Source organism: Ahaetulla prasina, chromosome 5 (assembly GCF_028640845.1).
Source record: "Ahaetulla prasina isolate Xishuangbanna chromosome 5, ASM2864084v1, whole genome shotgun sequence".
In the NCBI taxonomy this organism is placed as follows: Eukaryota; Metazoa; Chordata; class Lepidosauria; order Squamata; family Colubridae; genus Ahaetulla; species Ahaetulla prasina.
In genome coordinates this window covers 89,179,817-89,468,174 of record NC_080543.1, presented here as the reverse complement: position 1 = coordinate 89,468,174, position 288,358 = coordinate 89,179,817, and the positions used below count along the sequence as shown (strand labels likewise).

The window sequence follows — 288,358 nt, the reverse complement described above, 5'->3', positions numbered from 1 at the left end:
ATGCTTTATTACAGTATGCAGGATCAATTATTATTACTGCAAAAAACCTCCATTATTGATTGGTGTTTGCTTTCTTTGATTAATATAATAAATCTAGCCAATGATGCACTATCTAAATGTCAAGCTCAGCAAACATGAAAAGCTAAAAGGCATTTTAAAACTGACCAAAAAACACTTTCAGAAATACTGTTGACTATATGCAGTGCATATAGAAAAACATAGTTTTTTCCTCAATTAGTCTAGGATATACATTTGAAGAAGGGACATGGTGGCTCAGGGGCTAAGACGTTGAGCTTGTCAATCAAAAGGTCGGCAGCTCAGCAGTTCGAATCCCTAGTGCTGCCATGTAACGGGGTGAGCTCCTGTTACTTGTCCCAGCTTCTGCCAACCTAGCAGTTTCGAAAGCACATAAAAATGCAAGTAGAAAAAATAGGGACCACCTTTGTTGGGAAGGTAACAGTGTTCCGTGCGCCTTTGGCGTTGAGTCATGCCGGCCACATGACCACGGAGACGTCTTTGGACAGCGCTGGCTCTTTGGCTTTGAAACGGAGATGAGCACCGCCCCCTAGAGTCGGCAACGACTAGCATGTATATGCAAGGGGAACCTTTACCTTTACCTTATACAACTGAAATCTGTATATAAGATAAGCAGACTTCTTGAAGTAGAATTCTCTTTCAATTTATATTCTCAGGAATAACATATTCTCAGGAGCCTTATTTGAAGGCTATTTCTAGCTTAAATAAAAATTATTTTCTAACCATTTCAGAAAAGAATATTTGTACAGAAAAACAAACTGAGGATATTGAGGCCTTCATTAATGAGATGCAAAGAATGCTGTTTTTGTTTGAAGTTCATGTTTTGATTCTCTTTGTCTTCTATTAATCAACAGGAAAAAATCAGTAACATTAAATCAAACATTGACAGAAGAAAGCACTAGAAAAAAGGCGGGTAGACAATGGCAACAAGAACATTGCCTGGAGAAGGAAAGATATAATTTTCAAATATAGTTTTGAAAAAGTACTATCACTATAACCTGTTATTTCTGAAAATTGAAGTATGACGAAGGGAAAAAATATCCTGAAATGCTATGAGAAAACAATGCAATTAGTTCATAAATGAATTAAGAAAATGCATTAATTATATATACACTATTCCCTTTCTAGACCGGGATGCCTTATGCACGGTCACTCACGCCCTCGTGACATCTCACCTGGATTACTGCAATGCTCTCTACATGGGGCTCCCCTTGAGGGGCATCCGGAGGCTTCAGTTGGTCCAGAACGCGGCTGCGCGGGTGATAGAGGGAGCCCCTCGGGGCTCCCGTGTTACACCTATCCTGCGCAGACTGCACTGGCTACCTGTGGCCTTCCGGGTGCGCTTCAAGGTGTTGGTGACAATCTTTAAAGCGCTCCATGGCATAGGGCCGGGCTATTTACGGGACCGCCTACTGCTACCAAATACCTCTCACCGACCCATGCGCTCCCACAGAGAGGGACTCCTCAGGGTGCCGTCAGCTAGGCAGTGCCGTCTGGCGACACCCAGGGGAAGGGCCTTCTCTGTGGGGGCTCCCACCCTCTGGAACGAACTCCCCCCAGGACTTCGTCAACTTCCGGACCTCCGAACCTTTCGTCGCGAGCTTAAAACGCACTTATTCATCTGCGCGGGACTGGATTAGATTTTAAAGTTATTGGTTTTAAGGGTTTTTTATTATTTATATTGTTTTTTAAATTCGGCAATAGAATAAGTTTTTTAATTGTTGTTTTTTAATTTGTATTTATATGTATTTTAACTGCCTGTGAACCGCCCTGAGTCCTTAGGGAGATAGGGCGGTATATAAATTTGAAAAAAATAAAAATAAATAAAATAAATACTAATAAATACATTCCAAATATTTGTTATTTATTTAAAAAACAATTCTAGTAAAAAATTATCTTCTTCGAGCTTAAATATTTCTATTGTTTTGGACTAAAATAATACAGTATACCCTTACTTTTGATCAATAAGAATTTTTACCAAGTTGGTTGTTAGAGAGAGCTAGGCAGGCATGCCAAGAAACCACCATCTTGTGTACTCAGTTTCCCCGTGTGTGTGTGTGTGTGTGTGTGTGTGTGTGTGTGTGTGTGTGTGTTGTTTAGGTTTAAAGGCAAAAAGTTACTTGAAATATGTAGCACTTATGTCCAAGTCCTTAAAACACTTGCAATTTTCCTGGATTTTGCAGATGCTTTCCACAAGTAAAGCACAATCACTCACACAGACAAACCTTCCACACACAGATGTATACACAAGTAGATGAGACACCTGCTACTTCTTCCAGGGGAAATACCCAACATGCAGAAGAGAAGGAAAAGAAGAGCTAAATGCATTGAGAAAGAGGAAAATAATGTGAAAAGGAAAAAATGCCGAGGGAACTGAGAAGAGGTTTCAATAATATAAGTCAATTGTGATTAAAGGTCAGAAGGGAAGAAGTAACCAGATCAGATAGTGAAATACAAAGAAAGAGAGAAGCTCCCTTGGGACAATACAAAAAATAGTTAGTGAAGCATCATTTCACTAGCAGTTGCTAATCTGGTGCTTATCTTCCACTATAAATGCATCTCTGCTTTTCAGCAGCCATAACTTCATTCATCTCCAGATTCTTTTCTGTGCCTTTCTTATCAACAGCTCTTTTGATTCCTCTGTCAGATCCCCAAATTAATATTTTACAGAATATCTTGTGATCCTCCTCAGTATCTCCTACTTTAAAGGGCATACAAGTGTGTATTATTATTAAAGTTTAATAGATATTTCTTTTTCTTTTTTAGGCTGAATGACATCACCACTTTTAAAAACATCTGATAGAGAAAGAAGAAGAAGAAAGATTATCCATATTACCCACAGATCATGCCATGGCCTAATATACAGCAGAATAAGTTCAGAAGTAGTCTTTGAGAAATGTAGTTTTTCCAGGCTGCTAAGGGGGAAAAACACTTTCTCTTTTTTCATTGCTTATCCCTGAAATTTATTTTACCCTAGAAGAGCCACTGCCAACCTGATAAATGGAATAAGCAGGAATTGGGGAAGGAGACACTTCTCCATGTTTTGGCTTAGCTTAGTATTTAAGGGAAACAGGAACTGCAGGGAAGGTTCTTAGATGAATATTATGAGTATCTTGTACTTATATTTCACATCTTGACTACATCACACCCAAATTTCATAGGTAATGAATCTTAAATAATCAATTGAATGTATTTTGTAAATAATTTTACTAAATTAACCACTTAACTTTGTCCTTTGAAAGTGTATTGTTGATCTGAAAATATGCAGAATGTCATTCTTATATGAACATCCTACAATGTTTATGTAAAATTATACTGATATTATGGTCCTTTGCTGCATTGGAACGATGTTGCTCAATGAATATTTAAAGGTGAAATGAAAAGTCCAACTCTAAGCAAAGAAATTCTGTAAAAGAAAACTGCTTTTAGATGATTGAATTATGCAAATATGAGTCATTCTAACCACAGCTGATTTTCACATTTATCACGAGAATAGCATTAAAATTTCAAATGACACAAAAAATGACACCTTCCTATCTATAACTCAGCACTAATACTGACTAAAGTAGCTTCCTTTTTTTTTGCACAGAAACAGTGCAAAATGACCCATTCATTTAAAGCAGAGGCCACTTCTAATATAAGAAGTGATGATCACACATGGCAGAGTGCTATTATCTTCTCTAAATCTGAAGAATTCAAGACAAGGTGTGAAGTTTGAATTATTCATATATTTCATGGGTGCAGCAAATGCAAGACATTGATTATTCAAATTATTTTTGAGATGTTTTGCACTTCACTAATTAAGATTATTCTAATCATTTTCTGTGTACAAAAAATGAAATTCATTTGCAGTCAAGGACTATGAGAAGGTTATAAATCATATTCAAGTCACATTTCTATGGAGAACAAAAGAGGCATGAACTTTCTCCATTTTTTTCCTCAACAACCTTTTGAGGTAGATTGGTCTTAATCCAATTTATTTTCCAAAGTCCGTGGCTAAGGGTGGACTTTGGGTCTTCTTGGGTCTTCTTGGTCATAACCTAACTCTTTAACGAACAGACCACCTTCGTTCTTTTTGCCAACTGCATCTGTGAAAAAAACTGTGCCTTAAAAAAATGAAATTGACTTTGCGTGAGTGGGTGGGAATTTCAGCCTGGTTTTCCCATTCTAAACTTTTTAGCCTAATGCTATGTATCTACAATTAGGAACCTTCACGGTTTGGATAAAATTATCTAAGTGATTTACATACTGTGGGTGTCAAACTAACTTTGTCATGGCAGTGTCACATGATGTATCAGGACTATTTTCCCCTTTGCTAAACCGGGCATGGGTGCGGCCAGCACATGATTTATCTGGCCCGTGGGCCTCAACTTTGACAGACCTGCTCCATATCCTTGTCTTTTCTTCCCCAACTCTCTGCTAGTTGAGAAAAGAATTGCTCCTCTTTTTCCCCCACCTAGCACAGAAACATGCAAAACTAAAGGTGTTAAAGGTAAAAGCAAAGAAGTTTTCATCCAGATCTCGATTGGTCTGTCATGATGCCTGGTGCTCTGAATAAAAGTTAAAAACCCTACGTTTCTTTGCAATGTAAATGGAAGGCATAGCTATCCCTATCCACATAGGAACTGTAGGGGAACAAATAGAAAGCAAAAAGTGTGTAAATATGTGTACAATTGAAAGGAAAGAAAGAAAATGGATAACTAATGTATATAACATATTAGTCTGTATATTATAAATATTATTCTGTAAATTTGTGAGGTGACCATGTCCATTTTTGTCTCTGTCTCTGTTCACCACTGGTATACTGTATGAACCCAATATATACCTAAGGATGGTTTTGTACTTGTAGTTTATTTAGGCAAAGCATCAGATATCATAATTAGACACTATAGGATTTGGGTGATAAATGAATGGGACAAAACCAAACCAATAAACTTTCCCTATAATAGTTTGCAGTTTTCTTTTCTACTTTATAGGAGAACCAGACTCTAATTATTTGCTGACATCAAGTGGCCATCAGGGTTTTTGAAGTCTAGATATAATATGTCTGATAAATTGTGATCTGCTAGTAAAATTATATAATACACTTCTCTATCAGGAGACATAAGAAATACCAGCACAACACCAACTTTAAGAGATATTGAAAAGACATTTAATAAGTGGAGTGTAGCTCCCACTATTCCAGTAATTACATTTTTAAATAAGATTTGTTATGTCTAAATTTCTAGCCCATGGAACATCAAATTTTGATATAGCATGAAATTAAGAGATATCCTTAAGATGCATATATTGAAAACATGTTAAATTTGAACTTGTAGATTTTCCTTTGAGGATATCAACAGCATAAAATGGAAAGAATAGCTCTTGTTACTTTGCTTGTTTACACAATCTGAAATGCAAAGCCATGAACTGGGAATCAGTTTGAAAGCATGGATAAATGGCTATTAAATACAGTAAATCAGAAATCATCATGACCAATATTGAGAATTGTCAGAAATGCTTGACTTATTTAATTTTACTCAAAGAATGTTATCTATCTTTATCTCTCAGTCGCTATCATCCATCTATCTATCTATCTATCTATCTATCTATCTATCTATCTATCTATCTATCTATCTATCTATCTCATCTATTTATTGCCCCCTCTCCAAGACAAGGTGGATTTCTTTTAATCATGTTACAGGCTCCATAACAAACCAGACAAAAGATAACAGAGTGAATCAATATTCTTACTATTCTAACTATCATTTATTATGCTTGGTTGCACAGTCAGTCAAATGTTTATACTGGATTTGGGGATTTTGTCCTCCTATTTAGTCCTTCCCAGAGTCCTGAGGTAGGCAGATCCTAATTTAATAATATTAAATGTATCATCACAGGATGTAAACTTTTCAACTAAAACTGCCTTTTGCAACTGACTGATGGTAATTTTACCATTTTCAGTAATGGTCAAGTGGTGCTCCAAATGTTATAGAATTACACCCAAGATATCATTACTATTGGTACTACTTTTGCTTTCTTTTGTCACAGTCATTCTGCTTGCATTTGCAGGTTTCATATTTTGTGATTTTCTCCAGATTTTCTCTTTCTCTTCTATTCTGATTTTTCCAGGTGTTGTAATGTTTGCTGCAGACTTTTTTTGCCTTTCTTATTAAGAATTACTAAGTCTGGAATGTTGTGTAGCAAATGCTTTGTCTGTTTAAATTCTAAGCTCCCAGAGCACTTTAGCCTCTACATTTTCTATTATTGTATCTCTTTTGTGGTCCCATGGTGGTGGTGGTGGTGGTGACATAGTAGAATGCTTTGTATTTAGTCGGATATAGGAAGCAGTACATATAGAAGAGGCATTTGAGGAATCTTGCAGTTTTTTACCCCAGTATCTTATTTTCAAAATCTAAGCGTGTAACATAAATAGGTAGGAGATTTATGCAGAATTCTAGAAATTCAACCAGCCAGACAAATCAGTGTTCGGAAGTAGAACCAGGAGGTGGCACCAGTGTCCCTTCTATATGTTAAGCTTTCTTTACATCAGGACTCTAGCAGGGACTATTTCTGTCATGAACTATGAGCTGCATTTTTAAAAGTTGAATCTTTTGAATTTCCTTCAGTCCCAACATCCATGCAATGGAAGTCTCTTTGGATATTTAGGTCCATATAATAGGGGAGGTTCTTGATAGTAAAGAACATAGTTTTCTGTCCAGCCAGTGACCAAATACCCATCAATAGTAGAGGAAATGTGTCTCTGTCTAACTCAGGGGTGTCCAAACTTGGCAACTTTAAGACTTGTGGACTTCAGCTCCCAGAATTGAAGTCCACAAAGTGTCCAAGTTTGGACACCCCTGATCTAACTGATCCAATGCTGTTTAGCTAGGACTATTTGTTGCCTATTACTGTTAATTAATGATATCCGGATGAAAATACTAAAGGTCAGGAAAGAGAAAGCATTGGAGCAATGAAAGAGGAATGAATAAGGACATGAATAAATAGCAAACTAACTATTTTTAAAAAATAAAAAATCAAGAGAGTCTCATAGGTCCTTCTTCAACTAGCATTTTGTTAAACATTATAATAGATCCCACTTCATTAAATGCACAGAGTAGCTATAAGATGCCTGTTTTTTTGCTACAATGTCTTTCCTCTTACAACATCTACAAAATGTTCAGGGTCAGTGAGAAATTATGAAATAAATAGCATATCTTCTACTTATTTGTCAGTAAATAAATGCAGATAGATCTGGAAGTATAGTCATGCTGGCAAAAATCAATGAAGTTAATATTACTATTGCTAGTAGTAGGAACAATAACTGGTGCTAACTTAGTAGCAATTAGAAATAGCAATTAATAGCAACAAATCAATGAGATGTACCGAAGCTGACAGAAACTGAAACCTTCACTCCTAACTCTTCCTTATCTCAGATTAAGAGAAGAAAATATGTGATGGGTTTTTCCTTTTCTTTTAGAAAAATTCCAATTAGTATTTGAAGCTGCCACAAAGTAAACCTTAAAAATGCTCCAACCTATTTCTTTGCATAGCTGACGCCAAAAATGTTATTAGAAAACATGAGTCATGCTAAAATAGGAAGCAGGCCAAGCAATTAATTCATTCACTAAAGGAGAGGGACTGTGAAATTTTTATGACAACATTTTGAAATATGCAATATGGAAGCATAAAGAAGTGGGCCTGGCTTCTATATATGGAATCTGAAAAGATCATAAAAGTAATTATGAAAAAGCCATATAAGGAAAAAAATAGGATGGATTTACATTGAGCAATACACTGCCTAATTTTCCAGTCTCTCTCTCTGTCTCTCTCCCTCTGTCTCTCTCCCTCTGTCTCTCTCTCTCTCCTCCATCCATTAAAATTGCCACATTTCAAAGACTAGTCCTTTGGAATAAACAGGCTAATAGTTTTACGATCTTTTCTGTATAAAGCTCAGTGACTGATCTACCTTGCTTGAAGCATTCTGAGAAGATTTTGTAGATGCCCTGCCATTTTTTAAATTTCATAAATAAAATTTACTGTTGTTTGGCATGTTTAGAAATTCAGCTTTAAAACATTGTGGTCTTTAATAAGCTGGTCAGATATGTTGGACCACAACTCAGCTATATGACTTATTCCCACTGAAATTATGTTGTACTTAAAAGAAGAAAAAAGTCAGTGCTTCTCTTCTTAATTGAGTGAGAATGGTTGAAAATGTCAGAATGAGCTTCTTGTTGTTTTGCATAAAACTATAATAAATAAAAGGAGAATTACAAATCAGCAGATAAACTCATAAATATTATTAAAAAAGCAAGTAACTATAACTTCAGCCAATAGGTTCTTGTTACAAAAAAAAAAGTTAAGCAAGGGGTTTATAAACTGTGCCAAATCTGTATTGCATGAATTAGATAGTAAATTTCATTTGCTGTCGTTAAGGTTGCAAAAATCAGGGCTTTCCTTAGAATGAGTCCTATATTAATTGATCTGGTAAGTTCCACTGAAGTCAGTGAAGTTTATTTCTCAAAAAACATGCACAAGAATCTATTGTATGACTAGATAGAGAAGTATGTATCTATTTTAAAACTAAATTTGCTACTGATCTATTACCCTTCTCAAACTTGTGATTGAATTAGAAATTTATTTGAAGTGTGAATTGCTCTTTTATTGACTGCACAATATATTAAATCTGAAATTATCATCAACTTTCCTCTTGAGATTATATTATATATTTTAAGAAGACAATATATGTATATTTATTCAGAATTAGTTCCTCTGAGTTTAATATGACTTTTTTCCAGTAAAAATAGAAAGGACTATAATCTAATAAGATTATGGATTTTTCATAAATCTATTGTAATGTAGAATAATTCCTGTCATGTATACATATATCCAATGACACACTGACACTCAAAGAAGACAGAAATATAAGTATATTTACATACTTTTTTGCTACAAGCTGCACCTCTCCCCTTCAGTAAGTAAGTAAGTAAGTAAGTAAGTAAGTAAGTAAGTAAGTAAGTAAGTAAAGGCATAAATAAAGGCTTATTAAACCACAGCTTTAAATTCCTGAACATGGCTAAGTTTCCTTCAGAGTTTTCATTACAGGGCTGCAAAATTCACTCAGGCGTAATTCATGAACCAGAGCCAAGTGCAAGAGTACAAGAGATTGGAGCAGATTCTTGAGAAAATACCAAAGCAGCTGAAAAATTCAGGGTAAGCAACTCAATAAATTGATTTAAAATATGCATTTAAAAAATCCTACCGATGTGTATATTTGATGGAAATATGTCAGAACATATTGAAAGAGTGGTTATGGTTGCAAGAAGCATCTACAAAAGGTGTAGAAAATAATATAACAATATTAGAACAAATATGTAGGCAAACACGGGTAGTCCTCGGCTTAAAATCACAACTGAGCCCAAAATTTATGTGGCTAAGTAAGACATTTGTTAAGTGAGTTTTGCCCCATTTTATGACCACATTGTTATGTGAATCACTGCAGTGGTTAAGTTGATAACATCATTTTTAAGTGAATCTGACTTTCCCATTGACTTTGCTTGTCAGAAGATTACAAAAGATGATCACATGACCCCAGGACACTGCACTCAGTTGCTAAGTATTTGAATTTTGATCACATAATCATGGGGATGCTGCAATGTTCATAAGTGTGAAAAATAGTAATGAGTCACTTTTTTCAGTCCCATTCTAACTTTGAATGGTCACTAAATGAACTGTTGTAAGTTGAGGATGACCTGCACTTGGTATTCATGGAGACTTTGGAGTAGAAGCCTATTTGAAAAAGTATAACAAAACAAATCAAAATAATTATTTCAGAACTAGTAACTTGAGAAAAAAGTCACATATTTCCTCAAAATGTTAGAAAATATTATGCAAAAGTATGTTATCTCTCAAACACTAATAGGGTGGAATAAAGTTTATTTTATAATAGAGGACAATGGGACTGATGAACCTAGAACATTAAGCTTTGGTTTTCTAGAGAGCTTCAATAGTAAGCAAGGTTTAATTATATGCATTTAGGGTTCCATAAAGAAGCCAACCAGTAAACCAGCAATATTAACTTCCTGTAAATATATATACAGATGTATATTCATAAATATATAAGCCAAGCATGTACAATACAAAAAGAATGTCTCTATCTCTGGCTATCTCTATTTCTATCACTTCAAAGCCATGTTATTAGATTCACAAAGAAGAATTGTAAATTCATTTATTATCATGTATTAATAATACCCACATATTCAGGGCTTACAGTACTGAGTGTCTATAAAACCAGAACTCTTAATCAACATCAGATTGGACCTTGGAAAAAAATTCTAATTTGTTTATTTATTTTTATTTATTTTAATCATTTTTTTCAAAATGTAATTTTGATGCCTTTAGAACAGGGCTGTCAAACACATGGCCCATGGGCCAGATGCGTCACGCGCTGGCCACGCCCACACCCAGTTTAGCGAAGGGGGAGAAAGTCACGATACGTCACATGATGAAGCCATGATGACGTGACTTTGACACGCCTGCTTTAGAACAAAATAGAAGAAACTCAGAAAATGTTCATTTTTCAGGTAATTCTTTTCACTAATTTAGAATTAGTGAAAGGAAAAGTACTGTAGCAATCCCTCTTTTAATTATTATTTTATGGAGCCCAGCTTTCTAGAGCCAGTTCCAGGACAGAATAGAGCAAGAAACATTTAATTTATCCTTTTATTTATAGGATGGACCCTATCTAGATTAAAGCCCTTTATGCTTGCTTGTCAGCAGAGTCTTTGTTAATTGCTCAACATGTGTCCCCACCCCAAGAGAGGATCCTTCTAAAGACAGCATAGAAAGTGACTCCCTGGATCAATCCTTTTCACTAATGGAAGTAATTAATATTAACAGTCAAAACGTAATGCCTAGAGTTAGATTATTATTTTGCATTTTATCTCACATTCCTGTTTATGAATCCCTGATTTCATTCAACCCAAAGAAAAAAAGAAGTAAAAATTGCACTATTTAAATGAACTTTCTGACCAAAGTATCTAAAGGTATAAAAGTAACATTATTTGACGGACCACATGCCTACCTGAATGCCCTGTGCATTCCGACAGAGATGGCTTGTTTTGGTCCATCAGTTAAAAGCAATGTTACATAGAACTTAAGAAACAAGCATTTTTCATTGCTGTGCCTTCCCCTGGAGATCTGTATGGTTTTCTCTTTCTGCCTTCAAATGATCTTTTCAAATCTGCTTTTCCCACTTCACCCCTTTGTCTTTGGTTGAGATATTTCAGGCAGATCCTTTGTAGTTGGTTGTGCTTATGTGTGTGAAAGATTGGTATGTTTTTTCTCTCAGGGTTGTTATTTTTTAATTATTTGGATTTTGTGAATCCTAGATACATTTTTGAGTTGGCTATCCAAGAGAAAATAGTTAAATAAATAAATAATGAGTTGAAGTGACTGAATGGCTGGCTCAAGATACCACAGTGATCCTATAGGGCTGTGATGCACACATGTACAGAAAAGGGCCTTGAAGTAGCTGTATGTATGTATGTATGTATGTATGTATGTATGTATGTATGTATTGGTTAGAATGCAGTATTGCAGGCTAATTGAGCTCACTGTCAAGAGTTCATTCCATTCAAGGTTGACTCAGCCTTCCATCCTTTCAAGGTTGATAAAATGAGGACCCAGTTTGTTGGGGGGGGCAATACGTTGACTCTAAACTGTTTAAAGAATGCTATAAAGACTCTTTGAAGCAGTATATAAGACTGTTATAGCTATGATTAAATAACTCATCATCTTACATATGAACTTTGGGCAGCTAAGAATAAACATTGAGAACAATATAGAAAACCTCTACAAATCAAATAAACACCCCCATCCCCAAAATAGAATTTAAATTACCATAAAACAATAAACAAAGCACCATCTATGGATTCATTTACATCATGAACCAGCGTTTGGCCAGGTCCTCATAGCTTTCAAGAAGACTAGAAGGTTCAGTACCTTCTGGCACTTAGGGGGAAGGCTGTTCCATAGGACAAGTGATGCCACAGAGAAGATTCTCAGTCCCACACAATGGTATTATTTAATAGAGGGAACCTGGACCATACCCACCATGTTGGATCAGGTGCATTGTCCCGCTCACTCACATGCATATGTGATACAAGTTTAATGGGTTCATTAAAATTCCCTAGCAATTCCCTGTGCTTCAGCCAAATCCCTCTCAGATGGCTGCTTGGAGCCATTGACCAACTTCCCTCCTGATACGCCCAGAACTGGTTCATCCTCCTCTGAGCTAACTTCTGGAGAGGTAGCTGGGGAAGCATCTGGGGGAGTAATTACATCTGGTAAGATAAACAGAAGCCTCAATATATACACCTTTATTCCATTTAAAATATGTGTACTGTATACACATATATACAGTATATACAGTATACTGTATACAAAATCAGCTTGAAGAACTGCATGAGCAAGAACTTTAAAATGATTAATACATAAGAAAAATATCACTTTAAATTAAAATAGTTCATATAAAAACATGCAGCAATGTGGAACAGAGGAGCACGTTATATGTACAGGACAACTTATATACCCAGTTAATTATACAGCGGGAGCAAATAATGCAGAATATAGGTACTTTGGATTTTTGTTGAATCGAATGCAACATTTGGTTCATTCCTGTTAATCATGTGGCAATAAGAAAACAATCCCCTTATTTAAAAGGCCTATTGGAGAAATGCAAAGGAAGTCCATTTCTGTGCTTTTATTGGTGAAGTAAAAAATGGGCAATTTGGCAGACTTTTATCATGCTGCAGTTGCAAAGTTAAGATCAATCTTTGATGAAGAGAAAAGCTTGAAAAGGAAAGGAAAAAGGAATAAGCAACTTGTAATTTATTATACAGATTAAACATCTGACAGGGTTCTTCCCAGGAGGTATAGAATGGGTACTGCTGTGCTTATGAATTGCCCATGAATGGCTATGCAGAGGTTGTTTTATTTTTTATTTTTTTGTCAAACTAAGATTTTGATAGATAGCTATGATTTCCAAGTATATTAGATGAAAAAGTGCTGCCTTTGGGGAGCTGTTGCATATTAGCAGTACATAAAGCTGAAACTAAAGTATATAAATACATGAGTTACCTCTTTCTTTCATGCATTTCACAGCAAACAATTGGTATTAAAAGACAGCCAATACTTTGGTGGCCTAATCTTCATAAACCTTCTGATGGGTTTTAAAAGTCTGCTCACTATTATGAGCTTTGCAGTAATAGCAAATTAACTACTTATGCAATTAAACAATCTTTTCAGAGTTTATGCTTTTTCCACTCCTGAAGTGTTACTGGGACTAAATTACACAAGGAAAGAAATCCACAAAAGAAATCAAGAGATGTGAAATATTAATTACATACATAAGAAGAATGGGAAAAGGAAAGCTACATCTAAAAAATGGGATTAAAACAATGAAAATAAATAGTGCTACTGAGAATATATTTATTTAGGCATACACCATACATTCTAGACACAATGAAGTAAAAGTTATAATTGATTTCTCTTGCTAGATTTTGCAAAGTTACCTATGAGGATTTATTTATTTATTTATTTATTTATTTATTATTCATACTTTTATACCGCCCTATCTCCCTAGGGACTCAGGGCGGTGTACAGCCATATAAAAACATATATATATACAAAGTAAAACATTAATTTAAAAAACTTATTATATAGGCCGAATATTTAAAATAGAGATATAAATAATAAAACCAAATTTAAAACCAAATTTAAAATTTAAACATTTAAAATTTAAAAAATCTAGTCCAGTCCTGCGCAGATAAATAGATGTGTCTTAAGCTCGCGGATCAGTTCATTGTGCCATTTGATTCTTCGAACCGTGGCAAAAATGAGTGGCATTTTAATTTTGTAAAGTTATGGGACTGATGACCTGTTATCTCAACTTTTTGAAATAATTTCCATGGAACTTAATAAATGGAAGCAATGATTTATATGATACTGTGTTTTACTTTTTTTTCTGTATGATTTCAACATCCATGCATGGACCTTTTTCATAACGGCTGTTTACAAATGCTGTTTGACTTCACAGCTGTCTCAACTGTTCATACAGGTACACCTATGACCTTGCTTGAAACTCACAAGCCAACCCAGTGCACTAAATTCAGAACAGCTTATTTTCAGGAATGTCAGAAGCCTCAGGGAATTTCAAAGGTTGCCTTGCCTGCATTCTTAAAGAGGAGGCAGAAAGTCAAAGAAGAAAAGCAAGGGAATTCCAGCTGAGTCTGATATGTACAGTATATTCAAAACTAATATCACAAATGACTAGAATGGATTGTCTTTAAGAATTCTGGCATATTATATAGCTTCATCCATTATTCAAAAGCTTTTTTTTTTTTGCTTAACAAAATAGATGAGCTAGTTATGAGAAACAGAACTGTTTCTTTAAAAGAAAAAAATAACAATTTCAGTTTGACATCCATAAGTGTCTTTGTGTGTGTTTGTCCATGTTCATCCCTTTGTCCCCTAAGGTGCCTGTTTAAGAGCTTGCCCAGAAATGATAATACTTAGTCCCAAGTAAAAGTCATTTGATATTTTACATAAACTGTCAATATAGGAAAGAGAAATTGGAGTTTGCTGCATCTCTTCAATGATCATTAATTCCTATAATTTTCTATCTACTTTAATTCTTATTCTGCCTGGGCAGTTACAGATGGTTATAGAAGGTTGTCTCGCTGTGTATCTCTCTCTAGCTGAAAATGCAAAATACGAGATAAATCTCCTTATAATTCCCTTTTCAAATTGCTGCTTCCTTTTTTTAGCAGGCTGCCACTGCATCAATCAATCTCCTCTTAGAGCTCAGTTTAAATGAATGGAGTTCCTCTGTTGCTCTGTAATAATATTACTCTCCTTTAGTGCATTATGACTTTTCAAATATAGCTTCTTAAAATTCTGTTTTGACCTTTCAGCCAGCCTGGAAGTATAACAGGTTTTCTGTTGCTGTTTTTGTTTTTGTTCAATTTCCCTACTGCAACAGGCCAGCTGTTTCTTTTGATTGTTCCTGAGAGATGAAATTGCCAAGAGTTCCATATTTAATGACATAAAATAAAATCCCCCTGCTTAATATTTCATGCACTTATTCCTATAGATATCTATCTCCCAAAACTCATGTTAAATGGTTCCAGGTCTACCACAGCAAGAGTTTTTGGTTCCTAGGCAACAGTTGAGATATCACATATTGAAAAGCATTTATCCAACATGATTACATAGAATATCACCAATGCAGAAGTAAAAAATTCTAACAAGGCCTTCTCTCAGTTGGTACCTTATAGTTAGGTTGAATCAATTCATATATCTTTATATATGACTTTGGGTTCATGCACATAACTTATGGCATAAGTCAAGGTAAGGATTACAGCCACATGGAACATTCTGCATAACAATTAGACAGAAATCTTTATGCACTCCAACAAAGTAAGAATATCAGCCTGTGACTAGATACATGAAATAAAAACAAATCCATCAACCTCTACATTCTCTGGAATCATGAGATTGAAGCATCTTCTGCCACTGGGAGATGATCACAGTAACACTGTCTCCCTTTCTAGTCTGCAGTCTTCAAGATATATTCATATGATTTTTTTTTAATCCCAAAAGGAAAATTCACAACCTGGCTTTAAGATGGCATTCTATCCCCCAGAAAAGGAAAAGTTTAGAAACATCCTGTGCAATGCTCAGCTTCTTCCCTACCCCTAGCAATAGCAATAGTATCTGGACTTCCCAGGGATGAAATGCTCCCGGTTTGGACTGGATCACCCAATCTGGTAGTGATGGTGGTGGATGGTTCGGTGAACCGGTAGCAAAAATCCCTGCCTCCCCACCACAAGCCCAGCTGAGCCGTGCAATCATCAGAGGGTTTTGTTTTGTTTTTTACTTTTAAAAGCATTTTTTCTTTGGCTGAAAAAATGCTTTTAAAAGTAAAAAAAGAACCCTCTGATTTTTGTGTGGCTCAGATGGGATCGTCAGAACCTTTGAAAAGCAGAAAAATGTTTTTAAAAGGCTCCTCTGGCGATCCCAGCTGAGTTGCCTGATCATCAGAGGCTTTTAAAAGCATTTTTTACAACCTCTTCAGCCGAAGAGGTTGTAAAAAAAATGCTTTTAAAAGTAAAAAAAAAAAGTTGGCCATGCCCACCCCCAAGCCACGCCCACAGAACTGGTAGTAACAAATTTTGCATTTCACCCCTGCTGCTTCCTAGTGCTTTACAGCTCTCTCTAAGAGGTTTACAGAGTCAGTATATTGCCCCCAACAATCTGGGTCTTCATTTTACTAACCTCAGAAGGATGGAAGCCTGAGTCAACCTTGAGCCATTCAGAATCAAAATCCTGGAGTGAGCAGTGAGTTAGCCTGCAGTACTGCATTCTAAGGGATGCGATGGCTCAATGGCTAAGACCCTCATTGATCGAAAGGTTGGCATTTCAGCAGTTCAAATCCCTAGTGCCATGTAATGGGGTGAGTTCCTGTTATTTGTCCCAGCTTCTGTCAACCTAGCAGTTCAAAAGCACATAAAAAGTACAAGTAGAAAAATAGGGACCATCTTTGGTGGGAAGGTAACAGTGTTCCATGCGCCTTTGGCATTTAGTCATGCCAGCCACGTGACCATGGAGACGTCTTCAGATACTGCTGGCTCTTCGGCTTTGAAACAGAGATGAGCACTGCCCCCTAGAATCGGGAACAACTAGCACATATGTGTGAGGGGAACATTTACCTTTACTGCATTCTAACCATGGCGCCACAACGGCTTGCCCTTGTTGAAGTCCTCATTACTCCATCTCAGCTTTCTGCCAGTCATAGTTAGGCAAAGATTGTTTTTTTAAAAAAAAATGTTATTTTAAAACCAGAAAAGACAAGTGGAGTTGAAGTTACGATGCAGTTTTGATGCAGTTACGATGCAGTTTCAAAGAAACTTTACAATGTAATTTAATGTAATTTCAATGTAATTTCTACAGCATGTTGGCTTTAAATTAAAATGCAGCCAGTATGTAAAGGAAGTAGTAAATTATGAAATTCCACAGGTGATGAAATTTAAAAAAGGAACTGTTCCTTACAGTCCTGGATAGATACTCTATGTTGCTTGAAAAACTAATGAATGCGCGCACACACACACACACACACACACACAAAATGTCCCATGGGTCAAGGAAAAATTCTGCATTTTCTTTATCTTAATTCTAATCCTTACTGCTGCAGTTAACTGGTGAATATTGTTGTCCAATAGCAGCCGTAGGTCACTACCTCTCTTTGGCTAAGCACTAAGAAACTGGTTCCCATCACCAAACAAATTCAGGAATATTTCACTATATTTTGATTTTACTGTTCAGTTCAATCATTGATGAAGATGAGCACTCTCAATCTTCTTTAAGATTTATCTAGTGCATCTGATGCTTTGACGCAACAAACCTCTTTAGGAACACAAGTTAAAATAGGGAAGAAAATGGTAAGTGAACACCTGTCTACCCTAGATGAGTTCAAATCACCAGGACCAGGACCAGGACCAGATGGATTACATCCCAAGGTTCTGAAGGAACTGGCAGATGAGATCTCAGAACCACTGAACTATATCTTTCAAAGATCCTGGAGCACAGGGGAGCTGCCAGAGGACTGGAAAGGAGCTGATGTAGTTCCCATCTTCAAAAAAGGAGAAAAAAAAACAGATCCAGGAAACTACAGACCTATCAGCCTGACCTCAATACCGGGGAAGATTCTGGAAAAGATAATCAAGCAATGAATCACCGAACACCTAGAAGCAAACAAAGTAATAACCAAAAGCCAACATGAGTTTGTCAAAAACAGATCATGCCAGACTAATCTTATTGCATTCTTTGACAAAGTGACAAAATTAGTAGACCAGAGGAATGCTGTCGATATAATTTACTTGGACTTCAGTAAAGCATTTGATAAAGTAGACCATAACCTACTACTAGATAAAGTAGAAAAATATGGGTTAGATAGCACCACCACCAGATGGATTTGTAACTGGCTGACCAACCGCACTCAATGTGTAGTCCTCAATGGAACTACATCCACATGGACGGAAGTATGCAGTGGAGTACCCCAAGACTCTGTTTTAGGCCCAGTACTCTTCAACATCTTCATCAATGACTTGGACAAGGGGATAGATGGGGAACTCATCAAATTTGCAAATGACACCAAGCTGGCAGGAATAGCCAATGCCACAGAAGATAGGCTCAAGATACAGAAGGATTTTGACAGACTTGAACATTGGGCACTATCTAACAAAATGAAATTCAACAGTGAAAAAAGTAAGGTTCTACATTTAGGCAAGAAAAACAAAATGCACTGGTACAGTATATGTGGTACCTTGCTCAATAGTAGTAACTGTGAGAGGGATCTTAGAGTCCTAGTGGACAACCATTTAGATATGAGCCAGCAGTGTGCAGCAGCTGCCAAAAAAAGCCAACATAGTTCTGGGCTGCATAAACAGAGGGATGGAATCAAGATCACGTGAAATGTTAATACCACTTTATAATGCCTTGGTAAGGCCACACTTACAATATTGCATTCAGTTTTGGTCGCCACGATGTAAAAAAGATGTTGAGACTAGAAAGAGTACAGAGAAGAGCAACAAAGATGATGAGGGGACTGGAGGCTAAAACATATGAAGAACGGTTGCAGGAACTCGGTATGTCTAGTTTAATGAAAAGAAGGATTAGGGGAGACATGATAGCAGTGTTCCAATATCTCAGGAGTTGCCACAAAGAAGAGGGAGTCAAACTATTCTCCAAAGCACCTGAGGGTAGAACAAGAAGCAGCTGCGTGTGGGGCATTGAGTGGCTGTCAGCCGTGTGGCTCTTTGCCAGTGGCCAGCCCAGTGAGGAAGCGCATGGCCTCAGCTTTGCACTCGGGGAAATTAGGGGGAGTTGTGTGACAGCGGCTTCCCTATTCAGCCCTGACAAGCGATGCATCCATGGTGCCCACACCAGTGTCCCGAGAGAAGTAGAGAAGATTGCCACTTGCAAGCAGACAAGCAGAGGTAGAAAGTGTATGCCATACCATGCGAAAAATGAGAGGCCTTGTTGTCCCGCAGAACCTGCCGCTGCTTGAGCGGGGGCAAGGAGAACAGTGAGACTCAGGGATAGGTCAGGTGGAGCTGGCTGACTCAGGGTTGCTCATAAACCGGCCCCGCTGCTGCTAGACGTTTAGGTGCCTCAGCTTCAGATCACTCCCTCCCTCCCTCTCACACACACACAAACAGAGGTTGGAGAGCTCTCTTGCTCTCTTGCTCTCCAAGCACCCCATGCACAGCCATTTGAGGAAAGGGCATGCACGACTGGGCATGGCTGGTTGCAGGAGGAGTCCCAGGTGGAAGACAGATTTTTCTGTTGCATCCGCCTCCCCTCTTTGGATTGCCCTTCAAGGAGGGGGGGCTCTGCCTTTGCAGAAACAGGGTGGGTAGTTTGTATGGAGGATTGTTGTGGGGGATGCATGGCCCTCTGGTATGGAGAGCAGGGCAAGAGAAGGCTCCTAGGTTTGCTTGGACAGTCAAGCCAGAGGGAAACTCAAAGCATTGGGGGCTTCAGAAGGGCAGAATGTGCTTCAGAATGTGTAGCTCTTGGCTCTAACAGTAAATGACGTGAGTGATGTCAAGTTGGTCATGCCCCCTGGTCACATGACCACCAAGCCACACCCACCAAGCCACGCCCACAGAACCGGAATTGAAAAATTTTATATTTCACCACTTGCTCTAAGTATAATTTGGTGGTGTCTGCTTTGATTGATTATTGAATGTTTTGAAATGCATTCCTAATTCAACAAACAAGCAAACAAACAAACACAATTTTAAAAGAGACACAGTTCTAGGAAGTTGTTTTATTACATTTATTTAGTCACCTGGTCAGCATTGTTGATTAGGACTGGCAATAGACCTCCAGAATTTCAGATAATTTGTTTTTTCTTCAGTTTTATTGGGGATCCTGAGAATTGAACCTAGGACATTCCTCATACTCTCAATGCTCTCTACATGGGGCTACCCCTGAAGTGCACTCGGAGACTCCAGTTAGTCCAGAATGCAGCTGCGCGGGTGATTGAGGGAGCTTCACGTTGCTCCCGGGTAACACCACTCCTGCACAGTTTGCACTGGCTACCTGTGGTCTTTCGGGTGCACTTCAAGGTGCTGGTTACCACCTTTAAAGCGCTCCATGGCTTAGGGACTGGGTACTTACGGGACCGCCTGCTGTTACCTTATGCTCTTCCATCTTGTCTGAAGGCAGGGGGGGAGGACGTTCCAGGTTTAGAGGGATGTTCAATCTGTACGGTAAGTGGGAGAGGCAGATATGACGGGGGGGAGGGGCCGTACCGAGTTGTGGGAGCACGCGTTCGATGTTTGAAAGCGATCGCGTGCTCCGGCCCCTCAGTCCCTACCCGTTCCTCGGGTGGCCATGATCCTCAGAGCTTGGATCTTCAGCTGATGTTATGTAATGCTCGGTCCGTGGTTAATAAGGCTCCCCTGATTTGCGATCTTATTCAGGGGGAGTCCGCGGACCTTATGGGCATTACGGAAACCTGGTTGGGCCCAGAGGGGCGGGTCCCCCTTGTTGAGATGTGCCCTCCAGGTTTCCGAGCATTTCATCAGGCGAGGGTCCAAGGCAGGGGTGGGGGGGTGGCGGTTGTTATTAAGGAGGATCTAGAGCCGAGGGAGACCACTGTTCCTCAGATTGCCGGCTGTGAATCCCTCTATGTGCGGTGGGGCTATAGGAATCAGCTGGGCTTGGTGATCGCGTACCTGGCTCCTTGCTGCGTGACCACAGCCCTGCCTGAGCTGTTGGAGGTACTTGCTGCTGTGGCGGTTGAGACCCCCAGACTTATAGTCATGGGGGATTTTAACCTGCCATCAGTTGGCTTGTCATCGACGGCAGCTCGGGAGTTCTTGGCTTCCATGACGGCCTTGGACCTGATTCGAGTAAATGATGGCCCTACGCACACGGGGGGAGGCACACTGGATCTGATTTATATCTCTGGACAGTGGTTAAATGATCTGGTATTAGATGATTTAGTAACAGAACCAATGTCATGGTCGGATCATTTTCTCCTTCGCCTAGACTTCCGAACCGCCATTCACCACCGCAGGGAGACGGAACCTACACGGTGGTTCCGTCCCAGGCGCCTGATGGACCCCGAGAGGTTCCTGACGGAGCTTGGGCCATTCCCTGAGGAACTGGCCCACGGCACGACTGAGGAACTGGTCGTGGCCTGGGAACAGGCCGCGGCCGGGGCCTTGGACCGTGTCGCGCCTTTGCGGCCTCTGACCCGGCGTAGGTCTCGACCGGCCCCTTGGTTCTCCGAGGGGCTGAGGGAGATGAAACGCCGGAGAAGACGCCTGGAGAGCACCTGGAGGTCCAGTCGCTCCGGTTGATCGGACACTAGTTAGGTCCTATTCTAGGACCTACCTAGTGGCAATGAGGGAAGCGAGGCGTTCCTACGCCTCCACCCTCATTGCGTCGGCAGATAACCGCCCGGCCGCCCTGTTTCGGGTGACCCGCTCTCTCCTACATCAGGAGGTGCGGGATGACCCTTTGCAGGGACGAGCCGAGGAGTTTAGCGGTTATCTATACGATAAAATCGCTCAGCTGAGGGACGGTCTGGACCGAATTTGGGATGATCCAAGCGAGGGAGAGGAGGCACGTCTTGTTGAGCCCATTTGGGATGAGTTTGACCCTGTGGCTCCCGAGGACGTGGACAGGTTGTTGGGGAGGCTTCACGGCACGACATGTTTACTGGACCCGTGCCCTTCCTGGCTGGTACTGGCCACTCAGGCGGTGACACGAGGCTGGCTCCAGAGGATTATCAACGCTTCTTTGTTGGAAGGGGTTTTCCCTGCCGCCTTGAAAGAGGCGGTGGTGAGACCCCTCCTTAAGAAGCCCTCCCTGGACCCAGCTATTTTGGGTAATTATCGTCCAGTCTCCAACCTTCGCTTTGTTGCGAAGGTTGTAGAGAGTGCCGTGGCGCGACAGCTACCCCAATACCTGGATGAAGACGTCTATCTAGACCCATTCCAGTCCGGCTTCCGACCTGGATACAGCACGGAGACAGCTTTGGTCGCATTGGTGGATGATCTCTGGAGGGCTAGGGACAGGGGTTATTCCTCTGCCCTGGTCCTATTAGACCTCTCAGCGGCATTTGATACCATCGACCATGGTATCTTGCTGCGTCGGTTGGGGGGATTGGGAGTGGGAGGCACCGTATATCGGTGGTTCTCCTCCTATCTCTCCAACCGGTCGCAGACGGTGTTGACAGGGGGGCAGAGGTCGACCGCGAGGGGCCTCACTTGTGGGGTCCCTCAGGGGTCGATTCTCTCGCCCCTGCTGTTCAACATCTACATGAAGCCGTTGGGTGAGATCATCAGTGGTTTCGGGGTGAGATACCAGCAGTACGCTGATAACACCCAGCTGTACTTTTCCACCCCGGACCACCCCAATGAAGTTGTTGAAGTGCTGTCCCGGTGTTTAGAAGCCGTACGGGTCTGGATGGGGAGAAACAGGCTCAAGCTTAATCCCTCCAAGACGGAGTGGCTGTGGATGCCGGCACCCCGATTCAGTCAGCTGCAGCCGCGGCTGGCTGTTGGAGGTGAGTTACTGGCCCCAAAGGATAGGGTGCGCAACTTAGGTGTCCTCCTGGATGATCGGCTGTCGTTTGAAGATCATTTGACAGCCGTCTCCAGGAGGGCCTTCCACCAGGTTCGCCTGGTTCGGCAGTTGCGCCCCTTCCTTGATCGGGATGCCTTATGCACAGTCACTCATGCGCTCGTTACCTCTCGCTTGGATTACTGTAATGCTCTCTACATGGGGCTCCCCTTGAAGTGCACTCGGAGGCTTCAGTTAGTCCAGAATGCAGCTGCGCGGGTGATAGAGGGAGCTACACGTAGCTCCCATGTAACACCGATCCTTCGCAGGCTGCACTGGCTGCCTGTGGCCTTCCGAGTGCACTTTAAGGTGTTGGTTATGACCTTTAAAGCGCTCCATGGCTTAGGACCTGGGTACTTACGGGACCGCCTTCTGCTACCACATGCCTCCCACCGACCCGTACGCTCCCATAGAGAGGGACTTCTCAGGGTGCCGTCCGCCAAACAATGCCGGCTGGCGGCCCCCAGGGGAAGGGCCTTCTCTGTGGGGGTGCCCACACTCTGGAACGAGCTTCCCCCGGGTTTACGTCAATTACCTGACCTTCGGACATTTCCTCGCGAACTGAAGACACATCTCTTTATTCGCGCGGGGCTGGCTTGAATTAGATTTAATGTGAAATTTTATCAATTTTTTAAACAGGGTTTTTTAGTATGGAAATTCTTAATTTCAGGCTAATTTAAATAAGTTTTTTTTAAAACGGTATTTTAATCTGTATATTGTATTGTTTTATCTTGCCTGTACACTGCCCTGAGTCCTTCGGGAGAAGGGCGGTATAAAAATCAAATAAATAAATAAATAAATAAATATGCCTCCCACTGACCCATACGCTCTCACAGAGAGGGTCTTCTCAGGGTGCCGTCCGCCAAGCAATGTCGGCTGGCGGCCCCCAGGGGAAGGGCCTTCTCTGTTGGAGCACCTACCCTCTGGAATGAACTTCTCCCCGGTTTGCGCCAACTACCTGACCTTCGGACCTTTCGCCGTGGATTGAAAACTTATTTGTTTACCCAAGCAGGACTGGCTTGATTTTTAAATTTTTAAATTTTTGACTTTTTAATAATTTTATTGGGGTATTTTAGTATCGGTCAATTTGACGGTTTAATTCGGCCATTTATTGAATATGTATTTTAATTGCTATTTTAATTCTGTATATTTAATTGTTTTAATCTTGGCTGTACACCGCCCTGAGTCCTTCGGGAGAAGGGCGGTATAAAAATTTAAATAAACATAAACATAAACATACTGAAAAAAATGGATCTAGGCACTGGAATATGGATTCAGCAACAAAAAGCAATGTATCTGCAATAGCAGTTAAGTTTGGTGAATTGAAAGATGTTTAATGGTTACTTATATGATTCATTATAATTACATCATTCCTAGGGAAATATACTTTTGTGTTTTCTTTCTGAGCTACAAAAATATTACAGCTAGTCTTTGGTACTATCCATCTTGACAACATAGAGCACACCATGTGCTGTTTTGCCTTAGGCAGCAACATGTTTAGTCCTGGGAGATAACTGATGGTATATTGAAATAATGCTTTATCAAATACATGCTCAAGGGCAGAAATCTTAACTGCTAGAATCTGGATAGGAAAATCATTATAGTAGAACATGAAAATATTATTTTTGAATATTCTCAGGTATATCATTTCAAACACAAAATTCTAAAAAATGTTCATGCATTCATGCTGAGGTTTTTCACCAAGAATCCAGATTATGTTAATGATAAATAAACACAGGGTTACATATTGCCATGTAGTAATGCTTTTTGTTGTCGTTCTTTCTATAATTGCCACTGATCTTTTCTTTTTGCCTAGAAAAATCAGAGAAATGTTGAGGTGGTTCATAAAAGCCATGGTAAGACATGAGGCTTTAGCCAGACTCCTGCTTTTTCGTTAGATTTTCAATAAATCAAAGAGAACACAAAAGTGTACCTCTTCAAGCAAAACTTTGGAGAAATGTCAAGTAAAGCCAGATGTCCTTTCATAAATCATATATAAATTGTTTCACAATCCATACTTACCTTTTGCCACCTTCAGTTTCTGACCTTACTGCAAGCACTTATATTTAACTTTCATATAATGATCTTCTGTCTTTCACTTTTTTAAAAAAGTTATGCACTCCTACAAGATTTACTTGGGATAAGTTCCATCTTACAAATGAAGGCAAATATACATGTCCCAGGATAATTTTGTAAGATCCCATTTGAATTGGTCACAGGGACCAGAGGTTTAGTTTTCTGAGCTTTCGGATTTGTGCTGGATCCTATCCTCAGGGAACTTCTCTCTACTGGAATTTGTGTTTTGGGCTATTCTATGAGTAGTATTTATGTGGTGCCTTCCTATTGGTTGATTGGTGTGTTGGTGGCGGGTGATTAGCTGTTGTTTCCTTGTGCTGTCAAGCCCTCAGCTTCTAAGTACTTGATAAGCTGGTGGAAAATCAGCACTTCCTGTTGAAACTTGATCTTGTAGGATCTTGACAGATTTGAACATTGGCCACTATCTAACAAAATGAAATTCAACAGTGAAAAAAGTAAGGTTCTACATTTAGGCAAGAAAAACAAAATACACAGGTACAGTATATGTGGTACCTCACTCAATAGTAGTAACTGTGAGAGGGATCTTGGAGTCCTAGTGGACAACTATTTATATATGAGCCAGCAGTGTGCAGCAGCTGCCAAAAAAGCCAACAGAGTTCTGGGCTGCATAAACAGAGGAATAGAATCAAGATGACGTGAAGTGTCAATACCACTTTATAATGCCTTGGTAAGGCCACACTTGGAATATTGCGTTCAGTTTTGGTTGCCACGATGTAAAAAAGATGTTGAGACTCTAGAAAGAGTACAGAGAAGAGCAACAAAGATGATGAGGGGACTGGAGGCTAAAACATATGAAGAACGGTTGCAGGAACTGGGTATGTCTAGTTTAATGAAAAGAAGGACTAGGGGTGACATGATAACAGCGTTCCAATATCTCAGGGGTTGCCAAAAAGAAAAGGGAGTCAACCTATTCTCCAGAGTACCTGAGGGCAGGACAAGAAGCAATGGGTGGAAACTAATCAAGGAGAGAAGCAACCTAGAACTAAGGAGAAATTTCCTGAGAGTTAGAATAATGTCCCACCACAAGCCTGTGTAAACGAGGCATTACGAACTCTAGCTGACCAAATCATGGAGGCTGAAGCCAAACACCCTGATTCACTGGCCATTGTTTTGGGAGATCTAAACAAGGCAAACTTAAGGAAAGAACTACCAAAATACTTTCAGCATGTCAATTGTCCCACCAGAGGCAAGAATACTCTAGACCACTGCTACACAACACTAAAAGATGCCTATCGGTCTTTACCACGTGCAGCTGTAGGACACTCTGATCATTGCATGATTCACCTTGTACCTGCTTACAGGCAAAGACTTAAAGCCATAAAACCAATAATTAAATCAGTGAAAACCTGGACGGAGGAATCAGAATTAAAGCTACAGGCATGTTTTGACTGCACTGATTGGAATATTTTTAAAGATACCTCTGCAGACCTGGATGAACTCACAGATACTGTAACATCATATGTCAGCTTCTGTGAAGACCTATGTGTACCTACAAGGAACTTGCGAATACACAGTAATAACAAACCTTGGTTTACACCTAAACTTAAGCAGCTACGACATTCCAAAGAGGAAGCCTACAGAAAAGGTGATAAAATGCTGTACAATCAGGCCAGAAATGCACTAACAAGGAGATAAGAGCAGCAAAAGAAGCTACTCTGAAAAGCTAAAGAATCAATTTTCAGCAAATGAACCAGCAAACATGTGGAAAACTCTTAAAAATATCACCGGCTATGGCAAACCTCCTTCCCAGGCTGAAGGTAATCAACAACTGGCAGATGACCTGAATGAGTTTTACTGCAGGTTTGAAAGGAAACTACAGCCACCTATCTCCACAACCCCATCTCAGACACACCAACAACAGCCAAGCCTCCTACAACTGACCCCATTTCATTGGGTTCACAACCCCTAGTGATCACAGAAAAGGAAGTGCAGGACCTATTTCACAGACAAAAGCCAGGAAAAGCTCCAGGCCCAGACAAGATAACTCCTTCTTGCTTAAAAGTCTGTGCTGACCAATTGGCCCCATCTTCACCCATATTTTCAATAAATCACTAGAGATGTGCTATGTTCCTTCTTGCTTCAAACGCTCTACCATCATCCCAGTGCCAAGAAGCCCACCATCAAGGAACTGAATGACTACAGACCAGTTGCTCTAACATCTGTAGTCATGAAAACCTTTGAAAGGCTAGTGCTTTCCTACCTGAAAACCATCACGAATCCGCTCTTAGACCCCTTGCAATTTGCATACCGAGCAAATAGATCAACAGATGATGCTGTTAATATGGCTCTGCACTACATCCTACAACATCTTGAGTCTCCAAAGACCTATGCAAGGGTCCTTTTGTAGACTTTAGTTCAGCATTCAATACCATCATTCCAGACATTCTTCTAACTAAGCTAAACCAGCTACAGGTACGGAACAGACTTGTAAGTGGATCACAAGCTTCCTAACAAACAGGAAGCAGCAGGTGAAGCTAAGCAAGATCACATCAAATACCTGTACAATTAGCACAGGGGCCCCCAAGGCTGTGTGCTCTCCCACTTCTCTTCTCTCTGTATACCAATGACTGCATCTCCAATGATCCATTTGTTAAGCTACTGAAGTTCGCAGATGACACAACAGTGATTGGTCTCATTCGAGACAATGACGAATCCGCATATAGACGAGAGGTCGAACGACTAGCCTTGTGGTGCAACCAAAACAATCTGGAACTGAACACACTCAAAACCGTAGAAATGGTGGTAGACTTTAGGAAAAACCCTTCCATACTTCCACCTCTCACAATACTTGACAACACAGTATCAACAGTAGAAACCTTCAAATTTCTGGGTTCTATCATATCGCAAGATCTCAAATGGACAGCTAACATCAAAAACATCATTAAAAAAGGACAACAAAGAATGTTCTTTCTGCGCCAACTCAGTAAGCTCAAACTGCCCAAGGAGCTGCTGATCCAATTCTACAGAGGAATTATTGAGTCTGTCATTTGCACCTCTATAACTGTCTGGTTCGGTTCTGCAACCCAACAAGAAAAACACAGACTTCAGAGGATAATTAGAACTGCAGAAAAAATAATTGCTACCAACTTGCCTTCCATTGAGGACCTGTATACTGCACGAATTTATTTATTTATTTTATTTATTTATTTATTTATTATTTAAATTTTTATACCGCCCTTCTCCCGAAGGACTCAGGGCGGTTTACAGCCAGATAAAATAAACAGTACTATTACAAAATAAATACTATTAAAATACCACTAAAAAACTTATTCAATTTGGCCGCAATTAAAATTTAGCAAATAATAAAACCCATTAAAACCCATTAAAACCCATTAAAACCCTTAAAACCCACAATTTAAAAACTAATCCAGTCCTGCAGATGAATAAATGTGTTTTAAGCTCGCGATGGAAGGTTCGGAGGTCCGGAAGTTGACGAAGTCCTGGGGGAGTTCGTTCCAGAGGTGGGAGCCCCCACAGAAGGCCCTTCCCTGGGTGTCGCCAGGCGACACTGTCTCGCTGACGGCACCCTGAGGAGTCCCTCTGTGAGAGTGCAGGTCGGTGAGAGGTATCCGGTAGCAGTAGGCGGTCCCGTAAGTAACCCGGCCCTATGCCATGGGCGCTTTAAAGATGTTCACCAAAACCTTGAAGCGCACCCGAAGGCCACAGGCAGCCAGTGCAGTCTCGCAGGATAGGTGTCACAGGAGCCACGAGGGCTCCTCTATCACCCGCGCAGCTGCATTCTGGACTAACTGAAGCCTCGGATGCCCTTCAAGGGAGCCCCATGTGAGAGCATTGCAGTAATCCAGGCGAGACGTCACGGGCGTGAGTGACCGTGCACAGGGCATCCCGGTCTAGAAAGGCGCAACTGGCGCACCAGGCGAACCTGGTAGCTCTCCTGGAGCGGCCGTCAAGTGATCTTCAAAGACAGCCGTTCATCCAGGAGGCGCCCAAGTTGCGCACCCGTTCCATCGGGGCCAATGACTCGCCCGACAGTCAGCGAAGACTCAGCTGACTGTACCGAGATGCCGCATCCACAGCCACTCTGTCTTGGAGGATTGAGCCTGAGCCTGTTTCTCCCCATCCAGACCCGTCGGCTTCCAAGCACCGGGACAACACTTGATAAGCCGTTGGGGTGGCCGGTGTGGAAAAAATACAGCTGGGTGTCATCAGCGTACAGCTGGTACCTCACACGAAGCCACTGATGATCTCACCCAGCGGCTTCATATAGATGTTGAACAGAAGGCGAGAGGATCGACCCGGCACCCACAAGTGAGGTGTCTCGGGCCGACCTCTGCCCCTGTCAACACCGTCTGCGACCGATCGGAGAGATAGGAGGAGAACCACCGATAAACGGTGCCTCCCACTCCCAATCCTCCAACCCGCAGCAGGATACCATGGTCGATGGTATCAAAAGCCGCTGAGAGGTCTAATAGGACCAGGGCAGAGGAGCATCCTCATCCCTGGCCCTCCAGAGATCATCCACCAACGCGACCAAAGCCGCCTCAGTGCTGTAACCGCGGAAGCCAGACTGGAACGGGTCTAGATAGACAGTTTCATCCAGGTGCAAGGAAACTGATGTGCCACCATACTCTCTACAACCTTCGCCACGAAGGAAGGTTGGAGACGGACGATAATTACCTAAAACAGCGGGTCAGGAAGGCTTCTTGAGGAGGTCTCACCACCACCTCTTTCAAGGCGGTCGGAAAGACTCCTCCACCAAGGAAGCGCTCGTAATAGCCTGGAGCCAGCCTCGTGTCACCTCCTGAGTGGCCAGTACCAGCCAGGAGGCACGGGTCCAGTAAACATGTGGTGGCATTCAACCTCCCAGCAACCTGTCCATGTCCTCGGAGCGACAGGGTCAAACTCATCCCATAAAATGTCCCCAAGACCACCCTCAGCCGTCTCACCCACGTCACTGCAATCTTGGTCTAGGCCTCCCGGTTGAACGATTTTATCGTATAGATAACCGTTAAACTCCTCAGCACGTCCCTGCAGCGGGTCATCCCGCTCCCCTGATGTAAGAGGCGAGTCACCCCGAAACAGGCGGCTGGGCGATTATCTGCCGATGCAATGAGGAGGAGGCGTAGCTACGCCTCGCTTCTCATTGCCACTAGGTAAGCCCTAGTATAGGACTTCACTAGTGTCCGATCAGCCTCCGAACGGCTAGACCTCCAAGAACTCTCTAGGCGTCTTCTCCGGCGCTTCATCCCTCTCAACTCCTCGGAGAACCAGGAGCCGGTTGGGACCTGCGCCGGGTCAGAGGCCGCAAAGGCACGACACGGTCTAAGGCCCCCGCCGCGGCCCGTTCCCAGGCCGCTACAAGTTCCTCAGCCGAGCCATGAGCCAGACCGTCAGGAAATGGCCCAAGCTCCGTCCGGAACCCCTCCGGGTCCATCAGGCGCCTGGGACGGAACCAACGTATCGGCTCCGTCTCCCTGCGGTGGTGAATGGCGGTCAGAAAGTCCAGGCGAATCAAGAAGAGGGCCGTGAAAATATTTGCAGATCCCTCGCATCCTGGACATAAACTGTTTCAACTCCTACCCTCAAAATGACGCTATAGAGCACTGCACACCAGAACAACTAGACACAAGAACAGTTTTTTCCCGAAGGCCATCACTCTGCTAAACAAATAATTCCCTCAACACTGTCAGACTATTTACTGAATCTGCACTACTATTAATCGTTTCATAGCTCCCATCACCAATCTCCTTCCACTTATGACTGTATGACTATAACTTGTTTCTGGCAATCCTTATGATTTATATTGATATATTGATCATCAATTGTGTTGTAAATGTTGTACCTTGATGAACGTATCTTTTCTTTTGTGTACACTGAGAGCATATGGACCAAGACAAATTCCTTGTGTGTCCAATCACACTTGGCCAATAAAATTCTATTCTATTCTAATTAATCAGTGGGACACCTTGCCTCCAGAAGTTGTAAATGCTGCAACACTGGAAGTTTTTTTTTTATTATAAAAAAGTTTTTATTGGTCAAAAAAGATTTATGCAAATACATATCAGGTATGGTAAATTTTCATTTTTCTTATACATGATAAGAATTTTACTCAAAATTTTAAACACATACAACAGCCATATGGCAAGCAGGTGAAACGAAGTAGCTAAGTTTCAATCTTACATACACAATGAGGAAGGGTCAAGAATAATCAGAATATCATACGAAAGAGAATAAGAAAAACCAACACAATACCAAATATCTTTGTCACTTCCTAGTTTTGGATCTCAGAACTCTGGGTTCAGCCTGACCCAACTCCAGGGCGCAACAGCGGCAGCCGCCTCCGCCCATGGTCTATAACCTCCCTTCTTCAATTCCTGGGTCATCTAAATCCAGGAGGGCTTTGTGTTCCTCCACGTGAGCGCAGCCTCCATAATTGTACTAATTTTTTCGTAATGCCCTCCGGAAAATCATCAATCCCTCTGGCATCAGCCATCTGAAGCCCACTCCTTCTGGTACAATTTGCTTGATAAAAGTAATATTTCTTTCTCATTTCACGTACCTGTCTGGGAATCTGCCTCAGAATGGCTATCTCCCTGCCCCTATAAGTCAGTGCCCCACTCCTATGTTTTCTAAAATTTCATCTCTTGTCTCTCTTTTCACAAATTTGACATGAACCTCTCTAGGAACTGCATGCGTGCGTGCATATTGTGAATTAACTCTATAAACTCGATCCACATCCCAATTCATAAAATCAACACCTCTCCCAAGAAATTCTCCCAACAGTTTAGTCACAACATCTCTCAAGTCTTCTTGGTCCACTTCTTCCAAATTTTGAAACCTAAGGAAATAAGACATTTTATCCATCTGTAGTCCAAGCACAGCATTGCTTGTCGTCTCCCTCTTTTCTGCACTGCCGCATCTCACCCTCAGACCTTCCACTTTCTGCTTATTTTCTGCTGAGACTTGTTGAGTATCCTTTAAATCCTTTTGGATAGTCACAATTTCTGCTCTTATTTCATCAGTTTCTTGTCCATATTAGATAACTTTTCCAGAATTCTCTCCATTTCTCCAGCAGTTGGTCTCTGACCTTTTGCCATTTAAAAAAAAAATTTTCAAAATCCTCAGGCAAGCACAGTATCCTTATAATTTCCTCCGGATCCACCAGGGGGCACTCACAGGAGCAACGAGTCCAGAGTACAGTTAATCAACCAGGAAGCCGAAGGGAAGTGATGTCATCAAGATTCTCATAGTGAAGGCGGGAGCTGGGCGCCACCATTGTTCCCCAGAGGGAGGGGGGGCCTCAAACCCTCCCTCCTAAATTTCTCCATCACCTCTTCTCTCCAGAGCTCCACAAAACCGGTAATCTTGTTATTTTAAGTTCTCCTCTCTCCAAAGTGATTCGTACTCCTTCCAGTCGCAGGGGAGAAAAAACCCCCCCGCACTCCGGAATACTCCACTCACATTTGCCGATATTCCTTCCTTCTTCATTCCTCAATTCTTCTCCGTTCCTGTTCACCACCAGGCTGCTGCAATTATAAATCCAAAGCCCGGTGTCACGGGCACAGCGGCGGCGACCAAAGTAATGGCCGCGGCCTGTGGCCTCCGCACCCCGCCGAGCCTAGGACGCGCCAGCATCGGTCCCCCCAGTCCTGTATATCGGCTGGGAGACCCCTGGCGAGCCGTCCGTACGGCAGGTGTCCTTTTCGGAACACCTGGCCCCTAAGGGCCTCGGCGGCGGCCGGATTCGGACACTGGAGGCAGGAGAAGCCTTCCAGACGTCCGTTGCCACCGGACACCGGAAGTCGTCTCCCACACTGGAAGTTTTTAAGAAGAGATTGGATAATCATTTGTCTGAAGTGATGTAGGTTTCCTGCCTAAGCAGGGGGTTGGACTAGAAGACCTCCAAGGTCCCTTCCAACTCTGTTATTCTGTTTTCTGTTACTGGAGGGACTCAATGATGAAAACTAATTCACTGACCTTATGCCAATCAGTTTCAACACATCTATTCCACTGGATTGTTATGGGGAAAAATGGAGTGGCTTACAGTATGTTGACTGACAAGGATTCGTTTCCCAGACTTTAATCATTTCCCTGACTATATTTTTACTTGCACGGCCAACAATCTTAGCAGCTGAGAAGTTGAATGTATGCTCTTGTACATTGCAATGTGAGGCTACCAATGAGTTCAGGTCTCCTTGTCTGGCTGATCACTTGTGTTCTTGCAATCTGGTGGTTAGCTTTCTTCCAGTCTGTCCCACATAATCACAGGAGCAATCCATTCAGGGGATCTGGTAGATTACATTAGAAGTATCTCCCACCTCTCCATCTTAGTCAACAGTTTTTGTTTAGGGTCAATACATACTATGGATTTAAAATACTTTGCAGAGAACTCCAATGCTTAATAATATCCATTTCTAATATACTATAATTCCCTTATATTTGGCAAGTATTTAACTCCTTTTCCTCCCTAGTGTAATAATCATTCTATTTAGGATGATTAATTTAACATCAAGAATCACTCTAAAGACTTGGACTAAATGCAGCATATGGGGTGTTCCTGTTTAGTGACTGCCACATTTACCAATTTTTACATTTTACCTTTGCATTCTGTGAAGTAAAGGAAAGCTGAACTTAGATTATTAGCACAGTTGCAATTTCACTTAGCAACTGCTTCAGTTATCATCCAAGTTGCTAACCCCAATTGTAATTGCTAAACAACGACTATAATTCTTTTGGAGTCCAGAAAGCCACTGCATGAAACTTTAGGAGCTGAATAAGATATCATTCTCTTCAGTAGCTCATGTCTTGCTGTCCTAATCACCAAAGACTATTAAGGAGTAAAATACTTGAGCTTAATTGTTACTGTTACTAGTATTGCTTATTTCATCCAAAGTGGCATTTGCTAAACAGATACATTCAGGAAGAAATAAGGAAGATCAAATATATAAGGTTAAGTAACTGCATATATGAAACTGAGCTTCAATAAGCTAAGTGCCAAGAGCACATGGCAGCATCTTGCCGCTAACTGCATTACCAAAGATCAGTAAGCAAACAAGCATTGAATGTGCAGTAGTACAGCTAGCAAGGTTTGGTTGTTGGCAAGATAAAATGAAGGAAAAGCAGGCAGATCGATACCTGTCACAGCCGCCCTTGGTAGGTAAAAAGATGGGAGTGGTTGACTATAGAGAGAAAATAGACATAAAGGATGTGAAACCTATAGAGACGAATTTCTAAGCATAGCAGATCTCAATCATTCAAAACCTGCCATGCTGCAAGTCTTGACAGAGCCATAAAGAATGGCAGCAGGGGCTGAAAATGAATGATTACCCTGATCATTTTAAAACTAGCTTGGGGGCAAAGGAATACTTTGTGGCATATTCCTATCTAGCTGTGCAAAATATAGAGGAATAGTAAAGGTGGAGAAGAATCAAATACCTTTGGAGTATTGCATCAGATAGAAACAAAATATTCTAGAATTTTTTTAACATGTAGAAAACAAGTAAGAAAGGGCATAAAATCTTACCCAGCTGATTCATATATTTTCTAGCGAATACTTTTCTTTTTGATTTTGTGCCATCTATCTAATCCTCTCTTACTTGAGATCACTGTAACTGAGGTGAACCAAAACTCCCAGTAGATTTACAGAAAAGGTGTTTGTGCCTCCCTCTACCAAAATGACTGACAAGGAAAGCTCACAAAAGCAAGTGAGCCAAGTAAAAAAGTGCAAAGACTAGAGCAACTAACAAACAAGATGAATGTGACACAAAGCACGAAGACATTTCCATGGGTAAAACATTGTGGATGGTAAAGAAAATGAAATATGGAGAGTGGTCCAGATATATACAGCTATAGCAAGTATAATGATTTTGAATATTAAAGCTGTCAGTTCTTGGAGCAAGGAAATAAAGGATCCCCATCAGTTTCTCCTCTTCCTCCCCATGGGCACAACCACTGCTGCCTATTCTTCTCCATCCCACCTTTGTAAATGCACATCTTCTCCTATAGATTTCTCTCTGCCTCTAGTGCAGTGGTAGTCAACCTGGTCCCTACTGCCCACTAGTGGGCCTTCCAGCTTTCATGGTGGGCTTTCATGGTAGGGGTTTTGTCTGAAACTGAAGCACTTTCCTTTTTTTTAATTTAATTGACTTTTAAAAAAAATTCATAGCATTATTTAAAAACATTTTCATTAGGTTTTTATAAAATTCCCTGTGACAATTTAAATTTCTGGAAATATACTATTTGTATCACCCACGCATAAGTTTAGTTCATGTCACATAAGTGAAATTAAATGGCGCTATAGTGCAACTGCAAACAAAGCCTCATCCCAGAATAGCTCACGCATCTTCCCCCACACCACCCAGCTGTAACAGACAAGCAAAGCTGGTAGCCGGCACCCCCCCAAACCCAATCTACTATGTGCAAGACAATGATACATGGCACATTACTGTGGAACCGGTGGGCGGTTAGAAAATTTTGCTACTAACAGAGATACAAAAGTGGGCGGTAGGTATAAAAAGTTTGCTCTAGTGTCTTGTTTTTGATCTCTTCCACTACTGTTACTACCTCCAGAAAAATCTGTGTTGGTGAACCTGTTGAAATTGGAGCTGGATGATTTTGCCATATACATGGTGGCAACCCAGAATCTCAATCAGCTCAGATTGCTATCATTTTGAAAAATACCTTATGGTTTTGTTTTGTTTTCTTTTGTAATGGTATAATTGCATCAACATGGCTAGCACAGAGAATAATCATGAAGTCCTTTCTGGGAATCTGGGGATCCTCACCTAACTTGTATTCCATGCTGTAGTTTAAGAAGATCCTGCATCTTGCAAGTCTGCAGAGTGCAACAGAATCCTAATCCTAATTACATAATTTTTAAATGACAGTATTTTTTAAAAAAAACACCAGTGAAAAAGCCCATTTACTTTTAAACTGAATTTTCCTTCTAGCTACAAAATGATGACAGATGATCTGCTTGTTTATTTAAAATATTGATTTCCCACTTTAAATTTATGCAAATCCCAGGGCAGTTTACAGCAAGAGAAACACAGAAACAATTCTATTAAACAAAAACAAATCCATTAGAAAGACAAGTATTAAATGAATTAAATCCCTTAGTGTAATACAGACCACAGTATGTTTTGTAATTGCCATTTTCCAAAGGTATTTTTAAAAACTAGTAAAATTTCCTTCCTTCCTTCCCTTTTCCCCTCCCCATGCATGTGATTATATTATTGATAGTATTTTTATTTTTATTAATATTATTAGTTAATAATTTTATTATTAAATTATTATAATAATTTTATTGTTTCATTTGCTATTTTTGGAATGCATACAACATTTACATTATACTTTTGATAGTTTATTGATATCGAATCTATCTATCTCTCTATCTCTCTATCTTTCTATCTATCTATCTATCTATCATCCATCCATCCATGATCCATCTATCGGCTTTCTGTCACAAATAGTTGATTTGTTTAACATCAAACCTGAAAGAAAGGCAATTCCAGTGGCTGCACCTGAAATGCACTGCCTTTATCACCTCCTTCAGCAAACCTTCTCAGAATGAACACACCAGATGGATCAATTCTACCAGGAAGACACAACCCCGATGATATCTAGGAACTAATCCATACAGGGATTTATTCAACCATCAAGTCCAACCATGTATTCAATATAGCAGGGCTATCAAACTCAAGGCTTGTGGGCCAGATCTGGCCCAAGGGGTGCTTATATTTGGTCCACGGGGCCACCTTGGAAGCAGCAAATGACCAGCTTGCAGTGCCTGTGCCAGTGAAAACGGAGCTCAGGAGGGTCGCATGTGGCCCTCCTGACTTCCGTTTTTGCTGGAAGACGGTTGCAGGAAGCTGTCACAGTTGAAAACAGAGATTGGGAGCCTGTTTTCATTAGCACTTGGGCCACCACAGATGCCCCGACACTAGTAATGTCAAGCTGGCTACAGCCAACCCAGCCCTCAAAATTAAACACAACCCTAATTTGGCCCTCAATGAAATTGAGTCTGACAAACACTGCAGTATAGGAATCAATATATAAAAGTTTCAGAAAGGAGGGGTCCTTGGTGTTTGAGTTTGCTTGTTTTCTTGCAGACATTTTATTACCTAAATTAGGTAACATCATCAATGCTAGAAAGGAGTGCAGTTTGCTGTCTGTTTATATTCTGGTGACTTGCCTGTCAGTGTTGGTGACAGGGATGGTCTTAGAGATTCTTTGATTGGGCTGTTTGCTGTTGTTTTCTTCTGCAGTTTCTTGATTGGGGTGTTGTTTATTTGATTCGCAATAGCACTTAGACTTATATACCACTTCACAGGGCTTTACAGCCCTCTCTAAACAGTTTACAGATTCAGCATATTGACCCCAATAATCTGGGTCCTCATTTTACCCACCTCAGAAGGATAGAAGGCTGAGTCAACCTTGAACCTGGTGAGAGTCGAACTGCCAAACTTCTGGCAGCTGGTGATCAGCAGAAGTAGCCTGCAGTACTGCACTCTAACTACTGCACCACCACGTCTCATGATTGTTGGTCTAAAGTTAACTTTGGAGTTAATCTATGCTGATTTGGGTGCTGATGGCTGGTGGAGAAATGCTTGATTCTTTTTGTTCCTGTTTGGGCTGGATGACAGTCTCTTTTGCATATTCTATAGATCCTGTTAATGTTTATGTGTCTATTGATGGCTAATTTGTCAAAGTGCCAGGCTTCTAGAAATTCTTTGGCATTTTTGGACTTTGCTTGGTCTAGGATGGTCACATCTTTCTTATTGAAATTATGGTTAAATCTGTTTATATGTTGTCAAATTAAAGAATTTTCATCATGTCTGATTGCTAGTTGTTCATGGATGTGTTCTGCCAGTCTTCTGCCTGTTGGTCCTACATAGTGGTTGTTGCAGTCCTTACATTGTATGTTGTAGATGATTCCTGTTTTTTCTTCTGTGCTTGTTGGGTCTTTTGGTCTGCTTAGGATGTTTTGAAGAGCTTTAGTTGACTTGTGTGCTATGCTGATTCCATGTGGCTGTAGAAGTTTGTTGGTGGTTTCTGAGATATTCTTGATGTATGGCAGTGTAATTCTTTTTAGGGTTTGCATTGGTTGTGATGTATTGGGTTGAGTGATAAAGAGCAGCAAGGAATATTCTCCTTTGTTGCTGTCAGAAATGTTGATCCAGCCTCTTTGGCTATATGCAGTTCAGGAGAATTCACCATCTCCCTTAGTTATTGGTTCTACTGTTTAACTGTTTTTGCTAATCATAGGCTCCCCAACCCCAGCATTTTACCAAATTCAGCCACTCTGCTGCAGATTATGGGATGATAAAGGACAAATAACAGATGTTAAATATTGGATGACTGATCTCATATCTTTTCTCAGTTGTCTTTTCTCAAGACTAAATAATAATATACTTTGCTTTCTCAGTCCTGTCATGTAATGCTTATTTACTTCAAACTGGTAGATATCTAAACTATTCTAATATTGCACTTACCTAAAATATATATTTGTAAATGATAGGTATGATAAAAGACTCAAAGTTTCCCACCTAATAGTTTTTGTTGAACTGTAGTCCACCAAAAAAAATTAGGTATACACTTCATTTTAAACCCATTTTATCTGCTATATCTGTACTATAGTCAGATTGCTATTTAATGTCAAACAAGCATGGTTACCAACTGTAGCATTCTACATTTTCTGCTGGAAAAAATGTAATTAGGGGCTGATATTCGAGAGTCAGGAACTTTCTGAATGGTTCAGTAGTGCCAATGTTGTTTTTCTAATTATGTTCACTGAAGCTAAATGCAAGACTAAGAGAATTTCTATTACAAAACCTACAGTTGTCCAAATTCATGTGAGGATGCTTCTATTTAATGACCAGTATGTCAGAAACTATTGTAGTCCTCAGAATAGCAAATATAACCAAGGGATATCAAAACTACCCATATGAATCACTAGCTTTCAAATCATTAATACACTACTTGGAATCTAATTTAGAGCAAATCACTTGATGAGATAGGTTAAATGGCAAATAGATTGTAGCCATTATCCAGGAAAAGGGTGTAGGACAACTCACCATGGCCAGGTCAGCGCAGCCAGGTGGATGTGGCCAGGTGGACATGGCAGGGTCAGCATGGGTGAGTGGATGTGGTGCATTGGTGCAGATGACTTGGTGCAAATGACTTGGCATTTACAGATTGGTACAGATAGGTAGACATGGCTGGGTGAGGCACCAACTGTCCTCTTCTCTATCACCCCTTTCTCCTTCTCCTCCTCCTCCATCCAGGCCTAACCAGGTTGTCCCCATGTCCAGTTGGCTGGGGCAACTTGTTCCACACCCACTGACCGCACCAATCTGGTCTTACTAAGTCATCCATGCTGAGTCATCTGCATCACCTGCTGGTGGAGGATTCACTTAACTGGCACTGCAAGAGAAATGTTAGGTTCAATTGTGGTCACAGGTAAAAGACTGCCTTTACTCAGCCAGGTGGCTGGAAGACCCAGTGGTTGGATTCACACAACCCACTCGATGTAAATAAGTACATTGATGGGGGGGGCCTTCAGGGGTCCAGTTTAAGGGGCCCCAGCTGGCATTACTCCTTTCCTTGCTTCCCAACAGTAATCAAATGAGGAAATGAATTTTGCCTGTGCCCAGAGGAGGTCTCGTCACAGCCACCAGTGCAGAGATTCCTTTCCTTTTGAAAGATGGATGGTATCCAGGAAGGAAAGCCCATCAAAACTGAGGTGGGGGGAGATACCTCCCCAATTCTCCTACCCTCTGCACATTGTCAAGCGTGAGCTTCTGGGTGACCAGCATCTGGCTCTAGATGTGTCTCCCTCAACATGTGTCTCGCTGCTTTGCATTGGGAAGATGCCGCCCTAGTTGGCCCTCAATGAAATCGAGTTTAACACCCCTGGACTAGATAATCTCCAAAGTCCCTTCCAATTTGGTTATTCTGTTATTCTCTGTCAAAAAACATATATCAGTTTTTCGACCTGATTTACTTTTTCATGCATATTTGTGTATGTCTGTGTGTGTCCATTTTTTTAAGTTGGTGATCTTATGGAACTTGTGACATGTTAATTTTATTGTAACCTTTTCATCTAAAGTAAATAAATAAATAAATCTGTTTCTTACTATTTTTGAATTTGTTTGATAGCCCCTAGGCTTCTTTTATATCAATAAGCTTTACCTCTCTGGGTCTGCCTATACCGTAAATGAAGCCAGGATAGATTTTTTGGCTGGGAATAGGGTTCAGTATTTTTTATTTTATTTTTTTATTTCACATTTTTATACCGCCCTATCTCCCTAGGGTCTATTGTTATTCGACTATTGCCAGGACTTCTGCCTGGATGACTGATTGTCGAATCTTTTTCCATCTTGCACCAGGTCCTAAAAGGACCTAATTAAGCTGAAATAATTTTTATGTATGTACCATCTTTATTGATCAAGATCAATGCCACCTTTTAACCTCCTTTTCTATGAAATATTCACCTTTCGAACTTTTTCGCTTGCGAGATTCCCCCGCCTCGCAAGAATGGCCCTCCACGTTATCGAGGGCCTACCTTAATGAAGGGTCTTGGGACCCAGAGAGGTGGCATGTGGCCAAGAAGAACCTTTGGGGATTTTTAAATAGATTTTTAAATAAGTGTTTTTTAAGGGGGGGGAGGGATATGACAGGTGGGGGAGAAAACCCGTCGGGGAGGGAGCCAGTCTCCGGGCTTGTTCGCGGCATTACGACATCTGGTCTGAAGGCAGAGGGGGAGGAGTTAGTTTCAGGATTAGAGGGTCATTCAATCTGTACGGTAAGTGGGAGAGGCAGATATGGTGGAGGGGGGGCCGTATCGAGTGTTGGGAGCACGTGCTCGCTGATTGAAAGCGATCACGTGCTCCGGCCCCTCAGTCCCTACCCGTTCCTCGGGCGGCCATGATCCTCAGAGCCTGGGTTTTCGATTGATGTTATGTAATGCTCGGTCCGTGGTTAATAAAGCTCCCCTGATTTGTGATCTTATTCAGGGGGAGTCCGCGGACCTTATGGGCATTACGGAGACCTGGTTGGGCCCAGAGGGGGGGGTCCCCCTTGTCGAGTTGTGCCCTCCAGGTTTCCGAGCATTCCATCAACCGAGGGCCCAAGGTAGGGGTGGGGGGGTGGCAGTTGTTATTAGGGAAGATTTAGAGCCTAGGGAGGCCACTGTTCCTCAGATTGCCGGTTGTGAATCCCTCTTTGTGAGGTGGGGTCATAGGAATCAGTTGGGCTTGTTGATCACGTACCTGGCTCCTTGCTACGTGACTACAGCCCTACCTGAGTTGCTGGAGGTACTTGCCGGGGTGGCAGTTGAGACCCCAGACTTATACTCATGGGGGATTTCAACTTGCCATTGACCGGCTTGTCATCGACTGCAGCTCGGGAGTTCCAGGCTTCCATGACGGCCTTGGACCTGATTCAAGTAAATGATGGCCCTATGCACATGGGGGGAGGCACGCTGGACCTACTTTATATCTCTGGACAGTGGTTAAATGATCTGGAATTAGATGATTTAGTAACAGAACCGGTGTCATGGTCAGATCATTTCCTCTTTCGCCTGGACTTCCAAACCGCCTCCCACCACCGCAGGGAGACGGAGCAAATACGTTGGTTCCGTCCCAGGCGCCTGATGGACCCCGAGAGGTTCCTGACGGAGCTTGGGCCATTTCCTGAGGATCTGGCCCACGGCACGGCTGAAGAACTAGTTGCGGCCTGGGAACAGGCCGCGGCTGGGGCTTTGGACCGTGTCGTGCCTTTGCGGCCTCTGACCCGGCGCAGATCTCGTCCAGCCCCTTGGTTCTCCGAGGGGCTGAGGGAGATGAAACGCCGGAGAAGTACTTGAGAGTACTTGGAGAAGTACGCTAGAGGGTACTTGGAGGTCCAGTCGTTCCAAAGCTGATCGGACACTAGTTAGGTCCTATTCTAGGACCTACCTAGTGGCAATGAGGGAGGCAAGGCGTTCCTACGCTTCCACCCTCATTGCATCGGCAGATAACCGCCCGGCCGCCCTGTTTCGGGTGACTCACTCTCTCCTTCATCAGGAGGTGCGGAATGACCGTTTGCAGGGACGTGCTGAGGAGTTTAGTGGTTATCTATACGATAAAATCGCTCAGCTCCGGGATGGTCTGGACCGAAATTGAGATGATCCAAGCGAGAGGGAGGAGGCACGTCTTGTTGAGTCTGTTTGGGATGAGTTTGATCTTGTGACTCCCGAGGACGTGGACAGGTTGTTGGGGAGGCTCCACGCCACCACATGTTTACTGGACCTGTGTCCTTCCTGGCTGGTGCTGGCCACTCAGGAGGTGACACGAGGCTGGCTCCAGGGGATCATCAACGCTTCTTTGTTGGAAGGGGTTTTCTCTGTCGCCTTGAAAGAGGCGGTGGTGAGACCCCTCCTCAAGAAGCCCTCCCTGGACCCAGCTATTTTGGGTAATTATCGTCCTTTCTCCAACCTTCGCTTCGTTGCGAAGGTTGTAGAGAGTGCTGTGGCGCGGCAGCTACCCCAATACCTGGATGAAGATGTCTATCTAGACCCGTTCCAGTCCGGCTTCCCACCCGGATACAGCACGGAGACAGCTTTGGTCGCGTTGGTGGATGATCTCTGGAGGGCCAGGGACAGGGTTTACTCCTCTGCCCTGGTCCTATTAGACCTCTCAGCGGCTTTTGATACCATTGACCATGGTATCGTGCTGCTCCGGCTGGGGGGATTGGGAGTGGGAGGCACCGTTTATCGGTGGTTCTCCTCCTATCTCTCCGACCGGTCACAGACGGTGTTGACAGGGGGGCAGAGGTCGGCCGCGAGGTGCCTCACTTGTGGGGTGCCACAGGGGTCGATTCTCTCGCCCCTTCTGTTCAACATCTATATGAAGCCGCTGGGTGAGATCATCAGTGGCTTTGGGGTGAGATACCAGCTCTCCGCTGACGACACTCAGCTGTACTTTTCCACCCCAGGCCAACCCAACGAAGCTGTTGAAGTGCTGTCCCGGTGTTTGGAAGCCGTACGGGTCTGGATGGGGAGGAACAGGCTCAAGCTTAATCCCTCCAAGACGGAGTGGCTGTGGATGCCGGCACCCCGATTCAGTCAGCTGCAGCTGACTGTTGGAGGCGAGTTATTGGCCCCAAAGGATAGGCTGCGCAACTTGGGTGTTCTCCTGGATGAACGGCTGTTGTTTGAAGATCATTTGATGGCCGTCTCCAGGAGGGCCTTCCACCAGGTTTGCCTGGTTCGTCAGTTGCGCCCCTTCTTTGATCGGGATGCCTTGTGCACAGTCACTCATGCGCTCGTTACCTCCCGCTTGGATTATTGTAATGATCTCTACATGGGGCTCCCCTTGAGGTGCACCCGGAGGCTTCAGTTAGTTCAGAATGCAGCTGCGCGGGTGATAGAGGGAGCTTCACGTAGCTCCCATGTAACACCACTCCTGCGCAGACTGCACTGGCTACCTGTGGTCTCCCGGGTGCACTTTAAGGTTTTAGTTACTACCTTTAAAGCGCTCCATGGCTTAGGGCCTGGGTACTTACGGGACCGCCTGCTGTTACCTCATGCCTCCCACCGAACCGTACGCTCACACAGAGAGGGACTTCTCAGGGTGCCGTCCGCCAAGCAATGTCGGCTGGCCCCAGGGTAGATCCTTCTCTGTGGGGCTCCTACCTCTGGAACGAAGCTTCCCCGGCTTACGCCAAATACCTGACCTTCAGACCTTCCATGAATTAAAACACACTTATTTATTCGTAATGGCTTAAATTTTATTGGTTTTAAATTTTTACTAGTAATTTTAGTGGGTTTTAGTTTTTATGTTCCAAAGTTTTAGGCCAATTATGTAATAAGTTTTTTAATTCGTATTTTAATTGTATATTACATTGTTTGTTTTACCTGGCTGTACACCGCCCTGAGTCCTTCGGGAGAAGGGCGGTATAAAAATTGAATAAATAATAATAATAATAAATAATAATAGATAGACAGTTTCATCCAGGTACCGGGGTAATTGACATGCCACCACACTCTCTACAACCTTCGCCGCGAAGCGAAGGTTGGAGACCGGACGATAATTACCTAATACAGCTGGGTCCAGGGAAGGCTTCTTGAGGAGAGGCCTCACCACCGCCTCTTTCAAGGCGGCCGGAAAGACCCCCTCCAGCAAAGAAGCATTCGTAATCTCCTGGAGCCAGCCTCGTATCACCTCCTGAGTGGCCAGTACCAACCAGGAGGGGCATGGGTCCAGTAAACATGTGGTGACGTTCAACCTACCCAGCAACCTGTCCATGTCCTCGGGAGCCACAGGGTCAAACTCATCCCAAACAATCTCAACAAGACAGCTCTCTGACATCTCACCTGGATCCACCCAATTTTGGTCCAGACCATCCCGAAGCTGAATGATTTTATCGTATAGATAACCACTAAACTCCTTGGCACGTCCCTGCAACGGGTCATCCCGCTCCCCCTGTTGAAGGAGAGAGCGAGTCACTCGAAACAGGGTGGCCGGGTGGTTATCTGCCGATGCAATGAGGGAGGAGACGTAGCAATGTCTCGCTTCCCTCAATGCCACTAGGTAGGCCCTATTATAGGACCTAACAAGTGTCCAATCAGCCTCCGAACGACTGGACCTCCAGGAACTCTCTAGGCGTCTTCTCCGGTGTTTCATCCCCCTCAGCTCCTCAGAAAACCGAGGAGCTGGTTGAGACCTACGCCGGGTCAGAGGCCACAAAGGCACGACATGGTCTAAAGCCCCCGCCGCGGCCCGTTCCCAAGCCGCGACTAGTTCCTCAGCCGTGCCGTGAGCCAGACCCTCAGGAAATGGCCCAAGCTCCGTCCAGAACCTCTCCGGGTCCATCAGGCGCCTGGGACGGAACCAACGTATTGGTTCCATCTCCCTGCGGTGTTGAGTGGCGGTCAGAAAGTCCAGGCGAAGGAGAGAGTGATCTGACCATGACAAAGGTTCAATGACTAAATCCCTCAAGTCCAGATCCTTCAACCACTGACTAGAGATGAAAATCTGGTCCAGTGTGCCTCCCCCAATGTGAGTAGGGCCATCAACTACTTGAGTCAGGTCCAAGGCCATCATGGAAGCCATGAACTCCCGAGCTGCTGTCGATGACATGCCGGTTGATGGCAAGTTAAAGTCCCCCATGACTATAAGTCTGGGGGTCTCCACTGCCACTCCAGCAAGCACCTCCAGGAGCTCGGGCAGGGCTGCTGTCATGCCGCAAGGAGCCAGGTACGTGACAAACAAGCCCATCTGACACCTATGACCCCACCTCACAAAGAGGGATTCACACCCGGCAATCTGAGGTACAGTGGTCTCCCTCGGCTCTAGACTATTTCTAATAACAACCACCACCCCCACCACCCCTACCCTGAGCCCTCGGCTGATGGAATGCTCGGAAACCCGGTGGGCACATTTCAACAAGGGGCACACCCCCTTCAGTGCCCAACCAGGTTTCCGTAACGCCTATAAGGTCCACGACACCCCCCTGGATAAGATCATATATTAGGGAGGCTTTATTGACCACGGACCGTGCGTTGCATAGTATCAGCCGAAGGCCCAGGCTCTGAGGGTCTTGACCATCCGGGGAATGGGGAAAGTCAGAGGGATTGGGGTGCACAATCACCTGCAAACATCGAGCGCGCCCCCCCACAAAACGATACAAGCCCTCAGTTCCGCCATATCTGCCCCTCCCACTTACCATACAAATAGGACCACCCTTACCAGAAGGAACACAATCCTCCCCCATAACCTTCGAACCTGTTAAATAGCCGCCACGAGCACACGCAGGAACTGGACCCCCTCTCGACGGGCTATCCCCAACACCCGCCCTTACCCTCCCACTCCTTAAAAATGCCCTATCTAAAAAACCCCAAAGGCTCTTTCTCTTCGCATGCCACCTCTGTGGGTCCCAAGACCCGTCATTGAGGCCGGCTCTTGGTAATGAAGCGGGCCATTCCTGCGAGGCGGGGGCACCTCGCAGGCACAAGATTATCATATGAATCTGTCTTGGGTGATGATTAGTTCCTCCTCCACTTGGATTCAGGGAGACCCTGGATACTTAGTCCCTCTTTGCCCACATGATGCCTTCCAGTCCCTCCCACCAAGGCTCATCTGTCTGCTCCCTCTCCTTCTGCTGTTCCTCCTGGGCACCAGAGATCTGGAACAGTCTCTCCCCCCACTTGCTGGCCTACATCATAGACAATGAAGAGGATGCTTCAGGCCATGGCACAGCAGCCATCCAGATGATCAGGAGCAGTTCCCAATAAGCCTCCCACTGCAGGGACTCCAGTGGGAGGGGCTTCCTAAAGCATAGCTGCTGCTTGCAGGAGACTTTGGACTCCCTCACCAAAAAGATTAGAAGAAGGTCAGAAAAAAAGCTTTGGGCAACCATGAAGGCAGATTCAGGCAACAGGGAGTTGGGCTGGGTGATGAAGGCTTGGTCTTCCCTGACAGTTATATCCACTTCGGCCTCCTCCCTCCCTCCATTATGACATCATAGAAGAGATGACCCCACACAGGTCACTTGCATGAGGATCAGCAAATGCGGTAGGGAGATTGCCAGCAACTGGCACCTTGTGCTCAGCTGTTCAGCCACTTGGGAGAGGTTGACACCTACAATCTCAATTTTGTTTAGAGGTCAAGGTAGTGGGCTAGAAACTAGGAGATGGGCAGTTTTGATCCTGTAATAGGCAGGAGAGCCAACTGGGTGCACCAATCACCAGGAGATGGTAAGTTCTACTCCCATCTGAAGCAAGAAAGGCAACTGTGTTACTTAGGCCAATTAGCAGAAGATATTGAATTCTATTCCTGCAATAGGCACAATGAGTTAGAGGCCTCCAATAGACCCAGTGAGTTCTAATCCTACAATATGCATGACAGACATTTGAGTGACTTGTGCCAATCACAAGGAGATGGTAAGTTCTTGTCCTGCAATAGGCATGGTGATGCTGGTTCTCCTATATTCCTGCAGGGAGATGGCCTGAGTGGGGAAGGCTTGATCTTCCCTGCCAGTCAAAGACCCCTCTGCTTCATCCCACCCCTCCCTCCATTGTGGCATCATAGAAGAGTTTACCCCACACACTTCACTTGCATAATCACTAGTACCTCAGGTAAGGAGGACGCTCCACTTCAAGGAAGTTGCCAGGAAGTGTCAAGTCTGACTTACTCAGCCAGTAGGGAGAGGTTGGCACAAACAATGTCCCAAAATGACAGCCAATTATGTTTAGAGGTCAAGGTAATGATCCGGAGATGGTGAGTTCTAGCAATAAGCATCAAAGCTGACTGGGTGACTTAGGGCCAATCACAGATGATTGTGAGTTCTACTTCTGCAACCACACAACAGCTGTCTCAGTGACTTTGGGCCAATCATCAGGAGATGACATTACTCCTGCAATAGACACAAAAGGCTGGTGACTTTGGTCTACTCACCAGGAGATGGTAAATTCTTGTCCTGCAAGAGGTGCTATGAGTTCTAGTCAGGGGTGAAATGCTCCCAGTTTGGACTGGATCGGCCGATCCGATAGCAATGGTGATGGGTGGTTCAGAGAATTGGTAGCAAAAATCCCTGCCCCCCCCGCCCCATGCCCAGCTGAGCCACGCGATCATCAGAGCCCTTTTTTTCCCCCAGCTGAAGAGGTTGTAAAAATATGCTTTTAAAGGGTTAAAACAAGGCTTTGACAATCCCAGCTGAGGTGCCTGATCATCAGAAGCTTTTTTTTTTTACTTTTAAAATTTTTTTTAAAAGGTAAAAAAGCTGAAGCCTGCTAGGCAAAAAATGGGGGCTGTAGGCAAAAAATGGGGGTGAGGGGTTCGTTAGAGAGAGAGAGAGAGAGAGACAGAGAGAGGAAGAAAGGAAGGAAGGAAGGAAGAGAGGGAGGGAGGGAGGAAGGAAGGAAGGAAGGAAGGAAGGAAGGAAGGAAGGAAGGAAGGAAGGAAGGAAGGAGGGAAGAAAGAAAGAAAGAAAGAAAGAAAGAAAGAAAGAAAGAAAGAAGGGAAAAGGAGAGGAAGGAAGGACTACAAAACTGGCACTAGACCTTGAGGTCATCTAGTCCAACCCTGCTCCAGCAGGACATTGTTAGTGAGTTTCTGTCTTTTGATCCCCAGTCACATGGTTACATAGCCAAGCCCACTCAGTCACATAACCCCACCAAGCCACGCCCACAGAACCAGTAGGAAAGAAATTTAGATTTCACCACTGGTTCTAGTACTGCAATATGCACAGCAGCCATCTGAGACACTTGGACCAATCACCAGGAGAAGGTGACATCTGGTCCTGCTTAAAACCATGGTGAGGTCTAGTCCTGCAATATGCATGACAATCAGCTAAGTGACTTTGGGCCAATCACCAGAAGAAAGTGAGTTCTAGTTGAACCTTAGGCATGAAAGCTAGCTGTGTGACTTTGGATCAATTAAAAAGTAGACTGAGTTCTAGGCCTACAATAGGCATGGTAAGGTCTAGTCCTGCAATAGGCACCAATGACGGTTGAGTGACTTTGGACCAATCACCAGGAGATGGTGAGTTTTAAACCTACAATAGGCACACTATGTTCTAATCCTGCAGTAAACATGACAGGCAGCTGAGTGACACTTGACCAATCTCCAAGAGAAGGTGAGTTCCAGTTGAGCCAAAGGCATGAAAGCCAGCTGCAGACCTGTGGTCCAATAACCAAGAGACCATGACTTCTAGTCCTACAATAGGCATGGTAAATTCTCATCCTGCAATATGCACGACAGGCAGCAGAATGACTTTGGACTAATAACCAGGAGATGGTAAGTTCTACTCCTGCAATAGGCATACTAAGTTCAAGCCCTGCAATATTGTCTGTACAACAGCTGCCTGAGTGATTTTAGGCCAATCACTAGGAGAAGGTTAATTCCAGTCCTGCAAACAGCATAGTGAATTTTTGACCTGCAATACACACATCAGGCCACAGTTCACATGACGGGCCAATCAACAGTAGATGGTGAGTTCTAATTGAACCTTATACAGGAAATCTAGCTGCATGTCTTTGGACCAATAACAGGACACAACGAGTTCTAGTATCGAATGACAGGTGACTGAATGACTGAGGTTGGCTACCTCATAGCCAACTATGAGGTAGTGGTGAGTTCTAGTCACACCTTAGGCATGAAAGACAACTGTGTGAGTTTGGTCCAATCACAAGGAGATGGTGAGTTCTAGTCCTGCAATAGGCATGGTAAGTTCTAGTACTGCAATACCCATGATATGCAGCTGAGTGACCTTGGGCCAATCATCAGGAGAACATGAGTTCTCGTCCTGCAATATACATGACAGGCAACTGAGTGACCTTGGACCAATAACTGTCTGGTTGGTTCTGCAACTGAACTAGACAGACACAGGCTTCACAGGATTATTAGAACTGCAGAAAAAACAATTGCTACCATCCTGCCTTTCATTGAGGACCTGTATACTGCACAAGTCAAAAAGAGGGCCATGAAAATATTTACAGACCCTGCACATCCAGGACATAAACTGTTTCAACTCCTACCCTCAAAATGACACTACAGAGCACTGCACACCAGAACAACTAGACACAAGAACAGTTTCTTCCCGAACGCCATCACTCTGCTAAACAAATAATTCCCTCAACACTGTCAAACTATTTACTAAATCTGCACTACTATTAATCTTCTCATCATTCCGATCACCCATCTCCTTCCACTTATGACTGTAACTTTTTGCTTGTATCCTTATGATTTATATTGATATTGATTGTTTCCTGGTTGCTTATTTGTATTCCATGACTATCATTAAGTGTTGTACCTTATGATTCTTGATGAACAGATCTTTTCTTTTATGTACACTGAGAGCATATGCACCAAGACTAATTCCTTGTATGTCCAATCACACTTGGCCAATAAAAAATTCTATTCTATTCTATTCTATTCTATTCTATTCTATTCTATTCTATTCTAACCAGAAGATGGTGAATTTTAGTCCTGCAATAGGCTCTGTAACTTCTAGTCCTACATGACAGGTAGCTGGGTGACATTGGGCCAATCATGGGATGATGGTAAGTTCTAGTCCAACCTTAGGCACAAAATCCAACTGCATGACTTTGGGCCATAACTAGGAGGTGGTGACTTCTAGTCTTACAATAGGCATGGTATATTCTAGTCCTCCAATAGAATAACAACCAGCAGAGTAAAGTTCGGACAATCATCAGGAGGAGGTAAGTTCTAGTCCTGAAAAAAACATGCTGAATTCTAGACCAGCAATACACAGGGCTGGCCACTGAAGGACTTTGTGCCAATCACCAGTAGACGGTGAGTTCTAATCCTGCAATATTCACAATAGGCGCTGAGCGACATTGGGCCACTCACCAGGAGACAGTGACTTTTAATCATGGTAAGTTCTAGTCCTGCAATACAGATGACAGGTGGCTAAGTACCTTTAGACCAATCATCAGAAGCAGGTGAGTTCTAGTTCTGTAATTTGCAGGTAAATTCTAGTCCTGCAATATGTGCAACAGGCAACTGTGTGACTTTGATACAATCTCCAGAAGTTGGCAAGTTCTAGTCCTTCAATAGGCAAAGTTAGTTCTAGTCCTGCAATACTCACAATGGGCTGTGTGTGATGTTGGTCCAATATGAGACAGTGAGTTGTCGTCCTGATATATACATGACAGGAGGCTGAATGATTTTGGGCCAATCCTCAGGAGATGATGACTTCTAGTGGAACCTTACACATGAAAGCCATCTGTATTACTTTGGGACATTAACCAGGAGATGGTAACTTCAAGTCCTGCAATAGTCACAGTAAGTTCTGCATGGTGACAGAGTGACTTTGGGAAAATTACCAGGAGAATATGACTGCTAGTTCTGCAATAGGCACGGTAGGTTCTCGTCCTGTAATACAGATGACAAACAGCTGAGTGACTTTTAATCAGTAACTAAGAAATGATGAATTCTAGTCCTATAGTAGACATTGTGAGTTCTGGCCCTCCAATATGGATGACAGCTGGAGGAGTGACTTTGGGACAATCACCAGGAGTTGGTGAGTAATAGTCAAATCTTTGGCATGGAAGCCAGCTTTGTGTCTTTAGACCAATAACCCAAAGATGTTGAGTTCTAGTCCTGCAAATGGCACAGTAATTTCTAGCTTACAATATGCACGACATCCATCTGAGCGACTTTGGCCAATCAGCAGGAGATGGTGAGTTCTGGTCAAACCTTTGGAATGAAAACCAGCTGCTTAACTTCGCACCAATTACCAGGAAATGATGAGTTCGAGTCCTGTAGTAGACAGTGACTTTGGGCCAATGTCCAGGAGACAGTGGGTTCTAGTCTTCCAATAAGAATAAAGGCCTTCCTTCCTTCCTTCCTTCCTTCCTTCCTTCCTTCCTTCCTTCCTTCCTTCCTTCCTTCCTTCCTTTCTTCCTCCCTCCCTCCCTCTTACTTGCCTCTTGTGTCTTCTTTTTTCCACCTCTAGACAGAAAGCCAACTTGGTGGCCTTGGGGCTGTCACTCCCCCTCAGCCCTAGGAAGCAGGCAATAGCAAATCACACCAAGAAAACTGCAGTTACTTCACAGAAGAAACTCCACTCCAACTTTAAGGTTCTGCCCCAACTGGGAGGCTCAACTGCTAGGCATTCCTCCTCAGAACTCTGCAGCTTCTTATATGTGCAAATTCAGGTTAGGGTCTCAGGGCTCCAAGATCACACTGCTGTGTTCTTGGGCATGGGGGTGTAGGATAGGATGGGATACAAGCTGGGAACTCTTCCTGCTGGGCAGTCATGCTGGGGGGAGAGATACTAAGATTTGTGAAAAACTGCCCAATTTCCAAATTTTCTTAAGAAATAAGCAAAATTAACCCCTATCTTCCCACTCCTGCAGTTTATCTGAATATCTCTGAAGTGTATTGCTGAGAGCATGTAGTTAAGGTGTGACTGACAACTCAACATAGTTTCTTCTCTCATTTACTTGCAAATTTCTCATTTCAGACAGGCTTGAAATCAGGAGACGGTGAATTCTAGTCCCATCTTGGGCACAAAGAAGGAAGAGGAGGGCAACAGGGAAGTAGTACTTGGAGGTAACAGATTGACCAGTGCTGGGCTCCAGCGCAGGCTCCAGGAAGCTTCATGGATTTCTGTCCTTTTAAGGCTGTGGCACTGGGGTGGGACAAAATAGTGCCACCCTGTACTTGGCTGCCAGCAGTTTGGGCAGGCAGGGAGCAGTGACAGTGCAAAGTTGCAACTCTCAGAATGGGAGGGCAGCAAATCTTCTCATGGGTGGGGGGAGGACGGCGGGAGGATTTCTTAGGATCCTTGGTGTTGCCCAGCCTCTCTTGAACTATTGCTGCCTTTCCCCTGCAGAAGCATATTTCTGAGGCTTCCTCCATCCCTTCTTTGTAAGAAAGCTGCAGGCAGAGAGCCAGCCCTTTCGTGGAGCACTCTGGCTGACATCCCAAGCTGTCATCTCTGGTATGGCAGCAGCAGAGCCACAATCTAGACAGAGGATGGAGGCTTGTCATGGCACACAGTCCAGATGCATGTTTCCCTTCCTGGGAGTTAGGAAGGCACCTGCCAGGACAGGTCAGCTCTAATTATGAGCTCATTGCTGCATTGCGTCTTGGGCCTGGAATGGGACAATGTTTCTTCTGATGTGTGTGTATGTGGCGGGGGGGGGGAGTGCCTCTTCCCTTCCCTGCTTGGTTCGAATTGTCCCACGCTGGTGATTTCCCTCACTGCAAGTTGTCCCCATCCCTGCATCCCATCGACTGGCACATTAGGGGCTGATGTTTCTTCAGGTGGGGGATTGAGTTTTCCATGGGTTCAGTTGGCCAGGTTGACTTGTTCTCCACCAACCCAGCTGCATCCACCCAGGTGTACTCACCCAGCCACAGCCACTCGTCCATGCTGACCTGGTCGCACCGAGTCATCCATGCTAAGTCATTCTTGCTGACCCAGCCAACCCACTCATTCATGCCGATCTGACCATTTTTTTTTTGTTTACATTTATACCCCGCCCTTCTCTGAAGACTCAGGGCGGCTTACAATGTATAAGGCAATAGTCTCATTCTATTTGTATATTTTTTTTTACAAAGTCAACTTATTGCCCCCCCAACAATCTGGGTCCTCATTTTACCTATCTTATAAAGGGTGGAAGGCTGAGTCAACCTTGGGCCGGGCTCGAACCTGCAGTAATTGCAGGCTCTGTGTTCTAATAACAGGCTTCTCTACTGCCTGAGCTATCCCGGCCCCCTATGCCAACCTATCCATGCTGACTTGGCTGCACCCACCCATCCACACTAACCTGGCCACTATGAGTCACCACATGCTACCAGGAAAGCTATTGTTATAATGTTTCCATATAACTACTACCTGTATGGCTTGGATCATCTGTGATCCAAAATGTATGGTGGGTAACAATTTAATTGATTACAGTTACAGTTACAGTCAACAGCACTTGCTAAGAATTTACAAGCTGACTGAGACCCTGTTATAGTAGAAAAAATGTTGCTAATTGATCCAAAACATACTTGTTTATTCTATCCAGCTATTCCCTTGATAAATCTGATGAATAGATGGAGCTATCACAGTCTGAATTTAATCTATTCCTCAAAATTAGTTGACTACACCAATTAATCCTTTTTCAGATGTTTTCACAAAAAAACCTTAATTCATTATTGACTTGTTTAGGTGTGTTCTGTGAGCAGGATTTATATTTTACCAAATCAACACATAACTTGGCACTTGATGACTGAGGTAACATGGACATCCCAGAAGAGTCACTGAGCTGCCTTTCTGCTTAAGGCAGGGAGAGAACTCACGGTCTTCTAGTTTCTTAATCGCTACAACAAACTAGCTTTCAGACATCCTTTCATACTTCTTAAATATTCAGATTTATATAAAACATTTTAATATGTAGATCAAACCATTGTTATTTTGAAATTATATAACATTTTTATGATGCTTGAAAATTTCCTTTCTGCTATCTTTCATTTTCCTCTCTTGATTTTTTCTGTTATTTTAAAATCAATAATTTTTGATAATATTACAACATCTGAACACTTCAGTTTCCTATCTTCTGCTCAGGAGAGAAATTTGGAATGATGGATTTGCCAAGAAGAAAGTTAATGTTCCTGTTCTCTGAGCAGAGAGCAGAGATGTGGTATCTAGAGCATTCATGACCCCAGTTTCTGAAGACTTGTATGTATATATTTCCAAAACATGGGTAAAGGCTTGTTTAAAGGAATATACACATTACAAGTTAGAACAAACCCATACTGAATAATTAAAATAATAATCTCACAAATTATTAAGAACAATTTTATGAAGCAATATATCCTCTTTCCCCAGAGGACTGCACCAAGTTATTATGCAACCCTTGTTCCTGTAAAAACAAAAAAGTAATAAACAAAAACAAAAAACCAAACCCTCCCAAAAGACTTTTATTCCCCAAAATCTCTTCTTGCAGGGCATCATAAGGTTTATTTATTTCGTTAAGAAGAACATTTCAAAACAGTACTATAGTCATTCCCTAATAAGTGCCCTTGATAAACAACTAATCTTGCAGCAGCCATAACAATAATAGCAATTTCCTTATACATAATTTTGAACTGATGTTTTTGGGTTCTTAGGTTATGCAATAAGTGAATCTAGCCCATAACAGGGTCACTGAACATGACAAACTGACAAATTCCACTCTTGGTGAGTCTGAGATGGAAATTTGCACACTTAGAATCATTAATTGAAGAAGATCTTTGCTGATTGGGGTAGAGCGCCATGCAACTTGGAACCTACGTTCTTTCTCAGTACCAGCTTTTGTGATTGTCCCAAACATGCTTTTTCAAGAGGCAACTGGATTTTCTGGTTGTTGTTTTTTCTTTGAAGATGTTTTGCTTCTCATCCAATAAGCTTCTTCAGCTCTGACTAGATGGTGGGGAATAATCTATCCAGTTTTAATAAGAGAGACCCCACCAGCAATTAAAAGAAAAAGATCATTGATTTCTTGCAAAACCTACTGAAAGACAATGCAATTGACAAGCCACAATATTACTGTCTATACCCTGCATACCCATGCATATATAGACTCCCCAAAATCCACAAAGAGGGAACGCTACTAAGACCAATTGTCAGCAGTATCAACTCTGTCACCTACAACATTGCAAAACATCTAACCATCTTATTAGCTCCTCTAGCTGGCAAAACCACCAATCACATAAACATTCACAGGACTTCTCCAGCAAGGATTGGAAATTAAATCTGGACCTGGCTGATTGGTTTCCTATGATGTGACTTCTCTGTTCACCTGCATTCCAACTATCGAAGCAGTCATGATAGTGAAAAAATGACTGCTACAAGACAGCACTTTAGGTGACAGAACCAACCTCAGCCCAGACCACATATGTACCATGCTGGACCTCTGCTTGACCACTACCTATTTTAAATACAATGAAAGTTTCTACAGGAAAAAAACACCGCTGCACCATGGGTTCATTGGTGCCCCCCATTGTAGCCAATCTCTACATGGAAGAGGTAGAAACCAGAGCCCAAGACTCCTTCACAGGAATTCCACCCACTCACTAATATAGGTATGTGGATGATACCTGGGTCAAGATCAAACACAGGAATTAAAAGCATTCATCAAACATATCAACTCTTTGGACAGATACATCAAATTTACACAGGAAGATGTTAAGGAAAATAGTCTAGCTTTCCTGGACTGGGCCGTCCACATTAAGGAAGACAGCCTTAACACTGAAGTTTACAGAAAACCCACTCACACAGATCAATATTTACATTTTGATCCCCTCACCCACTGGAGCACAAAATGGGAGTCATTAGAACCTTACATCACCAAGCTGAAGGCCTGCCTACCAGCAAATATGGGAAAGAAAAAGAATGTAAACACATCAAGGAGCCCTCAGAACGTGGTTATCCCAAGTGGGCCTTCATTAAATCTCAAAAAAGACCCTACAGGAGCTCTTCTGTAACACACAATGATGAGAACAATAAACAAAGCAACGTTGTCATTCTGTACATTGCAGGCATATCAGAAAAGCTCAGGAGGATCAAACCCAAGAATACACTAAGGCAGAAGCTTGTCCACCCCATCCAGACAGAAGCTGAGCAATGTGGTATATGCAGTACAATGCAGTGAGCCATGTGTAGATCTGTACATTGGGGAAACGAAACAATCACTTCACAAATGCATGGCACAACATAGGAGAACAAACACATCAGGACTAGATTCAGCAGTCCACCTGTATTTAAAAGACAGAGGCCACTCTTTTGAAGACAACAAAGTCCATATTTTGGACAGAGAAGTTTGCTGGTTTGAAAGGGGGGTTAAAGAGGCCATCTATATCAAAATTGAACATCCCTCTCTCAATAGAGTGGGAGGGATATGACATCATCTATCTCCAGTCTACAACACAGTCCTTTCAACAGTTCCCAAGAAGGCATCACCCCAATTTGCACCATTTAGGTGAACCTGATGACACAAATAAACCTCCAGGTGACCTTAACGACCTGCTAAAAGAACTCAAATGACCAACTGTTTGCAAGGAGCACAAATCCTTCCACTCTCCAGGATCAAATCAGAGCTGAAGAAGCTTCTTGGATGAGAAGTGAAACACCTTCAAAGAAAAAAAAACTAGAAAGACCAGTTACCTCTTGAAAAAGCACCTTTGGGACAACCATGACCTGGATGACTGAAAATCTCCATAAGCAGCTTTCATGATGAATGAAATGGCTCCAATAGTTTCAATTTTATATTTACAAATTTTCACAAGGACTTTCTTCACTTCTATAATGTCACAAAGAGAGCTTGAAAATTTGAGATTATCCATTCTTTGGTGTCATATCTTTCCAATAATATGAAGTTTTGAAACTCCAAACACCAAAATTTGAAATTTTATTTAGCAGAAATTTGGAAAGGCTTCCTATATGATTATGTGGACAGACAGTAGATTAGTGAATAGGATTATGGTGGAAAAGTGTGGAGTTTGGGACTCATTCTCCTGGGCTACATGCCAATTGTGAATAAAATTATTTTCATTCAAACATTGCATATCTGAAACTTTGTACTCCTTATAGTTAGATACATAACAATGCAGTACTTTACTAGTGCCATAATTTCAATGTTTGTGTAATTTTCGAGCACCTAATAAGTCAAGCTGTTGAGTTCTAAATTTTTTAATTTATCAGGCAGCAATTGAATATAACTTAGTTATAAAATGTTTATATGTTTGAATAGCCTTTCCAACTCTAATATTCTCTAGATTTTTAATGATTTTTATGCTCTTTTTTCTTTTAAAATCTGAACTGTTGCAGAACTTTACAACAGACACCCACAAGGCAAAAAAGCCCTATAATAAATGACATAGGCAGTTCATGTGCTAAATGTAGCTTTGCAATTTCTCATCTTCTATTCATTGAAAATAAACAAGGTTCTAGTGTGTTTTCCTGAAAATAAGCTATAGCCTGAAAATAAGCCCTAGCTTGATTTTTAAGCATGCACCTAATGTAAGTCCTACCAACAAATAAGCCAGAGTGAAGATCGTCATCAGCCTGTGGGTGGGTGGGCAGGGCCAGCAACAGAGGTGATGAGGTTGCAAGGACCAACGGTGTCCAGCAGCAGCCACAACCTGTGCAGCACAGGTGAGTTGATTATCTGTCCAAGCAGCCAGCGGAAGCATGGGGAGACCGGCAATTCAGGCATGCCACATGGGTCACAGGCAAACCAAGAGATGCAAAGACAAGCCCCCTGTGGACAGGAACCCACTCTTGCCCTCTGTCTTTTGGCTTGCTTGTGGCCTACATGGCACATCCAGATTGTGCTTTCCCACCCGCCTCTGCCTCTGTCTGCTACTGTGCCACTGTGCGAAGATGAGCATCCCAGGGACGCTTGCCCACTCTGACCCACCAACTCTCAGCTTTCCCACAGCCTGTGTGGCGCATCCAGATTGCATGCCTTCCCATGCTTCTGCCATCTGCTGCTTGGACAGGTAATCAACTCCCCTGTGCTACGTTTCAACTCCCCTGTGCTACGTGCAGCTGCTGGACACCATCAACCCACCACCATCTTTTGTGCACGTGCCAGGGGGTGGGCCACCTAGCTGATCACCTGAAACTGTGTTTCCATGAAAAAAAGCCCTACTGCTTATTTTGGAGCCAAAAAAATATAAGACCAGGTCTTATTTTCGGGAAAATACAGTATGAGTACATGCTCTGTATTTAAGAGTAAAAATATGTCTTTCTGAACACAGGGCCTCTGTGGCTCAGACTGCTAATGCAGTCTGTTATTAACAGCAGCTGCTTGCAATTACTGGTTCTAATCCCACCAGGCCCAAGGTTGACTCAGCCTTCCATCCTTTATAAGGTAGGTAAAATGAGGACCCAGATTGTTGGGGGCAATAAGTTGACTTTGTATATAAATATACAAATAGGATGAAAACTATTGCTAACATAGTGTAAGCCGCCCTGAGTCTTTGGAGAAGGGCGGGATATAAATGCAAAAAAACCCCTTATACTTATTTTTTTATAAAAGATCAGAGAACTTTTTACCATACTGTTTGAATGTCACATAAGGTAGAAGTATTGCTTTCTTTAATGTTACTAAAGTTCATTGATGTCTATCAAATAAATTTACAAGCATTATACTTTATTGGTAGGCTAATTAAGAGTTCTTTTATCTTTTGTTCAAGAAAGAAGGTAAACTAAAACTTCTTGTTCCAAAGATCTCGAATAGACTTAGAATAGTTAAATAAGCAATTTCAACTTCTAATAAGAGAGATTAATGAACTCAGTGTCCTTAAAAAAGCTCTGCCATAGTTGAGAATGCAATGGCCTTCCTTCATCTCCTGGCCCTGAAGTACATGGGAGATTTTTGTCTTGCAGTTTTCTTGTGAGCATCAACTATCCAGAGGACATGTGGTTATTTTCCTGTGCTCTCCTTGTCCTACTTCCTGCTCTTTGCAGTGGTCACCGTCTCTATTCTTTCAGAAATAGGTTAGTTAACCATGCCTCCCCAGAAGCTGTTACATATTAGTTTCTGAATCTATTGTTGCTTCTTAAACTATATATATATATATATATATATGTTTTCTGAGGTTTTCATGGGTGTTTGTATGTAGGTCTTTGGTTATTTGGGTTTTCTCCCGCGTAAAATTGGAAGTGTCTTGGCGACGTTTGGGAGCCCCAGCTACGAAGCTGTAAACACCAGCCTGAAGATGACGAATGAGACTTCACGAAACGCCGCCAAGACACTTCCAATTTTACGCGGGAGAAAACCCGAATAACCAAAGACCTATATATATATATATATATATATATATATATATATATATATATGTATGTATGTATGTATGTATGTATGTATGTGTGTGTGTGTGTGTGTGTAAACATGCATACATGCATACATACATGTGTACACACACACACACACACACACACACACACACACACATAATTATGGAACTTGAAAGTCACTAAGTACATTTTAATAGATTTTTTGAAAAATCATGTGAGTCTGAGCTTAATTTTGTATTACCCTGTGACTACATGAGGTACTGTTTTTCCTATAATAAATTTGGCATATTTATTTAATTCAAAGGTTTATCTCAGGAAATACAGGGAAATTTTGGTTTCTTTTTACAATGTGCCCCACCATAAAATTTGTGTAAGAAAAAATGTGATGTAAAATTATCACTACTCGTATATTTGATTAGACATGTATTTTTTTAAAAAAGTTGCCTTATAACTTGTTAATTAATCCAGCCTAAAAATGACTATCAAGAATAAAAGTACTTTCCTAAACATGCACACAAGCCCACACATTCATATACAATGTTGTAAATTGCACAGCAACAAAACATGTAATATGTGTACCTGCAACCCAGACATTTACCTCTGAAGATCAGACATGCACAGCAAAACAAAAAAACAAACAAAAAAACCATACTACTATATATACATAGAAAAAGATCAGAATTTTCAAAACAAGTTAATAATTATTAAATTTAAAAAACATAATTTCTGATTGCTTCCTTTGGATCCAGCTGCTCTCCCAAAAGGAAATAACATTTCAGTCATTTTATATTTCATATATGCTTTTCTAAGAAATAATAATTAGTATCATTTTTACATACACACAGTACTCTTTGAATATCCTACTTTGCAGACCTAGTGATATATGCAGAAAATAATCAATTTATTAACTGTGGAACTCTGAAATTAGTTTGTTATATGAAGTCTCATGGCTTTTAGAAAGACAGGATAGCTCTTCTATAGCATCTATACTCTATGGTAGAACACATTCTTTGCATGTGATCAGTCTTTGAGGTTTTTCAAAAGGATTGAAAAAGAGAGTTGAAATAATGGAACTGATAATGGAGTAGAAAGAAACTAATTGGTATATGGTTTTCATATATTTATATAAAGTTGCATATTATATCCTAGTAATTAAATATCAGAAATAAGACTAAAATAGTTATTGGTTCAAGAGATTCAAGAAGTTTTCATTTGAATTAATTATTATGTTTAATTGTAAGGTCATTACTATCTTAATCTGGTGAGGGCTAGTATTCTGGTTAAAAAATATTTAGTATGAGTATCCCTTTTCACATGACAGACTGTAACTAAGGAAAATAATAGGAAGTGTTATGTTTTAGTCATGATGGCAAAGATCCAGCTTTAGACTGCCAGTGTCACAAAGTGATTAAGAGGAGGAGAGGTCAAGCTATTTACCAAAGCACCTGAAGGCCAGACAAGGAATAATGGATGGAAACCGAACAAGGAAAGATTCAACCTTGAAATAAGAAGAAATTTTCTGATAGTGAGAATAATCAACCAATGTAACAGCTTGACTCCAGAAGTTGTGGGAGCTTCATCACTGGAAGCTTTCAAGAAGAGACTGGACTGCCATGTGTCAAAAATGGTGTAGGGTCTGCTTGGGTGAGGGGTTGGACTAGATGACCTTCCAACTCTGTTAATCTGGAAAATACTAGGCAAGGACTGAGAAGGCCCAACTTCTAGTCTACCTTCAGATAGGAAAGGAAAATTCATTAATTATAGATAATATTTGTTGTATTCAGTGGTTCGAATGTCAGCAACTGGCATTCCATAAAGTTCTTTGCAAACTCTTAGCAAGATTGGTTACAGTATTTATCTTTATCGAGGTTATCATTTCAACACTTTTCAAGTGTTGACAAGGCTCGTTATGGACTACATATTACATCCATATGCTCACATACATGTGCACGCTCACACAGAGATTTTCAAAATGATAGTTTTACAAAAATGATAAACACGTAATTCTTTGCACAAAGCATTAGAAAATACTGTGATATTTTATTATTAAAAATGCTGCTGAAAAGTTTATACATATGTGTCCAGCCATATATATCTTCTGTCCTTACTTAAGGCAAACCAAAAAGAAAAAAAATGAAGAAATAATAACAAAAGAAACCCTGCGTGCCTCTTAAGGTTAAGAAGAAAAGTCTGGGATTTTTTTTTCCTATTCTTTAAAGTATGTTTGTTGTTATTATTATACAATCCTTTGAAGAGCCTAAAAATTTCCATTTATAAATCATACATCTGTCCCGATGTATTAAATTATTAAAGTGACATCATCTTCATTGATTTTTAAAAGCTAAAATCATTCACTTACAGAAATGGTTTTATCCAAATGTCACAAGCCTGACACATTACTGTACATATTGCTAGCAGAAAACAACTGGAAGTACTAAACAAATACCATAATTCACATAACAAACATACCCATCTGAATAAGATGCCATCATTTTCCTTATTATTCCCCACTGAGTCATGAAGAAGAGTTATGTTGTAGTCATGATGGCAAAGATCCAGCTTTAGACAGCCAGTGTCATGAAGTGATTAAGATAGTGGGCAAGGATTGAGAAGACCCAATTTCTAGTCTGCTTTCAGCTAGGAAAGCTCACTAGGTGACTTTGTGCCAATCCCTACTTTTAAGACCAATCAATTTCACAGGGTTGTTTTCATGGGGAAAAGCTGGAGGAGGGAATGTTATGTATGCTGCCATGAGCTCCTAGAGGGAAAGTGAAATATAAAACTAACAAAATAAATACATTATAATTACATTTTAAAAAATCAAGGAATGCATTGACTTCCTTTGACTAGTGGGTAAAAATTGGAACTGCTAAAATTTTACCTGGTAGGGAAAAGAAAGCATGTACTAATTTCATTTTCTAAGATGGAAGATCCTGTTAACAATTCTATTAGGTCTCCAGCCATTGTTTGCTACTCTAGGAACCTGTTTTCTCTCTCAGAATCAGCATGAAGCTGTATATATATATATATATATTCCATACTCCATACCCAGCAAAACATCAAAGTAGCTATAAGTTAGAATAGCTCAAACTATCTATTTTAAAGCAGAAGGCATCCTGTGTTACATTATGTGACATCACATCACATTTATATTTATTATTACAAAGATGATAGTATAGCAGTATTGTGCCTTCCTCAATAAGAGAAAAACAGAATGTACACCCCAGGAAAGATGTGATCTTGTGCAGAGCAACTCTGTTCAAATATCTTTGGTTTCTACCTTTATAAACCATTTGTAACTCACTAATAACAATTTCTACTTTTATAATGTCTGATTTATTTTGATGGATTTTCTTTAGAATTGTTTTTCAACTCTATACAGAGATGCCAGATATATTGTTGGAACAGCTGCATTTTACAACACACTTCCCTGCATTTGTAGATGATGTAAATAATAGTATTTTCTTATAGAATTAATAATGATGAGTTATGAAATGATCCAACTTCTTCAAAACAACTCACCCATTAATATGGTTTCTCACTTGCTTTCCATGGTATCAAGCTTAAGCTTGATTAAAATAGGTCAAAAGTTTTAGCTACTGATCCAGTAAGAACTTAATTAATGGGAAAATAATATCACCCTTTGTCTAACTTGTGTGATCTCCCTGTTCAACACAGCTATATCAATTTCCCTTCTTTGCATAACCTTTTCTGCCATCTGCTAGAGCAGGCAGAATCTTATCAAAGAAAAAAAACTGCTTTAGAAAGTAGGCTGTCTGAAAGAAGCAAAGATTTATGGCAGATAGGATACCAAGAACAAAGTTCCTAGATCAACTGAATAAGCTTGTTGAAATTCTTCCAATTTGTCTCTGTGTTGCAATATAATGGACGCTAACACAAAAAGGAAGGAAAATGGTGGGGTGGGGTGGGGTAGCAGGAGAGGTTTCTTTCCTTTAAGGGAGGAAAAATAAAATCCTGTTTCCTATCTATGGATGCCTTAACATGCATCTATTCAGCCTGTAAAGAAAAATCTAGCAGGCCACACAGTCATCTGTGTCCTTTGTATGATACAACATGTTTTCCCAGAAATAACACATTAGGAAAAATCTTTCATGTTTGGATCATCAGTAGTAATTAAGAAGAATACCCTCCTTTAGGTCTGGGAGGAAACATAGGTGGTATGATTAATGCTTATACACATAGATCACAACTGAAAGCACAATCTTTCTAAAAGCTTTTTTCAAACTGAAAACATCAATAAAAGCTTCTTTTTTAAAACTCACAGCTATGTACACTTTTTTTTTTACAAAGTTCCTTAAATATAGTTCAGGCTGGCAAGTCATCTCTTTGCACAGAACTATACATATTTACTGCATAGTCAGTCCTAGGTTTTTTTAATAATAATAAAATCTTATTTCCCCATTCTGGATTACAGCTTCTTAGGATGGGTAAAAGCCCATGATGACGTCTTTTGTATAACAAGGGCCATTCATGGTATGGCACATATAGAACATCTTTTGTTTTTAAATTTTATTTATTCAAAGAAAAAAAGAAGAAGAAGAAGAAACCCTATACAGTCACTGACTCTGTGTTTCAAAAGTTCTGTTTCTGTTTGTTACACTCAATATATATCCTTTTCTAGGAGACTTTCTTCAGGCCTCAACTCTTATTTTCAATCAAAGTGGTTGAGATATTAAAGCGGAATCCTAATAGCAATGTACACATTTCACATTTCACAGGGTTTGAGAGGGTGATCTTTCTTGAATATCAGAGTTCCTATGGAAAGGATCTGAAGAAAATTATGACCGTTCTGCTCTTTCACCTTTTCACTTTTCATTTCCACAAATTTCTTGATGGAGAATATGAATTTCCCCCTTTTTTTCTTATGGTTAATCTTCCAGGTGGTATGTGATGGGTGCATGACTGAGCTATACTCTAGTGGTGGAATGTCCATGAGGCAAATTAGTACTGTTCTGTCCTCCACTGAAAGTGTTGAAAGTATGCAAAGGTTGCATTCCTGTTAATGTATTTGGAATCATGGTTATGGTATTGGGTGTCATGAGTGGAATATCATCTGGAGATCTTCTAAGAGTCAGGGTATAATCAGGTGGACAGGTGAGTCTCAGGGTATCATGAGCTTGTAGTGACTCACAGTCATGATCATGCTCCAGCTGTTTCATCTGCAGTGACATAATTTCTTCATTCTGTATATGGGCAATATCATTGGTTGTGTTCCTTTGGGGACTGGGGCGTCTGTGTGTCTCATGACGTCGCTTGTCTTTCTTATAGTACAAGGCCGCAAATGCCAAAATGTTGAGGAACAATAATGATGCTCCTACAGCAATAGTAACACTTAGCTCTGTAGAATAATCTCTCTTGTTTTCTATCAGAACACTTGTATCCTCTGGAGAGGTTTTCTGGGTATCTTTTGAATGCTTTGGGTTGTTGCTTGGAGTCATTAATGGGCGTTTGGTGGTAAACTTCCCAGGAGAACGTCGGGTAACATAAGGGAACGATGTCATATCAGGAGGTGGAACCTTAGTTGTAGTTGAAACATACTGAAATATTTCATTCAAATTGTGCAAGTGTGGTACAAGTTCTAACCAGAAAGCGACTTTTGTTGCTCGGTAGTGATCTCGAACTCTGGGTTTCAAACCAATGTGCAAATAAAGTTGGTCTTTTGGGTTGTATTTAGACCAAGCAACTTCTTCAAAACGATTAGGCTTTGTATGGATGAATTTTGTGTCTTGGGGAACAGGCTGGTTTGGATCCCTAAAAGTATACAAATAAATAATATTAAAAACAATCAACTTACATACTCAAATGTATTACAAGAGCTAAAGTCAATTTCCTTACAGTGAAATACTTGATGAAATTTTGAGTTTCAAGTTTATAACTAATAGTCTGTTTAGATCAGAATACTTGCCCAAAATATATGCTCTGGATACATTTTATAATACTTGTATATTTGCCTAATATATGAAAGTAGTACTCTAAGTTACTTTTTTAAAAAAGGCAACTTTTCAAGGATTTTCAATAATAGCTCACAAATGCAGATTTCAATAATAGGCATGGACACAGGCATCCAGAAAGTGGGTAAAATGTCAGGTGTGAAAGACCAGGTCTACATGTGAAGGTTCAATTAAACTAATTTATTGCTAAAGGCTTATGCACCTGCTTAGAGTTAGATAAGGTTCATCGACACTCAAATGAAAGTGGATTTAGTTTCTTTATGGATATGTAGGGATTTCCCCTTTTTACTCCACCCCAGGTTTTGCCATCCCTTCTCCTACATAAAGGGATGAACTATGAATTGTGACATCACTGAACAAACTTCATGACTTGGCAACTTGAATCTGATTTGGGATGCTAGTATGAAAAGAGGCTATTTCAAGATATTGAGTGGTATGTTTCCTCAAAATTAGTTCTTTGTCATCTTATTATCTCATCACAATCTAACAGATTCTCAGTTGCCCACATACACCCAGTTAAAAATATGTTAATAAATAACCATAAAACAAATAATGTCAAGGAGGCATCATGATTTAAATGTTCTCTCTGAAAGAGCCCAGTTTGCAACGTATTCCAGAAGGTGGCATATCCACCTCTTCATACAAGAGGTCTCCAAAGGGCCAGAACTCCCACTGAAAAACATTACTTCTGAAAACTCTCCATGACCTCTTGACAGTGGAGAACTATCTGCTGCTTCTCCTAAACGTGATTGTAACAGGTGGGCCAATGGAAGATGCAGCTCTCTAGATAACTTGGCACTAAGCCATAAAGCATTAACATCAGCAATTTAAATTTTACCCAGAATCTAACAAGCAGCTAATGCAGGACTCACAGTACAGATATAATACACTTCCAACAATAATTACTGATAAGTATCCAGTCTGTACTAAATGAAGCTTCAAGTATGTTTTTAAAGGTAAACTCATTCAATTATTACCATGGCTTACATCAACTACCTATGAACTAATACATCTTTTTTTAAAAAGGCTAAAAATGTCAAATCTTGAAAGTTGTAATTACAGTGTTGGATATCTCTCTGTAAAAACTAAGAATTTTGAAATAAAGAACATTAAATGTTTTGAGAATAGAATGGATTTTTTCAATCTTCTCTATACATACAGTAGTCTTCACTCATTTCCTTGTCATAGGAAAACTAGTCCCCACCCCCACCCCATGGGGTTTAATTTTAATTATAGAGGGATGTTAAGGCAAATCATGATAAGTATCAAGCCTTTTTTTGCTATATTCACAACTGCTTTTGTTGGAACAGCAGTATTTTGTATTAATAGCTACTGAAACAGAACATATTTCCAATGTCAATAATTAGACCTGCAAGTATAATTGGTATAAAAGCTACACTATATTTCTGCAATAAACTGTTTCAAGCAAAGGTATCAAACCTGCTATAATGCAAATCATCAAAAATATAAATATAACTTCATCTGAAATTATTCAGGCTACATTGTATATTTCCCATTCAGTTACCCTTCTGAAATTGGATTGTACATTGTAGATATCTGTATTAGATTTTGCCACTGGGAATACATGTTGAGAAAAAAATGCAGTGTATGTGAATTTCTGTTTTAGATTTAAAGATTTTTAGATCTAAGTTTTTAGATTTCTGGTAGATATATAAATCACATTCTACCTTCTGATCTCATCTACTATGGACTATTACTCTCTACTTTAATTGGATCCAGTAAAAAGTATGGAAGATGTGATATAAAAAGTGCTTGGTTTACATAGTCAAAGAAAAAAACCGTTATAAGAAACTTTGATGGGATATTCTCATACTATCCTAAATATTTTTACAGTGGTCTCTCTGCTCAATATAAAAGGGTTTTGTACGGTTTCTATTAATTGTTAAACAAGTTTCAAGGTCCTTGTTTTGATTTCCATGTTTTGACTATACACAATAAAGAAATGGCACCTAAATGCCAACCTACTACCTACCAAACACACGCACAAATGCATAATACTAATTTTGTTATATATAAAAATAGTCATGGATTTTGGCATTTTGATTAATCCCTAGAATTTAATTCAGCTTCAGCTGAACAAAATGGCTCTTGCTCAGTGGTGGGATTCAAGTAATTTAACAACCGGTTCTCTGCCCTAATGATTTCTTCCAACAACCAGTTTGCTAAACTGCTCAAAAAGTTAACAACCGGTTCTCCCGAAGTGGTGCGAACTGGCTGAATCCCACCACTGCTCTTGCTCAAATCAAGTTCTTCCTCTAAGAGAGAAAGACAAAGGGTTGATACAAATGAGTGGGCCAAAACTCCCTCTGATACCAAAGTTTCTATCTTTTTCCCAAAGAGAGGAAGGAATATTTCAACTTCAATTTGTGGCTCTATCATTGTTAGGGATGTCTTGAAAGTTCTTACATTGGTTTTTCCCTGTTTCGTTTACTTAAGAAGCTTGTAATAGGAACTGAAAATGCATTCTGGAAACAAGATAGAACTCCTAGTATGTTTGAATGATTTCACTTAGATACAAAGTGCTGTCAGCTTTAGTTACAAGTTGTGTAAAAGAGATGAAAGAGAAACAGTAAAAGTTCTCTTGCTAAGTTCTTCTACATAAATTGAAGAAAATTTCAGGAAGTAGATCAGTGCGATTCATTATGATGTCCTTTTATTAGCCACAGTAACAATAGCTTCACCCTGTTTCTGAAGAACAAAAGCAAAATAATTTTTATTGTATTGTATTGTATTGTATTGTATTGTATTGTATTGTATTGTATTGTATTGTATTGTATTGTATTGTATTGTATTGTATTATTTATTTATTTATTTATTTATTTATTTATTTATTTATTTATTTATTTATTTATTTATTTATTTATTTATTTATTTATTTATTTAAACTTTTATACCGCCCTTCTCCCGAAGGACTCAGGGCAGTGTACAGCCTACATTAAAACAATTAATATACACACTAAAATAACAATTAAAAAACTTATTCAATAAAGGCCGAAATTAAAACCGTCCAATTGACCATATAAAATACCCAAGAAAATATTAAAATTGAGAAATTTAAAATTTAAAAATTTAAAAATCAGGCCAGTCCCGCTTGGATAAATAAATAAGTTTTCAGTTCCTGGTGAAAGGTCCTAAGGTCGGGCAATTGGCATAAACCGGGGGGAAGTTCGTTCCAGAGAGTAGGTGCTCCCACAGAGAAGGCCCTTCCCCTGGGGGCCGCCAGCCGACACTGCTTGGCGGACAGCACCCTGAGAAGACCCTCTCTGTGAGAGCGCACGGGTCGGTGGGAGGCATGTGGTAACAGCAGGTGGTCCCGTAAGTACCCGGGTCCTAAGCCATGGAGCGCTTTAAAGGTGGTAACCAAAACCTTGAAGCGCACCCGGAAGACCACAGGTAGCCAGTGCAGACTGCGCAGGAGTGGTGTTACTCGGGAGCAACGTGGTGCTCCCTCAATCACCCGCGCAGCTGCATTCTGGACTAGCTGGAGTCTCCGAGTGCACTTCAGGGGTAGCCCCATGTAGACAGCATTGCAATAATCCAGACGAGAAGTGACGAGAGCATGAGTGACCGTGCATAAGGCATCCCGGTCAAGAAAGGTGCACAACTGGCGGACCAGGCGGACCTGATAAAAAGCTCTCCTGGAGACGGCCGCCAAGTGATCTTCAAACGACAGCCGTCCATCCAGGAGAACGCCCAAGTTGCGCACCCTTTCCGTTGGGGCCAATGACTCGCCCCAACGAGTATTAGTATTTTATTAAAAAAATTTTTTATAAAATACTAAACTGTTGCTGAGGGAACAATTACAGATTCTTCTTCAAAATTGGACAAATATGTGAATATATTTGGTGCATTAGAACTATTGTGCAGCATTCTGTCTTCTATTATAAACTTTATTATTTTTTCCTCTGGTTTCTCTTGATATATAAATGCTTTTTCAATAAGGTGGTAAGATGCATAATGTATTACATTGAATCGCATTGAGTGTTCTCTCTCTCCCTCCCTCCCTCCTTCTTTCTTCTGTATATATAAAATGTACTTGTGGTTTGAAATATCCATAACTATTATAAAATTCTCCCAAGGTTTTTTATTGTTTACTACTGCTAAAACTATAATTTAATCTTAGTAATATTTTATATTAACCTAATAAAATTTTCCTTTTAAGTAAGATCTCCTAGCATTCAAAAATAATTCATCATGCTTATATCTGAGTTACTCACTACAGGTAGTCCTCCACTTACACAAGTTCATTTAGTAACCGTTTGAAGTTACAACAGCACTGCAAACACTGACTTATGACTGTTTTTCACACTTATGACTGTTGTAGCATTCCTATAGTCACTTGATCAAAATTCAGATGCTTGGCAACTGCCTCATATTTATGATGGTCACACTGTTTCCCGGTCATGTGATCACCTTTTGTGACCTTCGGATAAGCAAAGTCAATGGGGAAGCCAGATTCACTTAACAATCATGTAACTAATTTAACATCTGCAGTGATTCACTTAACAACTGTGACAAGGAAGGTCATACAATGAGGAAAAATTCACTTAACTAATGTTTAGCAACATCAATTTTGGGCTCAATCGTGGTCATAAGATGAGAACTACCTACATAGGACAATTCATTTAATCTATGTACAGTATTTTGCTTTAAAAATATGCAAACAGTGTATATGTTTCTAAACAAAGAATTCTATTTCTTTTGGAAAAACATTCACTTCGTTTTAACTCAAGTAATTATATACATTCTACAAGCACAGTTGGTATCCCTCCTGTGCTAGGTGGAAGCAGCCAGTCAAATTCAGAAGATTCTGAAAAAATGTAATATCTCCCTATTTATTATTTTTATGGGAAAAATGGTTGGAGGCCAAAGTGGGATTGATCTATCTGTCCATTCACCCATATATCCATTTTTCCATCCATCCAAAATGTAAGAATGCTGCTTAAATTAAGCAGTCAAGGAAGAAGAAGTATATATCACTTTTTAGTGTAGAGAAGGATATGTTCTCTCATGGTTTTCTTTGTGGAACAGAAACAATTGTTTGCTTTTTGTGATGATATGTACTATGCCAGTCTGACTTTCTTAAATCCTATGAAATCCACTTAAGCTCCTGAATGAATCAGGACACTGTTTTTCTCTGAACTGTCCAATATTGCTGCATACCATTTTCTGCACTGCAGTAGAGCTGCGGTTCTGAAAGCTCGGATTTGCCATAAAGGTTCATTGGAAAGATTTATGGGCCCTTGGTGCACTGCAAGGACCTTTCTTAAAATTCAATACTAAGACAAGAAAAGAGAATGAAAAAGAAAGTTTCAAAACCTGAAACAAAACAACAACCATCACTGCTATCTAGAGGGGAAAATACTGCATTATTAATTAAGATATTTATATAAAATGTTTTCTGTTAGCTTTACCAGTAAGTTCCTCTGACCTATTGTAGCATTATGTTCCTTTCATGTGCTTCAAAAATATATTTGGAGTTTTCACATTTAAGAAACTAAATATTAATTTTAAAATTAATCATATACCTAGATGAAGAAATAAACATATATAATTACTTCTATTACATCTTTTACCCTTTAATTTTAAAAAGGCAACCATTTAATTCTATAAAGAAACCACAGTGGCAGTCTTGATTAAATCATTTTTTCTTTTTTTCTTTTCTTTTCTTTGTAATACATTATATGCCCTAAGTGTTATGGGAATATGAAATGGTGAAAAAACGGGGCTGAAATAGACAAACTAACCACATTGTTGCTATTTATGAAACAATTTAATGTGACAAAGGTATCTCTTAGACATAAATATTTGTATACAGAAATCAAATGTGCTTGATTACTGAATTATGTTTTGTACTGTAATTCTTCCAAATAAATGTACTTTTATTGCCAGAAGTTGGATGGCAAGAAATGTGATCTGTAGTCCTTATAATACCTATGAATGGAGAATTTGCTTTATTGCCTTGCCTCTTCTAAACTGGGTTGGTGGGACAAGGCCTATTTCTCGATAAAGATGATTAAATTTGATTGTATACATATGTGGACTATACCTTCCAAGGTCCTGAAAGCTATTCAGAATAATTTGTAAAAAGACAGACTAATGAATGCTAATCCTTTTACATATAAAGAGGTCATAGTCCCAAAAATCTACATCACATTCTTTTAAGCTAGCCTTGCTTGTACATTATATTTTGAAAATACTGCTTTCCTTCCATAGCAGGGTGCCCACTGTGAAACAAGGGCAGATCCAACGAGAAGGGTTTTATAAGAATATCAAAAGAGAGAAGATGTTATCATTATATCATTATAAAGCAATGATAGGCTTAAAATGTTAGATGTCATCCTACCCTGTTTTGGCGAAGTTTGTCCAATAGGTCATAACAACCGCACTGAGCATGACATCATTCTTTGAAAAGTTGCAGTTGAATAATTCAGTAGGACCGATCATGGGGATACCAAACACATAAGGAACTTCATCACCATGTGCAGAATCAGCCCAACTGGGTTTCATTTCACTTTGGCAATGGTGATAAAATGCATAGAAGTATGTTGGAGAACCATACTGAGCATGGAGGTCTGCTGTGGCAACAGCTGGTGCAACCCACTGGTGGTCAGTAAAAAGTGCTACCAAGGTCTTCCTTCGTGTTTCAGGATTCTCCTTGTCTGCCCAATCTGTGTACATGAATTTAATGGTTTCTCTTAGAGTATCTTTCCCTTCTGGATAACCATATAGATTGTCCACAAAATTAGATACCGAGAAATCAAAATCATTTGGAGATATGCCTTCTTCATTATCCACAATTCCATCTACAAATTTTAAACCTTCTCCTTGGTTTACACCTAGCATTATATCATAGTTGAGAAATTCTCCCTGTTCCATTAGAATCTGTGGATCATCTGGAATTACATCTCCATCAATCACAGGCCCAAAGGCAATGTGGTATGTAGCTGGTGTAATTGTTTGCTGAATGAGTTCTTTGTAGTTCTTATTCCGAAAGCATTCAACTAAGTCTGTAGTGTCCAAAGTGTTGCAGCCCACTTTTTCTGCCAAAATTGCAGTGTACTTGGCAGGCTGGTAATTCACTGCCCAGCTGGACAGGGCTGTTCCACTTTGTATGATTGCTTTTTGGAATAGACCTGCAGGTGCAAAAGTGAAAATTAAAACACACATACACATACATATACACACAATTGACAAAGCAAAAGGAATATTTATGATATCAAGAAGTATTGATTAAGAGAAAGCACAGTTCAGTTTGATTAGAACAACAACAGCAAAACATTAAAAGCTTGCAGGGATCCCTCTTGCCAAATGGTAGCTGTATTTCCTCTCATATTCAATGTTCATTATATAAAAAATGAAAAATCCAATGTGAATATCTAGGAGGTGAAATTATTTCTGAAATGTACAGTACATTGAAATAATTGACTCCAATTTTCACTGAGTCCATCTATGGAGCCAGATGTTACTGTCTCTGCCTAACATAGATACATGTTGATAGCAATTGTTATCTGGCAACAATAACTTTTTTATTTAAAAAAAAACCCCTGTAATGCTTTTGACATGTATATCTGGGCTAAGTAACATAAGTTATTTCAAAACAAAGAACTGATTTGACAGTCGAGATTAAAGATTTTATTCAAAGGGGTGATTCAATCAACTCAATTTCAAACAGAATAGTGGAGTAGAATAGTGGAGTAGAATAGAATATTGGGCAGTCTAGCACAAATATATATCTTTTTTTTTCTTTTGCAATATGCATGGTTGACCAATCTAATTGTAGCAAAAGATTTTTGGACGCTGTATTTTTTAAAATGGAATTTTACTATGTGACATAATTACTTAGTAATTATGAAGATCATTTGGTCCTGATTAGTTTATTGATCTAATCCCTATATTACACTTATTCTCATGACCCTTAACTGGGCAAATAGTGCATCATAGGGCAAGAATTTTTGAGCCAAGGGACCTCAGATGAGCTAACTTGCAAAATACATTCAAAATCTGTGACCCATGACTCCCATGGGAATGAACTTTGGAAAAGTTGTGGCTGCTTCATTGCTATCTGTTTTTATTTTAAAAATTGGAACTGAAAACCTAGTACAATTGATATAATACTAATTCCTAAGATGCTGGTATCATACAGGTAGTCCTTGACTTTCAACTATTTGTGACAATTAGAAGTTATAGACACACTGAAAAAAATGAATTATGACTGTTTTCTACTTATGATCCAGCACAACTCTATGATCATGTGATCAAAATTGGGACATTTGGCAATTGGCATGTATTTATGAAAGTTGCACTGTTTTGGAGTCATGGGATCGCTTTTAGCGACCTTCTGATAAGCAAAGTCAATTCACTTAACAATTGCATTACTAACTTAACAACTGTAGTGTTTCACTTAACAACTATGGCAAGAAAAGTTGTAAAATGAGATAAAATTCACTTTAAAAATGTTACAATTAACAACAGAAATTTTTGGCTCAATTGTTGTAAATTGAGCATTACTTGTAGTAATTTCTGGAACTAATTCTTACTGTTTTTGCAATCCATTCTTACTTTATGACTATTAAAATTATATTATTTAACATGGAGAATGGTTACCTTCTGAATAGTGTGATAATGTCAAGAGACTAACACAAGATGCTCCAGCTCCTGATCCAAAAATAGTAACTCTTTTGGGGTCTCCTCCAAATGATCCAATATTTTCTTCAATCCATCTCAGAGCTTGAATTTGGTCAAGTAATCCATAATTGCCTTTTGCTGCTTGGTCTCCAGTACTTAGGAAACCTACAAATAAAAAAAGAAAGAAAAAAAGGAAGAAAAGAATACATTAAACTCACTGGTCAAGGAATGAGTTACAGGGCATGCACAAAAAAATCTTTTCTTCTTCCAATTTTCAAAAGCTTACAGTTCTACTTAAATGTAATTAATATAAACTTTAATGATCCAATTATTTTTTCTGTCAAAGAAAAATGCATGAAATGTGGCAATTTTCATTTCTTTTACATTTATTTTCCTATAGCAATTACAAGATTAAAAACAGTTTTTTTAAAATAAAAAAATCACTTTACAATAAAGTAGAATTAACTGATTTGGCCATAACATACATATATATACATACATACATACATACTTTGGGAAACAGGGTGCAACTACCCTGAAATTATTCCTCCCTCCCCATCCGGTTCACAACTGCACAGTCTCTTGTCTTGGAGTCATCTTTGGAATGTGCTATCTCCTGCCTTGGAAGCTACTGTGCTACTGCCAACTTCTTCCTGCTCCCATTCTTTCTTCAGCTACACTTTCCATCACACAGCTGTTGGGGTGGAGTGAGGTATTATCAGTATGGGATGGGCAAGAGGAGCATTGGAAGCCCTGACCCAATGCCTGGAGATTTTTAGGTCCAGATATGGAGAAACAAGCATAGACTTAATTCCACTTAGTAAGCACAGCAACTATTTCCAAAGGTCATTTAATGTTGGACATTAAATGAACTTTAATGAAACATCTGAGTATCCCCCTGGACTCACAATTTATGCATGAATAGCAGATAGAGACTATGACCTTTTCACAGTCACATGTTGTGTACCAGTTGTGACTATGAAAAAAAAAACCCTTTTCTTTAGGTTTGTGATCTTGTCATCTAATGACTAGACCACTAAAGTTTGTTTTATATCAGTCAGCCCTTGAAAATTGTATGGAAACCTTTTGATTCAGCACACAGTAGCAGATGTAGTTAACAACAATGGAGTCTGCATTGTCTGCCATCTGAAGGAAAGCCATGTAAAGAGGCTCTATACTCAAAGTTCTTAGTAGGGGTCTTCTGCCTTGGAACATTAAAACCCCAGGTATTATATTTTTGAAAAGTTATGAGCGACTTGGGGAGACTTGATCATTTTGCTGCCTATTTTGTGACACCATCTTCTTATAGGGATGTTATTGATTTTTTTGTTTTCATTTTATATTGCTAATTGTAGCCTGCTCCCAGTCTTTAAAAGCATGGAAAACACCTACTGACAGCATGAATGTAAAGCTAGCTATTAAGAATAATAATTCATAAATTCATTTGTTTCTCTATCCTCTTCAATAATGCACAAAATAACAATTCTTTATGGACTTAGTAAGAGGTAAATAATGATGACTAGACCTGCAAAGTACTGCACAGTTAATTTAATAGGACAAGGTTTTAAACAAGAATGTAAGTGAAGCTAACTTTTTCACTTTGGGTACTCAGACTTCAGAGATCCCACAGTAACAAACCAGAGGGTTTTTTGGTTTGTTTGTTTTTTGCAGAGGATGGGGAAAAGATTTAAAAAAGCATCTGGCTTCCTGTCATGCAAACCCCATTTACACTTTTATCTTGTTATCAGATTTTGAAAATGGAAATGAGCCATGTTTGCAGGTGGCCTTGTAATTCAGAAAGCTGTCAAATTTATAAGCTTCAGATTTTCTTTGATTTGCTGAAAGCAATTCGCTTGGAACAGTTTGAATTCCACAGTATATAGCTCTCTAAGTCCTAATTTATCATTTTTATTATCAAATTCTCAAGCTTTATTTTTTTAACTTTTTTTTTACTTCACAGGCATTATTTCTACAAGCCCTTTCAGAATTGCTGCATTAATGTAAAATGTAATGTAACTGATGGGAAATTCAGACTTCATCACTCCCACTTGAAACACTTGTAGGCACCCAACAGTTGAAAAGGTGTCATCCATTAGCATTTGTAAATTATCATAACTGTAAATACAGAGCAAGCTGTCAACTAGAAGCTGACGAGATTTTTGAGAGCTTTCTGTTCCACAGAAATATTTTAATGTTATTGCTCATTATTTGATATGGATGGAAGATTGGTGACTGAGAAATAGGAGATTATTTGAGTTGAAAGGACATTATTTGAGATTTAGGTGGCCTGCCTATCTAATGTAACACAAAGTTAAGACTAATATACATTTTCAAAATCATTTTGTTTTCAAAATCATCATGCCATATTGAAGGTTTGGAACAAGTTTAAAGCAAGACTGAATCCCAAAATTCTTCTTTGATTGTCACTCCAAGTACCATTTTTAGAAGAGAAATGATAATCACACAGACTTTGTTGACCTACACTGATTAATTGATTTTTTGGATGGAGAACTTAGAAAAGCATTGGAAAAGGAGGCTTTTTCTTTACTTTTACTTTGTCCATGGTTTGTTTATGCTCAGTTGGTATTAATCTTGGTATCTGACAATTAGAACAGTTTATAGTTATAGAAATACTGTGTATTATTAAATTTTAAAGCAAAAGCTTAAGGTATTTTGTAATTGGAACTAGATGCGGAAAATGTGGAAAATATCCTTTTTCTCTCCCCCCCCCCTTTTTATTCCTTGCACTTTTCTCCCATAAAAAGGTAAAGGTTCTCCTCGCACATACGTTCTAGTCATTGCCGACTCTAGGGGGCAGTGCTCATCTCCATTTCAAAGTCGAAGAGCCAGCACTGTCCGAAGACGTCTCCGTGGTCATGTGGCCGGCATGACTCAACGCCAAAGGCGCACGGAACGCTGTTACCTTCCCACCAAAGGTGGTCCCTATTTTTTCTACTTGCATTTTTATGTGCTTTCGAAACTGCTAGGTTAGCAGAAGCTGGGACAAGTAACGGGAGCTCACCCCATTACACGGCAGCAGTAGGGATTCGTACTGCCGAACTGCCAACCTTTCGATCGACAAGCTCAACGTCCTAGCCCCTGAGTCACCGTGTCCCTATTATTTCTCCCATATTTTTCCCCTTTTAATTTTTTTCTGGTTTCTTCTATTTTATCTTTTGTTGAAATTTTTGTTGACATTTTTGTTGAAATATTGATCATCAATATTTTAGAACATAAATAATATCTTGAATTTTATCTATCATATTAATAGTAATGCAAATTAACATAAATAATTAAAAAACAGAAATATATGAATGGAATGATATTGGAATACAATGAAATTAATGTCAAACTTCCAGTTTTATGCAAGTAAACTATTTCATTTCATATTATAATCTGTATCTGACTGCCTTCTATACAGCTGCTGGTTTATTTGGCATTACCTTATACAAAATAATTAAAAATTTATTATTTTAATTAAAATAATTTATTTGGCATTACCTTATACAAACTATAAAAATCTACTAACTAGCAACAAAGAAAATTTTCAGAGAGTTCTAATTTTTACTCTGAAATTGGAACATATATGAAACTTCAGCAAAAGGCTTAAAATTTGCAGCATGGGCACTAGTGCTCTGTTATCATATAAGTATAGATTTAAATCTCAAGTGAATATTGTTTCAGTTTATATAAAGAATTTAATTGGTTTGGCCAATCAATAGGTTGATTACATCATTCAAATTTTGAAAAAATATTCTAATTGTCATGTGTTAATAACTGTATGGTAAAGAAAGAAGGAATGGAGGGAGAATAGACTTTGCACTAGGCCTATAGATTCTTTGTGTACGGTAACTTCTGATTCTTTTATTCTGGAGAAGGAATGTTGCTCTTACCTGAATGTTCATTCTATGTGCGCTGCATGAGAGTCCAAGCAATGGGTCTTAACTTTGTCTGATTGGCCAGAGACTGAGTTGGAATTTGTTTAGCCATGCCTCCTCCTTCCTGTTGAGGTCTAATTTGTTAACCAAGTCTGGATCTGGAGAAGATGTAACATGTAATGAAACACATTCATTCCTGGACCCATACGGAATTAGGGAGCACACCTAGAATGAATGTTCAGGTAAGAGCAATGTTCCGTCTCCTGTGCGCTACTCAGAGAGTTCAAGCAATGGGATATACCCAAGCTAAGTATCCCTAGGGCGGGAAACAGAAGTGTCCAGGGTCCCTTCAACCGGAAGAACCTGCTGTAGGACTCTTCTCCCAAATGCCACCTCGGCTGAGGCAAACTTGTTGAGCTTATAGTTCCTGATGAAGGGTAAGGGGCGAGGCCCAGGTGGATGTCCTGAAAATTTCTAGGATAGAAGCTTGAGTGGCCCAAGCCACCATCGTGGCCATGCTCCTTGTAGAGTGGGCCATAATGCGACCAGGCTGTGGCTGGGCCTGATGATCATAGGCCACGGAAATACAAGCTTTGAGCCAGTGACCGATGGTGGATGGAGTCACCTTCACATCCATGGACCTGGGTTGAAAGGAGAAAAATAACGATTCCATCTTCCTGAAAGGCGCTGTCCTGTCAATATATTTGCGCAGGATCCTGCGGATATTTAAGGAGTGCCACTGTTATTCCCTGGGATGTCTGGGGTTCAGACAAAAGTCAGGTAAGATGACTTCCTGGGTCCTGTGAAACCAGGTGTTGATTTTTGGCATGAACGTCGGATCCAGACAGAGAATAAGTCTTTCTGGATGAAAGATACACAAGTCCTTTCTTATGGAGAGGGCCACCAGTTTAGAAATTTTCCGAGCTGATGTTATAGCTATGAAAAAGGTGACCTGGAAGGTCAGAAGTTTGAGACTGGTGGACTCTAATGGCTTGAACGGTGAGGAAGTGAGTGCCTGTAACACTAGTGACAGATCCCAAGAGGGGTATTTGTATACTGGTGGAGGTCATAGATTGGATGCCCCTTTCAGGAAGCTACATAACCCTCGGATGTTGAGAGAGGGTTGCAGCTCCTCGCCGGTCAGGATAGTTGCCAAAGCAGCTACCTGTCTGTGGAGAGTGTTTTTGGCTAATCCTGTATTTAACGCTTCCTGAAGGAAGTCCAAAATATGTGGGATGGATGCTGATGCCTTCTATACAGCTGCTGGTTTATTTGGCATTACCTTATACAAAATAATTAAAATTTATTATTTTAATTAAAATAATTTATTTGGCATTACCTTATACAAACTATAAAAATCTACTAACTAGCAACAAAGAAAATTTTCAGAGAGTTCTAATTTTTACTCTGAAATTGGAACATATATGAAACTTCAGCAAAAGGCTTAAAATTTGCAGCATGGGCACTAGTGCTCTGTTATCATATAAGTATAGATTTAAATCTCAAGTGAATATTGTTTCAGTTTATATAAAGAATTTAATTGGTTTGGCCAATCAATAGGTTGATTACATCATTCAAATTTTGAAAAAATATTCTAATTGTCATGTGTTAATAACTGTATGGTAAAGAAAGAAGGAATGGAGGGAGAATAGACTTTGCACTAGGCCTATAGATTCTTTGTGTACGGTAACTTCTGATTCTTTTATTCTGGAGAAGGAATGTTGCTCTTACCTGAATGTTCATTCTATGTGCGCTGCATGAGAGTCCAAGCAATGGGTCTTAACTTTGTCTGATTGGCCAGAGACTGAGTTGGAATTTGTTTAGCCATACCTCCTCCTTCCTGTTGAGGTCTAATTTGTTAACCAAGTCTGGATCTGGAGAAGATGTAACATGTAATGAAACACATTCACTCCTGGACCCATACGGAATTAGGGAGCACACCTAGAATGAATGTTCTGGTAAGAGCAATGTTCCGTCTCCTGTGCGCTGCTCAGAGAGTTCAAGCAATGGGATATACCCAAGCTAAGTATCCCTAGGGCGGGAAACAGAAGTGTCCAGGGTCCCTTCAACCGGAAGAACCTGCTGTAGGACTCTTCTCCCAAATGCCACCTCGGCTGAGGCAAACTTGTTGAGCTTATAGTTCCTGATGAAGGGTAAGGGGCGAGGCCCAGGTGGATGTCCTGAAAATTTCTAGGATAGAAGCTTGAGTGGCCCAAGCCACCATCGTGGCCATGCTCCTTGTAGAGTGGGCCATAATGCGACCAGGCTGTGGCTGGGCCTGATGATCATAGGCCACGGAAATACAAGCTTTGAGCCAGTGACCGATGGTGGATGGAGTCACCTTCACATCCATGGACCTGGGTTGAAAGGAGAAAAATAACGATTCCATCTTCCTGAAAGGCGCTGTCTTGTCAATATATTTATGCAGGATCCTGCGGATATTTAAGGAGTGCCACTGTCCTTCCCTGGGATGCCTGGGTTTCAGACAAAAATCAGGTAAGATGACTTTCTGGACCGTATGGAACCAGGTGTTGATTTTTGGCACGAACGTTGGATCCAGACGGAGAATAACTGTCTGGCCGAAAGATGCACAAGCCTTTTTGCACAGAGAGGGCCACCAGTTCAGAAATTTTCCTAGCAGATGTGATAGTTATGAGAAAGGCGACCTTAAAGGTCAGAAGTTTTAAACTGCTGGTCTCTAATGGCTCAAACGGTGGAGCAGTGAGTTCCTGTAACACTAGTGACAGATCCCAGGAGGGATATCTGTGTACTGGCGGAGGTCACAAATTGGATGCCCCTTTCAGGAAGCTACATAACCCTCGGATGTTGAGAGAGGGTTGCAGCTCCTCGCCGGTCAGGATAGTTGCCAAAGCAGCTACCTGTCTGTGGAGAGTGTTTTTGGCTAATCCTGTATTTAACGCTTCCTGAAGGAAGTCCAAAATATGTGGGATGGATGCTGATGTTGGGGCTAGCCCCCTCCTGTACACCAGTGGCAAAAGGAAGCCCATGGGGCATCGTATATGTAGGTTGTCAATTGACGTCGGCAAGCTAGGATGTAGAGATTACTTTTCTAGAGAATTGATCCCTCTTTAGGATCTCCCTTTCAATTGCCAGATGGCCAATTGGAGCCACTGAGACTTTGGGTGGATAATGGCCCCATGGCTGAGGAAGATCCTTTCTGGAGGGATCCTCCAGGGACGAGAAATTGATAGGTTCATGAGGTCCATGAACCAGATCTATCTTAGCCAGTGAGGAGCCATGAGAAGGACCTCTGCACTCTCCTCTAGGATCTTTCTGATGACCCTCAGTATTAGAGGAGTTGGAAGAAAGGCATATAATAGGCCCTACAGCCATGGACAGTGGAGGACGTTGGTCCCTTCGGCCCCTGGTGTCTGGAATCTGGTGTAAAACCATGGAAGATGGGTATTCATTGGGCTGGCAAAAAGGTCTACCTGGGGTTGATTGAATTTGGCTCACAGATGACTGAACAGGTCTGGGTGAAGTTGCCATTCTGCATGATCAATGGTTGTTCTGCTCAACCAGTCCACCTGGGTGTTGAAAACCTCAGAGATGTCTTCCACTTGTAGGGAAAGTAGACGTTTCTCTGCTCATAGACCTATTGCTGCTGCTTCGTGCATCAGTGCCCTGGAACAAGTGCCCCCCCTGGCAGTTCACATGTGCCTTGGATGTGACATTGTCCGTCAACAACAGCACGTGATAACCCAACAGTTGTCTCTGGAATGGCGAAGTGCCAGGTGTGCAGATCTCAGTTCCAGCCAATTGATGTTGTTGGTGCTGACCATTGATCAATGGTGACCATTGACCCTGGGTCACTCGAGATTGTAGATGAGTGCCCCAACCAAAGAGGCTGGTATCTGTGGTCAGGATTAGGCAGGAGTGTTCTTTGAAGGAACATCCCTTCTTCATGGCTGCTGACATCCACCACTCCAAGGATTTGAGTACCTTCAGGAGAACCTTGATCCGTGTATTGGCATTGCTGAGGCCGGCTCTTTGACCTGGTAATAGAAGCCACTGAAGGGGCCAAGAATGCAATCTCACCCAAGGCACAATCGCCAGACAGGATATCATTTTGCCTAACAAATGGTACCCTTCTGAGGGCCCTGATTTGTCTTACAGTGGTATGGATGCTGGATAGACGTTCCTGGGACAGGAAGACCTGGCAGGTCTGAGTTTTGATCCTTGTTCCCAGGTGGACCAGGTTGGTGGAGGGAGTCATGTGACTCTTCTCCAATTTACAGAAAACCTGTGGTCTTGGAGGGTTTGAACCATGGCCTGGAGATCTATTCTCACCAGCTGAGGGGATGATGACAGAACCAATATATGGTCCAAGTAGCATAGTATTCGGATGGGTCTTGCCCATAGATGAGCTGCCACCACAACCAGCAGTTTTGTGAATGTTCTGGGGTGGAGGAGAACCCGAAGGACAAAACCCTGTATTGGAAATGGGCTACCACGTAGCAAAACCTGAGGAATCTCCTGTGAGATGGTCTGATGGGGACATGGAGATAAGTCCTTCGTAGGTCTGTTGATGTTAAGAGATCTCCCTGGCTGATGCAACCCAAAATAGTATGCAGGGATTGCATTTTGAAGTGTTTGTACTTTATGTATACATTCAGCTTCTTCAGATCCAGGATGGCTTTGCTTCCACCTGATTTCTTTTGCACCAAAAAAAGGATCGAATAGAAACGAACCCCTGATGTTAGAGAGGTACTGGTTCTATGGCTTGAATGGCCAGCAGGTGCTGGATTTCAGCTTGGTGACCATTCAGGCCTCTTGGTGGCGTCTCTTGACACTGAGCATTGGATGAACCTCCATGGGGGTTTAGAACAGAACTCTAGGGGAAGTCCAAGTGTCACTGTTTGTAAGGCCCAGGCATCGGTGATTATGCTTTGCCATTGGCTGGCAAACTTGCCAAGGTGACCGCTGATGGGACTCATGTTAAGGCAGTCACTTTTTTTTTTTTATAAAAAAGTTTTTATTGGTCAAAAAAGATTTATGCAAATACATATCAGGTATGGTAAATTTTCATTTTTCTTATACATGATAAGAATTTTACTCAAAATTTTAAACACATACAACAGCCATATGGCAAGCAGGTGAAACGAAGTAGCTAAGTTTCAATCTTACATACACAATGAGGAAGGGTCAAGAATAATCAGAATATCATACGAAAGAGAATAAGAAAAACCAACACAATACCAAATATCTTTATCACTTCCTAGTTTTGGATCTCAGAACTCTGGGTTCAGCCTGACCCAACTCCAGGGCCGCAACAGCGGCAGCCGCCTCCGCCCCATGGTCTATAACCTCCCCTTCTTCAATTCCTGGGTCATCTAAATCCAGGAGGGCTTTGTGTTCCTCCACGTAGGCCGCAGCCTCCGCAATTGTACTAATTTTTTTCGTAATGCCCTCCCGGAAAATCATCAATCCTCTGGCATCAGCCATCTGAAGCCCACTCCTTCTGGTACAATTTGCTTGATAAAAGTAATATTTCTTTCTCATTTCACGCACCTGTCTGGGAATCTGCCTCAGAATGGCTATCTCCTGCCCCTATAAGTCAGTGCCCCACTCCTATGTTTTCTAAGAATTTCATCTCTCGCCTCTTTTCACAAATTTGACATGACCCTCTCTAGGAACTGCATGCGTGCGTGCATATTGTGAATTAACTCTATAAACTCGATCCACATCCCAATTCATAAAATCAACACCTCTCCCAAGAAATTCTCCCAACAGTTTAGTCACAACATCTCTCAAGTCTTCTTGGTCCACTTCTTCCCAATTTTGAAACCTTAGGAAATAAGACATTTTATCCATCTGTAGTCCAAGCACAGCATTGCTTGTCGCCTCCCTCTTTTCTGCACTGCCCGCATCTCACCCTCCAGACCTTCCACTTTCTGCTTATTTTCTGCTGAGACTTGTTGAGTATCCTTTAAATCCTTTTGGATAGTCACAATTTCTGCTCTTATTTCATCCAGTTTCTTGTCCATATTAGATAACTTTTCCAGAATTCTCCATTTCTCCAGCAGTTGGTCTCTGACCTTTGCCATTTAAAAAAAATTTTCAAAATCCTCAGGCAAGCACAGTATCCTTATAATTTCCTCCGATCCACCAGGGGCACTCACAGGAGCAACGAGTCCAGAGTACAGTTAATCAACCAGGAAGTCAAGGGAAGTGATGTCATCAAGATTCTCATAGTGAAGGCGGAAGCTGGACGCCACCATTGTTCTCAGAGGAGGGGGCCTCAAACCTCCCTCCTAAATTTCTCCATCACCTCTTCTCTCCAGAGCTCCACAAACCGTAATCTTGTTATTTTAAGTTCTCCTCTCTCCAAAGTGATTCGTACTCCTTCCAGTCGCAGGGGAGAAAAACCCCCGCACCGGAGTACTCCACCACATTTGCCGATATTCCCTTCCTTCTTCATTCCTCAATTCTTCTCCGCTCCTGTTCACCACCAGGCTGCTGCAATTATAAATCCAAAGCCCCGTGTCACGGGCACAGCGCCCAGGCGACGACCAAAGTAATGGCCGCGCCTGTGGCCTCCAACCCGCCGAGCCTAGGACGCGCCAGCATCGGGTCCCCCAGTCCTGTATATCGGCTGGGAGACCCTGGCGAGCCGTCTGCGGCAGGTGTCCTTTTCGAACACCTGGCCCTGCTCGGGCGGCGGCCGGATTCGACACTGGAGGCAGGAGAAGCCTCCCAGACGTCCGTTGCCACCGGACACCGGAAGTCGTCTCATGTTAAGGCAGTCACTTGGTCTGATGATAGGGTTGGTAGCTGGCTCCCTGAAAGGGCATCTGGCCTGTGGTTGTCTGGTGCGGTCCCAAAAGGGTTGTCTGTCCTGTGACCTGTCTTTGGTAGACCGGGGCCTGAAACTCGGTGTCAGGCATCCGAAAGGGCTGCCTGCAGTATGGAAAAGTGGACCTTCTGTTTGTCCTTCTGTAGACATGGGGAAGGGCCTTACTCTTGTCCTTACCCTCCACTAAAATAGGGTCCAGGGCCTCCCCAAAGATAGAGCCTCCCTTAAATGAAGCTGCCGCCAGTCCCCATTTCATTTTCATGTTGGCTTACCAATGCCTCAGCACTGGTAAGCCAACAGTGACATTGGATGCTAGAGCCCGTGAGGTGAATTTTGCTGTATTGAGGGTTGCATCTATGGAATATTCAGCTGCAGCGATCAACTTATTTATGTCCTGATGCAAACGGGTGTCTTCCGGGGATGCACGGACTGCATTTGGCGAAGCCAGATTAGGAACATCCTAGTGAGGAAAGATGCTGCCATGGAAGAATGAATAGCCCAGGTGGCTGCCTGATAGATCTTACGAGCAGAGAACTCCGCCTATTGTGTCTCTGGAGCCACAACACCGTCTTTTGGTCTTTGGTCCTCAAACCTTCAGCTGAATCGGAACGGAGGATGTTAGATGAAGCCAAATTGGCCATAGGAACATCAACAGTTGGAAGTTTCAGGAGCTCCTCAATCTCTTGTTCCACCATATATTTTTCTTTCCATACTACTGGGGGTAGAAATGGACCTGGGCTGATTCCACTGTTGTTGTATAACATCAATGAAGAACTTGGGCGATGGGATGGACTCCTGCTCCATGATTGGTTCGGTGAAAAGAAGAGTAGTGGGATCTTGAGTGGGGTCCGAAGAGCTCTCAGAGTGCCCAATAAGCGCCCCCGTATTGGCCATTGTCTTTGCTTTGTACAGTAAGGCTTTGAATAGGTGATGACAGAAGAGCCCCATGGCAGCAGGTTTGTCAGGGATGACTCTCTCATCCTCAGAAAGATTATAGTCTGCCATATCTTCTTCGCCCATAAGCGACATGTCACTATGATGCGAAGGTGAAGGAGAGTGAGTTCTTGTCCATATTAGATAACTTTTCCAGAATTCTCCATTTCTCCAGCAGTTGGTCTCTGACCTTTGCCATTTAAAAAAAATTTTCAAAATCCTCAGGCAAGCACAGTATCCTTATAATTTCCTCCGATCCACCAGGGGCACTCACAGGAGCAACGAGTCCAGAGTACAGTTAATCAACCAGGAAGTCAAGGGAAGTGATGTCATCAAGATTCTCATAGTGAAGGCGGAAGCTGGACGCCACCATTGTTCTCAGAGGAGGGGGCCTCAAACCTCCCTCCTAAATTTCTCCATCACCTCTTCTCTCCAGAGCTCCACAAAACCGTAATCTTGTTATTTTAAGTTCTCCTCTCTCCAAAGTGATTCGTACTCCTTCCAGTCGCAGGGGAGAAAAACCCCCGCACCGGAGTACTCCACCACATTTGCCGATATTCCCTTCCTTCTTCATTCCTCAATTCTTCTCCGCTCCTGTTCACCACCAGGCTGCTGCAATTATAAATCCAAAGCCCCGTGTCACGGGCACAGCGCCCAGGCGACGACCAAAGTAATGGCCGCGCCTGTGGCCTCCAACCCGCCGAGCCTAGGACGCGCCAGCATCGGGTCCCCCAGTCCTGTATATCGGCTGGGAGACCCTGGCGAGCCGTCTGCGGCAGGTGTCCTTTTCGAACACCTGGCCCTGCTCGGGCCGCGGCCGGATTCGGACACTGGAGGCAGGAGAAGCCTTCCAGACGTCCGTTGCCACCGGACACCGGAAGTCGTCTCATGTTAAGGCAGTCACTTGACCTGATGATAGGGTTGGTAGCTGGCTCCCTGAAAGGGCATCTGGCCTGTGGTTGTCTGGTGCGGTCCCAAAAGGGTTGTCTGTCCTGTGACCTGTCTTTGGTAGACCGGGGCCTGAAACTCGGTGTCAGGCATCCGAAAGGGCTGCCTGCAGTATGGAAAAGTGGACCTTCTGTTTGTCCTTCTGTAGACATGGGGAAGGGCCTTACTCTTGTCCTTACCCTCCACTAAAATAGGGTCCAGGGCCTCCCCAAAGAGAGAGCCTCCCTTAAATGAAGCTGCCGCCAGTCCCCATTTCATTTTCATGTTGGCTTACCAATGCCTCAGCACTGGTAAGCCAACAGTGACATTGGATGCTAGAGCCCGTGAGGTGAATTTTGCTGTATTGAGGGTTGCATCTATGGAATATTCAGCTGCAGCGATCAACTTATTTATGTCCTGATGCAAACGGGTGTCTTCCGGGGATGCACGGACTGCATTTGGCGAAGCCAGATTAGGAACATCCTAGTGAGGAAAGATGCTGCCATGGAAGAATGAATAGCCCAGGTGGCTGCCTGATAGATCTTACGAGCAGAGAACTCCGCCTATTGTGTCTCCGGAGCCACAACACCGTCTTTTGGTCTTTGGTCCTCAAACCTTCAGCTGAATCGGAACGGAGGATGTTAGATGAAGCTAAATTGGCCATAGGAACATCAACAGTTGGAAGTTTCAGGAGCTCCTCAATCTCTTGTTCCACCGTATATTTTTCTTTCCATACTACTGGGGGTAGAAATGGACCTGGGCTGATTCCACTGTTGTTGTATAACATCAATGAAGAACTTGGGCGATGGGATGGACTCCTGCTCCATGATTGGTTCGGTGAAAAGAAGAGTAGTGGGATCTTGAGTGGGGTCCGAAGAGCTCTCAGAGTGCCCAATAAGCGCCCCCGTATTGGCCATTGTCTTTGCTTTGTACAGTAAGGCTTTGAATAGGTGATGACAGAAGAGCCCCATGGCAGCAGGTTTGTCAGGGATGACTCTCTCATCCTCAGAAAGATTATAGTCTGCCATATCTTCTTCGCCCATAAGCGACATGTCACTATGATGCGAAGGTGAAGGAGAGTGAGGCTCCTGTATATATTCCCCGTCAAAATGACCTATTGGGTGAAGGGACCATTGACTAGACTCTGCTGCCGGTAATGGGGCCAAAATACCCCTTTGATTGAGGGCAGCATCAATGCCCTTTGAGATAGTCTGCACAATCATGTCACACATTTCTTGTGACCATGATGACCCTTGCCCTTCCTCCGGACAGAGCCCCGCCATGGTAGGAGTGAAAGTGGAGAAGACGGGAAGACCTATGGCAATGGGTGGGCCCTGGTTCTGGGTTGGTTACCTCCAAGGGAGGATCCATGTCCACTGCCTGAAATTCCTGTCTGCCAGTTGAATCATTAGGAGACCAGCTTAACTGGTCTGGCTGAGAGGCCTGGATTAAAATTTCCTTTTCTAAGGCAGTACTTGATTCCCTGCTGCATTCAGGAATTGCAAAATCCCTGGCTGCCTCTGCTCATTCTTGGGCCTTGTCAAATTGCTTCTTTAATGCATGCTGTCATCTCCTAGCATCTTTTTCTGATGAGATGAAGAGGAGGCTGGGAAAGAGGGCTGAGACCTAGTAGAGGGTCCCTTGGACCTTGATTTCGCTCTTTTAAAGGACGGAACCTCTGAGACCTGATGCCTGAGGGAGGAGGAGATGGAGGTGCAAGAAGGAGACCAACTGTGATCCGCCATTTTGAGAGGCAAGAGCGGTCTATTCTAAATGAAGAATGAGGCCCAGAGTGAATTAGCCTGCTCTGTCCCCCCACCTCAGTCCGGGAGACACGTGAACTGACTCAATTAGCCGGTAATTTAGTCCACGGCAGCTATCAGCTCTGGCAGCAAACCAGCGATCATCTGCCAAGGTTTTCTTTATCTTCCCTGATGCCGGCATCACAGAAGCTCGTTACCAGAGCAACCAGGAAGTCAGGAACAAACAGCAATCCAGGCCAAATGCTCAGTCAAATAGTTCAGCTCAAGTTTTCTCCAGTTTGTTTTGTCCATCACGAAGTAGTAGAGCAGCCCCTATTGCTTTTATACCCTGTGGGGTGTGGCTCTGTGACTCAGCACTCTCTAGGCCTGCCCCACCCCTTCTTTTGTTGTTCCTGCCTCTCTTGTCTATGAAACCTGGGATCTAACCAGGACTGATTGTCCACAGCTGGGTCTGGAAGCATTGCCTGAGCGGGGGGAGATACTGGAGACAGGGGACTCATCACCTCCTCTACCTGGCCTGCCTCTGACTCCTGGAGCTGAGCCAGAGAGGCTGGCCCTGCAGAGGGGAGCCCTGACGGCCCTTCCCCCTCACTCTCTGAGTCACTTTCTGGAAGAGGGCCAGGCCCGGGGGGCGGGCTGGAGCCACAACATAGCCCTATCAAGATCTCCTTTAGGGTTAGGCTATCCTCCAATATGTAGGGCGGCTTAGGGGCTTCAACTGCACCAAGCCAACACAATGGCTTGTAAGCGTGAACAAAATGCTGGGGGGGGGGCTGCAATTGAAAATGGTGCGAAGCCAGCACCATGGCTTCAAAGGGGCCGAATACTTTGCAGTGTGTCCAGGGTGTAAACATGAATCTGACACCATGGACATGATCTCCAATGCTCAGTGAGTGTGAAGCCAACACCACGGCTTCCTATACACTGTTCCCGCCGCTAACTTACAGTTACACAACTCTGCGGTCTGTTGGAGGTGGCCGACAACTCCATGCATTGCACAGGACCCCTGCCTGAGTGAAAGAAACCTCCACTATTTCCCGTGGCTCAACTGATCAGCGCCCAGCCGGGTGTGAGACAAGGAGCCACTGACTCGGCAGCAAGAACTCTTTTAATATGATGTTCTCTTTCTCCTTGAATGCTTAACAAAGTCAAAGCAATGGAGCTAATTATTTTAAGTCTCTCTAGGCCGACTGAGTTAACAAACTGGAGCTCAACAGGAAAGAGGAAGCGTGGCTAAACAAATTTCAGCTCAGTCTCTGGCCAATCAGACGAAGTTAACACCCATTGCTTGGACTCTCTAAGCAGTGCACATTCAAAGCTTTTAATTCTGTTTTCTCAATTGGTCATTGGGATGACAAATTAGCATACGGAGAAGAGGTCCAGAAGTTATCCACATGGTGCCCAGGAAACAACTTGCACCTAAATATCAGCAAGAACAAGGAGATGGTGCTAGGCTTCCAGAAGAAGAGAGAGGAACCTGCCCCACTTTACATCAAGGGGAGCTGTGTGGAGAGGGTCTCCTCTTTCAAATTCCTGGAAGCAGTGTTGAAGTCCTCCGCCGATTGCCACTGGTTTGCTGCCCGTGTGCCAAATACACGCTGCACAAGCATACACAGTGCTTGCCAAAAGCATGCTGCATGCACATGCGCAGTGGACACCAAAAGCACACTGCACACGTGTGTGCACTATACACCAAACACATGCTTTGTATGGAAAAAGGAGGCTTGAGAAGGTAAGTAGAACAGCGAGGAAGGGAACAGCTGTGCCGTGTGATTTAGCTTTGCTAGAAAGCAGGATTTCCTGCTTTGTAGCAAATCTAAACTACACAGCACAGCTGATCATCGGAAATACCAGTTCGCCCAAACTGGTAGCTTTTATCACTACTGGTTCACCCTAACCAGTGCAAACCTGTAGCATTTCACCTCTGCCTGGGAGTCCATCTTAGTGAAGATCTCTCCTGGAAAAATAATACAATCCAGGTGGTCAAGAAGGCTCAACAGAGACTCAATTTCCTCAGGATCTTAAGGAAAAACAAGGTGAAACAATGACTGATGACCTACTTCTACTGGTCTATGATAGAAAGCATCCTCACATATTGCAGTATGGTATGCTGGCTTGACAGCTATGGATAGAAAGACATTACAAAGAGTGATTAGTACAGCACAAAATATCATGGGCTGTCCCCTGACCTCACTAGATGAAATTGCTAGGACTCAATGTCTTAATAGGGTGAAGAAATTCCTTAGGGATGATTCACATCCTGGTCAGCACTTCTTTACTCTCCTACCATCAGGCAGGAGATATAAAAGCATAGCCAGTCAAACGAACAGGCTGAAAAGTAGCTTCTATTCGTGGGCTGTGAGACTTCTGAATGCAACATGATACCATAACTCTTTAGTATGATAGACTTGCAGGGCCAGCACAATGTGCAACATATCTACACTGGTGCAATATACCATATTTTTAGGACTATAAGATGCATCTAAATTTAGAAGAGGAAATCAACAAAAAAAACTTTTTGGCCCCCACGCAACCCATTTTGGGGCCTTTTTTTTTTGGCCTTTTCCAGTCTTTTTTTGGCCCATTTTCAAGGCTTTTTGCAGCCCATTTTTGAGGCTTTTTGGCCCATTTTTGAGGCTTTTTTCAGGCTGTTTTTTTCCGAGAAAATTGCCAAAAAAAGCCTCAAAAACGGGCTGAAAAAAGCTTCATAAACGGGCTGAAAAAAGCCTCAAAAATGCATTTGAAAAAAGCCCCAAAAATGGACTGAGAAAAGGTCTGAAAAAGGCCGAAACAAGGCCCAAAAATGGGTCATGTGGAGGCAAAAAAAAAAAAAAACAGCCGGTGGATGGGCAGAAATATTTGGTCTATAAGATGCACAGACATTTTCACCCCCTTTTGAGAGAAAAAAGTGTGTCTTATAGTCCAAAAAATATAGTAATATAATGTAATATTATGCACATATATGTATAAAGGATTGTGTGTCTGTTAGTATGATCTATTGGGTTAGGGTTTTTTCTTTCTTTCTTTCACTTATGAGTTATTGAGATGTATTTTGTGTTTGAGGGGGCTGCACTAAGGGAGGCTGATCTAATCTCATTGTATATATGTTGAGCATTGACAATAAAGTTTTGAATTGAATTGGTCCATCCAAGATATACTTAAAACTAACATTCCTAGAATTATCATCAAAGAAACTTTTTGAAAGATACTGTTAAAGCAGTGATGGGATTAACTGCTAGGGATATATTTCTAGTTTCAATTTTTCAGTTTCTTTCATATTAAATTTGTGCAAGACCTCCATCAATAACTACTTCATGTTTAACAAATGAGTTTTTTTCCCTTCAGTAGTTCTGTGCTGATCTTCATTAACTGCAAGAATAAGTCTTCTTAATTTAAAAACTAATCATCAAAGCAAAGAGTCAGTCTCATCTGACACCAAATGAATAAACAAATATTTCTCCTCTGGATGAGGTTCTATAGCATTTCATGGTTTGAATACAAAATCATATTTATATAAAAAAGAACATTAAGAGCCACGGTAAGATTATGTATTCAAATTCAAATTCAGTAAACTATAACTATTTCTACTTATATTAATAATTTGAAAATTTTTGAAATGCATAATAATTACGTATCATTCTAAATACTATTCTATTAAAGTATACTACATATAATTCAATTGAGCTCTGACTTAATCCTTGGCTGTATGAAGAAAAGTTGATACTACATAAAGCTGTCTTCATCAAATGTACTCAGAAGAGTTTCAAAATTATTTGGCTTTCAACAGCTACCATACAAAACAATCTTTCTCTACATTTCAGTTTGATTGACAGGTGCATATCTCAGTGAATTGAATGAAGAATCTGTAATCAGTTATTTTCTTTTCTTAATGCTTTAGGTAATATCTATTTTTAATGTTTTAAGATTACTACTATGTTCACTAAAAATAAAAGACGGTAAAAAGGAAAGGATTGCAAAACATGAGATGACTTCAGAGATGGTAATCTACCTATCTCTCTTCATGCCTATATTATTAAAATATTTATTAAAAAGAAAAAGAAATAAGGTATATTTTAATTTTAGTTTTATTAAACTATTGAACTATTAGTACTATTAACAAAACAGTGGTAAGAGTTTAAAAAAGTGGAATCATTAATTGATCAAAGGGCTTGTAATTTAGACACTTAATTAAGAAAGTTGTTTACAAGTTGGGTCAAAACTTAAGTTACTAAAAAGATTGGGAAACTATTTTTTTCCTTTTCCTAGTGAATACAACTTTGACAGCACAGAAAAGTATGCAAAATGGAAACAGCAATAGCACTTAGACTTATGTACCACTTCAGTGCTTTGCAGCCCTCTCTAAGTGGTAGAGTCAGCATATTGTCCCCAACAATCTGGGTCCTCATTTTACCAACCTCAGAAGGATGGAAGCTTGAGTCAACCTTGAGCCGGTGAGATGTGAACTGCCAAACTTCTGGCACCCAGTAATCAGCAGACATAGCCTGCAGTACTGCATTCTAACCACTGCATCACCACAGCTCTTAAATAGACCTGCAACAACTCCAGATGTCAACTTAGGCCTCATATGTTAGGCCCCAACATAACATCATAGAGTCTAGCAAGTACACAGAAAAGATTACAGCTGCCTCCACATGTTTCTTTCCTAATGCGATATATGTCATTCAACTGCCAGGAATGCCCCTCTGGATTCTGCATGGAACAAACGGAATAACTTTGCACAAAAGTATGTATAAATGCAAATCTGATACAGTATCAAAGTGCAAAACAAGAATAAAGTGGTATTGCAGTATTTCAACTTTCAACTTTCCAAAATAGTCTATTATCAGAACTGTTTTTGAAAAACAGAACTTGAACTCTGAAACACAAGTTGATGAACATACATCAAAAGGCAATCTCAGAAAATCTCAATAAACACAAAGTATTCTTAATGCATTACAACTATTAATTGATAAATAATTTATAACCTGTCTCTCACGTAATCTACATCTACATAAACAATGTATGTTTCTTGCCCTTTTCTTTCCTTCTGCCTCATCTATTTAAATCCTATACCACCCAGTCTAGCCATTCTGTGGAGCTGATAAAGCTCAAAAAAAGCTTATAATTTTTAATAATTTTTATTAGGCAGAAACAATGTCACTAGAAACATTCTGATATTTTTTCTAGCCTAGACTAACACAGCATCTTCCTATAATAAAAGAATAAAGCTACATGATTAAATAAATTATTCACTTGTGTTATCCTGAATTGTTCATAAATAATCAACTCAGGGGTGAAATGCTCCCAGTTCAGACAGGATCAGCTGATCCAGTAGTGATGGCAGCAGGTGGTACGGAGAACCAGTAGCAAAAATCCCTGGGCCCCCTCCCATGCCCAGCTAAACCGTGCGATTATCAGAGTCTTTTTTTTTACTTTTAAAAGCATTTTTTCACAACCTCTTTGGCAGAAGAGGTTGTAAAAATGCTTTTAAACGGTAAAAAAAAGGCTCTGATGATCCCAGCTGAGCTGCCTGATTGTCAGAGGCTTTTTTTTACTTTTAAAAGCATTTTTCTACAACTTCTTCAGCCTAATAGGTTGTAGAAAAAATGCTTTTAAAAGTAAAAAAAAATGGTGCGCCACAGCTGATCACCACCCCCACTACTTACTTACCCCATGTCTCTTTTTGGTGTGCACTGCATGCGCGCACCTCACATTTGATGCGCAGCGCACATGCGCAGCCAGAAAACCAGTAACAAACTGGTTCAAATTTCACCACTGAATCAACTTAATAAAAAATCATATTCTTTACAGAAACAGCCATATTCACATATGCATACGCACACACATACAGCAATTGCTGCAGATCTGACGAAATGGAGTTTTTAAGCTTAATTCAAAGTTTTATCCATGGAAAGGATCTTATAAATTAAAAGATTATGGGAGATTAATTACATTGCCAAATTTTCTTTATAGACAAGAAAAGCAAAGCTATACATTAATAACTATTGACTGGTAAAGCTGATACTTAATAAACAGAATAAATGCACCTCGGTGTACAGTCATTCTGGCCATATGACCACGGAAATGTGTTTGGAGAATGCAGACTTCCTCAGTAAAGAAATAGAGATGAGCACCACCACCACCCCGCCCCCGGAGTCAGGCATGGCAGGACAGGAAAACCTTTACCTTTACCTGAAGGTTTATTGAATGGTGGCTTGTATGACAAAGAGGATAAGGATGATAACAACAACAATAATTCTTCCTCTAAAGATAGCAAAATCTTTGCACCAAAATATATTTGTATCATACAAAACATCCTACCTCCAATCCCTAATCTCCAAATAGAGCTGAGCAAGAATCCTTTGGAAAGCTTCAATTTTGTAGGAGCCAATTTCCTTGTTCTCCTGCATCAAGACTGATGATTAGGTATCCAGAACTAATAGTTAGCCAAAAGTGTAATCCAAATAAAAGTGTTATACTCCAAAATGTACATCAGTAATGAAATCTTGATTTGGCATACTTATTGCACTGAAAAAAATTGGACATCTTTTTCCTTACAAATTAACCTATCTGAATTGAAAATGCCTCAGATGAAAAGGTTAACAAAGATGACCTTCAGATCAACAATGCCATTTTACTGACGGAAACATACAATTTTGCTACAAGAATTGCCAGAAACATTGATCTTTAATACCAACACAAGAGAGAAAAAAAGCAGTATTTAAATAATTATTTCAGATTTTACTTGTATTTCACAGAAAGACCTTTAACTGCTCTGCTTGAGTGACTTCAACTAGGTGACACGTCATGGAAAAACAGCTTCTTGAGACACTGGAGAATTGCTATTGGACAGAATAGGCAAATAGACAAATATCTTTCTATACTGCTAAATACAACCTTTAGACAATAGTTTTCCATATAGTATTTTTAAAATCAACATCTGTCGAAATTGATTTTTTTTAAAGCATTATGTTGAGACCTAATAATTCATAATCATTTTTTCAGACAAGCTTAAAAATAACTCCCATTTGAAGTGGAATGTTTAAAACACCATGTCTCAAATGTGATACTATTTGAAGACAGACTTGGTGAAAACTTCCCTAAAGCCAGTGTAATCAAGTGTGTAAAGAAGCAGTCAAGTGTAAGGTTATCGTTACATGAACAGCTACTAGCAGTGTTTTGATGCCACACCAGCATTGTGATTAGTTAGTGAGAAAAAGGAACGCTTCCAGTTTTTTTAAAATTGTATTTTAATAGAGGAGAACCAAAAGCTTTCTCTAATTTCATCACATTAGTTTCATGCTGCAGATTGTGGATGGAGGCTGACATTTCGTAATAGAGAACAAGGCTTTTAGGAACTAATGACATCAATGATGAGTGTAGCACAATATCCAGGGGTTCATGAAAGGGTAAAGAAGATAAAGATTTATCAGAACAAATAATTGAGTCATTCAGCAGAAACTGGCAGAAGAAACAATATTCCAAAAGAAAAATCCAGTGAAGAAGGAAGTAGCCTTCTATCCAATTTATGAGCATGACTCATGGGTGGAAGAAAAAGAAATCTCAAAGATATTCTCTACAATTCATATTCAGAATAGCTTTTATACTCACAAAAGAAAACTTCTGAAGGCTTTAGGAGAAGAAAAGATGGTGCTTTAAACAAGAAGGTAGTTTCTAAGGCAGATAACTAAGGTCTGCAAGAAAAGCTGTAAGGAATTAGTGGTTATACAATATGAGTTGTACAGTATCTAGATCAGACAGCAACTTCAAAGAGTGATCAGGTTAACTAATTATTCCTTCTTGTTAGTTTTTATGGGGTTATTATTATCAAGAATTACTAAGAACCATTTATTCCTCTTTATTTTATATTGGAACCAATTATATTATTGAAAACTACAAAAGATCTGAGAAGGAAAATGGGAAACCATTGGGATGGATGGCAGTTCAGATGTATTCTCATCTCTATATGCACCCATGGAAAGAAGGAAAGGAAAATGGGAATATTGCAAGTAAATTATATATAATTGTGTTAATGGAAGAGATTTGATGTCTGAGAGTATTCTTGGTTTATCTGGATGATGGACAGTTGGTACAAGACACATTGCAGTCCATAATGAAAAATAAAAATGTGTTTAGCCAAGACTGTGCACTTTACAGGAAGATTTTAAAATGAGTCCTATAGACTTGAAGACTCCTAAAGGAAATAAAAGACAGCAGAAACCTCATACCATTAAAATAGTAAATGAAAAGTCAAAAATAACCATTTGCTCACATCAGAATATAAGACATCAGTAAGATGAACCTGAATTCTAGTACATGAAAATATAAAAGACTTGTTTTCTGGGTGAAGAACGGTGAACTACCAAATCTCCAAATGAGTAAATGTGACTATAACAAAAGGAATGATGAATAGATCATGGAATGCCTCTAGAGAAAGAGAGGACAGAAGATTCAGAAATTTTCTATTTTACTAGGTTGAGGCTAATAGAGGTCTTCAAAATAGCATATTTGCAAAGCCACCTGGTGATTTTTCATTCATTTAGAACAAACATGAATATAAGCTTAGGAATTTAAAGAATTTGAAATAAATGACAAAAGAAAAGAGGCAGGGGAAGAACTTACCTTTTTGTGAGCAGTGAGACAAAATGATATAAAGTAGTAAAATAGTAGAAATACTTCTATTGATATTCTATGTCCAAAACTATTAAAAAAGAAATGACAGATCTGAAAAAGAATACCGGTAGTCATTGACTATAACAATTCATTTAGTGACTATTCAAAATTACCACAGTACTGGAAAAAATGACCTATGACCGTTTTTACATTTACAATTGTTGCAGCATTCCTATGGTCATGTGATCAAAATTCAGATGCTTGGCAACTGACTCATATTTATGACCTTTCGCAATCTTCTGACAATGGGGAAGGCAGATTAATTTAACAACCATTACTAACTTAAAAACTGCAATGATTCACTTAACAACTGTGGAAAGAAAGGTCATAAAATGGGGTAAAACTCACTTAACAACTGTCTCACTTAGCAACCGAAATTTGGGGCTCAATTGTGGTCGAAAGTCAAGGATTATCTGTACCTTCTTCTAAAATCTACAGAATAAAGAGCTAAAAATGCCTTATGTGATGTAGAAAATTAGAATATAAAACAATTGTTGAAATGCTGGAAAATGAAAAATGTGGATTATAAAACAGACAGTTAAAGTGGAAATAAAAATAAATGAGATGGATAGGGACTTCCTACTGGATTTACAAAAGAGATTGGCTAAAGTCTAGAAAGCCTTTGTGATAGGAAAAAGAAAATTCAAAGAGAGATCAAGTCCTACAATATCTATATGAAATTCAGATTCCTAAAAGCAAAAGCAAGTGCAAAGTTGATTTGTTTCACCAAGTAAGCTACAAAATTCAGAGACTTTATGGACTGTATTCTGACACTTGGACAGAAAAGATTTATGGATGGATGTATGCATAAGGGATGAGCTATTGCAATAAGAGGTATTAGAGGTAACCTTATAGGAAACAAAGAAAATCAAAAATCACTTGAATATTTATTTTCTTCTTTTTTCCTTTATGTTCTTTTTTCCTCTACTTTCTTTTTTTCCTCTTTTCTTTTCTTTCCTTTCCTTTTCTGTTTATAGTTTCCATTATCTTTTTAAAGTTTTTCAATCCTTTTTTTAAAAACAAACAGAACAGATTTAGTAAGATTGGAGAATGGATAGGCTTACTCACATGAATAGAATACAACAAGTGCAGAATAATAACTTTAGAGCTGTTATAATTTAATTTTAGCTGAGAAACTAATAGGAAAGGACCATGGTATGAAGACCTGGAATGGAATGAAATATCCAAGGAAATTGGTTGCAATTCCAGAGCTTGGAGATTAGGGTGAGACAATCAAAGTCTGTGATAGAATGTAGAGCTAGCTTTATTACTCAATCCCCCTATAAAAGGAGAAAGTGTGCAAATGAAATCTAAAATACCCTTGCCTTGATTGTGTTTGGTATAAGCAAGGCAAAAAGAGAGATTCAGCAGATTTTCAATGTCCTGTTTTTCTATTTTTTTCTATTCTTCTATAAGAATATTCCTGGAATCCCTGCTGTGCCTGTTTTTTAATCTTGCCTACCATGAATGGTTAACAAAGCAAAATGAAAAAAAAAATCCTGAAGGAAAACCTCAAAATAGTTTAAAAATTCCCCCCAAACATGTCTAGCTATATATAGCCCAGTTTTGTAAAAGAGAGTTTAAAAAGATGTTAAGAACAAGAGACGGAACTCAAAACATGTGCCTATCCCAAGTGGGCCTTCATCAAATCCAGAAAAAGATGCAAGCATGAGCTCCTCTATAACAGATAAAGAAGAGAATAACAAATGAAGTAATGTTGTCATTCCATACGTTGGAGGAATATCTGAAAAGCTCAGCAGGATTTTCAATCAACATAACATACATACACAATTTAAACCTAAGAATACACTGGCAGAAGCTTGTCCACCTCAAGGATAAAACACCAGGACACAAACTGAGTAATGAGATATATACAATACGTTCCAGTGAGACATAATCTGTACATTGGAGAAACAAAACAATTACTTCACAAATACATGGCACAACATAGGAGAACAAACCCACCAGGACAATATTCAGTAGTCTAGCTGCATTTAAAAGACAAAGGTAATTCTTTTGAAAACAGCAAAGACCACATTCTGGATAGAGAGGACCACTGGTTTGAAAGAGGGGTAAAACAGTCCATCTATGTTAAAATTGAATAATCCTTTCTCAACAGAGGTAGAGATATATGACACCAACTATCTCCTGTTTACAAGACAGACCTTTCAGCAATTCCAAGAAGATTCCACAACCATTTGCACTCTGATGCAGGTGATCCTGAGGGCAAAGTTAAACAGTAACACCAAGAAAGCCTCAATGGCTTTCAGAGAGAGTGCTAACAATCAGATGACTGCACATGAATATAACCACCACCAACACCACCCCACAGTCACACATCATCCAGTCAGCACTAAAGAAGATTCTTGGATGAGAAGTGAAACTTCTTCATTAAGGAAAAAAATATAGTTGAGTTGCTTTTTTGAAAAAGCACCTTTGAGACAACCGTAACCTGGATGACTGAGACTCTCCATAGACAAGAGACAGGATTTATTAAGTATGTTCAAAAGAAAAGAAAAGAAAATACTAGCTGTTCAATTTTATATACAAAATTTCCCTTCTCACCCTTCTATGTGCCTTTCTCAAACACAGGTCCTCTAAAAGAGTCTGGAAGTTTGAGGATGCTGTGCAGTATCTTAGCTGTCCTGCTGACTCACAACCATTACTGTGGTTTAGTGTGTTTATTAATATTCCCCAGAAATTCTTTTTCAAAAAACCCAGAACTTTCTCATTAAGTCTAGCTACAAGCAGAACAATGCTGGTCCACAAAGCAATGGCCAAAGAGTCCACAAGGCACTTGAAAGTTTCTCAATCAAAATAAATCTACCAGGCAAACTTAAATCCACAACATAAAAGAGTTCACAAGGCAAGAAAAGTCCAGTGTTTCCAAAGCACAATCCAAGTCAAGGCACAGTGTCAATCCAATGCAAGACTGAAATCACAAAAACCAGAAAACACACTGCTAGGATATAAACACATTGTTCCCAGCATCCCCTCCATCTATCTGCTGTGCTAAATAGCCAGCTTCTGGTGCAGCCAACCAAAAAGGGTGATGTCAGGATTCAACTGCTTTGCTTCTATCGCTATTCAACTTGCTAATACCTGGAGGAAGGGAAGGGTGGAATGGAATGCTGAGTAGTTATACATAAATTTAGAGTCTGGAAACCATCAAGGTCACCGCTGCAGGTGCATGAGAAGGAGATGGACTGTTTCCATAACAAAATGATATGTCATAATTTGACAATGTGATCACTCATGGGTGGGAAGAAAGGGAAGATATTGTTTAACTAAGCAAGCATTTGAATGGGAAAATCATAGCTGGTTTTGATTCTTCAGTACCAAAATAGCAATAAAGTTTTACTTTGGGGAATTCAAGAGTGTTTCCTTGTTTTGGGTCCACTAGTCGGACAGTTGACATTAAACCAGCTCTCCATTAACCTAACGTAGCCTACTTGAATGCCTCTGAGAGAGCTGTGAAATAATGATGCCCGGAACAGAGTGGAAAGTTGATGCCCTGACCTGAAGATGTGATGGCCAAGCAGAGTAGTGAAGGCAGCCAAAGTAGAATCCCCCTTGATCCTACATGGGGTTGCCATGACTCGAGGAAGCAAATGGAAGACCAGCATGGCTGCAGACTGGGAAGAACCTGTGGATTGGAAATTCCTGACTGCATGCTGTAATCCTATGGTGGAGCAGCTGCATGAAAGATTTGTCAGAATGGAGATGCAGGGAGCAGCATTGATGAAATTGTCAGTCCTGGGAGGAAGGCCTGGGACTGGCCAAGCATCGGCAATCCTGTCCTCATCTCCACCCCAACTGACTTGGTCAGAGAATGTGGAGCAAGGAACTGGGATTCCCCAAGGGGTGACTGCCTTCTCTCCAGCAGCCATGGGACAAACCCAAGGTGAAGTCCCTGCAGTGGCAGGAACTCTTGCTGAAGCAGTCCGACAGGCTGCCGGAACATGGATAAAAATCTAGTTACGGGCTTTATACAACCAGCAAAATCTAGGATGGCAACTCTGGTATTCTTCAAAGAAAAGAAAGATGATTCTTTGAGATTATGCATGGATTTTCCAGGAATTATTGGAGTCTGCATAAAATACATGGAGCCCCTCCTCCTTATGAAGGACATACTGGGATACCTGTCCAAAGGAAGGGTGTTCACCAAGTTGGACCTTAGAGAAGCATACTACCAATTGAGGATTAAGGAAGGTAACAAATGGAAAACAGGTTTCAATTGCCCCTGAGTGTTACCAATTATGGGTAATACCTTTCAGACTGCAGGAAGCATCTGTGGTGTTCATGCAACTAATAAACAATGTGCTGCATGAATACCTGTATAAAGGTACTGGTGTACCTGGTGACATCTCATTTATTCTGAAACAATGGAAGAACATGTAAAGTTGATGCGGGAAGTGATAAGTAAACCATTAAAAGCCAAACTCTATGCCAAATTACCCAAATGTGACTTCCACAAACCAATCTGATTACTTGGGGTACTGCATGTCCAGTGAGGAAGAGGAGATGGAAAGGTGAAAGCAATACTAGAGTGGTAAGCCTACCAAACCAGAGGGCAACTACAGAGTTTCTCAACTTTTTACCACCAGTTCATCCCCTCATTCACCCAAATAGCCCTGCCCATCACTGAATTACTAAAGATGGGGGGTGGGGGGAAGCCCAAACCAAGCCAGCTGTTTAACTGCACTATGGAATGGCAAGTGGCTTTTGAAAACTCAAATGGCTTTTTGTGGGGGAACCAACTCTTAAACACCTGAACCCAGAGGAACTATTCATAATACAAGCTGATGCTAGTGATATGGTGGTGGGGGCTGTCCTGGTCCAAAGAAATGTGAAGGGGATGCTGCAACCCTGCACGTACACTTCCCGGAAACTGACTGACATTGAAAGGCATTGGGTGATATGGGAAAAGAACACTTATGCTGTTCGATGGGCACTGCTGACTTAGAGGCAGTTCATAGAGTAAGATACCTTTCAAAGTGTGGACTGACCACAAGAATGTAGAAGCCCTAACCCCCCCCCCCCAAGTAAACTATCCCCTAAGCAAGTACGATGGGCTTAGTACTTTAATCAGTTCAACTTTACCCTTCTGTACATGCCAGGGTGAAATGATTTCCTCACCAATGTGTTTTCACCCATACAAAAGGACCTGGGAGGAAATAGTCAACTCCATTATCCCCTCCTGGCAACTGGCAGCACAGGTCTCAACAAAGTGGCAGCCACTAGCCACTCTGCAGCCAGCTGATGGTGCTTTGACCCGGTAGATAAAGGAAGCTCTGAAAGAAGATGCATAGTTCAAGGAACACAAAGATGAGCTGACGATGAGGGAGGACCTAGCATGGAATGTTACAGCCAGCCAGGGGATCTGGATCCTACAAAGAAGCGATGATGTAAAGCAAGCAGGCCACTTTGGGTTCATAAGGACTCTTTACCTGGCTAAGACAGTTCTGGCGGCATAAGATGAAGAAAGACATAGTAACCAGTTGCCTGGTGTGTATGTCCATGAAACAATTGCCAAGAAAGACTCCTGGGTTGCCTGTGGCCAGCCAACCCCAGCAGACCATGGGAAGAAATCACCATGGACTTTATAATAGAATTGCCTGAGAGTAATGAGAGTATCATGATTTGGACAGTGGTTAACCTGTTTTCAAAGCAAGCATACATCATCGCGTGTCAGAATATTCCTTCAGCCCGGAGTCTGGCCAAGATGTTTGTGCAGCATGTTTATTGGTTGTATGGCATTCCAAGGCCCATCACTGCTGACGTGCCACCCACACATACAAACATGCATATCAGTGGTGGTATTCAGCTGGTTCTATCCAGTTTGTGTGAACCAGTAGCTGTAGCTATGTGAGGCTCCGCCCACCTGCCCGTACTTCATCACATCCCATTTTGAGGCTCTGTGCATGCATGGAAGGTGCGCTCACATTTGCAAACCGGTAGTGAAGGTAAGTGAATACCACCCCTGATGCATATGCACACACACAAAAATGGAGAAATAAAGGAATAAACTTTTCAACTATTATAACCATTATTTTGTTCCAATTTTCTATGGATGAAGAAACTGTATTGTATCAAGAAATTATAAAGATCTGACTGATGAGCAGGATTGTAGCTTCAGATGGATAGAAATAGTCAGGAAATATTACATACTTTAACTAGATTAAAATCTTCAAGACAAGATCAATTGCATCATAGAGTACTGAATAAAATAACTGATGATTTCACTAACTTTTATATATGTTATGTTAACAAATCATAAATCAAGAAGCAACAACTAGAGGATTGATCTGGAGCTCTGTTATCAGCTGCAGATGACTTCCAGCAGGCATCTAAAGGCAAAACGGAGGCCAGGGCGATGCGTGAGAGTGGTGGCAAGTGGCTGCAGAAGAAGCACCCGCAGAAGAAGGTGAGGTGTCAGGGTGTGCGAGGCCTGGTAAGTAGGGCAGTTCTACCCTCATTCGCACCCTAGCTTTTTTTTTTTACCAATGTGCCTCACTCCACACCCTGCACCCCAGTGTGGGTGGGGTCTTAATTAGGGCTAATTTTGTGGATGGGGCTTAATTTGATCACATGCGCTCAAAAGCATGATAGGGCTTCTTTTCAAGGTAGTTTGTCCGTTTGGAGAAACACGGTAAATTGGCTTTGTCAAGAACATAATATATATTTCCTTTACTAATCTTTTTTCTTCCACATTTAAAATTATATTTAAGAAACTTTTAAAAGGCTTTGTTGGGTATATATGATCTGGGCCTCGGGTATTTTCTCCCAGTCCTAGAGAACAGTTAGGGAATACTCTCCTCATTTTTTCTCTGACATTGCTATGTCATTAAGCTTAAGCTGCACAACCATAATCATAATTGGAATCAGCAAAATGAATCTTCCTGATTAAAACGAGGCTGTTAATTACCAAGCCTCCTGAAAGTGCCTTCATTATCACAGAAATGGAGAAGAAATTTATTGGGCAACATTTTTTTTTACAGATTTATCAAATTATTAACATATTGGTACACAAGAAGACCCTATTTGATTATACCTACATTTGTTTCAACATTGTGAAACATTGTGTGTGTGTGTGTGTGTGTGTGTGTGTGTGTGTGTGTGTGTGTGTGCGCCTAGACATGCACGCATGCACTCGCGCGCACACACACACACACACACACACAATATTGAAGAAATACTACAAGAATCATATCTAGAAATGAATATATAAATAGAAAAGTTATAACATTCTGCACAAAATAGCCATAAAAGCAAGTTTCTCTACATAATATTTCTTTTTGATTTTATTTATACATAATCTATATTAAAGAAACTTTTAAAAGTTTTAAAAGTTAGCAGTAATTGCAAGTGCATTTATATTTTTCTCTCTCTAAGGTTACAACAGAATTTCCTTTTTTTCCTAATCTATCCTTTCTAATCATCAAACCCATAAATCACACATTCATATATTTCTTTTTTCAGCGAAGGTCCTTAAGGGATTTCCAGTTACTAGTAAATAAACCCTTTAGAGAAATCAGTTTTGTCATCTCTGCTAATTCTGCTAATTCTGTCATCTTCACCAGCCATTCCTCCATTGTGGAAATTTAAGAATGTTCCATTTCTGTGCATATAATCTTGCAGAGGTTAAATATATATAACAATCTTTCACAACTCTTTTCTAATTGTCTGTCAATTAGTCACAGCAAGAAAAAAATGGTTTTAATAGAATATTAATCTTTAAAATTGCTTAGATAACATTCTTTGAATCCCTAAATTTTCAGTTTTACAGGTACATTAGGCATTATAAATTAAACATTAATGTTTTCCACATTTTCCAGATAGCTTTTAAGTATCTTTATACATTATAGATAATTTCTCTGGAGTCATGTGTTAATGATAAATCACTTTATAAAAAATTCTCTTTTAAGTTCTCTATATAATTATCTTTATAATTCTCTATAACATAATGTAGATTTCAGTCCTTTCAACTACATATTCTCCCACTATTCCATTGGTATATAATGTCCAAAGTACTTAGCCCATTTTGTCATACACTCTTTCATTTTTTTCTTGTTTCAAATTTAATCAAAAATTTATATATTTTAGCAATTACATCAATCACTTATCATTAATTCAATTACATACTATGTCTCGTGCTGTTGAATTCCAAAGATCTTGTTACCTCTACAGTCAATTCTTCTTTTGATTTCTTATCTTATATTCTCCATGTCTTTTTCTAACAGCTCCCCATATGTTAATGTTCTATCTTTATTGCTGTTTCTTTTCTATAACATTTTCATGCAGAATCTTGATTTGTATGTATTCAGTATTTTCAGTATGGCACTTTTTGGTCAAATTTTTAAAAAATAAGACAAAAAAATAAAAATCTCAAACTCCCTGATGTCTTTCATTGTCAGGGAAGTTAATGAAAATTATCATTCCTCCCTGGGATGGGAACTTACTTGGGAATGAGTTCTGAAGCAATGCTACTGATGTGAAAAATGTATTTTAAATTAAAATATATACCTTAATTAAAGTCTAGATGAACTTTTCAAAATTCTTTAGTGGGAATTGAAGGGTTCATAAAAGAGAGTAAAATCAGGAAGGCTTATGGAGTACATATTGATTTCATTCTCAATTGCTTCAGAAGTAAACACCATTCAGTTTTAAGGAACATCTTCCAAAATAAATGGGGAATGGTGATTGTGGTCCAAATTATACACTAAATATTGGCACATTGCTCAGAAAGTATAGTACTTGGGAAGGAATTCTATACTTTGTGAGTAAAGAATCTTTTTAGTGTCAAAAATAAATATATTAAAGTTAATTTCTATATGTCATTTAAAATTAAATATTGGGTGGAAGATAATATATTATGTATCATTAATAGATTATTTATCAGTTTGTCTTTTTAAAAATATCACTTTAATTTTTTTCCTCCAGGTTTTTGGCCACTATTGCTCATTTTTGCTACAAGGGCCATAAAGCCTTCCTAAATCAGCAAGAATTCATTTTTTAAAGAAAAAAATAATGCAAGTTGATGGAGGATTTGAGGCTGAATATTATTTTTTGCAATGCTCATATATACAACCAATCTAAAAATGGAATATTAGAACTGGAAGTACAGTAATTGATCCATTTGGACCTTTGTGTACTGAACCATACATTTAAAAGGCTACTGGTACATTTTTATTTTGATAAATGGAGCTCTAGTATTTTCATTAGATTCAAGACTTTAGAAAAAAAATATGTGTGAATTAGTCCAGTGTTCTTCCTCGGTTTTTAAAACAAAAATGAAAACATCTTCTTTTTCAAAATCCATAAGGTCATGAAATATGGTAAATTTTTATGTTCATGCATACACATGACTGCAGTTGAGGATAATATTCTATGAGGACAGAATCATATTAAGCAATCTTGTTGCTGTGATAATGGCCAGATCACATTACATCAGCAAAATCTCTCTTGAGAACTCTGCCTGATACTAATGTTCAGTATTAAGGGTCTCTATTGTTGCTGGTAGTGGAGATTATGTAGAACTACAAACTGCATTTATGAATATATAAAGTAATCTATGCACACTATGAAAATATTGATTATAATCTTTCACTGAAGATGTAATAATAAAAACGTTTGGTAAATATACAATATCTGGAACAACAATTATGAAGATGCTTTTAATATGTGCAACAAGAAAAATTGCAGTTTGATCAGAAAAATCTTTTGATATTCATAATGACTTCAGTAAAACCCATCAATATTTCCCCATTCATCTGATGTTTGATAATTCAGTTCTTATATATAAATATTATTGGCAATAATTAGGAAGGCTTACTTTTATAATGATTGCATTATTTTTCAAAAAAATGATTATCTGCCTCATTGCTGAATTACTGGACTTCAACTCCAGTATTAAACAGCCATCATTATGGTCTGATGAACAATCATTATCAGAATTGAACTCCAATACAGCTAAAGAATATCAAGTTGGGAAAGCTGTTCTTCAGAAGGCACTCTCCAAATGTGTCAGGCCCACTGAACAGAGCAGAAAATCAACTCAAGAACTAGAACAATATTTTATTGAGATTGGCTACAATATCATAATCCTGCAAATCTGATTGTGTTTTACCTCTCTCCTCCTTATTTATTTATTTTATTTTTTATTTATTTATCAAATTTATATACCGCCCTATCTCCCTAGGGACTCAGGGCAGTTCACAGGCAAGTAAAAAAGGTACATATAAATACAAAATAAAATAACACTTAAAAAACTTATTCTACATGGCCAAATTTTAAAAGCAATATAAAAATAACCCATTTAACTTAATGTAATTATTGATACCAATAATTAAAAAGGATAAAAATTTGGAAGATTGGCAGATTGGGATTAACAAATTTATATGGCAGGGTAAAAAGGCGAGGGTTAAAATGAAAATAATACAGGACTCACGGGAAAAAGGTGGTTTAAGAATGCCTAACTTTAAATTATATTATGAAGCAGTAGCCCTTTCAGTAATAAGTGACTGGTTTAACTTAACAGAGGAAAGAATTTTGAATATAGAAGGTTATGACTTGTTATATGGATGGCATGCGTACTTATTTTATGAAAAAAAAGTGGATAGGGCTTTTAAGAATCATGTGTTGAGAAGTGCTCTTTATGGTTTGGAAAAAATATTCCTATAAATTAGAATACAAGATTCCTATATGGGCGAGCCCTAGACATGCAATAGAGAATATAAATATAGAACAGAAACAGGAAATGATTACTTATAAAGAACTTTTGTATGCTGAAGGAGGTAGATTGCAATTAAAATCATTACAGGTATTAAATGAAGAAGGGAGGAATTATACTTGGTTTCAATATGGGCAAATAAGTGCTAGATGGAAAGAAGATCAAAAAATTGGTATAATCCAAAGGAGGAAAATTTAATAAAGCAAATTAGAAATCAGACCCAGGAGCATATAAAGAGATTGTATAATGTGTTGCTTGAAATAGATTCGAAAAGGATTTGGTAAAGGATTGTATGATAAAATGGGCACAGAATATTCAGGAACCAATAATGTTGGAAACATGGGAGAAAATTTGGGTTAGAAATGTTAAGTTTACACAAGCACAGAATTTAAGGGAAAATTTTTATAAGATGTTTTATAGATGGCACTTAGATCCCAAAAAATTATCATGTATGTATCCTAATATCCAAGCGAAATGTTGGAGGTGTGATTGTGATGATGCTACATATTTTCATATTTGGTGGACTTGCAAGAAAATTAAGGTCTTTTGGATAAGAATTTGGTGGATTATTCAAAATGTACTGAAGAAGAAGATAAAGTTCCTGCCACAATTTTTCCTTTTGGGAATTATAACGGATTGTACAGGGATTGAGACTAAATTGATTCTGAATTTAATAACAGCAGCAAGACTGTTGATTGGACAATACTGGAAGAAGAAGAGATACCTACAATAGAAGAATGGATATTGAAAGTTATTAATTTGGCTGAGATGGCTAAAATCTCAGCGTTTTTAAAAGACAATACGCAGGAAAGATATTTAATTGAATGGAAAAAATGGATTGATTATCTACAAAACAGATATCAGATTAAGAAATATCAGATTGCCTTTGAATAATTAGAAAGTTATTTTATGTAATGGGGAGGGGGTTGGGAGATGAAAAGCTTTGGATGTGGTTATTTGGATTGAAGGAAAATTTTATTCTATGTTTGGTTTATGTATAACAATACCTTGTGATTGACCGGGAAGCTGGGGGAGGGGGAAGGGTTTTGGGGGAGGAGGGGAAAAAGGGGAAAAATGTTTTTGTTTTTTAAAACTCTTTCAATAAAAAAAAAAATACCCATTTAAAACCAAGATAAATTTAAAATCTAATCCAGTCCTGCGCAAATAAATAGATGTGTTTTAAGCTCGCGGCGGAAGGTTCGGAGGTCCGGAAGTTGACGAAGTTATATCCCAATAAATCAGTGAGGGGCCTCATGAGTGACTTTTAAACACTATCTTGCTTCCTAAGAATGTTTCAGCCCTCTTTGCTTTAGTTAAAAGAACTTGCATATTTTTCTCAAGGTTTTCTTTTTCCCCTTATTGCAAGAGAGTCATTTTGTCATTCACATTTACCCCAATCATTAATTCATGTGGGTTGAATCAAAAGTATTCAGCTACTACTATTATCTCAAATAGAGATATTTCAATACACTAAAAGGTGGGTGATTGTAGCTGGAAGGCTAAAAGATATTTCCAATAAAATGACTATATTACAGGAAGTAGCCAAGCCTCTAATAGCTATCCTGGTCTTTAACAAAAATGAAATATCAAAGTTTTCCAGACTTAATCCTGGAAAATGATAGAAATAGAGTACCTTAAGACCTAAGTTTATTCTATGCCACATATTATAAGCAGATATGTTAGGATAAAACTTTTGCAGCAAGAAGTAATATCTCTATATTTTCCAGATGATCTTCCTTTGAGCTACAGTATTCCAGCTGTTTCTGTGAATATGTCTTTGGTTGAGTCCAAATGAAACTTTTCATATAAAGCATTGGCTCTGTAGCTCACTTGCTGTCTTAGTGCATTCTGCCCAGCTGATCCGGCTGAAAGTGTCATTAGATCTTTCAGCTAAGATATTGCTGGGGGCAAACCTTATGAATTAACTCTGGTGACCACCTTTAAAGCGCTCCATGGCATAGGGCCGGGTTATCTACGGGACCGCCTACTGCGACCAGATACCTCTCACCGACCCGTGCGCTCTCACAGAGAGGGACTCCTCAGGGTGCCGTCAGCTAGGCAGTGTCGGTTGGCGACGCCCAGGGGAAGGGCCTTCTCTGTGGGGGCTCCCACCCTCTGGAACGAACTCCCCCCAGGACTCCGTCAACTTCCTGACCTTCGAACCTTCCGTCGCGAGCTCAAGACACATTTATTCATCTGTGCAGGACTGGCTTAGATTTTTTAAATTTAGTGGGGTTTTAAATTGATTTTAATATTTATATTTGATTTATATTTCTATTTTTAATAATTCGGGCGCTAGAATAAGTTTTTTAAGGATTATTTTAATTTGTATATTGATATTGATGTTTTATATGCCTGTAAACCGCCCTGAGTCCTTTGGGAGATAGGGCGGTATATAAATTCGAATAATAAATAAATAAATAAATAAATAAATACCATTTAAGGTAATGTTTCATTCCTTAATAGAACACTTTGATTTGAAAAAAAAAATACTTCCAATTTTAATATTATGCTCACCCAGAAGGTTTATGTTTATGTTGATAGATTTTCTCCCTTTAACTAGAGTATTAAGAAAATTAGACACAAACAGGAATTGTGTTACTGGACTATACCAAAAAAGGACCAAGATAACACATTGTGACATTAGGTGTTCTGTTACAGTCTGGATTTATAGTCCTATTTATTTTCAAATCATCAACATGCACCCAATTGCTTAAATGCTGCCCTTATATAACACAAAAATAACATAATTTGGAATATGTAGCTGCCTTCCAAAATTTCAATAATATTATTAGAAATTATGTAAAGTCTATTGGTAACCTGGTGTCTTCTTGCCATTACAGATGTCTTCCCACAAGATCGTACTGTATATCCTGCCTCATTAGAGAAATGTGCCTCAAATATTACTATGTCATTTTATTGTAAGTAGGCCTCACTGTTGAGCAGCCTGGACAGTTCTTTGCTTAACGGTATGCTTCAGGTGTCCTTACTAATTGGATAAAAGATTAAGCAAATATTCTAAAACAGGGGTCTCCAACCTTGGCAACTTTAAGACTTGTGCTGGCTGAGGAACTCTGGGAGTTGAAGTCCACAAGTCTTAAAGTTGCCAAGGTTGGAGACCTTTGTTCTAAAATATATTATTATTTTATAGTATCAGCTTTATTAGATGATATACTGGTTAATCATCTAATAACTAATAACTGTTACAGTTATTTACTTCTGATCCTGAAATATTCTTATAAGGATATCTGTGAAAGTCATCTGTCAGGCCACCATTTTCTTTTGATTCGCTGGTCAAGGCCAGTAAACTCTCTGAGCTATATGTTGATACATGAAGATTAGAGAAACCATGTCAATTGTAGGGAAGCTTTTAAGAATCACAGCATTCAAAAAACATTTTTAAAAAAATGCATCACAGCAAAAAGCATATGATTCAAAATTTAAAGAGCTTATACATCTATTAACTTAGGGTTTCAAGGTAACTTTCTGACACAAAAAAAGGTAGCTAGGTCATGCTAAGCAGGTTAAAAAAAAAGAAGTCAACTAGGTCATCCTAAGCAGGTTAAAAAAAAAAGAAGAAGTCAACAATTCAGGGATCCTGGACATACACATTTGCCTTTGGGAATCTGCCTGTGTCATATACAGTATATTTTGTGAAAAGTTTCTACATTTGAGATGTTACATGCAATCAGATGATTGGGTGGTCACATTAAATAGACAAATACTGTAGATATTAATCATCCCTTTTTGTTTTCATCTGGTATTAATTCTCTCCTGGAATGGCTCATGGTTCTTCCTTCAGAAGTCACTAAGATAATTGCCCAAAATTCAGGGACAATATTATAATATAATATATAGTGTAATTATAATATAATATAATATAATAATGTTCCAATATAAATATAAATATAAATATAAATATAAATATAATAATATAAATAATGTTCCAATATCTCAGGGGCTGCCACAAAGAAGAGGGAGTCGGGCTGTTCACCAAAGCACCTGAGGGTAGAACAAGAAGCAATGGGTGGAAACTGATCAAAGAAAGAAGCAACTTAGAACTAAGGAGAAATTTCCTGACAGTTAGAACAATTAATAAGTGGAACGACTTGCCTGCAGAAGTTGTGAATGCTCCAACACTGGAAATTTTTAAGAAAATGTTGGATAACCATCTGACTGAGATGGTGTAGGGTTTCCTGCCTGGGCAGGGGGTTGGACTAGAAGGCCTCCAAGGTCCCTTCCAACTCTGATGTTATGTTATGTTATGTTAATATAATACAATACAATATAATATAATATAATATAATATAATATAATATAATATAATATAATATAATATAATATAATATAATATAATATAATAATGGTATAGTATTAGTATACAATATCATCAAGAGAGTAAGAGGATTGAAATGCAAATAGGTTGGTAATATAGCAAGAAGAACTGAAATTAGGTAGACCAAGGCAGTCATAGAATGGATTCCACTTGATAAAAAGCATCCACAAAAGAGATCTAAAACAAGATGGATCGATGATATCAGCAAGTGTTATGGACCCAATTGGCAAAAGAAAGCTCAGGATCGTATTGGTTGGAAACATGCGGAAGAGGACTTCATCCTGCAGTGGATATAGACAAAGGCTAGAATGATGATAATATAAATATAAATTATATTATCCTTGAAGAGTGAGCAATTATTGGTGACTTCTGAAAGAAGAATTATTATGCATTGTATTGTACAGTACGGTACGGTACGGTACTGTATTCAGTGGTGGGATTCAGCCAGTTCGCACCACTTCAGGAGAACCGGTTGTTAACTTTCTGAGCAGTTTGGCAAACTGGTTGTTGGAATACAGAACCGGTTGTTAAATTACTTGAATCCCACCACTAACTGTATTGTATTGTACTGTCTTATTATATTATATCTTAGTATCTTATATTGTTAGGCATTAGTGTTAGCTAAGCTCAGCACATGCACTGATCAAACCATTAATGTGGCCATGGATCAGGATCTACCCACCATAATTGCATTTTTTTTTAAAAAAGGATGCATTTTCATTCATACATATTCATTCTGTAAATACTATTACAAAATTGATTCCCTATTGTCTCCTGGCCAAGAAAGAAACAAGATTTAGAATGGACTGCTCTATCTTGGATAAAGTTTCGGCATTCCTTCCCCATGCCATTTCTATAGCATATAAATCTGCATTTAATTCTTTCTCTAGACTTCTCTGTTAACTCATGGTTTCTTTTGCTCATTTGCTAGCTTTACAGTCATATCTTTGGGGTTAGATACATAGCTTAGGGCCTGCTGTCAAATTCATTACAAGTCACAAGAAAATACCATTATCTTAGCTCCAACACTATTTAATCTTTATATTAATTCATTAGTGGATTGTTTGGACAATCCAGACTTCCATCCTCCTAAATTATACAAGAGGCATGTCATTATCTTACTTCCTGCTGACAATGCAGCACTTGTATTGTGAACTCTAATAGGGCTGAGAAGAGCTCTTTATAATTTGCTTCTAACAGCTGGCAGGAATTTCTGACCATCAATTATTGCAAGATCAAGTGACAAGTGTTTGCTAAAAGATCTTTGAAATATAAATGGTGAATAGATACTAATGTAATAGTTTCAAGTCATAAATATCAGCTATTCAGCTATCTAGACCTATTTTTTCATTTTGGACATTATATTCCATTAGTTTTCAAAGGCTTTAAAGCTAAAGGTGTAGCCCAATTGCTGTATGGCTTTTAGACTTACATTTCAGCAATTGTAGCAAGTTGGAAAAGATTCAGTTCAAAATTTCTGCAGGCTATCGTCTCAATAATTCTCATGTTTGCTTAGTGCTGGCACTATAGCTGGATCAGGCCTCTTTAAGTTTGAGTCCATGACCTGGCTTTTACAGAGTAATGGTTGAAAAATATTCTATTTTTTCTCTGTGCCCTTAGCTTCTCTCACTTCGAATGACAATTTTCAATTATTATTATTAAATGATGATGATGATGATGATGTAACAAGGTTACAAGAACACAAGCAAGTGGTTAGAAGACGAGACTCAAACTTATTGGTAGCCTGCAATGAACAAGGACATGCATTCAATTTTGCAGCTATTAAGATTGTTGGCCAAAGAGGGACAAAAATTGTCAGAGAAATGATTGAAGTCCCAGAAACAGGCCCCTTGTCAGTCAACAGGAGTGCTAATTTACCACCAGCTTAACAAGTACTTAGGAACTTGGGCAGGCAGAACAAAGGAAACAATGATCAACAACTTAATAGCTGGCCATCAACACCAAAGGTGGGTTTCAGCAGGTTCTGACCAGTTCTGGAGAACCAGTAGTAAAAATTCTGACTGGCCCCACAGTAAAAATTCTGACTGGCCCCACCCCCATCTATTCTCTGCCTCCCAAGTCCCAGCAGATCAGGAGGAAATGGGGATTTTGCAGTAACCTTCCCCTGGATTGGGGAGGGAATAGAGATTTTACAGTATCCTTCCCCTGCCACGCCCACCAAGCCACACCCACCAAGCCATGCCACGCCCACAGAACCGGTAGTAAAAAAATTGAAACTCACTGATCAACAACCATCAACAATTCAAAGACACACCTCACCAGACCCCACATAAATATTATGCAAAGAACAACACAGTGTACACATCTTGGAGATAGAGAAGTTGCCTGAGGATGGGCTCCAGTACAAGTCTGAAAGCTTGGAATAACAACCCTTTGGTCCCAGTGTTTATTTATTTATATGTACTTCTATGCATAATTTTCCAATGTATATAGTTTGTGAATTTTTTCTAAACATATATCTCTAGGCTATTTATCTTGGAGTTTTTAATTTTTTTCAAAGTTTCTAAATTATGACGATGGGAAAATAGCATTAACTAATCAATTTCCTTATTTCCTTATTTTTTTATTTAGCGCTTCTGGCAAAGTCCAGAAAAAGAAAGATTTGGTACATGGATAACCATTTGGTACATGGATTTGGTACATGCTTCTAGAAAGCAGTTTTTTTCAGCCAAATTAAAGTGCTGGCAAGTGGCAAACTGGGGTGCTAGATACAAAGCTAGATATGATGAGGATTTTATATTCTGAATCTGAGAAAAGAATTGAGATCTACTTTTTAACACCTAAGCAAAGTCAACTTTAATTTGGGTATAATAAAGCAACTTCAGCTTCTACGGCCTACAGAACTAATGTGCCCTACATCCTCTTAACAGCAAAGCATTAAAGGCAATCCTTGAGTTACAAATGCAATGGAGCCTGCCAATTATATTTGTAACCCGAGGATTCATGTAATTTGGAACATGGATAGTCAGAGGTAAGTAGTTTTTTTGGCATTATAAATACCTTCTCAAATGGAATTACCATATCATTTTTTAAAGTTGTATAACCTTTATGCGTAACTTCGTTTTTTTTCCTGCTACAGTATTTATGGTGAAATCCAGATGGTGAATCTCTTTTCTGAAAAGTGTATGAATTAGAATGGATAGTAATCACAAGGTATTAATTGCCTTAATTATGGTTTTGTCTGGGAGCCCTAAGAATTCTCATCAAGTAATTACCTCACATTTCCAATATTATTTTCAGTGCAGTGTGATTAAATGAAAACAGCCTTTAGTGTATTGTGATTAATAAACTGAATCTGTTGCAGTTCAATATACTTATCATGCTTCTAGAAAGCAGTTTTTTTCAGCCAAATTAAAGTGCTGGCAAGTGGCAAACTGGGGTGCTAGATACCAAGCTAGATATGATGAGAATTTTATATTCTGAATCTGAGAAAAGAATTGAGATCTACTTTTTAACACCTAAGCAAAGTCAACTTTAATTTGGGTATAATAAAGCAACTTCAGCTTCTACGGCCTACAGAACTAATGTGCCCTACATCCTCTTAACAGCAAAGCATTAAAGGCAATCCTTGAGTTACAAATGCAATGGAGCCTGCCAATTATATTCGTAACCCGAGGATTCATAGAAGTAAATCACGTAATGCGAACACGATCACTCCCTACTTTTGCCCTCACATTTGCTAATTGAATCACTAGTTGTTAAGTGAACTCATATCTCAGGGTGGGAAAAGCCATGAGTGGGGGCTAGTGCTTCTGATCACCCAAGACCTCCCCTAACCCACTGAGATATCACATGCTTCCCTCCCCCATCCTGGCCAACTGGGTCACTTATATTATGTAGAGTTCGATGATTAACAGAACTCTCTCCTCTCCTCTCCTCTCCTCTCCTCCTCTCCTCTCCCTGCCACAGTTTCGGCTTGCCAAGGCCTGCAGGGAGAAGAGATTGCATCCCTATAGGCTCCACTTGTCTTTGAAAAAAGTCTTTTCCACTGAGAACAGAGGCCTCGGGCCTCCATTTTTATCACCAGCGGCCTTTCCTCAAGTCCTTTGCCGCTGAGAATGGAAGCCCAGAGGGACGTGTGCACCCTTCAGGGGCTCTGTTCTCTTCAGCAAAGGACTAGAGGAAAGGCCCTTGGTGATGAGAAAGGAGGCCTCAAGTCTTCCATTTTTTGGAGACAAAGGCTTTTTGCAAAGATGGCAAAACATTTTGCAAATGGAGGGAAGGCTTTGGTCCTTCAGGATTTCCCTCCGTTTGCAAAGCCTTTTGCACAACCCATGCCTGGCTGCTATCTCCACCCACAATGGAGAACACATGAGATCTCACACTACTGATTTTATGCGATATTGTACTACTTTAGGCCTCCATTCTCTGTGAATGCACTGAAGGCCTGCAGCTCTGAAACAGGCCAAGAAACCGAAGGCTCACTAGATCTTCACAAAATGAATATCCACATGCCTAGCCTGTGGAGTCCTCACCGGGCGGTGGAAAGAATATGCAAGGCAAATGTTGCAGAGCCTCTGAGGTCATTTGTAAGTGTTAACAACTGTGTTATAAGTACAGGGCATTATATCATAACTTTGAATGGTTGCTAAGTGAACTCTCATAACTTGAGAATTATCTGTATAAAGTACTACTGTATACTTTTTCTTATTCATACAATTTTGCACCACATTGATTTCTGAACTAATATACATTAACAGAATAGTTCTGAAGGCTAACAAAATTAGGACAGAGAAATAAGTTGGTGCGGTACATTTTGAAATCTCAATTAACTTTTATTTTTGTCTTCAAATTATAAAAACGTCCACTTTATGCCTAAATTTAAAGGATTTTAGAATGCATTTCAGGAATATTCTTGATCATACTGTATTACTATTAAATGTATTGTTTCTTCCAGGCATCTAACAGAAAGAACTCCCACAAAAAAATTATTTTACCTTATTTTTAATTTATTCAGATTCATCCAGGAAGAGGATTTAATTACATGATAAAAGATCACATATAACTGTGGTAGGCGCAAAGAAAAAAATATTGCCTCACTAAGTTAATCAAAAAATGCATTTAAGTTTAATTAATTTATATCTTTCCAGCAGAAAATGGCACTAGAAAGAAAAGCATCTTTCCCCACATTAAACTAAATGTAAACAATTAAAAATATGGTACAAATTCCTTCCCCAAAAGAGATAATATGATTTCTAAGGCAAAACTATTATACGAAGAAGTAAGGTAAGATATATTATCAAAATGGAGGAAACATTTCTGTTGGTCTTTGCAACTGCCTTGATTTTTCTTCACCATATGCAGAAATATTTACTGGCCTCTGACAATGTATGTTATCTTACTCTATGATAAGGTATGAGGAGGCAATTCTGCATAGCTGAAAATGCTTTGGCAAAATGTGCTGCTATCAGCAGCTATCAAGCTGAAGTATAGATTTGTTTCTCTTTTCAATATTGTTTCCAATCTGGATTTCTGGTTACTGTGTTTCAGGAAGGTTGTTGCAGTTACAAAATGCCACATTTTGGTCAAAATACTCTAGAAAACCTAGTCCATTAAAAAAAAAATCCTTTTATTTTATGAATAATACAGGTAGTTCTTGACATACGACCACAACCGAATCCCAAAATTTCTGATGCTGAGACATTTGCTGTGCGTTTTGTCCCACAAAACTGTGACCTTTTGTGACCTTTCTTGCCATAGTTAAGTAAATCACTGCAATTGTTTAGTTTAGTAACATGGCTGTTAAGTGAATCTGGCTTCCCTATTGACTTTGCTTCTCAGAAGGTTGCAAAATGAGATCACATGACCCCAGGACACTGCAATTGTCATAAATATGAGTCAGTTGACAAGTGGCTGAATTTGGATCACACGACCGGGTGTGTGTGTGTTGCAATGGTCATGTCACTTATTTCAATGCCATAGTAACTTCAAATGGTCACTAAATGAACTGTTGAGGACTACCTGCATAATATAATAGTGATGGGCTGGGAAAGAGAAATGGAACTATACAGATTTGTGCTTATTGAAATTAAGCACAAACCTGTATATTAAAATAGCCTTTATTATATCCTAATTTATTACAAAATGAGAAATTCTGCAATTTTAAGCAGATTAAGGGCCATTTGGTGCAAAAGGCATTCAATCTAATTGTTTGAATTATCCATTAAGATAGTAAATTGGATTAAACTGAAACAAGCTAATATTAAAGTATATTACAACTGAAATTAAATTTAACCTAATCAAAGGGTTATCTGATTCTGTTTGCAGAGCATAACCTGAAATCAGGATGTATTGGCATGTCCATATCTCTATTTTATCCTATTGTATTTTGACTCAAAACTAGATATAAACATCTCCATTCTGCTCCTGAATATTCTTGGCCACAACTCTTTTGTAATTTGTATAATTTGAATTCAAGTAATTTAACAAATTTATGTGCATACACATGTCAGATACTTAAAAGTTCATGTGTAAATAGAAGAGGCATTTGTAAGGAAAATGTTTGAGGTTCTTTCTGTTGCATGTTAGTAAATAACTGAGTAACAAATGCAATACTTATGTTTTGTAACCTCCTTCAAGAATACCAAAATAAAGGGTTGACCTCCAAAGTCATGCTAATTCAATTAAGAATAAGATGATTCTACAAAGACATATTTATACTGAAATGATTATAATCTCACAGGAATAACAGGGACTATAGAAAAAATCCAGATCACATATTTTCTAACCTATTTCTACAGTTATAAAATGTTACAAAGATCTTCCTATAATCTGGAAATGTTTGTTCAGAAACTTAAAAAGAGATGATGCCTTTATTTTAAAGTGGGAACTTCTCACTTAAAATTTCTCACATTCCAAACCTATGCAAATTCTGGGATGCTAAAATGCAGAAAAGAGAACAGCAAAGCAATGTACAAAACATACATAGTAAGATACATGTTGACAAAATATTTTTTTAAGGGAATTGTTACAATGTCATTGGTATTTTAATAAATGAAATTGGCATTGAATTAAAGCATCTCATCTTGATTCAGGCAACTGCTTCGATTTTATAGAAATGAGGCCTGTACTAAATGGGTCAACTCCACCTTGAGGCCTCATTCAGGTTCAAGCTATAGAATACAGCATGAGATACAGCAATGTTCAAAAGACTGAAATTATTTAACCTTAATTCCTTGAAATGCAATGGAGCTCACCATTTCATTCTGGTGGAAAGGGAAATTTGTACGTGGGATCCTGACTAACTGGCAGCTTACTTAAGTGTTGCATTAAACTGCTACTTTGATTCAGTGCTGAATTTAAAGAAATGCTTTCATTCAGTGTGTCTCAACCTTGGCAGTTAGAAGAAATGTGGAATTCAACTTCGAGAATTCCTTAGCCAGCATAGTTGGCTGGGAAGGTCTGGGAGTTGAAGTCCACACATCTCCACACTGCCAAGGCTGAGAAACATGACTTTCATCAGAACTGCATGGAGTCAAAGTACCCCTTTGAAGCTCCACATAAAGGGTGTGTTAGAAATTCCTTACAGACAGCAAGACTTTTATTAACCAGATTAATAAAGGGTGGATTTTCACTCCTTTCTCTCTTACCTACAATTTCAATACTTAATGTCACTTAAAATGTGATTCTGAACATTATAGCAGTGATTTGGGTTGAAAATCTGTACTATACAGCTATATTTTTAAAAGAAGACAAAAACTGTAATTGGAGTGGCCTCACTATAAAACAGATTACATGATGAAGGATGGTGGGCCATGGAAAATAAGTTCTGCTACTTTTTAAAATTGGAGTAATTGCTTGGTTTGTTTCTCTTTAATTAGAGATTACCTTGGAAATCTGAAAACAGCAGTGAAATGGAATATGGCAGTTTTTACATCAGCAGATCTGAAAATTAATTTAGGTAGTGATCCACATAGAATATCCAATTGAATCCACTAGACTAGTTTCTTTCAGCAAGTCAGTTATTTTTCACTAATGCTCAAATCTATCGGGAACTGATCCATATGAGTGGCATTTTCTTCTGGCAGTCTTTTCTGAGCAGATCAGTAGTGCAGAAATAAGAAAGGAAAAAAGTGGGGAATCAGTGAAAGTAGAGAATAGAAAATGTGAGAACAAAAATTGAGCTGTACAGCATTGGCCTTCTCAAGAAATAATGTTACTGACTTGGTTTCCGTAATAACTACCCAATGAGTAGGTAGTTGTCTTAGGCATCTGTCAATTAAATATCTTAAAGATATACAGTATCTGGAAGGCCTGGGTTCCTCATAAATTTCTGCCACATTCCTTTCAAAGGTACTGTTTGAGGAAGAATCCTGCTAAACTTGCTTCCTGATTGGAGTCTAAAGCTCGAAGCAATAAAACCTGATTTCCTTTCTTCTAATTTTCTATTCTCTGTGTGGAATTTGGAAGGTAGATTATTTTTTTTTGCAGACATATAAAATCCATTTTTTTCAAATTGGTATTAGTGCACTTGAATTGTGTTGTCTGATCTCTAATGTTTAGTGTTTTTAATAGTCGCATATTGTCCTCTACAAATGTTAAAAGTCTAATACAAGGATAGAAAATCTAATTTTTACTGTCAATTCCATTAGTTTATTTATTTAGGGATCATATTCACAGTAATGTCACTCTGGACATTTGTATGCAAAAATAATGAAAAACTTTCTAACAATCTAAAACAATCAAAAATAAAATAAACACATATAAATAAGAACTCTTCCATGTTTTTGAGCATCAGATGCAGCTTCTAGAATACATTATGTGAATTGCCTCTGGTCTGAGATGGTATTTTTCTTCATCTTGCAAAATCTGTATCATAATTGATATTTTCCACTATATGTACTGCTCATGAAGTGGTATTGAAATAGTCCTTCCCATTTAATGCTGCAGATAAATTTGATTTGGTGGAAAATTATGTCTTCTAAAAGAACATGGAACAAAACTGAATGCATTAATAATTATGAACTGATGATTTATACATTGACTATTGATTATATTTCTATAGTTTAATAAGCCTTTATCTTAATTGGTTTTAGCAGATTTGGGGAAGATTTGTTATTCTCACCCTAAAAGATGGTTTCATCTTTGCTACAGAAGTCATCTTAAATTTTGAGATATTTTGTTTTAAATATTAAGTGTAAAATTCCTAGTAGATACAAATACTTTATATATTATTTGAATTGTATCACTTAATGTATGCCAATTTTCATTAAAATTACTTTTTTAATGTATTGTATAATACACATTAAATTGTACCCAGTTTATTTCTCTTGGGCTTTATTTCAATGTAATAATCACAATCTAATCTTGCAATACATGGCCTATTTTTGCCTCCCTAAATGGCTCCACTAATAGCTGCAGAGAGATTTCACAGACTTCCCAAAGCTTGTTTTATTGCAAGAAGGTCACTGTCAAATGATGGGGCAATATCTGGCCATTTAGATTTAGCCCATGAGACTCAGTCCTGAGTATATGTATAAAACAAGTTTTCTAGCTCAATTTTACTGATTTCTTTGTATGCTGACCTAATTCCCAGCAGTCCATTTTGTTTAATAATACTTTGGTTTTGATTTTACAAATCCTTATTCCTGGCCAATGGGGATTATCAACAAGCATTATTTTAAGATTTAGTAAGAAAATATAATTAACAACTTATTGATCAGTAGAAGACATGACAGATTCAGTATATTCAAATCAAATTTTTGCTTGACCTGAAATAGATTAATAACCACATTCTAAAATATAGCTATCAATCAAAGAACTGGATTGTCAACAATAAGTACAGGGCATATGTAGGAAGACTCCAAGTTTCTATATCCATGTTAAGTGCTTAAGTGATAGATATTGATTACTATATATTATATTCTATGGTAAAATTGAGCAAATTTATTTCTTAGAAAAGAGTTACATTGAAAAAGTAAAATTTGCTGATATATAAAATTTAGAGATAAAATATTATTAAAGGCATACTATAGGATTTTTTGCTCCACAATGTACTTTCTCAAGTGCAAGAATCCATAACTATATCTATCAAATTATTGTGTCATGCCAAATAGAGAAAGTGAATAAAAATAAAATGCCAAATACATTAAAATCATAAGATAAAAAAGGAATGAAACGTAACTAAAACTAGCTTAAACCCACTCTATTTATTATACCTGTCTTTTAGTCTTGCAATACATTATTAGTTTCATCACATTCACATTCATATACCACTTCATATATTGTCTTTTGTTCTTTGGATGTCTTAGCTGAATTACCAGTTATGGAGTTGAATTTAAGATTCAAAGTTGCAATTTAAGAGTTCTTAGTGCCACTATAATACTGTAGCAAATTTACTCAGGGATGATCATGCAATTACCCATTAGGAAAGTGAAAATAAAGGCAGTGAGTAATTGTGCTTACTGTACTTATTTACAGTATTTAATTTGGATATTGGTTACAGTACTTGACTAGTTTTTATTCAAGTATTATTGAAACTGAAAAAAAAATTGCCAAATGTAATGTTTTGTTGATTTAAATATAACCTATCAATATTAGTAATTAAGTAGATGCAACTATGTTAATTAAGTGCCATTGAGTTGAACTTAAATTCTACCACTATATAGCTATTTCTAATAATAACTACTCCATAATAACTTTTTATAATAAAATGTATGGACAGTCCTCTAATATTTTTGATATCATTAGAAAACAACAGGCTCATCTTATCAAAAGAGCTTTAAACTAAAATTGAGGAGGGAGGGGGGGCAATCTTTGTGATCTTTAGAACCTAATTCCAAGTGAAAACCACTAGATAACCAATCACATAAAGAAGAAGGGAGTAAAGAGAAAAAAGAAATTAAAAAAAAACCATAATGAAGTAGAGTGTGATGGAAAGGATGGAAACCCCAGTTACAAAGTAGGACTCAAATGCCTATACATTAACATTCAAAGTTTAGGGACAAAAAGGGTGAACCTGAGGCAGTAGTACATGAAGGCAGATATGATATAGTTGCCATTACTGAAATTTGGTGGGATGAAACACATGGCTGGAATGTACTGATGGAAGGACACAAACTATTCAAAACAAACAGATCTAACAAATGAGAAGATGGAATTGTATTATATATAAAAGATCACTACAGCTCTACAGAAATACACAAAACCAAGGATGAAAACCTCCTAGAATCCATATGGGTAAATATAAAAGGAGGAAAAAAATGATATTGCTATAGACATATACTAGAGGACACCTAACCAAGCAAAAGAAAACGATGAACTCTTTGCTAATCATTTGACAAATGTATGTAGGAAACATACCACAGTGTAATGGGACACTTTAACTAGCCTGATATCAACTGGGAGACAAACTCTGCAACAAGTGGGAGATTGAACAGATTCCTAACAAACTTAGCTGGCAACTTTGTCATCCAAAAGGAGGGAACTAAATGAAAAACTATACTGGACCTAATTCTTACTATGGAAGAAGAAGTGATAGAGGGAGTTGAAGTTGCCAGAACCTTGGAGAGTGTGACCACATTATATTGGAATTCAATATAATGCACAAGCTATAGATATAATTCAACCAGTGTGTTAAACTTTAAAACAGCTTATTTTAACAAACTCAAGACAGCGCCCAAGCAAAGTTTCATGCATAAAAATCCTGAAGGGGAAAACAACTCAAAAAGTGTGGGAAACATTGAAAAATAAGATCATAAAAGGCCAGTCCAAGCACAATACTACAATGTAAGCCGCCCTGAGTCTTCGGAGAAGGGTGGGATATAAATAAAAAAAAACCTTACTAAAAATGAAAAATAAGAAATCCAAGAAGAAACCAGCATGATTGCACAAAGATCTCTCTGATAAACTGAAAGACAAAAAGGATAAGTACAAAAAATGGAAAGAGGAACACATAACTAAGGCAGAATATCAACAGATATCCCAAATCTGCAAAGATGAAATTAGAAAAGCAAAGGCTCAGAATCAAAAAACACTTGCAACAAAAGTGAAAGATAATAAATACAGTTTCTTTCAAAATATAAATAACAAGAAAAAAGTCAAGGAAACAGTTGATCCACTAAAGAGAGAAGATAGCAAGGAAGTAACAAGGAAGTAGAGAGAAAGCAGAACTGCTTAACTCATTCTTAGCATCAGTCTTCACATAAAAAGGAACTATAGCCCAACCTATCAAAAACATAATTATAAAAGACAGATTAGAAATAAAAATTAAAATAAACAAGAAAATGGTAAGATAACACCTGTCTGATCTTGATGAAGATAAATCACTGAGACCTGATGGATTACATCCCAGAGTTCTGAAAGAGCTGGCAGAACCAGGTTCTGTTATCTCAGAACCATTGTATCATATCTTTAAAAAATCTTGGAGGACCAGGAACTATCAGAGAGTTGGAAAAGAACTGATGTGGTTCACATCTTAAAAAAAAAAAAAAAGGGGGGGGGGGACAGACTCAGGAAACTATAGACCTATCAGCCTAACATCAATACGTGGGAAGATACTGGAAAAAAACAATTTAAAAAAAACAGATCTGTGAACATCTAGAAACACTCCAGGATCCAAAAAGACCTTGACAGACTTTGTTCTGTCCACCCCAACCGCAACCAAGAAGACACGCGAGCTGATTATATTTGCTAGCAATTTACTCCTACGACAGATATCAATTCCGGCAACGAACCTGCGATTGCCTGCCAAGTTTTCTTATCTCCTCAGACTAGCGTAACTGCAGTTCAGAAATAAACAGAAATCCAGAAGCCAAAGTCTTAGTCTCAAAATACTGCAGCCAAAGTTTCCAAGAGTCAGTTTTTGTCCATCACAAGAAGCTATAGAGCAGCTCCTCCTGCTTTTATACCCTGTGGGGTGTGGCTCCGTGACTCAGCACTTTCTAGGCCTGCTCCACCCCTTCTTTTGTTGTTCCTGCCTCTCCTTTCTGAGATGCCTGGGATTTAACCAGGACTGATTGTCAGCAGCTGAGTCTTGAGGCATTTCCTGGGAGGGGAAAGGTGTGGGAGAAAGAGGCCTCATCATCTCCTCCACCTGGCCTGCCTCTGGATCCTGGAGCGGAGCCAGAGAGGAAGGTCCTGCAGAGGGAGCCCTGTTGGCTCTTCCACCTCACTCTCCGAGTCACTCTCTGCCAAGAAGCCAGGCTCGGGAGCCGAAAACACAACAGATTTGAACAATGGGCCCTATCCAACAAAATGAGATTTAATGTGGAGAAAAGCAAGGTTTTACCCCTGGGCTGGAAAAACCAAGGGTACAAGTACAGATTAGGCAAAACCTGACTCAAAAACAGTAATTGTGAGACAGACCTTGGAGTGGACAACCACTTAAGCATGAGTCAGCAGACAAAAAACCCTAATACAATCCTTGGTTGTATAAACAGAAGCATAGAATAAAAATCATGTGAAGTGTTAGTACCAGTAGTGAGTTTCAATTTTGGCTGCTACCGGTTCACTCGTGAGTGAGCGGGCGCTCATGTGCGTGCGCAATGTTTCTGCGCATGTGCAGAGATGTCTTTGCCCATCTGCCAGTGCCGCTACCGGTTTGCCCCATCCAGGTTGAACTAGTAGCACCACTTTATAAGTGGTATACCACTTTATAGTACCACTTTATAAAGCCCTAGTAGGACCACATCTGGAATACTGCATCTAGTTTTGGTTACCACATTACAAAAAAGATGTTGAAACTTTGGAAAAAATGCAGAGAAGAGCAACTAAGATGATTAAAGGCCTGCAAACTAAAATATATGAAGAACCATTGCAGGATTTGGATTTGGCTACTCTAGAGAAAAGGAGGACTAGGGTCGTGATGGCAAACTTATGGCATGTGTGCCACAGGTCGCATGCAGAGCCATATATGTTGGTACACGAGTGTTGTCCTAGCTCAGCTCCATGCACGCACCAGGCAGCTGATTTTGGGGCCTTCCTGGCCCACCGGAAGTCATGAAATGGGCTGTTCCAGCCTCTGGAGGGCTTCTAGGGTGGGGTAGGGAAGGCTGTTTTCATACTCCCCAGGCTCCAAGAAAGCCTCTGGAGCCTGGGGAGGGCGAAAAACAGGCCCACCGTGCCCAGAACAGGGGGAGCGTGGGTGGGGTCATGCACATATGAGTGGGGAGGTGGGGTGCAACCCCCTGCGCTCTCCCCGCTTTTGGCATGCAATGGCAAAAAGGTTAGCCATCACTGGACTAGGGAGTCAATTTATTTTCCAAAGCGCCAGAGGGCAGGACAAGAAACAATGGATGGAAACTAATGAAGAAAAGTAACCTGGAATTAAGGAGAAACTTCCTAACTGTGAGGTCAATTAACCAGTGGAAGAGCTTGCCTTCAAAAGTTGTGGGTACTTCATCACTGGAGGTTTTTAAAAAGAGACTGGACAGTCACTTGTCTGAAATGGTATAGAATCTTTCTTTCTTATTATTTTACTCTGCACATATCAATATTCTCAGGTTGTTTTTGTTTTTTTTAAATCCAATGTTTTTCTCCACTATCTAAAGGAGTGTTTTGTGAGGTGAGGGAATGTGATCATATAATACCTAAACTTGTCTTAAAGTTATAGGCATGTGAATTAATCTTAAGTTTCAGCCTTCTACTTTTCAATTTGAATGTGATGAATAGAAACTAATCTGTCAGCAATGGTGTCAAGTTCACTGAATTTATTGAGCCTGTCATTTGGTCAATTTTATAATCCCTGAAGTGGAATTGCTACTGTTTATTTCACGTTTAATGAATGGGTGGATAGATGGATGAATGGATGGATGGGTGAGTGAATGAATTACAGCCATTACACTGTTTATATTTAACATCTATATGAAATTTCTTGGTATATTATGCATAAAACATATTCAAGGAAGGACTTAGCTATATATGCTTAAAATCCTTTTGCTAAAAATTTGAAAAAATTGTACAGCAAGAGAAATAAAAAGATCTAAGCTTTATTCCTGCATTTTCTTAGGGGCTTATAGGGGCTTGAATAACTAAAAGTACAGTTCAGTGTAATTATATTACTACATATATATGAAATTATAGTATAACAAATGAAAAGACTCTAATCTATGATTAATTGAATGACTAATATTAGCCTAGTTTGATAAGTTTTAATAAGATATCTTATTATAGTTATATTATGCTTAGAATTAGATATGTAAATAAAGTTATAGATTAGTCCATATTCTACAGAAATTCTATCTGTCCTTAAAATAATATTTACATATCCCTTCAATGTAACTACGGAAGCAAAGCCAAACTATGGAAACCCAGGTGCTCTCTGGATGGAAAAGTAACTCTTCTAGATTAAATAATACATATTTTAAAATAAATTGAGAAAGGTCACCAGCTCTAAAACTGTAGGTGATTCTTCCTGAAAGCCTCCATACAAAGTGCTTTTTACTAAAAATACTGTATAGAACGTTGTCTAATTTTTGTCTTCAGAAGACAATCTTCAATTGCACTATGCCTCTGGGAATGAACTACATGTGTCTTTTGTATTTTAAAAGAGAAAGGATTCTGTTATGGATTTCCTATTATAAATGGGACTTACTGAAACAGCACCAGATGCTTTCCCCCCCAAAAATATCAATTGAATAAATGTGTATATTTGCAAGCGCATTTGCATTGCCACAAAGAAGAGGGAGTCAAACTATTCTCCAAAGCACCTGAGGGTAGAACAAGAAGCAATGGGTGGAAACTAATCAAGGAGAGAAGCAACTTAGAACTAAGGAGAAATTTCCTGACAGTTAGAACAATTAATCACTGGAACAACTTGCCTGCAGAAGTTGTAAATGCTCCAACACTGGAAATTTTTAAGAAAATGTTGGATAACCATTTGTCTGAAATGGTTTAGGGTTTCCTGCCTGGGCAGGGGGTTGGACTAGAAGACCTCCAAGGTCCCTTCCAACTTTGTTGTTGTTGTTGTTGTTGTTGTTGTTGTTGTTGTTGTTATATGCCGATAATGTCCTAATCATAGCGCTATCCAACTTTATTTCAATAGCAAATACTATTTTTGATTGCCAATACACTTTGCTAAATTTGAATTCACAATAAACTGGGGATTTGAAATTCGAAACAATGATATGTAGAGTGAAACTACCATGGCTCCTTCCATTCCATGATACTGATGGACAAAAACAAAAAGGAAGCATATTTTGTCCTCTCAGCCTGAAAATTGGTTTAAAATAAGTTAGTCTATATAAGTTAGTTGTATTGACTTACAACTGAGCCCAAAATTCCTGTTGCTAAGTGAGACATATATTAAATGAATTTTGTTCCATTTTATGACTTTTCTTGCCATAGTTATTAAATGGATCACTGCAGTTGTTAAGTTAGATACAGTTTGTAAGTGAATCTGGCTTCCTTATCAATTTTGCTTGTCAGAAGGCCACAAAAAGTGATCATATGACTCTGTGACACTGCAATCGTCATAAATATGAGTCAGTTGCCAAGCATCTGAATTTTGGTCACATGTCCATGAGGATGCTGCAACGGTCATCAGTGTGAAAAATGGTTGTAAGTCACTTTTTTCAGTGCCATTGTAACTTTGAACGGTCACTAAATGAACTTGCAAGACTGACTCGAATGTTCACCTGTATTCCTCTTTGCTCACAGCTTGACAAAGAAGAGCGTGGTGGGAGATTGGTATGCAAGAATGGGGGGAATGGTATTCAAACATCATCAGTTTTGGTGAGACATTGCTGCCCCCTCAAGGACATACCAAACAGATGTCCCAGCATGGCTGGCCGATTCCCATAACAAAGTGAACAGAAGTGATAGGTGAATGTAATGGACTATGATGGCCTGCGGAGAAAAGGGGGAGTGAATTATGCATTCTTTTGCATGGGAAGCCTAGAGCTGGTTTTGCTTCATCTGTGCCAACATGGATTTATTCAGTAAAGTTTGTACTCTTGATAAAATGATTTCAAACTTAAAACAATGTTTCAAATTATTGTAATTGATTAGTAAGAAAGTGGTTTTATTCCACTTTGAATTTTCATTCTTGTCAACAAACAAAAAACAAAAAAACAAAAAACAGAATTTTTGAGATTGGAGATTGTATGACTTTTTTGGAGTTAGGCAAAAGAAACAAGCATTATACTTAAATGCTTTTAAAAATATTTTGATAAATATGCGCAAGATGGCGCGGCGCTGAAGATTTACCTTCGGCGATCGGGCGGCTCTCCGAGGATGGCGACGCCTGGACCGCCTGCTTAGCTGCCTGCCTTTCCCAGCCCGGTGCATCATCTCTCTGGCAGCCGCGGGAGAGGTCTTCGGATCTTTTTATACCCGCGGTTGCCGAGAACGAGGCTGGGAGGGCGAAGCGGTGGACTGCGGCGGCCATGTTTTCCAGGCTTAAGGAGGTGGGGCGATGAGTCAGCTTGTCTCGGCCGGCTTTTCGGCCTGGAGTTTCGGCCTGGAGTTTCAGCCTGGAGTTTCAGTTCAGCCGGATTTTTAGCCGGGCCGTTGGCTTCCTCTCAAGCGGTGAGGTTTGGTCCCCTGCCACGATCTGGTCCCCTGCCATGATCTGCCACGATCTGGGACGACCTGGATTTTCCATCCTCCACTATGTTGGAGTTTTTCCGGCTTTTCCGGCCTTTCCCCTGTTGCCAGTTTGCGAACTTGGCCCCTTCATATCCTCCGGCCTCTCGGGGAGGCTCAGCCATTTGGACAGGCTTGGCCTCCTGGAAGGAGAAGTTTCGGAGAGATCTGGTTTCCGGGATGGTTGGATCTACTAGGGGGGTGTCAGAGATGGAGATGGAGGTAACCCCCTGGACGGTAGTTTTCTGGCCATTTTTGGAAGCAGGTGTTGGAGGACTTTGGGGGAGGCGACGGAGGCGACGGAGGTTATCTTTGATTTGTCCCTGCGAAACCATCCCGTGACTGCTGTAGTTCCAGCTATGCCTCCCCCCTTGCCATTTGAGATCTTTATGGCTGGGACTGGCCCTATTTGGACTATTGGGGAGAGGCGTGAGACTTGCTTGGGGACAGAGGAGGACATGTGCCACGACCGATGCACCCCCACCCCCGTTCCAGGATGTTTGGATGAGGCTTGGGCAGACTGCCATCTAGACTGTCCTCTTTGTTTTGTTTTCCATCTGAAGCCCATCCTCATTTTGGATTACCATCATATCATGACATTCTTGCCACTCGGAGATGGACCCTTTTTATTGCCGATTTTTATTTTTATCTGTTTATCTTCAGTTGTTATGCGCTATTCATCTTGTGAACTCTTGCGCCTGCGAGGTGCCCCCGCCTCGCAGGAATGGCCCTCCTCGTTACCAAGGGCCGGCCTCCATGACGGGTCTTGGGACCCACAGAGGTGGCATGCGAAAAAGAAGAGCCTGTGGGGTTTTTTAGAGAGGGAATTTTTAAGGGGTGGGAGGGTAAGGCGGGTAATGGGGTAACCCGTCGGGTAGGGGCCAGTTCCTGCACATGCTCATGGCGGTTTTCTCTACCAGGTTCGGAGGCTATGGGGAGGAGTGTGTTCCTATTTGTGAGGTGGTTCTATCGACACGGTAAGTGGGAGAGGCAGGTATGGCGGGCGAGGGTCATATCAAGTTCCGGGGCGCGTGCTCGATGTCTGAAAGCGATCACGCTCCGACCCCTTGGACTTCTCCGTTCCCGGATGGTCAGGATCCTCAGAGCTTGGGCCTTGGTTGATGTTGTGCAATGCCCGGTCCGTGGTGAATAAAGCCCCCCTTGTCTGTGACCTTATACAGGGGGGTTCCGCGGACCTTATGGGCATTACGGAGACCTGGTTGGGCACTGAAGGGGGCGTGCCCCTTGTTGAGATGTGCCCACCGGGTTTCCGTGCGTTCCATCAGCCGAGGCCCAGGGTAGGGGTGGGGGTGGCGGTTGTGATTAGAGAGTCTAGAGCCGAGGGAGACCACTGTACCTCAGATTGCGGGTGCGAATCCCTCTTTGTGAGATGGGGTCGTAGGTGTCAGATGGGTTTGCTGATCACGTACCTGGCTCCTTGCTGCGTGACAGCCGCCCTGCCCGAGCTTCTGGAGATGCTGGCTGGGGTGGCAGTTGAGACCCCCAGACTTTTAGTCATGGGGGACTTTAACTTGCCATCTTCCGGCTCGTCATCGACGGCAGCTCGGGAGTTCACGGCTTCCATGACGGCCTTGGACCTGACTCAAGTAGTTGATGGCCCTACTCACATTGGGGTGGCACTCTGGATTTGATTTTCTCTCTGGTCAGTGGTTGAGAGATCTGGACTTAAAGGAAATAGTCATTGAACCTTTGTCATGGTCAGATCACTCTCTTCTTCGCCTGGACTTTCTGACCGCCATTCACCACCGCGGGAGGCGGAGCCGATCGTTGGTTCCGCCCAGGCGCCTGATGGACCCGGATGGGTTCGGACGGAGCTTGGGCCATTTCCTGAGGTCTGGCTCACGGCTCGGCTGAGGAACTTGTTGCGGCCTGGGAGCGGGCGCGGCGGGGCCTTAGACCGTGTCGTGCCTTTGCGACCTCTGACCCGGCGCAGGTCCCAACCGGCTCCTTGGTTCTCCGAGGAGCTGAGAGGATGAAGCGCGGAGAAGGCGCCTAGAGAGTTCCTGGAGGTCTGGCCGTTCGAAGCTGATCGGACACTAGTGAAGTCCTATACTAGGACTTACCTAGTGGCATTGAGGAAGCGGCGTAGCTCGCCTCCTCCCTCATTGCATCGGCAGATAACCGCCCAGCCGCCCTGTTTGGGTGACTCGCTCCCTCCTACACCAGGGGAGGCGGGATGACCCGTTGCAGGGGCGTGCTGAGAGTTTAACGGTTATCTATCGATAAAATCGTTCAACCGGGATGGTCTGGACCAAGATTGCGGTGATGCGGGTGAGATGCTCGAGGCGGTCTTGGTGACATTGTTTGGGATGAGTTTGACCCTGTGGCTCCGAGGACATGGACAGGTTGTTGGGTAGGTTGAATGCCACCACGTGTTTACTGGACCCGTGCCCCTCTTGGCTGGTGCTGGCCACTCGAGAGGTGACACGAGGCTGGCTCCAGGCGATTACGACCGCTTCTTTGGTGGAGGTGTCTTCCGCCTGCCTTGAAAGAGGCGGTGGTGAGGCCCTCCTTAGAAGCCGTCCCTGGACCCGGCTGTTTTAGGTAATTATCGTCCGGTCTCAACCTTCGCGGCGAAGGTTGTAGAAATATGGTGGCATATCAATTTCCCTTGCACCTGGATGAAACTGTCTATCTAGACCCGTTCCAGTCCGGTTTCGGCCCGGTTACAGCACGGAGCGGCTTTGGTCGCGTTGGTGGATGATCTCTGGAGGGCCAGGGATAGGGGTTGCTCCTCTGCCCTGGTCCTATTAGACCTCTCAGCGGCTTTCGATACCATCGACCATGGTATCCTGCTGCGCGGTTGGAGGGATTGGGAGTGGGAGGCACCGTTTATCGGTGGTTCTCCTCCTATCTCTCCGACCGGTCGCAGTCGATGTTGACGGGGGCAGAGGTCGGCCCGGGCGCCTCACTTGTGGGGTGCCGCGGGGTCGATCCTCTCGCCTTCTGTTCAACATCTACATGAAGCCGCTGGGTGAGATCATCAGTGGTTTCGTGTGAAGTACCAGCTGTATGCGGATGACACCCAGCTGTACTTTTCTACACCGGACCACCCCAACGAAGCTTTCAAGTGCTGTCCCGGTGCCTGGAGGCCGTCACGGGTCTGGATGGGGAGAAATAGGCTCAAGCTCAATCCCTCCAAGACAGAGTGGCTGTGGATGCGGCATCCCGGTACAGTCAGCTAAATCCGCGGCTGACCATCGGTGGCGAGTCATTGGCCCCGATGGAAAGGGTCCGCAACAGGCGTCCTCCTGGATGAGCGGCTGTCTCTAGAAGATCATTTGTGGCCGTCTCCAGGAGAGCGTTCTACCAGGTTCGCCTGGTACGCCAGTTGCGCCTTTCTGGACGGGATGCCTATGCACGGTCACTCACGCACTCGTGACGTCTCGCCTGGATTACTGCAATGCTCTCTACATGGGGCTCCCTTGAAGGGCATCCGGAGGCTGCAGTTAGTCAGAATGCGGCTGCGCGGGTGATAGATGGAGCCCCGTGGCTCCCGTATAACACCATCCTGCGCAGGCTGCACTGGCTACCTGTGGCTTTCGGGTGCGCTTCAAGGTGCTGGTGACCACCTTTAAAGCGCTCCATGGCATTGGGCGGGTTACTTACGGGACCGCCTACTGCTATCGAATATCTCTCACCGACCCGTGCGCTCTCACAGAGGGTCTCCTCAGGGTGCCGTCAGCGCGGCAATGTCGTCTGGCGGCGCCCAGGAAGGGCCTTCTCTGTGGGGCCCCACCCTCTGGAATGAACTACCCCGGTCTTCGTCAGCTTTGGACCTCGGACCTTCCTTGTGAGCTTAAAACATATTTATTTAATTGTGCAGGGCTGAGCTAAATTTTAAATTACTGGTTTTTAAATTGGCTTTTATTCTATATTTTTAATTTTAAATTAACAGGCTTTTAGAATAAGTTTTTTAACTGTTTTTATATTTTTTATATTGTATTTATGCGTTTTTAAATGCCTGTACACCGCCCTGAGTCCTTCGGGAGATAGGGCGGTATATAAATTTGATCAATAAATAAATAAATAAAAATAAATAAAATAATTGTTATATGAGTATCAATGCTATTTTTAAGAGCCTAACATATTTCTTTGTACAAAAGTAGTGATATCAATATACATATTTAAAAAGTATAATTAATTTTCTGGTATCATTCTAGTTGTATTTTGCACATATGTTATAAGAAATATTTTTCATCATTTCATGTTTCTTTCTCCTGGCTTTGGCTGAAAAAGGATAGTTAAAGGGCATAATGATTACATTTGAGCATGAAGGGAATTAGTGAGTGATTATTATTAAGGAAAAGCTAATTCCCTCCATCCCACACAGTTTTATGGTATCCTGCAGCTTCAGATTCTGATGTGTTCAGGCATTATGCAAACTGGGAAACTGCTATGGAGGGTCATCTAGTAAAAAAATAAATAAACGAGTATATCTTTATTTTAATAGATGCTGAATAGTTACAAATCCTAACCAAATTGTAAAGAATTTTCCAAAAAGCTGGAAGGTTGGGGTATAAAGCATATGAGAGTTAATTAATAAACTTCTTAGAATGTTCAACAAAAAATAGTTTTAGAAAAAGAATCATGAATACAATGATCTGTTACCTAACAGCCTTGATGGCACAGTTGTTGGAATGCAGTATTGCAAGCTGATACTGTTCACTGCAAGGAGTTCGATCCGACCGGTTCAAGGTTGACTCAGCTTTACAATCTTCTGAGATTGGTAAAATTAGGATCCAGATTGTTGGGGGCAATATGCTGACTCTGTAAACCACTTAGAGTGATTTATAAAGCACTATGAAATGGTATAAAAGGAGGTGCTATTGCCACCTCCTTACAATTGTATTACGGTAAATGCCAAACACATACACATATGAAAGATGTATAAAACAACATTTTTCAGAGAGTAAAGAGTTTCCTAAAATAGACAAAATATATCGTCAAAATAGATTAAATTTTCTTGGTAGCATTAACTCATACACATACAGACACACACATATGCAATGAGCAAACTACTACTTTAGATAAGGACTGAACTTAGTTTGCTGAAAAAGCATTCAGAAAGGATCAGAATACATTGGAAATGGAATGGAGGAAAAGGCATGGTGGCTTCTGTTATTTAGAATAGAAGTATTCTAAGCTTTACCATTCCAGTAGAAGAAAGTATATGTAGCTCAGGGTTGAACTGTGAAATTCTTGACTGACTCTGAGCTTGATCATTTGCTTGCAGATGTTTCATTATAAATGTATCATGATGATGTTACCCAGTTGGGTAATGAAACATCTCTTTATAACCAACTTTAGAGAATACCAACAACTCCAAACCCTCATTTGATTGAATGTTATGATTTAAAGGAACTGCCTTTTCTTCTGAATCTAGGGAAGTATCATTAGATGAAATACATCCTTTTTCATATCAATTATTTATAGGCATTCTTTCAGGATAACAATCTTTTCAACTCGATTTACAAATATGAATAACAAAGTATGGAAGCAGTAAGTTGGAAGAATGTTTGGGGTTTTTGTTTTTATAAATATTTATACAGCTGCCCATGTCACAGAGTGTGATTCTGGACAGCATATAATGAAGACATGTTCTATTTTCCACCAAAATGGCAGATGTGAGTAGGTGTGTGAAGGATTAAAAAATTCAGCTGTGCAGGCTTCTAGAATAGTTGCATGCCTTACTTCTTTTCTCTTTGGAAAGGTTCTGTATGAGGTAATTAATGAATAGGCAACATAGTTGTCTACGCATCCCTAATGTTTTTTTGTCTAATGTTTATTTATTTATTGCTTGTTTGTTAATAATTCAAGGTAGTGAACATATCCAACATTTTCCTTTTCCTGTTTTCCCCAGAACAACAACTCTGTGAAGTGAGTTGGACTGATAAAGAGTGACTAACATAAAAGTCACCCATCTGGCTTTCATGGCTGGACTTGAGTCTCATAGCCTCCTGGTTTCTAGCCTTAACTACTATCAGTAGACTTAAAGTGGCTTTCCGTTTAACTTCCTGCCTTACTAGATATTGGATGATAAAATAATGTAGTAATTATAGTTTTGTGATCTAAGCTATATCACCTTTCATCATTATAATTATGAACATTTATTGGCCAAACATCTCCACGGCTGAGCCAAAAGAAAAATAATCATAATTCAGTTGAAAAATAATTCCTTTTCTCTGAAAATATCTGGATGGGAAATGTAATTTTTCTTAGTTTTGCTTTTTATTTATTTTCAGTAGCTATAACAAATTGTTCTGAAATGTTTCAATTATTTAATTTGGCTTATTAAAAATATTGATTTAGTTAATCCTCATTGTTGCAACTTTCAGGGGAAGAAAAAAGTTACATAATTGCCTCTTGGGACCATATTAAATGAAAATCAAAGGATGTAGGAATTATTGACAGTTGGTTTTGAGAATCCTAAGGACTTGATTAATAATGTATTGACTTGGTCATGAAAGAAAATTAGTGATGCCACTGTACTGAAATTATTATGGGTTATGAGTTACATAATTATGGGGTATAATTTATGGTGCTGTGATCTTTAAATAGACAAATGTACAAAATCTCAAAAATCAACTAAGCAAATAAATTTATTAGTTCTATGCTGAAAACTTTTTTAACCACCTTATTCAATTTGAAAATGAAATCACAAATGCTATATGCCCTATTCATTCAAAAAAAGTACTTGGATATATTAGTGGAAAGCAGAAATTAATCTGCCACCTGACACTGTCTTCATCAAACTACAACTCTAATAAAAATATCTGTTCACTTCACGGACTCCAAAACACTTATGCTGATATTTATATTATTCAACAATAGAGTTGAAGAATCTTCATTGATGCCTGGTATAAAGAGTCAGTCTCCTTAATATGGCACATTTCTTGAACTTCTATTCAGGAGTTACTTCCAATAATAAGATTTTTCTGTAACTAATAAAACAAAAATGTGTACATCTATAGACTGCCAGATTTAATATGGTTAAATGTTAATTATTTTTAAGTTAATTAATTGTATATTAAATCATTCTGAAAATTATTGTAATAAAATAGAAATAAAAGACAAGACTAATCCTGAAATTGTACATTTCAAAATTGCATTTAGAAAAACCACATATTTCTAGTACAATCGGTAACACATACAGGCTACATATATCTAATATGTGGGCCTCACCATATTAATTTTTTAATGCACTATTCAGGTCCAATAATAAGAATTAAAATCAACAAGGAAATAAAAAATATTTTTCCAAAGAATAAAGACAAACAATAAAGTGAACCAAGATGTCACTAAAGGGTTGACAACTATGACTAGCTTGTCATCATGCTCAAGCATGACTTTCAATGGATTAGCTTCATCGGGTGCACTGGCTTTATCAAATCTTTCATCCTACAAATTTTAAACTGGAAATCCTGTATGCATTTTCATCCAGACATGTTGGCAGTTGTAATGCAGACTGCCACCAAGTAAAATTTGGTTTCCAATGCATCAAGCGCTTGTATGAATCTTTTGGGAATTGTCATGATGTGATTTCTTGATCCCATGCTTGCAGAAAATGATGCTTAATAAGAACTGGCTGAATCTGAATTCCAATATGCCTGCAAGTTAGTCTTTTCATTTCTGGGTAAAAGCACTTTACTTATCAGTGTGGGAACTGCACTCTTGTTGAACAAACCATTACAAACTAATGATTTTAGGAGTGCATCCATACAATTGATGGAGACTCTGATAACTTTCATAAGAAGGTTAAAGTTAATTTTGGTTTGTATGTCAACTATGCTCTTTCTGAGACAATGATACACTAGATATCATTATGTTAATTAGTTAAATTATAAATAACCTCAAAATGATATCCTTAAAATTTGACTAACATAGACTTTAAAGCTCTCAACAGGCTTTTCTTTAGATTGGAACTAATGACTGTTGATAGGCCACTTGGTCATATAGCTGGATTCAAGGAACTGCATAAGCTGACTATTTTGTACCAAACTATGTTTATCATGTTGGCACATATATCCATAAACAGTCAAGAAAAGACTAATGTGAAATATCACTGTCCCGTTTATACTATATGTCTATTAGATTGTTATAGCTATCCAAACATATTTGACTGGTACCATCACATTCTGAAGAATTTCATTTAATGAATTGGTAATGACTGATTTTAATGACAGTAATAATTTTACTGTATAGAATACTTTCCCCCTTATGTTATGTTTTCAGTGTGTACTGGAAACATATCTCATTTTATATTTAATGTCCTGATTAAATGAGTATTAATTTATGAATTTTTAATGCTTCCTCCTATACTCTGAATATTTTTCTTTATTATATACACTGAAGCAATATGAAATGCTTAATAATATGCAGGATATGTTATGTATTTTAATACACAATATGCAGTAAAAATATACCATCATGCATATTATATGAATGCTTTCTACTTGAAGCTGATCTTATATTTAAAGAAAATTTGTTCCATAAAACTTCAATTTACTTCTAGAAAGCTGATTAGATCTTATATTTGGTGATTTACAGCATGAGCACAAATACTGCATTTTTTTGCTGATCTTACTATTTTAAATTATGTTGTTTTATCAATTGCACATAGCACTAATCAGTAAAATCAATCAGCATTCTTGTCAATATGTCGGCTGGCGACACCCAGGGGGAGGGCCTTCTCTGTGGGGGCACCAACCCTTTGGAACGAGCTACCACCAGGCATCCGCCAACTCCCTGATCTCCAGACCTTTCGACGCGAGCTGAAAACATTTCTGTTTCATCGCCCAGGACTGGCCTAATGGTTTTTTAAATGGGGTTTTTATTGGTTTTATAGTGTCCAGCCAACTTTGAATTTTCTCTGTTTAAACTGGTTTTAATTTTTGTATCAGTTGTTTTATTCTGGCTGTAAACCGCCCTGAGTCCTTTGGGAGAAGGGCAGTATAGAAATTTAAACAATAAATAAATAAATTAAATAAATAGACTTTTTATAGCCTATTTATATTGGAGTCAAAATATAATTTCTCATTTTACAAAATTAGCAGTACAATTAAGAACACTGAGAATAGGAGGTTAAACTATGTTAAATTGATCAGTGAAGATCTGGAAAACGCCTAGTTAATCAATCTATAAATTCTTTTTTTTTTTACCATAAGCTATTTTTAAAATCTTTGTAGACATGTCATTTACATATCCATCACAATTTCTCAAAATAGCACATTGATCTGGTTCTGTCAAACCTAAAAAATAGAATAGGGTTTCCTTTTGGTTTAATGCATAAATACCAAAAAGACTCCAGCAAACTCAAAGTGGCTGTTTTGCTAAAAATAGCATATCTAGGGGAAAAGGCAACTTTTCACAGTACAATGTTCTGATTCATGTATCAATCAATTATTAGCTTCATAGGATTTCATAATTATCAAGCTACTGGCAAAAAGAACAAAAGTAAACAATACAATTGTAGTTCAGGCCTTCATAACTAATTTTAGTGATGTCCTTGGGAGTCTGATATGGTCCAAACTATTTTTAAAAATTGGTTTGGGAGTGGGGTTAGGAATTGATATTTTAGATAATTATGTTCAGTTCTTAAGCTTTCAATTTAGTTAAAGCCCTACACATTAATAACTTTCAAATTGCAAACTTTTGCTGATGTAAACAAACCTGTCCACATGAACAAGTCGAGATAAGGCGGACAGGTTTGTTTATATTGGCAAAATGCATATGTGGAATTCTGCTATCCTCTCCCAAACCCTGGTTTCCTCTAGGCTGGAGCTGTGGACAGGTAAAACACACTTCTCCCCCCCCACCCACACACAAAGTGAAACCATTTCAGCAAAACCTCACAGATCCAGTGAATCCTGGGCAACAGTGAAAGAAGGCAGGAAAAGAAATTGGGAGATGACAGGAAAGGAAGTTTCCTACATACTGCATACGTGTGTGTATGCAGCGCTCCAGAAACCAACTTCCTCCCACCCTCTCCTGCACTCCCCCCTTATGCCCTCTCCTGCCACTACCCAAAGCCCACTGGAGTGCTACCCGGGGAAAGCACGCTCTACACTGGGCATAGATTTATGCTTGTTAGACAAAACAGACTTACAAACAACTGCTTGGAATGTAATCTATTTGTTAAATAGGGTGTATGCTCTTCCTCAATCAATAAAATTACCAAAGTACATACTTGTAGTACATAATTTTAATTAAAGATAAAACGAAGTGAAAATAGAGTGTGGGGGGACAACAAATTAATGATGCAACATGCTTTTACGAACCTTTGTTACTGAACAGAAGAATTTGGCTTCAATAAAAACTATGTTTCCATTAACATCAGGAAAATTAGATGCCACTCAAAGAAGTGATTAAGAATAGGAGTAATACATCTTAGGTGTTCCATATGAGAGACATTGCAGAATAATTTTACATGATTTAGTGATATAACAGTTTAGCCCTGCAGGAGTAGAGTTGATTATTGGGTGTGTATGGCATACTCTGTAAATGTCCAAAGCAGAAAAGATAGATCTGAAAAAACACAGCATGACTTGGCTTTTAATTAAATTGTTCAGAAACCCACCATATCCTTCACATTATTAAAGGTCCTAATGGAAAACAATCCATACAAGTTGATGTATAAAATTATTGGAGATCAATATTCCTGATGTAAAGGTTAAAAGTAGGCCCTGCTCAGCAATGCTCTTTTTTTTATCATTTGTGTCAATTCATGGCATTTGACTTACATAAATCAATGCAATTTTATTATTAAATAAAGAACTAAAATAATGTGCATTACATACATTCAGCTTTAACAGATATATGAGTTTAACCAAGTACTTCCAGTTGATATATGCACTTTAGTTATGCTCTTTATTTTTTTCTTTCCCATTTCATAATTGAGCAATTTAATTTAATATCATGCTCATGCTCATGCTGATCATCATCATCTTCAAATGATAGATCAACCAATTTACAGTTCAATATAGCAACCCTGGCTGGCATCAAATAGTTGGAGGAGAAGGTTGTATCTCTCAGTAGCTATTTACTTATGGTTATTCATAATTTGTGTCTATAAAATGCAAGTGATGCAAGTGATGGGAAGTGCTGCTGAAGAGCTGGAAATTGAGAAAAGAATATAGCTGTAATGAACGGTGGGAGCTATAAGCTACCTAATAACATACTAAAAATGAGAAGAGGAAACAAGAAACCAGGGCATCTGTGGGAGTAATAGACTTCATAAATTTAAAAGCTGAGTTTTTTCAAGTTGTATTTTTTAACTAATGTGTTAAATTAGGATGCTTGAATCAGTTTCAAGGCCTAGGTCTTGACTTCCTAGGTCAACCAGTTGACCAACCTACTAAAAATGGTCGCAGGAATTAAAGTTCTTGGCTTCATTTCACCCAAAAGAAGCTCAAGTTAGGCAAATAGATCAGGGCAAGACTAAAGGAGATGGTTCTAAAGGAATCTGGCAGAACAAATTGAATTCCTAAGACTGCCAGTACAAAACTCATTATTTTACAGCACTTCCTTGATGCATATTACTATGAGTACAATTTCTGCACACAGTATCTTGATTTGGGATATTAAGGAAAACATCTATTCACATTATGTCAACTTAAAACATTTTGAGCCTGTCTAAGCTGTACAATACTGAGATACAGCAAAGGCATTCAAACATTTTTATGAAACATTTAGTGGAATATCTTTGCACTGGGATAAAATGACAGCATGGATTTGCCTAAATCTATAAAAATCTTAAATAATAATTAATCCTGGAAACTATTTTCCAACATTTTATAATCATTAATATGAATTAGTTTGAAATTTGCACTCCACATAAACTTATTTGAGTAAGCCTTGACATTCACTCTGATAAGGATTTATATTGTAGTGCAAATCTGCATTGAATTTCAACTTACTGCTTTATTGTTATTTTTAATGTGCACCACCTGCATTGATGTTTTTAATATGGTCTTTTCTTTCTGGAATAACATGGAAATAAAAGACCTCTTAATTCCCTTTATCTTCTTCAGTAGCTCAGCTATCTAAGCTTCTCAAACAGTCTGGGGATTGGTTGTACAATGTAAGTCATCTCAGTGCAATAGTTCAGTATATGACTGAGCTATACGGCTAAGCAGCTCCCTCTACAAGTCTCATAATACAGTTATGGTTTAAAGCATTTAGTATTTATGATCCCTCAAAAGCCTGGCCTGTGAAAATAGTACTGCAAAATGTAGAGAAGATAAAGATATTTTTTTCCATGCAGCACAGTTTCTTAGACATTTTGAAAACACAATTAAAGAATGTCTAGACAAAGAGAATGAAGATGGATGTGAAGCTTTAAAAGCATTACAAGTGGAAAGGCTGAGGAAATGAAGATTACAGGCTAATGTGTTTTCAAATGTATTTTTTTTCCCAGCAGCTGTTTTTTTAGAATTTTTTAGAGTTTTCAACATCTAGTGAACATGGATGCATTTTTGTAAAATACATGGATGCACACATTAAAGACAGCTTAGATGTTATGACTGGATTTGCAGGAATAATATATTCAGTGTATAATAAACAGTGCATTCAGGAAGTATTCAGACCCACTTTACTTTTGTCTCTCTGACTGAGCTCCAGAGATCCTGTCTGGAGATGGAACAGAATTCCAGAAGGACAACCATCGCTGTAATCCTCCACCACTGCTTTATGGCAGTGTGGCTAGACAAAAACCTCTCCTCAGTGCAAAACATATGAAAGCCTGCTTGGAGTTTACAAAAGAAGCACCTGAAGGACTCTCAGACTATGAGAAACAAGATTCTTTGGTCTGATGAAACCAACTGGCCTCAATTCTAAATATTATATCTGGAGGAAACCTGGCACTGCTTATCACCTGCCCAATATCAACCCAAAAGTGAAGCATGGTGGTGGCAGCACCATGTTGTGGGAGTGTTTTTCAGTAGCAGGGACTGGGAGACTGGTCAGGGTTGAATGAAAGCTGAATGGAGCAAAGTACAGGGATATCCTCAATGGAAACCAGTTCCACAGTGCTCAGGGCTTCAGACTGGGCCGAAGGTTCACTTTCCAACATGACAACGATCCTAAGCACAAGTCAAGAGAATATAGGAGTGGCTTAGGGACAACTCTGTGAAATGTGCTAGGTTGGCCCAGCCAGAGCCCTGATTTGAACCCTATTGAACATCTCTGGAGGAACTTGAAAATGGCTGTCCACCAATGGTCGCCATCCAATCTGACTGAGCTTAAGAGGATTTGCAAGGAAGAATGGCAGAAAATTCCCCAATTAAGGTGTGCAAAGTTTGTTGCATCATACCCAAAAGGACTTGAGGCTGTAATTGCTGGCAAAGGTGCTTCATCAAAGTACTGAGTGAAAGGTCTGAATACTAAATGCCAATGTGATATTTCAGTTTTTTCTTTTTAATAAATTTGCAGACATTTCTAAAATTCTCTTTTCACTTTGTCATTATGGGGTAATGGGTATAGATTAGTGAGGAAAAAAATAAATTTCAACAACTGTAGAATCAGGCTGCAGCATAACAAAACTGACAAAAATGAAGGAGGTTGAATACTTTCTGAATGTGCTGTATATCTTTTATTACTAGCACTGAGCAGCTTAAACATTTGCAATTTTTTAAATAATATTCAATGCTTAAATACAGGTTTAATGGACAATTTTATGGAAATGATAAAATATTTATTTATTTATTTATTTTATTTTTTTTGCATTTATATCCCGCCCTTCTCCGAAGACTCAGGGCGGCTTACATTGTGTCAAGCAATAGTCTTCATCCATTTGTATATTTATATACAAAGTCAACTTATTGCCCCCAACAATCTGGGTCCTCATTTTACCTACCTTATAAAGGATGGAAGGCTGAGTCAACCTTGGGCCTGGTGGGACTTGAACCTGCAATATTGCAAGCAGTTGCTGTTAATAATAGGCTGCATTAGCCTGTTGCGCCACCAGAGGCCATGGTTATATGGTTAAATTTTACAATTACAATGTAATCCTAATAATTTGATTCAAAAAAATCAACTTCCACTCAGTAAGTAGATAGGGGAGATTATGAGTTGAAATCAAAATGGATTAAAAGGACTCATCAATGAAATTTTTACTATGATGATTTTAACTGTTGTCTTTGGTGGATGAATTTAATTTGTTAATGGATACATTGATTTCTATAGGTAAATCCAAATTATCTTGAATATAAATTCTTATATTTAAAGAATATATGAGAAACTTCATTTGTCAAAGAACATCATATGTTGGCCACTTTAATGAACTGCAACTTTTACTAGAGATAAATCATATTATATTGGATGAATGACTATAGATAATGTTTTATAAATGTATGGAATAAAGGGCATTCTGTCCAGAATTTACATGTGGGTTTAATCAAGCCTTACACTACCTAAGCATACATTTAATATCAAGTAAGTGATAACAATTTAATATATTCCGTGTATGTTTTGACACAACAAAATATAGAAGCAATGGAAAGCATTTATCAATGTTTAATACTTTCATAATATCAGGAATGGAAGCAACTAGGTTTACATTAGGTCAAATTAATAAAACATTTATGTTTTAGCTTAAAGACAGTCCTACTCTCTGTTTAACATAAAATTGTGTGAAAGAAAAAAAAGCGCACAAAATGTTATAATTATTGCCAAAGTAGTGGGGAAAAAGCAACCCTCATCTCTGTATTCTCATTTTTTACTTAATAATCCACAACAACAAAAAACAAAATTTAGCTTAATATACAACAGTAAGGGAGGACCTAGCTAGAGTAAACATACAGGTGCTCAGCTTCAAAACACTAAACTCCATACCAAGCATTAACTTAGAAGAATGGGATAATTATTATTTTTTTACGTTTTTGCACTAGCAGAGGGAAATCAATTGATGGGTACTGCTTCTTTGTCATATATGATGAAGATTTGAATTTAACCTATCTATGTCTGTGAATCTTCTGCTGAATTAAGCTGAGGAGTTGAACTAAATCATAGTGTTGGGAGATTTGAGATTTACTTACTCTAACCACTCCCTCTTCTGCAGCCATTGGGCCTTTCTTGAATGTGTTGTCTTCCATATACAACAGTTTTTTGTACTTAAAAGACAGTCATAATGTTTTCATAGATCATTCAGTTTTTGAAGCCATAGATACTGACTACTGAATTCAGATCTGCCTTTCTTCCATTTCTGTGACATTTTTACTTTTCTGATGCATGTTATAGATAAAACTTGGAAACATATGTCAATGTAGCTTTGCATTTAAGAATTTATATGTGAGTTTTATAAATATCTGATGGCACAGGGTTTTTTTTAATAAGACACAATTGAATGATACATTTGGGATACAAATTATGTTCTAGGCTCTTAGCCATAATTACTATATTGACAAATCCATATATTTATAGCATTTACATCACAGTTTTTCTTTAGGAGGTGAAGGTAAGATATGAAATTCTTGCATAACTTGAGCTTTGAAACAGAATTTTAGATGTAACAGAGATGAAAAAAATAACATAATGAGTTTTATGATGAAGTGGGGATTTAGATCTAGATATTCCAAGTCCAGATACGATACTTAATGACTACATAATTTGTTCACAGAATTCACTGTTCCCCATTGCTTTCCTGGAATTTGTCTTCCGATTAAGAATAACCTGGATAGAATAGGATGGGTTGAAAATGAGGGCCTTTATTAACACAACAACACTGCCCACTTTAGTAACAAAATATGAACATTACTGTAATGTTGAATCTCTAAAATTCAGTATCAGGTTGTATTTATTAGCAAATATTTTCCTAGCATTCCAATTCTGAGAATTGCTTCAGTTGTTAGCATTAAAATTCAGACAATGAAACCAAAATATTAGTTGTTTTGTGTATAGGTTTTCCTTGCATTAGAATAGTTCAAGATTCTTAACAGTAAAGATAAAGCCGTGATATTACAGTAAAGATAAAGCTGTGATATTATTTTGTCATATCAGAAAATTATAGTTGTAGTAAACATGAATTAAATCTAAATTTTATCATATCCATCAAATAATATGTGACATTATGTGCATTGTTATGTATATAAAATTTGGGAAAATATTTCACACTGATGCACATACAGAAAATATGAAAAATTACAACAGGCCAACTATCTGCTCTAAGTAAAATCTTGAAAACAAGTACATTTGCAATATACTGAATATTTATTTTAGGTGGAATTTCATTAAAAATAAAATCATAATGGTATCTTATACACACAAAAAACTCTTAACAGAAGCTAGTATATATTTATATATGTATATATGATCTTAGTCATATGCTAAGGGAAATATGACTAATTTCAACTAATTCAAGTTGAACTAATTGAAAGAAACAGATCACTGTGATTTTTTTTAATCAGGAAAAGAAATAAAGAGACATAGACACAACCAGTGGTGGGTTGCTACCGGTTCAGTCCGGATCTTGCAACTGGTAGTAACAGCGGCAGGAGGCTTTGCCCACCCACCCAGATGTGATCACGGATGCTCTGCACATGCGCAGAAGCTTCTGGACATCCAAAGAACCACCACATGTGCTTCTGTTGTGAACCAGTAGCAAAAGTAAGTGGAACCCACCCCTGGATACAACATATGTAAGGAATGTAATGATGAAATAGTTAAAGCAAACCTCTTTAACACATTCTTCGGCTCAGTCTTTGTTAACAGTAATGGCTCATACCCAAAATTCCCTAGTCGTACCAACAATGATTACAACGATCTAACTCAAATAGATTTCACAGAAGATAATGTTGAAAAGGCCCTTCGCAGACTGAAACCATCTCTATATATTGGACCTGATGGTCTATGTGCATACTTTTTAAAAAAGCTTTCCACTAACTTAGCAGAACCCCTAAGCATAATCTTTGAAAAAGCTTTTACGACCAGCTCCCTTCCGAAACTTTGGTCACTAGCCACGGTCATCCCTGTCTTCAAAAAGAGAGACCCCAGCCTAGTTGAAAATTACAGACCAATTTCTTTATGCTGCGTCCACCTGCGAAGTAATGGAATCAATCATCAACCAATCCATCACCCTCCACCTTGAAACAAACAACCTACTCTCTAATAAACAATTTGGTTTCAGAAAAAAATTATCCTGTAATTTACAACTTCTTCACTGCAAAAACATATGGACTACAAATCTTGATCAGGGAAAAGCAATAGATGCAATTTACATAGACTTCTGTAAAGCTTTTGACTCAGTGGTACATGACAAATTTCTTCTAAAACTAAAATCCTACGGCATCTCCGGACCCCTCTTTAATTGGATAACAGCATTCCTGTCAAATAGACAACAAGTGGTCAAAATAGGCAGTGCCCTATCAAATTCCCGCTCCTGTCAATAGAAGTCCCTCAAGGCAGTGTTCTAGGACCAACACTCTTCATATTATACATTAACGACCTTTGTGACCATATTATAAGTAATTGTGTTCTCTTCGCTGATGATGTTAAACTATTTAACACTGCCAACAATGTGGCTACCCTTCAAAAAGACCTTGACTTTGTGTTGGAATGGTCAAAAATTTGGCAACTCCAAATCTCAACCAGCAAATGCTCTGTCTTACACATTGGAAAAAAGAATCGGAACACTAAATACAAGCTTGATGGACATTACCTTGTAGATGACCCTGACCTCGTCAAAGACCTTGGAGCTTTCATATCAAATGATCTAAGTGACAAAGCCCACTGCAACTACATCGCCAAAAAGGCTTTAAGAGTTGTAAACTTAATCTTGCGTAGCTTCTTCTCCAGAAAGATTACACTACTAACCAGAGCATACAAAACATTTGCTAGACCAATTCTTGAATACAACTCACCTGTCTAAACCCCACACCTCATTTCGGACATTAATACAATTGAGCGTGTCCAGAAATATTTTACAAGAAGAGTTCTCCACTCTGATCACAACAAAATACCTTATGCCACCAGACTTGAAATCCTGGGTTTAGAAAATTTAGAACTCCGCCACCTTCGGCATGACCTGAGTATAACTCATTAAATCATCTGCTACAATGTCCTTCCTGTCGAAGACTACTTCAGCTTCAATCACAACAATGCACGAGCATACAATAGATTTAAACTTAATGTGAACCGCTCCAATCTTGATTGTAGAAAATATGACTTCAGTAACAGAGGATTTAATGCCTGGAATGCGCAAGCTGACTCTGTGGTCTCTTCCCAAAATCCCCAAAGCTTTAACCAAAGACTATCTACTATCGACCTCACCCCATTCCTAAGAGGTCTGTAAGGGGCGTGCATAAGAGCACAAGAGTGCCTACCATTCCTGTCCTATTGTTCCCTTTGATTGTATCCAATTCGTATGGTTATTTCATGTATACTGTTGTGTTTGACAAATAATAAATAAAATAAAATAAATATGTGTGTATGAATTTATGCATGTAGATATTTATCTTACAAATTGATCAGTATATTAGCAAGAAGCAACTAGTTAGTGTCTAATGTTTTGCAAGTTTTAACAGGGCTGTTTAACACTCATGAAAAAGCTTAAAAGCAGACATAAATTCACACAAATGCCAGTGAGAAAATCACGCTGACCTTCAGAGATTAGCAAATACATTTGTTCAAAGCATTCAAAATCTAAAAATATAATTAAATTGTAGCAAGAGGTGCATTTTTCTAAGTAGTAGTATATCTTATATTTTATCTTCCTTCCCTTTGTTCAAAATTCAAATACAACTCAAATAACACATTTACAAATATAAGAAGAAATATTCCAGTAAAGTTTTATTTAGTGCAAGTCATTGGGATGAATTAATTATAATGAGTGATTATAAGGAAGCTTTCTACTGGGATGAAATATAGAAGTCACTGAGTTACAATAAAACTTAGTGCAGCCATCTTGAATTGATATTACAAATTGTGTTTTACTTACAACCACAATTGGAAACAGAACATCTATTGTTAAGTGGTGGGATTATTAAGTGAAACTACCTGATCTTATATCTTTTTCTGTTGTGGTAGTTAAGTAAATCATGGTCATTAAGTGAGACATTACACTATTGCCATTTTTAACTTTCCGGTTGGTTTCTTTATAGATATTGATAGTCAAAAGTTGGCTGGGAAGGTCTCAAAAAGCAATAATTTGATCCTGGGACATGACAACCATCATAAATACATGCTAATTGCCAAGTCTCAGAATTGCAATCACATTACTGCAGGGAGACTTTGACTGTCATAAATGTGAGGACTGGTTGTAAGTTACTTTTTTAGTGCGATTGCATCTTCAAATGATTGCTAAATGAATGGTCATAAGTCAAGATAACCTTTATTACACCACATAGCCTGTGAATTCTCCACCAAAACAGCCACAAAAGGACACTATTCTCAACAATATGAATTGGTTTTATTAATCAATTTTCTGAACTTTAGAAAAACAAAAAAGTCACAAAGAAGCTACATTAACCTTCCACAATTCCTTAAAATGTTTTGCTGTCAACATCTTGAGCCATTGCAGCTTGGAATTATGGAAGTAAAGTGGAAAATTACAGGGAAAGAAGTTGAGCAAAACTGGATTCCAACAACAAGATTATTTAATTGACTTTACAAAACATGGACCAAGTCTTTATTCCTTAGAATACAAGAGTAACAATGTGGTGCAGTCATAAAAAGGTGTAGTCATAACTTTGAATCTTAGACTCCAAAACGTTGCAACATGACAAAGCATTATCTTCACCATACCACATTAACTGTCATAAAAAGGGTCCTTATATTTAAATCAATGCAAAAAAATAAAAGTTAAAATACATCATATGGGTTCAATGGTTTAAGATTGTAAAATGAGTGAAGCTCATTTGCTGAATTAATAGCCAAACATATTTTTTTTAGTATCAGAAAAAAATCCCAGCTAAGTATAAATGAAATCAGGAACTAATGATTTTTAAAGAGAAGGAGGGAGAGAAGTTGCTGGGGAAAGAGGAATAAGAGGGGAAACAATCACTTACCTAGAACCCCTAGCCTGTAGTTGATGGTTACAACAATGACATTTCCGTAGCTTGCCAGTATGCTGCCATCAACTATATTCCCTGTACCTTCCATATATGATCCACCATGAATATAGACCATCACTGGTTTCTTGCTGTTCTGATCATGTATATCTGAAAAGAATACAAGTAAGGAAAACACAAGAAAGTAATACAAGTATTAAATTAAAAAATCATAGTCTTTTTTTTTTACTTTCAAAGAGCTAATTAATTATTTTGCATATTTTTTCATTTCAAATGTATTTCTTATATGATCACCTCTATTTCTCTTCGGTTATAATCAATAACATAAAGCAAATAAGATTTCTGGAAGAACTTTGGAAAAAAATACCTAGAGTATCATTTATACAGAATACAGATGATTGTAGGACTGAAAAGGTAACAGAATACGCCCAATACTCAAATATGCAAACCACATAAAAATAGATTTACAAATAGATTTTGCTGTTAGAAAATCCACAGTGCAATATTCATTTCCAATATTCAGTTAGCTTATTAAACATGTTTTTTTACAATTTATGAAATAAAGAATGTATGTAGTTTGAACACAATAAACTGACATTCTTTCTACCCCTCTCACCATAAACTACATTCAAAGTACAAAAAAATCTAGGTGAAATATAATTTTTTTGACAGATACATTATTTCTTCTTTCAAAGCACATTATATGTCCATGTAACATAAGCTACTTAGAGACACCGAGGAGTTCAACAGTACATTGTGTAATAAATATGTTTTGCCATTGCCTTCTTTTACAATGTTCTTTTCAACTTCTAACTCTACTGGTAGTCCTCCATCCAGCAACTAACCATATCCAACCCTGCTTAGCTTTTTTATCTCTACTACCATTGGCAATTATTATAAAGAATAGTTTAACATAGTCAGCAAAATGATTTGTGCAAATTAACAAATACCAACTTAAACAGCACTTATTTCCCGAGTTGCCTTTACAGAACAAATTCTCTTACATATTCTTGACCATTAATGTCTCCCAATGTACCAGGCACACGCATGCTAGTTCAAGCAAGCCCTGGTATCATTCAAAGGGTACTGCCATTGGTTTGAATGACTACATTATACTACATAGAGCAGCATAATAAATCAAGATGAAGACACATTTCACAATCTATTCCAAATAGCCATACAACTGATTGCTAAGCATTGCAAAGAGTTGTCTTTGCTGGTTTGATGAACATCTTTCTTTAAAGATTTATTTGCTTTTGCAATTGATGAACTTATTAACTAATAAGTTAATCACAATCAAAAGAAACAAAGATCACAATCAAAAGAAACAAAGATGTATTTGTCTGGACAATATATTACCAGATAGTAGTTCAGTTCTGATATGTTTACTTAGCTACAGATTGAAAAAAAAGAATGTTTTTTTCAGAAATATCACATATTGTAATATACTGTTATTATATTCATGTAAGAATTTTCAGTGGGAGGTGAAGTATTAAGTTGGGATCCTAGAATTAAGTTGTTTCTAGGATCCCACAATCCTATATTTGAATATGGAATAAACACCTAGTTTCATTATTTGAAAATAGTTGAAGACTGCAAGGAAAAATAAGATAACTGTTGCATTACCCGAGAAGCAGATAATTTAGCAGCTACATTTCTGAAAAATAGGAATCATTCTGTATCTTGAGAAGTAGGATATTAAAAGGTGATCCCACCATACTATACACATTTCTGAATGGAATTGAATAAAAGACAAATTGGTAAATAGGTGTAGAATGTATCAGATATGAAAATTGAGGAAAAATCATTCCTAAAACAAGACCATACCAAGAGAAGCTGTCAAAAGTACACATTCCTAAAACAAATGGCTATTTCAATTAATTTTACATTTATGGCACAAGTTTCAATCCTAATTTTACATGGACCCTCTGCAGGCTTCATATCTCAACATATCACCACATGGAAAGGTAACCGTAGATAGAAAATACCTGGTACTTTCACAGTGCCACCAAGTGCAAACTTCTATCATGAAATGTTATGTTGGCTGTGTTTATTTTAAGTCTGTAAAACCATCACAATATGTCAAAGACATATATTTAAAAAAGGTTCTGGCTGAATTACTTTTTTCACAGAAATTTGAAAAAGTATGCAGGTAAAAAAATAAGACTAACCTACTATAATGTATATAACTTTCTGACTTATTTTATTTAGAGAAATTTTGCATAGTACAATCTAGTGGTCTGCAAGAATTAACTAAATCCATAAGAAAGTTCCAAATCCTTTGCATTTGATAATTATCAAGTAATTTAAAGAATATCCCTAAAAATAAAAAATTTATACCTACCAGTTTGTCATAGCTGATACTGCCTGAGCAGCTGTACTCATAACATCCCACAGATTCTATTAAAATATTTACAGAAATAGGTTTCCTTGCAATTTTACAATAACATGCAAGTGATAGAATTCCAAATAGGACAGGTATCATTTGTTGACTATTGTATAAACTCACAAAATAGCTTTTCAAGAGAAATGCAGGAATAAATGGTGGAGGCAATTTTGCCCCAATTACATGCAAAAGAAGGAAGCTTCAAAAAATAAAACAAAGCAAGTTAGAAAGCATCGGTGAAATTCCTTGACTTGTTACATATTGAAGATAAGAAAAAAAGAAACCCAGGGGAAGTGAAATTGCATCCAGTATAAGGGAAAGAGAAGAAAAATAATGTGAAGGTGAATTTACAAACTACTAAAAGAGAAAAGAAAAAGAAAATATACAGAACATGCAAGGTTTCGGTTCCATTTCTTTTCTTCCCACTTAAAAGTTGGGAATTGGAATAAGCATTTGATTGTAAATAACATTTATGTTACTCACTTCACAGATATTATAGATAATTTGAACTCTTATCTCAAATAGGAATTGCAGTAATCTAAATGCTAATTTGTGTTTTAGAAAAAAAGGAAAGTGGATTTTAGATAAGACAAAAATAAAACACCACACCAAAACGTGTGTGATTAAATAAAGGAGGGGAAAATTTTATGTTCATGCATATCAGGACTGCGGTTTTTTTGGGGGGAAAAACAACAACAAAAATACCTTCATCTTCCCCACGATCAGTACTGGTTATATCATCTGCGCTTTTCTTTGTGTTGGCTCCTAGGTTCAGAGGGAGCAGGAGAATAAAGGGAAAAAAGATAATTTGAAAATGGCAAATTCCCCAAAATTTAAAGAAAACGATCCGGAAATTGCAAAAGAAAAAAATGTAATACATACAAAAAAGTCAACATTTGTACTGGAAAAATAAAGATTGCAAATTCTATAGAAACATAAATCTAAAAATATTCCAACAATTTTTTAAAAATGCTAGTGGAAAAAAACTGTTATCTTGTATTTGTTTGACTAAATTTGATTGGTAAAAGATGAAATTGATATGTATATATTTCTTTTTTACATTGAGAGTTCAATTTTCAGTACGTGATAGATCAAATGGACTTTTATGAAAGCTATTTAAGAAATGGAGACATGATGAAAACACATATGAAATTCAATATAAGTTATTCAAGATATGTTTTAACCCTAATCACACTGAACCTGGATCCCAAAAAATACAAGAAATTGCCATCAATATTTCATGGCAAACCTACAGTGTTTGAAAATAAGTTTATTAGCTATTGTTTGGGTGTGCTGTTCAAAGGGGAACATTCTACTGTGTGAATCAACAATTAGAATTGAATAATGTTGTCCAACAAAATTCATACAATATCCTTAAGACTGATTTTTTGTTGATGTACTGTTCCGTCATGTCTGATTCTTAGAGACTGCATGGACAAATCCCTGTAGTTTTCTTGGCAAAACTTTTTCAGAAGCGGCTTGCCATTGGACTGAGATAAAGTGACCGGCCCAAGGTCACCCAACTGGCTCTGTGGCCAACATGAGATTACGATTCAGATTCTTAGGTCCTAGCCTGATGCTGCTATAGCAAATTGGCTTTTGTTATCGTAATAATTGCTAATAGATCAATGTGAACATATAGTCAATTAGCACTTTATACAATCGATAACTTGTAGGTCAAAATCTATTTTACAAAGCTGATTTCAGACAGAAACACATCCGAATACGAATGAACAGGATTCACAAAACTGCGTTTTGAAAAAATGTGAATTAACCATGACAACCAAAACACAATTAATCACATGCACCCAATCCCCTATAAACAGCATCTTATATAAGGTGGAAAATTTTGTATAATTCTATTGCATTGAAACATTTAAAAAAGAAAGTATAGCCTTTGATAGACAATTATGACAATTTCTTCCAATCTAATGCTGTATATCTTTGTTAAAGCTTTCAGTAAGAAACACCTAGCCTTACTCTTTCTTCTTTTAGATGGATTTATCTCTATGTGTACATTTTAAACTTTAATCTTGAACCAAACAGACTTTCATGGAGCAAAAAACCTGAAATCTATCTGCCTCACATAGCCTTTTAATGGAATTTCATTTCTATATTATCAGTTTACATGAAAGGACTGCTTTAGTGCCACACATCAACATACAACAATGCTAACATTAAAAACCTGAAAAGGAAAATGAATGTGGAATATATAAACAGGTATATGATTTACTGGGGGTGCAATGCTTAGAATGCAGAATTGCAGACAAACTCTGCCCACATCCTGGAGTTCAATCCTGATGGAGTTCAAAGTTGACTCAGCCTTCTATCCTTCAGAAGTTGATAAAATGAGGACCCAGATTGTTGGGGGCAATATGGTGACTTCATAGACCATCCAGAGAGTGCTGTAAAGCACTATGGGGTGATCTATAAGTCTAAGTGCCATTGCTATTATTTTTTATAATATAAATGCTTTTGTCTTATGTTTAAGCCTTTGGATCACTATAAAAATATCTATTAAATATGTGCATAGCAAAAGTAAAAACATTCACTTTTAAAACAAGTCCAAATAACAGGATAATGCAATATAGGAATGAAGCATTTTTTACAGTCATGGGGATTGCAACGTTGGTTTGAGGATTTTTAGGTACAATCCAGTTCAGCCCTGATTACTAGCAATCAGACAGAGCGCCTTCAGATCTGCTCAGAGGAAGCTGGCAGTGGGAATAGTGACATGTCAGCACATATTCATTATCTTCTGTAGCATTACTGAGAAACATTTCCCCAGCTGTGAAAACATACACTCAGTCAGAAATACTTGCTTATAGAGAACTTTCACTCCATTAATGTGGCTAGAATAGGCTGGATATACAGACACCAGTGTTATTTAATATTCATGTCATTGGATATTCCTGATTTTACTTTTTGTTTTGTTTTAATTGTTGTTTGAAAGCCACCATGGTTATGGTGCATAAGACAGGCAGCTAATATTAGTCAAACAAATAAATCAATAAGCAAGCAAGCTATTAAAATGACCTTCAGGAAATTTGTGAACTACTAGAAGACTACAGCTATTGTGCTTGTTTCTTAAGTGAAGATTGTCTATGATGGATTATCCTTCTTTTATTGAGTGAGATAAGGCACTCCAGTTTCAATACTGTTTTGTGTGTATGCCTTTATCATAGAGTGAATCTGACAAAGCTAAATAAGCAGCTTAGAACTGGGGTTGAAAAAGCCTATAAAGTGACAGGAGAGACATACCAGAAACTGCAGGGAAAAAGTCAACTGACTCCTTTGTTCTAAAGATCCCAGTTGCTTTTTATAAATAGAAGGATATGGGATATCAGGATCAAAGCTAAAGTTGAGAAGTAATTGCATCCGATATCAAGAAAACTTAGTCCAGGAAACTAGTACGCCCCCAACTAAAGTCATGTTTTCTAACCTACCATTTTAGTGTGATGTAGCTACTGTTTTTGTGTGGTATATACGCATTGTTGCATTGGGAGCCAACACTTTAACATTACACAACCAATTTATTTTTACAATTTTTACACTAATTTATCATTTCTTTGCTGCTTTTCTTTGTTTAGTCATGTGGAAATTCTATTATGGAAATGAAAAATTAGGATTTGTCTTTTTGTTGGTTGGTCTGTCTGTTTCTTTCTGTGTATATAAATCTGTTATAAAATGAAGTACATTTTAAATTGACCTGTTGTTGATAAAATTATACTGTGAATTTCTGTAGAAAATACAATAATACTCAAATAAATAAACAAACCATAATAGGCTTCTTAAGCAGTTTCTATTAATATGTGTGCCGAACATGCTATTACAGCATTTTTAGTTGTGTTTTAATAGCCTGGTAATGCTTATTTATCTTTTGTTATATACTATTTATTGCTCAAGAATCAGAGATTGCATAGTCTTTTATTTGTACTGGTTAGGAATCCATGCATTGTGCAATTATTCAGTATAACTAATATTGAATTTTTAATTTTTACTACTACTCTCATTTCATTTTTATTCCCAAGGTAACCTTTGACAATGAGATCATTTTCTCATTACTGTTAATTTATCTGCATTTTATTTTTGTGGATCTAATAATTATTCTTTGTGGTTATATTGTTATTGTTTGGTTAGACCTCACTGTTCACATATTTAATTAAATTTCTAATTTGTTTTCAAATTCTCATAACCATATCATTTTACAGAAAGAAAATACAATATGATTTCTCTATTATTTATCATGTCTTTGTCATCCCCTTTCCAATGCCTCTGTATCTTAAAAAGACACGCTTAAGAAATGTGTACATTTCTATACTGCTTATTCTTCAGAATACATGATAAATTCCATATAATATTAGTATAATTATTTTGCAATCCTATTCTTAGTTAATAGAAATAAGTACATGAAATCCAATGTAAGTAAGATTATGTTATTATAAATGTGTGTGTGTGTGTATTCACAATGGTGTCTTGGTACTCAACGTTAATTGGTTCTAGGAAACATGTCAAATATTTAAAAAGATGAGCATCAAACAAACCATGTGACTTAACATGTGATTTTTATTTTATTTTTTTGCCAGGAAGGACTTCCTATCTGTCCCTTTCCTATGGCAGCAATCTTCCCAACAGGGCCAAATTCCTGTCCAACCTCTGCAGCCATTCCCCACCTCTTTTTATAGTGATCTTCCTGGCTTGGCTAACTTCCGGTCCATTCTCTGTGGTCGTTATTATTATTATTATTATTATTATTATTATTATTATTATTATTATTATTATTATTATTATTATTATTTATTAAATTTTTATACCGCCCTTCTCCAGGGCGGTGTATAGCCAAAATAAAAACAAAATATATACAGTTAAAACAACATTTAAAAAAAGCAAATTATAAAGGCTGATAATTAAAAATTTAGATTTAAAATTTTTAAATATTAAGAAAACCCAATTAAAATTAATCGCTAATTATGCCAGTCCCGCTTTAATGAATAAATATGTTTTGAGCTCACGACGGAAGGTCCGAAGATCAGGCACTTGATGCAGGCCAGGGGGAAGTTCATTCCAGAGCATCACTGCCCCCACAGAGAAGGCCCTACTCCTGGGGGCCGCCAGCCGACACTGTTTGGCGGACAGCACCCTGAAGAGACCCTCTCTGTGAGAGCGTACGGGTCGGTGGGAGGCAAAAGGTAACAGCAGGCGGTCTCGTAAGTACCCGGGTCCTAAGCCATGGAGTGCTTTAAAGATGGTAACCAAAATCTTGAAGCGCACCCGAAAGACCACAGGAAGCCAGTGCAGGCTACGGAGCAGCGATGTCACATGGGAGCCACGAGCGGCTCCCGTTACTACTCGCGCAGCTGCATTCTGGACTAACTGCAGCCTCCGGGTGCACCTCAAGGGCAGCCCCATGTAGAGAGCATTGCAATAATCCCCCTCTTCCTATTGCATGTGTTAAGAAATGACAAGTTCCAGGACATTTTTGCATCAAAATGCATCAAGTACCAAATTCGATGAGTTTTGAAGCACTTGAGTACTGAGGTACCACTCTCCCTCTGTGTGTGTGTGTGTGTTTGTGTGTGTGTGTGTGTAACATACAAACAATACTGTGCAAAAGTGTTAGGCAGTTGTGCAAAATGCTGTAAATTAAGAATGTTTTCAGAAATTGAAGTGTTAATAATTTATTAAGTAAATGAACAGAAGAGTAATCTAAATCAAATCAGTATTTGGTGTGACTACCCTTTGCCTTCAAAACAGCATCAATTCTTACACTTGCACACTTGCACACAGTCAGGGATTTTGTAGGATTAGAGTCAGGTGTAGGATAAAACAATTATACCAAGAAGGTGCTAATGGACATCAATTTCATTTGTAGTTTAAACACAGTCATTAACTGAAACAACTGTGTGGGAGTCTTAAAACTGGATGTGGAACAACCAAACTCTGCTACTAAGGTGAGGTTATGGAAGACAGTTTCATGTCACAAGTCATACACCATGGCAAAACTGAGCACAGGAAAAGACAAAAGGTGGCTATACTGCATTAGAAAGTTTTCTCTCAGGCAAAGATTTCAAAGCAGACTGGGATTTCAAGATGTGCTGTTCAAGCTCTTTTGAACAGCACATCTTATGACAGAGATCACACAAAGAAATGGATAATGTTGAGGAACATAAACACAGTGGTTGGCCAAGGAAATTTAATGCAGCAGATGAAAGACACATCATGCTTACTTCTCTTTAACATCGTAAGATGCCCAGCACTGCCATCAGTAGAGAATTGGCAGAAACCAGTGGGAGCCAGGTACACCCATGGTGGGACTCAAGTAATTTAACAACCGGTTCTCTGCCCTAATAATTTCTTCCAACAACCAGTTTATCAAACTGCTCAGTAAGTTAACAACCAGTTTTCCCGAAGTGGTGCGAACTGGCTGAATTCCACCACTGGGTACACCCATCTGTTGTCTGGAGGAGTCTGGCCAGAAGTGGTCTGCATGGAAGATTTGTGACCTAAAAGCTATACCTCTGACATGGAAACAAGACTAAGTGACTCAACTATGCATGAAAACATAGGAACTGGGGTGCAAAAAATGGCAGAAGATGCTCTGAACAGATGAGTCAAAGTTTGAGATATTTGTCTGCATCAGGAGCAAGTTTGTTCACCAAAGGGCTGGGGAGCAGTACAGTAGTGAGTGTCTGCAAGCAACAGTGAAGCATGGTGGACATTCCTTGCATGTTTGTGGCTGCATTTCTGCAAATGGAGTTGGCATTTTGAACAGGATCAATGGTGTCCTCAATGCTGAGACATATAGATAGATACCTATCCATCATGTCATACCATCAGAGAGATGTGTGGTAGCTCCAAATTTATTCTGCAGCAGGACAATGGCCCCAAAGATGCACCCAATGTCATTAAGAGCTATCTTCAGCATTAAGAAGAACAAGAAGTCCTGGAAGTGATGGTTTCTTCTCCACAGAGTTCTGATCTCAATATCATTGAGTTTGTTTGGGATAACATGAAGAGACAGAAGGATTTGAGGCAGCCTATATCCACAGAAGATCTATGGTTAGTTCTCAAAGATGTTTGGAATAACCTTGAAGGAATCTTCCAAGTTCCTTCAAAAAATTCATCAATGTGTTGAAAGTGTGAGGTATTACAGGGGACTTTTGATTATATGTGGTGGGAATGCCCAAAAGGTAAAATTTTTTGGCAACTGATAAAACAATGGTTGGAAGAGATATTAATGCAAAATATAGAATTAAAACTGGACTTTTTTTATTGGTTATTATAAAGGACAAATACAGTGAAGATACAATTTATCTAGTGTTACATATATTAAAACGGCAGCAAGATTGGCCTTTGCACAAAAATGGAAAACTAAAGAAATGGCCATAGAAGAAGTATTAGCTAAAATCTTAACTAGTGTGGAAATGGACAGGTTGACACTGGAACTCAAGGATAAGAGTGAATCATAGTATTATGAAATCTAGAACAAATTTTATTATTGGATGGAGAGGAGGAAGACTGTTGGGATAAAGGATTGTTGATGAATTGAATGTTTAGAAACTTTTATGTTAGTCATCTGTGATAGATAGGGTATTAAGGTAACATTCACAGATGAAAGAACCCACGTGTTTGAAATGTGATATATAATATAAATATGTATAATGATAAGGAATTGTATTTGTTGCACAGTAGAAACTGATGAAAATGTATAAATGGAAAAGTCAAGCCATGTCCAATGTTTTTAAATTTGTATTATTAATAAAAACTTTTTAAAAAACTTTGTGGAAGTGTACCTAGAAGAATTGATGCTATTTTGAAGACAAAGGGTAGTCTCACCAAATATTGATTTGATTTGGATTTCTCTTTTGTTCATTTTGTTTACATTTTTGTTTCCATTTTGTTAATAGATAAAAATAAACTGTTGTGTGTTTACATAATTATGTGTTTAGTTTTCCACGCTTGATTATCTTGTGCCATATGCCTCTTCTCCCGACCCAATACACCTCTTCATTCAGAAACTGCTCCTTTTATTTTCCATACCCCAAATATCTCTTGTTTTTCCTTGTACTGTGAAGTTCTTTGCACTGTGTGTGTGTGTGTGTGTGTGTGTGTGTGTGTGGATTTTGACAGCTTCCCTTAAAAAGAGGAGGTGAAGTTGTTGGATCACCATCCCAGCAATTTTTTTTCCTCCCCAGCTGAAGGGTTGCCCACAACCGAGCAAAACTTCCCAAGACAACCAAACATGTAAAACTAAAAACATCATTATGTAAAGACACAGCAAAGGCGCCGAACAATAGAGATCCACAGAACTCTGGTAGATGCGCCAAGCATTTCCATGATCTTCTGATACTGCCCAGGTGGAAGACGAACAAAAAGGGAAAATTCTTTTGAGAAGTGGGCAGGGTACCGGAGAAAAAAGGGGAACACCCTTGTGCTAAATCAAGAGGAAATTAAAAGACTGGTGGAGGGGTTGGCAGGAAAGCAGCCACAGCTCCAAAATGGTGTGTGTGTGTGTGTGAGAGAGAGAGAGAGAGAGGGAGGGAGGGAGGGAGGGAGGGAGGGAGGGAGGAAGAGGGAGAGAGGGAGAGAGAGAAAAGAGAGAGAGAAAAGAGAGAGAGATAGAGAGATCATCCCAGTTGCTTGGCTACCAGAATCTGATAGATTGACGTGGTCACAGCTGCTGAACTTTGATGAAAAGGAAGCCAGAAAGAAAAGAAAAAAGGAAAGTTGGGAATCATTTAAGCCAGCAGCAAAGGTCATCTCTGCAAACCAATGAATGAAATGTGATTAAACATTAATGTTTAATTGAAACCCACAGAAGTGGTGTGCATGTTGTTATGTATCTCTCATTAGAAAAGTAGGTAACAGATCCTGGTAATAAGAATAGTACATTTCAATCACTCTCTTCATGTCCCATCATGCACTTTCCAAATGCTACTCGCAAAGCCTCTCTAGAACCACCCCACACACACTATCCAAAGGCTGCTGGCAAAGCCTCTCTGTCCTCCCCTCCTTTTGCCATCCAAATGTTGCTGGTGAATATGAGACTGCAGCCCCCCTGCCCCTCCTATACTACTGCTCCTTTCCAGCACTGGTGTGCCTCTCCCATTGGGTGTGTGCCAAAAGTATGCCAGAATCTAGAAGCACCAGAGGTGCATTTAATCATCTGTGGGAGGAATTGGCCACAAAGATTTGGGTGGCGATGCATTGGCCACAATTAGGCAGCCTCAGAGAAGCAGAAGAGAAGTTGTGGTGGCAGTATATCAGCAGTGAAGGAACAGCCGTGGACAAAGAGCCATAGTGGGTCAGCCAACCTGCAAAATCCAGGGTGAAATGGACAGGGTCATGTAGTCATGAAGAATTGTCCCAGACCCTTCTGTGAGTGACTTTCAAACATGGTTGAGGCCTATTGAGATTAACTCAACATGGCTTAATTGAACTGGAGAAGAGCTTTAGGGTACATTACCAGTAGTAAGAAACAGTGCCTTGACATTCAATTGTACAACAAGCAGCACATTCAGCCATATGATGATTACGAGCATAAAAACATTAATTCCATCTGATAATCTACTTTATAAAGCAAGCTGATTATTTAAATAACAATATCCACTATTATAGGCATTGTAATACAGTTCAATATAGTTTTATCAGTCCTCACTAATAATCAGCTAACCATTAAAAATCATTTTTCATAATTTCTGAAATAAAACGTGTTTATAATCACTTTCAGAACTGTGTTATTAAATGCTGTGTACAGTATTTGTTAAAGACTCTCATGCCAATAACAAAAAAAAAAAGAAATAGAGTTTCCTAAGCTACAATTTAAATGTTAGATTTTAATTGTTTCTTTAAACCTCCAATGTATCACGATGCTTACATCATGCTGCGTTGGGTTACATCATGTTATGACCAGTGATGTAACCCGTCGCAATGCAATGCACACATCGCATTTTGTCAGTAAGTTAGAATATTAGGATGTTGTTGACCTGTCTAGATGGACATTGCCATAAGGTAGAATACACTTCTTCTAAGTCTCAAAATACAAACTGGTACCTTCTTGAGACATACAACCAAAGTGCCAAAATAGTGTCTTATTCAATTTTACACATAAATAGTGTGGAAATTATACACCGAAAGGCACAGTTTTCCAGCAGCAACCAAAACGTTTAAGACAACTCCAACCCATCACAAGCACTCTATATATTAATTATAATTGTGCTATTTCTGTAATCATAATATTCATATGAAAGATCAGATGGTGAAGTTTTTAAGAAGGAAGATTTTGTAATGATTGGAATATTCAACATTAAAAGAGTAGAGAGTTCAAATTCCTTTTCAGATACAAGGCTGCCTCTGTAATTAAGATTTTTTAATATAGTAACATAATAATAAAGCTGCTTCAAAAGATTCTTAGGAGGATAGACAAAAACAAAATCTAGCTCAAGTTTTTTTAAGAAAGGTTGGGATAAAATATTGTCTGAATAATTGAAATAACTTATTCTATGGGCACCCCCTTTGTTGATTATTGGTTTATTTGAACTGATTTTATCAGTCATCTGAATATTATATTTGATTTTAGGGTTAGGGTTATACAGTTATGGGATAGCTAAATTTTGGCTACATTTTGATGCTAAGTGGTCAGTATCAGGTCCACCTGGAAAATCTAAGCTTATCAATAAGTGGGTACCGATGTGCTTTATGGATGAAAATTAAATTTCAGCCAACATAGGAAAATCATCTCAACCCCATATATAAAATGCCCTAATTTCAAAGAAAGAGTACGGATCAATTCTGAAATGTATAAAATGCTACACTGCATGAAATCAACACACAAATAAAGGTTGACACTTTTGATTCAAATTGAATGTGCATGCTCCCAGATTATTGGTCTCCAGAGAGAGGTTTAGAAGAAGTTTGAAAGCATATATACATATCCCAGGATAATGTTGCAGGATCCAATCTTGTTTGGTCACCCAGACCAGAAGTTTATTCTTCCAAGCTTTTGGACTCATGCTGGAGCCCATTCTCAGAGAACTTCTGTTTACTGACATTTTATTTATTTATTTGTTTGTTTGTTTGTTTGTTTGTTTGTTTGAATTTTTATAGCACCCTATCTTCCGAAGGATTCAGGGCGGTTTACAGCCAGATAAAAACATGAGAATAATACAAGTAAAAACAACAGTTAAAAAACTTATTAATTAGGCCGAATTAAAAATATCACTAAAATAATATAAAACCCCATTAAAAACTAAATTTAAAACTAAAACCCTAGGCTAGCCCTGCGCAAATAAATATATGTGTCTTAAGCTCGCGACGGAAGGTTCGGAGGTTGGCGAAGCCCTGGGAGAAGCTCGTTCCAGAGGGTGGGAGCCCCCACAGAGAAAGCCCTTCCTCGGGGTGTCGCCAGTCGGCACTGTGTGGCGGACGGCACCCTAAGGAGTCCCTCTCTGTGAGAGCGTACGGGTCGGTGGGAGGCAATCGGTGGCAGTAGGCGGTCCCGTGAATAACCCGGCCCTATGCCATGGAGCACTTTAAAGATGGTAACCAAGACCTTGAAGCGCACCCGAAAGGCCACAGGTAGCCAGTGCAGTCTGCGCAGGAGTGGTGTAACATGGGAGCCACGAGGGGCTCCCTCTATCACCCGCGCAGCTGCATTCTGAACCAACTGAAGCCTCCGGATGCCCTTCAAGGGGAGCCCCATGTAGAGAGCATTGCAGTAATCCAAGCGAGATGTCACGAGTGCATGAGTGACCATGCATAAGGCATCCCGGTCTAGGAAGGGGTGCAACTGGCGGACCAGGTGAACTTGGTAAAAAGCTCTCCTGGAGACGGCCGTCAAATGATCTTCAAAAGACAGCCATCCATCCAGGAGAACACCCAAGTTGTGCACCCTTTCCATCGGGGCAAATAACTCGCCCCCAACAGTCAGCCGCGGATGCAACTGACTGTACCAGGGTGCTGGCATCCACAGCCACTCCATCTTGGAGGGATTGCGCTTGAGCCTGTTTCTCCCCATCCAGACCCGTATGGCTTCCAGACACTGGGACAGCACTTTGATGGCTTTGTTGGGGTGGCCCGGGGTGGAAAAGTACAGCTGAGTGTCATCAGCGTACAGATGGTACCTCACCCCAAAGCCATTGATGATCTCACCCAGCGGCTTCATATAGATGTTGAACAGGAGGGGCGAGAGAATCCCCACAAGTGAGGTGCCTCGGGGCCGACCTCTGCCCCCCTGCCAACACCGTCTGCGACTGATCGGAGAGATAGGAGGAGAACCACCAATAAACGGTGCCTCCCACTCCCAATCCCTCCAATCGGTGCAGCAGGATACCATGGTCGATGGTATCAAAAGCCGCTGAGAGGTCTAATAGGACCAGGGCAGAGGAATAACCCCTATCCCTGGCCCTCCAGAGATCATCAACCAATGCGACCAAAGCCGTCTCCATGCTATATCCGGGCCGAAAGCCAGACTGGAACAGGTCTAGATAGACAGTTTTATCCAGGTACCGGGGAAGTTGACATGCCACCACACTCTCTACAACCTTCGCCACAAAGCGAAGGTCGGAGACCGGACGATAATTACCTAAAACAGCCGGATCCAGGGAAGGCTTCTTGAGGAGGGGTCTCACTACTGCCTCTTTCAAGGCGGCAGGGACGACCCCCTCCAACAAAGAAGCATTTATAATCCCCCGGAGCCAGCCTCGTGTCACCTCCTGTGTGGCCAGCACCAACCAGGAGGGGCACGGGTCCAGTAAACATGTGGTGGCATTCAACCTTCCCAGCAACCTGTCCATGTCCTCGGGAGCCACAGGATCAAATCCATCCCAAACAGTCTCAACAAGACGGGTCTCCGACATCTCACCTGGATCCACCCAACTTTGATCCAAACCATCCCGAAGCTGAGCGATTTTATCGTATAGATAACCACTAAACTCCTCGGCACGCCCTTGTAACGGGTCATCCCACATCCCCTGTTGAAGAAGGGAGTGGGTCACCTGAAACAGGGTGGCTGGGTGGTTATCTGCCGATACAATGAGGGAGGAGATGTACAAACGCCTCAGTGCCACTAGGTAGGTCCTACTAAAGGACCTAACTAGTGTCCGATCAGCTTCTGAACGGCTGGATCTCCAGGCACTCTCTAGGCATCTTCTCTGGCGTTTCATCTCCCTCAGCTCCTCAGAAAACCAAGGAGCTGGTTGAGACCTACGCCGGGTCAGAGGCCGCAAAAGCACGACATGGTCAAGAGCTCCAGCCGCGGCCAATTCCCAAGCTGCGACTAGTTCTTCAGCCGTGCCGTGGGCAAGATCCTCAGGGAATGGCCCAAGCTCCGTCAGGAACCTCTCTGAGTCCATCAGGCACCTGGGACGGAACCACCGTATTGGTCCCTTCTCCCTGCAGTGGTGAGTGGCGGTCTGAAAGTCCAGGCGGAGGAGAGAGTGATCTGACCATAACAACAGCTCAATGACTACATCTCCCAAAACCAGATCACTCATCCACTGTCCAGAGATGAAAATCAAATCCAGTGTGCCTCCCCTGATGTGCCTAGGGCCATCCACTACTTGCGTCAGGTCCAAGGCTGTCATGGAGGCCATGAACTCCCGAGCCGACGTTGATGACATGCCGGTAGATGGCAGGTTAAAGTCCCCCATGACCATAAGTCTAGGGGTCTCAACCGCCACCCCAGCAAGCACCTCCAACAGCTCGGGCAGGACTGTGGTCACGCAGCAAGGAGCCAGGTACGTGACTAACAAGCCCAACTGACACCTATGGCCCCACTTCACAAAGAGGGATTCACAACAAAAATATGTGACAATTCCACTTTTTGTATTTCTGTGTGCCTGGTTGGGTATAGCTTCTTATTGGTTGATTGGGGTGTTGATGGCTGCATATTAAGCCATTGGCTTTTGTTTCCTTGCCAAGTCCTTAGCTCCTAAGTACCTGATAAACTGGTGGTAAATCAGCATTCCACAGGATGGAGTAAACATGGATGTTTACAGAAGAAATTTAGAAAAATAATTTAGGTCTGTGATGGCAGTTGTAGAGCAAATGTATCATTGAGATATTGATCTATCCATCCATCATATATATATTACTATCTGGGGTGTCTTGGATAATAACTTTCTGTAAATCTAATTAGCTAATTGAACATAATTTTTCATAACTTAAAGAACATTAACTTGAAATTATAAAAATGGAATGTTCAAAAAATCTAGGGTGAAGATAGAATTAAGTTTTTTTTAAAAAGAATTAAACTCAAAATCCTTAAAAAATATTGTTATCTACATCACTTCCAGTGGTTCCACTGGTCGTTGAGGACGATCTTTTTAGACCGCCAGCCCTGAATCGCGTAGAGCCACTAAAACAGTGAAAATCAGATGTCTAGCGGCTTGGAACCTTTCCCCCAGGTGAAGAGGGAAAGGTGAGCGATCGGGTGGAGGTAGAGCGACCCCAAAAGCACCAGGAATGATCCTGGAGGCTTGAAGGGAAGAGCTCCCTTGGGAACCCGAAGAGCTCCGGATCCAGGACGCTTCTGTCTTTTTTGGCAGAGCAAAATGCCGCAACCACATCTATGATCAATATTGAGTTTAAATGGATCTTTGATTTAACCAGACAGAGCAATGTCAGGAGGCAAGGTGATATAAGTACCAGACCTCAACCCCCTGTGTGAATTCCATTTGAGAAGAAAGGAAATGGTGTCCGAGTATAATGGGCGTGAAAGTGAAAGTCAAAGAGGTGCTTATTAACACTGTTACCGTTTATAACTTTGCGTAAACTTGCTGGATTTTACGTTTATATGAAGAAACTATAAAGTGAAAGCTGGAAGGATTATACAACTGACTTATTCAACTTAAATACTGTGTTTATGAAAAGATTTGACTTTGTTCCAAATTATAAAATCAAAGTAAGATGGCTTCTGTACAAATACAGCCTGCTGTCTTCAAGAAAGTTGGAGCCCCATTAGTTCAACTACATAAATTACAAGACGAGCTGAAGGAATTTCTGAAGGCTCAAATTTCTGTTCGGGATAAAAAAATTAAGGAAATTGAGGAGAAAATATTGAAAATTAAATGCAGCTGAGAATGAAGAGATAAGAGAAGAAGTGGTGGCAGCACTTAAGACTCTGGTTGAATATATAAAACAATTGGATGAAAAAGTGGAAGAGATTGATCAAGTTAATTTGAACTTAAAAAGCAAAATAGAGGAGTTTGAGACCAAGGCGGAGAATATAAAGCAGTTGGATGATAGAGTTAAAGAAGTTAATCAAGTTAATTTGGACTTAAAAAATAAAATAGATGTGCTCCAGATCAAGGTGGAGAGAGCAGCAGAAGAGTGGGTTTTATTGCAATACAGAGTTATGGAATCTGCATTGAGAGTAAGAGGTCTGAAAGAAAATAAACGAGAGGATTTAAAAAAGATTTTTGCAGCTGATTGGACAGAAACCAGTGGACTTTGAAATCCAAATTGAAAAAAATTACCATGTTAATTCATGGGTTGCAAAGCAGAGACATTTGCCAAGAGATGTAGTAATTTATTTTACATCTAGGAAGATTAGGAGTGAAATTTCACAAGTTTCTTATAAAAACAAAATTCAAATATTGGGACAAGAGGTATTGGTATTGAAAGAAATTCCTTCTAAAATGTTAAGAAATAGAAAAGAATATGCTTTTTTGGTGGATCAGCTTAGAAATCTCCAGATACAGTATAGATGGAATACAGTATAGATACCAGCTGGATTAACAGTAAACTATAAGGGAGGGAAATATTGTCTTAATACGGTTTTTAAAGCAAGAGATTTTTATACTAAAGTACTGAAGGTTGGAAGTTTGCCATTGTTAGAAGTTAAGATGGAAGGAGATGTGGGAATGGTTAAAAAAGGGGAAAAGGAAGCAAAGCAAATACAACCTAAAATTGGGGCTGTAAATTTGGGAGAAGAAACACAGAAAGCTGCAGGGGAGGATCGAAGTATGATTGAAACTATTAAACGTAAAGAGCAAGGAGTAAAGAAGTAATATTTTCAAATGAAAAGACTTTCCTTTCCTGGGATAGGGTAAATTATAAGGGATATTTTTGAATATAAAAAGTAGAAAGAATAAGTCATATTTACTTTTAGCAAGGATAGTTAAACCAGATAATATAAAAGTTTTCAGGATATGATGGATATATAAATTTGAGGGAATATAAGATATATTGAAACCCTTTGATAGTGTAATATTGTGTAAGGATAAGAATTATATTTAGTTATGGATTGTATGATAAATGGGGTGTAAAATGTTTAGAAATTTATAGTGTGGGGAATAATATGAGGTAAATGTTAAATTTATATATAAAAAGATGTTTATTAATATGTATGATGGACAGATGGGATATTGTTTATTACAGAAGATTAGACTTTAAACTTAATGGACTTAGATGAGGCTAGAATTATCAGCATAATAGCTTTTAAATGAATAGAATGTAATTGTATTAGTATTAATATTTTCCTTTTTCTTCTTTTTTATGGAAAAAGGGAGCTGAGGTTCAAGAAGATGGATGGGAGTTTATGTTAATTAGCATATTTTAGTTTATGATTGTAAGATTTGAAATTGATTAAAATTTGATTATATAAATAAATAATAGATACGATACCCTGTATTTGCTCTGGGAAGTCCGGGGGGAGGGGGAAGGAGGGAGGAGGGAGGGAAAGGGTTAGGGTTGGGGGGAGGGGGGATGTATGGGGGGAAAAAAACTTTGTAAAACTTTTTCAATAAAAAAAAATAATGTTAGCTAGATTGTATTCAGATCTTCTCTGGCCCAGTCAATCATCTGGATTTAAATATACAAATTTGCACATTTATTTCAATCAGAACAGAGCTTGGAAGTCTTCTAGTCCAATCTCTTGGTCAAATAGGAGACCCTATATGATATCTATCTGTCTGTCTGTCTGTCTGTCTGTCTGTCTGTCTGTCTGTCTGTCTGTCTGTCTATCTATCTATCTATCTATCTATCTATCTATCTATCTATCTATCTATCTATCTATCTATCAAATTTATTTCCCACATATCTTGTAGTGACTGAGTGGCTTCATGGACCTTTGTGCATGGTGAATTAAAAAACACTAAAGAAAAGGCACTAAACTCTTCTAACTCAATAAAAATATATGTAGGATTTCATTAAATTCTTAGAAACCATATCTCTTCTATAAATTTTTATTTTAGTATAAATTGGGTGAGGGGGAATTGTTGCATTTTGTTGCCTATGTACAATATTAACATTATTACAAATGAATTTAATTCCTGGATTCTTAGCATATAATAATGAAAAATAAATGCAAAGAAATATTCTTTTACTGTAATAATACTAATTTGTGCTGTATACAGTGGTTAAAATTCTGGAAATGAATTTAAAAGAAAGGACCAGCTGAGATAAGAAGAAGAATATTTATAGGTTATAAATAATTTTGGTGTAAGAATGTCTGTCATTAAAGTATACTATTGGGTTTTGGGTTTTTTTTTGAAGGGGGGGCTATCCAATATCACTCTCCTTCCTTATCATAATCTCATGAATCTCAGATATTAGTCCAATACTTTGCAATATGTACTGTATTCCCTTCTAAGTAACAGATGCATTATTTGTAAGCTAAGGACTTTCCAGTGTATCTTTCAGAGGTTTGATAGACCATCTATATGCTATTTAGTCCTAGATACTTTATAAATATTTCGAATTAAATATGGTGAAGATATACATAGTGCCAAAGACAGATAGATGACAACATAACATAACATATTCCTAAAATTAATTAGGAAATCTATTGCATCTGTATACAGACCATAAGAAAAAAAAAATGGATGGGAGTAGAGACTTGAACAAATCTTTAGAGTGTGTGGATGTTTTAACAGAAAATAACCCCAGTGAACACATTCAATGGTCATTTATTACAAACTAATGATTAAATTACACTAATAATGTGTTTCCAGTAATGACCAATGAAAGAGGAAAACATTTGATGCTGGATGAGCTTTATTATATTAACAGAGGGAAGTAACGGGCTGTAAGGAGTGGTTGGAACATTCTGATGGATAAAGCATCATTGGCATCCTTCAGTCTCAAAAGACTATGGTATCGTGCTCTGGAAAGAGGGCCTAAAACAGCATCTAGTGTGACTAAAAAGGCCAATCCTTGACAATCCCTTCCACACTGAGGGCAGATACATTCTATCCCCTGCCCAGCCCCCAGATTTTGCTGGTTCCGGGACAGCCTCTTTGACAGCCTCAAATGTCTCTTCGAATTGGAGAAGGCCATGCTGCGTCTTTAGCCTCCAAGCTGAACAATCGGAGGTCAAGGTCAAGTTATTAATGTCCATTCCCAGGGCCTTTAGGTCAGTCTTGCAGATATCCTTATATCGCAGCTGTGGTCTCCCTCTGAGTCACTTTCCCTGCAATAATTCTCCATACAGGAGATCTTTCGGAATCCAAACATCAGCCATTCTCACGACATGCCCAAGCCAGCGTAGACGTCACTGTTTCAATAGTGTATACATGCTACAAATTCCAGCATGTTCCAAGACTGCGCTATTTGGAACTTTGTCCTGCCAGGTGATGCCAAAAATACATCAGAGACAGCGCAACTTTCTCTCCTGCCATGCATAAAGGGTCTAAGACTCATTGCAGTACAAGAGCGTGCTCAGGATGCAGGCTCTATAGACCTGGATCTTTGTATGTTCCGTCAGCTTCTTATTAAGCCATACTCTCTTTGTAAGTCTGGAAAACATGGTGGCTGCTTTACCAATAAGTTTATTCAGCTCAATATCTAAAGAGAGAGTGTGAGAGATAGTTGAGCCGAGATACAAAGTCATGGATGACCTCCAGTTCTTGTGCAGAGATTGTAATACGGGGATGTGAATCCATGTCCTGACCCATGACTTATGTTTTTTTCAGGCTGATGGTTAGTCCAAAGTCTTGGCAGACCTTGCTAAAACTGTCTATAAATTGTTGAAGGTCTTCAGCAGAATGACCAGTGATGGCAGCACCGTCAGCAAAGAGGAAATCCTGTAAGCATTTCAGCTGGACTTTAGATTTTGCTCTCAATCTAGAGAGATTAAAGAGTTTTCCTTCTGATCTGGTCCGGAGGTAAATACCCTCTGTTGCAGTTCCAAAAGCATGTTTCAGCATGACGACAAAAAAGATCCCGAATAAAGTTGGCGCGAGGACACAGCCCTGCTTCACTCCACTTCGAATAGCAAAGGAATCTGATGTTAAGCCATCAAAAACTACAGTGCCCTTCATTTCCTCATGAAAGGACCTGATGATGTTGAGATGCTGAGGTGGACATCCAATCTTGGAGAGAATTTTATAAAGACCGTCCCTGCTAACCAAGTCAAAAGCCTCCGTAAGATCTATGAAGGCTTCGAAAAGTAGCTGTCTTTTTTCCCTGCATTTCTCTGCAATTGTCTAAGCGAAAATACCATGTCAGTAGTGGATCTGTTGGTTCGGAATCCACACTGTGATTCTGGATAGACTTCCTCTGCAAGCACCTGGAGCCTCTTCAGTATGACACAGGCAAGCAGCTTCCCTACAACACTAAGAAGAGAGATGCTGCAGTAGTTGTTACAGTCACCCCTGTCACCTTTGTTCTTGTACAGTGTGACAATATTTGCATACTTAATGTCTTGTGGTACTCCACCTTCCCTCCAACAAAGACAGAAGATTTCATGCAGTTCAGTGGGGATGTTTTCTTTGCAGCACTTCAGAACTTCAGCAGGGATGTTACCTTTCCCGGGTGCCTTGCCAGAGGCAAGGGAATCCAGGGCCATGTTTAGTTCTTCTAAAGTTGGTTCACTGTCAAGCTCCTCCAAGACAGGCAGGCACTCAATGTTATTTAATGCTTTTTCAGTTACCACATTTTCTCTGGAATATGACTCAGAGTAATGCTGCACCCAGCATGCCATCTGCTGTGCTCGGTCCTGAATAACCTCACCTGTAGCAGACTTCAGAAGGGCAGATTTCTTCTGTGTTGGACCTAAGGCCTGCTTGACGCCATCATACATCCCCTTGATGTTGCCTGTATCAACTGCTATCTGCATCCGAGGGCAAAGCTGCAGCCAATAATCATTAGCACATCTCCTGGCGGTCTGTTGAACTTTGCTACAAGCAGCTCGCAGAACCTGTAGGTTGTGCTCACTAGAACAGGCTTTATATGCAATTAGAGCTCTCCTTTTTTCCTCGATGGCTGAAGTCCACTCCTCCAAATGGGCTTCAAACCAATCTGTTGTCTTTCTGATCTCCTTACCAAATACTGACAAGGCAGTGTTATAAACAGCATTCTTGAAATATTCCCATCGTTCAGATGCATTTATTTCAGCCAGGCCTGGGAGAGTTTCCTTGAGTGCTTGTGCAAATTCCTCCACTTTGCCCTGATTGCGGGTCTTGTTGATGTCAATTTGTGGTCTTCCTTTCTTCTTTGAGTGATGCAATCTCTTTGTTTGCAGTTTTATTCTGCTGCACACCAAGGAGTGGTCTGTATCACAATTAGCACCCTGATAGCTGCGTGTGATTGTAATATTGGGGAGGTTGGAGCACCTGATAAGAATCAAGTCGAGCTGGTGCCAATGCTTTGATCTTGGATGTCTCCAAGGGACTCTGTGTTGAGGCTTTGTTTTAAAGTATGTATTGCTAAAGCAAATAATAATAATAATATTTTAATTTTTATACCGCCCTTCTCCCGAAGGACTCAGGGCGGTGAACAGGCAAAATAAAAACAACAATCAAATACATACAGTAGAATAAAATATTAATTTAAAAACTTATTTAAATTAGCCCAATCTAAAAATACTTTTAAAATCCCAAAACCTAATTTAAAGATTTTAAACCCCAAAAACAACTAAAATTCTATGCCAGTCCCACATGGATAAATAAATAGGTCTTAAGCTCGCGGCGAAAGGTCCGAAGGTCCAGAAGTTGGCGAAGTCCAGGGGGAAGCTCGTTCCATAAGGTGGGGCCCCCACAGAGAAGGCCCTTCCCCTGGGGGCTGCCAGCCGACATTGCTTGGCTGACGGCACCCTAAGGAGTCCCTCTCTGTGAGAGCACATGGGTCGGTGGGAGGCAAACGGTGGCAGTAGGCAGTCCCGTAAGTAACCCAGTCCTAAGCCATAGTAGCAGCAAAACTCCAGCAGACGTTGGCCATTTTCGTTCATCTTCCCGATGCTGAACTGACCTAAACAAGTGGACCAAGAACTATAATCAGCTCCAACTCTGGCATTAAAATCGCCAAGAATAGACAGTGGTTCTTTCTCAGGGATTTTCTTGATAGTAGCAGCCAGATCGTCGTAGAATTTTCTTTGGATTCTACTGAAGATGAAAATATGTGCTATTAAGAGTAACCAGCCCTGCTGATGAATGGAGCTGCAAGGACAGAATTCTTTCGCTTCCTGCAGCAGGTGAAGTAATGAATCTTAGTAAGGTGTTTCTGACCTTAAAGCCTACCCCATGTTCCCTAGACTTGTTCGATGGTTTTCCCTGCCAGAAGAACGAGAAGTTTCTCTCCTTAACAGATCCCAAGTCTGATAGCCTTGTCTCTTGAAGGGCAATGATGTCCATCTGCAGTCTGCTCAGCTCCATGTTGATGACAGCTGTATTAGGTACATCATCTATTTCTTGTAAATCATCAGAAAGGCCAGGGGTCATTGTCCTAACATTCCAAGTACCCAACTTTAGGACTCAAGATTTCTTATGTTTATTGCATGGTGCAGAGTTACTGCTCTGCTTTTCGGCTTTGACCCTAAACCCCATGCACCCTTTGAGGTTAACAGACCGTGGTGAGACAGCACCTTACTGGCTGAGGCCTGCCCAGCTTATGGCGGGCGGTAGCTGCCCAATGAGGTACAATGACCTCCCCCACTGTCGAAAGTGGCGTTACGCTCTATGCCAATCAAGCAAAGACTTATAACCAGTAACTGCCACTTCCCATGTTGTTTCAATGCTATAGTCACAGCTGGAGTGTCCCTTCCAGAGCACAAGGCCTGGATATATTAATATGGAGGATAGACTGTTACCCAACCAGCAGATCCCCCCCCTCCATGTTGCTGAAATAGTCCAATGGAACGGCAGAGCCAATACGATTAGTTCCAGCTGCATCGCAGGAGTTATCAGAACGTGATTGTACACAGTTACAAACTGCTTCCAGGACTCTGGCTCTGGATTTTGCCTCAAGGTTGACTCCTGAAGCCTTTTCCAGTACTAGATATAGCCACAAGGCAGTGAAGGTTTGAAATCAGAGTTTCAGATCTGCATGAAGTAACACCAGAGGTGATTGCCTAGATAGGTTCAACTGAATTGAACATCCAGTTATGAGGCCACTGCAGTAGCCCCATAGAAGTTTTGTATATAATTACATGGATTGTATGTATATGTTTACTTCTATTTGTCAATATTTCCATCATAACATAACATAATAACAGAGTTGGAAGGGACCTTGGAGGTCTTCTAGTCCAACCCCCTGCCGAGGCAGGAAACCCTACACCATTTCAGACAAATGGCTATCCAACATTTTCTTAAAAATTTCCAGTGTTGGAGCATTCACAACTTCTGCAGGCAAGTTGTTCCACTTATTGATTGTTCTAACTGTCAGGAAATTTCTCCTTATTTCTAAATTGCAACTCTCCTTGATTAGTTTCCACCCATTGCTTCTTGTTCTACCCTCAGGTGCTTTGGAGAATAGCTTGACTCCCTCTTCTTCGTGGCCACCCCTGAGATATTGGAACACTGCTATCATGTCCCCCTAGTCCTTCTTTTCATCAAGAACTAGACATACCCAGTTCTTGCAACCGTTCTTCATATGTTTTAGCCTCCAGTCCCCTAATCATCTTTGTTGCTCTTCTCTGCACTCTTTCTAGAGTCTCAACATCTTTTTTACATCATGGTGACCAAAACTGAACGCAATATTCGTAATGTGGCCTTACCAACGCATTATAATAATATACTAAATAATAATAATAATATACTAAATAATAATAAGAACAAAAAAACAGACTATTTAACTTAGCTCTTCATTCATCTCCTAGTTGTTCAGGTGTTTTATCCTACATTTGAACAACTTCCCATCAGCTTTAATTTTCACTGATGGGGATATTGAATGGCCTTCAGATCTTTTTACACTTGCACTAGATTAAATTACTTATTGGGGTCTGCTATTTTAATAATTCTTCTGCAAGAGCAACAAGGCAAGAAATTGGAATTGTCAACCTGATTTTTATAATATGTACTAATTGCTATCTAAACAACTGTAACTATCATAAAAAGGGTGATCACAGAATGAATGAGCCAGAAATGTCTTTAAACTCTGATTATGATTCTAGCATAGATTGAAAAATCACAAACAAAAATTTGGAATTTTAAGTCTTATGATCAATGCCTTCAGTGACAAGCTACATTCACTCAAGCACTACAGAAACAGTAACACTATATGGAAGAAAGATGTAAGTGCTTGAATAATTCTGTTTATCTCAGTTTATTTTTCATGCTCACTTGAATAAATAATTTTACTAGAGTGAGAGGACAATGACACATTTCTAATAATACATCGCTTTTTGTCATATTGGGGGAAAAACAGTGTGATTGACTGTGGATTCCTCTCAGCAGTTTGTGCTAGAATTGAGGTTATAAGAAGGGATATTTATAATCAAATTTTGAGTCAATAGTTCTATACAATTGATGTCCTATGGCTAGAAATTCTAAACTGGCATAAGTCTGCTGGACATTGCCCAGCTTTGAATATTGCAACAATTGTGGTATTTCTCAGACTGCATTGACTGCATTTCCATTGCAAATTTCGACTATTTAGAATCGGAGGTTAAGAAATGCATTGCAGCTTATCACTTGCTAGAGTAGCCAGGAAGGGTTTGATGATGATACTCAGATGCTGGGATAGATCTATATCTACAAGAAGGATCATATAGTAAATGGTTTTTCCCTGTGATGTACAGAAGCAAATGTTTTTAAACAGGCAGTATAGAAAGAATACTAATAGCCAGGTAAGCAAACAAATGAATCATCAGACAATTAACCTTGAGTTCTCATTTCAGATACAACTAATCAGGCTCAAATTATCATATTTTAGAACATTATAAAAAGATCTAGCTCTCTTGAAAATGTATAATGCTGGAAAAGATGGAAGGAAACAGAAGAACAGCAGCAAGTTAGATGGAACTATCAACAATGGGTGCACCATTGAACAAGATTGGGGAGAGACTGTGCTGGAAAAAGCTCTATGCAGGTGTTTGCCAAGAGACAGCACTACATAGAGTGGAGTGGAGTGTGTGTGTTATTTGCATATCCATACAAGATGCAGAGACATATACAAAATATACGGCTCCATATATTAAAAGTCTATATATATGAAGTATAATCTTCCAAACTAATAGAAGCTTTGTGTTTGATATTCCAGTCTTCAGCAACATTATAGTTTGCATATTTATTGGAAAAATATGTGCATGGTTTCAATAAAGCCATATTGTTTGTATTTTTAAAAAAGAAATGGCTAAATATATTTCAATGAAACTACACAAGCAACTTCTAATCTTGAATATGTAGTGGTTAGGGAGTGTGATAGTTTTGTTGGTGTACATGTGGTGCCAAAATAGATATTTGGGCTTGTTATAGCATCTGGTTGCCAGTTAGCATTATTCTGTTATTTTTTCTGTATGTGTTTCAGGAAGACCTATTGATAGTATGCATATATAAACCTACTATCTAGTGTCTGAGAAAATGCAATCCCACTTTTCAGAAAGGGTTGTAGCTTATGAATAATGCATTTAAATTGCTTGGGTTATGAATTTTTAGGTGACAAACAGTTGTGTTCTGTTGATTTATTTTTGAAGTGTAGTTGAGTTCTCTCTGGAATACATTTGACTATATTGATTTTTGTCTCTTTGTCTATAAATCTCATTGGATGGGTATAGGCACTGTCATAGTTTCTTCCTCTAATGTGATAAAAGCCATTATCTGCCAATATAAATTCTATAAACAGACCAGGGGTGGGTTCTAAATTTTTTTACTACCGGTTCTGTGGGCGTGGCTTATTTTGTGGGTGTGGTTTGACAATCATGTGGCAGTGGGTGTGGCTTGATGGTCATAAGACTGGGTACACGTGGCCAACTCAATGTCTCTCATGTCAAGGGATACCTCGCCTGGCCCCTCCCCTCCCAGCCATTCCTTGTATAGATTTTGCAGTATCTATAGTTCTGCAAAAATGTTGTTCACCATTTTTCAACTTTATTATTTACATACTATAGATCAGGGGTCTCCAAACTTGGCCACTTTAAGACTTATGGACTTCAACTCCCAAAATTCCTCAGCCAGTTTGCTGTCTTAAAGACTTAAAGTGGCCAAGGTTAGAGACCTCTGCTATAGATGCATTTTCATCGACCACTGAAAGGAGGAAATGGCTCACATGCTTTGCCCAAGAGTGTGAGAGGCAACAGTCTTTTAAGGGGCTGCTAGAAAGAAGGGGGGGGAATATTTTCCAAAGCACCAGAAGGCAAAACAAGAAGCAATGGGTGGAAACTCAACAAAGAGAGAAGCAACCTAAAACTAAGGACAAACTTCCTGACAATGTGAACCTATATAGGTTTCAGTCATAATTTCACATATAAAATAGCCATTCATGTAATACAACCTGCATATTGTTCAAAACAATCATTAGTACTATGGCTGATGTTTGGCAGCAAGCCTAAAATCCCCATTCCCTCCCCACTCCAGGGGAAGGTTACTTCAAAATCCCCATTTCCTCCCCACCCCACTAATCTGTTCTGGGAAGGAATCAAACTCCCCCTCTTCATTTCCCAAATAAAATATCCCAGATAATTAAGAAATAATCAAGCTGCTAGCAAGGAACCTGCCTGAAATTCCACATTCCTGCCAGCTGCATAAAGGAAACTTCGTAAGCAGAGATCATAGAAAGTGGAAGCTGGAAGTTCGGCTCCATTTACAAGCAGGCAGAAAACTCACTCTAGACAGGATACTTCACAATGGAAATCGCCCAAACCTTTTTAGAAACACAAAGCCCATGTTGCACAAACCCCAAAACTTCAAAAACATTGAACCATATAAGAATTCCTCCTCTTATCCAATTTGTTGTTCAGCTGACCCAGAAAGGAGCTTCTAGCCGCTCTATCAATTTAAAGCGACAGCGTTTCCCCCCCCCCTTCTTCTTTGCCAAGCGATCTCCTGGCTGAGAAGCGAGCTGATCAGTTGGGAGGCTTCTTGGCCTCTCAATTTAAAGGGACAGTGTCTTGTTTTTTTCCCCTCTTCTTCGACAAGTGAGTCTTGATTTTTTCCTTCTAGCCGATCAGCTGGGAGTTGGGAAGCAGCAATAGATTGGGGGCGGGACCAGGCAGAATTTTTACTACCGGTTCTCCGAACTACTCAAAATGTTTACTACCGGTTCTTGTGAACTGGGGAGAACTGGTAGCAACCCACTACTGAAACAGACCAAATTCAAAAATTAATGGGCACAAATTTTGACAGCATTCAGAACAAGGGCAAAGTAGTATCAGACCAAGACGCACCTATATCAAAACATTCAGACTATCTCACAATGAATTTTTAACAATCGTCTTAGCTTCCATCCCTTTCTACCCCCAAATTCAGGCCAATTTAAATCCTGCATAAATTCAGTCACATCATAAATCTGATAACGTGACCTAGAAATCATAAAAGCTTGTGCCTCTTAGTAAAATCTGTGAATCTCAAAAGTTGGTATCAGACTCATGTTGATGTTTAGTTTCCATAGACTAACATGACTGCATTTCTACAATGTCTTTAATTCATAGATGATGCATGAAACTATAATTAAAATTTTGCATACCATTCTCCCAGTCATAGACCTGATGAAATAAACAGTTATAGCTCAGGTTGTTAACTAGCAGTGATTTTTCTAGAGCTTAAATAAAGGACAGTTTAGTTTAGACAAAAATCTAGTAGTATAGAAAGAAAATAATTTGTAAGTATTTCAACTTTAATAACTAGTGGATTAAAATGGCAAAACAAACTTTTTAAATTTCTCTTGGAATGAAAGGGCATTGCAATTCTTTCATGCACAGTGTCTCTCATGTACACATTTTTAAATTTTCACATCTATGCAACTATTTAAAAATCATTTAAAGCCATAGTAGATTGCTTTTCTTCCTTTTTCTGCTAAATACATTACATCATCCATAAGGAAATCAGATACTACATTTACTATGCTGTGTGGACAGTTAAGAGTGACAAAACCAATGGGAAGTAAGTCGATTACTACCAAGTAGTAAGTATTACCATTACAGTGAAGAACAACTCTGCCTTGAGCCTAAAACTAAACAAAGGCTAGAACTGTTTTGTAAAGCATAAATCTTTCACAGGTATTTCAGTCAAACATGAGAAAAATTAGGGTAGTTTGCTTTAGGAAAAGAACAGTTTGAGGGCAAACTTTTTCATGTTTTAAAATTTCAGTCTTTAAAGACAAGACTTAAAGGAAATGATAAATATAAAGATGGTAAAAGAGAATATGGGCATTTGTCAGGGGGCATGTACATATTGTGTATATTTTGACAACATGATGCAAATGACATGCTTTACAGAGTTCAAACCATTTGCATGATGGTATCATGATATATATTTTTCCCAATGCCTGTGAAAGACAGTATAAGGGAGAGTGTCTGCTCTGGATTTCCTCCTCTTAAAATTTTAAATTTTCCTTGCTTTAAATATTTTTTACTATTTATGCTTTCCATTATTCTTATTCACCATACGCAATTTTTTCACAGCATGTTTCATTTTGTAATTTTAAATAAAATCATATTTTTTATTCTTTCCATTAACAGTTTGCTATTGGATAAGTTCCACTGCCATATGAATGCATTAATAAATTTATGCTTAAACTCTGCATTCAAAACTGATTTTCTTTAGCAAATACTAACACACACATTCATTCTTGAGTTATATGATCCTATTTTTTCTGCCTTCTATTTTTGTTACTTAACAAAACAACAATTTCCATGGATTTCATTCATTCATTGATTGTGTATGTTTTCCTCCAAAATCCATCCCCGTTTCTTTCATTATCACCATGCTTTGGAATATAGTCTGCAATTTTCATCAAGTTATGAATTCCTACCATCCATATGTATCCTCAATAACATAAGTACATTATAGTGGTAATTTGGTACTCATCAATTGGTTCTGGGAGGCACAAATGAGTACCAAATAATTTTTCTCATAAGTAATAATGTAGTGAGTCACAAGGCAGAAGATATTGGCAAGTCCGTTGAGTAACAAACAAATGATGAATACCAGGGCAAAATTTACACATGAAATTGCATTGAGTACCAAATTTGATGAGTTTCAAAGCAGTTGAGTACCAACATTCCGGTGTAGTTCATATTCTAACATACATTAAGCTTTTCCCTTCATAATAATAATAATCCTACACTTTCACAAATATGAAAGTTGATTAATGTATTTATCAACTCACCCCAATATAAACGTTCTCTTCTCTTAGTTCTACAAACTATAATTACTTTTCTCTTTTTTCATTGTACTATTAATGCACTGTTTACAATACACCTCTCACATTTCATGTAGCAAATTTCCACATCTATTTCAGTAGCCCATTTATATATTATTATCAATTAAAACATTATGCACATTACTCATAAAAGAATTCAGAGTTGAAGAAACAATACAAATGTTCATGTTCTAGTATCTTATAAAGTAAAGACACCAGAAAACAGTACCCCAAGAAATTTGCTTTTTCTGAAATTAGCCAAGGAAAGAAAATAGTAACAAACTTCTTAATTCCAATATATGATTGTGGCTGCTATGGTAACTGCTCTACTGATTTAAACTGCTTTAAGGGCATTTAGAACTCGTTAAAGCATGTCACAGTGACAGCTCTTTCTTGACTGAAATCTTTCTTTTAATCTATCAAATATAAAGGTAATGAAAATTTACCTGTTTCAGTCCTGACACAGAATACAATCTTGCCTTTTACTACTGTGAAGTTTCATATAAAATATAGCTCATGTATGGAAGTTGTACTGGAAATAGCAAAATAATTATTGCTCATCACTTAAGCATAAGAAGCCTAAGATTAAGAATGTCTAAAAACCTTACTTCTTGACAGATAATACATTTTTGTTCAGGAGGTGGGGAAGGAATTTAAGCTAATGTGAATTTAATTTTTACTATTAAAATATACTGTATTTTGGGACTTGGGATTCTTTGGTCCATAGAGAATTGCCACCTTTGGTCTTGGATGGGGTGGCACTGCCCGAAACAGAACCAATGCATAATCTGGGGATTCTCCTGGACTTGCTACTCCTGCTCAAAGAGCAGGTGGGCCTTTGTGCAACTATGGGTTGTGTACCAGTTATGCCCTTTCCTAGACCAACAATCCCTACTCACAGTCATTTATGCCCTAGTCACCTCCCATCTTGACTACTGCAATGCACTCTACATGGGACTGCCCTTGAAAAGCATCCAGAAGCTCCAGTTGGTTCAAAATGCAGTGGTTTTGTGCAAACCTTGATGTATATATGTGTCACCTCTCCTGTGGGAGCTGCATTAGTTGCCAATTTGCTTCCAGATGCAATTCAAGGTAATGGTTATCACCTTTAAAGCCCTTTATGGCTTGAGACCAGGTTATCTGAGGGACCGTCTCTTGCCAAACACAAACACCTGGCCCAATAAAGCAGAAAGGCAAGGAATGCTGTGGATCCTGTCCCTAAGGAGGTACATCTGGTAGGATCCAGAAAAAAGGGCCTTCTCCGTGGTGGCTCCCTCCCTCTGGAACATCTCTCCAGAAATTAGACTGGCCCCCACTTGAAGATGTGGCTTTTCCAGTGAGCTTGGGGAACCCAGAGTGGAATGGAGTCCCTTAAATGGCTGATATGAGTGATTGTTATTCCTGAGGGGTAGAGCGGAGGTTATTATTTTTATGATTTATTATTTTTATTCCTTCTACATTCTGTTTTTAACTTCTATAAGCCACCAAGAGTCACCATGAGCAAGTAGGCAGCTATATAATTTTTCCTGAACAAACAAACCAATAAATAAATTAATACTTTTTTTATAACTGGTATTGGGAAACTAGATTGGGGTTATGAGTATAAACAAAGATACGTATTTTGAAAGGAGTGAAAATTATTGTTGATCATTTCATCTTTAAATCCTAGAAGTTGAAATTGATACCATGTCATAATATGAGTTTAATTTTCTGTCAAATGGAAAATAGGCACAAATCATCACAAAACTTTTGCTTAAATAGTTTATATTTAATGTAAACTCCAATAAAATATAAGGAGCTTCAAGGCAATGTCAGAATATCTAGAGCAGAGGTCATGGCGACATCATGTGATGTATCAGGACTTTTTTTCCTCTTCGCTAAACCAGACATGGGCATAGCCAGTGTGTGACACATCCAGCCTGCGGGCAGTGAGTTTGACAGCCCTGATCTAGAGTATGGCTGTGGCAGACCAAAAAGATCTATAAAAAAGCTCTTTTTTTGTAAGAGCTTGTGTAAAGACCTCTTCAAAGCTTGTGACATCTGAAAATTTGAAACACACCTCATCTATAACATGCCAGTTGTCAGATGAACAGGATACCCTGAAATGTTGGAAATAATCTAAATGTTAAGGAAAACGAAAGTTGGGTTGGACCAAAAAAACCCAAAAACCCAGAACCTTGAGATTAAGAAAAGACTTAACTCATAAATTAATGGAACAAAGTAAAAAATCCCAGTCAGGCAGGATTCAAAGGTAATGATATAACATTATTAAATATGAGAGCTACCAGCACAGACTTTGCTTTCCATTCAGGTAAAATTTAGATTATAATATGAAAGCATGTCCATAGGTAGGAGAGGCAGACAATACCATCATGAAGTAGCAGAGCAGTATAAGAGAAATAAGCTAAAACACTTTAAAAAAATAATACGTAGTAGATATCCTAGAATAGCACACTTGCTCTTGATATGTTGTAAAATGTGTGATTTACAAAATAAATACAAGTGGTTCAGTGGTGGGTTGCTATGGTTTACCCTGGATCGGGTGAACTGGTAGTGGTGGCAGCAGGAGGACGTCTCTGCATCTGCACATGCGCAGAAGCATCACATGAGCGTGCGTGCTCCAACAAGCAAACTAGTAGCGAACAAAATTGAAACCCACTATTGAAGTGGTTCATTACCACTACATAAGTTTTATTATCTTCATAATTTATAAAGTGATTCTTTATATTTTTAGAAAGCTTCTCTATTGGCCTAATAAAACAGGTATTTTTGTTTGTTATGATGCCCTAGAGTCTGTTTTTAATTTCTGTTTACAGCCTGCTTATAGTTTTATTGGCAAGGTTTTGGAAATGGTTTGTCCTGGTCTTCTTCCTAAAGCTGAGAGAGAGTGACTGGCCCAAAGTCACCCAGCTGATTTTGTGCTTAAGGAAGAAATAGAACCCATGCTCTTCTGTTTTCCAGTGTGATCCCTTAACTATTACACTAAGCTAACTCTTAATAAAATAGATACAGAATACAAAATGAACTCAATGGTGGGTTGCCCCGATTCGCACCGGTTCTATAGAACCTCTAGTAAAACCGGCAGGAGGCTCCGCCCACTGACCTGAACAGTGATCTGCACATGCGGCGGGCACAATGTGAACCAGTAGTAAAGGTAAGTAGAACCCATCCCTGAATGCACTAGATTGTTTTAACCAAAACAAATTTAAATGAGGTAGAAAAACCACAGAATTTTGTGATCCACAGTAAAATTTAAGCATTCATTCTGTAAAAATATCAGAAAAAATTTAATCTATAGATATCTGAGTAAGATTCTATGGCATAATAGATGTCTTCAAGGAATAGGGAACATAGATCAATGGGCAGATTTTGAATTCTGGCTGGTTCAGTCTCTTATGTCCCACATGCAATGCTCCTCCTCTTTTTTTCAGCACCTAATAAGAATTGGATGTGAGAAAGTTTACAAAGGATAAAGTAGACCAGTAATTTTGAAAGTTCATATTTTGGTGAAAATGCTTTTGAAAATATTGGAACTAAACAGACAAACAGACCTAACTTTGTGAGAATAGACAATTTACAAAGGGAAGATAAATGTAATATGGTCCAGATTGTAACAGTGATTGTAACAAAGTATTTCATTTCATTTCAGATGAAAGTAATTAGGACACAAAGAAAAAATATGGGGAACTGGGGGAGCCTGCCTTTTATTTCCCTCTTGTAATCGATATACTTTCACTTTTGGATTACAATATTAGAATGGAAACTACCAGAAAAGTAAAAATGAAAAGATAGGAGAACATATTAGAGCAACCTGCAGAAAGAACATTCACTTTAGAGCTCTTTCAGGCAACGTATGAGTAATTAGGCAAAAAGCTGTCTGAATCAGTTAATATTAAATTAACAGCTTTTGAAGACAGAATGAAATGGATGAAAAACTTATAAAGATGAAAAAGGATATGAAAGAAAGGGTTTATGAAGATAGAAAACTCTATAAATAAGTGTCTGGAGATGTAAAACAAATGAACGACAAAATAGGAATTTTGGAAAGTAAGACACATGGACAAATGGAAAAACATGTAAATTGTGTGGCATTTTGAAGTTGAGAGAGAAAGAAATTTGCTTGAGATTAAAAGCAATGTGACATGATTCTGGTGAAGACATTAGAGAAGACAGAGGTTTTGAGAAAAATATTAAAATTAAATAAGATAAATTACCCCCAAAAAAATGACAGACAATTTAGTTTATTAATGCATAGAAACATAAAATGGCAATTCAAGGGAGTTACTTTATTTTCTGAAATTCATAAATCTTTTTCAAGAAGAAACATGGTTTGGATTTCAAAGAATTTGACTACCAAGGTTCATAAAATAGTGATATTTACCAAAGACCATAATCCAGTGGGTTTGGTTTTTAAAGTAAAACCCAGTTCTTTTAGATGGATTATACATGAAATGCTGTTATAAAAGAAGCAATAACAGAAGACTATAAAAAGAAATTGATGGTTTTTTTAAAAAAAATAATCTTAATAAAATTACAGAATGATTTGGGACACAAGCAAAGCTTTCATGAGTAATTACTTTATACAACATAATAGTGAGCTTAAAAGAAAGAGGCAAAAGAAAACAAAAGTTATTTTTCATGGTATAAAAAGAAGAGAATTAAAAAAGACAAAACAAATATTACTTGACAAATTAAGCTTCTACAGCAACAATTATCTATGTTCACGGTAGGAGAAATGGAAATATAAATGAATTATTCAAAATAAAAAAATAGTCTGCAAATAAACCAGGGAAGTGGTTGATATTGCATCCAGTTTTGGTCGCCACGATGTAAAAAAGATGTTGAGACTCTAGAAAGAGTGCAGAGAAGAGCAACAAAGATGATTAGGGGACTGGAGGATAAAACATATGAAGAATGGTTGCAGGAACTGGGTATGTCTAGTTTAACAAAAAGAAGGACTAGGGGAGACATGATAGCTGTGTTCCAATATCTCAGGGGCTGCCACAAAGAAGAGGGAGTCGGGCTGTTCTCCAAAGCACCTGAGGGTAGAACAAGAAGCAATGGGTGGAAACTGATCAAAGAAAGAAGCAACTTAGAACTAAGGAGAAATTTCCTGACAGTTAGAACAATTAATAAGTGGAACGACTTGCCTGCAGAAGTTGTGAATGCTCCAACACTGGAAATTTTTAAGAAAATGTTGGATAACCATCTGACTGAGATGGTGTAGGGTTTCCTGCCTGGGCAGGGGGTTGGACTAGAAGGCCTTCAAGGTCCCTTCCAACTCTGATGTTATGTTATGTTATGTTATGTTATGTTATGTTATGTTATGTTATGTTATGTTATGTTATGTTATGTTATGTTATGTTATGTTATGTTATGTTATGTTATGTTATGTTATGTTATGTTATGAAAAGAAAAAGAAAAAAAAGTGATATTGAAATTAGAAGGAGATATTGTAATACCAGATAAAGTGGCTATGAAAATCTATTTCATCAGTTATTCCAGTTATAAAGACCAAGAAATTTCCCTGGAGAAAGTAGCTGAATATTTAAATATTCAACTATTTAATATTTAAATTCACCAAAGATTACAGAGAAACTGAGGGAGATTATGAATGCACCTATAATAATAAGGAAAGTTTGCAAAGCTATAAAAAAAAGGAAAACAGGAAAGGTGCCTGGACCAGATGGGCTACCAGCTTCTTACTATAAATGTTTTGAAGATGCACTTTTACAATCTTTACAAAAATAAAACAATTTTTCTTTTACAAAGGGGGAAAATGCTGAAAAGTGGGAAAGAGGCTAATGTAGCATTAACACTTAAAGAGGGACAAGGTTTGACTTTAACTTACTTATATTATTATTGAATAACAACTATAAGTTGGTGATAATAATTTTGGCTTAGAAGTTGAAAATAATTTTGCAAGAATTTATGCATGATGATCAGTGTGGGTTTTTACCTAAAAGACAATAAAAGGATAACGTAAGAAATGTGTTGGACATGTTGGAATACTTGGATAAACATAATGAAAAACCGCAAGCCACTTTGATTTTTCTCAGATGCAGAGAAAGCCTTTGACAGTTTGAATTGGTGTCTCCTATTTGAAGTTTTGGATTATATTATTTTGGAGAAAATTTTATTAAGTGGGTAAGATTGATTTATTCTTTATAGAAAGCAGAAATGTTTGTTACTGGTGATGTAACAAAACACTGTGAGATATACAAAATGGACAAGTTTGGGATGCTCATTGTCTTCTCTCCTGTTTATTCTAGTTCTTGAAATATTACATAAAGATACAAGATGCAACAGTTTAATAAATATTTTTAAAAGGAATTTATAAGTTAAGGACCTTGACTGATGATTTCTTGTTGGTTTTAGAGGATCCACTAGAGAAAATAGAATTATTGATGAAAAAAATTCAAATAATTTGGTGCTAGCAGATTTTAAAATTAATAATTAGAAGACAAGGTTGTTAACAAAAACATGAAAATAGACGCTGAAACAGAATCGATGAAAGAAACAAGATTTAAGTTTGAGAAAAAAGTAAAATATCTTTAAAGAACAATGTTGATCGCCTTGACTACTTGCTAGAGCTGAGTTCCCAACATTTCCGGCTTTGTGGACTGGTGGTGGGGGGAGGGGGGATTGTTTGTGCAAGCAGCCAACAAGCACACGCACTCCCAGCTCCATTTGCACAAGTGGAATGCGCACGCACGTGCTCGCCCGCTGCTTTCACAAGTGAGGATGAGCATGTGCACGCACGTGCTCACCAACCATTTCTACAGCCCAGTTGCAAACCTTTCATGGTCCATAGATTGGGGACCCCTGTGCTAGAGTATAGAAATGGAGTATAAATTGAATATATAAAAAATAGATTGAATATAATCAATTTGGAGGTTCCAGGGATTACCTTAAGCGAAGGTTATCATTTATTGTAAAACAATACAAAATGTTTTTTTTTTCCCCAACTGGGCATAACATTTTATGAGCACAAAAAGTATTATTGTTTCTCATGTCCTAAAATAACAGTGCTGTAATTCAAAATAAAATCGTACAATTCTGTGATATTTAAAAAAAATTGGGATATTTTATTTATATGCCACCCATCTCACTGTCAAACGACTTCGGGTGGCTGGGTGGATATTTTACATCTTAATTGTAGAAACATTTCATTTATGCCTTCTTCTTTAGATAAAGTTTTGCTTCTTTTATGACTCCATTACATGCAATAGTAATGTAAATGTAATTGTAATGTAAAATTGTTAAAAAGGTGCGATATGTAAATTAGGATGTGTGACAAATATTTCAAATGCAAACTTTTAATTACAATTAATTGCTTAAATTTAGAACTGTGACTGAATGATGTAGAGATATTCATTTGAACGTTCAAGAGATCTGAACACTGATGTTGAATTAATTTGAACAAAGAAACTAGACTTCCTAGGCTCTCCTCAGCTCAAAATGAGACAATGGGGCAAACAAAGTGTGAACATTCCTGATGTTTTCATGCTGAAAATTATTGTTGAGTTTTCAATTATGAAGGGCTTTTAAGGGCTAGTATTAAGTACAGTATGTGGAAGCAACTCATCACAATCAGCTGGGTTAGTAAATGCCTAATCCTCATCAGATCAGGTTAACATCCACTCCCAACTGCTCTGAAGGGTATTTAGAGAAAGTGATAGCAGCTTATCATATCCTGCAAACCCTTATGAGTGGTTTATTCTATATATAGAACCTCACTACTAGTAAATTAAAGACAAAAAATTAAAATGTACGTTAACTAGAGCTTTGCTGGTTGGGGAATTCTGGGAGTTGAAGTCCTCCAAGGTTGGAGACCCCTGAATTAGAGTATCAACAATATAGAATTTCACAGCACATTTTAAATGTTTTTCTAATAAAAATATGTTTGATTTATTGACAGTATTAAAATGCTATTTGAGAAACGATTTTGCATTATTTCTTCTGAAAAAATAACAGGCATAATAAGATAAAATAAGATAATCACAAATTACCTTATTCAGTCAATCCATGAATACATGTAGTAACATTACAGCAGGGCTGTCAAATCATGGCCTGTGGGGCAGATGCGTCACGTGCTGGCCATGCCCGGTTTAGTGAAGGGGAAAAAAGTCATGATACATCACGTGATGACGCTGTGATGATGTGAGTTTGACACCCTGCATTACAGTGCAAGCAAAAAAATATGGTATTTGCTAAAACTATACAGTCTAGTGGATTGCTGGATGATTTGCAGTTCATTGAAAGATTGACTTCCTTCTAATTTTTGGATAGCAACAACTGACAGGCTTCCTGTTCCAAAACTGGGAGAATATCTAATATGTAATAACTCAAATATTATTTTGTATTTATTGTATTTAATCATGTCAATATATGGCTTATTGTTCAAGTAGATAACAGCAGCTGGCTCCTATTCAGGTACTACTTTATATCTGGCTGTCATATCTAAATCTCAACTGAAACAAACAAGATTTTATAATCTTGAATCTTGTGTAAATCTGATGGAAGAAAAACAAATTGGATCTGTCATTATTATCAATTCATAAATACGGTGCTCTCACATATAGCTATTCTGTCCATTATCAAAATCATCTTATCTTAAAGCTCATTTTGCAAGTTGTGCAAAAAATTATCCAACACATAAAGTTTATACCTAGTTTGTTCATAAATAAGTTCTTATGTGTGGTTGAGAAGCAGAAATTTGATTTTGAATTATGTAGCATTAATTATAATTCTGAAATGTCAGTGCGAGATTTCAAGGCTTTTTTCACAGAATTTTTTTAGAGTATAATAAACCTAGTCAAGAAGTTAACAGTCCTCTTTCCATTAATATGTTCATCCTTATTATCTGAAAAAAAAGACCCCCAAACACAATGGAGGGGTTTTTTCCTACACATTCCAGGATTCTGAATAGACAGATTTCTCATACTTTGACAAAAGAGGGATTGGTACACACAGTTGTACCAACCAGAATATTTTTTTTAAAAAAAACTTAATATGCATCTCATTTTACGGAAAAACCTGCTGTTGTGTTGTTTCTTTATACCTATTAACTCTATTTGAAATTACTGTATAAACTTTAGAAATTGGTTAATGTTTCTCATTCTATTTTTTGTTTTTCTGGCTATCCAAAATATTCTCAGGAATAGTTTACAATAACAAAACATTATTGATGTTTCTATTCTGCTTTTTTAATGTCCAACCTTCACGTCCATAAATTGGGAAATTGCCTGCAGAATTTTAGTTTTTGTAGGTATACGGTAATCTTCAATATGACTGTAATGGAATTTCCCCATTACAGTCATAAGCCTTGATCAGTGGTGGGATTCAAATAATTTAACAACTGGTTCTCTGCCCTAATGATTTCTTCCAACAACCAGTTCACCAAACTGCTCAGAAAGTTAACAACCGGTTCTCCCAAAGTGGCGCGAACTGGCTGAATCCCACCACTGGCCGTGATAGTTATAAAATGATTTTACACCTTTACATTTCAATTGTTAAATGAATACTATGGTTGCTAAGCAAATGTCATAACAAATGTAGAAGTGCCAGTTTTGGCAGATCCATTGTAAAATGCTGCTGTAAATGCAGACGAGTTGCCAAGTGCCTATAGTTGACTCACATGACCACAAAGGGGGTCAGACCATTGCAACTTTGATTCTGGGTTGTAAATTTCCTTTTTCAGTTTGATCGTAACTTCAAATGATCATTAAGCAACTGGTCACAATACTATCTGTAGACATGTGACAGTGTCTAAAAACTTCCTCAGGATTTCATTGCTAACCCAACTTATACTTCTTTAATGTCCAACTTTGTGGAGATAGATTTGTGAAGTTTTTCATGGGAAGCCTTTTTTATGAGTCTTGGGTTTTTTACTGTGTTTTTTTTTTTGCCAAATTTTTAAAATATTTTTATAAAATAAAAAGGGTATATCTTTAAACATATTAAATTTCACCCACATTATAGTCTAATACAATATATTTTCTTCTCCTTCTTAAATTTAATTATTTATTTGCACAAATCTAATAAAAAAATTCAAATTCAACCCATTCTGAAAGGTATTTAAATGAAGTCTAGTCCCTGTGTTTAATTCCCTAAAATATCATTAATAAATCTTCTATTAACTTCTTAAATTTCACCAATCTGAAGTTTAAATCTGCATTACTTATCAGAGGTCAGACCATCTAAAAACTTTCTTAAAACTGCCCATCGATCACATAGACAATTTCTTTCTTTCATAGGAATAGTCCTGAATTCACAAAGACTATTCCCCCTTATCATCTTCCTCTGCCTCTAAATCAATAACATATATTTGAAAATTTTCCATCTAATCAGTTTTTAATACCAAACAAAAAATTTAACATTTTTAAAAGGGTAATTACTAGTTATTTCCCCCAGTTATTCCTCCATTGTGTTTAACTGTTTCCTTAGAAGTTTTTATCAAATCATTTATTACCTTACTTATTTTTAAAAGCAACGAAAGAAAAGAAAATAACTTTTTCCTCTACATAATAACACTCATTTCCCTCTTATCCCAGTTTATTCTTCAATCTTTCCCTCCATTTCCCAAAGCATCATTATTATTTTTACTATAGTTGTCACTTGTATTTTAACATAGATATTAACATTTTCTAATTAAATTCTCAACATAAATCTGAGAGCAGCCACTAAATCCTTTCTAAAAAATGTCGTGTGACCACATCAACAGAACCTTCTTCGTGGAAATAGTCCGCTATTCCATTCTTGCATTTTTCCTCTGCCTCTGGATTCATGCTTGAATAACCAATCCTCCGCTTAATTCTATAATCCAAAAACAAGCCATCTAAAGTCCTCTTTTAAAACTTTTGTATAATCCCACCAACACCAATCCTCGTGGGAATAGTCATTAGAAAGCTATTCGACTCTTATAATCTTCCTCTGCCTCTAGATGTCTCTCTGTAAAGCAATTGCAAATCACAAATAATAAGTGGCCATTTTGGTGACAAAGTTTCTTTGTTCTCAGATGTTTTAGTACGTGGAGGTCAGTTTTCCAAGATTTTTTCTTTAACTATATTATAAAGTTGCATTGTAGATGTTTTAAGCCTGGAGAAACAATTTCTTTCTTATTTTTCTTCTATCTTTAGTTGTCTTCTTTTTAAGTTATGATCTCAGTTAGCACAGTGTCCATTTTATTTCTATAAAAATAAGCTACACCTTCCCTTTGTCTCAGCTTATTTGTCTTTGTCCAAGTTCTTGTCTCCTGATAGTTTCTTTAAATTTCCATAAGTTTAGGATAGAGGAATTTGAGATATTCTCTTAAAATCAGTACAATATTTTCTTTAACTCTTTTCTCTTATTTCTTTTATTTCCTGTATAAGCCATTAAAACTTCCAGGGATCTCAAAACCATTGCTTAATTGAAAAATTTATTTTTTTTCTTTCCTTATTTAGTTAGGGCGCTACTTCCATTCCAAGCCCCATCAGAACTCATTCACTTCCAGAATGTGTATTCTTTAAATTGGTTCCTTCCATTTTCACTTCTCATTCAATTTAGCCGCCAGTCTAAGAATTTTCCCCACGGCTTGTGCCAGGTTCAAAGTACAATTTCTTCATGAGGTAGTAACTCACCTGAGTTCAACAATTTGTTTCCCTAGTGCTTCTTCCTCCTGCTCAATCTTGTGGCCACCATGGCTTTGTTGCAGCTGATGGCCGCTGCATTCCTTCCCGCTGGGTTGGGGGAAAGAGATCTGGAGCTGCAGGGAGTTTGCAATCTCCATGTTCACTCTGGCGGCTTCCCCCTTCTTTGCTGCCCCTTCAAGGCAGCTATGGTCCGATCCTAGAATTGGATGGACCCCCAAGTCGGGGGGATATCGGTGCATACCCTGGAGACACTGGGGTTTGCAACTGTCTTGCCCGCGATACTGGCCATGGCTCCGGTTTTTTTACTGTTGATAGCAAAATTATCCACTATTTCAATATCTTCATTGCCAATGTTAAGGTTTGTTATTATAGTTGTTGCATTTATAATTAATTTCAATCCCATTTTTTTCACTGTGTATCTTGACTTTTAATGCTAGAATATTTAGATCATTTATATTTTAACTTCCAGAGCAGTGCATTCAACATAGCACAGATTATTGATGTGTCTTCCTCCAATATTACCATCTAGCTCTGAATGATTTGTTTTTGTGCTATCTAAAATCATCTCAATTTTCTGTAACACCACATTTCAGTGGCAATAACATCTAAATCACATGTCCATTTGTAGAAGTTTGTTTAATCTTTCTAATGAAAGTGTATTCATATTTTTCAGGGATCTAACATAAATTAAGCTCTATTTTTTTTCATTAAAATTGGTGAAAAAAACAAATGAAGCTGCCTTTTAGTAAATGCTTTGCCTCCATTTTCTTCAATTGCTCTAGTCCTTCACTAGGATACTATTTAATCAGATAAAATATTTTAAAGCAGGGCTGGAGAATGCAGCTCTGTTGTTATTATTTAGTATTAGCCACGAGCATTGCCAGGGAAGATGAGGTTTGAAATTCAACCATCATCAGGTCAAGAAAACTCCTACATAAGTATTTTGTTTGTAGCATAGCCTGGTTGGATAATTGTTATATTTTCATATAGTACAGTGATAACATAGCCTTCACTACACACAATTTTTTTTTTGTTTTGTTTACATTTATACCCCGCCCTTCTCCGAAGACTCAGGGCGGCTTACAATGTATAAGGCAATAGTCTCATTCTATTTGTATATTTACAAAGTCAACTTATTGCCCCCCCAACAATCTGGGTCCTCATTTTACCTACCTTATAAAGGATGGAAGGCTGAGTCAACCTTGGGCCGGGCTCGAACCTGCAGTAATTGCAGGCTTTTGTGTTCTAATAACAGGCTTCTCTATTGCCTGCGCTATCCCGGCCCAATTTTTACTTGTTTGAATCTGATACTGCCTTTGAACCTTTAGTTTATATGGCCAAATGAGAACATAAGAGCTGACCTTCTCAGTAGCTTACAGTGTGAAATTAGTAATCATGTTTTGAAAAGTCTGAAAAGTCTGGTCCAGTGACCTTAGTAGCTGACTGAGTCACATATACCCATGATGGCGAACATGTGGCACACAGAGCCCTCTCTGTGGACATGTGAGCTGTCACCCCAGCTCAGCTCCACTGCCCATGCAGGAGATGCACACACATGTGCGGTGGGTAGGGGGTCACGTGCGCATGTGTGGGACAGTGGGGGAGTGTGAGGTTCATGTGCGCATGTGCATGGGCAGGGGAGCGCAGGGGTCATACGCGCATGCGTGGGGAGGCGGGGCATGCAGGGGACGCACACATTGCATTATGGGTGCGGGGCATGCACACACGTGGGTTTTCAGCACACAACAAAAAGATTAGCCATCACTGACATATGCCTTTGCCCTTAGAATTCCACAAAAGATACTAGAAACTTTAAGTATTTATTTTAGAGAACAGAATAGATGCTGGAGAATTTGCAAGAGATAGCTTCCATTTCTTCCCTTCTATGCAAAGCTTCTTCTCATTTGTGATTCCAAACCTGCTGTTGCAATGGAGATAAAACCTTGAAACCTATGCTAAGGCAAAAGCAGCATTGATAGCAATGTTCAACTATTATAGCCAAGTTATATAATGATATGAGTTAGACTGCACTTAAAGGAAAACAAATTTGACAAGCACTGGCTAGACCATTTCAAGCAATGCATTATTCTTTTAGAAAAAGAAACTTTAAGATTATTGATATGGTTTTAAAATCATATCATTAATGCTGCTGTGAAATGTTGTTTTTATCTCCAGTTAGAGAAGATGCAGTCAGATCTGTATTAGAACAAGGCTGGGAAATGTAAATTTTGTGAGGGCTGCTTCTTTCAAATCTAATTTCATGGTCTATCTCCACAAAAACATTGCTAATTACTGACAGCCAGAAACCATATAATGTAGTATAATGTATTCATTCTAAATTCTTGGGACACCATGAGAAAGCTATTTTTCTTTGGCTTTAAAGAACCTTTTTAATCTGTTAAATTAGGGGTGTCAAAGTTGATTTCATTGAGGGCCGCATCAGGGTTGTGGTTGACTTTGAGGGGGGCTGGGAGCTGGGTGGGCATGGCCAGATCAACATCACTTGTGTTGGGGGATGTCTGTGGTGACCTGGGCAGAGCTGGGGAGATCCATTGTCTCCAGTGAAGGAAAGCTAGAGCAGGGGAAGCATCAAACTCTCGTATACCAGAGGAGACTCGCTGTCCCTCTCAGGCCATGTGGAGGATCCCTGGATGGTAGCACAGAGGCTAAGCAGCCAGTCACCCCTCAAGCTCCCAGGGCACTGGGACCCCACAACCCAGCCAAGCCCCCTTCCCCAAGGCGGTGCCTGGCTGCGCTTACCTCCTCCTCAATGCTACTGCTGCTGTGCTCAATCTCCTTGGCTAGATTGCCCATGGTGTGTGTAGAAGGGCAAAGTGTGTGGGTCAGAGGGAGGCCCACTCCCTCTCCTTGCAAGGAGACCCAGCTTTGTAACCAAAGCATCCTTAGGAATAGGATGGGAGACCACCAGGAGAGGTCAGGAGGAGGGGACAAGGGGATGGTGAAAGGGCAGCAGGTCTGCTGGTTGCCAAATGCTAAAGCAGAACTTCCCTCGGACCCTCATTCCCTCTCATTATAATCTCCATCCCTCCCTCCTTCCCTCCCTCCTTCCTTCCTTCCTTTTCCCCTTTTCTTCTTTTTCCTTCCTTGCCCTTCCCCTCTTTCCTTCTTTTTCTTTGTCTTTCTTCTTTTCTTTCTCCTTTCCTGTTCCTTCTTGGATGCTCAAATACAAAAAAAATTTCTCGATGCCTCCTTGTGATCAAATGTCACTTTTGCTAGTAGTTTGTGGCTACTTAAAAGACTGAGAACAAACCAGTCTCAGTTTATCCCATGCTTGCATTTAGTGGGGGCATCCACAGACAACAGTACAACAAAACTGTCAAAATGATGGCTGTGATAGTTGATCAGAGCTCCTCTGTTTTTTATGTGCAACAGCTTTAGCACTTAGGAACAGAGGAAAGTCAGTTGCTTTTCTATTAATTTTTCTATTAATTTTTAAGAGTCCTTAAAAGAACTCTTCTGTAGGGACCCTGCCATGGTCTAATTCAGACTGGAAATATAGCAAAGGAAAATATTTTTCCCATTCTGCTTTGTCCTGTTTTCCCTACTGGAAATGGTTGTTTGCAACACACAAAGACGGGATACTTTCCTAAGAACTCACAATTTAAGAATATCAATGTACATACATTCGCTAATCTAATGTGTCTTTCGTTAAGTGCACATGAGGTATCTCAAGATGGGGAAGGCCATGGGGGGGGCGCTAGTGATGGAATAGGCCCCCAAAGCCTCCCCGACTCACTAAGATGTCTTATGCTTCTCCATCTCTTCCTGCCACACTGGACTCACTTACCTTGTCTCTTTTCTTCCACTGTTTCCTTGCCTTTGAGGGAGGGAGACAAGAGTTGGCTTGGAAATGCTTTTCGCACCGAGAATGGATGCTTCTTGGTACCATAATATCACATGCGTTCAGGCCCCCATCCCCTTTTGCAGAGAATCAGGGACCCAGAAACTTTCATTCTCTGCATGAAATGTGTTTGTGGTGCTTATCTCCTACTCCTCACCAATTCCTTTCTGCCACTGCTATGGTAGGGACTCAAACAGTAAGGTAGCCATGGAATCAGAATTGGCCAGGCGCAGGAACCAATGATGTCCGTGGCCCAGGTGCACTGTTTGCTTGCATGCGCCAGACTTATTGTTTGAATGCAGGAATGAAGCCTTCAACTGAGCGAGGAGGCACCGTGGGGCCAGGCTTCTCACACGCACATCCAGCTTGCTGCAGCTCACCACACCACATCGATGTGGACGAGCTCATAGCCAATGCCGCCAGCACCTGCCATCAACACCCACACAGAAGACATGGTCTGGGCCAGCTCTCCCTGCAGGCTCCAGCTCCAGCCATCACCATAGAGTGGGAAGCACACTCCCAGAGGGGCTGCTTCCCTGGCTGGGGTTTGGAAGCTGCAGAGGCAGAGTTTGGGGGAGATAAAGAAAGACTTCTGCTGCTTTCCTCGCATGCAGCCAAAAGCAGAAGCAGCAGAAGTCTCTTTCTCTCCCCCAAAATCTGCCTCTGCAGCTTCCAAACCCCAGCCAGGGAAGCAACCCCTCTAGGAGTGTGCTTCCCACTCTATGGTGATGGTGGCCTGAGGCCTCCTCTTCCCCCCTGCTCCCCTCCACTCCAATCAGCCAAGCACTGAGTGACTGGAGCGCCTGCTGACAAGCCCTGGGAGCTGTTCTGCCTTGGGAGCCTTGGGAGTCACGATCAAACCAGACTCTTCCTAGGGAAGGGAGCCTCACGGGACATTTGCCCACCCACCCTTCCTCCCACAGGTCCAGGTTACTCTTTCCAGACACCTGGCAGCAAGACGCCGGGCAGCCACGCTGAGGGCAGCCTTGACAGACACAACTTGGCTGGCCCAGCCATAACCAACACTCCTCGCCCACAGCTAAGCTTGGCTGCAGGGGGCCACCAGGCCTCCACAGGCAGTGCTGGTAGCCTGAAGTGCCTCTGCCATCCCCGTCAAGAGACCCACACCCAGCTGTGGGATGCACCAAGCCTGCAGTTGTAGTCCTCTGTGACTGCCCACCACGCATGGAGGTCTCTCTGCCGCAGGTAGCCACCCTGCCAGGGAAGCCCCTGGGTGGCAAGGCTTATGGTGGGGCTGCTGTGCTGGGTGCTCAGTAGCACAGACTATGCAGATGCGGCACCTGGGCATGGGGGCGAGAGTGGGCAGGCCACCACCATGGCACAGGGGCAGGCGCTTGAGGTCTACAGTCGGTGCCACAGCGAAAGAGGCAGGGGTGCAAGAGTTTGCAGGGATCTGGCTGCCTTGAGAGGGTTGGGGGAGTGAGGAACCTGTGTGTGTAAGAGAGAGAGGTGAGGGGGCTTATCTTTGAGGGAGGGCGTATATTTAGGCCCACCCCAAAAATCAGGCTTGGACTTATTTTCAGACCAGTCCTATTTACGGGGAAACACAGTACTTGAAAAGTTAACTGGGGGGTTGTTTTGATCTTTTGGACTCTGTGAATATGGACCTTCTACCTGTGAGTTCTGACAAGTAAGGTAGCGGTGAGATACCCAGTTCAGGAGGTTATAAATAACTCTTGATTTAGAAAGATAATCCCTCTACTCATTTTCCAGGAAGATGCTAAAACATGGCTGTTCCAACAAGCCTTTGGGAATTCACACTTGCATTCAGCTCTTCATATCATCAATGTGCAATTTTAATTTCTAAATTAATTACTTTATAGATTTCATGAATTGCCAAGACTATTGCAATATGCTAGTGAAGAAATAATTTGTTAATAATAAATTAACAAAATTTAAAATTACCCTTTAAACCAGAAATGGGGAACCATAGCTCTTTGATGACCTGTGTACTTCAACTTCCAGAATTCTTGAGCCATGCTCAGGAATTCTGGGAGTTGAAGTCCACAAGTCATCAAAGGGCCATGTTTCCCACCCTTGCTCTCAACCATCTTCCAAACACATTTTATCAAACATAAATAGAACATGAAATTTTCTTTATAGAGAAACCACAGATCTGATATAACCAACATCCATAATACTTAAATAAACCACACACTATAAACCAATGGATACTTAACAAAATCTATAGAAATCTATAGATTGATTGATTGAATGAATGAATGAATGCATTTCTATGCTGCCAATCAGATGAGCAAGCTTACAATGCAATAAAAATTAAAAGTGCAAAAACAGTTACAATAGAACAAAAACTTAAAATTTAAATTTAAAACCAAGTTATTTGATAGCTTTATTTTAATTTTACCTTTTTGTTAAAATTGGAAGTTAGCATATTCTGCCATCAGTACACTCAGCCATTCCCAGTATAGCAGGCCCTTGTTAGGACCCCAGGACAGGCAGGGCCAATATTTTAGGCTTTTCCAGAAGGCCAAGAGTGTGGGAGTGGATTTCACCTCTGACAGAAGAATATTCCAGAGGGCAGGAGCCACAGCAGAAAAGGTTCTACTCCTGAACCCTACCAGCTGAAATTCTTTGGCCGATGGGATCTGAAATAGGCCCTAGAATGAGTTGGGCATTTTTACTTCCTCACATGGTTAGAATAGTAGTTTTCAGTTCAATTTTTCTTCATGTTCAAAAATGTACTGCTTTCAAATGGCCTGAGTTTTATAATAATATTTACAAAGAACTCAATATTTATAACATCAGCATTGGTTCTTTTGTTTGACTGGTTACCTGAATAAGCACCTTAATTTCTTTTTTTTTTATAAATGTGCATTTCTTTGGGATACAAAAATAATGAACTGTCCCATATGTGGATTTCTAGTCCACAAAGGGGCAGTCCTTTGTGGACTAGAAATGTCTACATGGTATCACTAGGTGCCATTATAGTGCATTATCTAATGAAATAAGGCCTAATATTTGAATACAGTATCCAGAATAGCTTCTTCTGCTATTACATTCCATGGTTGAGTATAATAAATATTACATATCCAAAGGAAAAATAATCCAAAAAGAATATGTAGCTGGCTTAAAACTGAAAATTTTCCAAACAGAAAACCATCACACAAGGAGGAAAACAAGTCATTATGCAGAGTTATGAACAAGGGAGAACAGAGAAATGAAATAATCAATTTTCTTTTTATGTAGTAAACAGAAAAAAATGAACAAATGTATCAGATAGCCCAGGTGAAACTATTCATCAATTGTTCAAAAGTATGCAGTGAATACTAAGCTATTCCAAATAGTTGAGTGAAAAGGACTAACATTAAGTCATTTAAACTGCTTAGCATGATTGCTTTGAAGGCATCACATGCCATCTATGCTTATACATTTATTTCTGCAAAGACTGCTACTAGTAGTACATGGGGTGGTGAAGGGTAAGTGTCAGAATGATGAATGTATTGTCACACCTTATCAGCAAGAGAATGATCCTTGACATTCTCTGAACAGGCATGTGCCCCAAGCCTGCTGGCTCAGATCTAAGAACAATTTTGTGGCAAGAACAAACATTCTTGAGACTACAAAAGAACAAACTCAAATTAAAAGATGGAAGAAGGAGACCATCCAGCAGGGAATAACATTAAAGGAGGATATGGCTGAAGGATCTGATCTCCCTTAAGCTATTTGGACCATCCTGAAGAGGGCTGAAAGTTGGAGTGTCTAAATGTAAAACCAATATGTTCAAGTGGAAGTCTTAGCAGATAATAAAATGGTATGTGAATGTGGAAAGACACAAAGCCCAAACCATCTGCTGGTATGGCAGTTACTATCATAAACAGTTATTAATAATGACTTATTTTTGACAAAACCAAGAAGGTGGCTTCATTCTGGCAGTTTAAAGTTTAATCTAGACATGGAAGAAGAAAAAGCCTGTCAATATGACTGCTACCCCTTCTGGATATCCCAAATGAGTGAAGCTTGCAGCACAGTCATGCAATGCTGCTTTCTTCATATCTCTCTCTCACACACACACATGTACCTGATTCAAGGAAAAAAATATCTACAGTGCATTCAGAAAGTATTCAGACCCCTTCACTTTTGTTAAATTTGTTATGATGCAGCCTGATTCTACAGTTGTTGAAATTCACTCTTTTCCTATTAATCTACACTCAGTACTCCATAATAACAAAGTGAAAACAGAATTTCAGAAATGTCTGTAAATTTATTAAAAGGAAAAAAATTGAAATATCACATGGACATAAGTATTCAGACCCTTCACTCAGTACTCACAGACAAAAGCCAGGAAAAGCTCCAGGCCCAGACAAAATAACTCCTTCTTGCTTAAAAGTCTGTGCTGACCAATTGGCCCCCATCTTCACCCATATTTTCAATAAATCACTAGAGATATGCTATATTCCTTCTTGTTTCAAATGCTCTACCATCATCCCAGTGCCGAAGAAGCCCACCATCAAGGAACTGAATGACTGCAGACCAGTTGCTTTGACATGTGTAGTCATGAAAACCTTTGAAAGGCTAGTGCTTTCCTACTTGAAAACCATTACGGATCCGCTGTTAGACCCCTTGTAATTTGCATACCGAGCAAATAGATCAACAGATAATGCTGTTAATATGGCTCTGCACTACATCCTACAACATCTTGAGTCACCAAAGACCTATGCAAGGGTCCTCTTTGTAGACTTTAGTTCAACATTAAATACCATCATTCCAGATACTCTTCTAACTAAGCTAAACCAGCTACAGGTACCAGAACAGACTTGTGAGTGGATCACAAGCTTCCTAACAAACAGGAAGCAGCAGGTGAAGCTAAGCAAGATCACATCAGATACCTGTACAATTAGCACAGGGCCCGCCCAAGGCTGTGTGCTCTCCTGTGTGCTCTCCCATTTCTCTCTGTATACCAATGACTACATCTCCAACTATCCATCTGTTAAACTACTGAAGTTCGCAGATGACACAACAGTGATTGGTCTCATTCGAGACAATGACGAATCCGCATATAGATGAGAGTTTGAACGACTAGCCTTGTGGTGCAACCAAAACAATCTGGAATTGAACACACTCAAAACCGTAGAAATGGTGGTAGACTTTAGGAGAAACCCTTCCATACTTCCACCTCTCACAATACTAGACAACACAGTATCAACAGTAGAAACATTTAAATTTCTAGGTTCTATCATATCACAAGATCTAAAATAAAATAAAACAACATAAAAATAAAACAACATAAAATGGACAGCTAACATCAAAAACATCATCAAAAACAGACAACAAAGAATGTTCTTTCTGCACCAACTCAGTAAGCTCAAACTGCCCAAGGAGCTGCTGATTCAGTTCTACAGAGGAATTATTGAGTCTGTCATTTGCACCTCTATATCTGTCTGGTTCAGTTCTGCAACCCAACAAGAAAGACACAGACTTCAGAGGATAATTAGAACTGCAGAAAAAATAATTGCTACCAACCTGCTTTCCATTGAGGACCTGTATACTGCACGAATCAAGAAGAGGGCCATGAAAATATTTACAGATCCCTCACATCCTGGACATAAATTGTTTCAACTCCTACCCTCAAAACGATGCTATAGAGCACTGCACACCAGAACAACTAGACACAGGAACAGTTTTTCCCCGAAGGCCATCACTCTGCTAAACAAATAATTCCCTCAACACTGTCAAACTATTTACTAAATCTGCACTACTATTAATCTTCTCATCGTTCCCATCACCAATCTCTTTCCACTTATGACTGTATGACTATAACTTGTTGCTGGCAATCCTTATGATTTATATTGATATATTGACCATCATTTGTGTTGTAAATGTTGTACCTTGATGAATGTATCTTTTCTTTTATGTACACTGAGAGCATATGCATCAAGACAAATTCCTTGTGTGTCCAATCACACTTGGCCAATAAAAAATTCTATTCTATTCTATTCTATTCTATTCTATTCTATTCTATTCTATTCTATTCTATTCTACTTTGTTAGAGCACCTTTGCAGCAATTACAGCCTGGAGTCTTTTTGGGAATGACAAGACAAGCTTTGCACATCTGCATTGGGGGATTTTCTGCCATTTTTCCTTGAAAATCCTCTCAAGCTCAGTCAGATTGGATGGTGATCATCATTGGACAGACATTTTCAGGTCCATCCAGAGATGTTCAATATGGTTCAAGTCAGGGCTCTGGCTGGGCTGCACTAGGACATTCACAGAATTTTCCCTAAACCCAGTCTGAGGTCCTGAGCACTATGGAACAGGTTTTCATTGAGGATATCCCTGTACTCTTCTCCATTCAGCTTTCCTTCAACCCAGATCAATCTCCCAGTCCCTGCTGCTAAAAAAAAAGTACCCCCACAGAATGATGCTGCCACCACCATGCTTCACTGTTGGGATGGTATTGGGCAGGTGATGAGTGGTCTCTGGTTATCTCCAGACAAAACATTTAGAATTGAGTCCAAACAGTTCAACTGTGGTTCCATCAGACCAGAGAATCTTGTTTCGCACAGTCTAAAGTGTTTTTTGTTGTTGTTGTTGTTTTGCAAACTCCAAATGGACTTTCATGTGTTTTGCACTGAGGGTAGGATTCCATCTAGCCACACTGCCATAAAACCCGGATTAGTGAAGGGCTGCAGTGATGGTTGTCCCTCTGGTACTCTGTCCCATTTCCACACAGGATCTCACATGTCACTCAGTCAGAGTGACCATAAGCTTCTTGGTCCCCTCTTTTACTAAGGCCTTTCTTCCCTGATTGCTCAGTTTGACTTGACAAACAGGTCTTAGAAAAGATCTGGTTGTGTCAAACTTCTTCCATTTTTTTTATTTATTTAATTTATTTGTTTGTCAAATATGTACAAGATAGCAGGTATAAATGTGAACATGGACATGAATAAAGGAAATGAATACAAATAAATGGGGACAGTAGGACAAGGACAGTAGGCACGCTGGTGCACTTATGCACCCCCCCTTTACAGACCTCTTAGGAATGGGGTGAGGTCCACGGTAGACAGTTTAAGGTTGAAGCTGTGAGGGTTTGAGGATGTAACAAAGGAGTCGGGTAGAGCATTCCAGGCATTGACCACTCTGTTGCAGAAGTATTTTCTGCAGTTGAGTTTGGAGCAGTTTACTTTGAGTTTGTATTGGTTGTTTGCCCGTGTATTATTGAGGTTGAAGTTGAAGAAGTCATTGACAGGTAAGATGCTGTAGCAGACAATTTTGGGTACTATGTTTAGATCAAACCGCAGGCAGTGCAGTTCCAGATTGTCCAAGCCTAAAATTTCAAGCCTGGTAGCATAAGGGATTCTATCGTGAGTAGAGGAGTGGAGTACTCTTCTCATGAAATACCTCTGGACCCGCTCAATTGTCTTGTCCAATATACAGTGTGGATTCCAGGCAGACGAGCTGTGTTTGAGAATTGGTCTGGCAAAGATTTTGTATGCACTAGTTAGCAATACAATGTTACTGGAGAAGAAGCTTCGCAAAATTAGGTTAACAATCCTTAATGCCTTTTTGGCAATGCGGTTACAGTGAGCTCTGGGGCTTAGATCGTTTGAGATGACTACTCCTAGATCCTTGACAGAGTGAGGGTTGTCTACAAGGTTGTTTCCGCCCAACTTGTATTTGATGTTCTGATTTTTATTGTCAATGTGTAGCAATGTGTAGCATTTGGGAATTATGGAGGCCACTGTATTTTTTGGAACCTTCAGTGCAGCAGATATTTTATTGGAGCCTTCGCCAGATCTAGCCTTGCAATAATCCTATCTCTGAGCTCTGCAGGCAGTTCCTTTAACCTCATGGCTTTTGCTCTGCTACAGTATGCATTGTCAGCTGTGAGGCCTTTTATAGAGGTGTGTGTCTTTCCAAATCATGTCCAATTAATTTAATTTACCACAGGTGGACTCCAATCAAGGTGTAGAAACATATCAGCAACAATAAAAAGAAATGGGAGGCACTAGAGCTAAATTTCATGTGTTGTTATGTTACAAAGGGTCTGAATAGTTGTGCCAATATTATATTTCATTTTTTTTTAATTTTTAATAATTTTTACAGACATTTCTAAAATTCTGTTTTCACTTTGTCATTAGGGGGTATTGAGTTAGATGAATGAGAAAAAATGATTTTCAACAATTGTAGAATCAGGTTGCACTATTTGACAATAGTGAAGGGGGGTCTAAATACTTTCTGAATGTACTGTATATATAATGTGACTAGATGATATAAAAACCAACTCAGTATTTTTGCTTACCCACTCTGACTGCTAAATTATGAGCGTGAAAATTCAGGTTTATTTTATTTAACATCTGGAGATAATGTCTAATTACTCTAGTAACCTTCAGAAAGATAATCTCGCTTATTACAAAACACTTAATTGATTTAAATTAAATATTGTTATTGTTGACTTATTTTAACATAAATATTTAAGATGGGAAAAATAATAATTGTTTGGTTAGAACTATAAGCAAAGATGTCATTGATTAAATAACACCTGACTAGCAGATAATGGAAATATTTAGAAACTTAGAAGGAACTGTTTTTGTTTTTAAAATGTATGCACCAATAATGAAAAAATGAAAACTAAGCACTGAGAAAGGGATCTTTATTCTCTGTTTTGAAAGCAGCTGTAATGTTTTTATGAAAATGTTTGAATTAAAGTTTAGAAATAGGTTTTATTTTAAATGTAGACATTTTAATAAATGAAAATTCCAATTATGTTGCTAAAATAATTTGCTTGACAGTGTTTGGAAACACTAGTTTTGTTTTTCAAAGTATCATTTTTAATGCAAATCTCTGGTAATTTCTCATGATTAATGTTTACCTAGTTTGACATAGGAATGTTCCCCAGTTCCAATGACATATAAAGGTAGAAGTCATGATATCAACCAAAACCTCTTACGAATTAATGACTCAGATAAAAGAAGTAGATGCTCTCTATTTCAGAACAGTGCTGAAGAAAGATGAAATGCTTTCCTTTTCTTCCTTTTTGGCCTATGGAGGTAGTGCTTTTGTTTTGGTCTGGGTTCTTCTGCAAAGGCTAGCAACAATTCACTTATTTTATCATTATTTATAGTACATAAAGTCCTAGCTTATAATAATATTCTCAAATAACTTAGGGCTAAGTTAGGCCTTCATTAACTGGATTTAGCAGATAAAGCATTGTTTTGATGAGGACAACAAATCAACTCTCTCTCTCTCTCTCTCTCTCTTTCTTTCCTGTGCTTGTTTTTGAGTGCATTTGTTTTAGATCCATTACAAATCTGTTTACTCTTTCCAGGCTGCCCAAGGCCTGCATCTCCTGAGCTACTTCTTGCAGGAGAATACTTCAAGCAATACACCAAGCAGTTTGGATAAATAATGCTGTTACTCATTGTAAAAAAAACCTTTAAGTCCCCTTATAATTAAATGAGGGATGAAAGGATAGATGGATCTAAGCAGTGTCCTGTGCTTAGAGGCAGATTTGAGAGAGAAGGGACAGGATCATATCAACTGTGGATGCATGCTGAGGTGAAATGCTGTAGTATGCTTTCATTGCTAGCAAGGGATGAGAGAAGAGAAACTGGAATCAGTCGCTGCCTAATTTAAGTAAACCCCCCCTAGTCTCTGATAATTTGCTATGGGAGGGTGGTTTCAAATTAACTCCTTAAACATGATTAGGGATGAGCCATTTATAGATTGTTCCTTTTCATTTGGAGGAGAACTAGAATGGGTAATCAAAAGAGGGAACAGCTCAACCTCCTAGATTTCAAATTATTCTCTGGTGAGAAGACTCTGAAAAGCTCTGGAAAGAAGTCATACGGTGAGGCAATGTTCTTCTAGATGCAGAAGAGAGGACGCAATAGTTATACAGTTTCTGAATTGGGTTAAGAAAAAAATGTTGCATGAAACAACTGGTACTGAGTACTTATGTAACAATGAAAGACCATGTAAATATTAGGGACCACAAATAAGATCCTTTATTATGTAATTAATACTTCAAATTTCTATTAAAAAGGAATACTTATTCTCTTGTTTTAAAAATTCTCAGACAATACCAAAAGTATTTAAGAGCTCATCTCTAGCAAGTCATTTCCCCATGCCCAGTGATGGGATTCAGCCAGTTCGCACCACTTTGGGAGAACTGGTTGTTAACTTTCTGAGCAGTTTGGCAAACTGGTTGTTGAAAGAAATCATTAGGGCAGAGAACCGGTTGTTAAATCACTTGAATCCCATCAGTTTGTTTTTTTTGTTTACATTTATACCCCGCCCTTCTCCGAAGACTCAGGGCGGCTTACAATGTATAAGGCAATAGTCTCATTCTATTTGTATATTTTTTTACAAAGTCAACTTATTGCCCCCCCAACAATCTGGGTCCTCATTTTACCTACCTTATAAAGGGTGGAAGGCTGAGTCAACCTTGGGTCGGGCTCGAACCTGCAGTAATTGCAGGCTCTGTGTTCTAATAACAGGCTTCTCTATTGCCTGAGCTATCCCGGCCCCTATCCATGCCCATACAGGAATGTTGGGATTTGCCTTCATCAGCCAGTTCATGCTAAGGATAAAATAATGTCATTAAACATATGAAATGTTTATGAATATTCTGAACAAATTTCTACACATTAGAATTGTAAAGGCCACAATAGAAGCAGGAGGAGGAAGTTACTATGCTATTACGGGAAAGTATTGGTTATGGACCAGATTCCACTGGGGTTTTTCCAGAAGCATAAGAACCAAGTTTAGGACTATTATATTGGAGTTGCAAAAATCTGGATAATTATCAGATGGCAACAATGAAATTTAGTTTTCTGCATAAATCAGTAGTCCTAAACAAACGTCTTTAAATATATTTCAGAAGTAGTAGTAATTAAAGATGTGATCAATGTTTAATTATCTAATTGTGAGATATATATCATTTTTATTTAGAGATTTGGTTTCTGGCAGGTCTGACACTATCTATCTATCTATCTATCTATCTATCTATCTATCTATCTATCATCTATCTATCTATCTATCTATCTATCTATCTAAATTAGATTTTTATCTTGCCTTTGTTACTTTATAAGTGCATACATAGTGCTCCTTCCTCCTCCTATTTTCCTAACAACAACCCTGTGCTTTTGGCTGAGAGAGAGTGACTAGCCCAAATTCACCCAGATTACTTCTAAGTCTAAAGTACGATTAGAATTCACAGTCTCCTGGTTTCTAGGCCAGCACTTGAACCACTACACCAAACTGGATCTTGGTCAGAATTTGAGTTCTGGAACCCATGTTTAGTAGACCTAAACAAATTTCTTTAAATATATTTTAGAAGTAGTAATGAAAAATGTAATAAATGTTTAATAATCTAATTATTTAATAATGAGGTATATCTGATTACTTTATTCATTGGCATGGCAGGGGATTCTGTTGTCAGAAACTTTTTTTTTCAATCCATCTTTGCCCCCTTTATATGGGCTACATTATGTGACCAAATGGGGGGAAAAAACACTTACCCATACTATTCTCTCCATCTTTATTTTGTACAATCACATTACAGAGCTTTTTTCACATTTCTTAGTTTTCACCAGATGTTTTCTTAATTTTCTTAGCACCAGATGAGCAAAGTAAACTCCAAGGAATTATTTGTTACCCTTTCAAATGAAGCGTTTGGGGAAAAAATAGCATATGCACCTCATTGTCATGTTCACAATCAGAATGATTTTGATGTAGCTCTAGCTGTGCTTTTTTTTTAAAAAAAAACTAAACTGTGACTATAAAAAATGCATTCATTTTTTAAATTAATCCTCAGGGGTCTAAGAACCAAAATAATAACTAAGACTCAGTTTGCATACATTTCCAAATTCACCTCCCACATATTGAAAAATTGTGCTACAGAAGTTTATCATTTGAACTGTTTTTTACAGACAGATTCTCCATTATCTAGAAGGGAGGGAATAGCATCCTTTAATGTCACTGAAATCTCAAACTAATATTTTTCTGGAGAAAGACAAGGAGGAGGAGGAGGAAGGAGAAGAAGAAGAAAAGCAAAACAACAAGGGCAATAAGAACAAAAACTGGTGAACTAAAGCCTAGGAAACTGGAGCAATTAACTTTTAAATTCTGGACAGAATTTAGGGTCTGAAACAGGACCATAATTGCTAAGTTCACAAGAACATTGCTGATTCTGCATTGTGCAGCAGAGTGCAGAGTGACCAAGTGCCAGTCTGTTTGTTACTTTGATAGCCAGCAATTACTTCCTCTCATTTCAGAAAGCTATAGGTTCTTTTTTTAAAGGCCTTTCCATCTTCCAGAAAGATGTGAATATTTGACTGACTTCTGAACAACGACCATAAAAGCCATAATATAGAGGCAGTACTATAATAGCAGTAATAGTAGTAATAATTATATGGAAAGTAGTCTACTCAGACTACTACAAGAACTGAGAGAAAGTGAATAGCTCAGGTTCACTAGAACTTACAGTCTCCTGGTTCCTATCCTGAGGCCTTAACCACTGCATTAAACTGACTCTCCATCTAATGCTCCATTCATTAATTCCATTCTGAATTTTAGTTTTTAGATTACAGTATGCTCATACTATGAATAGTAAGAACCATCAATTAATTTCTCTCCTGGTTTGCTTCAACGGTCAAATTGATGGGCTGTATGCTAAAATAAAGCCAGGTCATAATACACACTTGAAAGTAAATCAGGAAGACTGTAATTGCGGAGTCTGTCTGGCAAGAACAAAGAATGCTTATCTACAGGAAATATGCATGTGTAAATCTTGTAACAATTCTGAAATTTCAGTTTATTACAGCCATAGGCCAGAACAAATAAAAAACACTCTGTAAATATACAATTAAAAATTCAAGAATAAAATAATACATTAACAAATAAAATCTATGATAAAAAACAGTTATCTGTTATGTAACTTAAAATTAAAATACTACTGACATCAATTCCTATAATTAAAATACATGATCTCAACCAATAGGGTCACTTCCTAATTTACATGCGTGAAGAGCCGTCAAGTATGTGAGTAAATGTATTTTTCCCATAACTGTTATATATATATATCTCCAAAAAGTTGGCATCAGTTGACATCTATAATTTGGTAACCATTTTTTTTTCTTGTGGACATTACAGTGACACAAAATTTTGCCACTGCACGTGTGGTAGCCGGATTTGAGTCTGGGAGGAGAACGTCTACATAAAAGTTGTCTGTCCTCTCTGGCAATCTCGCTAGTAAGGGAAGAATATTGACCTACATACTCTATATAACTCACAGTACAATAAAACATGTGAGATATCTTTGACTTTTCCTTATTCTGTTATTGGTGTTTTCTTGTACCTACCCTGGAGAAGTGCTGAGGAGAGAATATTAAATCTAGCTCTGAAGAAAGCTATTCTTTGTTTTGGGAAGATCAGAACATTCAGCTATCCTGCTGATTCCTATATGGCCTGTTTGATTTTGTCCCTACTGTGGAGAGGCAACCTGCTTAATTCTTCTTGAAACTCCATGTCCTTCATTCTATCAATTATCACTTGCTTTGCTTTGTCAAAGCCTAGGGACATTAAGAATATAGGTGAGAGCCCGTAAGAGCCCAGCATGTGATCTATCGCCTGTTTCCTGGGGGAGGGGAAGTTGTCTATCAGCACTAGCGGGGACAGTCCCTCTGGAAAGAAGTGAATCTTTAGCCAATAGATGATCATCATCTTCCAGGCACTTACCTGAATTTGGAACATACCGGTCTCAATTCTTAAATGGGCATTTGGAGTTCCTTTGGGTGCAGCTAAGATGGCTTGCAGGAATTTGGTTTGTATAGTTTCTAGCAAGTTTTACTTTGCAAGGATTCCTGACTGTGCCTCATAAAAAATCTGTGCCAGTGTTTTGGCCTCAAAAAGTTTTAAGGCAGCAGGTACTAATTGATCTCCACCCATATAAAAGAAGCGTTTAATTGCATTTGAGGACCTATTGGCTGCTTGCAATGTCTGCTCCAGGTGTGCCTTCTATGTCCCTTGTGAGTGGAAGACCACCCCCAGATATCTAAATGTCATAACCTGTTCCAATCTGTGTCCTTCAATTTTCCAAGAGTATTGTCTGGGTCTTTTCGCAAAAACTAAAATTTTTGATTTATCAAAGTTAAGGACCAACTTATTCTGTCTACAGAAGCCAAGTGTTGCCCTAATTGCTCTCTTCAATCCTATGGGAGTTTGTGAAATAATAGCAGCATTGTCGGCATACAGGAGAATCGGGATTTTGCGTTTTTTACTTGTAACAATTCTGGGTAGTTAGAAAACTGTTAAAAGTAACAACAGTTAGACAACTTGCAGGCCTCATCAAAAATTAAGAATACAGATGCCCTGCAGCCAATTAAATGTGTATTAGATAACTCCTAAAGCATTCATTAGCCAATGCTTAGGAATAGCTAGAGACTAAGAGAACAAATTGTAGAATTATTACTAAAATGTTTATTAGATGATATTTCTTATTATCTTGCCTTCTCCCGCCTTCTCTTTTAGTGAAAACATATAAAGATTTATTAATTCTTTGTTCTTGTTCTTGGCTTTTTGGCCAGGAGCCCTTTTCCTTGGAGCACTCCAATAAAAAGCAATCAGAAAATGTGCATCTCGTGTTTGGCGTCCATCATTGGCTTCGGCACCAGGCTCATACCGAATTGGGGACAACAAAATGACTCTTGCCAGAGAAGAGAATACCAGAAACTAAAAAAAAACTAAGTCCCAAGTTGCCTGAGGTGAAAGTAATAAAAGCAAAATTTATTCCCAAACTAAGGAAAATATCTGCGCTACCATATAATACAGATCACAGTATAAACAAACTCCGGCAATTCACCAAAATGAGAAAACTGTAAAATGTTCTAGGACAGTGAAAAATAAAACTATTCTAGAACTCCCAAAATGGAGACAATTCAAAATGTAGTTTAAAAATATGAAAATGTCTTTACTTGTATACAAATCTTCATTCCCAGAAAAAACAATCAATATTCACCTGAATTTCAATACTGTATAGATTTTAAAATGCTAACTATAAAAAGGTATGAGTTCATCAGATGCAAATCCTGAGACCAAAAGAATGTCATGATATTCATTAATATCATATTGGACCTCAACTACTGTTTTAAAATGTCTAGACTTGTATAACTTTGTCTTTGCAGTAACTTTCATCTATAAGAAGTATAGTCTTGTCCAGTTGAATCCTGCTGATACCATCAACCACCATTGTTGACAAAATGAGTTTATTACATCATATCCTTGACTGTTCTTATAATTGGCAAGTCCAACAGTATCTTTTTCCCTTCTCCATTAGGAATTTTCTCACTTTTCTATTCTCTATAAATGCACATTTTCTTTTATATAATTTCATGTATAACAATTGGCAAGATCAAAGGAACTCTGCTGAACTATTAACTGAGGCATCTTGGTTCAATCAACTTAGTCCTGTCTCACCATCAATAACTGACATTTCCCCAATCTTGACAATCCCTTCTTGAAGGTGTGTTTCTTGATATATTATAAGAACAACTTCAATTGCATAATTATCCAGTGTTTTCCATATGAGAAAAAAAGACAGGAAGACTGACCAAGAAAAATGCTGTCCTGTCCTCACCAGTATTGATGATAGACCAAGTAAATTCCTAGAAAACAACTATCCAAAAAAAAAAAAAACCCTTAGAAAACAAATTTCAAATATCTCCCTCCCTCTTAGTATTTTTGTGCAACTCCAATACATGCATAGCAAAATAAAAACAATTAAGATCTTTCAGTTTTCAGGCAGCAAATTCAATGGGCATTTGTAAACTAATGGTTTAGAAAGCTTTCCAAGCTTCTGAACCACCTGAGGCAATTACCCTCAGTGATATAGCATCCACACAGCATCACCCAATCATCACTTAAATGGTATAAGCCTTATATATTATTATTTTGGTGCAGTAATGTTAACTCTCCAAAAATATATAAGTGAAATTTTTTGCAATGCTCTCCTTTTCTATAAAATAAGTATCAGAGACAAAATTGAATTGAATTGATTACTTTATTTGGCCAAATGTGATTATGCACATAAGGATTTTGTCTCCAGTTCTCATGGAAGTAGAATGCCATGAAAGTAGGCTCTAGCACAAAAATTCTGGCAATTACAGTACATTCCATAAATTTATGCCAGAGATCATAAATTTCCAAAAATTAGATGAATTTGATATCAACCCACTTCAAGTTAGAGACAAAATAAATTCTTTCTATAATCTTTTCTTCCTCTGGATTATTTTTAATTATCTATAAATTACCTGAGTCCCTTAATCTTGGTATCAAAATGATCGTGAAAATACAAGATTCCCCTAGATTAAATTAAACAAACAGTATTTTTAGTCTGAACTTCTTGAACAGCTTGAATGCACGCAGGTTTTATTTGCTTTGTGCATATGTATGAAATAGGAGATACACCTTCGGCTTATTTTTCTTGCATGAAATGCAGTCAATTGAAAAAAGGCTATTTATTGAAACCCTTCATGTTTAAGAACAAGCTGGTAAAATTGCCTCTGTTTACTTGTACAAAATAAAAAAGGAAATTGGAGACTGATTGAAAGTGTTTTATTTTCTTTTATATAATGTCACAACTGAACTCTTCCTTCCTTTATTTATGCAGCACCACAGCTCTCCATTAAAATCATGCCAGTTTGCTCTTCTTTTCGATTGCTGTGAAATGACTGGTCATACTTTTCCATAATCCATCTTGAATCCATCTTGGCTAATAGGTTCTTTATTTCATCAAACATCATTTAGCAATGACCATGGAAAGATTGAACCACTAACTCCTTCAGATGAGACGGAGAAAAAGAAATGGATGCATTGTAATATGCTAATAGGAATGGGGATGGAAAAGGTGCTAAGACTTCATAGCTTAAGTGGGTTGTTTTTTTTTTACATTATTGGTAGGAGTATAGCAGCAGTAGTAATACCTTTTTTAAAGGTATGAAGCAAGAATTAATTATATCAGCACATATCAAAGCAAAAAAGCAAAGCAAAACAAAACCAGAATAGTGATATTCAGAGGTCTCAGGTGCTTTGCTATCTTAAATAAACAATTTATGCTAGCTACATTATGCTAGGTGATAAATCTATTGTTATGAACAAAAGTGAACTGAAATGAACCATTTTAAATATTTTACTAATGCACATCTATAGGATAATTTTATATTATTCTATATAATAGAGCCAAAAAGCTATTTGCTATGTAAATCACTATCTTTGGGTAAGGAATAAAGATAAAAGCGAAGGCTATTGGTAAGAATGTTAATGAGGGATTATTTAAAATTATAATCATAAGAAAAAACATAAATATTTGTAATAGAAATAATTCATAGAAAAATAATTAGGGAAGGATATTTATTTGAAACAATTAATGATAAATCCTGGCTATTTTGTTATAGTTATTGATTGGGTTATTTGCAATTGTCTGAATTAAGAATTTATATATATACACAGTGAGAACTACTAAAATTCTGACAGCTTAAAAATCAAAATATTGTTATGCTATATAGATGTATTATTTATTCTAAAGTAATAAAAAGTCAGGCACTTCTAAAAAGTCAATAATCATTCAAAAGTTTTCTATTAAAATAAGCTATAAACATTTTTGTTCATTTTAAGGCTTACATAATATATTACTATAGATTCTTAAAATATTACAATTTCTTTATTTTTTTCTTTAAATAGCCACAGAACTATATATTTTTTTTAATTATTTAGTTTGACTTTTCCTCTATGAACAATCAGAGATTGGCATAGTGCACTCTTTGAAAGGAAAATTGGACTGTCATCATAAATGCATGTAGCAAATGTGAACAAGTAATACAGGCTATTCTTATAATGTTTTAAATCTAATATGAACCAATAACTTTTTTATAGTTCATCACACAGGTCACTGAAGAATTCCTACAATGTATGCTTCAATAAATTGTGCAAATTGGCCAACTGGCCAGTTCATGGTTAGTGAATGTACTTACCATCCTCAGTTGGTACGTAGATGTTCAGATAAAGGCAGTCTTCATTTTGATCTTGCACATAGGTCATTACAGTATCCAAGTTGGCAGTAAACCAAACTGGTAGCATATCATTAAGCAGTGATCTCTCATCCAGATACTGTGGGCAAACAGCAGCAAATTGAGTGGCATTCCGTATACCAGTCCACGAAGAAGGAGGTTCTGGGGGTTGGAAACGTCTCTCTCCAGTTGGAGGAGAAGCATAAGGGACTCCCAAATACTGTTCCACAGGACCAAGGATTTCATTGGGCAAGGGTGTTCTTACACCACGGATTTTGCCATAATTTGTAGTTACAATTGGGTATTGTGCTTGTCCCTCAATAAGTGTAAAACGTATTGCTAGGGCAGTTATCCAAAGAAGGAAATTAGAATTCAGCATGACACAAATAGGAGTAAAAATCAAAGACAGCCATAAGAGTCCCACTGGCTTTGACATGGTTTCACATCAGCATTAGCAGATCCTGAGGATGTTCACAGCCAGGCAGAAAAACAAAATTTGCAGAAAAAGACAGAAACAACAGTGAAAATTAGAAAAGTGTATGAGGTGTATGAGGAAAAGAATAATTTACCAGGAAGGAAAATGTAAAGTATTCTTGGTCAAGCAGGGAAAACCCAATTTGAATGTGGTAGGTATCTCAGCGGATGAAACATAGACAGTTCCCAGGAACACAAAGAGCAATGGACTTCTTCTGGCTGCAGCCCATCCCTTGATTCTTGTATTTAATGCTGATGTCACTTATCCAAGAAGATAAGATACTTAGAGCCTACTATGCAAATCCATTTGAGGGACCCATCTGAGTTAATTCCATCATGATGGAGAACCCTGCCAGGGAAGAAAAAGGGAAAAACAAAGAATTATATTTTACTAATAATAGTTCTTTTAAAAAAATACAGTTGTATTATTTTGCCACAATTTTATTCCTTCTATCAGTTACTGTAAAATAAGCATCAGGATGCAAGAACAGCTCATTCATGAATCATATTGAAATAATCTATTTTTCTCCAGTAGGTCACTAGCAGCCATGCTTTAATAATCATACTAAACATAAGCTACTATGTCCGTTGGAGAACAAGTGCCATGTATAAAACCAAAATCTAATAATGAAACCCAACGTCATTACCAATTCATTTAAACTTAAAGAAAAATTGGAAGAAAATTCAACAAAGCCAAATTTATATAATTAATCTGAGGCATTTTTAATTTGCAGTGAACCTGTAAGGTAGGGTGTTTACTCTTTTGTAGTTGAAGGAGTATATGAATACAAACTATACTCCTTGAGCATTTAGAAAAAATCCTGAACGTCTTTAGGTTAAAGATTATGCATAAGCATGTCTTTGTCAGGGTTCCAGAAAAACCTCTTCTGCATAAAAAAAACTCAGAAGCCATTGTCTTTCAGAGTTCTTTACTAGCATGAGGAAACTGGCACACGATGAGTGAAATTCCAAAACTGAACTTCCGGATTCTTTTCCCAGTTATACAAACCCCAAGAGTCCCACCCCCCTGACCCCTTTGCTGGTCACATGGTCCCACGTTCTCCCAGTTCATTCGAATATCTTCTCGCCACTCTTCCTGCAGATGTGAACACCATCCAACCTTGACCACTTGAAGAATGTTACCATACCCCTCAGCCCCCCTTCCTCCCCTCAGGGGAAAAATGTGGCAGCGTCTGGAACCCTAAAGTCTAGTATGGTTTCCAGGCCTGACAGTCTTCTCATAAGCAGCAAAATGAGTTCAAAATATTTTTCTATATTTAAATATTTAAACTGACTGTATTTATCTTTTATTCTGGAAAATCAAACACATAGTTGAACAGGTTTCAGAAATATTGGGTGCGAGTCTTGTTTACTTGAAAACATATCAGGAAGGAGATTTTCCCTTTTTATGAAATGCATTATTTAATGTTTAACAGGAACACAGAAACTCTCTTATATCAGCTGTATACAGATGGTCCTTGACTTACAATAGTTCATTTAGTGACTGCTCAAAGTTACAATGGCAGTGAAAATGTGACCTATAACTGTTTTTCACATTTATGACTGTTGCAGCATCTCCATGGTCATGTGATCAAAATTCAGATGCTTGGCAGCTGACTCATATTTATAATGGTTGCAGAGTCCCAGGATCATGTTATCATCTTTTGTAATCTTCTGTCAAGCAAAGTTAAAGGGGAAAGCCAGATTCACTTAACAACTATGTTACTAACTTAACAACTGCAGTGATCCACTTAACAACTGTGGCAAGAAAGGTTGTAAAATGGGGCAAAGCTCAGTTAACAAATGTCTCACTTAGCAACAGAAATGTTGGGCTCAATTGCAGTCAAAAGTCAAGAACTACTTATATTTCAGTATGCTAATCAAGCTCTGGACAAATATGTAGTCCAGTAACTTAGACTCCTGTTTTGTACCATATAGCATGGATGGGAGTTGCAATGCAAAACATCTCAAAAACTGTCTGTATCAGTCATGGACTCTATGAATCCTAAAGAAATGAGCCACAGTCCATGAAAGCTTATGATTTTAAATAAAATATTCTATTCAGATAAATGAGGAGGAGTCTGGTGCTTTCAGACTCCTCCTCATTTTACACCATTCTAGACTAATGCAACAGCTCTCCTCCTACAAAATCTATAAAAATCTAGCTTGTCCTGAATAACTTATTTCCAAAATTCAGGTAAAGAAACTTTGCAGCCCAGTGCAACAGTTCAAGGATTAATCTGAACATTTTTGTATACTTAACATCCTCTCTGCCAATGGTTGTTCTATTACTTCTGGCCATCTCTATCACTTTTATTGGTCCAATGCACATTTTTATATATTGCCCATCCCTCAGCCTGGTATATCTAAAAGTAATTTAAGCCTAATCTTTGCCTTTAAGCAAAATACTGATCTTTTTAATTATATTATATTTGCAGTAAGAATAAGAAGTGTCAATCGTCAAGTAATTTTCTACATCAGGACCTTAACATACAGCAAATGAAATTTCCAGAGGATCTTGAGGAAATAAACACTAAATGTTATCAGGCTAGGTATTTCTAGTTTTTCCTGAGGGTATAGTCTATTTTTAACATGGCTCTTTATATTCACCATTAGCTAGTTTTGTCACAATATCAAGTAGTTTCCACATAATCCTATTCGTAGCAAGTAAGCAGAAACAAATTTGTCTTTTTATTAATGTTAGATAGGGAAAGAACAAACAAAAATTACATGTGAATTTTTATTCATAAAAATATTATTCTTCCTTGCAAACAAAATAAAAATAGACTCATTTATACCAAGCCACAGTCCCCCTTCTCCTTGCCATTAACCATATTTAAGAGTAGAACTATCAGGACTGTGCAAGCTTCAAAAAATGACTCAGAAGTGAGTAAACCCAATACATATTTAATGTGGTTTAATAGCAACTGTAGTTTTTTGTCAGCTTCACATGGAAACCTGAAAAAAGGTGTCTGAGAGAAGTTACATATATAATCATGTGAGGACCAAATCATTTCTTTCAAACTATTTTCAAAATATGAAAGGCACCACTAATTAATAAGTGGTAATTTATTTCTGCAGAATATATTTTGACATCTGTAAGATGTCTTCTGGCATCTTTGGAGGACTTTCCAAAGATGAAAGAAGTGGAGCAATCTACTTAATATTGCTTTTAGTTCCACCTACTACTACTGTGTCATTCTTAACAACAGATAATACTCCAGCTACTCCCTAGGAAAGAATGACCCTTGACTCCATAAGTGTTAGAGAAAAGGTACTTTTACTAGAAATGCCAAGTGTAGCATGAATGAAGCAAGCTCTGAGGAAAAACCATGTGAAAATTGTATATTGAAAGCAATCCCCTCCCCCCGTGAGAGCAGTCCAATCAGGTCTCATTCTGATGTTTTGGGAACTCAGTGCCTCAGGCACGAGTATAAATTTCTTTCCCAGGCCTGGCATTCTTGAAACTTGGCAGATGGCTCAGTTTGGCACTTCTGGCTCCTGTTAGTGGGCATACTCCCCAATTTCCCATAACATTCTTTCACACCTCCAGATGTTCCCCCTCCCAGTTGTCCCCTTCTCCCTGGTTATGGCAGTTGCACAATGGTGCAGTCAGTCGACCAGTGTGGTGGAAGCGCACCGGGCCGTTTCTCACTAAAAAGGTTGTTTAGGCCCCAATATTCCCTGGGAATTTTTGGGTACCTCCTTGGTTGATTTTGGACCACTGGTTGAGAATGGCACCAGCCATGGGCATTTTGGCTTCGGGACTAGCGGGGGTTGCTATCTCAATCTCTTTAGATAGCACGTATTACTGGTGGAAAGTGCAGCGGGAGAGCTGTGAGATGAAGGTGTTGCATACATCATCATTGAGCCTATCTTGGAAGCATTCTGTTAGGATGTCCTCTGGCCAATTGGTCAGCTGGCAAACCAGCTTGCGAAACTCTTGGTTGTACACTGCCAATCCCTTGTGGCTGATTGATGTTTTGATGCAGGTTCAGGCCTTGCATTGGGTGAGTGGGTCTTTAATCTGCTTGCGCGAGTTCATTATGAATCAGTCAAAGCTTCAGAGCTCTGTGCATCATCATTGTGGAGAGATACCATCCACTCTGCAGCGGTGCCTTCCACGATCATGTACGAGGCCTGCGCTGCTTTGGTGGCCATGTCTGCTCTGTATTCCTGCATATAATTCCACACCTGGGTGAGGAAAAATCTCAGTTGTTTATGTTCTCCTGCATACTTCAAGCCCAGGGCGGCAAGTCTTATCATCTCTCATCTGGGAAGACAGCGCCCCTCACGGAAGGGGCTCCACTGCCTGAACAGCTGGTGACCCAACTGCCTGAGCCAGGCTAGGTGAGACTGCTGGTCCCCCCATTATGGCCACCTGTGCTACGATGCCATCTCCTGCCAGCCCTGGTGGAAGACAAGAATCTGCTAGATGGGCAAAGAGTTCTTTGGTCTGCCAGTTCCCAAAGGCATCTCTCAACACCAGGTCTTTTTTTTTATCCAGTTCCCTTGGGAGCTCGTCTTTGCATCTCCTGGCTCCATGGCTTCCCCAGGTATACGTTACACTGAAGTTTTTTTTTCTTCCATATCTTCTTCCTTCACCCTCAGTGTGAGCAACCACCAGGGCTTCGGGGTCTCCTCACAGATGCTCATGTTCCCCAACCATTCAAGCTCCTCTTTGAGGTGATGCAGTTTGGCAGAGGGACGTCCACAAGCTCCAACCTCCTCCAGGCCACTTTTGTAGCTTGTCTTTTTTTACTCAGTCCCCTCAGTAGACATTAGTCTCCTGTTTGACTGCTACAGCAGAGCTTCCCTGTTGTGAGACTGGCCCCAGCTACTCACTAAGAAAGAATGACCCATGACTCCATAGGTGTTAGAGAAAAGGTACTTTGACTAGAGATGTTGAGTGCAGCATGGATGAGGCAAGCTCTGAGGAAAAACTGCATGAAAATCATATATTGAAAGCAATCCCCAATGTCCAAAATCCATCCTCCGGTGACAGTAATCTGATCTGGTCTCATTCCAATGTTTTGGGAACTCAGTGCCTCAGGCACCAGCGTAAATTCCTTTCTCAGGACTGATGTCCTTGAAGCTCAGCAGATGGCTCACTTTGGCATCTATTGTTCCTATTATATCCATACTCCCCAATTTCCCATTGCATTCTTTCATATCTCCAGCATGCTTCCCTTACCAGTTGTCCCACCCCCTGGTGATGGCAATTGCTTGCAAGCTTCAAATGCACTGGCACTGACAGCTTCTACGTACCAAGGACCATAGGTAGGCATGGAATTTTACAAGTATATCAGACAGATGAAAAAGAAAAGCATTGGAAGAATATCTGAAGAATAACGAAGATGCACTGAAGCTAGTATATCATGAATACTTATTAAATACAAGAAAGAACAAGCTGGCCTACAAGGAACAGCAAATAAATAATAGAAAAGAGACATGGCAGGGCAAAGTATTACATGACCAATGCATTAAAAAAAATAGGCAAAGTAGATAACAAGACATGGCAATGGCTAAGAGCAGGAAAGTTGAAAAAAGAGACAAAGGAGCTAATTCTGCCAGCACAAGACCAACCCTTAACAATAAATGCATGCAAAGCCAGAATTGAGAAGGCAGCAACAGACAACAAATTCCACTTCTGTAAAGAAGCTAAAGAGACAGTGGACCATACCTAGTTAGCTGATACAAAAAGTAACATAGACTGATTACCAACAACAGTGTGATAAAGTAGCAACAATGGAACACAGGAAAATGTAGAAGAAATACCATTTACCTGCAAGCAAGAACTAGTGGGACCACAAAACAGACAGAAAATGAAGAATTAAGTGTTCTGGGACTTTAGAATTCAAACAGATAGGCACTTGCCTCAGCTATTGTTTCGTTGTAATCTAGAATCTCAACAATTCTAGGCGCCAGCAAAACTTATGAAGGCAGAAAACATATTCTTTTTTCTAACACCAAAAAGCTTTTGACTATGTTAACTAAGATGATGAATTGCATTCAAAGTGCTTTATCCAATGTGGCTTTCACAACTAGGTAAGTGTTAATCCCATGGAAAAGTAATACTTTCAATAAGACAGTGGTTTTGAAGCATTCCTTCACATTTCCCTTCAGTAGTTTATTTTACAAGGGAAAAGGAGAAGAAAATAATGGTTTGCTGTTTTTGTTGTTATTTATTTAGATGGCCTGCAATGGCTGGCAATATTTTAAATGTGACTCAGACAGACTTTTATAATTCTTCCTGGAAATGCCTAAAAACCCTGGCACATGTGAAATAAGTAATTTGCCACTGAACTATCACTCTTTTTGTGATATGATCATTCAGCTGAAGCTTCTAAAAAGATGCTCCAGGATTCAGATTTATTGCCATCAGTTGACTTTGAGGACAAGGTCTCTAAGTCATCTCCAACAATCTGTGAATATATCAAGCTTTTTTAACTGTATTGTGATATTTATTTACTTTACATTATGGTAACAAACCATACTAAAACTACTTCAAAATGTTTTACAGTCGGGCTGTAAAATTTGAAATGAAAACAACACTGATTTTGTGTTCTAAGTAATTTTGCAGACAATAATTTTCTGATTGGCATATGGAGAAGAAAGGATGCTCTGGAATAATATGAGACAATAATCTTGGGAGACAGGAAGAATAGCTGAAGACTGAACAACCATTATAAAAAAAAAAAATCTCAGCCCACAGAAGGAAAAGAGGCATGAGAAGCCTCTTAGAGAGGGACTCTCCATAGTTTTATGGAAAGTAAAAATAATGGAAGGGAGAAATGCTTTCAGACTTGCAACTTTCTGTTACTGTAACCTTAACAGCATGTACAGTGTTAGTACTCATGACTTGTGTGTCTTTTCATGACTATCTTGAAGAACTGACATGGATAAACATGTACAGTATCTTCTACACCTGCCTCAACTGTTCATATTTTATGAAAGGCCACAAAACCTGTGCCATTGCCAATGCTTTTTTTGTGTGCTGATAACAAACCTATGAAGAAAATAATCATAGGTGATTATTATTATTTTTGAAAAAGATTTTTTATTTTTTATAAACATAAAAATAATAATAAAAAATCATTATGAACAGATTATCAATCAGGTACATCCTTAAACATATTTCAAATTTCACACACCCCCATTCTGGTCTAATACAATATATTTTCTTCTCCTTTTTAAAAATTAATTTGCACATATCTAATAAAAAAAAATTATATTCCATCCCATTCTGAAAAATATTTAAATGAAGTCTAGCTCCCATATTTAATTCCCCAAAACATCATTAAAAAATCTTCTGTTAACTTCTTGAATTTCATAAATCTGAACATATTTCTGTATTACTTAATCAGAGGTCAGACCATTTAACAGCTCTTTCTTAAAACTGCCCAGCAATCACATAGACAATTTCCATCTTACTTAGGAATAGTCCTGAACTCACAAAAACTATTCCCTCTTATCATCTTCCTCTGCCTCTAAATAACATATATTTTAAAAAATTTCCATCTAATCAATTCTCAATAAAAAAACAAAAAATTAAAAATTAAAAAGGGTATTTGCTGCTTATTTCCCTCAATAATTCCTTCATTGTATCCAATTATTTCCTTGGGAGTTTTTATCACTAATCATTTTTGTTACCTTACATATTTTTAAAAGCAAAAAAAAAAACTTTTTCCTCTACATAATAACACTCATTTTCCTCTCATCCCAATTTATTCTGCAATCTTTCCCTCCATTCCCCAATACATCATTAATAATTATTCTATAATTGTCACTTGTATTCTTATGTAAATGTTAAAATTCTCTACTTAATTCCTTAATGTAAATCTGAGAACAGACATTTAAGATCCTTTCTTAAAAATGACATGCAATCACACCAACATAACCATCTTCGTGGGAATAGTCCACTATTCCATTCTTACATTCTTCCTCTGACTCTAGAAATCATTCTTTAATATAATTACAAATCACGAATAACAAGTTAAACATTTTAAATCACAATTAAGTTTCTTCTTGTTTTAAATGTTTTCTTTTGTTCCATATTTGTCACTTATATTCTTGCTTAGATAACAAAATTTTCTCTTAATTCTATAATCCAAATGCAGCCATCCAGGATCCTTTCTTAAAACTGTTGTGTAACCACACCAATATCCATCTTCATGGGAATAGTCATAAAACGAAAGCTATTCGACTCTTAGATTCTTTCTCTGCCTCTAGATGTCACTCTTTGATACAATTGCAATCCACAAGTAACAAGTAGCCATTTTAGGTGACACTTAGATTTCTTCTTATTCTTAGATGTTTTAGATCGTGAAGGTCAATTTTCCAACATCTTTTCTTGAATGCATCTTAAAATCACATTGTAGGTATCTTAAACTCGGAGAAACAATTTATTTCTTTCATTTTTCCTCTGTCTTTAAGTATCTTCTTTTAAATTACAATCTCAGTTGACACAGTATCTATTTTATTTCTATAGTGGTAAACCACACCTTCCCTTTGTCTCAGCTCGTTTGTCTTTATTCACAATCTTATCCCCTTTTAATAATTTCTTTAAATTTCTTCTAGTCCCAAATTAGAGGATAGATGGATTTGAGATATTCCATTAAGATCAGTACAGTATTCCCTTTAACTCTTTTTTCTTGTTTCTTTTATATCCTAAATAGTCCATCGAGACTTTCAGGGATCTCAAAACAATTGCTTAATTAAAAAGTATTTACTTTCTTATTTAATTAGGGCTCTTCCATTCCAAGCCCTCACTTTCCAGAATTTGTGTATTTTTTAAATTGATTCCTTCCACTTTCACTTTCCAGTATGTTTAGCCGCTGGTTTAAAGTTTTTTTCAAAGTTTGTGCCAAATTTAAAATAAGGCTTCTTTGTGAGTTGGTGATAACTCACCTGACTTCAATAATCTGTTTCTTTTGTGCTTTGTCCTTCTGCCCAATCTTGTGGCCGCCGTGGCTTTGTTGCAGCTGATGGCGGCTGCATTCCTCCCCACTTGGTCAGGGGAAAGGAATCCGAAGCTGCAAGGAGTTTGCAGTCTCCCATTCACTCCGGTGGCTCCCCCATTCTTCGCTGCCCCTTGGAGGCAGCTATGGCCCAAACAAGGAGATGGACAGACCCCATAGCAGGAGGGATTTTGATGAACACCCCGGAGATACTGGGATGTGCAACCATCTTGCCCGCAACATTGACCATGCTTCCATCAGAGGTGATTATTGATCAGAGAAACAATCAGAGTTTGTCTCAACTTGTACTCAACATTTTAATTATCATGTACAAATTTCAGGAACACTGTTGAACTCTTGATCCAATAATTAAAAGTAGTTTATCAGCAACACTAAGGTAGAATAAAAATTACATTGGGGATGGAAGCTCATGATAAATTTAGGACAAACTTTATTCTACCTAAGGGTTAAATGGAAGCTCAGATGTTCATGGTGGCCACAAATGTTTGGCCATTTAAAAAATTTTATGGACATGGTAGCGTTTTATCCAGCTATTTATATGCCCATTTACAGCTGAAATGGTTTTCTGTAAAGTGACTTGTGCAGGGATGGTGTGAAAATTGATTTGAAAGGTGATTTCACTTAGATGAATTCACTTAGTATAAAATATGACTGTTGTTAATATTCCTTAGATCTCACACAGTTGGATATATTAGTGGGCCATACATTTCCAGGGTCAATTTAAAGTATTGGCCTTGGCTTTTAAAGATTCCAATAGTTTATATTTGTGTTATTTAAAAAGCCAACACCATCCATATCAATTTGCCCATCTATTAAAGGGACTCAACTTTTAAAGCAATTAGGACATTGTGAATGAAATAACTTGAGATTCTATTTCATACAATATCTTCACATCTATAATGAACCTTTAATCATGCCATGAAGTTACCTTGCTTATTTTTGATCATCTGCTTTTAACACAGATTTATTAACTAGCAATTGGATTTGATGTCTTTGAATTTTGTGATAGGAAATACAAAATACAATAAAAAATATAAAAATAAAAAATAAAATATACAAAATATAAATTCAGAAGTGATAATGTGGTATCTGAGAAATGGCTGTTACGATCAAACTTTATGAGTACTGTAAGAAGTTCAAAAAAAGAAACTACCTAAGAGCATGTTGTGATCCGTCAGCAGCCTGGGGAGCTATCAGCAGAATTGGACTGCGATGACCCTGTTCCTAATGCCCGCATGAGGCGAGCTGCCAGAAGTCAGGAGCAGCTCAAGCAGAGAGGTCACCTCGGAATTAGGCCCAAAAGATAATTGGCCCCTCCCATAAGGTTTAAAAGGAGACCAGCACTGGTATCTCAGTTTGCCGGAAAGCAATGTTGCAGCTGCGCTCTTTGCTCTGTTCTCTGCTCTGGACGTTTATCAGAAAAGACCTTGGCAGTTATCCAGATTGAACCAGGTTTGAGATAATCAAAGACTGTTTGTTTGTGAAGCCTTTGTTTCATTTTGAGTTATCCGGTACTGGGAATGAATTAATTCCCAGCTGTTTGAATAAAGTGTATTTTTACTTAAGGACTACGTTTGTTGCTATCTGTTCGAGTCTGTGTCACAACAGAGCATGCCTCACCAGAAGACTGCAAATATTGTAAGGGATTTAATGTACTAATTATAAGAGCAATAAAATAATTATCCCCCAATAAAGCACCATATTCATGTGGCTGTGGCTCTTGTGTCTTCTGAGGAAGATGAGATGTCAGAGGTTCAACCGTACTGTACAATTTTCATCAGAGGAGCCAGGCAAAGAGTGTCTCTCCCATACAAAATATGGTGAGATATAAATTACAGAAATCCATACTGGCTCAGTTGTTGCCCAGGTCAACAAAGGACCATGCTGGGTGTTGGAGTTCCTGGATATCTGATGAAAAATGAGCTACGGGACTCAGGACTATTGACTGAACAACCAGAACCAGCAGCTACTGAAGAAAAGGTGTTTACCTGTCACAAATACATAGTGAATGAAAACACAGAAAAATGATCTGTTATTCTAGATCAAGTCCAACAAGAGGATATTTGAAATGAATGCACCAGTTCTGGAAAGAACAACATCCAGAATCAGAAATAATAGAATAGAGGCTAGAAGATCAATGTCTATTCAAAATTTACCAATGTACCAATGGTTATAGATGTCGTGTCCCACTCCTCCGCTGACGGCCGGGTCAGGGAAATCCGAATCAGGTGTGCCTCTGCAGCTCTGCCAAAATCCTAGCAAAGTCCTCAGGGCAGGCAGGAGACTAGAAAGTGACTTCAGCAAGATATGTTTAGACTTTGCCTGACTCAGAGAATGCCAGAAAGCAGATCCTTTATATAGGCCATGGGGTGTGGCTCCATGACTCAGCACTTATCCAGGCCTGCCCCTCCCTTCCTTCTGTTGCCTCTGCCTATCAAGTCTTCTGACGCGAGGGTCACTCCAGTCGGCAGCTGTTGGTAATTGACCTCCCTCAGGCTCACATGCTGTGGAGGAGGGGGAGGGGTCTAGTTGCTCCGTTTGCCTCGGCATGGAGCCAGAGCTGGGGGCTGGAGGTATTTCTTCCTCTTCAGCCTGTCTGGGCATGGAGCCAGGGCTGGGGCCAGGAGGCATACTAAACATTCCTCCGTGTTCGGAAGCAGATAAGACCCCGGCTGAGGTGAGATCGGACGAGACACAACAATAGATTATGAGAAATATTCCTTTCTATTTAAAATAATGTATGGTTGTTTCCTGTAAATTTATATCTCCAAGAAAATGTTGTTATGGAAATGACATTATTATTTGTTTTAATGTTCTTTCTATTGTATTGGAGTGCTTCGTCTAACCTACAACTAAAGCAACATATATGTCGGTCTCTGTGTATTTGTGTGTGTGTGGTGTATATATATGTATGTATGTATGTGTCTTACATGCAACTTTGCATTTATTTATTTATTAAATTATTTATTAAATTAAAAGTGATTAAGATAATTCTCTTTATTGAAGCACCAAACTGCACATGCTTCACAGCATATGTTTGAAAAAATACGACATTTCATCTGGTCTTACTATAAAAAAAGGCTAAAACTTGCTGCTTGCAAAAATCTCTTGCCTTTTCCAAAATCCTCTTGAAATGGTATGACAATCAAAACATTAGTTCATTCATTTTAATTCTAAGAACGTATACTACACATTACATCCAAAATTGTTGCGAGTCGCAGCAGGGAATGGGGTACATGGCCAGCACATAGAACAGGGCATCGATGGTGGTGCATTCGAGAAGTGGAACAGACGGAGGTGTTTTGTTTTTGTTTTTCTGCAAGAAGCCTGCAGCCACCATCTCTTTTTCGGCACAAGAAGTATCCAGCCACACTGAAAAAAAGAGGTGGAGTCTGCAAGCATCTCACAACAAGGGAGGCAAGATGCGGGCTGATGGAGAGCCCAGCGGTGAAGGTTCAGCCCTGGCTTGCCTTCCCCTCTGCCAGCTACCAGCAGGAGGAAGGTAAGCCCAAAGAAAGAGGTGGCCATGGGGGAAGAAGCAGGGCTAGGGCTGAGGTCTCTGAAGGAGGGGAAATGGGACTGGAGAAGGGAGGCCTTTGACAGATAAGGCCAGGCCTGGGCAGAAAATAGGTATTTACTCAGGGTTCTGTAGGTGTGATTTGGTGGGGGGGGGTGTCATGAGATTGAGTGGGCGTGGGCATGAGCAACATTGAGTTGGCCACGCCCACTCAGTCACAGGACCTACTACAACCAAGCCACACCCACAGAACCTGGGGAAAAAAATTGAATGTCACCACTGGTCTAAACATTTGGCAAATGACAAATGACAATAATAATAATATATCCCTTGTGATATATTTAGCACAAAATAGCAAAAATCAAATAATGCATAAATGCTGTTTAATTAGATAAATAGAGACCTACAATTTTTATACCCTTGCAGGAAAGGAATACCGATAATGAAGAAAAGAAACAGAATATTTTATTATTCATGGCAAGTCCCTGGTAAGAAAACATGCTGTCTCAGTGCTTTTCTGTAATAACAGAGCAAAACCTGTTAAAATGATTTGCTTGACAGCCCTTATCATCCAGCCAAACACATAAAATTTAAAAATGTCACCCCGTGTTTAATTACATTTTGTACATCAGTGAACTTTCAAAAATTTTAACTCAATTCAGCATCTTTGTTCCAGGAGAAGAGAGACTCAAGAAACAAAAAAAATATTTTTAGTAGAATATATATTATTTCTCACCTCACACACATTATTCTCTTTGCTGAAAGTTTTCTACTGTTATAAGACATTGTTAAGGCAATGTGCTAAAACTGCTATTAGGCAGACAGTTTGTAATGCTACTATCCTGAACACATTTACTAAGGGAATCAGTATGCAACACTATCAAATGTTTTCATCGTATTGATATATTCTGTGCTTCCTCCCACATATTCCAAATCATAAACAACTGGAGTTAAAGGCAAGCCACCCAATGGCCTTTAGGTATACTTACTAATAATCCAAAACATATGACAGTGACTGCAATGTCTTTGTCTCCAGCATAAAATTTGTGTATGCAGTTTGTGTATTTTATTGCTATTGTTCTCTGGCATGTGTTGAGCCACATCTACTGGCTGGGGACAAAACCCTTACAACCTGAGAAGCCAGGCATTCTGAGGTAACAGAGGAATCCAGCTTGGTCTGTGACACCTGATCTTCTGAAGGCAAAATCTATATCCCATACCCAGCACCACTGTTTTTCTTTACCCTGTTCTTTAATAAAGTATCAAGATTTACATTTTCTGTCTGACTTATTAAAGGATAGGAGGGTTTAGCTGCATGTTGAGCTACACATGGACTAATGTGTAGTGAGGATAGAACAGTGGCCATTAAAAGAAAGTGATTCTATTATACAAATCTGGCAAGTGTTCCAACTTAAAATCAGAATGGTATTTCTAAAGGCTTGATTTTTCTCCCTATTTCAACATTTTTACCATTTTATACAATAAATATGGTGTATTTTCAATGCTAGAAACAAGCCCGGTTTTATATCATAATACATCTGTTGCAATGCTGAAAATTTAACCAATAATTGAAAATCCTATACACATTTCCAAACTTATTAAGGATTGTAAATTGCATTTTCTTTGAGGAAAAATATTACAGAAGTGTTCTTTTTGAACTACAGCACTCCATTGAAAAGGTGTAACCTAAACTCCTAAACACCATACCAATTGTACAAAAATACCCCACACATTAACTTTCCTGACCATCAATATGCCTGTAGTACCAACATTGCTATTATTACATACTATATAGCATCTATATTTGAATGGTGTGTTTAAGCTTAATACTGCAAAAATATGTTAACAAAGTGATATATTGTGAAGACTATCAATAATGAAAATTATAGGGACTTGCATTTATATTCTTAAAATAAACAAGCCCACAACATGCTGCTACTCAGGTCACTGATTTTATATATTATGGTTCGTTGCAGTCAGCCAGATGTTCACTGGATTTTATCCCCCAATCGAGTCCTTCTCAATGACCTGTATAGGCAGATGTTCATATTTAATGGTGTCAGAGGTATCCTTGCAGGATGTAAACTGCTCAGAGTAAAGCTGCCTTTTGCAATTGACTGGTGGTTAATTTCTCAATGCTGATGATGTTTAAATGGTACTCCATTTGTTTTGGGATTGCAAACCAAGGCACCTATTACTATTGGTACTACCTTTGCTTTCTTTTGCCATAGTCATTTTATTTCTATTTGCAGGTATCTGTATTTTATTATTATATAGATTAAAATGTATATTTAATTTTAAAAATAATATTTTATAATCATCTTAATAGTTTTATAGCAAATTATATTATACGTTTATTATGTATTATATCTAAGATAAACATTATAATTTAAATAATTTATATCATATATATATATCATATACCAGACGCACACACACGTGTGGAAAACTATCCGTTACTGAGTCTTTCATGCTGACAAGTATTCAGAAGGGAATAAGAGGACATGCTTTACTGTAACTTTAAAGAGACTGCTCTGTTGTGTGCACATGAACTGCCAACTCTGAGTAAAAGTCTCTTAGGGCACAAGGAAATCCACACCATGCAAACAATAGCTTAATGGTGTCTGAAGTTATTCCTGTACTTGTGCTATTTTCTTTATATTTATATGGTTATTATTTTCCTAGAGGAAATAGTAAAAGAAGGCTGTTTTGTTTCATGTTTTGTCTAACTAGTAGTTTATAGTTTTCTTACTGGAGTCAAGAGGAAAGAACAAAACATGCCCTTTTTTTGACCCTCCATCTCTGGTTGGGACTTCACCACAGGTTTTGGATTGGGTTAAACCTGAAGGCATCCTGCTAGGAGATCAGCTCCTCACTCAGGACCAGCTTTAAGGTTAAAATTGGAACTATGTATAATATGAGTAGCCCACTTGCTAACCTGATTATATTACAATGTACGTTTTGTGAGCATTATTTCTGAAATGCCTGTTTCATCTTGTTCTCCTAATGTTATTTGACTTTCAATAATGGAACCTATAGACACTTATCAAGAAATGGTTGATTGGTTGGTTCATTGATTGGTTACGACAGAGGCAGGGATGGATGAAGAGGGAGCTGGGAGAGAGAGAAATCTTTCTTGTGACCTTTAAATAATCTCTGAGGATGGTCATTTTTCACTTTCACTACTAAATTTCCTATCTCTGTCAGCCCCCTGGTGTTATTTTTGAAAGTATTACTCTATATTTTATTTTCCCTGAAGCAGAGTCATATTTTCACTTCACAGGGTTATCAGTTCATTTTCACTTCGGAAACCAAAGTCTTTGTTCAAATACAGCTTTCAGTTCTGCAGAAAAAAGTAACTATGCTTTGTCTTACTGTCCTGAACACATATCCATAGTTATTTTTAAGGATAACCATTCTTATGCAAAATGAATTATGAAATGTTCTTTTCAAGGTCAAGTCTGACCACATGCATGAAAAGTAATGATCACATGTAGACAAGCTAAATATATACTACTAAAAGTCTGTTTATTTGTCACCTTTAACTGGGCAAAATTAGAAGGTATAAGGCAACAATTACTGAATCAAGGTAAGTCAAATGGACTAAGTTGCAGAAAGTTGGTACCATTGATTCTTTTGGAAACTTGTGATCACTTCATCTCCAGCATGTCTTCCTACTATATTTCCCAGGAACATATAGGTTTGTATGGTACAAGAAAAGATGGTAGGGTCATATTCTTGTCTTCTTTCCCACCTTCTTCTGACCCCTGCACCCAATCAAGCTGGCGGAAAGGCCTGAGAGATGCACAGTAATTGGCTGCTTTCGAACAAAGGCTGAAATTTTAAATCTCTTTAACATCATGGACAGCAAGGGAAGCATGAAATTTACATGCCTATATGTGAAATAGAACTGGCTGGGGAAGTGCTGGCAGTCAACAGGTGAACCTTCTTCCTTCTTTCCTGGAAGGGACCCTTGGGAACATACCAAGATGGAGAGTGAAGATGCAGTTTCCCTCACACTAAGTAACTCCCTTTGTTTCCATTCTCCTCAGCACAGTGGCAGGCAGTTCCAAAGGGAGGAGGAGGAAGCTCCCTGCCAGCTTCCCACAAACCACATCAATGAGGAAGCTGGCAGGATTATGTTTTTTTATATTTTAGATTATGTTTGTAAGATATTATACCCTGTATTCTGTTCTGGGAAGTCTCGGGGGGAGGACGGGGGAGGGGAAAGGGGGGGAAAGGGGGAAGATTATAAACTGATTGATTGCCATTGTACAGGAATAATTGTAGAATTAAATAAGTTGGAATGGTGTAAAGTTGGGGCTGCTCAGCAACCACTCCAGAAGGGAAAGGGTAAGGAGAGAGGAGTAAAGAAGGAAGAAAGTAGGTAGGCAGGTAGGAAAGAAGGGAGGGGGAAGAAAGGATAGGAGGAGCAGAAGGAGGGGAAGATAGAGGGTTACAGGATGGAAGTGAGAAGTGGGAAGGAGGAGGGGAAGGAGGGAAGCGAGGAGGAGGAAGGTGGGGAACGTAGAAGAAGGATGAGAAGGGTAGAAAGAATTACGGGAGTGGCAACTGAGCAGGCCCGATTGAGCATAATTTGAGTATACGATCGATTGTTGGATAAGTGATTGTACTGTACACTGGTCAAATTGTTGGAATTATTATGGAAAATAAAAACTTTTTTGGGGGAAAAAAATGAGGAAGCTGGCAAGAAATTGGGAGTTGCTCCCGCATCCATTTTTTTGTTTTGTTTTCTCCATGTGTAGTCATTTTGCTTCTCTATTTAGGTAAGGAAACATCTCTGAAAAGATGACCCAATAGATCACTGGATGTCTAATTCCTTTATACATTCATATCAATAGATTTTTTTCCCATCTTTCTCTCTCTTTTTCTTTTAAGATATGGTCAGCTAAATCTGATAATTACATATTTACATATTAATATTTTCTCTCAAAAAGGTATATAACCTGATGTTCAGATTTGCTCCTAAACATCAGATTTTATATTCTTGGTCAATTATGTTAAGCTCTTATGGACAACCTACAAACCAGAGATCTAAGCATGCTATTCATATTGTTAGTGTGTTTAAGGAATTGTTTCTTTTTTATATCACCACTACAATACATTGGGCATTCAGATGAAACCTTATTCAGTTGTATGTTGTCATTATTCTGTCAGATATTAGATACAAGCATTTCTGGAATGCCTAACATCGAAATAGCTTTTAATTTAAAAAGGCTTGAGAACAAAACCAATATTCAGACACAAAATATTGAATAGTTCATGAAAGTAAATATTCTGCTAATAATCTTGCATGTCCCAAGAACACAACATGAACATGAGGAAGAGGAAGAGGTGAAATCAAGACTATTCCCTATCTCTAGAAAGGCACTAGTGTGCTCAGATTTTGAAGGAAAGATTTAAAATTCATCCACTGATCCAGACAGCTATGATAAACAACAATGTCATCATATCCACACACTTACAAAGAAATAATAATAAAAATAATGAAAGAACTACAGTTAACAGAACTGATTTTTTTGGAAAAGAAGGAGATCAGAATGTGAAATACATGATGCACTAGAGGAAAGATTATCACGACCATACAATAAAATCCAGATAATTGCATTAAAAGTATTTTCCCAGGCTAAACTAATATTCACCAGTTTATCTGTTTCCACTGGCAATGCCTATTCTGTCACAGAACATACAAATAATGCCTTTGTTTATGGGTGTTATTTAACTTCTTTTGTTTTCTCTTCCAACCAGTTCAACAGCTGGTAGGGAAAAAAATCCTCCATTCACTGTCCAGAAGCAATATTTGACAGATAACTAGATGTTCACCTTTTAAACAAGTTTCCTTTGAATCAACTGTCTAAAACCCTAGTTTCAAACATCAACCTTCTATTGGGTCTGAGTTTAGCCCTATTCAAGAACACTCTAAGCCCATGTTCAAAAACAACCCAAAGAACTAACAATCACAGGAAGATGCCTTTCATCTACACCATTGGTTAAATGATTTTCAAGTCAATCCAGACCTTTCAGCTAGAAAGTAGTTTAGAGATATGAAGGGCACACAAGAAAACTTCAGACTGAAACAATAATTTTTAAACTGTCCCAAACAGAATGACTATGGAACTAATGCCTAGAGCAGGGATGTCTAGACTTGGCCCCTTGTAGAGTGGTGGACTTCAACTCCCAGAATTCCCCAGCCAGCAACTTGCTCATATTTATAGCTCATGCTGGCTGGGGAATTCTGGGAGATGAAGTCCACCACACTTCAAGGGGCCATGTTTGGACACCCCTGACCTAGGGGCTGGATAGAAGAAGCATGTCTGCCACAGCTTAAAGTAGCTAAGACGGGATATCAAACTCATGGCCCACAGGCCAGATGCGTCATGCACTGGCCATGCACACCTCCATTTTAGCAAAGGGGACAAAGTCACAATATGTCACATGATGACAATATGACGCTGTGAGTTTGACACCCCTGGGCTAGGAGATACCAGACTAACCTCACCCTGGGGGATACTTGACTTCAACTAAATTGTTAGTGAAGTGAGTTAAGCTGAAATGACTTGACATATGCTTACAGGAATACTGATTGATTGAATATGTGCCACCAAGTTGCTTTCAGCTCCTAATGACCACCTAGATACTGATTTTTCTCCATGATTAAGACAAGGAATAAGTATTGCTTAAAAACTGTAACACACAGCTAAGAATGACTTTGAGATTGGGGATGGGTTGAGGCAATGTATTAAGGAAATGGCAGAAAAAAATGAAGCTGCTGAGCCATGTTTTTACTATGGTTAATGTAATTGGGGCAAGGTATTAAATTGGGTGTGGTAATCAATAGGACATTCTTGACTTACAATGTACATTTAGAGATCATTCAAAATTACAGCAGCACTGAAAAAAGTGACTTACGGTCATATTTTACACTTACAATCACTGCAGCATCTCCAGGGTCATGTGACCAAAATTCACAAGCCAGAATCACTTAATCATGTTAGTAAATTAACAACTGCAGTTATTTACTTTCCAACAGTGGCAAGAAAGATCATAAAATGAAGCAAAAACTCACTTAACAAATGTCTCACTTAGCAACATACATTTTGGGCTCAGTTGTGGCTGTAAGTCAAGGACTATCTGTTATGTATCTTTAAATATTTTGGCGGGAAACAAGCACGTTGCTGATTGGTTGAAGCCGCCGGTTAAACAGTATATAAGGAGAGGTTTTTCCCCAGCCAGGTTGCTGGGTTCACCCTATATTAAAGAGCTGTTGTCACTACCCTGGTCTCCAGCCTCGTTACTTCCCGAACATAACACTGGCGACGAAGGTGGGATTTCGAGGCTAAGGAGAACCAGAACCGAGCTGAAGCACGGAAGAACCGAACCCAGCAAACACAGGGCAGAAACGCGGAGATGGCCAGTTACACTCCGCCCGCGCCGTTTGACCCAGCTAGAGAGAAATGGGGAAGCGTATGACCCGTTTGAAAGCTTTCTAGAACAAATGAACTGCAAGGAGTTCAGACAACCGCAAAGGGCATACTTCTTGAGCCACTGCGGTCCGAGGTCATCGACATCGCGGAAGCCCTGGCAGAGCCAACGCCGGTACAATCGGTATCGTGGCAAACTCTGCAAACCCTGCTAAAAACCATTTCGCGCCAACGCCGTCCAAATACGTCGGCGTTTTGAATTTGGAGCGCCCGACAGCTGGAGGCGAATCCATCGGCGACTACATGGCCGCCCTGCGGAAAGCCTCCAAAGACTGTGGGTACGAGACCTGGGCGAGGCGCTGCTGGAGCAACTCATCCGGGGGTCAGAGACATGCGTTTGCGGAGGCGGCTGCTATCAAAAAGCAATCTAACGCTGGCAAAGCGCCTGGGCGAAGCCAGAGCGCATGAAATGTCCACCAAGCGGCGGAGACCCTGCAAAAGCCACTCTCACACCAAAGGCGAGCACAAAGTCAACCCGGTGCACCAAGAAGAGATCCAAACCGAATCCGGCGGTGAGGATGAGGAAGGGTTTGTCGAACCGAGAAGCGACAAAGACCGGGACGAATGCGGAAGTTGAAACTCACTTAACAAATGTCTCACTTAGCAACATACATTTTGGGCTCAGTTGTGGCTGTAAGTCAAGGACTATCTGTATTCTTTTGCCTATTGGCTCTGAATCCAAAAATCTTGTCCATATTATCTTGGAATCCTTCACAAGGATCTCACATCCTTATGGCAGGCCTGCTTTGATAAGCTATTTACATTTTTTTTCCTGAACTGTGATTGATTTGGGTAAAATAAGACTCAATAGAGCATAACAGCTAAATTCCCACTGCCCCAGTCCTATAAATATTTTATTCCTTCCATGTTTAAATGTTATCACGTATTGATTAAAAATACATGCACAAATAAACCCAGGACTTCTTTTAAACCATGGTCATATGCCTAGATTTTCACCTCTAACATTTTGGATAAATGAATTCATGTTGACAGGTTTATTCTGATTATACAAAATGTTATTCTTGACCTTTAATTTAGGTAAGCAGAATTCAGGTAAAATGATCAATAGCTGTTATATGGAATAAATGAAAGTTAAAGATGTATGGAATAAAAGCAGTTTGTACAATGTTATAAGCTACCAAACCAAATATGTTAGGCATTTAATAGAAGTGGCAATCACATCAATATATTTGGTGCATTACAACACCATCAGGCAAGTAATTTTGTATGTTTAGGGAGAAGTTAGACTTGGCTCAAGCCTATCAACAACTGCCCGTAGACGCCAACACAGCCAAGCCCAAACGATTGTAACTCACAGAGGTGCTTTCAAGTGTACCCGATTACAATTTGGGGTGAGTGTGGCACCGGGCTGTTCCAAAATTTAATGGAACGACTTCTGCAAGGGCTCCCAGGGTAGTCCTACTGATGATGTATTGATATCAGCCAAAATTTAGAGGAATTGGGGAGCGTTTGAGAAAAGTTCTGGGCATTTTCCGTCAGCCGGACTAAAGGTTAAAGTGAACAAATGCCAGATAGGGGTAGAATCAGAGTTCTTGGGCTACCGAATAGACAAGAAAGGAATTCACCCACTGAGAGCAAGGTCAAGGCAATCAGAAAGGCTCCAGCGCCAAAAACAAAACAGAGCTACAGGCATTCCTGGGGCTAGTGAATTTTACGTTTTTAAAAACAAAGCGACTGCTGCTGAGCCGCTGCATAAGCTTCTGGGAAAGAATACTGTTTGGTCTTGGGGAAAGTCGGAGCTAGGGCTTTCGAGCAGTAAAAACCTACTCTCGGCGATAGCCTGCTGATTCAGTATCATAGCTCATTGCCATTAGTACTGGTTTGCGATGCCTCCCTTACGGGTGGGGCTGTGCTCAGCCACAGACTTCAAACGGCACAGAAGCCCCTATAGCCTTCTACTCCAGAACGATGTCCTCCCAGAGAGGAACTACAGCCAGTTGGATAAGAAGCGCTAGCCATTGTGTCAGGGTAAAAATTTCACGAATATTTTTGGTAGAGACTTTGAAATTGTTGACTGACCATAGACCGCTGTTAGGGATACTGGCTGGCGACGCCAACGCCTGTGGCACTTTCGCCACGATTGACCCGATGGACTATCTTCTTAGCCGCTTATTCCTACAAGCTGCAGCATCGACCAGGAAAAGAAGTGGGGCATGCGGACGCTTAAGCAGATGCCCACTACCAGGGCGATCGAAGACCCCACTCCGGGCGCCCATCCTGCTAATTGACTCTTTGGACTCTGGCCCAGTCACATCTAAGAGGTGGCTCGGGCATCATACCGGGACATTACTTTGAGGACTGTACTCGGTTGGGTACAAGAGGGTGGCCCGCTGCACCGGCGAGCATTTTAAGGAATTTGTAAAAACGTGGGAACTCTCGGCTCAAGGGGGTGCCTGTTATGGGGGCGATCGAGTGGTGATCCCGGAGAAATTGAGGAAAGGGTATTGGACCTCCCACGAGGTCACCCAGGGATCGTAAGGATGAAGGGGCTAGCGAAGCTATGTGTGGTGGCCACTCATGGACTCAGAAATTGCTGAGAGGGTAGGAAATGCCAGGCTTGCCAGAGTCAGACCTCTACCAACGCCCAGTCAGGAATGGGAAAAACCCCAAGGGCCCTGGTCGAGAATCCACATTGATTTTGCTGGCCCTTTCCACGGCCAAACCTTCCTAGTGGTAGTCGATGCTTTCTAAATGGTGGAAATCATTCTCATGAGATCCATGACAGCCGAGGCAGTAATCGCAGCCCTCGCACCTATTCGCAACCCACGGGTTGCCTGACACGCTAGTATCCGACAACGGCCCGCAATTCCACGGCAACCCAGTTTGAGGAATACTTGGCAGATGAGGGCATCCGACATGCCCTCTCTGCGCCTTTCCACCCTGCGCCGAATGGCCTTGCAGAGCGCTCCGTCCGAGCGCTAAGGAGGCATTGTCCAGGCTCAAGCCAGGCGACTGGCAAACAAAGATAGACTTCTTTCTGGCTATTCAGCACAGAACCCCAGCACTGCTACAGGCAGAAGCCCAGCCGAATTATTGATGGGACGGAAGCCCGTGCCCACTTGACCGCTTGAATCCCATTACACACCAGAGGGTTACAAGGGGAACTGGAAAAACTAGAGAAATGGGCATAGGCGACCGAGTGTGGGCCCGCAACTATGGGGACGGCCCAAGTTGGCTAGCAGGGCAAATCATAAAAGCAACCGGTCCAAAATCATACTTAGTTGAGTTAAAAGACAACCGAGTATGGAGGCGCCACATAGATCAGATAAGAAAACGAATAGCCGAACAACCCGAGCTAAATGAGACAGATAATGACCAGTCATTATTTGAACCCACAGCTGACCATAACCCGGGGGAGGCGCAAGACTTAGCTGAGTTCCCGGAGGTCCAGCGACGCCATCAGGTTCCCGATGGAAACAGCAGGGAAAACTCTGAAAGTAATCCAAGGCCGGATGGCCTAGAAAAAGAGTCTGCAAGTAATCCAGGGCCGGATGGCCTAGAGAAAGAGCTGGGAGAACAGCCCCTCCAACCAGCTCAACCCACTCCCAAGGACTGAACCGCACAGGTCCGAAAGAATCAGGAGACGCCCAGGTTATTTGCGTGACTACGTCGAAAAATAACATGTAAATAATATGTAAATAGAGGTAAAGTGTTTTCTGGGAGGGGAGGAGTGTTATGTATCTTTAAATATTTTATTCCTTCCATGTTTAAATGTTATCACGTATTGATTAAAAATACATGCACAAATAAACCCAGGACTTCTTTTAAACCATGGTCATATGCCTAGATTTTCACCTCTAACATTTTGGATAAATGAATTCATGTTGACAGGTTTATTCTGATTATACAAAATGTTATTCTTGACCTTTAATTTAGGTAAGCAGAATTCAGGTAAAATGATCAATAGCTGTTATATGGAATAAAAGCAGTTTGTACAATGTTATAAGCTACCAAACCAAATATGTTAGGCATTTAATAGAAGTGGCAATCACATCAATATATTTGGTGCATTACAACACCATCAGGCAAGTAATTTTGTATGTTTAGGGAGAAGTTAGACTTATTTAGTGAAACTGTTTTACAGAGGTTCATAAAGTTAAATATGAAAGATTTGTACATACTTTGGAACTGAATTTTCTATTATTGGTTTGCATACAATATTGATCTATCCTACTTGTTCCAAGGTGCTCACAACTTCCTCATTTTAGATGTACTATGTATAGACATTGCGGCCACATAACCACGGAAGTGTCTTCAGACCAACTTGGCTCCCTAGAATAGGCAACAGAGATGAGGATTGCCGCATAGAGTCAGACATGACTGGACAGGGACACCTTTACCATTATAATCTTGTTAATTTGTTGAGCCAAAAACAGTAAATAGACCATAATTATCTAATAAACAATGGGCATTTAAACTCAGGTCTCCCATTCCAAATATATCCACCATATCATATTCCTATGCTTATGAATATTAGCAGAATACAACTTGGTCTTCCCCCAGGGATGGGTACAAACAAAAATTATCTAAGAAAACTTTCTGCCTGAGTGAGATAGTATACAAGAGTTTCAAGCATCACTAGGTAGAATACAAATGAGCTACAGGAAAACAATATAGCCCCAAGGATAACTGCAATAACGTTTTATTGCTCTAATTGCTTTTCTTTGAACTACTCTCCTCTAAAGGGCAAGACAATCCTATTTTGTGACACAATCAAAACAAATTGATGTCACATAAGGTAAATACAGTATATGTGATAACTATATAACCAAGCATTGGTAAATTTAATCAGTCAATAAAAGCACACTTAGTAAATAACAATGAAGTATGAGAAACCTGAGTCCAAGTCTCCATCTTTTTGGCAGAATCATGTCTTATTTCTTCTTTCCTAATAAAGGCAGAAAGCTATTAAAAGCTACTGCCAAAATAGGTGTACAAAGTATAGGAGTAATTCAGGCACAAGCTTAAAAACCAGTTTTATGCTGCCTGCTATCGGTTTAAAGTACAAATAATAATGTTAAGAATAAGAAGTTTCCTTTAATTTTAGGAGTAATGTAAGGATTTGCTAAGACATCATCCGAGGGTTTTTATCAGCTCTGGCAGCAGTAGGTAATCTGTGTTATCAGCTAGCAGCCAGATACCTGTGCTCAAGAGAAGCCAGATGCTTATACTAAAGCATACATTTGAGACCAAGCCTGATGTGTGCCATCATGCAAATGAATGATGAACCATTCAGCTGAGTTCTGGTCCTGTACTGTCTCTCAGCAGTGGATTGTGAAACAGAGATGGAGGGAGACAGCAACTGGTCAGACTCCACCTATCCCAATATATCATTTATCAATCTACCTCAACCAATCATAGCTCCACTAATCCGCCCTTTTTACTTGGCTGCCACACCATTAGGTGACCAATACCTAATTTAAAAAAAAAAGGATATTTTTTTGCAAGAGGACTAGTTAGTAGCAATCAGCATAAACAGACACAGTATCCTTGTGGCCTATAAACAGAAACAGAGAACAAACCTATTCTGGGTACTTATTGTTTCCACTGGCTAGAACATTAGAAGCGTTTAAAGTTTAATATTTAAATGTTGCAACAAGAACAACATTTTTTTTAGTCAGAACAAAATATTTCAACTGTGGGAGCTGCTTTGTTATAAACTGCAAACTAAACCATATTTTCCATTACACACACTATTATTTAAATATATTTCCCAAGTGTATACTTTATTAATTTAGTTGTTAATATATTGTATTTTATTTTATAAGATACTAGCTTGTCTGAGAGCCTATGCTGAAAAGCAACATATAAATTCTATTTCAATAATAAACAAAATTAAAGAGCAAATTCTGGTTATAATTTCCATCTTGTTCCCCCAATTTTTATGCTAATAGTCTGGAAAATTACACAAATAGATAAAGACAATTATTTAAGCCTAGTGAATATAGATGCTCAGAGTAACCAAGAACATAAAATATATAATAAAAACAATGCATTTTTGGTGTCAAAATATGAAGTATAATCTTGTCTTTTAAAAAATTGTATGCACAACAGATTTCCTTCTGGCAAGAATATTCTGAAATTTATTCTACTGAAAAGGAAAATATCTCTACTTTGCTAATTCACTAAACAGCTGTATCATTTTCTTCTAGGGCACCAATTAGCATAATTGAGGTGGATTGCTTACATTTGGCATGGAAATACACTGATACAATTATGTTTCATCAGTTAAAAATCCTTTTATTTCACCACTCCGTTCTAGCAGCACCCAAGTTTTGAAATTAAAGAACAATTTGTCAAACATGATGTAACAAATCAATGTTTCTGAACATCCTAAGTATATTGAAGGTTACATTATTCTTATTATTAGGGCCTCTTGTGGCTCAACAGGCTAATGCAGTCTGTTATTAACACAGCTGCCTGCAATTACAATTACTGCAGATTCGAGTCCCACTAGGCCCAAGGTTGACTCAGCCTTCCATCCTTTATAAGGTAGGTAAAATGAGGACCCAGATTGTTGGGGGGGCAATACAAGTTGACTTTGTATATAATATACAAATGGATGAGACTATTGCCTTACACAATGTAAGCCACCCTGAGTCTTCGGAGAAGGGTGGGATATAAATTCAAATATATATATAAAAAATATTCCCCTCAACCAATACTATTTTCAGAAAAGAAAATTTGATTATTGTGAACATTTTTTTCCTAATGGGACCTTGAAAAGGAGGCAAAATATAAATATGCATACTAATGCTTAAGGTAAAGGTAAAGGTAAAGGTTCCTCTTGCATATATGTGCTAGTCGTTCCTGACTCTAGGGGGCGGTGCTCATCTCTGTTTCAAAGCTGAAGAGCCAACACTGTTCGAATACGTCTCCGTGGTCATTTGGCTGGCATGACTCAACGCCAAAGGCGCACGGAACGCTGTTACCTTCCCACCAAAGGTGATCCCTACTTTTCTACTTGCATTTTTTACGTGCTTTTGAGCTGCTAGGTTGGCAGAAGCTGGGACAAGTAATGGAAGCTTACCCCATTACACAGCAGCATTTGGGATTTGAACTGCTGAACTGCTGACCTTTCGATCGATAAACTCAGCGTCTTAGCCACAAAGCCACCACGTCCTGTACTAATGCTTATGCTTTTCAAATCTTTAAAAATTTGTTTCAAAAGTAAGTCTACTAATGCATGTCTGTGTGTATTTTGGTAATTTATATGAACATTTTAAAAAGTCCTATTAATAAAAATTCATAATTTGTTCTATGGGAATAGCAATATATATTTTTCACAATTATTCATGCTTTTGTAGAAAGAGTTCATGGTCCTAGTCTTATTGTTTAATATCCAAGCAGAGGTGGCAATACTTGACTTTCCTTGAGCTCAGAACATGGATCAAGGTCAGGCTTGTTAATATTTGGGTGGAAGATTTCCAGGAAATATTATGGCTGTACACGATGCAGGAAAGCTGAAGAAAGTTCAAAAAAGGGCAGTAACAAATCTAACTGCTGTCAAGAAAATTACATGGGGATTTCTATGTAGTTTCCAGGACTCAAAATCTATTTGAAGACACAGTATATCTTTTCCCTCACCTTTTAAATATATAATTAAGCTTCCAACTATCTTTTCACTTAGATATGATAATTTCATGTTCACACCCTTGAGCCATTACATTTTTTTAAAACAGAAACATTGTTAGTCGCAGTAAAAACTGCTATATTTTAGGAAAGATAACACCCATCTGTGTCTTCTACCTACAAAGCTATCAAAATTCAAGCTACATTCACAACTGCATCCAAGTGCTAATTCTAACATTCTTACAGCTATTCTTTTAGGTTCTTTCAACTTAAGTAGAAATATTTCATTTGTCTGTCTTCTGTGAAAAATCTAAAAAAGGCTGCAATATAATGAATCAGTAAAACATAACTATAATGAGAAAGATTTGGGTTAATGGAAAACTAAAATGGAGAAAAATCCATTTTCTCAACATGTTTAAATAAAAATAACCCAAAATAAAAAAAGGCTAAGATGATTTTATTGCCGAATTCCAGTATTTAGCCTACAATTTTCAATAAATTGCTCTGTATTGTTATTCTGAGGATAGTTTTTGAAAGATTTTTGTTAAATAGAATTCTTAAATAGAAACAAAAATGAAAGGGAATCAGCATATAGGTAGTCCTCAACTTACCACAATTGAGCTCAACATTTCTGTTATTGAGACATTTGTTAAGTGAATTTTGCCCCATTTTATGATCTTTCTTGCCACAGTTGTTAAGTGAATCAGTGCAGTTGATAAGTCAATAATCCGGTTGTTAAGTGGATGTGGCTTCCCCATTGGCAGAAGGCTTGTCAGAAGATTGCAAAAGATGATCACATGACCTTGGACACAGCATTGGTCATAAATATGAATCAGTTGCCAAGCATTTGAATTCTGATCACATAATCATGGGGATGCTGCAATTTGTTTAAAAACAAATTGTTAAAAAAACATCCTCACACAATGTTACTTTGTATTTTGTATGAAATCAATATTAAATTTTGCTGCAAATTTTATTCTTCTCCCTATTTAATGACAATATAGCTAAACTCCATTAGTCATTATCCATAGCTCTTTGTTGTGTCCATTCAAGAAGCATTCCATTAGCAATCTGAAAAGCAGTTACTTTTGTCTTCCACAAGACAAACTGCAGAGCATGAAAATGGAATATTCATATTCTTGAAAGGTTAGTACAAGGTCATTTAACAAGACCCAATGCAGAGAAATATTGGGTATCACTAATCCTGCTGATTATCAATGACTGTTTAAGAATACTGCTTTTCAAAAACTACAACAAGCAGTAGATTTAGTCAGCTATAGCTTTCTGGAAGGCATTTTTTTTTTAGTAGATTATTTCCAAGCATAATATGCTTGTATTCTCAACATCTTTCTCTTGGCTAGACAATTTTTTTACTTCCAAGCATTATATGCAGGTGGTAGTCAAGATGCATTTTAGGACATCTAATAGCGACATGCTCTTCTGGCTTAGAGCTACAGGAAGATCAATGTTTGACAATCATGCTCACACCAGCATTTCCTATGGCAAAACCAATTGGACAAATCAGCATTTTTTTTATTTAGCAGCAACAGCAACAGTACATAAGTGATCTGGGAGAGAAGAAAAGAACATGAAATTCATTTATGGTGGACTTAAAAGGTTTTTTGGGCAGAATTCAATGCCACATTGACCAGAACTGTTCAAAGGCAGTGTTGAAAAGTCTTCATCTCTCATTACAAACCATGCAGATAAAAACATCTTCCATTGCTGTTCTTTTTATCCTACCAGGATCACCAGCCTCTGAAAGATAGGAAGGAGCCACTTTCAACTACAGTGAGACCTGATTACTCCTAAAGAACAAGGCAACCACTAAAAGGAGGTAAGAAGAATCTTATATTGAAAGCAAATTAGAGCTTTCATTCCCATCATCTTGTCTTCACCCTTCATAGGACTATATCTACAAAAACAGTCAACAGAGTGTCTTTTTGGGGGTGGGACAACCACACAAAGTTCTACAAAAATAGCAGATTGCGCAATAAGTAAAGCTCCACCAGCTATAAGATTTCACTACAATATCATCCCATTATTTAAAAAAGAAAAAAGAAATAGCAATGAAAACCAACGTAACATTCTTTTATCTCATATTTTTTTATAATTTGCATATTACTGAACTTTTTAAAAAAGTTATATATTATTATTATACATTATTCTGATGTAATTTTTTTGTTTGTTTGTTTGTTTACATTTATACCCCGCCCTTCTCCGAAGACTCAGGGCGGCTTACAATGTATAAGGCAATAGTCTCATTCTATTTGTATATTTTTTTTACAAAGTCAACTTATAATGAGCTTTATAAAATAATACTTTTATCTGTGCTGTTCATTAATGTTATTGTGTTAATTGGCCTTATTATTTTAAAAGAAGAGAGCCAGACTAGTATAGTGGGTAAGGTATTGGGATAGAAACTGGGAGACCAAGAATTCTAGTCCTGCCCTGGGCATAAATCCAGCTGGGTAACTTTAGCCAGTCACTCTCAGCCGAGGAAGGCAGCAACGGCAAACCACTTCTGATAAACATTGCCAAGAAAACTGTAGAGATTTGTCCAGGCAGTCTCCAAGAATCTGAAATGATTGAATGGGGGGGGGAAATTAAATACCTTTGTAGGTAATTCTTTGCTACTTCTGCTGCCTGCCAGCTGCCTCCAATTTGACACTCCAAATCTCACCAGGCTCAAGGTTGACTCAGCCCCACCCCTCCTTCCAAGGTGGGTAAAATGAGGACCCAGATCATTGCGGGCAATATTCTGACTCTGTAAACCACTTAGAGACGGCTGTAAAACACTCTAAAGCAGTATATAAGTCTAAGTGTGCTATTGCTATTGCTGTATATATTGCAAATAACCAATAAATATATACCACTCTCAGAATTATTTTAGTGTCTTATTCTAGTTAACCCAGTTTAAAAGAAGACTTTAAATATTAAACTTTTGATTTAATAAAGCCTTTAAATTAATGCATATTTTGCTTTAAAAATAGCATTTCATTTAACAGAAGAAAAAGTGTACAATACTTTATATCTTTGTTGGATTGCTGTGGAATTTTGAAAGTTGAAGTTTGCTCATCTTAAAGTTGCTAAGGTTGAAAAATAATGTTTTAAATTAATTGTCTGGATTCAAATTATATATAGGAAGAAATCAAATGGAATTATATTATCTTCATCATCTCAAATTAAGTAGAATGAAGAAAGATATCTAGGGAAGTTACATCATTTAGGAAAGTTAAATAACTTGTCCAATCAGATTCATCAACTGCATGATTGTTAACTTTATTTAAACTTTGTATCTCTTAAACAAATACAATCTTTTAGATTACAAATTCTTTTAGATTATGTCAATATAATTACTTAATGAAAAACTGTAATATCCCTGTTAGTTGGTATTACAGAGGTACTAAAAGCCAAGCCCCATAGATAATCATATAAATTACATTAGACAGGCAAATTGGTTGCCATTTTTTCCCCTAGAGATAGATGAAGTTCAAAAAATCCTATGTAGTGCAATTTTTTTATGGAAAAAAAAACCCAATAAAACATAATGTGATTGACCCATGGGTCATGACTTTTGATATACACACAAACACACATACTGCTTATAATCAAATTTAGGCATCTGAGTAATCACTTTCTACTAAAATTCTAAACTATCATAATATTTTTTAATACTCTCAGGTTAGCAACCAAGGATGATGTTTTTTACAATGCTAAACTATTTCAGCATATTTTGGGATATTCTCATTATCTAATACTGAACACAAACGTCAGTTGATGTCTCTTTATACCTTATAGTTAATTTACTTATAAACAGAAACAAATAAGATAAGAAAATTCACAGTCATATGTTTTTATACATAACCAAAGACTTGAAATATCCTGTAAACAAAACGATTTCAGTTCTCACAGGGAGTATTATGGTTAATGATGCACCATTAATTTTTCTGCCTCAAAATTATCAGCACAAACTACTACTTTACTATTTCAATTTGTGTAGAAACATGCCACTTTCTTATCTTAACATTGTTCTAATTGAGTTTTTATCAAAGTTCAAAATGGATTGCTCCAACTTTACAGGAAGTATTCTTCTGTTTGTTTCAGCATTCTAGAACTGTTCTCATATTGAAACAGTTCTGTTTTTAAATATAAAATGAGCACTTTGATCCCAGAATTGAGCTAAACCAAGAAGCAATTCTTGAAGTGTCAAAATAGTTGCTTTGGGATAGAAATATTTTGAATTGGATATGGAATTGGTTGAGTTTTATATTGTTATTGTATGATCTCTCCATTCTAAGAATTGCTATAGAAAGGAAGAAACATGGGGTCATTGCAGGGGTGAAATGCTACCGGATCAGACCGGATCAGGCGAGTAGGTAGCGAAGACTGGGGCTGGTTCGCCGAACCGGGAGCAATGGCTGGCTGGCCATGCCCCTGAACCAATCCACGGCCCGCAGTCCTGCCATGCTTGCCTGCCTTCCACGCTGCCTTTCCGGCATCCCAGTGGCCAGCTTGCGAAGGCAGGAAAGCGGAAGCCCCCGTTGAAGGCAGTCAAGCATGGCAGGGCTTTGGGGAAGGGAGTAAGCTGCCCCCCCACCGCTTTACCACTCCATCTCTTCCTCCTTGCCAGCAGCATCCACTAGGCCAATCTCCCTGCAAACTCCCTTTCCCGAAGCCCTGCCATGCTTGATTGCCTTACACGCTGCCTTCCCAGCGGTCCCCCAGGCCCCTTGCCTTCCCCTCCACCTCGGGTCCTGCTGCCTGCATCCAGCCCATGACGGGGGACACTTTCTTCCTTCTCCCACAGCAGCTGCTGCTCAAACCAGGTGTATATGTGTTTGTGTGTGAGAGAGAGAGTGAAAGAAAGAAAGAAAGAAAGAAAGAAAGAAAGAAAGAAAGACAGACATGAGTGACTTCATGTTGGCCACGCCCACCCAGTCACATGCCCATCAGGCCACACCCACAGAACCGGTGGCAAAAAAAATTAGATTTCATCCCTGGGTCATTGTAAATATTATTCAGGGCATGGAATGATATGTTAGTGTAAGATGTCAACTTCATTTGAAGAGAAAATGATTGAAACATCTGTGTCCCTTCCCCTTCCAATATGCTTTCAATTCACAAAAGGTTGCATAAATTACCTGTGGCCCTTTTTGATATACACATGTTGATGCTGAATATCATGCTGGTATTGGGAAGAAATGTATTATTTTTTATCTGCTCCTGATCCTTACAGCTTCAGAACTATTATTCTCTCAAAAATCAAGATCTATCAAGTTAAGTCTAATATTTCTACTGCATAGCAAAAGACAGAGTTTAATACAGAACCAGTCTTTGACCACAATAGTGTTTATTCTCAGGCCTATGTATACAAGCAACATTTAAAAAAATCCAAATACAGTCTTCAACATAAGCACTTTATAGTAATAGCGAGTAATATTGAACACAACAGACAAATTAGATGGGACTATTTCATGGTCTGCAATGAAACATTTAAACATGGTTTTACTGGCTTATGTCATTCCTGGATATTTCACAAATAAATTTATATAAATATATTTATATTTAATTGTGTACCTCATAGTTTATGAACTATTTTAGTTATAGATTATGTATATTATGTTTACTAGTTTCTGTTTTTAACATACAACATATATATTTAAGCACAAAGTACTTAAATTTCTTGATAAAGTAGATGTAATTGAAGCATATATTTTAATCCAGTTATGAATCTTCATTACAGAATTTCTTAAATCCCTACAAAATGAAAAAAATGTTTTAAGTGCTCTGTAAAATTTTAAAAACAAAAAAACCCCACTATTTCCAGCTCATTCCTTGATACTTGGCTGCTTATTTGCAGACATTTTATTACCCAATGAGTTAATATCATTAGGACTAGTGAGGGTGGGGCTTACTTGCATATTGTTTATATACAGTAGTTTGCCCTGACAGTTTTGGTGGAGGTGTGACTCCCTTCCCTTCCCTTTCCTCTATTTGATATACAAAACCATTTGTTAACAAATGGAGGAATTGGATCTCGTAACCTTCATTGCTCCAGTCAATGTGATAGACAGATTGGCAAAGGCTAGTATAGTCAACACTGAATGAGATGAATGAGCTGATATAAAGCAACTTACTATATCCATTGAGGTGAAACTATCTCTAATAGTCATCAATATATCTATGGACTACTCTCTCTTGGCACCTACTTAGTTCTATTCCCACAAAAACACTCTTATAAAATGTAATACAAATATAGATCAGAAAGACAGAAAACAAAAGAAACCCCACAAACACAATATGTATTCAAATATTAGCTTGCATTAAATTACCTAATATGAGTAAATTAATTTGTTCTGACATAATTATTTGTCAGGAAGCATAATGGCATGTCTCTCTCCAAAGTCATATTCAATATGACTAAGACTTGTTTTTGTTTTTATGTTGATACAATATTTCATCTGATGGATTATATTTTCTTAGAATTTACTGTTTAGGAAGTGGGGAAAGCCTATTATACACTCTATGCGGGGTTAATTTAGCCCCAGTCTAGTCATTAAAAGCTTTCAACTATAACAGTTTTATGTTATTTATCTACTCAAAAGGTGAACCAGAATAATGTAAACAAGAGGAAAAGAGGTAAGCAAGAGGTCTCCACATAACCACAATTATCTCTAATTACCACTGATATATCTTACGGGAAGTTCAAAAGTGATATCTATCTTTCTTCCTGATAGAATATGAAACACTTTATTCCAACATTGGTGTCATCAGAATACATGGATTCCTATGCCAGAAAATGCAGCTTTGTTCCAAACCACAAACTTTGAACAACAATGTGGAAAAGAAATTCTATAAAAAGAGATGATGACAGGAACATCAATGCGGGTTGATAAAAGTCAAGACCGTGGGTACAACTATGTGATTGCAATTCCACTTTTTTTACTCGTGACATTCATAACACATGTTAAAAAGGGGAGGAGTTTTGATTACACAGTTGCCCACCAAATCTTGACATTTTTTGACAACCCCCTTCCCTAAACATGTCTAAAACTTGATTAATATAAAAAACACTGCTAAATATATATCACATAATTTATTATCAAATGTGAATATTTAGAACATTTTTTTAGTTATTTATATCCAGCCTTTATGATTTTTATAAATAACTCAAAGCATTGAATAAATTCAACACATCTTCCGCCTCCTATTTTCTCCACAACAAAACCCTGTGAGGTGGATTGAGCTGAAAGAGAATGAGTGGCCTAAGGTCACTCATACCTATGGCAGGATTGGAACTCACAGTCTCCCATTTTGTAGCCTGGTACCTTAACCACTAGATCAAACTGGCTCTCAGATTTCTATATCTATATCTCACATCCATAGCTATCTGCTTACACACCTATACTGTATATAGTGTGTGTGTGTGTGTGTGTGTGTTTATATACACATACACATGCACACACCATACATAAAAATATAGGACCAAGGAATTTTACTTTGTTTGCCATATTAGTGCTAAAACTGGGTTACTGTCTCTCAGTTATGATTTTCAGTGTTACTGACATGTTAACAGCCAGAGGTCTGTAAATTCAAAGAACAAGAAAGGCAGGAGTAGATAGAAATATTCCTCATCTACTGCAAAATCTGCTGTAGGTTCTTTAAAGTCAATCACCAAATAATTTTTAAATTTCAATTGCTTAATAGCAGAACCAAAAAAAGTGTCATCCTGACTATTTTGTACTACTATACTGAAGGGTAGAAAGCTGAAAGATAGAATGATTTGGATATTTATTTGATTTTGGGGTAGATTGTCATGGAGAAAATCTGTCTACATTGTTGCTGAAATGAAATAAAGCTAGATTCAATCCTTCAAATTTGGGGGATTTTTAAAAAACTTAAAATTGCACCTTATATATACATTATAGTTAGTGTATATATTGTACAGTGCTATTTACAAAATTAAAATTATGAGAAACCTGAGGTCTGCCCAACATAATAAATATGCATTTTTATATCATACATTAGTTTTTCCCAACATTTCAATAATTCATATTTACCTATAATTTGATTTAAATTAATCTTCCATCAGCTTTTCCCAAAGACCTCCTTTTCAGCTCATTTCTGTGGAGTTTTGACTTTGCTTTTCCCTATATCTATTAAGCATATCACCCTTGCTTTTACTGTCTGGCATAATTTGATTCCTTGATTGATTCTTTCTTGATGATGAATTATGACATGAAGACTGATTCATTCATCAGCTTCATTATTATCTAATTTATATCAACTAAATCTATTTAATAGTCTTCATTCTGCAAAGGCTGTATATGGAATCATGACAAATGAATTATGATTGAATCATGAAAAAAAATACAAAAACAATCTAAACCTGACATTGGGTCAACCAATGATAGGTTACATAAATGCTCCAAAAATTTCTATTCCTTCAAATATATTATTGCTTATGTTCCAGGTCATCTTCTCCTATTATTTTTAAATTCTCCAATGCCAAAATTTGTTGGCAATAACTTTTGGTTGTTATGTGTGGGATAAACAGTCCCAGAACAAGTATTTCATAGAGATCCTTAGTACCCAGAATCTTTCCAGTTATATTTGGTAATGTTTCCCTTATGGAAATTTTATTCCAAGAATATGAGATATAAATAGCACATTAATATATAGCAATAGCACATAGACTTATATACCACTTCATAGTGCTTTACAGACCTCTCTAAGTGGTTTACAGAGTCAGCATATTGCCCCCAACAATCTGGGTCATTTTACCAACTTCAGAAGGATGGAAAGCTGAGTCAACCTTGAGCCGGTCAGAATCTAACTGCTGGCAATCAGCAGAATTAGCCTGCAATACTGCATTTTAACCCCTGTGCTACTTATATGTGTTCTAAACTTATCATTTTAATAATTTACATTTTCCCTATCTTTATCATTTCAGCACATTACAAATGCTCTATTTTCCATTTCCTGTCAGTTGCACTTCAGTGTGCCTCTCTTATGCTATTACCAAATCCTGAAAAACTCTCATTCCATTTCAAAAAAGTTTTTTTTAAAAAAAAAGTCATTTTAATGACGACTGCATTTTTCTCATCTTTCACCCTAGTCATTTAATCAGCTCATTGTGAAATTTTCTATAATGTGCTTCTAATGAGAGCTCCATTAATTTCCAAAGCTTGGCTCTCTTAAAAGTTTCAACACTCTGCCAAGTAGAAGAGTGTTCTGAAAATGAAATGTGAAAGAGGAAGGTAGAAAATGCTACTACATTACTTAAATGAAGCTACCTTAATGTGAGCACATTAAAAGCAGAGGTGGAACAGATGTATGTTATAGCAAAAATGCATAGGTGATCTCAGACGTGAGGAGTTTTTATGGAAACAATGTATGGTTTCTGAAGTTATCTTCATACACAATAAGAATAAATGGATAAGAAATTGCCAAGGATCTCAAGTTAGGAAAAAGAGGATTCTGCTTCTAATTCATAGTTCTCACCTCTATGGAAATAGGCATTTATCCTTCAATAATCATACAATGCCTGATTTTATGTGCTTTTCCATTCTTGGCAATTTTCTTAGTGTATCTTCTCCTTTAATAAAGCAATTCTGTTGGAAATGCCTTCATTCCACTTTTTATTTTTATCATTTTCTAACTAAACATATGTTGTCCTGTCAAGTCCTTTCCATGCCTTTTAATGGAATCTAGCTTCTTCATATGATATGCCAACGTTTTCTAAATGCACTGTTTTCTAATCCTATGCATTTTCTTTCCAACCTGTTTTAACCACCAATTTTAATTTTATTTTTCCTCTACCATTTCTGGCTGGCAAATTTTTCAAGAACAGTTTTATCTGTATATCTGTGAATATGTCAGGCATATATTGTTTCAGGATTGGTACTCAATTATACTAGTTTTTATCTTGTTACACATTTATATCCTTGTTGTAATCCACTTGCAGTATTTTACTTTTCCCTTTTTAAAAATAAGTAAAATATGTCCTCCTAAAGAAGATCCTTAAAGAGTTACCTTATCAGTGAGATGAGTGGCATATAAATTTAATGAATAAATAAATAACTTCATTACTTTATTAAAAAGTTCAGTTTGCTTCTTTCATCTATATGTATCTACTGTGTGTGTGTGTGTGTGTGAAAAGCCTACATCATCCATGTTTTCACTCATTCAACTGGTACTCTAGGCTAGCTTTCCCACCTCATTCCTCATATCTGCTTTGCAGAATTCTCATATGTGGCCCACTGCTCTTCAGTACTTTATTAAAAGTACTAAATAATCACTTTATTTTATTATTATTATTTATATATATATATATATATATATATATATATATATATATATATATATATATATATATATATATATATATATATATATATATATATACACACACACACACACACACACACACATATATATATACATACATACACACACACAGCTGATTTCAAGAAGACAGTAGTTACTGCTTTTATTTGCCTGCATGCATTACTTTTGTTTTACTTTTTTTAAAAAAAACTATTTATTATTTTATATGTGTAATTAAACAAAGCACTGGAGTTAAGAATGCTTTATTCAGAAAATTACTTCTTCTTCTTCCTCATTCTTCCTTCTTTATCTATAATTTCCAGGAGAACTGCCAATGAAATCTCATTTCCATCAGACAACAAGCTTTTTTTTCTGTTGCAATTCAGGCAGGGGACTACTAAAGCAAACAGAATAAGGCTCATCAAAAGGTTGGGAGGCAGAATGCAAAGCCCTCTCAGATTCAGATATCAAAATGGCTCATAATATCCGTGCTTTACAAACAGAGCTTGAGTACACCTGAGTTGCATAGTGATAGAAGAAAGCTTTAGTTTGAATTTAAATTTCATTGTGGGCTTCAGTGGCTTGATATAAGCCCTGTGTTTAAGATCCAGGTTTCTAATATTGTCAGTGGGAAAACCTGATTATGAGCATAGCATAACAATTGAACAGAGGTTTATTAGAATTTAAAGCATGTTAAACATAAAACACTTACATAGCAATGAGGGTCAATCTGACAATTGAGGGGACGGCTTGAAACTGATTGACAACCTCCCACCAATCATCCCAATTCTTTTATACCTGAAAACCACAAAGCCACATGACTTTCTGGAATTTGCCACTCTGCCATAGCAACAGGGGCAGCTGCTAGCTCCTTTAGCCTAAATATCACAACTTAATTATTTTTATATATGTGATCAACTCAAGTTCCTCTTTTCCCACGATCTTAGCCCACCACATTGTGCAGCTAAGCATCTGTCCTGCTTGCAAAGCATAATTCCCACATACTCAGGGGCACGAACTTACCACACAGGCATCAGTGATTTTTCATAATTTAATCAATGCTGACCAGTGTGCTGGATCTGCGACCCCCAGGCCCCCACAAATATTTTTATCTTTTGATTACAAGCACTATAATGTAGACAAAGCATCTTTCATTATTCTTTTGAGTACTGCAGGCAGGTATATTCATGTTGATGCTGGACCCAGCCCAGATCCCCCAAAGTAACTTGCAACTCCAGGAACTGGATAGGTGCAGCATCAATAGCAGAAATTTGTAAGCTTCCCATAATATTCCTTTTTCTTATTGTTTTTTTAATGTATTTAATGTGAAGCATTAAGCCTGCCTGCCTGCCTTCCCTCCCTCCCCATACAATGGCTCAAGGACAAAAATACTGTCCCACACAGGTGACTGTATTCCACAAATAAACAATTCAACTAATCAAAAACATTCTTCTCTTTTAATATGGTAATTGTGTTGAGAATCCATCAGAACCAGGCACTGTACTTCTATAGCAAAAGGTAATGTGAAAAAAATAAATCCTATCCTGAAGAGGATTAAAACAGTACTTCCTTCTGATTCACTGCTGAACATGAACTATCTATGCACATTTTAAGATTCCTTTTTTTAAAAGAAATCCTTTGTCATGAAGCCAGCCAATAAAAGATTACTATAGTCCTATTGATCTTTTTCATTTTGTGCTAAAGCAAAATAATGACCAGCCAGTTTAATTCGGGTGATAATAAAATGAGAGGTCACAATTATGCAGAAATAATGATCTTAATTTTATCTACCCTAAACTCAATTTTAATTTACATTATTTCAGTTTTATATTACTAATGAGAACAAAGTACTTAACTTATACAGGTCATTTAGAAGCTGAAATTCTGACCAAATTCAATATATGGAGGTAAATATTTACAATGAATTGAAGTGCTAACTTTCCTTTTGGAGATGCATTATATCCTTGAACTATATTGTATTTTAAGTACATTACAAAATAAAAAATATTTTTTGGAGAGAAGAAACAATAGTACCTCATACAATCATGATCCACTAAATAAAATTTAAAAACAAAAACATTTTTTGCTGGATAATTTTTATCAAGCATAAGGTTCTACTTATTGTTATTTGTGTCATATTGCTATTTGTGTTGTTGTACTGCCAAATTACTTGTGCTGATGCAATTAGTGCCACATAAAGCATGCAACTCTTGTATAAGAACCTCATATAATTCTAACTAAAAATGTACATTTCTCTTCCAGAATAACCGGTGAATCTCTAACACACACACACACACACACACACACACACACAGGGGTAGCATAACTTGATAGAAACAATATTACAATAATATAAAAATGAATGATACAATCCACCATATTCTACTCCACTAATACCAAGAGAATAGTTTGTACCCATTTCGTGCAAGAAATATATTTCTGCCTTCTATGAATCTGAATTTCAAATTTTTACTAAACAGATTCCTGAAAATTATAGGAAAGAAGCAATTTTCATATGACAGTTTTGCCATCAAGTGTGATTTTTAAAGCTTTACCTTCTGTACTTTCCCACATGTATGCACCACCTTACGTACATGTTCAAAAGATTTCCTTATTTCAGAAACACCCTTCCTTCTTCTTTACTCATAATAGTATTTTCAGCAATATCAACTTCTTTCTGACAATGTTTTATCAATTGATTGATTTATATAAGCACCAGATAAGTTTACTGCAATCCTGTCAATAATACAGAATGAAACATGAATTTGATCAAAAACAGCCAGTGTAATGGATTCAAATAGATACATTAATCTTTGTCTCTCATTATTAGACCTATAGACTTTTACAGTTCAGTCTTCTCTGTGGATGTACACTATAACAAAGCACGGGCTTTCTTTTCTTCATTCTGCTGCATATCCGTTGACATAATTGTTATATCTTGTTCCAAGCAAGCCAAATCCTACACTTCCTGCAATTCTCATACATGAACTTTGAAATCTCAGAAGGCCTCCTATTTCCCAAGAAGACATAACTGATGGGTAGGAAAGCAGTCCTAGATGAATATACCACAATTTGCAAAACAATCCTGCTTTTGTTGTATGCAGAACAGACATACAATGGGTCTTTTAAGATACAAGAAATAGAGGGGGAAAAAACATTCAAGCAGTTGATGAAATCTCCCCCCAAAATAAATAAAATGCACATCATTAAGAAGTATCCACACTACCACCTTGTGGAATCTTCTTGCAAGAACACCTGCTTTTTTCCATCACCTCCCCTCACCCAAAAGTAGAAAAGTTTATATTATATATGGTATTTTTCTGTTTTTCTACATAGTATTTTCTTAATTTCATACACATACACCACACTCTATACATAGATGTCCATAGTACCTGAGAAGACGAAATCTCATGTAGGCTCTCAGAATCTTATACAGTACATGCCTACAGGTCAGACAATTAATGGGGCCTTTTGTTGAAATAGCTAACTTCTCCAACCCTAAATATTGAAGGTTAAAATTAACCAGGCACTGAACATAACCACTTTCCAATAAATTTCTCCCAGCAGTCCAAAAATCTTTCTAGCAAAACAAAATCCAGGAAAGAACATCTCTAGTGACTGAACAAGCAACTGAGCAGCAACTCGAGATTAGAATGGTAAGAACAAGAATTCAAAATTTTTTACCTCATATCTTCATAATATCACTTAATCTCCTATTCAAAGCCTAAAATATATATTCTTAACTTTCAGACATCTTGCAGCTAGCTCAAGTTAAAATTCAGGCCAAGTCTTTCAAGCAGGGCCATAACTATGATAAAAGGGTACCTATGGACTGGGGAGTGAGGTTCAATTGAGTTTATCCTTGGGCCATAGCTTCAACATTGACAGCTGTGATTACTAGGGAAATGGTTGCAAATTGTGGTTAAGTAATTGGAAAAGCAAGGGGGGGTGCATTTTGTAAAGTGGAAACACTGAAATTGGGCATTTGGACATTGGTGAAGGATAAAGAATACTGTCCATCATTGGAAGAGCTAGATAATTTTACCTGACAAATTGGACCTGGTATGGTGTGAGGGACAAGATAGCTGCAGCTGCTCAACCTTTCCACAGCATCTGAGTGCCAAAGAGTTAGCAGCCTGTACTGGAGGCCCTGGAAGCATCTGGAACTTTCAAGACCCTGCAGTAATTTGGGGGTGGGGAAAGGAGATGAAGCCACCTCTCTTTCTCTCCCCCCTTTCTCCCCCCCTCCCAACAATTAGGATCATCCTTTCCTTAAACAGCCTCCTAGGCCTCGAAAGCTGGAAAAGGGGCTAAGGGTAAGATGGCAATTTTGCAAAGGATGAGAGAGGGAGGAGACTAACATGTTAGGCTGCCGATCTTATGACCCCCTTCACGGGTGGCTGCAGAAGGGACAGTTCATCATTCACAACGCCCTGCAGACCAAAAGGGAGGGGTGCATAGGAAAAGGAAGGCAGCTGCAGTGCAGTGCAGGAAGAGGTGGATGAAAAGGGTAGAAACAACCCTGATGTCGGGCATTAAAGGCAGGGAGTTCGATCACTTGAGTCTTAGTTCTAGGTTTGCTAACTTTCCACTGGAGAGTCGAGCCTTAGCAACGTCGATCAACCATTCCAGCCCAAAGCGGAGTTTTCTTCCTCCCCCTCTCCACCACAAGAAGGTATAGAAAATTGAAAGGGAGAAAGACCCACTTTGGGGCATAAGGCGGATCTAGTAATCTTATTGTCGTCGTCGTCTTCGCCCTCCCCGCCGCCCCCTCCATCCCCGCAAAGACGCTCCAGCTTCCCCTCCCGCTTCCCTTTTCAAAGCTATTTCCGTTGTTCTTCCCATTTAATTCAGCTTCTCTTTTCAGATAAACAAGTAATAAATAAGGAGGAAACCCACCCCGAATGCCAGTCCGTAAATCACGTGTGTTTTCTCATCTATTAAAAAAGAAAAAGAACACCAAGCAGCCTCCGGAGATGGGGAGGAGGAGGAGGACCCGCTTAATGGTTCCAGAGAGCCCCTAATCCCTCCCCATTCTAGCGGGGGAGGGCTAAACCAACGCTCCGGCCGCTTGTTTTGCATTTCTCCCCACCTCCATTCCCGCTCGGTTCCCAAGAACAACCCCTGAGGTCCAGCTTCCCTGCATAATCTCCGTGAAGCGGCGGCACTCCCCACCCCCCTGCCCTCCGTACTGCAGATATCACCCCCCCACCCACACACACACACAGGCTTTATTTCTCCGAGAGGCAGAACTACTTTGTAAACATCTCACATAGAGCCCCAAGCTTCGCCAAAGAGCTGACTGCAGCAAAGTGGTCCCCACCTTCTAAATCAGGGTCCAGGATGCCCAAGTGTGGGCGATTGTGAGTGCGTGCGTGCAAAGAAAGGGCGGTGTGTGTGTGGGGGGGTGATGAAATCCTCTAAAGGTGGTGGGAAGAGGGCGAAAGAAGAGGAGAAAAAGAAAAGAGAAAGTCTTTGCCCTTCCCCCTCCCCAGCCCCGAAGGTAGCAAAGCGGCGGGAAGCGGGGGGGGGGCGAGCGCAAAAATGACTGCAGCAAAGCAATACCTCTATGGAGTATCGGCTGCAAACCAAAAACAAGAAGGGGGAGAGAACGGAAAGACTTCCAGATGCACCTACCTTTACCGAAAGAACTGCTGTTCTAGACGGAACAGGACTTTCCAGCGGATTTCTTCCAGGCGAAAGAAATTTGGTCGGAATCTCACACCGCTGGAATGAGCGGAGTTCGGCGTCTCTCCCACCCACCCATCCCCTTTCCGTGTCCGTGAAATCCAACCCGAAGGTTCGTTCTCGTCCGGAGGAATGCAACAGCCCCCTCGGAAGCAGGGAAGGGGGGGGCGGGGGCGAGCGGCGATCAAACAAACAACAACGCGCACCCACGCACCCCGCAAAACCTGGCCTCCACACTACGCTTGAAATAACCCGTAGCTCCTCGCTACCAATGACCTACATTCAAAGGAGAAAATTCAGCACAAGCCGCGCGGGAAGAAGGCGAGTTGGGTCTCTGAGTAAAGAGCTCGGATCGCCGATGCGGGGAGACAGCGGTAGGGAGGAGGGAGGGAGAGCGCGCGAGAGACTGCTCGGCTAGGAGTAGCGAGATTGAGCAGGGAGAGGGTCCAGGCTGTACCAGTCTCTCTCCTTCTGCTATTGGACCAAACTGAATGAAATTTACAAAGCCAGCAGCCAATAGATCTCCTCAGTCTGGCCCATCGCTACAGAAACCAGATCGACATCTACAAGCCAAGGCGAAGAGTCCCTCAACCTCAACCCAAACCAGCTGGAAGAGAATTAGCCGGGGATTAATGTCTGGAGGGCTGAACAGGTGGGCATTTGTACACATGTTGAAACAGAAAGGTAAAGAAAAGCACCTGTTACTCCCCTGGAACATTTCTGGCATCACTCTCGCGCCCACACACCCTTAATCCATTAGGGCTATTTCAAAAATGGTCTCTTCCACAGCAGCAATGAGTACCGGCTAATAAACTTGGTCAAATAGTAAAACGATTCTTGAACTGGGGAACAGAATTTAAAAAGATCATGCTGTTCTGTGAGCAGCATCTTCGGTATTTCAAGGAGGCATTGCTGGAATCGCTGGAGGTTGATTTTGGGAGTATAAAAGAGGTGCTTTGTCTTTGAACTGTGTCCCCATCCATTGCTTTGACATTGTGTCTTACTTTTCTCTATGCCACACCTCACAAATGGGAAGTACAAAAGTGGTTTCCATAAGCAAAAAGTGGTGGGTTTCCACATGCTTGTTCTACTGCAATGTGGACCAAAGTTTCGTTCTGAAAAGCAAATAGAAAACCTGATTTCTTTGAAATTCTGGAGTAAGTTACACAAAAAGCAATTAAATAAAGGCTGCAAATCAATAAGCCTTATTTGTTTTGTTCCATTGTTTGCACCAGCAGAACTACAACATGGGTTATAGTGATCCTACATGGAATTTATTCCTTGCTGTGGCAAGGGAAAAAAACTGCCAGTATAATTTGTCCTACTCATTATCATTACTCACCTCTGTGTTTTGCTGCCAGCTGGTGTTTTGCAGTACAGAAAAGAGCAGGATAAGGATGCTTAAATCATGGCCTGTGTCATGGATATAATCAATAAAATTGGGGTTGCCAAGCTGCTGTAACATTTTATGTGTGTGTGTGTTGTTTAGGTCTCTTCTAAAACCAAATCTCTGACTTACTCTTCATATCACTGGAGCTTCTTTATCACTTTAAAAGTATCTAAAATTGATCAGGGAATATGCTATGATTGAGTAGCTATGCGTCAGGTTCCACATAGCTTGAGACATCTGTCATGAGCATGGCTATTAAGTGGAACATTACAGATAATTATCAAAGGTGCAAGCCTTTGGATGTTGCCTTGATGGTTTGGAAAGAATAGGAACAGCAGTTCTGAAGTTTATGTAAGAGATCCAGGATAATTGATCCTTGTTTCTTGTGAGGAAACAGGAAACAGAAAACTGTATTAATGTAGGAATCCCCAGAAAATATGAGAAACAGGGGAAGAAAAAGGATGACATGTAGAGTTCACATTTTTTTAATATTCATTTGTGTCTACCTATTTATTTCACACTGCAAAGCTGTATAAAAATTATGTATACCAAATCACTTCAAACACATTTCAGAAAAATTCAATATGTGAAATTATTCAATTATTTTCCAATGATACCATTTTCAAGATGAAGCAAATTCAAAATTCATAATATACCTATCATGACTATTCTGCAATGGATTTTGAATTTGCTCCATCTTGAAAATGATATCTTTGGAAAATAATTGAATAATTTCACATATTGAATTTTTCTGAAATCACTAGTAACATCTAGGACTGTGATGGTGAACCTATGCACTCATGCTAGAGGTGACACGCAGAGCCCACTCTGTGGGGACACATCTCTGTGCCCCAAGACATTGCCCCAACCTGGCTGTGGCCAATGCCAACCTCACTAACACTAGGGCTAGCGGGGTGGGAATGGGATCCGGGTGGAGGGTATGATGGAAAGGGAGACAGGCCCGCAGCTGAGGAGCGAGCACAAAGTGGCAGCCACTTCCTCCTCCTTCTCCTCACGCGACCTCCTGTCTGGTTGTTGCGGAGCTGGGAGGGCATGCACAAGTGGGGATACTCCTCAAGGGAACGGAAAAAGAAGGGAAGGAAAGAAGGAAGGAGATTATAATGAGGGAGAGTGAGGGTCTGAGGTAAGTCCTGCCTTAGCACTTGACCACCAGCAGCCCTGCTGCCTTTTGCCATCCCCTTGTCCCGTCCTCCTGACCTCTCCTGGTGGTCGCCCATCCTATCACTGATGATGCTTTGGTTACAAAGCCAGGTCTCCTCATAAGGAGAGGGAGTGGGCCTCCCTCTGACTCACATACTTTGCCCTCCTGCACACATCATGAGCAACCTGGCCAAGGAAAGCCAGCACAGCAGCAGTGGGAGCTGGCCACAGCCACCCAAGACCTTTTAATAAAAAGTCGTTTGATTCATTGAAACCTCTGTTATTGGGTTTTTTTTTCAGAGAAAAGACATTAATCACCAATGAGGGTTTTTTTTCTAAACTAAAACATCATTATTCAGGTTAAATTGCCGTGTTGGCACTTCGCAGAAATAAGTGAGTTTTGGATTGCAGTTTGGGCACTTGGTCTCTAAAAGATTTGCCAGTGATCTAGGACAATATAAAAAAGAGAATGAAGTCAGGATGTTTTTTTTTAATTAAGTTTACACAGATGTGGGGCAAGCAATTTCATTGGTACCCTGCACTTCCACAATCTCAATCTTTCTCCAGTCTCATATGTCCTTATCTCATCACGACCTATGAGTGAAATAACCTTAAATCATTATGAAATGTACTAAAGTAAATTGTACTCAAGAAACCAAATGCAAAACCATAAAATAATGAGGGTACAGATAGTTATTTCTTATTTTGTCAGTTTTCCCATATTTATCGATTTCAAATTGACAAATTGACAAATTCAAATTCAAAGATCAAAATACTTTTCAGTTCAGTAGCAGATCAAATTGCATAACAGCTAATCAATTTTACTTATTCTGTTATATAGCATCTAGATCAGAGGTGTTCAACCTTGACAGCTTTAAGACTTGTGAACTTCAACTCCTAGAATTCTTCAGCCAGCAAAGCTGGTGAAGTCCACAAGTCTTAAAGTTGCCAAGGTTGAAGACCCCTGATCTAGATCGTGGCATGACTCTTAAGTGTTCCTCTTTTCTGGAGCTATTTTTTCCATATGTATCTTTATTTCACATTATTTTAATCTAGTGATTGAAGATGTTATGTTATGTTAAGATGAGGGGAGAAGAAGTTAAAGCAGTTTAGAGAAGCCCAGGAACCCAGGATCAGATTCATCCCAATCATGCTGCAGTGCCCTGTAAGTGAATGTTTTACTTACTGGCTGCGATATCTTGAAAGGAGAACAACAGTAAAGCTTGAGGAAATCACCTTGTCTATAATATTTGGAAGTGACTTGGAATAGATACAATAGAAGCAGAACATAGGCTGAATGATATATGATGAAATGTAGTAAATTTTGCATTGACTCAAGGTTGGATGTATGCACGTGAATTCAATAGGACAAAAAAAATCAAAAAATGAAAATTATGTTCAAAGAGTCTAAATTATGTTAAAAGGGTTTGTCACCTAGTGACTAATTGTTGCATATTTCTTGGTACTTTCCTGCTTATGTTATTAAATACACCTTCATTTATTATAAGCTTCAGAGACAGCCTAGAAGCGTGATGGCGAACCTATGGCACGTGTATCACAGGTGGCATGCGGAGCCATATCTGTGGGCACGTGAGCATTGCCCTAGCTCAGTTCCAACGCGCATGTGCATGCTTGTCAGCTAGTTTTGGGGCCTTCTCGGCCCACCGGAAGTTTAAAAATGGGCCATTTCCGGCCTCCAGAGGGCTTCTGGGTAGGTAGGAAAGGCCGTTTTCACCCTCCAAGGCTCCAAGAAAGCCTCTGGGGCCTGGGGAGGGCAAAAAATGGGGCCCACCGGTAACCTTTTTGCCATTGCGTGCTAAAAGCGGGGGAGCGCAGGGAGGTTGTGCGCACATGCATGGGGGGCAGGGTGCAGGGTGCATTGAATTATGGGTGTGGGTATGCGCGCATGCAACCCCTTCCCCTCCGCACTCCCACTGTTTTTGGCATGCCACAGCAAAAAGGTTAGCCATCACTGGCCTGGAAGTTATAGTTTTTTTCTGTTGTGAAGAAAACTGCCATGGACACAAAGCCATATGTCCTAGAATTTTCTTTAATGGTGCTGCTGCTAAAACCACAGCATTGAATGAAACACATTCATGTTGTGGTTGTTCCTCCTGGTCCATTAGGAATAGATTGATCAGCTTTGTATGGGAAGAGTAATACTGTATCAGATACCAAATAAATGATTTATGTGAGAAGAGGGCCATTAGTATTACAAGCTTCTTCAGGTTGCAGCTGAGAAATCTTAAAACAAAGAAATATGTCTATTGAAGACAGAAGACATGTTGTAATAAATATTGTAGATTATTCCTTTTTAAAAAGAAATCTGCAAAATAAAAATAAAATAAAACTGCAAACTTTGAGTAAAGAAATTCCAGATATGTTTGACATCAAAAAAATCTAGTGTTTACTTTAGAAATCTGTGGTATTCATTCATTCATTCAACTTATATGGCCATTCATCTCACATAGGTGATTCCACATGGTTTATGATAAAATACCTAATTTTTTAAAAAAACAAAAAAACCCACAGCAGAATCATTAAAAAAATTACAATTAACTTAAACAAGAGATTATGTCTACCAGGCCTCAGGTTTAGGCATAAAACCAAGTTTTCAAAGGCTTCCAAAAGGCCATGAGGCTTAGGGATAACCTGATCAACTGAGGGGTGATTTCTCAAGCAAGAAGTCAACTATCAGAGAAATTTTATTATTATATTTTTTATAAAGAAGCAATTAAAAAATTAAATCCTTTCTCTGTGATCTATTATTTCTAGAGAGAGAGAGAGAATGTGAGTCAGGTCTGCCATCTTTGATTTGGTGCCTTACTGGCATCCTGCCATCAAAGGCTAGGGGGGAGGGTGCATCGGGCAAAGGGGTATAAATGGGCTATAAAGCTGTGTCATCATGTTATGGGAAATAGGGATGGGGGAAATGACAGTTTGATTAAGAACAGAGAAGCTCAGAATCAGTGTGCCATCACTCTAGGCCATGCACCCTGAGAAGGTATGTGGATTAACCTAAACATCTCAGCCTTCTCAAAACATCTAGGTGAATCTTCATTGGTTGAAGACAAACTGGTCATGCGGAGAGGGCTGGGTTGAGGAAATCCATCTGTATCTTTTTAGTGTGGGAAAGTTAGTTCTAGCCTGACTTTACTGCAGCCAGCATCTTTTAGTAAAAGAACCTATCACATCAACCAAATGGAGTTGAGCCTCTTTCTTTCCTAAGGGCTCAGACTGGGGCAGGTCTGACATTAGGCTAGAACTAAATTTCCTGTGGTTAGACATTGCTTATTCTAAAGTTTTAGTTCCTAATTTTGTTTTCCGTATCTTTAAATTAACCATAAATTAAATTAACTATAATCCCTTTAAAATTATTTTTTTTACTATTCCAAATATTTCAATTTCAATTTCCTCCTCATCAAAAAAAGAACAAAGAATGTTCTTTCTGCGTGAACTCAGAAAGCTCAAACTGCCCAAGGAGCTGCTGATCCAGTTCTACAGATGAATTATTGAGTCTGTCATCTGCACCTCTATAACTGTCTGGTTTGATTCTGTAACCCAACAAGACAGACACAGACATCAGAGGATAATTAGAACTGTAGAAAAAACAATGGCTACCAACCTGCCTTCCATTGAAGACCTGTATACTGCATAAGTCAAAAAAAGGGCTGTGAAAATATTTACAGATTCCTCACATCCTGGACATAAACTGTTTCAACTCCTACCCTCATAAACAATGCTACAGAGCACTGCACACCAGAACAACTAGACACAAGAACAGTTTTTCCCCGAATGCCATCATTCTGCTAAACAAATAATTCCCTCAACACTGTCAACTATTTACTAAATCTACACTACTATTAATCTTCTCATTGTTCCCATCACCCACTTCCTTCCACTTATGACTGTATGACTGTAACTTTGTTGCTTGTTTCCTTATGATTTATATTGATATTGTTTCCTGATTGCTTATTTGTACCCTATGACTATCATTGTTGCACCTTAGAATTCTTGATGATCTTTTCCTTTATGTACACTGAGAGCATATGCACCAAGACTAATTCCTTGTATGTCCAATCACACTTGGCCAATAAAAAATTCTATTCTATTCTATTCTATTCTACTTATAAGATTTGTTAACCTATAATGGAGCTAGTTTTGCCTGGCTACTCTCCTAAGGTCTGAATGGAGTGGGTGGTTGAATTTTTTCCATTTCCCCTCTCTCACCTTCATTCCAGGCAGTCACCTCCCTTGTAGAGGCCTCTGCCACCACTACCAATTCTTCATTGGGTCTGCAATTCCTGACCTGGCTTATGGTTGCTAGTCTGGCTACTCCCAGATTATTGGCTAGTGTGATGTTTGGTTGTTGCATTGACTGTTTTTGTACTGGTCAATTCAGCCATTGACTTTCATTGCCATTCTTTGTTAGATGAATTCCTCATTGTCTTTCTGATGATATTGATCTTCATTCTGTCAACTTTCCTCTTTGTAAGATCCTGTTTCCAAGCTCTGCTGACCACATCTGACCTCTCCTTGGGACTTGTCAGAGACATATTAAAGAACAGTATAGTGTGGTGTAGTGCAGAGTAGAAAATAGAATAGAATAGAATAGAATAGAATAGAATAGAATAGAATAGAATAGAATAGAATAGAATAGAATAGAATAGAATAGAATAGAATACAATACAATACAATACAATACAATACAATACAATACAATACAATACAATACAATACAATACATTATTGGCCAAGTGTGATTTGACACACAAGGAATTTGTCTCCAGTGGAAAATCTCTCAGTGTACATGCATTCAATAGGAATTACTCGGCCTATTGTACTGGCACCCAACACTTAACAATATAATTAGATGGGTTGTCTCTTTGGTCTCTTCTCCTGATGAACCACTGCCATCATCCAGCCACTTGCCCTGCTGCCCTATCCTGGTAAAAGACTGATTGGCTTTACGTTGCATCCTTAATAAATATACATGTAACATGAATCAGCCATATGCGAGGTGTTTTTCATCCCCCAGCGGGCCTGTCATGCTTTTTCTTTGTGTCAATATGCCAGGCTTCTGGATCATGAACATGGATTATTGGCTTTAATTCTTCGGTAACTGAAGAATTATGTTCCACTATTGTTAGGTGAATCATAATAACAACATTCACAACCTTATAAAATCTAAGCAGTGGGGCATAAGTTGAGATCTGTTCTATATTTCTGAAAGTGTCGTCCTAATTATATTCCTATTGCAAAATAACAAATATTTTATGAAGTTCATTTAAAAAGCAATGCTCCCAGTTGTGCTATTAAACTTTCAGGATATTGCACTGTACCAAAAACTCAAGAAGAATTCAGTGGGATTAATTCCTAAAATTGCTTCTACCTTTTCTGGATCTGTTTTCAATGATTGTCAATGATATTTTATGTAATGTCCAAGATATATATTTGTTATAGGCTTAAGAGGCTTTTGCTTTTATTCAGTTTTACACCTAAAGCCTTGGTAGCTAGAAATTTAGATAATCTCTAACCCGATTTATTTTCATCCACAGAAAGAGTATAAACCAAGATTTTCAGTGAAACAACTTCCAGGGGAATCAGTGTAGACATTTTTCTTTGGAACAAATTAAGCACCCCAGAAATTCAAAAAGATATATATATATAAACCCGAATGGTATATAATAAGTTGACTAAGCTGGCACCATGTGAGTCTGACTGGGCTGGCCAAAAGTGTCTGTCTGTATCCAACAGCATGAATAATCAAGCAAGTAGTAGAAAACTCTTATTGTAGCAATAGGAGAAGGCGGTGCCTTTGTCTTTTCATGGCTTTATTTAGTCATGTGAGAACTTTCTTCATACACATATGGAAACTGTGCCATTTTCCTTGTGTACTTACACCACTGGGACACATTGGCTCAGAGCTTATTTCAGACACATTGTTTCTGGCACCTGGTCTCTGTTTTTATTTTATTTTTCTTTGGGAAATGGTGGGACTGTAATCATTCTGACTGCACGCAAAACAACTCTTTTCCTAAGTATTATTTTTATTGGAAACATTTTCAGGTTTCCTGTTTTCAGGTGAGTCTTTCTGGTTAATTCTTTTACACCATGTGGAAACATACCTCTTGTAGCAGAATTTTGTTTATTTGAGAATGCAGTTATACTTGAAGTTCTCTAACTCTGTTCTGTGCTTTAGCTATAAAGTAACCTTGACCATGTAATATGTTCTTGTCAGGTCTTGTAGGGAATGCATTTAGCTGCTGGAATCAGGCAAGCTCTGGAAGCTTTTGTAAACAGATACTGCAAACAGTTGCATCAGCTCCTCTATCCATTTTAAAATATTGTTTTGCAAAGATGCTTCCCATGAAGGTTTTTTTGACTTTGTCTGTTTCCCAGTATGACAAATGTCTGCAAAATGATCCACTTTCTTACATTTATGCCATCCAGCAATCCTAGTAGAACATTCTGCCCTCTCTACACTGAATATATATGTGGTTCCCCAGCTGTGTTGAAGCTGATTGCTTTAATCATTGGGCAAAGTTTATCTAGCTTGGCTTTCTGCCTGCTTTCTCTCTCTAGATTTGTTTGACTGGCAGGAACTTTTAGCAACTGTCTGCAGTCCCATTAAGGTGGTTTGGTCCAGGGCTTGGAACTTGAATGGTTCAGAGTTTCTTATCACTGCCGTACTTGCACCCAAAGTTAAAGCAGTTTCCTCTTCTAGCTTTTAAGATAATGCCTTGTTCAGTGTGCACTAGCCTAAACATTGCTGCAGTCTCCAAACTCATATGCTTTCTCATTGATTTTTTATAGTAGCTTTAGCAGATTCCTTAGCCGTCTTCGTTGAATTGATGCATTCAGGTCACTTCTTGGATTAGATTTCTCTTAAGGACAATACGTCCATCATTTTTTTTCCTAAAATGAGAAAAAGATCAACAACATAACATGGGACAGAAACAAAGAGAGTAATTAACCTACCTAGCAATTAGTTAATTAATTAATTGTTATATCTGTAGTCTGATGACATACATAGGGACGTGTACAGGGATCCATAATAGGGGGGACATTTCTAGGCCTTCTATCTGCAGCACTATCTGCAGGCCTTAGAAATGAGTTCTGCTCCATGTTTGATTTTTGTAAAATGACTTTTCAGTTGAACAGTAACAAATTACAAAAACCTAAAATATATAAACTGCATATAGTTTTTAAAGGAGATTCCCAGCTATCTCCTTCCTAGTTTCTTTCTTGTTATATAATGCATTCCTCCTATTTAATGATTAGGAACTATTCTAGCCACTATTTCTACTAGAATATTAAAACTATACATTTTTTTCTCTCTTCCAATGCCAAATGTACATTATATATGTGTACATGTTTTGAGAAATTATTGAACATTCTAGTTCTCCCCATCAAATATATTTTATTAAAATTTCTGGTTCTGAAGACTGAAAAATTCAGAACCTAGTTATAATATTTTTAAAAAAGAATGGAGGAATAAGTATATAGAAATAGATTGTTCCTAAGATTGACTATAAGACACATTCTTAATGCTTTTTTCTTAAATAGCCACCAGAACTCAGGATTTGCACATAAAAATTGAACTGAAAGTTAACAGAAAGAAACAAAAGGTGAGAAGGTCTTTTACAAAGGCACTAAGAAAACATACTCAAATTTATTTTAGCTCAGGGCATAAGAAGGCCACCAGTAACTGAGTGTTGGAGGGGAATATTTGTTCCCTTGCTAACTGTAGATGAAATTGGGGTGAAATAATAATATTACTTTGAGAATAACATTTTACCACTTTTATCATAACCTTAAGAAAAATGTTTATTGGCAATTTAATAGAGAGGAAGGAGCTTGTTGAACATTTATCTTGCCAACTACTCACTTGGAAGATATTACTAGACTGGATGTGATTTTTTTTCACCTTTTGTTTACTACAATATATACCAATACATTATTTTTCCATAATTTACCAAGAGGCTATCGCTATCGTTACTAAAATAAAATCTGTTTCGAAAAGATATTCAGTTGACCATGACATTTGTTACAGAGGTTAAAATCTTACTTAGATTGAAAACCTTTTTCAACAAAAAATGACTTGTATCAGGAAGAGACTGGCAAAGCCAGGGGAAAGAGTCAAGTGGGAATTAGTTTGGAATCCTTACAGGGGGATCAAAACAAGATCTGACACTCCACCCACTTGAATGCCATTGAACCTTAATTAGTCTGGTTTAGAATAGAATAGAATAGAATAGAATAGAATAGAATAGAATAGAATAGAATAGAATAGAATAGAATAGAATAGAATAGAATTTTTTATTGGCCAAGTGTGATTGGACACACAAGGAATTTGTCTTGGTGCATATGCTCTCAGTGTACATAAAAGAAAAGATACGTTTATCAAGAATCATAAGGTACTTAATGATAGTCATAGGGTACAGATAAGCAATCAAGAAACAATATCAGTATAAATCATAAGGATACAAGCAACAAAGTTATAGTCATACAGTCATAAGTGAAAGAAGATGGGTGATAAGAGCGATTAATAGTAGTGCAGATTTAGTCAATAGTTTGACAGTTTTGAGGGAATTATTTTTTTAGCAGAGTGATGGCATTTTGGAAGAAACTGTTTTTGTGTCTAGTTATTCTAGTGTGCAATGCTCCATAGCCTTGTTTTGAGGGTAGGAATTGAAACAATTTATGTCCAGGATGTGAGGGGTCTGTAAATATTTTCACAGCCCTCTTTTTGACTCGTGCAGTATGCAGGTCCTCAATTTAGTCTGGCTCAGGTGGGGATTGTCATTCAGGGAAGATTCCTGTGAAGTGGGAATGACCAATAAAGTAGCTAATTGAATTCAAGTGTGGATCTGGTTGTTTATACCTAACAACTAGTTCTGTTTTATTATTTATCCATCAAATTACATGTCTTTTAAAGTAAACATAGGTAAAAAGATTGGATTTAAACTTTTGCAGCTATTAGATTTAATGTGCCCTCAGAATTATTTTATTCAATAACCTTCTCAAAATACCTTTTGTCAGTTTGGTCCTAGCTACTCCCTAGGAAAGAACAACCGTTGACTCTATAGGTTTTAGAGAAAAATGCTGAGTGCAACTTGGATGAGGCAAGCTCTGGGGAAAAACTGCATGAAAAATGAAACTCTTATATTGAAAGCAATCCCCAATGTCCAAAACTCTATCCCAGGTCTTGTTCTGATGTTTCGGGAACTTGTGCCTCAAGTGCTGGTGTAACTTCCTTTCCTAGAACTGGCATCATTGAAGCCCAATTGGCACCACTAGTTCCTATTAGTGTCCATACTCCCCAATTTTCCTTAACATTCTTTCACACCTCTAGCATGCTTCTCCTCTGAGATGCCCCCTGCCCCGTGGTTATGGCAGTTGCTAGCAAGCTTCAAAGAAAGCGAAGATGAGCAGCTAGCACCTTTACCATGTCTCATCACAGATACCAGTTCATCCAATGAGAACACATCATTACTTTATTTTCTTCTTTTAAGTTGATCTAGAGTTGCTTTTGCTGTGTTACCAATTCAGTATCTAGCTAATATAAATAGGCATATTTATATTAGCTAGGTACTAACTTTATAAATATAAAGCTGTAAAATCTTTTCCTGGTGAATTCAGATTATAGGGTTCAATATCAATCACAGTTTCATTTTTCTTTAATATCGGCATACTTAATAAACCTTAAGATAACTAAAGAAATTTTACACTACCATAGGGAGTATGGCTAAGCAAAACAGATAGAATAGTGGCAAAGAACCAGAAGTGAAATGATATTTTTGATCTACAAATATTTGATCTACATATTTTCTTAGAAATGGAATCTGAAAAGAGAACAAATCTAAAAGAGGTTCATAAGGATAAAAATAGTTTATATTTATAACATTATTTTACATAAGTATTTAACAGCAAACATAGGTAATCCTCGACTTACAATAGTTTATTTAGTGACTGTTCAAAGTTACAACACCACTTTAAAAAGTGACTTATGACCATTTTTCACAGTTACAACCGTTGCAGCATCCCCATGGTCACATGATTAAAATTCACTTGGCATATTTATGACAGTTGCAGTGTCCTAGGGTCATGATCTTTTGATAAGCAAAGTCAATGGCGAAGCCAGATTCATTTAACATGTTACTAATTTAACAACTGCAGTGATTCTTTTAACAACTGTGACAAGAAAGGTTGTAAAATGGGGCAAAACTCACTTAACAAATGTCTCATTTAGCAACCTAAGTTTTGGGCTCAGCTGTAAGTTGAGAACTACCTGTAATTAAATGAAATAATTCTGAAGGACAACTTTCAGAATTAAAGGACTCCTCTTTATATTACTTTATAATAAAAAATGTATAGTAATTGTATGTATACAGCATGAATGGATGCTTCACAGTTGCATGTATGTTCAGTTTCTTATCTTCAAACTACTAAATAACCACTAATAATATTACAGAATACTAATGTGTTCTGTTTTCCTGATTTCCTGTACCTATAGAAAAGCAATGCATATATGGAAAGATAAATTATAAAAATAAAAATCTCATTTTCCTTTGGAAATGACTATAACTTAGATTAGCTCAAAGCACCAGGCCAGCACCAGTCAATAAGTTAGTTCAGCTAAATTATATTATTATTTAATGTCAATATAATAAAAAGCACCATTTGTCAATAGACAAACTCATAAAATGTACTGCTTATGATGACAGAGCTAGAAATTAAAAACGTCTCTCCTGCACCTGCTGTTTTCTAAGATAACCTACCCAAGTGCTCCTGAAAAGCAGGAGGCTTCGTTTCAGACAGGATTATTTATTGATCTGTTCCAAATTAAATCAACAACCTCAGTCAATCCTAAGTAAGTAGACTTTGCATAGAAGTCTCCTTCCCTCCCCCCCAAAAAAAATTGAATTGTCATGCCTTGAATCCAAACCCATATTTAAGGACAGAGAAACTGCCAGGGTGTTCCCTCTTTCCTTTAGAAATAATATGTAATAAAACACAATGTAGAATAGCCAAATTACGGGGATATTTTAAAATCTAAACATATATCATACTTGATAACAGTCTCACTTTGGCTGGGACTGTCCCTTTTTGAAAGTATAATCTGTTAAAAAAATCATATTGTGATAAATCCTGGAAATCAGCTATTTCAGTTGCAGTCTAGTCCAACCTTGGCAACTTTATGACTTGTGGACTTTAACTCCCAGAATTCCTCTGCCAGAATGCACTGACATGAATTCTGGGAATTGAAGTCCACAAGTTGTAAAGTTGCCAAGGTTGGAGACCCCTGGTCTAGTCATAACCAGCTTCTGAACTGCTTTACAATCTGATTAAGATCAGAAAAAATCCTCTGTTTTTCTTCTTTAAACATTAACCCTAAACTGGCTTGGTGATCATATTGCCTCAATCGTAGAAGCAAGAAATGCATTTTGAAATTTTCTAAAACCCAGAAGGGAAAAAGAGGCTATTAGGGGTTCACAAATGGTTCTAGGAATATCTCTGTTTCTTGCCACAATATTCTTAGGAAGTCCTGGAGTGAAGAAAGAGGAGATATAAAAGAACCTTCTTGTCAGGGGTAAAATACTCCTGGTTCGGACCGGATCACCCAATTCTATAGCGATGGCAGCAGGTGGTTCAGAGAACCGGTAGCAAAAATCCTGCCCCCACCCCATGCTCAGCTGAGCCACATGATCATCAGAGGTGTGGTTTTTTTTTTACTTTTAAAAGCATTTTTTCTTCGGCCAAAGTAAACAAAAGTAAAGAAAGTAGGGGGGAAAAAGCCTCTGATGATCGTGGGGCTCAGCTGGGATTATCAGATGCTTTTTAAAAGGCTCCTCTGGTGATCCCAGCTGAGTTGCCTGATCATCAGAGGCTTTTCTTTTCTTTTAAAGGCAAAAAAAAATGCTTTGAAAAGAGAAGAAAAGCCTCTGGCAATCAGGCAACTCAGCTGGGATTGTCAGAGGAGCCATTTTTATTAAATGCTTTTAAAAGCATTTTTCTTCGCCAAAGTAAACAAAAGTAAAGAAAGTAGGGGAAAAAGCCTCTGGCAATCAGGCAACTCAGCTGGGATTATTAAATGCTTTTAAAAGTAAAACAAAAAGTTCACCACGCCCACCCAGTCACATTCCCCACCCCCCAAGCCACGCCAACAGAACCTGTAGGTACAAATTTTACATTTCACCACTGCTTCTTGTCCATGAAACCCCATAAGGTGATGCAGAGAGGTGAGAGGGAGGTATTTTAATTTTTTACAAACTTTTGAAAAGACCTAATTGTCAATGAAGACTTTACTTTCCGTTTCACTTAACCAAGTTTTGATATTATTTTTAAACAATTGATGAACTCAGCAACATAAAAATGTTCATGTATCTATTTATTTCGAAGCATAGACTCAGCAGCAACTGTAATGACAAAAGGTAAATTGCAATGCCATGATCCAAGTATATCCACTCCTTATGTACCTGCCTATAATATCATGACTCAAGTAGAAAAGTGGCTGAGTTTGTGTCACAAGCATTTGCCTTCTCTGCTTCACCCTTTGCAATATTCTGTGGAAGTCTTTATGATGTAAAACAGCATGTAACATTATTCTATCAAGCATATACTAAATGTAGAAAGAGTTCAAAATCTCATCATGTACTGATGTGCTGTTAGTCCAATCTGCAGAACACAATGACAGATAGAACAGTAAATATAAAACTATCTGTTCAGCATTTTTCTTCGCCAAAGTAAACAAAAGTAAAGAAAGTAGGGGAAAAGCCTCTGATGATCGTGGGGCTCAGCTGGGATTATCAGATGCTTTTAAAGGCAAAAAAAAATGCTTTTAAAAGAGAAGAAAAGCCTCTGGCAATCAGGCAACTCAGCTGGGATTGTCAGAGGAGCCATTTTATTAAATGCTTTTAAAGGCAAAAAATGCTTTGAAAAGAGAAGAAAAGCCTCTGGCAATCAGGCAACTCAGCTGGGATTGTCAGAGGAGCCATTTTATTAAATGCTTTTAAAGAGAAGAAAAGCCTCTGATGATCGTGGGGCTCAGCTGGGATTATCAGATGCTTTTAAAGAGAAGAAAAGCCTCTGGCAATCAGGCAACTCAGCTGGGATTATCAGATGCTTTTAAAAGGCTCCTCTGGTGATCCCAGCTGAGTTGCCTGATCATCAGAGGCTTTTCTTTTCTTTTAAAGGCAAAAAATGCTTTGAAAAGACCTAATTGTCAATGAAGACTTTACTTTCCGTTTCACTTAACCAAGTTTTGATATTATTTTTAAACAATTGATGAACTCAGCAACATAAAAATGTTCATGTATCTATTTATTTCGAAGCATAGACTCAGCAGCAACTGTAATGACAAAAGGTAAATTGCAATGCCATGATCCAAGTATATCCACTCCTTATGTACCTGCCTATAATATCATGACTCAAGTAGAAAAGTGGCTGAGTTTGTGTCACAAGCATTTGCCTTCTCTGCTTCACCCTTTGCAATATTCTGTGGAAGTCTTTATGATGTAAAACAGCATGTAACATTATTCTATCAAGCATATACTAAATGTAGAAAGAGTTCAAAATCTCATCATGTACTGATGTGCTGTTAGTCCAATCTGCAGAACACAATGACAGATAGAACAGTAAATATAAAACTATCTGTTCAGCATTTTTCTTCGCCAAAGTAAACAAAAGTAAAGAAAGTAGGGGAAAAGCCTCTGATGATCGTGGGGCTCAGCTGGGATTATCAGATGCTTTTAAAAGGCTCCTCTGGTGATCCCAGCTGAGTTGCCTGATCATCAGAGGCTTTTCTTTTCTTTTAAAGGCAAAAAATGCTTTTAAAGAGAAGAAAAGCCTCTGGCAATCAGGCAACTCAGCTGGGATTGTCAGAGGAGCCATTTTATTAAATGCTTTTAAAAGGCTCCTCTGGTGATCCCAGCTGAGTTGCCTGATCATCAGAGGTGTTTTTGTTTTTTTTTACTTTTAAAAGCATTTTTTCTTCGGCCAAAGTAAACAAAAGTAAAGAAAGTAGGGGGGAAAAAGCCTCTGATGATCGTGGGGCTCAGCTGGGATTATCAGATGCTTTTTAAAAGGCTCCTCTGGTGATCCCAGCTGAGTTGCCTGATCATCAGAGGCTTTTCTTTTCTTTTAAAGGCAAAAAAAAATGCTTTGAAAAGAGAAGAAAAGCCTCTGGCAATCAGGCAACTCAGCTGGGATTGTCAGAGGAGCCATTTTTATTAAATGCTTTTAAAAGTAAAAAAAAAAAGTTCACCACGCCCACCCAGTCACATTACCCACCCCCCAAGCCACGCAAAAAGAACCTGTAGTTACAAATTTTACATTTCACCACTGCTTCTTGTCCATGAAACCCCATAAGGTGATGCAGAGAGGTGAGAGGGAGGTATTTTAATTTTATAACTTTATAAGTTTTAGAGAGTTTAATTTTTAATTTTATAAGTTTTAGAGTTTAATTTTTAATTTTATAACTTTATAAGTTTTAGAGAGTTTAATTTTAATGGTATATTGTTTTAAATTTTAGCCTATATATAATAAGTTTTTTAATCTTTGTTTTATTTGTATATTGTCTATTTTTATTATGGCTGTGAACCGCCCTGAGTCCTTCAGGAGAAGGGCGGTATAAAATATAATAATAATAATAATACTATCCAAAAACAATTATCACAAATTCTAGTATTTATTATATATCTACAGATTTATATTCATACACTTTTTAATTGAGTAGAGAAACCAGTCCTAACTAGACTGATAAGTTGATTCTATGATTTATCACCTGTTAACATTAATTTTTAATGAGGATTAACTTTCTAAATAAGCTCAAAATATTTTCCTATTTTAGAATTCGGTCTAGAGAATTATATGGTTTTGTAATAATTGGTAAATGGAATAGTATTCTGAAACTGCTCCAGAAAAAAAAACACAAAGTAGTGGGAAAATTTATGGTATTGGCTATGCACACCATTTCAAGGAAATAGTCTTTGCCCTATTTTGTCTTCAAAGTATGCCATTTAACATACTTTGCAGCAAAATATTGAGCAAAGGCTATTGCCTCTGATCCATGTAATTTTCTGATGAATATATATTATCTCTCTAAAAAGTGTCAAGAGAAAATAAGTTCTCAAAGAAGACATTTCATTTTGTAATGAAAGAGTCAAAAAGTGCTTAGATATATTGTAAGTTGATGTTAAATATATCTAATACACTTGAAAGAGACCTAAATATTTAGGATAGATTGTTTAAAGATTGTTTTATGATTCAGAATAGTGATTATAATAGTCCTCTTTTATCAAAGCTCAAAATATTTTCCTATTTTAGAATTCGGTCTAGAGAATTATATGGTTTTGTAATAATTGGTAAATGGAATAGTATTCTGAAACTGCTCCAGAAAAAAAAACACAAAGTAGTGGGAAAATTTATGGTATTGGCTATGCACACCATTTCAAGGAAATAGTCTTTGCCCTATTTTGTCTTCAAAGTATGCCATTTAACATACTTTGCAGCAAAATATTGAGCAAAAGGCTATTGCCTCTGATCCATGTAATTTTCTGATGAATATATATTATCTCTTTAAAAGTGCTCCATGGCTTAGGGCCAGGGTACTTACGGGACCGCCTTCTGCTACCGAATATCTCCCACCGACCCATACGCTCACACAGAGGGGCTTCTCAGGGTGCCGTCCGCCAAGCAATGTCGGCTGGCGGCCCCCAGGGGAAGGTCCTTCTCTGTGGGGGCTCCTACCCTCTGGAACAAACTTCCCCCTGGATTACGTCAACTGCCTGACCTTGGACCTTCCGCATGAGCTGAAGACCTATCTGTTTATTCGCGGGACTGGCTTTGTAATTTTTAATTTTATAACTTTATAAGTTTTAGAGTTTAATTTTAATGAGGATTAACTTTCTAAATAAGCTCAAAATATTTTCCTATTTTAGAATTCGGTCTAGAGAATTATATGGTTTTGTAATAATTGGTAAATGGAATAGTATTCTGAAACTGCTCCAGAAAAAAAAAACACAAAGTAGTGGGAAAATTTATGGTATTGGCTATGCACACCATTTCAAGGAAATAGTCTTTGCCCTATTTTGTCTTCAAAGTATGCCATTTAACATACTTTGCAGCAAAATATTGAGCAAAACTATTGCCTCTGATCCATGTAATTTTCTGATGAATATATATTATCTCTTTAAAAGTGCTCCATGGCTTAGGGCCAGGGTACTTATGGGACCGCCTTCTGCTACCGAATACCTCCCACCGACCCATACGCTCACACAGAGAGGGGCTTCTCAGGTGCCATCCGCCAAGCAATGTCGGCTGGCGGTCCCCAGGAAGGTCCTTCTCTGTGGGGCTCCTACCTCTGGAACGAACTTCCCCTGGACTACGTCAACTGCCTGACCTTGGACCTTCCGCATGAGCTGAAGACCTATCTGTTTATTCGCGGGACTGGCTTTGTAATTTTTAATTTATAATGTTTATAGTAAGATAACAGAGGAAAAGATGGTAAAGTGGTTGGGTTGATCTTGTCAAAACTTCGTTTTGCTCTATCATAGATGATTAGGAACAATATCTTGCTAGATCATCTGACATTACCTAGTATGGGCTGAAACAAGGAGATTTTATTATAGTAGTGTAGGAAGTTAGCACCCACCCTCTCCTACAAAATGAAATATTCTAGGAAATATTAAAAGTCAGAATATTTCCCTAAAGAAATAGAAATCTTAAGACAGAAACTCAGCCCCAGCTCCTTCCCCAGCAGGTACTTTGGCTACCTACCTTTTGTATCTATAACACAAAAGACATGGTCCTTAGGTCACGTTGGTGGATGATCTCTGGAGGGCCAGGGACAGGGGTTGCTCCTCTGCCCTGGTCCTAATAGATCTCTCAGCGGCTTTGGATACCATCGACCATGGTATCTTGCTGCACCAGTTGGAGGGTTTGGGAGTGGGAGGCACCGTTTATTGGTGGTTCTCCTCCTATCTCTCTGACCGGTCGCAGACGGTGTTGACAGGGGGGCTGAGATCGACCGCGAGGCGCCTTACTTGTGGGGTGCTACAAGGGTCGATTCTCTCGCCTCTCCTGTTCAACATCTATATGAAGCTGCTGGGTGAGATCATCAGTGGTTTTGGGGTGAGGTACCAACTGTACGCTGATGACACGCAGCTGTACTTTTCCACCCCAGGCCACCCCAACGAAGCTATCGAAGTGCTGTCCCGGTGTCTGGAAGCCGTACGGGTCTGGATGGGGAGAAACAGGCTCAAGCTCAATCCCTCCAAGACGGAGTGGCTGTGGATGCCGGCACCCTGGTACAGCCAGCTGCAGTTGCAGCTGACTGTTGGGGCGAAACATTGGCCCCAATGGAAAGGGTGCGCAACTTGGGCGTTCTCCTGGATGAACGGCTGTCGTTTGAAGATCACTTGACGGCCATCTCCAGGAGAGCTTTTCATCAGGTTCGCCTGATTCGCCAGTTGCGCCCTTCCTTGACCGGGATGCCCTATGCACGGTCACTCACGCTCTTGTTACCTCCCGCCTGGATTATTGCAATGCTCTCTACATGGGGCTCCCCTTGAAGAGCACCCGGAGGCTGCAGTTAGTTCAGAATGTGGCTGCGTGTGGCTCCCATGTAACACCACTCCTGCGCAGACTGCACTGGCTGCCTGTAGTCTCTCAGGTGCACTTCAAGGTGTTGGTTACTACCTTTAAAGTGCTCCATGGCTTAGGGCCAGGGTACTTATGGGACCGCCTTCTGCTACCGAATACCTCCCACCGACCCATACGCTCACACAGAGAGGGGCTTCTCAGGGTGCCATCCGCCAAGCAATGTCGGCTGGCGGTCCCCAGGGGAAGGTCCTTCTCTGTGGGGGCTCCTACCCTCTGGAACGAACTTCCCCCTGGACTACGTCAACTGCCTGACCTTCGGACCTTCCGCCGCGAGCTGAAGACCTATCTGTTTATTCGCGCGGGACTGGCTTTGTAATTTTTAATTTTATAACTTTATAAGTTTTAGAGAGTTTAATTTTAATGGTATATTGTTTTAAATTTTAGCCGATATATAATAAGTTTTTTAATCTTTGTTTTATTTGTATATTGTCTATTTTTATTATGGCTGTGAACCGCCCTGAGTCCTTCAGGAGAAGGGCGGTATAAAAATCTAATAAATAATAATAATAATAATACTATCCAAAAACAATTATCACAAATTCTAGTATTTATTATATATCTACAGATTTATATTCATACACTTTTTAATTGAGTAGAGAAACCAGTCCTAACTAGACTGATAAGTTGATTCTATGATTTATCACCTGTTAACATTAATTTTTAATGAGGATTAACTTTCTAAATAAGCTCAAAATATTTTCCTATTTTAGAATTCGGTCTAGAGAATTATATGGTTTTGTAATAATTGGTAAATGGAATAGTATTCTGAAACTGCTCCAGAAAAAAACAAACACAAAGTAGTGGGAAAATTTATGGTATTGGCTATGCACACCATTTCAAGGAAATAGTCTTTGCCCTATTTTGTCTTCAAAGTATGCCATTTAACATACTTTGCAGCAAAATATTGAGCAAAGGCTATTGCCTCTGATCCATGTAATTTTCTGATGAATATATATTATCTCTTTAAAAAGTGTCAAGAGAAAATAAGTTCTCAAAGAAGACATTTCATTTTGTAATGAAAGAGTCAAAAAGTGCTTAGATATATTGTAAGTTGATGTTAAATATATCTAATACACTTGAAAGAGACCTAAATATTTAGGATAGATTGTTTAAAGATTGTTTTATGATTCAGAATAGTGATTATAATAGTCCTCTTTTATCAAAGCTCAAAATTGGAGAAACAAATAAAATCATCTGGAATAAGAAGACTAACAAACTTAGTTAAGAATTTAATTTATAATGTTTATAGTAAGATAACAGAGGAAAAGATGGTAAAGTGGTTGGGTTGATCTTGTCAAAAACTTCGTTTTGCTCTATCATAGATGATTAGGGAACAATATCTTGCTAGATCATCTGACATTACCTAGTATGGGCTGAAACAAGGAGATTTTATTATAGTAGTGTAGGAAGTTAGCACCCACCCCTCTCCTACAAAAATGAAATATTCTAGGAAATATTAAAAAGTCAGAATATTTCCCCTAAAAGAGAAATAGAAATCTTAAGACAGAAACTCAGCCCCAGCTCCTTGCCCCCAGCAGGTACTTTGGCTACCTACCTTTTGTATCTATAACACAAAAGACATGGTCCTTAGGACATGATAGGATTAGCCCTCACTCAAGATCCAAATCAGGAAAAAGCCATTAAGCCATAATAGGAATTGCCCAAAGCCCCTTCATTACATCATCACCCAGCAAGCTTCAACCAGGCCTGGGACACAGACAGCCTACAAAGTTAGCTAAGACTCCTGTCCCCTGGAGTCTGACAGCCAATGGGATACGTTTCTTGTACAGGAACAGTAAACTCTAAGGCAGGGCCAAGACAGTGTATAAATATATCCCTCTCTCCACTCTTTGTGCTCTTTTTTGCCCAGGATCCCAAAACCCCATGTGGTCCTGTCCACCGTTAAACCATCTGCTCAAGCAGTCTCCATGTTTCCAGTGTCTTTCTCCCCACTTGGAACTGAACCCAGATGGACATTTCATCCAACATTAGTAAGTTGAGTCTTCTTTGAGTCAAGAAAATTGCTCTGTTCATACTCTTCACATTTGAGACTAAAGTGCATTTGGGTATGATTGTGCTCTGACCTTTATTTTATTATTATTAAAAGTTTGATTTTCTGCCTTATGTCTTCCAGAATATAGACTGCAGGCTGAAAGCAAGGAGACCAAAGTGAAAGACCACTAGATACTTCTTTTTAGATTGGAAATTACTTATATCTGGATGAATGAAGGCAAATATGAGATTTGTTTCTCAATGGCTTTTTATGGGTCCAGGTTCAGAAATGTTATATGTGAAGTTAGAATAAACAATTCATTGTTAGAAATTCTTGAGGAAGTGAAGAGAAGGACATGTATTAGCTATCATAGATGTAAAATATGAAGATATTTAAAAGCTATAATTATTATTTATAAGAAATGTTATAGTAGATAGTCATTAATCACTCAACTAATGCATCAAATAAATTCTAAATTTCAGAGCACAAAATATTTTTCTTAGGAGTTTGAATGGACTGAGACAAGGTTTAGTAAGAAGAATTATTTCAGACACAATTACACACACACACAAATGCCAATGACCAGAGGAACAAACAATATTCTGAATTAATACGTATGCCTGTTTTTGATTCTGTACTGATGGGAGTTATACACACTTGCACAATTCTCTTTAGCAATAACAGAAAGATTACAAGATTGATTGTCATTTTAGGGTTAGCCACTGATGAAACTTCCTGTGACTTAAAATTTCTGTGCTGTCTTCTTCATTAAAATTTAATTTGTAATCCAGTTGTTTTTCGTATGCCAATTGTTTAGCAAACTGGCTGATTTATGTGAGGGAAGGCTATAGCCTAGAAACTGCCTGAAGTTCAGTTTAATGCTTACTAGTAGCCACTAACCTTTGAAATAAAGTAACTCATGGACAATTTCTATGGTCAACTCTCTGACCATGTGCTAGATGCTTTCAAACAAGATTGTATACCCAGGGATATCCAGGGCTCCAACATGCATTCAGTACATCCTACTGTTGAGAATTGGGTGATTTTGTAATGGAAAAAACCTTACATTTTCTAGATCTGAAGCCTATGAAGATCATTCCTTGCACAAGAAAACCAATAATGTAGAATGATAGGATTTCTTTGAATATATAGGCCCCTATTGTTAGTTCTGCTGCTGCAAAAAATATAGTTTTCCGTTAGATATAGAACCTTATGATGTGACTACATGCTATTCAATTTTGTGATATGTTTGCTTTGTAATGTGGTTTCTCTTTTGTTTTTGAAAAATATTCAACACATATATCCATTTATTTTATATTCAGTCTTTTGCTGTGAAACTCAAAAATGACATATGCTGGGTTCATAAACATATTCTAAGCTTCTTACCCAAGAAATAACCAAACTCAGGGCAGATCTGTTTCCCAATAGGCAACATGCACATACTATATAAGTGTATGTTGCTGTACATTTTTAGGATTCTAAAAAAAAATTATTAGCTTTATATGCTTTAGACAAGCAGGATAAAGGTAAAGGTAAAGATTCTCCTTGTACATATGTGCTAGTCTTCCCAACTCTAGGGGGCAGTGCCAGTGGTGAAATGTAAAATTTGTACTGCTGTTTCTGTGGGCGTGGCTTGGTGGGGGGTAATGAGACTTGGTGGGCGTGGCCAACTTTTTTTTTTACTTTTAAACGCATTTTTTTCTACAACCCCCTCAGATCCCAGCTGAGTTGCCTGATTGTCAGAGGTTTTTGTTTTCTTTTAAAAGCATTTTTTTGCCTTTAAAAAAAAGCCTCTGATGATCAAGCAACTCAGCCACCACATCCCCTTTCCAAATAAATGAAATGCAACATTTGCATGAAGATATTTTACTAAAGTTTTATTTTTTCCTGAAACTAAAATAATTTTAATTTCATGTAAAAGAAACATCTCATAATGTTAAGAGTCATCAAGAATAGCTCTCCTTGGAGACTTCCGGTGGCTCCTCTCTCTTTGACGGATGCCTGAAAGGTGCCCACGCTGGGATTCTGTAAAAAGCCGGTGAAAACAGCAAATATCAGCTGTTCACCGGCTGAAAGTACTTTCCCCGGGTAAAGGGGAAAGGAAAGAGCAGAGGAAGGATAGGAAGAACTCCATAGAGGCCCTGCTTTCTTGATCTGAAAGTGGGGAACTCGAAGGGGAAAGTTCCCTGGAAATCCCTCTGCAGCAGCTCGAGACCCAGCGTGTCTCTGCTTCAGCAGAAAGTGAAGAGAGTGACCATCTCTGCTTCAAATGATTGCTATGGATTTTAATAAGCAGACGGAACAAACACAAGAGATCAGTCATTTAAACTGCAAGTATTAAATCTGACTTCTATTTTTTTTAAAAACTTTTTTCCGCTTACAATCAACATTGAAACAAAATGGTGCTCGTTAGTTGTTGAGAAAGCGAAAGTGAATGGAGACTCTATCATACCGTGCTGGATTGTAAGCAGAACAGACTGGATTTTTGCTTATTTTTAATTTCTTCTTTTTTTTATTTGGATTTAAATGGACTAATGGATTACTTCAGTTTGCTTAGGTATTTGAGAAGGGGACTCTCAGTAAGAATTTGGCCATGAAGGTTTTTTCAGAAGAATGGATTCGTGATTTTATACAGGAATATAGAGAGAAAATGTATGTAATTATCCAAAAATATGAACTGATAAAAAATCGGGATGTTTTGGATGAGAGTTTGGAGGAAACTAATCAGTCCAATCAGTACTCGGAAAATGGAGTGGAGGAGATACAAGTAAAAGTGGATAAAAATGAAGATATGATCGTGAATAAACAAGGTGATGTAAAGAAGCTTTCTTCAAAAGATTTGGATGAAACACCTGAATTTGTGTTACAAGAGGTTGTTTCCCGAACCGATAAAATGCACAGGGCTAATGCTTTACAAGAGTTTTCTTTCCGGATTGATGGAATATATGGTAGTAATTTGTGGATTTCTGGACAAAAGGAATCATTAGGAGAGATTTTGATTGACTTTTTAAAAGGAGTAATGAAGGAAAGACAGAGACTAATGCATCAAAAAAACCGGCAAGAGACAAAAGTATTATTCTTGAAAGAAGTTTTTTTTGAAATATTAACAGATAAAAATATTCGCGTTCCTGAAAGACTATATGCAAGAAAGATCTGGAAGAAATGGGTTGATTATATGTTTGATATATATCACAAAAGACTAGATATTTGGAATTATATTGGATTTTTTTTCTTTTTTTTCTTTTCTCTTAAGCTTGTGTACTAAGAAAAATGGCGATGGTCAGAGGAGGAAGGACTAAAGTTGAATAGAGATTGTAATTTGCTGTATCAAAATTATGTAATGTGTTTTACTGAATTGTAAATAGAATACTCTCGAAAGACTTTATGTAAGAAAGATTTTGGGGGGAAATGGGTTGATTATATGGTTTATAGAAGTTACAAGGGTGATATTCTCTAAATTGGATTGGATTTTTAAGCATCATCTGGTTTTAAATACTTTAGGATTAATCTGCTGTATTGAATATATTTTATCAATGTTAATTGTTATTTCTTGAAGGATTTTGGTTATGTAAGGGGGAAGTCAGAGCCAGAGAGGAAAAATTTGTATAATTGTTTTGGAATAATTTAGCTTATGTTTGTTTTTGAACTATACCTTATGGGTGTTCTGGGAAAGGGAAAATTTAGTGAATGATTGGTTTTTGAACTATACCTTGTGTTTGTTCTGAGAAGTCAAAGGGGGGGGAGGAGGGTGGTTTTGGAGGAAGGAGGGATGGGGGAGGGGAGGGGAAAGGGGGGTAAAATTTTGTAAAAACTTTTTCAATTAAAAAAAAAAGAATAGCTCTCCTTATGTTTGGGAAACTTCTCTTTCTCCACATCCATCAAAGTGTCTGCATAATGGGATTTCTGCCATAAATGTGATAAACAAAATGGTGTCATTCATAATCACAGTGTTTATCTGTACCTTTGCTTCCTGGTAATACATAATGTAGACTGAAAACGATTTCTCTTTATAAGTTTTGCAGTATTTACATTTAAATAGGGATTCATTGTGCGAGCATTGGAGAGACCATGAATGCCAAGATGATTTTAAATAGGCTTACAGGGGATTATGTTCAGTGGGAGATAGGTGCATTCATGGTCCAATTGACTAAGTATTGGAGTATCATCAACTGCCTTAGTTATTCTGATGGCCCACAGAAAAAGCGCTATTATTTTATCTATCCATCCATCCATCTACCCATCCATCTATTGCAAGAGCAAGGAGGAGAAAAAGGCTGTTACAGCCAACTAACCAGATGAGATAAGCACAGGGCTCTTGGAAAGAAATACAAATTTCCTGGCCAATGCAGGATATTTATCTCATAGTTATGCCAGCTATCCTAGAGTGGCATTTTGAACAAAGTAAAGCACTGCCCTTCTTTTCCTTACCACCATATCAAATCAATAAATCAAAAATTATTTGCAATCCAAAGCCCATCATATCATAGCAAAGATCAACAAGTATGGAAGCCACAATCCTGCCATAATTAATTTAACACTTTCCAATTTAATATGCTGGTTCTGAAAAGAGAAATAATGTGGTCATCTGAAATTATTTGGAATGAAAGTCAGCTCGGTGAGATTGGGCCAGTCAGTCTTTCTCAGCCTGACTCATTTCACAGAGAGTTGTGGAGAGTTTGTGAGCACGATTTCAGAATGGTTTGCCATTGCCTGCTTTTCAAGGCTGAGGGTGACTGCTAGTTATATGCCTAAAATGGGATTAGAACTCTTGGTCTCCTAGTTTGCAGCCTGGTGCCTTAACCACCACACTGAGCTGGCTCATTTATATCATATATATTACTTTATCTATCAGAGAATCCTAGAATGTTAATGTTGGAAGGAACCTTGGTGATCTTCTAGTCCATCCACTTGCCTACATCAAGAATCCACTATTACATCATTGACAGATGGCCAATCAGCTTCTGTTCAGTCACCCCCAGTGACAGTAATTTAATCATTTCTAGACTCTCCTTTGTTAAATAGCTCTTGTCATATTTTCCTGATTCCAACTGAAAATTAGTTACTTGTAATTTAAATTCATTGTTTCTTTTCTAGTCTTCTAGAAAAACATTGAAAGATTGATCCTGTTGTCCACACGACCTGATACACATCTTTGTTATTATTATGTTCTTATCCATTGGCTTTTACACTTGCAGGTATTTGTGTAACTGAAGATAGAATACTGTTAAAGCAAAGGAGTATAAAAGTATTCTATCTTCTTCTTCAGTAAAATACAGAACTTCTGCTCTTTTCTTCTCTAATTTGATGGAAGCCTGGAGAAGTTGTTGACCCAACAATTGGGTCAGGGTCGGAAGTGATGATGGGCATGAAATGATTGAAGGAAATTCAAGGGCGAAATGGCTGAGGTAAAGTGGTTGATTATTTGAAGGGAGAAGGCATGTCTGCATCTCCCAAGATTCCCAAACACACTTCTGATTATACAACAGGTCCAAGGTTGGTATCCCATACTAAGATAACAAGTGACAAAGCTTTAAAGGCCTGGATTTCTGCCTGTGCGTTGGGAGATTAGATTATGATATCTTTATGTGGATTGGTGCTAGGTTTTTGGTTTTATTGTTTTTTAATGTTTTATGTTTTAATTGAGCATGTTTTACAGTTTTTAATATGATTTTATTGGAGCCGCCCAGAATTGTCTGACAGATCAGTGGCTACACAAATGTTTTAAATAAATAAATATTCCAGATTTTATCAACCTTGAAGATGTAGCAGATTCTAGGAGACTTCTAAACCCAGATACATAATGAATTCTTTTACTTATAACCTGGGGACATAGTGAGTGAAGGAAATGTCAGATTTAACAGATTAACAGAGTTGGAAGGGATTTTATAGGTCATCTAGTCCAACCCCCCACTCAAGCAGGAGACCCTACACACATGTCCTGAGTTAAGAGAGAAGCTTGAGGGTGCTAGGCATGCTTGTGCAATGTTGAAGTATAACTGAAAACAGTACCTAGGTGGAAAATGTAGAAATCCTGTTAGATTTAGTGGGAGACATGTATTTAAACCTCACTTTTTAAAATCACTTAAAAGTGCTTAGGTCGAATTGATTTATACCCATGATTTATAATTTGTGGTTGACAGAAATATATTTATATTTATGGGCTTGTTGTTTCAACCCAGCCTTTTTAAACCATTTGTATTACATGCATTTTCATTATAGTATGGGATTCTACAAAACTCCTAATTATATTCATCTTCTCTACCCCAGAGATTGTTACTGTAAATATTTTGTGTCAAGCAAACTGCAGGTGCTACATTTTTCATATGATTTGCAATGTTGTACATCAATGCATCCACATTCAGATTTATGCTTTTATTTCAATTAAACATAGGTTAATCTAGCATGAGGAAGAGACAGAGAGAGATGCAAAAAAAATTTTGAATTACAAAATGAGTGTGCCTTGATGTTCTAGGTACATTAAATGATCTAGTGGCAAAATATTCATAAACCATTTTATTATATAGCCATTTCCTTTCCACCCTTAAATATAATCTGGGTGAATCTCTCTGTCTGCAAGTAACATCAGAGTTTTATCATCAAGCTATCTTCAGAAATAAACAGTGGTCAAAGAATGTATGGTTATTTTGCATCAAAAATAATAACTCTAGTAAATACCATGTTTAATTTGTAATAGATTCAATTAATTTTCAGGGTATGCACTTAAAAGTTTTTAGTGTATTGATATTTAAGGTATATTCATGCTCCAGGAAATTAAAATAAAATAGGGGGCTTAGATAGAACAGCATACTCAGGATAATTGCTGTACGAAATGAGGTGTGCTATGTATGTACAGTCTCAGAAGAAGCTTCGAGTTCTAATTAATTTTTACTTCTAATTTCTAATTTTAGTTCTAATTAAGGTTGTTTTGAATAAATTTACATTTCAAAGGGCCAAAATACAAAAAAAAAAAAAAAAGCAAAAAGCATAGAGGTACTGATGATATTGTTTTCTAGTCTATCTAGGGGGGGGAAATCCTACTACTTTTAGATCACGACTTTAAAAAGTGAATAAATTGGTGATACAGAATGTAAAGAATATACATTCATTTCTTGGTAAACAGAACACTCTGTACAGGCAGCATAACTCATATACCGGTATGTGGAGAAAAGTGATAACATTTCTAGGAGAGTCCATAGAAAAAAAACTATTTTTTCTTTACCTTTTTTTCTTTTTCTGTAGAGTGCTTGACTGGTTTTTTTTTTAATTGAGACAGAACTTCCAGCAGTTCAAGGCCAGGGATTTTTTTTCTCTTGTTTTCCACATTTCAAGTCATCAGAAGAGAACACAGTCAAGATTACCTTCAAATGTCTTTGAGTATTTGTAAAACTAGAAGTGTGGAAATTAGCCCTGATTAGATTCAGGCATTCAAATCAATTAAAAAAATCAATCTATTTAATTCAGACATCAGAGTCAATTCAAAGTGAATCAAGGCCACTTAAATTTCAACATTACAATGCATGTGCATTTTAACTCAGTGCAGACATGTTTAATTCAATGAATCAGATCAATCTGCTGATTCAATTCACCACTGTAAAACAGTTTGACTGTCCAAATCAGTGCAAATCCATGTGAATAAATTCCAAATCTGAAATATAAGCAGTCCTCGACTTATGACCAGAATTGAGCCCCAAATTTATGTTGCTAAGTGAGACATTTGTTGAGTGAGTTTTGCCCCATTTTATGACCTTTCTTGTGATAGTTGTTAAGTGAATTGCAGCAGTTGTTTAGTTTGTAGCACAGTTGCTAAGTGAATCTGGCTTCCCCATTGACTGCTTGGCAGAAAGTTGAAAAACAGCATCACATGACCCTGGATGCTGCAGTCATCATAAATTCAGCATCTGAATTTTGATCACGTGATGCTGTAGTGGTTGGAAGTGTAAAAATAGTCTTAAGTCACCTTTTTCAGTGCCATTGTGGTTTAAAACGGTCACTAAATGAACTGTTGTAAATTGAAGATTACCTTGTATGCACATAAGGCTAATGAAAACATGGACTGTGAGGAAGTATCTTTACTCTCCCTTTGTCTTAAACACTTATGGCCTGAAAAAGGAGGTCAGGAGATGATTTAGGTGATGGCACATAATCTGGTAAATCAATAGTTAGAATCAAATATTGATTCTCAGATCCTTTTCCTCATCCTCAGTTACTTACAGTTTAACTGGCTAGTAAAGAAGTAGTTGCAGCCCACCATACATAGGAAGAGAGCAGAAAAGTTTAAAGTTAAAAAGATCCAGCTTTTTAATT

The 288,358-nt window shown here is 38.7% G+C and overlaps 1 protein-coding gene and 1 long non-coding RNA gene across 5 annotated transcripts; one reads left to right on the top strand and one right to left on the bottom strand.

The window, feature by feature from the left end:
- Window positions 1-60,944: 60,944 nt before the first annotated feature.
- Window positions 60,945-258,810, bottom strand: NLGN4X (neuroligin 4 X-linked). Of its 4 annotated transcripts, none has more exons than XM_058186143.1 (7): window positions 257,793-258,760; window positions 213,721-214,579; window positions 152,404-152,463; window positions 149,310-149,462; window positions 73,665-73,850; window positions 71,404-72,193; window positions 60,945-64,836 (listed from the first exon to the last, which is right to left on the bottom strand). In XM_058186143.1, exons 2-7 carry the CDS (start codon window positions 214,190-214,192, stop codon window positions 63,993-63,995), a joined length of 2,505 nt encoding a protein of 834 aa, XP_058042126.1. In that variant the 5' UTR covers window positions 214,193-214,579; window positions 257,793-258,760; the 3' UTR covers window positions 60,945-63,992. The 4 variants fall into 4 exon arrangements, with proteins under 4 accessions (XP_058042126.1, XP_058042127.1, XP_058042128.1 ...); XM_058186144.1 differs by having other exon boundaries at window positions 258,124-258,760; XM_058186145.1 differs by lacking the exon at window positions 152,404-152,463 and having other exon boundaries at window positions 257,793-258,759.
- A 7,517-nt stretch (window positions 258,811-266,327) lies between these two features.
- Window positions 266,328-280,510, top strand: LOC131199293 (uncharacterized). Its single transcript, XR_009155317.1, has 3 exons — window positions 266,328-266,478; window positions 279,932-280,052; window positions 280,196-280,510. It is a non-coding gene; the product is annotated as an uncharacterized LOC131199293 (long non-coding RNA).
- The last annotated feature ends 7,848 nt before the right edge of the window (window positions 280,511-288,358 follow it).

Excerpts from the sequence above, each read along its gene's own strand:
- NLGN4X (XM_058186143.1), bottom strand. The coding sequence starts at position 214,192 with ATGTCAAAGCCAGTGGGACTCTTATGGCTGTCTTTGATTTTTACTCCT. Across the intron at positions 73,851-149,309 it reads CTACAGGCTAGGGGTTCTAG|GTTTCCTAAGTACTGGAGAC; the intron begins GTAAGTGATTGT and ends TTTTATTTGTAG. Across the intron at positions 64,837-71,403 it reads ACAAACTTCGCCAAAACAGG|GGATCCAAACCAGCCTGTTC; the intron begins GTAGGATGACAT and ends GTATACTTTTAG.